The 239,537-nt window shown below is 40.7% G+C and overlaps 5 protein-coding genes and 1 non-coding gene across 13 annotated transcripts; 4 read left to right on the top strand and 2 right to left on the bottom strand.

Moving 5' to 3' along the window:
- Nucleotides 1-8,928: 8,928 nt before the first annotated feature.
- akap12b (A kinase (PRKA) anchor protein 12b) lies at nt 8,929-42,422 on the bottom strand. Of its 3 annotated transcripts, none has more exons than XM_026318485.2 (4): nt 42,180-42,422; nt 27,676-27,751; nt 11,075-15,445; nt 8,929-10,026 (listed from the first exon to the last, which is right to left on the bottom strand). In XM_026318485.2, the coding sequence occupies exons 1-3, from the start codon at nt 42,312-42,314 to the stop codon at nt 11,079-11,081; spliced, it is 4,578 nt and encodes a 1,525-aa protein (XP_026174270.1). In that variant the 5' UTR covers nt 42,315-42,422; the 3' UTR covers nt 8,929-10,026; nt 11,075-11,078. The 3 variants fall into 3 exon arrangements, with proteins under 3 accessions (XP_026174270.1, XP_026174271.1, XP_026174273.1); XM_026318486.1 differs by lacking the exon at nt 42,180-42,422 and adding an exon at nt 30,012-30,094; XM_026318488.1 differs by lacking the exons at nt 27,676-27,751; nt 42,180-42,422 and adding an exon at nt 19,085-19,278.
- A 2,467-nt stretch (nt 42,423-44,889) lies between these two features.
- On the bottom strand, nt 44,890-75,183 carry mthfd1l (methylenetetrahydrofolate dehydrogenase (NADP+ dependent) 1 like). Its single transcript, XM_026318469.2, has 27 exons — nt 74,792-75,183; nt 73,742-73,826; nt 73,380-73,430; nt 73,215-73,268; nt 72,220-72,344; nt 71,443-71,543; nt 70,504-70,640; nt 69,971-70,082; nt 69,622-69,689; nt 69,437-69,534; nt 69,046-69,219; nt 68,676-68,812; nt 68,139-68,185; nt 67,402-67,509; nt 66,911-66,985; nt 65,983-66,085; nt 64,544-64,620; nt 63,233-63,373; nt 62,348-62,416; nt 59,619-59,730; nt 54,927-55,066; nt 54,108-54,149; nt 51,759-51,862; nt 51,459-51,636; nt 50,627-50,734; nt 50,347-50,499; nt 44,890-46,391 (listed from the first exon to the last, which is right to left on the bottom strand). The coding sequence occupies exons 1-27, from the start codon at nt 75,022-75,024 to the stop codon at nt 46,302-46,304; spliced, it is 2,922 nt and encodes a 973-aa protein (XP_026174254.1). The 5' UTR covers nt 75,025-75,183; the 3' UTR covers nt 44,890-46,301.
- Nucleotides 75,184-76,832: 1,649 nt separating this feature from the next.
- stx11b.1 (syntaxin 11b, tandem duplicate 1) lies at nt 76,833-79,774 on the top strand. The gene is made up of 2 exons (XM_026318784.1): nt 76,833-77,080; nt 77,977-79,774. The coding sequence occupies exon 2, from the start codon at nt 78,084-78,086 to the stop codon at nt 78,978-78,980; it is 897 nt and encodes a 298-aa protein (XP_026174569.1). The 5' UTR covers nt 76,833-77,080; nt 77,977-78,083; the 3' UTR covers nt 78,981-79,774.
- A 1,586-nt stretch (nt 79,775-81,360) lies between these two features.
- Nucleotides 81,361-82,366, top strand: LOC113137208 (syntaxin-11-like). Its single transcript, XM_033325084.1, has one exon. It carries the CDS (start codon nt 81,367-81,369, stop codon nt 82,255-82,257), a length of 891 nt encoding a protein of 296 aa, XP_033180975.1. The 5' UTR covers nt 81,361-81,366; the 3' UTR covers nt 82,258-82,366.
- A 1,022-nt stretch (nt 82,367-83,388) lies between these two features.
- Nucleotides 83,389-83,471, top strand: trnal-uaa (transfer RNA leucine (anticodon UAA)). Its single transcript has one exon. It is a non-coding gene; the product is annotated as a tRNA-Leu (tRNA).
- A 2,016-nt stretch (nt 83,472-85,487) lies between these two features.
- On the top strand, nt 85,488-233,641 carry utrn (utrophin). Of its 6 annotated transcripts, XM_026318701.2 has the most exons (79): nt 85,488-85,903; nt 87,672-87,824; nt 100,171-100,232; nt 101,154-101,246; nt 102,407-102,484; nt 103,762-103,854; nt 104,516-104,688; nt 105,621-105,736; nt 106,431-106,597; nt 109,829-110,059; nt 111,090-111,271; nt 111,820-111,970; nt 112,303-112,422; nt 112,766-112,867; nt 113,389-113,496; nt 113,702-113,881; nt 114,266-114,417; nt 114,520-114,643; nt 114,761-114,848; nt 115,177-115,421; nt 116,055-116,223; nt 117,481-117,608; nt 118,983-119,120; nt 119,259-119,372; nt 119,537-119,692; nt 119,986-120,156; nt 120,316-120,498; nt 121,265-121,399; nt 122,643-122,792; nt 123,386-123,547; nt 123,880-124,011; nt 124,352-124,525; nt 124,671-124,826; nt 124,960-125,130; nt 125,721-125,900; nt 126,517-126,645; nt 127,424-127,594; nt 127,765-127,821; nt 128,118-128,279; nt 128,968-129,105; nt 129,253-129,345; nt 129,500-129,670; nt 129,920-130,092; nt 131,272-131,422; nt 132,313-132,488; nt 132,797-132,932; nt 133,414-133,563; nt 133,771-133,923; nt 134,032-134,133; nt 134,300-134,420; nt 134,762-134,979; nt 135,114-135,231; nt 135,451-135,656; nt 136,587-136,741; nt 136,976-137,165; nt 174,870-175,042; nt 176,389-176,545; nt 185,005-185,134; nt 186,756-187,024; nt 187,946-188,092; nt 190,092-190,170; nt 191,205-191,265; nt 196,856-196,917; nt 198,321-198,395; nt 201,373-201,574; nt 202,220-202,305; nt 203,703-203,860; nt 207,205-207,371; nt 209,004-209,115; nt 212,591-212,727; nt 217,536-217,574; nt 218,053-218,118; nt 218,725-218,790; nt 224,697-224,858; nt 225,904-226,141; nt 229,281-229,356; nt 229,631-229,714; nt 231,090-231,115; nt 232,282-233,641. In XM_026318701.2, exons 2-79 carry the CDS (start codon nt 87,752-87,754, stop codon nt 232,288-232,290), a joined length of 10,608 nt encoding a protein of 3,535 aa, XP_026174486.1. In that variant the 5' UTR covers nt 85,488-85,903; nt 87,672-87,751; the 3' UTR covers nt 232,291-233,641. The 6 variants fall into 6 exon arrangements, with proteins under 6 accessions (XP_026174486.1, XP_026174484.1, XP_026174487.1 ...); XM_026318699.1 differs by lacking the exons at nt 85,488-85,903; nt 87,672-87,824 and adding an exon at nt 93,692-93,874; XM_026318703.1 differs by lacking the exons at nt 85,488-85,903; nt 87,672-87,824 and adding an exon at nt 94,921-94,992.
- The last annotated feature ends 5,896 nt before the right edge of the window (nt 233,642-239,537 follow it).

Below are 239,537 nucleotides of genomic sequence, written 5' to 3'. Positions count from 1 at the left end.
TTCTGGAAAAGGGGTTGATTGCTTTGTGTTCTCTTGTGGCAACCAGGGAGCTAGTTAGCCACCTTTTCTTGCTTTCTCCTCTTTTTTATTCTTATGTATGTACAATACTTTCAAACAAACTTTTCAAACAGTACATTTGTGTTGTGTAACCATTGTATAAAAAAAGCGTAATGATACCTTAAACCATGTTCTTGGCTGTGATTACGTGTTCTCTGGTGATGCTAACGGTACTAAGCCGCATCAACATTGTGCCCGTAGTCGCAACTAAAATTTTGGATATTGTTCTTATATAGGAATATTGTTCCTATATAATGACATTTAAGTAGAGGCTTTAGTAATAGAAGTTCCTAACAAAGATGTGATGGATGATTAATTTAAAGATGTCATGAAATTGAATCAAAACAGGTTGGGGTTGAGTCGCAAAAAAATGCATCTTTTTTTTTTATTATTATTATTATTATTTTATTTTCTTCTCACCTCCTGCAAATCTGTCCTGTCAGTGTTGATCCTGTCCAGGATCAGTTTTTTGGGATTCAACCCTCTTCTCCCTCCACCTCTGGTTCCCTGATGAAACTTCACTCCACTGGCTACACACATACGGTTTTCTGTTGACTACTGTTGCTCAGTCAGACACTGTGTCTCTCAGTGATAACAGACCTCTGTTTAAACAAATATATAAACAAAATGCCACTCTCTTCCCCCTCACATCCAAAGTATGGGCTACTTAGAGTACACACCTGACCGGGAGCTTAGAGAAAGTTAAACCCTGCCGAGACTTTGCCTCTAAATATTCTTTACATGGTCACATTAATATCAACATGATATTTATATCAGACAGGTTTTTATGTATCTATGCCAATTTTGTTTAGCTCTCGGTCTGACGCACTACCCAGTGGTAGGATGCTAGGCTACATCTGGTTTTCTATCAGCCTCTTAACGCTTTTTTACACAGGACTACTTTATCAGGGAACATCCACTGATTTATAAGGACCACAAAGGGTCCTCAGCAATTTTCCTCCATTTCAGTCTGCCACGTCTGTACTCCAGCACAAAATCAGAAGTTCCCTGATCGATCTAATCCCGTGTGAATCCTTGTTTTCGTTTTGGTTTCTGTTTTCTGAATTATTCTCCTGTCATTAAACATTTGGAGTAGAATCCGTAGGGAGGACCGACCTCACATTCAGGTATTAGTGCGTTTGTCAACAGCTTAATTTTTCACTCACATTAGGTCAACAGCATACAGTCTGATGCTGCTACAGTGGAATAGGGCTTTCCTGTGTACTGTTTTTACAGTGATACTGAACCGTATGCAACATTACCCAGATATACAGGGGTAGTATGCAAGGTCAACATTCCACCCACCAACTCCTTCAATATTGTGTGATGTGAGAACCACTTTGTGCTCAGCTGAAGTGCTCTGTGTGTGGACATGTTCTCGTGCAGATCTGTGTGCACTGTGTATCCAAACATTCGCCCAGGAACAGGCACAATCTTGGATTCTAAGCGTTCAAGTCCAGAACCTCTGGAGGAAAACCTCCGCTTCTTGGACTTGGAACAGATGCTTAAAAACACTAAGATTTTTGAAAAAGATTTTTCTCTTTTTCTGTGTATATTTAGGAGAAAAGCATGTGGATAAATCATCAGTAGGATTTTCAGCACTTTTGGGTTCTTTTCTTCACACTGTGAGCATTGGGTTTGATTAGTTGCTATGTTTGGATCGACTGCAGGGCTAAAGGCCTGTGTAATATTCTGCTACCTACTCTTCAGAGAAAACATGTCATTTTGTCCGCTTTGCCCTTAGCTTCACCTGCGTGACTTCACCTTTTGGTTATGTTATATAATTTAGACTTAACATTGCCAGGTATCGAACAGAGTTAGAAACAGCACGATTATTAGTCCGAATAATCAGTTGTCTGTACAATGTCTGAAAACACTAACGAAAAAAAGTCCATCACAGTTTCCCCGAGCCCAAAGTGATCCTCACACTTTTTTCGTTCAACCATCAGTCCTAAACTAAGATATATTCTGTTTATGCTGATAATAAACATCAAAGCCTCAAAATTGTAGAAGCTGGGAGCACTAAATTTAGTCCTAGTTTAAACCTCTACTGAGGATTGTAGCAGATTGACACTTGAGCTGCATCCTGTTTCCTTTTACTGTCCTTCACCTCGACTCTCAGATTTGGGTAAAATATAGTGGTTTCTCAGCTTAACACATCCTTCTTCCTCCAGAGTGCGACATTTACCTGCTGCACTTGAATTCTTGATGGCTCAAAAGATAAACAGCAGAGGGCAGCAGTGCAGTAGCTGTTTAAAAGCAATGGCAGTAAAAGAAGATGAAGTTTCCCTTCTTGTTTTTCAGTCCTTGGGCACAGTTTCATTCCACTTTCAACCTCTAATTTTATTTAAACCCTTGCAGTTTAATTTAAGGAGGGCTAAGGCGACCGCAGAAGCCACTAAAAATGTTAAGGCAGAGAGCTAGGACAAAGCCATAAAGATTTGTGGAGAAGTGTGAGGCCTTTGATTGCCTGCACTTAAATTCTTGTTGTTTTTTTTTTATGTACTAAGCAAAAGCTATTAATGACAAGAAGCACTTCAGTCACTGACCGAAGGCACTTAATCAATATTTCCCCCAGCTGTTGTGTTTTATTGAGAATTTGTGGACTTCCTGTAAATTGTATCTGTCTCACAGTGTAAACCCAGGACTCAGGCAGTTCAGTGCCACTGTTTGGTCAATCTAACATGTTTTCATAACAGACATAAGCTGCACAAAGTGGAAGAATGTTTTTTTTTTTGTTTTTTTTTTTGGAAGGTCTTTGTCAGTGTCAACTTCCTCTTGTTAATTCGTTCTGATGATTTCACACATACAGTATTGATCCCCCCCCCTTCACTTTTCGGCGTGGAATAGGCATTCCTATTGTTTCCTCTACAAACCTGTTAGATGCAGATACTTAGCAGCAACTCAGCTTGTCCTGCAACAAAACATGCCAAATACAACCAATGAATATGTAATCTTCTTTTTTTTTTTTTATGCAACAGCCATTCAATGGAACTGACAGTCCTTCCCTCCTCACTACAGTTAACAGGTACAAGGTTAGGTTCTTTTATAACATTGGTTTCAAGATGTTAACATAATGTATATAACAGAGAAATGTGAATATGTATTTGTTCAGAATCAACAAAAAAAGTAGTGCTCCGAGTTTGTGGTAAATAACTACTCGCCTCGTCATGTTTTTATTTCATTTTGATTTTCTACTTTTTTTTATTTTTCTGACGATGTATGTATATGACTATCAGTGAGTGCGTATGTATGTGTGTACGTGATTAATACTGTATATCTGGTGTTCTCTAAGATGGAAAAGTCGAAGATGTCCTGGTTTGATTCTTCTCTTCTTTTACTCTTTAGACACTGCACAGTACCTGTGGGTGTTTCAGATAACTATGCCAGAGAATGGTTTAGCGACTGCTGAATGTGATTTTACTGAGAGAGGAGCAGCGTGGACTGGCTTTTTGTACGGGTTAATTTAAAAAAAGGCCATATTATTTAATTTTCTCTGTTGTCAAAAGTTTAAGCAGATCTGGGAGAGTGGAGCCTTGGTTTTATGGAGAAGCATTGCCTGGTTGTTGTGTATATCAGTGGGCTTTTTTAAAAAAAAAAAATTTCTGACTGATGTAGCCTTTTTTGCATTTGTCATTAGTAAATGACCAAAGCTTCAAGATGTTTGATGGATATCATATGCAAACCTCATCATCACTGGACAAGGCGTAATGTAGCGGCCCGTTGTTAATTTGGATTTCGTGCTTTCTCTCACAGTGATATTCTGCTTCTGTTCAGTGTTGCTCTGCATGTTTGACTCCCATCACTTGTCGCTTTCTAGACACTATCTGTCCTTCAAAGTGGCCTGTCAGCAACAATCTGTGTGATGTCCCAAAGTTACGGCAGTTCAGAGACGACTCCACTTTGCCAATGAGGTCTTTTTAGCCTAAAGTGCTATCACTCGTTTACAGGAAGAAAGAAAACATTGCAACCGTTAGCTATGCACCTTACTAAAACAAGCATTTCCTCACACTGACTTGGGTATGTACAAAAAAAAAAAAAAAAACACTGGACAAACACTAAATCATTAATGTCATAAGCCACATATTTATACTTAACCTTACACAAATCACAGAAAAAAACCGTTCAGTGAGTTGAGTTTAGTGACCACAGTGTATATCCAATGACCTTTCTCAGCTTTTAACCTCATTCTAGAAAAAAAACACTTCTTTTTTCCATTAACAGAATACTTTATACCAAACTTGAGGTGCCTAGTGTATATATTTTCTGCAGTAAGGATTGCGCCTTTGCTGTTTAACAATAATAACCTTGTTAACCAGGGTTTTTTTTTTTTTTTTTTTTTTTAAAAACCTTTTTTCACCTTTATAAAAAAAAATTACTGTATTATAAAATACTTTTTTACACGCAGAAATTTAATCAAATTATTCCAGGAATTTGCAAATACAATCTAATTTTGCACTTTATATGAGATTTACTTGGAGTGATAAGGCCATCAGAAACTGTTTCAATCAGATCAGTATTTGGAGATAGAACCTGTCATGTCCCCTGAATGTACCAGGAAAATGTTAGGGTTAGTTTAAATTGAATTTAATGAATTCCTCAGGTTCTTTATGAAGAACCTCACTTCAGGTACTCATTACAAAATGGCGACTAAAAAAAAAAAAAATTGTACACACTTTACCTTCTTTGTAAGGTACTCCTCTCTCTGTCTTTTTCTTCTGTCTACACCAAGCGATCCTCAGTATAAATACTATGCCAGTCTTCTTCAGGTGACATCCCTCCCCTCTGCGCTGTCAGCTGACACCAATCAAACTGTTAAAAACCTCCTCCAGCTTGAATCTCAAAACATTCCTGCTCACAAAACAGTTTCAGCAACCGTCAACCCTTTCCTCTGTAGTTGCCGCCAAAGCCGGTCGGTGTTTACTTTCCTCTCTGCAGCTTTGAACGTGTTTTTCCTTAAACCAAGGTGGACACTCGCTTTTTATTAATGAGTCCAAAATCTTGTTGTTTGAGACTTAACTTCTGCTATTTAGCAACAATAGTGCACTGACATAAATGACAACACCCTAACTGTGTTGCTTGTCTTCTCTGTTTTGCTTGTCTTGTCACACTTTTGTGCTGCCTGATGTAGAATATTTAGTGGTGCGCTAATACCAACGTTGGGCTAATGCCTGGTGAATGTATTCATAATTGGAGACAGGAAAATTTATAGCAAAATAAAAAAACTAAAAAAAAAAACAAAACAAACACTTAAAATATTTATTCCACAATGTGAAATAGGATACACTTTCCCAGTTGAAAAGATGAAGCATCGTCATTTGTCATTGGTCCAAAATGGTATTTGTGCGCCACTAAGACACACTCATTCCTAATGCAGGTATTCAAATCTGTAATCCATGTTTCTACAGCATCAGTTGGTCAAGTATTGTAAGTGTTGCCTTACTGGGACTTGAGGTTGGACAAGATTCAAAGATTGTAAAGGAAGGCTTGTTGTTAACTCACCACTTTGTGTTGTTATGGTGGCGGTAATGCTTTCTCTGGAGAATTTTAGAAGAAAGACCAAGGTTCCACTTCCTCTCATGTACAAATTAATATAAATAAATATATAAATATATATTATACATTTTATTCATTTTTGTCCAGTTTTGTATATTACACTCATGTAAAGTTTGTTTTTAAAGAGGCATCGGAGCAGCTATTACAAGACAATATGAGTGACAATGTTCATCTGGGAGAATTTTATGCATGTTATATTTTCTCTTTTTCTCTCTGTCTCTTTTAAATCCCCCTAACCCCACTGTTCAGGTGTGTAACGTGAATATTTAAAAAAAAAAAAAAAAAAAACACACACAAAAAATCTACCTTTTCTTTGGAATGTTGTAGACAATCAGTCTCAGGCCGGGTCCAGTCCCTGCAGGGAGTGAGAGCCCTGTAGGCTGATAGACAAACAAAACTGTTTTTGTTTGACAATTAAAAACTATTTGCATCTACTGGAAGTCTAAATTTGGAGGTTTGTTCATTCATATGTTCATTCATATGGCTGCTCAAGTTTACACACAGACACAGACACACACACACACACACACACACATCTCTACTACGCTCAAAACACAAACACCTCATGCATTTGATCCCTCTGCTTTTTTTTCCAAGGTGAGGATGCCAACCTTGAGGAAATGATGCTTTGACTAACAAATCTATAACATCTATGAATGTGGGAATGCAACACATTGCAATAAAAGCACCATTTGAAACGCAACATGTTGCCCCTGTACGTTCTTTATTTCAAGGCGCGAAAAGGAGGTTTTGACAAGTTTTGGGTTGTTGTAACTGCAAGAAGCAAGCCAGTGCATCATACAAGCCAAAAAAAGATGTTTGAATCCTGCGCCTGGATAAGAAAATCCAACATGCATGCCCTCTTTCTGCCACCAGGTGTCGCAACCATACGTTGTCTTTAATTTTATCAGCGTAAAAAATGTGAACTGGACTTCATTAAAACACAGTAGAGCTGACCACAGAGAGGGGAGACTGGAGGTTTAACTGTACTGTTCACTATTTCAAATCAACTCTCCCAACTATAAGTGGTTGCAACTTCTTTTTGAACGACATATTTAAACACTTGAATGACCTAAATGTGATCTGACACAGTGCAGGTTTGCCAAATTTGGTAGGGAATACCCACTGTCACATGTTTGTTTTGGTAGTAACACTTTTCCAGACTTCATTTTCCAAAATGAAGAATATGAGCTTTTGTTTTTATTTCTGGTGAGTCTGTGCCGCTCAACAGAGTGAGTCTGCATCCTTCAATAAACCTGAGCTGTCATGCTGGAGACGGAACACACTAAAGACCTTCTCCATACTTTATCAGCAACACATTGTTGAATTAAAAAAAAGACACTAATACCCAAAGGTAAAACAGAGTACTACTTTCTGTAAGCAGCAGAGGGCGCCAGCCTATTGTCTTTTCATCAAGAAATGTATGGTAGGTATGTATGTCGAAAAGTGTGACAGCAAATACACAACAAATCAGCACCTTCTTTTTTAGAGGAATTGTGGGACAGGGAAATCACTCTTGCACAAATGTGTCCTGATGTTTTTCTATATACACGGATTATTATTTACGACCATCCTCTGCTGGAGGGATTTAGTTTCTCTACTTTCCAGCTGTACAATAATCCAAAGGTAGAGCTGGGCAAACAATACCGGGGCTCCGATGCTTGTATCATTTTACACGTAGAATTAATTGTGAATAGCAGATATTTATATTTAACCTTAGACTAAGCTTTATGGCTAAAGCCAGATCAGACTGTAGCGGCGCAGATGGGCGTGACTGCAGCGGGGAAGACCTCGTGCTTTAGCCGGTCCCTCCAGGGGGCCTGTACGTTCAACAAGCTCACTGCTGATTGGCTCAGTGGTCGCTATGGAAACGCTGTCTGAATCTGCCTTGTTGTCCAATTATGGAACTTCTGGCTCCAAAAAAGCAACATGGCGACGTCCATAATGGCCGAAAATGGCGAATGAATTAGTTTCATTCTCGCGGTGAGTAACGCGATGGGTGGCGTCACATAGCTATAGGTCCACCCCCCTATATACCGTTAATGGTCCGAAGCTTCCGACGTTATCAGTGCTCACGAAGCTTTTCATTGGTCCATTGGTTTGACAGAAGCGTTTTATTGTACATATATATATCTTATATTATACATCATACATATACATACAGGCCTATACATACTCTGCGAGAAGAGAGAAATTTGTTCTGTCTTCCAGGGGCTGCGAGAAAAGAATGACGCCCCCTCCCCGTGTGGTGTCCGACAACTATTGTGTGATTGGTCAGAAATTCGAAGTGGGCGTAGTTAATGCGGAAACTGGAAATGTTCCCGTTCTTTCTCCTACCGGTTGTCATAGCAATGGATAGTTTTGAGGACCAGATGGCAGAGCCCGTGAGGAAGTATGAAAATCTTTATAACACATCTTGTAAGGCATAATAAGACACAAATAGCTAATAATACTGTCACGACGTAGCCCGAACGTTATATAAGAAGAGAGAGGGGATCGTAAAATACGGCGATGTCCGATATCTTATTCCCACAATGCTTAGCACGCGTGACGTGAGCTGCAGTGGGATGGGCTTCCCGGGAGTTCGGCATTTGAGTTTCTCGTAGAGTATGAAATTTTGTTCGTGTTCTCGCCCGCCTCGAGAAAACAAACCAGGATGGATTGGGAACAGGCTTTACAGCTTGACAGGCTCACATACTAAAATAGTGAACTATACAAAATTTGGCAAGAGTAGGATATCTCTCCAGGTTGCGTTCAGGACGTAATATTAGACAAAAATATAAAAAGCCATGTGCTCGTGTCTGGACTCGATCCTTCTACCAAAGTGAGAGAAAAACAACTATTTACTTTAATTGCTATACAAAAAGAGACAGAAGCCACGTAGTTAAAGGTTGCGTATAACTTAAAATCTGTTTATGAACACGGAGCTTTAAATTAGTTTTTACTGCACACATTTGGGATCGAAACGATTTTTTGTGCTAATGCTTCGGTGAAATTACGAGACAGCTGCTTTAACTCCAGTCTGCCACCAGATGTCACTGTTCCTCCTCACAGTGAAGCCACGAATCATTTTCGGTACAAACAAAGAAAACGTCAATGTGTTACGCTGAGGTTGTACTTTGGGACCTGTATTTTCAGTGTACATTATCTAACATGCTTTTTTACAGTACATGTAAAACCAAACACCCTACACTTCAACTTAAAAAAAATAGTTATCGTAAGAGGTAAGGTACCATTTAAAATCTTTAATGATTTGTTGTGTACTATGTTAACGTCATACATCACAGTTTACCAAATATCTCTGCAATATGGAAATGAGGGTGTTATAATAGTATTTTATTGTATTATTACATTAAACAATGTGTAACAATGTCATTTTCACAGTAAATCAGGCAGTGATTGTTTGTCTTATCTACATGAAGCTTATTAAGTATTTTGTTGGGGTGCAGAGTGAAGAACACAGTGTGACAAGAGAAAGTCAAACGTGATGTATTTCAGGTACACTCTCTGCCCTCTGTTGTTTTCTGCAGTCAGTATTATCGCGAACAGTTTGTGGAATCACACTTGTACCATGGTTTAGTTACAATTGCTACAGATGCTTGAAATAATCTTTGAATATGACAGTAAAAACTGTGATACACTAGGCACTTTTCTGCAACTGTTTCACATTAGTTTTGGTAAATTCTTGTGGCCCAGATATATTTTACCAATTCTCCTGTAGTTGGTTCTATCACATTTTAAAATTTTACACATAATGTTGCTTTAAAGAGTAGCTTACATATCACAGCTTTTATATAGAGATTTTAAAAACAGGCAGCAGTGTCTATACAATAGCAAAATAGGACAAAAATTAAAAAAGGAAGACTTAGGGGTGAATGAAGAATATTAAAGATATAAATACAATATACAAGATAATAATCCTCCATCTCTTCACCTTCTGATAACCTTCCAACTCACTCTTGCTACTATACACATACGCACATATATGCACAGATCCACTCTCAACCAAGTTGCAGACTCTCACCTTATGCAGCAAGGGCAATGGAAAGTCACTGAGACACTGAACATACATCACACTGATTACAAGCCATATGAGATGCTTCTGAGACACAGTATGTGAGTGTGTGTGCGAGAGAGTGAGTGAGTGGGTGAAGACATATCAGTGGGACATCACATTGCTGTGACGGGGCTGCAGGATGGGGTTGGCATACAGGTGGTAGAAGAAGTGGAGAGAATGGCAGAGCTGTTGCTCCGTCACTCAAGTCTCTCTGGGCGGGATGGGCAGGACTCAGTCTCAGTATTTGACCACAGTGCAGCCTCTTTGCTCTCTCTCTCTCTCTCTCTCTCTCTGTCATCACTCACTTCCTGGTCCAGAGAGTGTCTCCCAGGCATCTGGGAGTCTTGTATCTTCAGCTGTGGTTCAGAGGCACAGAAACAGATATTAGTAAACCTATTCATCTAAACTTGTTTTCAGTAAATCCAGAGATAAATAGAATACAATGTCAAAAGTCATATACTGTACATATAAACAGTAGTATTTATTATTATCATTCCTACTTTCAGTTTTAGTTTTTCTTTTTAATGTTTGATTTTACCAACCTTCTTTCATTTGTCCTTTCTCTTAAGGTTTGTTTGAATGATTCACCACACACTTACTGTAAGAGGGATGCTGTAACTCATTTCTTTCCTGCTATTCTCTCCCTTTTCTATTAGTCCATAGAGACTCTCCTCCTCTGCTGCAGAGCTGCATTATCATTTAAAATTGAATTACACCCTGTTTCTCCCTGCTGCTTTTCAGATAGTCACTAAATATCACTGCATGTTAGAAATTACACTAGTCTGCACACATTAAAGCAATAATTCAGTCAAAACACCTGAGAATACATTTTTTTAAAAAAACAAAAAAGCTCTCTGAAGCTTTGTAATTGAACCCATCAAATGCATACTCCGACATGGTTTCTTGCCTCCATGCTGAGCCTCAAAAAAGGAAAACAGGAGGAGGGAACAGAGGAATCATAATCAGTCTTTCAGCACAAGTTCATCTGCTCCTCACACACCGCTTCCCTTTAAGACCGCGGCCTACACAGAAGGGGTCAATGGCGGCATTCCTGCTTTGATACCAGAGGTCCCCTGGTTACTCAGAGCCAGAACAAAAGCTTTTTCATCTGGGCAGTGGGCAAATCCCCTCCTCTACTCCCTAATAAAAGTAGGACCTATTAATGTTTCAAAAAAGCCACTATGAGAAGATGCTTGATAGGCCACTACAGGATTTTGAAAAGTAACTACCTTTTTTCATTCCTTACACTTCCATCACTTATTTTTCAATAATGAAATACTAGAAAACACTATTTAAAAAATTCTTTTTTAAATATTTATTGTTTTTGATCATGTGCATTGTAATTGGTTAAAATTTAATACTGTAGTTGTACGTTCAACCTAATATGAATGTTGCAAACCTCACCTGCTCATGATGCTGCTGTGATCTCTGTGGACACAGGTTCGATCTCTTTCACAGCCTCCTCAATCACCTCGATCACCTGGGCCATCACTTCGGCACACTTTACCGATGGCGTTTTCTCTGGCTCTGCTTGGCTGGCTGCTGCCTCTGTGACTTGGCTGGAAGCAGCAACCTCTGCTGATGCTGTCACTTGAGATTCCTCGGACACTGTTAAAAGCTTCTTTTCACTTTCAGGACTCTCAGCTTTTACACTGGTGTCCTCAGCCGCAGGACCATTGCTGTCAAACTCTACCACAGCCTCCGCTTCCACTGACGGTTCCTCAACAACCTCTGCTGCCTTCAGGACCACCTGGACTGGCACATGGATCTTGGGCACTTTCATTTTGTTCTCTTCTGAAAGGACCTCTGGTTGAGTTTCCTCTGATTGTGGTTTCACTTCTTCAGCTGTTTCTTTTACTTCTGTTTCCTGAACCTCAGAATCTTCTTTACTCTGTTCCTCCTTCACCTGTTCAAGCTCCTCACCTGTCTGACTCTCTGTCTTTATCTCTTCTACTTCTTCCAGTATGACAGTCTCCTCACTTACATTTACCTCCACAGCTTGCTTCAACTCTTCCTCTGGCTTCTTCTGCTCCTCTTTCACAGAGGAATCAATGCTCTCCGTGACCTCTAGTAGGATGGTGTCAGTGACCTCCATGGCAACACAAACTAGCTGAGGTGACTCTGGTGCTGGTTTTTCACAGACAAGGGTAATAGGAGTGTCAGTGATAATAGGGGTCTCTGTTGTTACCTCAATCTCTTTCTCTGTTGTTGCTGTTGCCTGAGCTGGTGTTGGGATGGTGGCTGTTGGGGTTGTGGGCTTTTTGGGTTCATGTGAGTCTTCTGAAACCTGATCCACGGCATCCTGAATGACAGCCTGGGCAATGACCATGCTCTTAGCCTCAATCTCACCTGCCTGTTGCACATCCTCTTTGATTTCCTCTGCGCTGATCGCTGCTGCTTGAATGGCAGTGGCAGCCAAAGTCTCTACAACAGCACTCTCCTCCTTGGTTTCCGGCACTGGGATTGACTCATTGCCAGCTGGCTCTGACACTGATGGACTTTCCATGACCAACATATCTGAGGTTGCAACCCGGTCAAACTCCACATTGACTGGGTCACACATGACAACTGTTTCTGTGATAACAGGAACTTCCTGACTTGGTACAACTACAGGGGTGGCTGGCTCAGTCTCTTTTGTAATTGTGGTCTTTGCAGCTTCACATATGGTGGAAGACACGTCCTCTGTCACAACCTGAATTACCTCTTTTATAGGTGTATATTCTTCAGTGGCAGCAAGCTGTTCTGTGTCCATTTTCACTTCCTGGGCCTCTACATTAGGCTCAGAGACTTCAACACTCTGAGGGTGAACAGCTGCCTCAGATGTTGCTGTAATGGGACAGACTACTACAGCATTTGGAGAGTTCTCGCTCATGGTGGTGGGTTGAATGACTTCAAACTCCCCCACAGCAGTGCTGACAACTCCAACCTTCTCAATCTGAGGTTCATAATTCTCGGTGGCAGCTCGGATGTCTTCCACTTCACTCTGTAAATTTTTAACACATTCAAGCTTAGTTACCTCTACTTGGTGCACTTGGGAATCAAGCACTGCAGCTTCTGTAGCAGTTGCCTCCTCTGTTCGTGTGGTCAAATCTGTCACTGACACCTCTGTGGTCAGAACATCATGAACTACAGTCACACTCTCCACTACAGGCACAACAGGCTTCTCCAAAGCTACTTTGGCAACCTCCTTGGTGCCTAGACCAGTGCAGATAGACGTGGCCTCGGTAGAAGCATGCAGCTCCAGGATGGCATTTGTCTTAGACTCTGCCTTCTCTGTTGGTGGTTCACACTCATTTTTTTCAGATGCTACCTCTACTGGTACATCTTCAACAGTCACAGATGTCTGAAGTGGTATTTCACTGATTTGGGCCTCAATACCCCCTACAACCTCCTCAGCACTTTCCAACTGGGGTCCCTGAGTCACAGGGATGGTTTCTGCAGCTGGAGGAACAGGCTTCACCTCAGCTGTAGACAGCCTGCGTTCTGTGTGACCTGAAGATTCATCCTCTGCAATGTCAGTGTCAACAGACTTTGGTGTAGCAGCATTCTCTGCCTCCTCTGGGATGTCACTCAGCTGATCATGTTTATCATCAATGTCAATACTGGCTGGGATCCATGAAGGGGATCTCTCTTCAGCTGACACCTTAATTTGGACTGCAGCTGGCTCTGCTGGGGCTTCCTGTTCATTCTGAGTTTGCTCCTCATACTCTGAGAGAGGAACCACAGCTGGGGTGTCAGAATCCTCCTCACCTGAGCCCACATCAGTGGAGGCTTGCTTTTCAGCCTTCTTCTTCCTGCGCCCAGGGAAGAACTTCCTCAGAGAGAAAGACGACTCATCTTTTGGTGCTTCACTGTCTGACTGGACTTGGTCTGGACTCTCCTCAGGTTTGTCCTCAGATTTGGCCTTATTCTTTGGCATAACCATGCGTTTCAAAGTGTCCCAGGCAGACTCTCTCTCAGGGGGGCTACTTAGAGGTTCAGTGGGGGAAGCAGCTTCTCCTTCACTCTCAGCATTTTGGGAGGTGGAAATGACAGCCTCACTCTTGCCCTCCTGCTCTCCCTCTGCTACTACCGCTGATGCCCCCTCTTCAATCTTCATCTCGTCATCGTCAGAATCAGAGGTTTTCCTTGCCCTCTTTTTGGGCCCACCCATACACATTAGAGCTTCCCAGGAAACAGAGGTGTCCATTTTCTTTTTAGGCTCCTCGGTGCTGCTGACCAGTTTCTCAGTGTTTTCAGTCTTTGGTTCTTCCTCAGTTGACTTCTCCTCCTTAGTCTCCTCCTCAGCACTCATATCTGCTAAAGCAGCACTTTCAGAAGAGGACAGGGTGGCTGACTTTGCTGGTTTCTCACCTGTAGCTTCGTCTTCACTCTCAGAGGACCTTTTCACACGCTTCTTAGGAGTTACCAGTTTCTTGAAGGAGGACCAGGCAATGATGCCCTCCTTTTTCTTCTCACCATCAGAGGCAACTTCACCTTCAGTCTCTTGGCTAGACTCATTCTGGGTCTCCTCCACAGCAACAGCATGTGCTCCTGATTCCTCTGGAGATGAGGGTCCACTGTCTACAGTTTTTGGAGCTTCTGCTGACTCAGTGGAGGATTGAAGTTGCTCAGCTGCCTGCTCCCCAGACTCAGTCAGCTTGGTCTCAGCATCTTTTTTGGTCTTCTGTTTCTTAGCTGACAACTTCTTCAAGCCAGCTCCAGTGAACAACTTCTTCAGGGGGCTTCCCAGGGGCTTTGCCTTCTCCTGTGATGATAGCAGCTCAGCCTCAGAGGTCACCTCTGCTGGAGCCTTCTCCTCTTCTGCACCAGTTTCTGCCTTTTCCTGATCTTGTTTGGTCTCATCAGTAGTAATCACTGCAGGAGCAGGGGTCTCAGTGGTGACCTCAGGGTCTGGGGTTGTCTCCAATTTTACTTCCTCAGGCTCCTTGGGCTCAGAAATTTCTTTTTCTTTAGCAGCTGGTGCCTCTTCCTTGGCCTCTGACTTTTCTTCTTCAGTGGCTGCTGCCTCCTCCTTGTGCTCTGACTTTTCTTCCTCTGGGGTTACCGGTGTCTCCTCCTTGGTTTCCTGTGCCACCTCAATCTTCTCCTCCTTTTCCTCCACTGCAGCAGTTTCTTCTGTCTTAGCATTCTCCTCCTCAACAGCTGCATCTTTGTCCTCTTCCTCTTTTGTCTTCTTGATGCTGGTTTTCTTTCGCAAGTTAGAGAAGAGACCTGAACTGAAGAGCTTTCTCAAAGGGGACAGAGTTGTCTCCTGGGAAGGTGAAGTGGCCTCTCCTTCCTTCTCAGCTCCTTCCTTCTCAGCTCCTTCCTCTTTGACTGGTTCATCAGTAGCTTCAGCAGCAGGGTCTTCCGATGGAGCATCAGTGGTTTCGGCTTTTGTTGCCTCTAAGTCAGCCTCTTTTTCTTCAGCTGTGCTCTTCTCCTCAGCAGTGGTAGCCTCCTCCTTCTTTGCAGATTCATCAGTCCTAGTGACCTCCTCTTCTTCTTTATCTTTGACTGTCAGTAGCTTCACTGGGTCTTTCTCCTCACTTTTGTCCTTTTTCAGCGTGAACTTAAAGCCAACAAAGCGGAAGATCTTCTTGAAGCCCACTTCACTGGCATCCTCAGGTTTTTCCTCCACTGCCTTCTCCTCAACAGCGGTGATGTCGTTTGCATCGGAAGACTCTTTTTCCACTTTCTCACCATTCACTTGAGGAGCCACTTCATCCTGGATAGTGTCCATAGTGTCAGGAGCTTCTTCTTTCTGAGGAGATACACCATCAGGCTGGCCAACTGAAATGACACAAAAAGAAAGAGCACAAGTAAGATTTTGATTTCATCACTCACGTACATTTGCTCTGCTACCACTAAAAAGATTATACAAAATGAATTTTTATATTCAATTTGATAAACTTGAATAATTGTAAAGTAATCAAATCAAATAGCATAAATCACTCCATTAAAAACCAATGCAATTTTTACATTATCTATGTAAGGCTTTTCACCATCTGCAGATAATTGCACAGAAAGAATGTGCAGAGATACTGACCCCCTCAGTTGATTTTATCAAGCATTTGTCTAATTAATTGCGATCAGATTCTAATGTAGTCCAGTGAATCCCATGTTATATAAACATGCCAAAGAAATTAAAATTTAGATACTGACAAAAATAAAACAGTAATCCCCAAAAGGAAATTCATGGGGGAAAAAAAGCTTGCACACTGGGGATAATGCTACTGGTAGTTTGTAGATGAGTCCCAAAATATATAATATCATGTCCACAGACTTATAACACAACCATGCAATAGTGCATTGTGTGAGTTTCTTTTCAGGGCCAAAATTTATGCCAAATAATGTATTAACAGATGAAATAAGAGACAAAAACAACAAAAAACACACGCCAGTTTGCCAGTACTTTTATGTGTTTTGACAGAGGAAGGTGTGAGAGGGCTGATGACACAGAACAAATATGCTGGACCATTAAAGCCAAAAAAGTCCTCCTCTAACTCTTTTACCAAAAGGGATTTTTGTTTGTGAGCTCAGGAGTCTTGTCTCATACACAAAAACAGAAAACTGTGCGCCTACATCTATCCACATCCTCTTCCTAAATTATAGACATGAAACTTCAGCCAGTAGCAGTACATTCCTGAAATATTTTAGCTTTAAAATGCAAAAACTGACAACAGACATAATTAGTCAAATGTTTTGATCAAACACTTCAGCATCTCGCACTAAATGCAAGTAACAAAATAAAGCAGTATTTTCATAAGCTGATGTAATTAGCAAGGGGCATGCCCATATCTTATATATAGATTTGACTTCAGAGGAATGTGAGCTATGTTACCCACTGTTGTGTTTGCATAAATTTGGTTCTGGATGTTCTAAACATAACCTGAATTTAAACATCAGGGGATTTCAAGAATGTTTATTTGTCTTTGAGTTCCACTGTGTCTCGACTGTGCCCATATAGGATTTAAACAATACAGGCCTCTGCTAACCCTCCTCACAGTCCCAATCCCCTTGACCCACATTCCACCACAGCAGGATGGATGGGGACCCACCCCGTTCCCAAGGCACACACTCACGCAAACACAATAGCCTTCTAACCTTCTGTGGCCTACAAAAATAAAGGAAGGGGGATGGTCAGCTTTACTATTATCAAGACATACTACCACTCAAAGGAAGTATCAAATTTGGAGTTTGCTGACTTTAAACTCACGTAAACATGAATAAAGATTGTGATAGGTCGACTTAGAAAACGCATGAGTGTCAATCAACAGTGTGGTCTGTCTCACTTTAGTGTTATTTTAAGGGTAGTTCCAATCACTGCGTTGTTTAGCAAGTAAACCGGGACACATTAAACAAATGTCAAGCTCCAGTAACGTGAAGTCTAAAGTTTTGAATGGTCTACACAGATTCAGTTCAGCTATGCCTAAACAGTCAGTCTCTTTTGGGTTGCAAAATTACACAAGTTCCTCAAAATTGTTTTCACTGTAATTCCAGTGCACTGAAGTTTATGAGTGAAGATGTCTGTCTCTGTGTGTTTGTGTGTGTGTGTGTGTGTGTGTGTGTGTGTGTGTGTAGGAGGGGTCAGACTGTTAGCAAGCCAGATGAGGCCACAACTATCTACATGGATAATAAAACAGGAACCATGTTGATTTAACAGACTACTGGCATCTCTCTGGTCTTTTTGATCTTCACTTTCTGGCCTAACTTTTTTTTTTAACAGGCACACAACGGTTAACATTCCCTCCACTGATTGGGTTTGGGGGTGAGCTGTGACTGTGGAGGAGGAGTGTTTTGAATAACGACTGTACCAGCTAGAATGTGAGTGTGAGGGGTGAGGCTGCAGGGGGTGAGGTGGGGAGGACAGATGAGGGGATGGTGTTGTGGGGGAGGCAGAGTCTGCCCTGAGGGTGAAGCCCTAACACACTTTAGAGGGTGTTACATATCTCAGATACACACACTCATGGTTCAAATGCTTCTCTCTTCTTGAGACAGGCTTTGTTTATGTGTGAGCATGTGGTAAAGTGATGTCCTCATATTAAATATCATTGCTGCAGCCAAAAACTGATTGTTGTAAATCTACTCCAATCTCCAGTGAGAAGATTGTGTTTCTGTTGTGGCTGCACTACTGTGGGTTTGTGTATTGTTGAATTGGGGTGAGAGGGCAGTTGGGAAACTGAATGGCAGCTATTCTTCCATAGACACTATGTCTTGTCAAATATATGCAAATCCTTGTTATAATTACTGCTGCCAGTCTGGAGCAGAAACTCTTTAAACAAAAGAAGTCAGTTAAGAATAGGACAAGGAGACACCCCAACACCCTCCCCCAGCAGGATCCTTTCTGGCACCCCCACTCTGTATCAAAGGTGTGGTCAGTGTTTCTGTGGATCCTATATATCAACAGCCAAAACACCAATAACACCTAATGTTAGCGATCTAAATTAATGACCTGATGTGACTTATTAGTATAAATGTTTTGAATTCCATTCATGTATTGTAATCAAAACCTGAGGTCACTACAGGAAAACATCCTAGCCCTGCTCCATTTCTACCATCACTTCCAGTTGGAAGTCGTGAAGAAGAATCGGTCTTGGCATGTAATTAATTCCATACTCCTCACTCTCTTCCCTCTCTATACTCTGCGGCTGAGCTGAATAATCTCGCTGGGAATTAGGATCCCACTTTAATCTGATGAAATACTTCACATGATGGGACACAGGGCGCTGGCTCAGATGGTGACATGAGCTAAACACAGGCTTTGAAAGTATTTCTGTGAATGTATCTTCATGAGTTTCTATCTGGCAGCTGTCACTGCATGAAATTCTTTTCCCACCAAGACGCTTGGCGGCTCTACAGGGATGCATACATCCCCATGTAAAACACACTAAAACACTTCGTTTTGACCAGAGACAGTAATTACAGTGTTGTGAATAGTTTCTGTTGGCATTGTAGATAAACGTTTTTTTACAGAGCTGCTATAACAGAGGATGCTTTGCAGGAAATACCAGGACAGAATGATGAATGAAAACTTCATGACTGGGGCTAAATAATGTGATTAGATCAAAATTTAACCTTCATGAAAAGAGAGAAAACTACAGCATTTACATTTCACACACTGAGGTTCTATAGTGGTCAAAGCAAAGCCATCTCCATCTGAAATCACTCACCCATGCCAGCACAATTACAAACCACACTGCGAACTAACCACACCCTCAGGACAACAATGCCTCCAGCTACACCAGAGTTGTTTTGGTTTTCAATATCTCCTAAATAATTGACTGAAACCCAAGAAAAATCATCAAATGTCAAATTTAAACAGATTTTTTATGCAAGTTCAGTAAAGAAGCCATACATTTAGGGAGATTATGTATTAAGATTAATACATCATGTAATTAGTGAAATGTTAATTCGAATCATTGTTCTTACCTGTTAAAGTAATTGTCCCAAGCATTGGTAAAAATCCTTCCACAAAAAGTTAGAAAAATAGAAATACCAAAAATGTCAAATTCTAAAAATGTATTCTACAGTACTTTGTCTTACTCCTTCACTTTTCTGCACAATCTACTTCTTTGAGATGTTACTCTCAGGGCAAAAGCTTTCTTTCTCTTTCTTCCAGCGCTTCTCAGGCAGTGTGAAGAGAAAAGAGGGCTCCACACACATTTCAACAGACGGACACACATGTCATGCTAGGACCACCCCTACCTCCCTCTTCCTCCCCACCTCCTTCGCTTTTTTCAGCTGTTCTGAATGAACCCCCTCCTCCCCTTCTGCCCCGTTCATACCCCTCCTTTTCCTTATCAACAAGTCCGCTCGCCCTCCTTCAGACCTCAGCATCCACCCGGGGATGACTGCAGGTCATCATGTGATCTTTCAAGGAAGCATTTGTTGCCTGCTATTGTACATGTTAAAACTCTAAATAACCCTAACCCATCCTAACCTTCAAATGGCAGTTTCTCACAGTAAAAAACACCCCATCCCAACAAGTCCCCCCACTACTCCACCTTCTTCAGGAGACCACCAGGCTCTCCCTATATCTCTTGGCTCATGTCACTAATCATGTAAAGGAATGTTGACAGAGACAAGCCAGAGGGAATTAAAGGGTTTCATATGGGCACACTTACAAACACACACAAAACCTCCTCCAATGCACAGTCCTCTAACTCCTCAAACATACCCCCATTCGGAGCAAACATCTAACCAAGGGCCTAAAAACAAATCATGGGTAAGGGTGCCATCAAGTTTCTGCCTGCCCCCTGTGAATGTTAATAGGCCCCTCTCAATTACTCCAATACAGACACATTTAATTCAGCTTTTGTCTGAGGGGGGCAGGGAGACTAGAAGGAATGCTGATAAATCCACAGGTAAATACCAGCACAATCAGATCTGTCACACTTCAGCATTGTCCCAGAGGAATGTGTGAATTCCATCCAGAGGACTCCCAATGGGTGATAACAGCAGTAATTAAGTACTGTCTCACCCAAAAGTATGCATGTACACACAGTATTACCAAGATGGGAAACTGATACCAAGTCAAGCTTCAAAAATCAAGCTGGGTTTGCAGGATTATTGAGTGATTTTATTGAGTCATTTTAGAAATATACTGTAAAAATCAACGTGCCATATGTTTCGTTTGTATTTTCTGTTTACCTGTAGTTTTTAGACTTACTCAATTTCCAATAAATACTTTCCAATGTTATTTAGATTAAAAAAAAGGCTCAGACAAGAAGTGACAGGAGAGAAAACATCAGCTTTTTTTCTCTTTATCCAACACCACATCCTGTGAGATTCTTCAGATCCACTGAATAGAAAGAGCTCTGAGTGCCAAGGACTTTGCCTATGAATGGGAGACATCATGGTATTTCTTTTTAAATCGGGGTTGGCAAGAGGGAGAAAAGAGGAGTGGGGGGGGGGGAGGAAAGGAAAAAGTTCCAGATGATAATAAAATGAACCTTTTTAACATTACAACAGTTGCTTTTCTTTTTCAAAGAGCAGGCTAGGCTGGCTTTTCTAGTCCATTCTCCAGTTTCAGCAAACTAGTGACATGTTTTAAGTCTAAGTAGTGACATTTCTTTCATGTATACATTAGTAAGTAGTACTGCAAAATACTTGCACCATGAAATACTCATTTGACCACAGTCATTTGCAAAGAATTTCACCATGACATGCCAGCCCGCTGCACTGATTCATTTAGTAGGCATTTCACTATCTGTACCATGCTGCATAATGACTACTATGATTGTGGAGAGTGAGTCAGACTGCAGGGAATTTAAGACTAAGAGAAAAGTACAACCGTCGGGTTAGTCCGCATCCTCCTTTTCCCACCCAACTTCCTTCAGATGACTCATGCACATCCGTCCCATTCCTGGACTTCCATACAGACTGAGAAAAAATGTCAAATAGTCATATTTGAGAAGCTGGAATATGTAAATTTTGGTTCTGTGACTTGAATAAATAATCAGTTATTAAAGTGTAAAATACTGTAAACATGTTTTCAACTGTCCATCTACATCAGCGGTGTGACAATCACGCAGTGAAGCAGCTTTTTGAATTCCTCAAGGTAATAGGCACTGCACCTGCTTAGGGGATCAGATACACTACAATCATGAAGGAATGTAGAAACTAGTGATTTTATACATCTTAACCTTTCATTAGATGAATGCTAATCGAATTTAAATAGGATGCCATTAAAACACATTGAATCTGAGTTTATTTTGTATTTAAACTGCAGTTAATTCAGGATAAAACAGGACAAAGTCAGTGAGGGTTGACGCCCCACATATCTCGATAAATCAGAAAACGTGCGTGAGTTCAGGAATGTTTGAGGAGGGGTCTTGAATGGTCGGGTGCGTGGGGGGGTTGGGGTGCTGGGCGGAGGGGCTTTTTGGAGCCTGTGAAGAAGTGCATGACATCATCGCCCAGCACACAAACCACCTCCTACTCTTCGAAGAACTGAATAGGATGATGTTGAAATAACTGGAGGAAAAGGAAATGAGGGTTGTGAGGATGTGAAGCAGCCTGAGTTTAGAGAGGTTTCTCATTCAGAACCGCTCCTTTCTTCTCAGTTTTTCAGTCTTTTCTCCTCCTTTCACACCTTGTTTTTATCTCCCCAGTCCACATTCCAGTCCTTTTTAATCCCTCTCCTTTTTTTTATTGCTTTCCCCTCTTAAATCTTTATCCTCTCGAACCCCCATCTCACCCCTCCTCCCTGTTTGTGTGTGGGCCAGAGGGATGGATAAGAATATCAGACAGGAAACCCAATCATTTCTTGACATCACTGCTTCCTCTTCCTTTTGCCTGTTTCCTCGAGTTACACTATTCTGTACATACTCAGCACAGTGTGACCAGAGACCTTTCCGTTTCTTTTCTCATGTTATGTCCGTGCATTAGAACTTGCGTCATGTACTGCGATGAGATGAACGCTGGAGTTGTGACGTCTCAGATTCATGAGCAGTTCGTGACTATCTGTTGTTTGTTTTTGCTGTGAAACAATGGACTACCATGTTTACAGTTTTCATCAATGACAGAGGAGTTGCTGGTTCCCTTAAGTCAACATTATCTTGCACGGAACAGGCTACTCTTAAATTTGAGATCAAATACGTCTTTTGGGCTATCTGTCCTGCTACCCTGCCAAAAAAGGTTCCTTAAATCCTGAGCAGCAGCAGAATGTTTAGCCAGGACCTGCCATTTCTCATACTTGTCTTTGCATTTCTCTGGATTCCTGAAATATCTGCAACAAATGCAACTCGTCATTCCAGTTGTTCTTACGCATCGTCCTGTCATCCAGTTTGAATGAAAAAAATTAGGAAGTGAGGCTCATGAGAAGTACTAATGAGTAGGATCAGCTTCAGCTCAGCTAACAGCACATCAAATAGACAGGCTGCTTCGACAAAGATGTTGTCTGTGATTCACAGAATGACTGTGTGTATTTGAACTGAGTCCAGATACAATCCTTGTATCAGACAAAGGAGAGAAGCTGGTAAACAAGTATGTTGTTGATATAAATGTTGCCCGACACAAAACGGGCTCATTTTGCTAGAAATAAAAAGACGCAGGTATTTTCAGACCAGAGAAACCTTTTCATCTTTCTTAAAACCTTTGGAGGAAGTTGCTATTTTTTGTGCCTTATGTAGTTCAGATAAATGAGAACTCATTAATGCTCATCCTGACTGCTTATCCCTCTTCCTTACCTCGGTCACATGCACTGCCGTGCTGAGCATTAGGATCTTTAGCCCTGATCACACTGATGTCACTTAAACGCTGCTGAGTTTTTAGCTAATTTCAAATGACTAGTTCTTTTTTCTAGAAACAAAGACTGACCACCTAAGCCAAGAAACAAAACAGACCGATTTAATATCAAGTATCCAGCACCAAGAATATTATTATTAATTCTTGCACCGGACACAGGTGAAAACCATCACCATACCGACACATTCTTGGCACCTTTTTAAAGAAGATGTTATCATTCATTTCAAAGTAAAAATTACTTATTGTGGGATATGGATACTTGCTGCATTGTAATATGGGCCATAATGCTATTACAGAAAGAGGGGTCAGTCACATTCCTGGTCCACAGTTTCCTTTTGTCTTTGAGCCAACATCTCAAAAAGTGAGTGTGTCTTTGATCCATCATGATCATTTATTGTGAAAATACAGTGTTATCAAAGTCAACAAGTAAATACTTTGTTTCTCTGCAAGTGATCTTAAAGCTGATCTAATCAATGTTGCAACATAAGGAGTAGATTTTAAGAAAAATATGCTTAATGGTAAATGAGTTTGTTTGAGGAACTTTAAACAAATATCGTCTGGTGCAGTGCAAACAACAGCCAGGTGAGAACCAATCACAATGTATTCCAATGAAAACTAAAGCAAAGAGCTGTTTACCACTCATTCTCCTTATTATACTACAGATATGCCAGAAAACAACTGTCCAGTATGAGCAGATTCAGTGAAGGCCAGAAACAGCCAGCTACCTAGTGTCTGTGCTGTATGTGCACTGTCAAAAACCTCATTTAGAGCTGCAGTGGAAAAATCTAAGCACTAGCTGTACACTGTTGACAAGTAGCCAAAAAGAAAATCGATTTTTGCAGTTTAATTAATTTTGCTTAGTTCACTACCATGACTCAAATGTTTATATGTAATTATATTCCCATTTGTTATTTAAAGTGCACCAGGCATTAAATAGGTTGTGGTGATGTTTGGCATGTGTTAAGGCAAAAGGAGCACTACGTGTTTAAACGGGTCTTTGGATTGGGTGCAAGCGGGTGGGCGGAAGGAGCTGTCCATGTTTTGGCAGTCATAGCTAAAAACTAGGTTTAAAAATGAATCATCTTGCTTTCAACTGATTAGGATACTGCTGATGATGTAAAATGCCAAAGTGTCATGTAAATAGCTGTAACACTGTTCGTATTTTGTTATCAGCAACACTGAGAGGTGCACAGTGTGTTTGAGCAGGAGGAGAAAATTGTCTCCTGTCTGATCAGTTTAGAGGCGGAGACAGCTCTTGACAAAGTGCAGCTTTCTAATAGACTTCTCCTATCCTCCCCTGCCCTGAAGTGTGTCCTTAAAGCACCCACTTCATAACAAATGACTAAATAAAACATGATGCATAGATGAACGTAATTGAACTACTGACTGGACTATGATGGATCTTGAGGGACTAAGGGGCTTTCAAGCACTCCAATCTAAAACTCTGCCTCTCTAAGACTTTCCCCTGGGATCTCTTCCTGTCCCGGAGAGGACACGTTCTGACATCGTGCAGCTAGTCGATGAACCAGCATCTGCACACATATACATCAAGCAGAATTCCTTCAGTATAAGTACAATAGAAAAAGATGCAATGAAAATATTCATAGGAAATGTAGACTATAATGAGTATTGTCAGCTGGAATGTAAAAGGAATATGAGCAAAAGTGCAAAAGGAACAGTCCAGCAGCTGGTTTGAGTTAGGATGAAGCTATATAGGCCGAGATCAGACAGAGAGAAAGTGAAGGGTGAGGTCCGTTCCACATGCATGATGAATATTTTGGCAACACAACTATGTATGTCCCCAAAGCTGAGAGTAAGTAAATCCATCTTGGAATGACATCATGGCCGCATACACGTGCACAACGTGCACAGATTGCAATATATTCACCTCGTAAATGTTTACACCTGTAACCAAAAAAGAAATAAAAATGTAACACATTAAGACTCAAGTGAATAGTTTCTGACAAGTCACGGGACACTTGAGACCGACACCATTTGATACATCTGTCTTACTTTTCGTAACACAATATCTGATACATGTTGTTGCATTTGGCAAAACTGGGCTGGGACTACTTTTTGCTTTTAGTATTAACATACCCATTATTTTTTGACAGGATTCATTTCTTCAGTTACCAATATACACATAATAAACATAATGGCAACTGTCTACTGCAGATTGCCATAGCCCTAAGTCTCATTTTCCAGTTGTCTGAACACTGTAAAAACCCAAAGGATTCAGTTTATAGTATACGAGATAGAAAAATCTGCAAACACCATCACATTGGAGGAGCCAGAAACAGCAAATGAAGCAGCATTTCACCTATGAAACATGTCCAGCAACTACAAATAAACACAATCACCACTGAACACACTATCTAGCATTATCTCCCTCTCAAGTCTTCCAAAAAACTTCACCTCTCCTCTTTTGTAGCCTGCAAACCATCTGGGATGGGCCAACAATTCTCCAGCCAGTGAATTACATCAACTATGATGTCATTCTTTGGGCTCACACTGCACCCCATACACCCACAGCCTTCAATCGAGCAACACAGACACATATGCACGTCTACGTGGAGAACATAGCACGCAACTAATCTTACTGTGACATGTGTGATATGAACATGAAAAGATCAATATGTTTAGTCTCAAATGAATATTTATCTATTTTTACTCCTCTCTTCTCTTTAACAGATATATTTGACTGGTACCTCCAAAAACTCTGAATTATTTATTCAGTTCCTTTCTGAATATGTTGTCCAAGTCTCAGGCCTAGACTGTCTTTTCTCAGCCAAACTGGCTCCCAAAGCAGATTAAAACAGACTTCAAGAATTATTTTCTAGTATTTGAGCCTATTTGTTACCTGTATTTTATGCAAAAATTAAGGCCTCGCAAGAAGTCCTAAAGTCCAGACAGAAAGGAAGAAGAAGCAGCTACACATTTCCTCTTTGAAATAGAAAGACCATACCACATAACAACAACATCAAGCAACTCTGAGCTTGGATTCAGCTAATCATGCACTTCTTACCAGCCATTTAGCAGATTTTTTTTTGCTCTGCATCTTCAGGATTACTCAAAACCAATACACACATCACAGTTACCTGTGTGAACCAGTAGATTCAGTGTTTCTGTTCATAAAGAGGACAAATCCTGCTGGGTGTAAAGTATTTAAGAAAATGTAACTCCACCCAATCTCCACACTATGATACGATGTTAAACAAATACTTCAGATAATTGAATAAAAGTTTCCATGACAGACGATAAAATAAAAGTAAGTAAAATATTATTACTGTAACATATATGCTTTTCATACATTCACACAATCCCACTAAAAATGACCCCAGGGTCTGTGGAGAACTTAAATATTTAGATTTGAGGTATGGGTAAAGAATGAATGGATAGTAGGCTCATCCTGAGTTGATATATGACATGTTTGGGGTGTGGCATGTCACCACTGGACTGGTCCTCAGACGGCAAACACACTGGTATACCTAATAAAGAGTGTTTTTATGGGTGTGTGCATGTGTGAGTGCTTGCTCATGCATTGGTCGATTGATCTGCAGTCTGTTTTTTGTTGTTTGTTCTTGTTATCAGAGAGATTCCTCCGCTCTTCCTGTGTCTCACAATGCACCGCTGTCTTTATCAGGCTCTGCGGTGCACAGACGGGAGATCCCTCCATGCTTTTCTCTCTTCTATCTCCTCTATCTCCTCTCTCCCTTCCTTTCACTCCCTTGCACTCCTTTAATCTGTAGCCTTGAAAGTCCTTCACAATTTCAGTTTTTATACTGTTTGTCACGCATTTTAATTTAAGAGCGCCGGGATGTGCCAGCAGTATCAGCAGGCTGGTCGGCTGATTGGTCAGTGAGTTTAGGCCAGTATCAGGAATAGTATTTTCATTTTGTTAGTGACAAGAAGTATGACGCAGGTGATGGGAGACAAACTGAACATAAATCAAATCAGTCACACATCCCATCAACAAGCCACATAAAGTGTGGTGCTCTGTGCTCTGAAGAGGGTCTTGGGTTACTCTATTAATGGACAGAATGGCTTCATTAAATAGCTTATTAAACAGGTTATTTAACAGTGGTATGTGACATATCTCTGTGTTTTAAGTAGTATAGGGTTACTCCTTCCCATGGGCCATAGTGTATTATGAAGTGTGCAGGGTGCTTTGTGAGGGGCCCAGGTCACGGCCTGCTAAATATTTAGGGAGGGTGTACACACCGTTGCAGCCCTCCCAGACTGAGGGAGACACGACAGAACGACAAAGAAAATAAACAAATTCAGCTCTGGAGATGGGAGGGTGCTGCAGCAGGACAGAGCAGGTTGGCCCACATGCCACTTTAAATAAAAATACATTTCATTGAGCTTCCTACTGCGTATGGATTATCTTAGAAGGCATAACAAGATAAAAAAAAAAAATCTTTAAGACCTTGAAGTATATTCCACACACAGACTTGTTTAAATATTTCAACATATTGGTTTGCCCTTTACACAGTGAGACAAGGTCTATTTATGTTTTCATTAGTGTCTGCTACAAAACATTGAATTCCCAACACCATTTAAGATGCACCGGGAGGTTCAGCTAAATTTAATTCAAAGTGATATCTATGTAGCTGCCCTGCACAAACAAGCTGACGCCACTGAAAAAGCAGTATGAAATCCCAGACACAGACATCGCCACTACTTACCACACCGACCACAAGCACAACACCCAAAGCCACGCACTGTAAATAAACAGTGTGGATAAGACAGACATATTCATACACACAAACCTTCTGCCAGTGTGTTGTCCTCTGAGCCTCCATTCAGGCTGGTCATGCTGGAGATCTGTCCATTTTTCTGCAAAGGCTGAAAAAGACCCAGAAAGAAGAGAGTACAGAGTTTTATTTCTTTTTAATAACTAAATGAATTAGAGAGAAAAACTGTTTTTTATCCATAGAAATAGTTTATCACTTTAAACATGTCAATGAAATATCTTTTATGGTCAGTAGTCAGCTGATTTTTAGTCAAATCAATGGAAAGCTAGCAACCCAGAGCTACAGTAATCCTACAATAAACTGTAAAATCCCATAAAATGAAAGATTAAAAATACAAATGTTATTTTTCTTTCTGGACATCCTGCAGGTGTATTCACAAGTTAACAAAACACAAAATGGCTCACAGCATTTTATCAAGGGATCTGAGTCCGGAGTAATTTCTGGCTGGGGCCAGCTCCGACTGACAGCCTTACAATAACAGGTAGGCCAGAGCTTTTGTCTGTCGTGGCCAAGGGAGAGGGAACCAGAACCTCCCCACAGAGCTGCTAATCTAACTAATGGACAACTCAAGCTCCATTCCCAGCAGCTCAAAGTCCTCCAGGAAAACCCTGAAAAATGACACCACAGAGGAGACACTCTGGTTGGAACAGGCTGGAGGGATTTAGCTACTAAAAGATGAGAAAAAGAAAGTGAGAGCATGTTGGAAGAATGGAGGGGGGGGGGCTGTCCTACATGTTGTAACTGCTTGAGAAGGCTTCAACAAAGACCACTGCAGACAAGAAGAAGAGTGTGTGTTACTGTATATAAAAGAGAGCAAAATGTTTTAATGCTTGAGTGTAAAGTGTAAGGTTTGCTAATTTCTAATTTGACAATAAATTAAGGGAAAATCTGGTGAGAATCTAAATCTAAATGTAACCAGACATCTCAAAACCATCTACTCCATACAATCACATCTTTTATTAGTGTCCCCACCCAGTAAAATGTCGTTGGAGACGTCCATTGACAGTACAGCAACAGCTCCAAGTCCAACACATCAAGTAAGTGCACATCAAAATAGCTACCTCATCTGAGCGTCTATTGGTGTGCATATTTTTACACTCTACAAATAAGAATTCAGATATAAAAATTCAAAATGATTGATATCATGTCCCAGAAATAATGTGTCCTGGTCAGCCACTGTGGAAAAACTAGTAAATTACTGCATATTTAAAGTCTGATCTCTAACTCACAAGAAATGATATTCAAAGCAAGACAAGAGCATATTGAATATTAAATATTTTTTATACTCAGATATGTACTCACACACACATAAGGTTCACTGCTTCAAATACGTTCCCCACAGAGGAGCATGGTCATTTTATTTTTGTCATTTTAAAGCCATCGCAACCTCTGATCAGATTTGGTGTGTGAACCATCGGCTGACCTCCAGATCTACAGCAACCCCTCCCTTCCCTGATCTACCTCATGACTGGGATTCCCAGCATTCCTTGCCCTCTTCACTAAAATTCCTTCCCCAAACTGCTCAACCTATGACCACATTGATCCCTGAGTTACCCCCTTCTGACTCCTGTCAAAATACTGCTCCTGAGCATTAGAAATGTTGTGGTAATATTTCCACTGCAACTCAGGACAGATCCAAGCGACAGATCCTGCTGGCTCACGCCAGTGGTGGCGGCTGAGGGTGTAGCACGTCTGATTGTTATGCTGGAGTCTGGTGCTTGTTTCCCATCACACGCCTGCAATAAATGTATGCCTATTTATATACAGCAACCACAATCTTTCCCTCGCTTTAAACAAGTGTTTTGGTTGCATAACTCTAACAATACAATAAACAGCTTGTTTGCTATAAAAACTGTATTTTTCTAACCTTACACAGACATTATAGAAAGTTAGATTTTGAAAAACAGATGTTAAAAATGTCACTGAAAAAAAAAGTATTTGCAGAATCATCCACCATCAATGATACTGACTGGGGATAGGAATGTGATTCAGGACATATAGGCATGTAAATGTACAATATATGTTTTAATCTGTAATTATTTAAATGCTACCTTTCACTTTTAAAAAGAAAAATATTTTATTTTCGAAAAAAATGTCACTTTACTAAGTGAAGGTTGAATAAAGTATTGAATCATTGTGCATTATCTCAGTCTTTTAGGTACAGAACATTAAGTGGTGGGCTTGAACTTCTAACCTTGGTTTAAACACTCATCTAATCATGTCAAGAAAGAGCACTCTGCTCTAAAGAATCACATGTCCCACCCTCATAGAATAATAGGCTGAAGGCTGAGTAGGAATTATAAGAATTTCAGTTTCAGTTTACTATTTCAGTGAACTGACGCTGAACTGACCCAAAAACCGATAGGTACTGCCTCGTCTGAGCTGCTCTGAATTCCTCCGAGTCCCCAGACAGAATATGATGAAGCCGCACTGCCAGTTGTGCATTTTTTTGACATCTGCCTGGTCAACATGGTCTGCCACAAAGACCTAAAGACAGACTCAGACCTGCTCGGTGCACAAAGAAAAGGTCACAAAACATCTGCAAGACAAAACAACACCAGCGGGAAAAAAAACAGAGGGAAACGTATTTTGTTTTCTGCCTGGTTTTCTGTGAATTATGATTGAGAGTTCAGACACTTGGTTAGTACTTTAAGCTACATTAAAGGATATATATAAGTATCAGTAACCACCACCCTCTCTTACAGCCTCCTTTAGCTCTTTTCATTTGTTCTTTTCATATAAGAGGCCAAATCCTCACAAAAGGCATTTTAATCTCGCTGTCTCTCTGCAGCCTCTTTCACTTGAGTGTCTGTCAGCCCCCAGACTGCTGTGGCACTTCTTGAAAATGCTTACTCACCGTTCATACATAATAGATTCAACAGAAATAACGTCTCCGGTTTCTTTTACCCAGTCTGTTAGAACAAATTGTTCAAACAGGCAATTACAACGAGCAGCAGGCAGCAAAAACTGAAGGAGACAAAAACACTAACCTTTATCAAATACATCATCCTGCAGCTTTTAACCACGTACCACAGCATTAGTTATTCATTTATCTGACAAGAGTCATGCAAAAAAATACTTAAATGTCAAATTCCTCAGTCCACTTCAGTCAATCAAAAGGCATGAGATAAGCTTTAAGTATTTCCTATCCAATCATCCACAGTAGGACTGACTTAGAATTTCAGGATCAGCACTAGAGTAAGGATTACACTTTCTCCTCTGAGGTTTTCCTGTGATCTTCTCTCTCACGTTAACACTCTTTCTGCTTTCACGTTTATCCCCAATTAATGTCTGATTCTTATTTCCCCTTATCTGGCTCTCCTCTCTCATTTACTTCTTGGCTGCACCTCTACACTTTGTGGCTCCAGGAGAGAGACAACCCGCTGTCTCCTAAATCACTCCACAAAGGCCAGCAGAGGAGATTTATATGTCTTAAACCAAACACAAAATGCAGGAGGGGGAGGTTTGATGAAAAAGAAGAGGATGACAACGAGGAAAATTACATCGCAAAGTTAGATTTTTAGTCTCAGAAAAGGTTGAGTGAAGAAATGGAACCTAGTTTGCAAAAATACAACTTTGTTTTCAGATTTCAGATTTTGGTTTATACTCTCCATTAAATACAGTGTCTTCTTATTATGTTGGAATTTGTACAGTGACTTATTGTCCTGGTGGATTTGAAGTTGTAAGCCTTAAAATGTGAGGTGCATGCAGGGAATAGTGAGTCTGTAGCTGTTATTGGGCTGATTTTATATGAGAATCCTTGTAGAAGCAGATATCAGATGTAGCTGGCTAATTAAATGTCAGTCACAATGATAAAACAAGATATTCACTCCATCTGGTTGATGCAGTCATTTTATAGACAGCATCTTTACAGTGAGGGAAGAAGAAAAGGTATCTATTTATTATGCTCCAAAATTTCTTAACCTTATAACCTCGCAAATGTATCACTAAAAGAAAAAGATCAGCGTCTGAGCCGCCTGGTATGGGAACTCTGTCTACTGTGTTAGGAGTATCCCCTGATGAACATGTGCACACACAAGCAAAGCCGCAGTAGGAGATAACAGGCTTAAAGACGCTCGGTGGGGTTGTAGTTTGTTCGCAACGGTTAACCTCACAACCTCTGACCTCAGAGGTGTAGACGGAGGCTCCAAGCAGACAAAAGGAGGATGACGCCATGGGAAGGGAGGCTGGGAGAATAGACAGTAGAGAGATAAAGACATAAGAAATGAGCAGCGAGAGGAGGTTAAAGTGGAGATATGAAGATTAGAATGAGAGGGGAGAACAAAAAGAGAGCCAGAGTGAGGAGGAAGAAGAAGAATGTACTGAAAAAGACAGGAAGTTGTCAGTGGTGGAAAGACCATCAGGAGCACTGGGGCAGGGTGTCTGGACAGTCAACCAGCGATAATGTAGCAGCAGCATAAGCTGACAGACATCTGAGTCTTCACATTAAACACAACTTTCACTCTCACCACAGGGCCACAAAAGGATATTACTGCTCTTACACACACAAACCATGGTGCATGCAAACTGTGCACCTGCCTGTCCACCATCATTCGCATTTACAGGGTGGCCTGATTCAGCGTGTCAGTCCGCCCCTGGAAGTAGTCCTTTCCTAATGGGTTAAACACAGGCAGTCACTGGTCAGTCAAGAGTCAGTCCACAGCGTCACCTCCCATAAAACACTACATTGACATTTGAACACCACACAGTTGGTGTTAAACAAACAAGACATAAGGTTAAAAGCTTTATGAGCTTCCAAGGTGCAGGTAGGCAGATTTTATGAGCTCTGGTTAAAGCCAGGCTAGCAGTTTCATTCTTTTTCACACTAGGCTAAGCTAAGCTAAGCTAAGCTACTATGCCACATGTGGTAACTAATAATAGTCACATTAAACAACAAAGTCCACAACAGTCCTAATGAATCAGACTCCACCACTGAGCTCTTCTAAGCAGGTTCAATTAATATTCCACCCAGGTTTAACAGGAGGGAGGTGACAATCATACCTGTCTCTCTCTCCCTGTCCCATCACCCCTCCAACCCAGGTCTATTATCCCTGACCCCCACATTCAGCACATACCAAAGATCAAAGCCTGACAAGACCCTGAAGAGCACTCTCACTGTTTCCACAATTCCACTGCTCAGGTGCTCAGACTGAGTACCTGTGCCTCTGTGTGTGTGTCCGTGTTCTTGTGCAGGTCCAGAGCAGGTGAAAAGGGGATTTTACAACAGCACTGAACAATGTTGGACTACAAATAAATAAAATAAACCAGTTTTTGGCTTGTTCTGTGGGCTACAGCCCCACCCCAAAGCTGGCCTGTTTAACCTGTTACCTAACAGATGAATGAATTTCGTAATGCACTTCTGCTTGTTATGTCCACAGTCTCCATAGGCTAATTTAGAGCATAACAGGCATAATTAGAAATGTGACTTATACACTGAAGCAACTTATACATGTTTTTACTCTTCAACAAGGCTGTTTGCTAAAAGCCACTTATACTCTGGTGCGATTTATAGTCTGGAAAATCCAGTACGTCAAGTGCAAGATGCAGATGTATCACAAATTTACAACTTTTCAAAACATAAACATCTACTCTATTTTTCACCTTTTGGCATCCCTTCTGTCATTCCTGTTGTCCAGTCCACTTAAAAAACATAACTGTCAACCTCTTGGTGCTGGATAGTCTGTGAATCTCTAAAACATCAGGATTCATTCTCTGGGAACCAGGAATATCTGTGCAAGATTTCATGGCAGTGCAACCAACAGGTTTTGAAATAGCACCTGAGGATGTAGACATCCCTAAACTCATGCTGCAGCAACCCTGCATATTGAATTATTAGGCATGTCCGCTCAGTCTGTTATGTTAAACACATGCTAAAGAAGACAACTGTTTTAAATGTCGTGTCACTTCATTATAATGGTCAGCAGTCAGAGCCATGAAATGAATTAAAGCTTGCTTCTGAAAACCGGCTATAATCGACATAACTGTAAACACATTTTGCAAAGACATGGTAATCGGCATATGGTCCAAATCCTTTCTCAGCCATGAAAACTTAATCTCTTTCTATGACTGATGAGCAGAAGCTGTATTTGATTTCAGCCTGGTTTGTATGCGTGACGTAAGAAGAAACCTCAGGAGGAAAGAAGGAAGCCCCAGCACTCAGATGTGTGTGTGTTTCTGCGTGTGAGAGAGAAAGACACATCATCGAAAGACAGAAATGAAAAAGAGTACATGAAGCAGCAGTCACACACCTGTTAGATGTCATTTTAGGCGAACAGATGAAACCAGCGTTGTCCTCCTCTACCTACATCAGTGCGTCACTAACCCTTTAACCCCAAGTCTCTATACCTCCCACAACTTGTCTATTTTTCATCATCCCATCAGCCTTCATCTGTGCGGCTGCTACATTCGAATAGCAAACAGAGCCAAACAACAGCAGCAGCACTGGTTGTAGGAAAGACCCCCCAGGACACAAAGAAAATCAGGCCACACTGGCCAGTGTTTGACCCCAGGGGCCTGCCAACTGGGTTGAAATAACAAAACCACCCCCTTCACTTACCCCCACCCCCCCGTCGGGACTCTCTCTGAGCGCCGATAAGCATCAAAACTCCAGAGTCATATGTGAGAAAAAAACAACTTAGGGGGAAAAGGAGTCTGGAACGCATATAGACATGTTTTTAATGAGTGAGACACTTAAACCAGACTTTGTTTTTTATGGCTTCAGGCCTCAAATTACTCTTAGATTATTACCCTACTAATATCTATACGTTTGATCTAGGTTTCAGCAACAAAAGTCTAGGTTAAATAAGACGCATAAACTCGAAGCTGTCCAAATATGTGAAGAACGGTTTCCCAAGTCACATACTTTTGGAAATTGTGCATCATTGATTAGACACATTTTTCCGTTCAGCTTGAATGTGCTCCTTTCTTTTTTTCATTACATTCATGACTAATAGGAGAGTGAAGTGGAGTTGAGCTGAGCATAGCAGGAGATTTTGTATTTAACTCACATTATTATTTATTTTCACAGAAAATGAAGTCTTTGTTATGTTGCATCCTTTCTTGAGCATGATTATGAAGAAATACAGGGGAATTACTTAACATATTAGTTGCATTAGTTAAAGTTATTTATACTTTTAGTCTCTAAACTATCTGTATTTTATTTAGTTATGTCTTTTTAAGTATCTTAAATTTCTATCACATTTCATCATGTGGAGGTGCAGGTGTAATAAATAGTGCTTAATGACACTAATATGCTTTTAAAATCCTAAATTTCAAAAACTCAAAAGTAAAGTATTCAAGTAAAAATGCCTCTGTATTTGAGTACAATACTAAGTAAACACACATTCCAACACTGATCCACATTGTTTAGGTCAATGGGTTTTACAGTTATTGGACAGGGTCTGTGATATATGAGTCAGTTATTTGGTCAATACAGTAAATCACAGACGCTTCAGCTGATTACAGCGACTACACCAGCCCACATGAGTATGCTAACCAAAAAAGAAAAGCAGCTGCAGTGAAGCTATGATTCACTGTTTGTCCTCCAAATGCTCTGATTCCAACCAGCACTAAAAGACACACACACACACACACACGCACGCACACGCACGCACACACACACACACACACACGCACCTCATGGCCTCATACACCTTCCACTGTGCTCTGTGAAGCAGTTAGTGCTGCATCAGAACCAGAGCTGATGAAAAATGGATGTGCAAAAAGAGCAGCATAGAGAAAGGCTGCAAAAGAGGTAAACAGGTTCATGAAAGAGAGGCCGAGGGAGGGAATGAGAAGCACTGGGTATAAGATGTTTTTATACACTAGAAAGAGCTCTCTAATATGTATATAATATACCTGAACTCTAAGATTCGGGGAGAAGGCTCTGTAGTTGCCAAGAAAAACCATTCATACCAAAAACAAGAGAACATCAAGTGTTTATTCAAATGTTTAAAATCAGTCAATTTTCCTGACAAGTGACCTGCTGTGGTGTCATATGTCAAACTCATGTCAACTGACGGGGTTACAGATGAAAGGATTAAAGACTGACGTCGCATCTCCTACCAATAGTCAATACCGATCACAACCTTTTAGTTCCTAAGGGCTGTCGCAATGATTTAGTGTTGTGCTTAAAGTTAGGGGACTCACAAGAGTCATATTAAAAAAGAGACTTGCCAAAATCGAAGCAGCAGATGCTGATGTGTAGTCTCTGCTGCAGCGTCAAGAGCCAAAATCCTTCATTTCCCATAATACAACTCAATAGTGTCATTTGTGTGACTGTCTAGTACATTTTCACAATGAAAATATGGCTCACCACTTAGGCACTAAGACACTACCTATTTTGTCATTTAGTGGGAAGGTATTTATAGCAAAGACACGGCCTCAGGTTGTCCCGTTTAAAAATGTGACAAACTGTAAGCACTGTGCGATTACCAGCCATTTTGTGTCTGTTCTTGCAAAAGATTGTTAAACAAAATGGGAGACCTGGTGCAGCTCCACTCCACTCTTTAGAGTAAGACTAAGTAAGAACTAACAGGTGCATGGAGAGACAAAAAGATGAATCATGGAGCAAAAAGAGAAAAGAGTGAAAAATGAAGGTCGAGGGAAGATGGATGAGCGAGTCCACAGAGGCTCCTGATGTAATGGAGGTAAGAGGCTATTTTGAGAACAGTGTCGCAAGTGGAGGAGCCAGAACAGACTTTAACACAGACAGACATGTTTTTTTTTTTTTTTTTTTTAAATACTTCACATGCAAAAACCACAAGACTCCTCTTTTGTCAAGAGAACTTCATGCCTCATAAGTTCCAAATTATAGATAAGGATGTAAGTGCCTTTATAACATCAGCCAACAATCTACAGTTTCATGTACAGAGGGGTGGGTTGTACCTAAACGACTCAGCGCAGTCTGTGAGAAAGTATTTGTGCTATAATCAGATTGTGTGCATGATCACATCTAATCATGCAGGGGCACGTAACCTCATTTATTCAAGATGGTGTAATGTCAAAGTAATCCTTCCAAAGGCAAATATTAGACAGTCATTTATTCCTGATTCTTCTTTGCATGAAGATACAAAAACCTCACAAACTGGTAGCACAATAGAGGAAGGCTGCACTAAATAAAAGATGCTGAGTCTTATAGTGGTGATGGATTGGGGCAGAGTATCTGTAACAGTCCCCTGGGGCACTGAACAGGCCAAGTCCCGCTGGCCAGTCCTGATATATTCAATAACACCATCAACACAAGCCAATGATTATCAGGGAGGGAAACCGTCATCACAGTTCCAACATCGCTGACGCCAAGGACAAAACGCTGATACTGTGTGGTCATGTGTATTTGTGCATGACTGAAGAAGGGTCATTTTCCAATTTGTGTTAATACAATTCCAAACACGACATGAAATAAATATGTCTGCACTTGAAAGAGCTGATCTTTCTTTTTGAATCTGTTTCTTTATGCAATTTTTTTTTATGCGCACTTCATCTTTAGTGAATTTATGACATCTCAGCATTAACAGTCCAACACAGAGCTGTAAAGCAGAGGTTCCCTAAGGAAAACCTCTGTCCCCGATGTGTACAGTTTGCAGATGTCTATCGATCGCAGCCAGGCCAACCAATAACTGATGGTTTCCCCTTGTTCAGCCTTTACAGGCCTGAGGTGAAATTATTCCACTACTCATCAACAAATACAGAAAGACAAAAGCAAATGAAGTGTGACTAAATGAACATTTGTGAGGCAGAGCTACGTCTTTTTAAGCTTCTGTTCTTTCTAATAGATCGATATCTTTATGAAATATATATGCAATAGTAAGTAAAATCACATCAGGTTGTTTTGTTTTTTGGACTGAAAGATAAAAATAATATTCATGTTTTGCTGTAAACAATTTAATGGATGACTGAACTGGAAAGATTAGTTGGGAAGATCTGCTGGAAAAAAGAACAACCATATAAAATTATGTAACTGAAGTTTTGATGTGTTGGGATTCAGTCCTGTGGACTCATTATTAGATCAAACTGTTAGGATGAAGCCTAATTTGTAAGGGGTGGAGAGGGAAGACAGAGAAAAGGGCTGTGTTTTTTTTCACATCATCAACCATACGTCTGTTTTTTTGGGTTTTTTTTTTTTATTGTAATGGAGCTGGCGGTGAATCTGAGAGATGGAAGACAGGAAGCTGGCTGGGGGGGGGGACAGACTAATTAGCAGAGAGCCACATCCTGTTTCTCCTCAACAAAAATGAGGGAAAAAAAATTAATAATTTTGATTTAGTTTCCCCTTTGGACAAGAAATCACAATGGAAAGTTCATCATTCCAGTTGTTTACCAGAGCTTAGAGAGTGGTTGTAATTTACAGTATATGCAGATGTTGGGGATGTAGTTTGTCTTTACATTAGCAAATGAAAACCTCCTTCATGCTTGGATTGCATTCCCCAGTTTGAATAAATCACACTTGGTTGGATTAGGTAGAAGCTGCAGTGCTGTTTTGTTTTTGTGCACTCATTTGACTTTGTTTACTGAACAACCTCCATCATTTCACTTTTTTGCTCTAACTCTTCTCATAGAAATTCACTGAACTCACTTTGAAGCACTAAATAGACGTGTTGGTTTTGACGGTGAAGACAAGCCTGTGGATCAGTGAACTATTTAGCAATAAGCATGGTGAGATTGGACATGTCTGTGTTAGATTTTCTACATTAGCTCAGTAGATGTTCAGTCAATAGAAGGTAAAAGACTTTCTTTTAAACTTTGAAAGAATATTTGTTTATTTTGCAAGCAAACATTTGAGAATAAGTAGCGTAGGTACCTGAACACACACACACACACACACACACACACACACACACACACACATAGTGTACTTATAAAATCAGTCAGGAGGGAGGACTCAAGGAACAATCAACATATTCATCTGCTTTTATGCCACACTGGCCCAGTCCCTCATCTAACGTTCTCGCTCTTTCTCAAACTTTTCTCTCTCTCTCTCCACACTCATCCCTTCTTCTCCTGCCCAGCCAAAACACTTCTCTACCCCTTCGCCTGTTGGTTCCTTCCTCTTGTTTTGGGCTGCTGCACACAGGGGCCGCCGGTTTGTCTCTGTTGTAGCCCGTCCTCAATGGATCCTCTGTGTGACCCCTTCCCCCCCCCAACCCCCCCCCCCCCCCCACGCTCTTTCTCTCTTTCTGTTTAACAGGATAATCAGAGCCACAGTAGTGTCCGATCAGCCGCAGCTCATTATACAGGAACGTACAAGCCTAAATCAGTGTGCTACATTACATAACACAACGTTGGATCATTGAATTCACCTGCTGCTGCAGGGGCTGACGTGACGTGGGTCATGTGCTGAAGCTGTTATTTGTGGAGTGGACTGAATGAGCACCCTAATACTGAATTTACTGTGCACACACATAACTGTATCTGCCCTCACCTTGTTTAGCACAGTATCATTGTAACACTGACTGAGGAGTGATTTTATTTAGTGCAAGGTTAATGTGACCAGGCAAGGAACCAAACGTGCATGGGCAACATTCAGAGAAGCCCCCCCCCCCTTCTCTTTCTGGATTATTTTATCTCATCTGCAAGTTACCCATAACACCCTTCTCACCAGAGCCAGAGATATGCTCACATGTACAGTATCTTTGCAGACCTATAATTTCAGCCTCATGAGAGACTTTGTAAACTCTTGCAAGAATTAGAGGAATTGCTCCCCTCCCACACCGAGGATGAGATCGAAATACAGATAGGCAGCATGTTACCGTAAACAATGTCTTGTTTCACGCATTAAAATGTCAAATCCACCATCGCGCAACAAATGGCAAACATTGCGCAAGCTTTTTAGGCCTAATCATAATAGTTCTGTCATGTTTGAACAGAATTTGGACATTTTCCAAAAGAGAGACCTACAATTTGTGTGAGCGACAAATGAAAACAGCAATGAAACAGATTCCATTTCTGACAGGAGCTTCAGAGATGAATTTATGACACTGGGTGTTTGGGAAATAAAAGTATGGCGTAAACAGACACACAGTTCGAAGGAGGTTGTGTCAACATGTATAAAGTGTGTTTACATACAATCTAATAATTCCAGTGTGACCAACGTGTGCAGCTTTAATTACTGTAATTCAGTGAAGAATCTTCACCAGATGACATGAGTTGATTAAGACCAAACTCACATGAATAACATGATTTATCACTTTGTTTTGTATTTATCCATGTGTCTGATAAGCCAAGAGCAGTGGTTGGAAAATAGTTTACATTTTTGAGCTAAAGGCAAAATATCTTGGAAACACCCAAATATTTAGATGAAATACGATATTTTGTGCCATCAATCTAACGTTTTCTGTATTGTAGGTCACAATCAACGCAACCTTCTGCAAACCCTGTAAACACCACTTGAATCGTGACCTTAATGTGATTATTCCGATAGCACTTGTGAGTTTGCCGGAGACGAAGAGTAATGAGGAAGGCGGGTCGGTGTTGTGGTCAAAGAGGCATTTCTAAAATTCCTCTGCGGAGCAAGGAGGATATTTAGCGACTGTGTGTCAAGCACACACTGTCAAACACACCTACACACACACACACACACACACCTAGCCCTCTCTCTCTGAGGACACATATATACAGTATAGATAATTGGATGACATGTCCTCTGGCTTTGTGATGTGGATTTTTCACTATTTTCTCACATTTCTCAGACCAAACAATAAATCAGTGAATAAAAATAATCTGTAGCGTAGATGACAATAAAAATCATTATTAATTGTAGCCCCATTGCTCACTTGTGAGGTATTAACATGTATAGAAATCTTCTGGAGAAGTCTGGATGTGTGTTACAACACGTACACAAAACAGATTTGATGTGATTTCAGCAGAAGAGACTATCATTTCATAGCATCATATCTGTCATCGCCTTTTTTTTTTGCAGCCACATTGTGTCTGTAAATTAATCTTGGCCTTCAAAACAGAACAATAATACATTTCACTGAGACAAATACTCTCAAACTGTAAGGCCCATTCAGCTCGTCGTGATGAAATTAGCTCATGTTAAAGTGTCTATCGCTGATTTTTGCTCAATTTGACAGAGATCTGAATAACTTCCCCTTTGGCCTGGACTATTGATGTGATATTTGTAGAAGTATCACAGCCAGTGCTGTGTTACCTGAGATAATAACTTCAGGTCATAACAAAAACATCCAACTATCAGATTATTGTCAATTCTCTGGAAATAACTGCACACACACACACGCACACACACACACACACTAAACACAACCCACGTTAGAGAACAAGCCAAAGTAGCTCAGACTACAATCTTTGAGCTAATGTCTGGACCTTTCAGGAAAGGAAACCTCTCAGCTCTTTAAAAAAAAAAACAGAAACATCAATAAATCCATTTAGTTCTACGAGGTGTGAACAGAGCAGGTGGTGAAACACACATGGTCATTAGTGTGTACTTTCCAAATATTCATTCACACAGTGCTGAGCAATTTACACCAAGGCGACAGTGCAGAGTCAGCAAGATGCCTCAGATGATGGCAGCTGTGTGGCCAAGGAAATGACTGATGTATGTCTCATTTATTTATTAAATTAATCGAAGAGACACAAACTCATTTATGATCTGGCTTAATGTTAATTATCTGGTTTACACTGTTTTCAGAGGGTCCTGTAGATAAACTGGGACTCTGACACTTAATTGAAGGGTTTTAATATTTATTAATATTCTGAAGTCATGAGGTCAAAATGATTGATTCAATTATACTGACAATGTTTTCATAGTAATTACTCCTGTTTCAACTAAAAATGCCAAACATTCTCTGACTGTATTAGAAAAATAAAAATCTCTGTTGCTGCCATTTTATTGATGAAATTATTAATAAGATTATCAGATTAATAGTAATTAATTCAACACACTGTACAATATGTTGCAATAATACACTGATAATGATTATAATGGTGAAATTGGCGTATTTCTCAATTGGTTTTAAATTAATTATGATTGTTACAATATTTCTTCTTAAATTTATGTTTATTTTCACTTTTCCAACGTTTTTCTTTGAGTTCCCCTAATTTTTTTGATGTTTGCTACTTAAACAGAAACCACACAAGTGAGCTGAGTGTAATCACGAGCCTGTTACCATCAGTGTCACAGTCTAATTCAATAATCCATCACTGCTCTGCGCTTCGACCAAGGTCCCGTAAGTCAAAATGTGCTGTGGGCTGAGCAGACTGTGTGGCTGTAAATCTGAACCGGGCCGAGCTGCTGGCGTTTACTGCGGGACTGCAGACAACTCGACCCATTACTCAGCAAAAACAGCGTCAGGCGCACATGGAGCCTGTGCGCCGCAGCACGTCACTGATGCGCAGAGACAATTTTTAGAGGATGACGGGTTTGTTTGCAAACACACGGGTAAAACAGAAAAAGAAGCTGAGAGCAGGGAGCAGAATAAATATCCTGAAATGAACAAACACAGCTCTCTGGGCTGGTGCAGACAGGGACTGGTATTAAAAGGCGTCACAAGCTGCTGTACCTTGCTGTCGAGGACGCTGTCTTCCTCCTGGAGCACCTTCACCTCCGCGCTCAGCTCCCCGGCGGAGGCTGAGGCTGAAGCTGATGCATCCTCCTGACTCTTCCCGTCCCGCTGCGCTGAGCTCTCTGCTCCCATGGCGAACAATCACAAAGGTGAACTCTTCTCGTCTTTTAGGCTAAAAGAAGCTCCGCGCCAAATCGCACTGCTGTGATGCGGTAAGGCCAGTGTCAGAGCCTTCAGATTGCGAGCTCTACGATGCAGCTCCGCCCCGGGGTGGCCTGGGTCTGGAGTGATGAAGTGCCAGGACCTGCAAACTCTTTTTGGACGCCCCCACCTCCTCCACCTCCCTTCAGCATCACATGGGGCTCCTGTGCGCCGCAGCACGCTTTGCTGCATCAGAGACGGTGCTGATGGAGGAGAGAAAGAGAGTGACAGAGAAGAGGAGAAGAGTTTGATCGGAAATCAGATCCTTCCTTAGAGATTATCAGGCTAAATTGAATTAGAGCTGGTAGAAAACATATCACTGATGAATAGGAAAAAACCCTGCAGCCCATCAAGTCTTAAAAAACCAACACAGGAGCCTTGGGAAGATATAAGGAACTTTAAAAACAGTTAAGTGGAATCAGAAAAGTATTGCTTTGTCCTTGAGGGGAATTGGTAGTCGGAGTACACACAGATAAGGTTTCAACTTGAGTTTTAACTTTGAATAAGACTATAGTTTAGTTTTCTCTTTCTCATTTTAAATGTGATTACTGCTTCTTTTCACAGCACATTAACTTAAGGCTGCAGCTACCAGCAGAAACTTTATTGATTTATTCACAAAACAAAATCACCTCTAAAATGTATACAGCACTGGAGCTGAAAATCTATTTTCTCAATCAGATTCTTACTAAAAGCAGTAAAATCCTACATAAAAAGTTTTCTGCCAAAGTTGCAACATGTTAGAGTGTGAAATAATCAAATTAATAAGTGGAATATTTGAGTCCAGAGCTTTCTTTTAGTTAATGTAAAAATCGTTTACTAATCTTACTGTTTTTTTAAGTGGGATTTGTTTCTTATCAATTTATCGTAAAGCTAATGATTCTTTTATGTCAAGCTAATTCAATCAGCCTTGTAAATACAATGAATGAACATAAATGTTTTTTATCCTCTGATCTTTTCTTTCTCTCATAAACAAAAAAGTACCCATAGATCAAGCATGTTCAAACAGAGCCTCAACACACGGCTCCTGTATAATCACAGAATAATTTCAAACATGTGCCTGAGAGCCATAATGAACCAAGACAGAAAAGCCCATTAGAAGTTTACAGTGCATGTAGAAAGATGAGTTAGTGAGTGACCTTCAGCACGGCAGGCTGATCAGCAGTACTGCTGGTGTCATCTGAAAGGGAGGGGGGGGGTTCACATTAAAGTGAAAGCCGTCAATAAAACAGTGAGGTGAGGGCGTATTAAAAGACTCAAAGCATGTTCTCTCACACATTTTCACTCTCATTCACAGTAAATGGGGATTCTCCAGACCTCTGTCCAAACACACTGGGCTGAGTGTGTTCTGCTGACTACCAGCATTAACATAAAGGATTCCCAAATATGACAGGAGGAATGAGAAAGAGTTGACAAAGCACAGGCACATATCCAATCAGCACTTATTTATAGAATCTGAACATGTATGTAAACTCCACTTGATACTTCAATTGACACATGAGCTACATAGTCAGCAATAACATGTTGTGCTTAGACAGCTGAATGAGGACTGATGTCTGGCTCACAGAGACACTTTCTCACAAGCAAATGAAGATTTACACTCCAAGACAAGATGGGTGAAAACGTACAGATGTGTTTGCACAGTGATTGCTGGACTAAATGTGATGTGATGCAAAGCAGACACTATAACAGGCATTTGCTAATGCAAATAAAACAAATTTAAAATGAATATGGAACATCTGCAACAGTTATGAAATAAATAATCACTCGGTTCTGAATAGTCTCTGGACCCTGGGTCAAGTTATCAAATAAACACAAGGAAACTGACAGTAAACCTGAGACTCTCACAGCCTCTAGTTAGTAATTCAGCTTCCCATTTTCTGATCCATTTCCCAACAGCTGTGCAGACATTCAAAGGGACCTGTCCTTGGTACTGAAATTAGCCAGTCTGGTAAATATGAGTGTGTAAAGAGCCAAAACAACTGGAGACCTTAGCAGTCAGAAGCTCAACATAAATAACTCTAACCTGAAAAAACAGGGACTTCATAGAACATTACAAAGCAACAATGAAGCTCCTCGTCATTAACCCCATGTCCCCATCACCTCAAAACAATCGCACTAAATATGCAGTTGGAGCATCACACAGTTAGAGGGTAAATACAAAGACTTCCCAGGTGTGGAATGTCAGGTTTGACAGGCACACAGATGTGCACTCATGTACAGTACATAGGCTAGATACTGCAAACAGAAACACTGAAGAATGACAGATGCTGCACCCTAGAGAGAGGCTGCACAGCCTGTTTGCTTTCAGGCAGGCTTCCTACACAAGAACAGCCCACTATGGGAGCAAAGCTGCACTTGGGAAATACAGGAAAAACATTCATTTTACATTTAAGCATCTCTTTGGAAACTCATTAGATAACAGAAAGAAAGTGAATGTGCCCAAACAACAGATGGGTTAAAGCACAAGTCAACTGCTGGGTGTGAAAACACAAACACAGTTTTGGGGCAAAAAGTATTTATTTAAAATGCGTATACACTTTAGATACTTGAGAACCAAAAATGAAAACAACTGAAAGCAATACAAAATGTGTTAATGGAACAAAAGAAGCTTTTACTTTGTAATGTAATGTTTGATTGAAACTTTGTACAATAAACTTTAACAATACTTTCAGCCACATCTGACATCTCCTCTATTGTCTTTGAATGACCCCAAGAACAGACTTGCCAGGAGAGCCAGATGCTGGATGGTACTTACAGACATTGTAAGTGCTGTGCTACATTCAGAGGTCTGTATACAAACCAGTTAAAACCAGCAATGCAGAGAGGTGGAAAAGGAAAATCTTAACTGTTGTTTCCATGTATATTCAGGGATCCCTGTTGGAAGCCAGCCACCTTGCTTAAAACTAAAACCATCTCTTCCAACATAAAAAAACAACTGTAGACTGTAAAACATGTGACACAAACAGACATTTTTTGGCTCAATAGCACGAGAAATAGTTATCCCATCAAACAACATGGAATATTTCGAAGAGAAGGGTTATCATCAAGCAACATATTATCACATTATCATTAAGGAACATCAGAATTACTGCTAACAAATAATAAGTGTAGTGATTTTTCTCAGCAGAACAGCAGCTTAGACATTCTGCAGCATCCAGGTTGACAAACTGGAGAAGTCATAACTAGATGCAAACACTATTATGGCTTTTTTCTTTTTAAACAGGAATTTCATAAATAAATACAGAAGCTCATTTCACATAAAATGTTTTTTAAGGCATGTATAAAACCTGAACCACTGTTCTAAGACATTTAAGTAACTTTTTTCACAAAAAAATAAGACGAAGTCTATGAAAACAGTAAAACTGTAAACAGTAAAATTAGGTGGTTTTGAAGACTTCCATACACAGAAAACACTGGACAAAGATCAAACGCACACACATACAGCATATATGATAACATGATACGGCTGTAGGCTGTCGTACTTGACATATCACACAGATGTGCAAATACAGCGTTAAGCTAATGCTCCAGTAATTTGTTTTTCTTTCTCTTCGGCACATGTTACAGTGATGTAAGGGAGTGTTTGGTTGGCTGGGTAGATTAAGAAAACATTTCCTGTCAATCATAGAGAGCATGGAGCTTAAGATCATAAAAACAGAGCAGAGCCTGAGAGAGAAACAAGAAGATGAATTTAACTGAGTATGAGTGAGAGGGAGTGTAGCCTCACAGACTGCAGTCCTGGCACTGAGTGAATGAGGTAGTTAATGGAAAACTCCAGGGAGGAAATAGTTTCATGTAACAACTTACTGTATACAGACAACGACTACTCGTAAAACGCTTCTAATGGACCAATGCCAGCTCAATTAGATGGCTGCGGGAGAAGAATATGGACATGATAATACCTATATGGATATCTGCTCAGAAGAGCCCAGTGATCTCCTCTGTGACGGGGTCAAGGTCAATGTCGTAGAAACACGGTCGGGTTGGCAGACCAGGCATGGTGCTCATCTAAGGAACAGAGACCAAAAACAGTGTAAGAACTTTATTGTCAGAGAGCGTAAACAAAGAGAGTAAAGGAGGGCAAGAGCGTACAGGAGGACAAAAATGTACAAAAAAAAAAAATCCCGCAGAATATGTGAATTAACCAAAACAGGGTTTTTCAGCATTGGGTAAAGGCTGGATCTAACTGTCCAACAAATATCAGCAATTGGTTAGAGTCATTTAGGTCCAGAGAGACAGACCATCAATGTGTTGACAACCTCCTTTAGCCATATACAAACATTGTCTAAATATAGATAACAAAGGCTAAATATAGATAACAAAAGGCTAAATATGGATAACAAAAGGCTAAATATGGATAACAAAAGGCTGCACTTTAGAGATGAGAGTTCAGTGCCTGCATATAAAGTTACAACAGTGGTATTGACCACTGCTCTGATGGATTTTTCCCATAAAGGAAGTGTGCCAGATATTCTGGTCCTCTGACAATCAGAACTTTTAATCCTCGACACATTAACAAGACTGATGTTCAGTACTTCAGGGCTGAACATCTGAAACTGTGGAAACTCCTAATTATTAGGTTTTCTGAAATAATGAGGTGGAAAAATCTTTCTGTGGTTTCCCATTTGGCTGATAGCTTCTATCAGGGAGAGCAATGGAACTGGGAAATTTCTCTCTAAGGAAATCTGACGAGGACAGGACAAAGTGTGGGAATGGAGGCTCACATGTACAGTTGACTAAATATTTTTCCTCTCCCAAAATCCAGTGAGCTCATCCCGTCCAAGCTGAGAAGTGAATTATCAGGCTCATTAGACAGCGAGCGACATTCTTAGCATGCCGCTCCCTCCTTCTGACCCCGGGCCAGTTTTATGGGCCCATTAGTGGAAATGAGACAAGAGGAAGTGACCAGCCAATTTCCTGTCTGAGGAAACGCAGCTCTACAAGTAAACGAGGAGTACATGCAGTACAATACACCGGATGCTATTCACCACCTCTCTGATTGTTGGTTGCAGTTACATGACACTGTTCTGACCATGTCCACCAAGAAGGCTTTAACCACAGATGATTCAGACTATAAATAATCCATGAGTCACTATGCATTACATTGTATTCTAATGGAACACAAAAACAATTATTTTTCTGACTGCATTCCTCCAGTCAATTGATCTTTGGATGCCCTTCCTCTTGGCACTTCACTTGGACAGTTAACCTTTACTGTGAAGAATCATGTGGAAAACAATCGTGGCCTAGTAACTTTCAGAGGTGTGATGTTGAGACCTGAAACCTCCAGCTCACACAAACATCTTGTATCCTGTGGTTAAATTTTGAAATGAAAAATGTTTTTCTGTCTCAGTGTCAGACAGGTTGGTGATCTGTCCAGGGTGTACCCCGCCTCTCACCCAATCTCACCCAATTGGCTCCAACCCCCCAAGACCCTGGATGTGCCAGGATAAGCAGTAGATGACAGATGGAAACAGTAGACATCCAGAGAACTGTACTATAATTACAATACAATGTGGTCAGTGGTCTTTCCCCCAAATGTACTACACTAGAACTGAACCTGTCTTTCTATGATTAATAAAGCAGGGCTATATGAGAAACACGGTCCACTGCTCCTCGCTAAGACAACAGTTTTATTTATACAGTTTATTTGCTTAAATAAAACAAGCCACAAGTTGCTACTTACCAGGAATAATATGACTTAAACCTTTTACAAAAAAACATTTGAATTGAAAACTTTCCCTTTACTTCTCATCTCTTTAGACTAAAACATTAGCCAGGACATTTAAATATGAGGAGAAAGTAAAACATGTACACAAGCAGTTTAGGTTTGAAAAGCAACAAAAGATACACTGTTCTGTTGGTCCTCCTCTGAAGCCTGAGAACAAGTAGGCACTTGCAAAAATAATACAGTGTGGCTAAAGTTGGAAACTCCACTCAGCCAATTCAGTCCCTCCATTATGTCCTAACACAATGCACCTTTGTTGGGGAAAAGACTGGAGGAGACAGTGTAGCTGAATTTCTGCCCCCTGCTGATATTGGAGATGACAAATAACAAATAGTGCAGCTGCTGAAGAGGAGGAGTGAGGAGATTACAAAATCCAATTACAAGAGTTTCTAGTCAGGATTAAAGGAACAGCAAATTACAGTAAGTGTGAAATCTAACATGTAATTAAAGGACAAAGCCAGTAATTTTCTATGATTTTCCACAAATCCCAAACAGACTAAACCAACAATGAATTTAATTGACTTCTCGTGCTCCATATTACAGGGAAAGAAGTTAGCGGAGTACTGTAAACAGCAGAGATCACACACATGCCTAGTTGACGCTTCCACGCTTCAAAGGCTTGAGAAAGTGACAGCCATTCTTAGTGTTGAGACAACTTCTACAGACAGAAACATTAGTTCATGTGGTAAATGGCATTGAACCATTATATGCTGTGCCTTGTTTTCATTGTAACTGAAGCTGTAGTCAAAAACACAAGCTCAGCTTATTTACTGAGCTGGATTTACTCAGCTTGTTGTCTTTAGGGTCATTAACATGACCAAAGTCAACTTTCATCTCATGCGTGTTGTCTTTTATAAGTGAAACACAGTCTGTTAACCAACCTACAACTTGTTAAACATCAACGGAATATCCAGCAAAGGAAGGAGTTTCCATAAATTGGAACTGTTTGGGGTTTAATGGTGCAGTGAAGGCGGCTCTAACGGGATATAAACCCTTCAGAGATGTATTGTTCTGCTCGCAGCCCCTCCCTCACATATCTAAAGAGTGACATCAACCGCTTCCTGATTCTTCACCCAGTACAGACCCTCTCCTCCATCTAAAGAACTTGTTCTCACACCCACACCCTCCCCACCTCAGCACTGTCGGTGAGATCTCTCCACCTCTTGGGGTCAAGTGTGACCTCGGGTCTGTTACCAGTTTTAATTAAACACTGAAATAGCAAATCTAATGAAAACATTTTTTAGTTTCAGCCTCATGTGACAGCAGAGAGAGTTAGATTCAATCTATGGATCAGTCTGGCAGACGGAGGCTGAGCTAATGAGTTCAAAGGAGTATCTGGAGACACCCTTTCGGTTAGGAGTCACAGTTCAAGGGTCGTCAACATGCCAGTGGCTCTGCGGGCCACAGCAGATCAAAGGCAGTTTTGGGACACTGGACAGACACCAAACTACTAGACCACTACCCCTTCCCAGCATGCCCAGTGTTTGACACCTCTGCCTCAGCTTATCAAATCCCAGCCCTCAGGGCACACTGGTGAAACAGCAGGAGGCACAACACTCAGGAAGCTGCTTCCTTCCTGCCTGGCCCATCATCAACCAAGAGGCTCCAGCCTGCCCAGTTCAGCTCTAACCAGGTCGGTAATATGGTTGTCAGGAAAAGCAGGGCACACAATCAACACCATAAATATGTTTCAGAGATGATTGCATAAGAAGAAGCTAGGAAGAAGGGATAAAGAACCTGCAAGAAACAAATGAATCTGTATGGGTAAACAGCCACAACACTGTTAGAACTAATTGAAATAACACTATGCTTTCAAAATCAGGCAATTAGGAAGGCAATCTGAGAAAAAGGGAGCAATCAGCTGCACCTGTTGAGGCTCAACCCCACGGCAATAAGTCACAATACATACAAAAGTTGGACATTATAGTAACATATATATGGTACCTTAGGAAAGAAGTATAGTAGGGAAAGAGTGAAAAAGATAATGGTAAATAGTATTTCTTAAAAGTTGCAATATGATGTAGTCCAGTTTGGACTTAAAAACTGCATTCTTCCATAAAATGTTTCTATTTCTCCGACAGAAAAATAGTTAATTGCATTATGTACACTCCCTCACAAGATCTTTTCATTCCTGTGAAGACACCTGAAAAACGTGGAATATGACTGTAAGCTGTAGGGCACAGACTATAAAGCGAGCAATAGCCCATTGTTTCCGTTCTACTGCAGACCACATACCGTTCCCACAAGTGGGTAGATGAAGCCAGCCCCGATGCTAGCACGGACATCTCTGATTGGTAAAACAAATCCAGTGGGTGCACCTTTCTTGTCAGGCATGTGGGACAGGGACAGATGGGTCTTGGCCATGCAGATGGGCAGTGAGCCATAGCCCTGGTTAAAGGGAAAAGAAAACATAATGTGTAAGAGTGACAATGTGAGACACAAAGACAGAGAGGAAATAAGCTGAGTGATTCCTGTCAGTGACAGTCAGTCGTTATTGCAGCAGCAGTGATCTCACCTGTTGATTGTAGTAATCTATCTTTGCCTTAGCCTCTGGAGACAGCTCAATGTCTTCAGCCCCATACACTTTCTGAGCGATTACTCTGATCTTCTCCACAATCGGCATCTACCATACAGACAATGCATTAACATACAAACATTTAACATTAACATTTAAATACAGTGTTATCTATAGGTATATAATGCCAGAACTGCAGACAAACATACATCTTTATGTAACAGCCATCAGACTACAGAAGATTGTGTGCTACCCATGGCATTGAAATCAAGGTACTCTCTTTGGGGACTCTTCATCCTTAAGGTTAACCTGCCTCCTGCTGTGCCAAACATCCTATTCTGTGGTTTTCTGACCCTGCATATGTCCTCAAACCTAACCCCTATCCCAGCTGGCACTGTAAGATTGGAATAATATGAAGATTAAATACTTGACTACCTGATTAAATTATTTTACTGAACTTAATATGGATTTATTAAATAAGTCCTAGGCCTGCTGCGTACCAATTGTTGGTATGCTTGCATATGCATACTGTAAACAGGCCCACACACCCAGACACAACAATGTAACAGGATCATTTAATTTAAGTCACAACTTCCATCACTCACTAAGTCAAACCAGCTGATGTTTTTTAACTCATTCTCTGGCTATACTCCCAATTATAACCTCAGCATTTACTGCAAACTGAAGTACCCAATATGGGAAAGTTGGACTAAAGAAAATAACAGACTATTATTTATAAAGCAACAAAACACACACATTATGACAGGCTTTATTCTTGCTTATGCACAGTTAACACAAAATGCAGATTTGCATTTACATCAGCAGTTCTTACCTCCAAGTGGTACAGAAACTGGAAGTTACTGGGTGTGTTTGCAGCTTCATTCACAGCCTGAGCCAGTTCTATAGACCCTCGCCCTCCCTGCGCCCAGTGGTAACATGGCACAGCGTCAGATGCTCCACACTCTTTTGCAATCTGACACACAAGGTCAATCTCTGCCTGGGTGTCTGTCCTAAAGCATGAAAATATGAAAATGAAAATATGAAAAATGGTGCTCTTGTGGGTATACAAATGTTCACTCAAGTTGTTTTTTTTTTTATATAAAAGGAATGAGTGCATCTGCAGGACTCTTACCTGAAGACATTAAGCGCCACCACAACTGGCATCCCAAATAGATGTGCAATCTGGATCTGCTTCCTGAGATTGCTATAGCAGCCACCCGCAACCAGGTCCACATTCTAGAGGAGAAAGACTGTATGAGCATAATTCAGTTTAAAAAGACAAATGTCAGCCAATATGAAAAAACACACACAAGAACCTGACCCATTCCAAAACCTACAAGAAGGCTGACAAAACTGAGTAGCTGTGTGTGTGTGTGTGTCTCTCTCTATGGACACTCCTAGGGATCATGGCAGCCTAGTGAAGAGTTAATGTCCCCATTCTAATTATGGCCAGTGATCTTTGATGCATGCCATTCCCATTTTCTCTGCCCTCTTATTTCTAGTCACTATTGTCCATGCAGATTATTTCCCTTAAAATTACTTCAAATTCTGTACAGGTAATATTTAACGTTTTCACCACCTATAATATTAAAACTACTTTATTGTTGCAATGAAAGTGTCAAAACCTTTTGGCAGTATTTTTACAGATTGAGGCTAGTTTTCTATTACACTGTCAGCACAGCAGGGGAACAATACTAGACTTCTACATTTGCCTTCACTGCCAAGTAGTTTGCAGGGACCTAATTTGAAGGGCATGGCAGGAAATCTGTAATTCCAGTGAAGGCTTAGTTTAAATGGCTTCATTTCCTATCTAGCCATTTAGCTGGAGTTGTCCAAACTAAAAGCAGTTATATGGAATTCATGGCATTCAATGTTTGCCTTGGTTGCAACAGTTTTACTTTTAAATGATGTGGTATATTGTAGGTAAAAACAAACAAGAAGAAAAATGACATCCTGGCACTCATTAAGTTACACTTATGGTGAATCCAAAACACTAAAATCCAAAGCAGCAAAGTGAAATGAGACTGTACTGCAAATTTTATCACTCAGATAATAATAATGATAATAATAACAGAGTATACTATAGAAATTCCATCCTTCAGGGATCTTTGTACATAAAGAATATTTGTTTATTTTGTTTATCATGATCAGTATATTGTTAGATTATTGAGTCATTATACTTGGTCTGCTAATGTACTAAAGTACAGAATAATTGGCATTAATACTGTTATGGTAGTTTCCTACTGTGTGCAGTAGTATTTTAAGAAATACTATTTATCATCATTATGATATTGTATATTACTATGTGCAGTTACTCACAAGGACATTGACAGGATATTAATGTAGCTACTCCAAACCTGACCACAGCAATACAATCTTGCATTATGTGTGTGCATGTGCTGCCACAGGCTCAGAGCTGTAAGGCCATACAGGTCCCATAAATTCATTTCCCTGGCTCTGTTCTCCTCAGTACTTCTGGTTCTTGTTACAGGCTTCACAATTAACTTATATGGCTTCATTATTTACTCAGCTGAACCTGCCTGGAAGACCAGTGATTCCAGCCAGATATGCACGCATGCGTGCGCACACACAAACACACGCGCGCGCACACACACGCACGCACATGCACGCACCCACCCATCCACCCACCCACACACGCAAAAAGAATCCCACCTCACTCTATTTAAGCCCACATACCCAGAAACCACATGATAAGGTTCTATTTGTGCCATTAATCAAATAAATGCTCTTAAACATGTTAATGGGTGATGCATACAGAGAATTAAATGTGTGTGGACTGTGCTGTGGACCAGAGGCATTGTGCAAATACAGTGAGTGCAATCAGAAATGTTTGCATCACTAACAAAACTGTATATAATGTATTAAATAATGGCTCATTTCCCAAGCTTTTCCTAGCTCATTCCACACACACACTCGACCCAAAGGACAAACCTGGTAAAAAGGATTTGATAAGAAATATGCAACTTTGCCAACAGTGCTGCTCCACTGTGTTAATGTGCAGTAAGCCTAGGCCATGCAACTCCAAGTGATTCTAATTGCTCACATCTTTACAGAAAAGGCCCTATGGGTATGTCAGGAATGTCAAGGGCCACAAACCTACACTAAGAGCATGCTGTATGCTCACCCACAAATGTGCATGTGCATGTGCATGTGTATAGCTGACAGTTAAGGCACACACAAGCACAACACCAAAGGCTGTTTTGTTAATGAACACATGAATTTAATTTTCCTAAAAACAACCTGACTTTACCACTGAAGGTAATGAAAACAGGCTTAGTCAGTTATTTTAACTTAATTTCAAGTGAGGCCAAAGCCCACTACCTCACACTAACAAAAACACAAAAACTTTCACAACTTCTCATGCTTCCTTCATGTTTACCTTTTTACCACAGTGGCTATGCATATTTGTGTCTGTGCTTGTTCATGTCATTCATATGGCTGTATATACTGTAGATCATACCTCATCAATGTACTCTTTAGGAAGAGGTGTGCCTGCTGACACCTGAGAGAGAGAGAGAGAGAGAGAGAGAGAGAGAGAGAGAGAGAGAGAGAGAGAGAGAGAGAGAGAGAGAGAGAGAGAGAGAGAGAGACACAAAGTGAGTACAGAGTATTATATCTTGCAGTGAGCAATGTATAATTTTACATCTTGTTTTACTTTTAGGGACATTTGTCATAAAGAACTGATGGCTTGCCTTGTTGCCTTGCTTCTTTTTAATCTTTGCATGGAAAACTGCTCTTCATTTGGGTAAATCATTTCAGTGAATGGGATGCAGACCAATACATACCAAGAAATTCTAAGCAGATTTCTGTAATTGTTTTAATAGTACACATTTGTCTCAGTGAAGTACTTCTTTCATAGAGGAATGCACAGCCTTCTCAAGTTTTAAAAAAATCAAACTGGAACATTCCTCTGAGTTTGCATCAAAATGTCATTAAATGTGCCTCGTGGCTGTACTGGGGCATTCAGTACACAAGTTCTATATTCTCTGTGTTATTCTCCGTATTTATATATAGGTGAGGCAGGTCAATAACAGGCTGGAAAACTAATGAACAGCTGAAAGTTGGGTGGATTGTATTAAACCACACAGGACAGCTGTTGTTAGTTAATCATCCATAAAAGGGCACGCAACCTTGCTATGAGGAGTGTATATTTCTACTGAGTTATGAATCTATTTATTAATTAATTATTCCACTACATCAGAGAAAAACCAGAGGTACAAGTCAAACTCTCAATTCACATAACAGTTACATGGGGAGAAAAGCTGTTTTGTTAACTTACATTTGGGCCACCTCCGTGCATTTTTAGTGCTCGGACCGTTGCAACAAGCACCACCACATTAGGCCTCAAACCTGATGCTCGACATTTGATGTTGAAGAATTTCTCCATCCCGATGTCTGCTCCAAAACCTGCTTCAGTCACTGTGAAGAAACAGACAGGCAGTTTCTACACAAGAAGACACACAGTAACTGGCATAACAATGTCTATTAACAATTTCTTGGGTGGATTATAAGCTTCTGGCGCGCATGTAAACATAGATTTGTATCCCCTCTGCCTCTTTGTGTAATGTAAAATGACATGTTTGACTTAATTTGATTGCAACTTTATTTAGACGTGAACTCAGTCAGACATCTTTAGAATCATGGGAAAAGGGGATCAGTCTGACTGGGTTTCTGTCTGCACAGTAATGTGGTGAGTAATGGGTTCACTCTAAGGATTCCTCAAAGAGACAGAGGGCCTCTGATATGGCAGCACTGCACACAGGCCTCTTGAACAGGCTCCAAACAAAGCAAATAGTCCACCTGGAATGACAGCCTTGTTAAGATAAGGTTTCCTGTTACTGTGTGTGTGTGTGTGTGTGTGTGTGTGTGTAACTGCTTGCATGTGTGTGGTACTGCTGTACTAAAACACTTGTTGGTGGGCTAAAACTAGAACTATATAGGAAGACCAAGGCTGACTTCACACCTCCCGTGATTAGCGAGTTTCTAACTACTTCTGGTGGATTTTCCTCTATAGTCTGGTTATTTGAACTCTGATAGGGAAACAAACAGCAGCTAATACACCTCCAGAAACAATGGGCGTCCAAGTATGCTTCTGCAGGAGCTCTGGGACTTGTCTGGTATCCTGGTAATACAAAATTCAATTGAACCAGACATGGGACACATGAATCCAAAAGCTAAACTGAATCTATCACCTTGATATGCTGTTTCCTTCCTCCGTTTCTACCCGACAGTCACTATTTCTTACCAGTGATGCCCAGTTGAAGTATCAAGATACATTAACTTTTTGTGACCACCAAAAAAAGACAAGTGCAGTGCGAGTTGCTGTCGGTCAGTAAAGTTCATTTGGATTTTCCTTCATAAGTCTATATAATGTGGATAAGTTACTATTTTGTCCATGTCACTTCATGTTAACAACCGATGAACAGGTGAATGCCAACTAACCTAAACATGCACACATAAAAAAATGTTTTGCTTTGGTATGGACAGAATAAACCATAAAGCTTCTAGTAATACTGTTCACCACTATTCTGATTAGTGATGGGCCATCACCCCTGAATATACAAGGCAGCCCTGTACTAGTGTTTGTGAAATGTGTATGTTGCAGAAAACCATGTGCTTTTGTGCATGTGCAAAACTGCTAACCCTCTTAACAAATTAATTTAATTTAATTTAGGCACTAATAATGAGGCATCTCAGGAAACCACTGACATTAATGTGATAAATGATGTGTATATCTTAGACATACTTGTGCCTGTGTGTGTGTGTATATGTGTGCACAGATGTATTTACAGTAAATGTTCATTTTTAGTCAAGCTGCAACAGCGCCATGAAGGATTTCTAGCGGTTTCTTTCTTTCATGAAATCACATAATGAAATTCAAAAAAGGACAAAACTCTGGAAATGCAGAACATGATATGATTGACAGCCCTCATAAGATTTAAAGTGTTTATGGCTGACACTGCACATCTTACTGAGGCTTTAGTGAGAAAGCAAGTGTGTCCATAAAGAAACGCATCACTCTGCTTTGTTCTATTCTCTGTATTACCTGTAGAAGTGTGATTTATTTCACTAGCAATATTAGAGTAAAAAGCCTTCAAAGAACATAGAGAGCAAAAGGAGGGAAATGGAAAAGAGACAATGAACTAAATTTCATTAGAAAGATGAGAAATAGCAAAGAGGATAATATCAAAAATGAAAAAAAAAAAAAAAAAAACTTTCATTACTAGGACTTAAATACAAATGACAGTATTAACAATAAGCAGAAACTGTGGTTCACGGGGCCTTGGCTGCATCATCTCCTGCTTAGCTGTGTAAGAAGCACAAAAAAAGCCTGAGAGATGAGCACAAGAATGTGACTAGACTTTGTTTGCCCACAGACCACTGACAGAGTGTAGTGTTTCTCATTAGCACCATGCTGGAGCTTTGGCTCTGAATACTGAACTAGCCTGCCAATGAAAATCACATTCTTAAGTACGCATAAACTGAACGCAGGAGTACCACACACCATACAGCAAAGCAAGCATATTCTGAAAGACAAAGACCATGTGTCTGTAACAACAGCTACAAATATGACAAGCTTTCTAGTACCACGTAACACTGAGCAGCAGTTCGACCCCAGAGGATGTCATGAGGAAACACTTGCAAGCTTCCTGTTCTGTGTGACAACCTTGAACTGTCCAGAGAGCAAGAGGGGAGGAAATGGTTGATACTGTTGTGAACAGGGTCAGATAGAGAGCTGGATGGTGACACTACCAAAGCATTAGTATCAGCAGCCTTGCCAATGAAAACACTAAGAAAAAGTCTGGGAAGTAAGCTACATCAACATGACCATCTAGTTCCTCTTAAGAGGTTTTCACAGTAAGTCATGTTATTCTTGGGAGATGGGGGAAAAACTGCTGATTATTTATTGCACTTATGGCTTGCTTTGTTCAACAGTCCAAACTCAAGCATATTCAATTTGCAGTGATATCAAACTGGGAAAAGCAACAAATCCTTTTGTTTGAAAAGGCATTTTCTGCAGTTTTTATCATCATGATTGGCTGAGCTAAGAATTGTCCATTGTACCATCCATTTGGAGCTGCATTACTGCAGTTGTTTGCACTGGATGTGGAAACCCTGTACGGAGAATTCATGCCAAACTAAACTACAACTACCTTATCAAAATAGTCAAAAAAGTCTTTTGAACTTGATTCAGAATGTAGAAACAGGAAAGGGTATTGTATATATATGGAGAGCAGCAGAAGATGGGTCGTTTTAAAGAAAAAATGATTTGTTGTTCTATTTGAGGGGGGTGGGCGTTGTGGTGTAGGAAACTTTACAGCAGGGGGGTTATCAGGATTCAGAACTCCAGACTGTTAATGATACAGGAATCCCTCACATCTGGCATCGGGAATTTATTTCACCACCAGCCCTCCTCCAATAGCAGCATTTCTAATATTAAGGTGAGATTCCAAAGTGACTTGAAAAACCCCGCATTAATCGTGAGAATGATGAAGCATGGCCCCGAGTATGTTCATACACAACCCCTCAACCCTCACTGAGTTCACAAAGAGTTCATATACTTCCTTTGCCACATGAGAGGAGCTTTTAGAGATAATTAAACGGAACTATATATTACATAAAGACACTGTGGTGTATTTACATCAGTGTCAAAGATTTAAAGAAAATGTCTGATTTATTACAGCATGGGCTGACTTTTGGTACATTCAGACATTTTTCATTATCCTCTTCATTTATTCATTCATATAATATTGTTACACAAATCAAAGTTGATTGCTAAAGTCTAGGAACAAGTTCTAGAGGCACAGCAACATTCTTCCAAAGCAGCAAAAAGGGGCAAAAAGCAGCACTAATCAGGCAGTCCCTCAGGTTTTTAAACATCTGTTTTTGCCCATGTGGTGTTTGGTGCTGAGCAGGTAGTGTTTTTGCTGAAAACAGCTGTCTGCTGAGTTTGGAATGGAGATTGTTGAGACCAATGGTGAACCAACACAGTAAAGTCGACCAGGTTATGTGCACAGATGTATTCATTTTTATAATCATTGTTGTGTTGTTATTCTTTCCAGTGATGCCAGCTAAAATACATGCATCCCAGCTACTGGACGAGGACAAGGAGGGAGGTTGAGTTCCTGGCATACCTGAGAGTCAGGTAGCAAACACACAGACAGGGAAGGGAGGGAACGGGACAGACGGATGGAAAACAAGCGAGGCGGAGGGGTGGGGGTATCAAACACATATGGCCTCCCTTCCTTTCTGATCCAGTGTTGTGAAAGCCAACTCTCTGCCCACACTACCTACACATTCACCAGCCTGACTAAATGTTATGTTTGACTAAACAGTCAGCTTTCTCCTTTTTACCCAATTTTCACTGACAGAAAACCTGTTTCAGACATGTACATCAAATGCACCTTACAAGTCCCAAAGACTTAACACACACACAAACATTCCAAACATACTTATGCAGCCAAAGTAAATAAAGACAGAAAGTAGTGGGAGAAATGGAAAGGCAGAAATGGAAATAATTATAATTTTGATATTGAAGGGACTGGTGTGGTTTACACTGAAGCATTCCAAGGCTTCTTCCAAGATTACCAATCTGCTTCCTTTCTCTCCTGTGCTTTTCCTCGCAACCTTTCCAAGATTTTCTTAGAATGTTACGAAGGATCAGCATGTCAGAGCAGCACAGTAGTCAAGCAGAGGCAGGTAAAAACAGAGCCAGTACCAGAACTAAGACAAAAGTGAGCTAAAGGTCGCAACACCAGGGGAGCAAGCTTAAGGTCATGAATGCTGTAAAGGGAGTACTTTTTAAAGTTATAGCTTAATATGATCAACTAAAGAGGCTGTGGCTTTAAATTCCTCTACATCTGTAAATCCTGGACTCTACTATGTCTTGTCAGTCATCTCCAGGCTTTAGTGGTTGTGCAACTCTTAGCACATGTGTGTCATCTGTATGCACAGACTGTGTTGTTCTTACCCACGAAGCCATCCCGTCCAACCAACTTCAAAGCCAGCTTGTCTGCCAGCACGGAGGAGTTGCCATGGGCAATGTTGGCAAAGGGCCCAGCATGGACAAACACTGGTGTACCCTGCAACAATTGGAGGGGCACATAAACAAACAGGAGAAATTGGTGAATCGGTGGAACCCACAGCAGTTCACCCAACCAAGGTTAAATAAGGACTAACCCCTTCTTTCAATACAAAATTCAACATCTTTCAGTCAAACACTGAGGATAAATACTGAAGTGTAGATGCACTTTGACTGTCAATGTGTTTGTCTAAACAGTAGGCACAAGTTAAGAGGTGCTTGAGCAGCATGCCAGCCTGACTGTGGGCCAGGCGTCCTTCCCCTGCTGATTTGGATTACTCCCTAAAGGCTGGAAGCAAACACACACACACAAACTGAAAGGGCAGTTCAACTGCAGCTTTCTGTGTCTGGCAGACACTCAGGCCAGAACTACTAAAGTTACTGAAGTGCCTAAACATACAACTGTGAACCTAAACAGGAAAACAGTGAAAAATGAAATACACATGATAAACAGGCCATATTCTCAGTATGTACAGATAAGAATAAATGTGAAAGGTCTCATTTAAAAATATCTTTAACTGCCAGATCTCACAGATTGAATTTTTACACCTTTTTACATGTAGGAATTCAGTTCTTGTTCATCGGGCCTCTGAACTCAACCTGCCTAACATGTTGCTAAACATGAGTTGTGAATATCTGCAACATATATTCAAAGATTTCTTAGATAATAAACAACCATGGGTAGAAATATAACCTCTGAGATTTCTGTAAAATTGTTGGTAAAACTTCACTTAAATGACTTATATACAAAAAGTTCTTCATCGTCACATCACAATGATCTCATTAATTTTCTGTAGCTTTTTTTTTTTCTCAGATGGGTTGATCTTCTAAGTTGTCAGGGTACTTACAAGCAGAAGATCTGTCCTAAAGGGTCTGCAATATTGTTGCAACTGCTTCTGAAATATTCAAGGGTATTTTGCAGGGCACATCTGGTTTACGCAAAGCAAGGCAGCAAAGAGCACAGTTGCTAATGAAAGATCTGGTCTTCAAGATCACAATCCTTACTGTGTACTCATGACAAACTTTAAAAAGGGAAATTATGAAGAAACTTGTGAAAGCCAACTGACCCAATGTTACACTGACTGAAATCTTTGAGTGGGAGGAAAAAGGAAGGATGGGAAGGCTTTGCATGATTTTCTAAGCTTTTGTTTGCATACCTCTCCCTCTGCATAAACAGCCTCCTCTCAGAGGAGTAAATCCACCATTTAACAAGCCTGTAACAAATGCTGCCACTTGTCTATTTGTCTGCGTAAACCACTAGTATAGATTTCAGCAGCATCTAGCTATGTGAAAAAAATCTGAATACAGGGCAAAAGAGGCAAGCAAAAGAAAAAAACTGGGAAGGAGGGAACAATACAATGACAAAACCTCCTTTCAGTATCATTATCCATTCAGTAACATGTTCCTCTTTCTATTCCAATGCAAAGTCAACACGTCATACATTGCGTGGATTTCCATGTGTGTTTGTAGCTCCTGAACTTTAACTTGACCTAGGTTACACTTTTCACTCTTTCCACATCCGTACACAAGGGAATGAAATGCAGGAAACAAATAGGCTTTAACCGGGTGATGAAAGTGGAAATAAATTAAAAGTCCAATACCAGAGGATTATGAGGACTAGGAACAAAAACAGGAAGATGGAGATCATGTCACCATTTCCTCTGCTTGTGAATCTCTTCTGCTGTCCAACATGTCAGTTATAAAAACCATTAAAATTAGGATTTTCAGAGGACTTGTACCTGTAAGCCTGAAGTCACAGTCCTGGCTGTCTAGACAATGCCATACTGCTTCCCAGGAAAGATGGATGCAGTTGTTTTGCGAAACTCCACGTAGACAGGATGTTTGGAAAACGCACAGAATGACTGAGTTCTGCTCAGCAGACACGTACACAGGGAGTGGGTTTAGAAACTATCCCATCTGAAACAACACAAAAAGGCACGCTCTAACACTAAAACACACCAGCCTCCATATGCCAACTCTATTCTCATGTACGCGTCCGTATTGAACGCACACAGTCAAAAGCAAAGAGGGCACAAAGGGCACGTGCACTCAACCTCAATGGAAAATTCTCATGGAGCTCTGAGGCCTGGTTGGTCCCAATACCAGTTCCCTGACCAGAATCACAGGAAACCCACAGAGGAAACGGTTTCACACAACAGGACCGCAATGCTTCCTTCAAAAAAAAATAGAAAGTAACCAAATCTCTGCTGAATGCAACACTCCACCCCCTCTATACCCATGAAAACACTCAGTCTGGGACACTCTCTGTTTATTTTCCCCACCCAATAACCATGTAATCAAGCTTTATGTTGAAACCAACAAAGAACAAACAGACAAGAAATAGCCCTTACAACAAAGAGAGAAACACAAAGCTGTTATCAGAAGCGTGACTGCTAACATTGTGTCAACTGTAAACTTATCAATGACCACCAAGCTGAAAACCACTATCATACACTTCCAAGTTGAATGAATACGTCAAAAGCTGTATCTCAACAGTAAGAAAAAAACAAGGTTTAGTGCATACTTTGATTTTCCCTGTGGACTCTCAAGGGATTCAATTTACCAGAACACTCTGTTGTACAGTAAAGTGAATATGTACTTGAATGTGCATTGCTCACCTCAAGAGTCTGCATCAGTGTGGGCTTGATGGCATCTTTCATTAACACCGCCAGTGCTCCACTCACACCCTGACAGAGGGGAGGAAGGAAAGAGAAGAACCATGGTTTTTAAAAAAAAAAAAGAGGAAGAGGTTATCAAAAATGAACCCTACTAACTCAAACAACTGATATCAATATAAATAATGATCAAACGGCTGTCCAATATAGATGATAAATGGCCCTACTGTCTATCTGGGGTCTCTGTCCTTCATGCTGTAACACTGCAAGTAAAGTCCACTTCCCAAAATATGCTTTCAGCAATCTGGACAGACTAAACAAGTATCCACACAAAAACCATATTCCCACAGGGCCTGGCTCTGAGGGTGTGTTGCTGTTTTTGTTTTAGTGACTAATCAAAAATTAACTTTAACTTAATTAACTTTACAGAAGATCATCCCCTACAACTTTGAAACAACACAGGCACATTTTTCTGCAGAAAGCTGGCCCTGGACAGGGATCTGGTAAGAGGTGGAAAAAGCTCTGCTTAACATCCTAATCACAGGTAACACCTAGATTAGCTGTGTTATTTTCAAAGTGGCACGTTATTGGGGTTCGTTCAAATTGGAAGTTCAAATTTCCTTTAAAGTGACCTACAAAGCTCAACACACACAATTTAGACAAAAAATAGACAATAATGCTGTAAGTATTTAAAACACAAGCTAATTAAGAAACACATTTATCAGTTCGAACACAAACATAAATAAATGCTGCAAATTTTGCATAATAACAGAACTAAATTTCTGCTGTTAATACAAGTGAGCTCTGCTAGCGATAAGCTAACTGTGTGATTGCCCAAGTTAAAATTCTCACACTCCCTGAATTAACAGGCCACACAGTAACACACACCAGATCCTCTGCGGTGACGGGCTGTCCAGAGCGACTGGTCCCCACCACCATGCGCGCCAGTCTGTTTTTCATGTCCTCCAGGCTGTCTGCCAGCGCCAGGATGGCCATGATCTCGCTGGCCACTGCTATGTCGAACCCAGTCTGGAGTGTGAGGAAAGGAAAAATCATACAACACACAGTGTGAGCCACATTGGGCAACAAAGGGAAGATGTTGTACACTGACCACGGCAGCTGTTGGGTCTAAAAATTTTCCACATTAAAAACTTCCACAATAAAATAAAAGCAACTTTGGTTTAACACCTGGTGAACTGTAGCAATAACAGCATTTTAAAAACACTGTAAAGTAATATATTAAAACCATTTGTTAAACCCTTTTTAAGTGACTTTCTGGATTTATCTATTTCAAACTTAAAAAAAAAAAACCACACAGACAAAGAAATGATATAAAATGAGCAAAGGGCTACCTTTGTGGTACAGGATGAAAAACCAAACAAGAAAAGGGAAACATGACTTAAAATACATCAATTCACCAAGGAAACAACATTTCTAATCCCAATCCCAGAGATAACACCCTCAGGGGCTATAGTGTATCCACCACTGGAGGAAGGTGGAGGACAGAGGAATGAAAGGGAAACAGAATGTATGAAATGATGGTGTTAAACGTAAGCATATGCTGAGCTAGACTGGAGGCTTTTCCAGGTGTGTGTGTGTGTGTGTGTGTGTGTGTGTGTGTGTGTGTGTGTGTGTGTGTGTATATGGGTGGGTCATTTTTCTCCTTCAAACATTTGCTTTCACTTAGGCTAGTTTGCTTCCCATTGAGGTGAAGTGTTTATTTACAGGATTTCATTCAGCTGTTATTACTACAGACATATGGGTGAAATACATCTGGGCTTTATCATGAATACGGGAGAGAAAAAAGTGATACCAATCTGAGTTTGAGACCATGAAAATGGGGTAATGTTAGCAGAGCCTCACTTTCTCACACACCTTCAAAGGCAGTTTGAGGGTTAAGACTTGATTATGAATAAAATTAGGTTTAGGTTAGACTGAGGATTGGTCTTAGGCATTTAGATGTGATGGTTAGGAAATTCATTACGTCAATGAAACATACAAAGATAACTGTACAAATGTGATCAAATACGAAAATATTTGCAATGAACAGCAATGTCAGAGATTAAATTAGTGGAGCCCTGAGTCCAAAACTGACATTTTGTAAAATTACAAAAATCCAAACCAGTGGGCGAAATGTGTTAAGAAGGAATGTCATAACTTCAATGGAATTAACATAATGAAAGCAACAACGCTGCATACTTCTCTGATAAGTCCTTTTTCAGTGCTCGCCTGTCCAACTGTTATCTTCCTCAAGAAGCGGTCATTTGTATCAACAACTGAAAAAGAAAGACAACAAAACATTTAATTTCCTGAAAAGGTTTTCATGCATTCTAATATTTTGAGCCTGAAAACTGCCATAACGTCAATGGCAAACAAGACACAGACTTTAAAATATAACTTTAAATACCTGACAGACTGTACATGTATGTTCCCAAATAGAAATGTATAACCACATGCATCCACATATATAAATCCAATTACTGACAATAAGAAAGATTTTTTCTTATTGTCAGCTGGTACTGACACAAAGTATTTTATGCAATGGTACAAACGATTTTCTCTGAACACTCAGCATTTATTCTATTTTCTGATTATGTGGCTGTGGCTGTTATGAGTACAGTATTACTCTGTAGCTAGGCTGTTGTTACAATCAGCCAGGAAACCACAACAGTCAAACATTATCTTGATGCTGGTTTAATGCAATGACAGGAAAATCATGGTTTGTTTCATCATTACACAATCACACCCAAATAACATTAGGTGGTAAATCTGTTTTTAATCTCCAGAGGCTGTCTCTTGAGAATGCCCTCTGGAACCACTGGAGTAAATACCACATCACTCATAGCCACAACTACCACTGAGTTCCACTCATATCATACCCACATTTGTCATCTCCTGACTGCAATGCTTCAACATAAGATGTGTTAATTAAATATGGACACACAGGCCAAGGTTGTCACTGCCAATTTTCATTGATGAGATTTAAAATATTTTCAAATAAATCCTAATTTTGAGTTTTAATATATAAAAAAGAAAATCCATTCCAGTTCAAGACTCACTGTGACATTCATTAAGCATAGCACAATAAGGGACTGCTTTTATGGGCCTCGGGATGTTTGTCAAAACATATTTGATTAGAATAGTGTGATAGTCATATTGGTGCTTAATAGTGTGATAGTCATATTGGTGCTTATAGAAAGGAATGCTGGCTGGGCTGTACCAAACATTACAATTTCACTCATAAGAGATACGTGGCTGTTTCACGTCACTATCCAAGTGTAAACATCTTTACGATACAAAAATGTCAATTTGCAACCGGGTTGTTGATACGGTCAATTTCATATAGCACATATAACATCACCCCTCCTGACATCATGGTAGCAAACAAAAATCAAAGTAAAAAGTCCAACAAGATTTTTTACTGTGTAGTTTAAACGAGCATAAACGTGCAGATGCAACTTTACACACTCGAAAAGAATGCTGTACAAAAATGAATAAGTGAAGAATGACAATGTACTAGCTTAAGAGGTTAAAAGTTCCCTATATTTGAGACATGAATGCCCAGTTTATTCAGTAATTTATTTCACACCCACATGACAGGGTGGGAAATAGCAGAAATCCTGTACTTCTAAAAATACCTCTCTGCCAGGTGATCTTGGAAGGGTCAAGATCAAGACGAACAAAGGTGTGAACTTCTTGGGGGGTGAGAGATGCAGGCTCTGTTTTATTGATGCCTAGACGCTGAAATCAAAGAGAGATTTTCTTAGAGAATTGATGCTTAAATATAAAATATATTTCTATACAAATTGAAATACTTAAAGGAAGTCTGAACTGATTAAGTTTTGTCTGATGATGTTAATGTGTGGCTTAACACCTGGATCCACTATATAAACACCTCCATTGTATGAAAGAGGTGGCAGTGATACTTTCATCTTAAGAAAGTTTTGGACCTATAAGGTGACAAGATCACTGTCAGATGCAGCAATTTATTTAATCTTTTATGAAAATTGGACCATTTATACAATTTATTTTAAATAAAAGTAGTGTCAGAAGTAGAAGTAGAAGTAGTATAATAGTAGTAGTAGTAGTGTTAAATCCAGTTTAAAGGACTATGAGGAGATCAACTGCCTGTCAGGTTCAAAAGGTTCACTGCTGTGGCTGCTGTTTAAAACTCTGTATCTCTCACTCATTCCATTAAGACTAATAAATATTTTATAGTCCTTTTAACTTCTTATCCCAGAGTCCTTCATACAACAGGTCAGAAAAACATAAGGTGACTTATGTTCCAACATCTCCCTCCTGCTGCCGCAATATCTGTCATATGCATTTTTTTCCATTAAGTGAAAGATCATTACTCGCAGCCATTTTAACAGACAGGACTTTTATTGGGCATAAACAAATATTTGGAGATGAGAATATGAAAGCGACAAATGCAAAAAATTTAAGACAGGCTCACTGAGATCCCCTGGTGGACAAAAGTATTTTTTTATAAGAACTGGACATAATCCTGTGGGTAGTAACTGTTGTTGATACTACTGCTGCTGAAACTGTGGTGTTAAGACTTACACGCAGCCTGGAGATCTGGATAGGTGAAAATTTTCTGACTCCACTGACTGAAGGGACCAATCTACTGAAAAGAGCCTTAGATGGACACAAGAAAACAATTATGTTTACAAATAAAGCAACATTAGCACAGATTGATTATAATGAAAATGTTTTAGGCTTCTCTGTGCACATTTGACATAATCAAATCAACAGAGAGGCAAAGACAGAGCAAAAAAACACAAATCAGCCCACTAGAATTTAAATTTCTGTTAAAAAGTAACAAAGTAACCAGATAATACACATAAAAGCATTACTGAAATAATTTATAAAAAGCTAGTATTGAGAATTGTACTGAATGAACACTTTTCTAAAAAGGAAAGTAATGGAATCACTTTTTCAGTGATTATTGGGCATTGCAACTTACCCAACACTGGCCATATACTAGCATGCAGGTGAAAAAAAAAAGTTTCATAAATTTCTGAGTGGAGTAAGAATGAGTAACATCAGTATACTTTATCTGATTGTGTTGACTCATGGAGAATCCTGGCATCAATGGCTGCTGCTACCAAGTTATTGGCTGCTGTGATAGCATGAATGTCACCAGTCAGATGGAGATTGAACTTAAGGACAAAACAGAAAAAAAACACAATAAGAACAAACAGAAAAAGGAAAAAAAAAAAAGATTATTGGATTAAACATAAAAAAATCTGGGTACAATTAGAGTAATGTAGTGGTACACAGTGGAGGTTTGGATGGCCCCAGTGGAAATAAACCCCCCTAACAATGGGAGGGGGTCAAAAAGCTGTAATAACAAAATTTGGTGTCACATGACAAATTTGGCTTTAAACAGAGTAATCTTTTCATGGACTGGACTTTCTTTAAACAAATATTATGACATACCCCATTTGACATGAGCACTTCAATTTAAAGGATTAATATTTTTAAAAAAACAAACAAAAAAAAAAAAACAGCCGTGTGAAGAAGAGCTGGTGTTTTGATATGAGGAAAGGAAGCCGCTTTATTGCTGCCCATGTGTGTGGAGCTTTGAAAATTGTCTCCTTCCTTCTGCCCTCTTGGCCCTCTCTTTCTGTCTTCATCGACAGTGTCTTTACTCACAGGCAATGTTATGCCATGGCTCCAGGGGTTGTATGTTTTTGTGCATACTGGTGGGGGTCTTTTTGTGTCTGTGATCTTTGAAGCGAGTATTAGTCCTGCTAGGGAGCACTATGAGTCTGTCTGTGTGTCTTACCTCCTCCATAGGGATGACCTGGGCATATCCCCCTCCTGCAGCTCCCCCTAGGTGCCAAGAAGAAGTAGCACGTTGAGAGGAAGAAAACAGGACAGGGACATGCAGAGGAGGAATGCTGAGTGCTGGACTCTGAATGAACTACACCCGGGCACAAAATGTAGCAGGGTGTGAAATGCTAGCCTCATGCTGACAAAGATAGCGTATTACATGGTTACTTAATACATTCCTAACTGCTGGTTTCGGCGCCAGTCTCTGGCCTTGTCCAAATCTCGCTCAATGTGTTCAATAGAAAGAAAAACAAAATTATTTTCATTCCAAAATAACAGAAACTATTGGAAAAAGCTGGACATATTTCCTAACATGAAAATATAATGTATGAAGGAATGTACCTGACAGTTTTACTCATGGTAACAGTTTCCTTACAAAACAGAGATTTAAAAAAAAAAGCTTCAAAATTAAACAAGAGATTCATGAACAGAAAAAACATGAACAAAGCACATATTTTTCAGATAGGATATTCAAGTGTTCATTGCTGACCTTTAACCCCAAAGGTGGGTCCCTGAGAAGGCTGTCGGAGACAGGCAAAGGAGTTGAGTTTAAGGTGGGCAGAGAGAGCCTGGACTAGGCCGATAGTCACTGTGCTTTTACCTTCGCCCAGTGGGGTGGGAGTAATGCTACAACGAGACAGACATATACCCTTCAGAATTTCACATTTTTTGGTAATGATTCATATAACCATCATTTACTAAGAAATAAACTGGATCAATTTGAGGTTAAAATCATAATAACCATATGCAAGAACAGGATCTGGAGGACTCACTGCTTTGACATCATGAATTTCAGCACTAGCAGGTAGTGAAGGAATGAAAATAATTAAAAAGATCTCAGATGATCATATAACACTCACCCAGCAACCAGTACATATTTCCCATCAGGCTGTGCATGGAGGCGGTTTAACAGGGAGAGTTGGACCTTAGCTTTGCTTCTGCCATAGGCTTCCAGCTCTTCTGGCAGCAAACCAATCTGCTCAGCTAGCTGGTCAACAGGCTTGGGCTTCTGGGCTCTAGAAATCTCAATGTCACTGACAAATATAAAAAATACGACAAAACATTCATAAATAATTCAGTCATTTCTAAAATTCTAAATAAATAGACTATGACTATACTTGCATCTAAGGAACCTGCTTAGTCAGCTTTCTACCATAAGCTGATTTATGAATGCCCCAAAAAAAGAGGTGTAAGCTAGAGAACAGTATTTAGCACAATTCCAGACAGTCCTTCACAGGTAATGGCTTATACCTCGGTACAGGCATCAAGGGCTGCAGTTTAAGGGTGCGCAGATGCCAAGGTTGGTACTGCTGCTCCTGGAGCCACCGACTGTAACTATGCACCACATTCTAATACACAAACAGAAGCGTCAGAGAGAATAAGGTGAATAATTAAGATTAATATAAAAAGCAAATGGGGAGAGAACAGAGACACACCTGCATTCTATAAGCCGCTGTGAGGTCTCCTAACCCAGACTTTGAGGACATCTCAGCAGCATGTTCATCTAAAACAAAAACAGTAGGTATATACATTTTTTAAACTTAGACTTCAATATTATGTCTATTGAAACTCACATGCATTTGAAAGCTTGTTAATCATCTATAACCTCATGAAATGGATTCTTAAAATTGAGCAGCAAGCAAGACTGAAAGTTAAATAATTTATAAGGTTTACATACAAACCACCCAGGAATACAAGGATTCAATATCAAGTGGTTATGTGTTTATTTCCAGTGTAGTTCATGCAGAATAGTTGTAATGACTATCATAATGTATTCAACAATACCTGTTGCAAGTGTGGGCTCACAGCGAATGACCACAGCCCCTGGTCTAAACCAGGTGGGTGGGACATCCATATCCTCTGCCCCTAGTAGGACCACAGCATCAGCCTCCATCAGCTAGTAAGTATGGAAAGGACAAGAAATTAGATATAAAGAACTACAAAAGGATTCAGAGAATGGTAAAAAGAGGCAAGGCATGAAGCAAACACAAAGTGAGACAGATTGTAGTTTTTAACTCTTGTGTGGTGTTCATATTTCTGTGTTCCTGGCACTGGTGGACCTGCTGCATTTTTGGGGTTTTTAATTCAACACAGAGCCTGACCCCATGTGGTCAACCAACAGAACTGCACATACTGCAACAAGACACTGCACTATTAGCTTTTCACAATCCACTTTCAGGTGTCCAGAAGTGGCGAACGATTCTTAAATACCATTTTGGATAAGGATGGGGTGAAAAAGAAGGGAACATAAAACAGAAAAGAAAAAAGGGGGTTATGAGTTAATAACCATACACACAGACACACAAACACAAACACACCTGTCTCTGTAGGCTTTTGGAGTTCCAATTACTTTTCAAAGCTACCATTCCATTTTTCTCTATCAGGCACTGCAGAGTCAGTCCAAAGGATCCTTCTCCCCCAACCAGCAAAATAGTTTTTCCTTCTGAAGAAGCATCTGTAGAAATTCAACATTAGGACATAAACTTACTTCATTTGTCAAGTGCTTTATGTGACCCAGCAACCAGTCCACATGGTCTACATTTTACTTGTAGTCAAGGTCAAATATTCATGGTCAGAAATCAAATGCCTATTTGGACATGGATGGCAATATAAGTTTTGTGAGACACTGTGGTCGTGACTGAAAAGGAATAGTGATATGTGGCAACTACATTTCCAAAACTAATGCCCATTAGCTTTGTGTTTAGAATATGTAAACTATATATGTAAACTCTATGTAAACTCTACTCCTTGACCTCTACCCTTCGAGTATTAAATTGCTCCCTATTCAGCAGTTAGCCTGGCCAGTCAGCTGTGTTCTTGGGCAACCAAACACTAAAACATCTTTGATGTGCTGAAGTTTCAGATCCATATATGATTTGCAGAATGCATTATAAACATGACACGTATTTTACCTGCCTTAACATTCTCACTGACAATAGAACAGTTTAGCTTTCCCTTTGTAAGTCTTAAGTGACAAAAAAAGTCAGGAGCCAAACAAAACAGCATAAAATCTAACAAACACATATTTTGATTCCCTTTTCTTAAAAAAAAATTTCAAATTTGAAAATGTCACTTCTGTGTACAATGTGTGACAAATGTTTTCATTTAGTATTTATTAATATGTGCATAGCATCATGTTCTGCTACTGTACATAAGTTTATTATATAGTAACTACAAAGACATATAATGTATAGAATTGGTTAACATTTATTTGTCATGTCATATCAGCATCCAATTCCTTTTTTCCAGAAACTCACCATGCTTCTCCAGCAGATCCAGGACAGCGCTGGCTCTGGGTGGCACAAAGACTTTGCTCAAGTCTCCTCGTACCAAACGACCCATATTCAAATCTGATATCCTAGAACAGGAAAGAAATAATTATATAATACTGTATGTAAAAATAAATGATTTGTCTCCCTGGAAAAGGTCACTTTCTACTGCCATTTTTAACATTATTTGTAATGTGCTATGGATAACAAACACAGCATTTTGAATTATGGGCAAATTTCAAACATTTTAAATAACACTTTATAGACTACAACGTACTGTAGTTTTTCAGTTGCCTGTTGAGATTTGTGTTGAGTGTTTAAAAATATTTTTATCACACCCTAAAAATAAAGTATCTTGTTGCAATAAATCAACACTCCATACTGTCAATCAGTCTAAATTACTATAACAAATTTTAATGAATATGCTTTGTATAACTTGGGCTCAATGGAACCAGTTCTCTTCTGGTAATGTTGACTTTGAAGGGTGAAATGCTAATTTTCTAATTTACTTGTCAGCTGAAAGCACAAGTAATTTACTTTTACTTTAATTTTGTGTAGTCCTTTCTGGTTTAAAGCTGCATGTGAGAAGGCACTGCCTTCTGTTGGGACACAGACACAAACACTGCTGATGTGCTACATCTGCCCAGCTGCAGCATAAAAATGTCTATTCGACAGATGAGAAATATTTGCAGTTAAAGAAATGTTTAACAGTATGTGCTTTCTGGAGGTTAATGTATGCTTTGCTGCTGTGTCTTAGGATGTTACCCATCTATGTCCTTCTCAGGTTTGAGTGTGTTGAGCACTCGACTGGTCAGGGAAGCTGGAGGGAGGTGGAGGTAGATACCGTGCACCTTGGGGTCCTCGTTCAGCCTCAACAACTCTTCAACAATCTAAACACATAAGGACAAAACACATGTGCACACACAGACAGTGTTTACTAAATACAGTTGCAAACATTTGTGGAATGTAACATATGCAACACATTCAGGGAAGAAATACTGTATTACATGTGGTCTACAGAAGTGTGAGTATAGAAAATCAAAGAGCTCAAATATGAAAGTAGGGGATAGTTGCTGTTTTAAGAACAAATTGAACTGGTTAAGAACAACAGAAGAGAGGGGGAAACAGCATTTGCACATTCAAATTCAACAGGTCAGTGCTGCTGACTGAGCCAAGAAAGAAGGTGTAAATCCCTGGGGAGGGTGAAAAAAAGAGGAGGAAACATGGAGAACATTTCTTAAAAAGAGAGGAAAGATATATGAAAATAGATCAGTAGACTAGTAGAGCAGCAGAATCCGCCTTAGGCCAGGAACTGTAATGTACATCATATACTGTACGATGAAATTTTGAGTTTTTCCCAGGAGTTTGCTGTTTTGGTTAAGGGTCAAATAATCAGCTTTTAGCTGGACAAAGAGACCTACAGTTGAGAGGGTGATTACCAGTCTGAGTTAAACAATGATGGAAAATACTATGGGGTGAAAAAAAAAGATAACAAAACCTAAGAAGACACCAAATAAGTTAGGAAAATATAAATCAATAAAGAAAATGCTTGCGTGTGGCACTGACTGCCTTGACATTTCACATACCTGTTCCAATCAAATGCTGTACAGACAAAACATTTCACTTTGGGAACAGGAAGATCATGCACCAACTTGCTTCACAATGAGGTGGGACAAAGAATTTGCCCAGACAAATCTTTAGATGCTATAGATTAATCATATAAAGACTAATAACCAAGTACGTAACTTAGTTTCACTTACTTCATCTTCACTGCACTCTTTTGCCAGACAAATCTGAGTAATGTTCAGCTCAATCTGAGAATATAAAGATGAGAAGACTGTGAACTGTTTGAATTGTGTAGATTTGTTAACTAGTCAAGATAAAGGCTAAACTACAAACAGAGAAAACACAAAAGAGCAAATTACCTTTCCTGCCATTTTCTTATTGATCTCCAACCAGCTGTCATCTTCACCTGCCTTTGAGATAAAATTAGTGCACTGAGAAAAACACGCACAGACATCACACTACACAAATGTTCAGAAATGACTTCAATGGAAACAGATTCCCTATAAGTCAAAGATAAAGATAAATACAGGTAAAGCAGAATTAATTTACTACTAGGTCATGGTAGCTCTATGCAGTTAAAGTGGCTTTTGACTAGCTAATCCTCAAAGGTTTAATCTGGATTAATGAAAGACTGACACAAGGTTAAACACATATGAATTCACAGTCTTCCTTTCTAATACTGGAGATACATCCATAGTGCTTTGGTTTTTGCTTACAATACCTGAATAATGGCTAACAGGGGATGGGCTGCTGGATTTCTTCTCTGCAGAGCTACCATTGCCTCCTTGGTGCTCTGAACTACTTCTCTGTGAGACAAAACAAACTGATTAATAATGTCCATTAATCTGTTTACAACTAAACAAGACATTCAAATAAATTAAAGTCTAACACATTCATTAGGCCATGAAGTACCATTCTGTAAGATTTTGAGAAAATGTAATGCAGAGAGAAAAGAGAATATTTATAACTGTAATACTGTATTTTACAGGCTATATCTATAAATTATCCCTAAACTCTCTCACTTCCACTTATTTAAATAAAATTGTGTAATTAGGCATTAGGTGCAATTTAGCCATATCTGCTGAAATTAAATAAATATTATCTTCCAGTTTAATTTTAAAAAATTGAATGGAACAAAAGTGGGTTTTCACTCAGCACTGCACACGTGACACAATGTGGGCGGGGCTAGTGTGTCAATTACGTAGTTTAACACACTGACCTATAAATTGTCCAAAACGTAAACACCAACTAGCTAAGGTCCAGCACTAGCTATCTCGGGTTAGATCGGTCAATATTATTTATTAATTCCGATCTCCTATTGTGATAAAACCACATATAGATGAACGCACACTTCTTCCGTGTACAATACATGTGACATACAAAGCAAAAAACGCATAAAAACTCCACCGGTCAGTGCAAACACGTACATGGATGTTAAAGGTGTCACATAGTTAACAGTTTAGTAAACTCCCTCAGCATCGACATCCGCTTTTAGCTCTGTCCCCTGTGAAGGCAGGTACAGTTTTTACATGTTGTGTTTGGCAACAGCTGAGAGAAGTTACATCAGCTGCTGTGAGACCCCTATGGTGATGAGGACACGTGCAGAACTGGCTGCTAGCGAACCGCTAAAACACTGGGAAACACCGACTACCGTGTCTCCAACGTTACTTTGACGTTAGCTAAAAATGATCCTTCGTATAGTTCAGTGGTACAAAGGAAAACTGTATTTCAGCGTTGTGTGCCCATGAATGTTTTTAACGTAACATCTTACCTTAAAGAAGTGTCGCACTCAAGCCTGTCTTCCTTTTGAGACCGGTTCACGGTTACCAACGGGTCGGTACCGCCGCTGGTGGTAGCGCTGGCAGCTCGGAGGATCATACGGCTGTTAGCAAGTCCGCCCGGTAACGTCTGGCATCTCCGCGACAAGTCGGTAACCCTGCTTCCCGGACGGGCTGGATAGATCCGAAGGCTCCCGCAAGCTCTGCGAATTACACACAGTCTCATGATCGTTTCTTTTAGCTTTCAGTGTGGCCTTTTGGGTGGTGTTTCTTCTGTTTTGTGTGTCTTCCGCTTCCCCCGGCGCAGCCAGCCGATAATTCAGCCTGCAAGACGAAGAAAAAGAAAGTTGAGGTGGTGACAGGGTCCTGATGGAGGCACGGTGTCTTCACGGGCAGTCGGAAATTTGATCATCGAGTAACATGTGAAATGACTCTCTTTATGTTAAGACAGTGTTATCACTGATGTTTTTAAAAGTATACCCAGGTATAGCCCACTTTATGCACTAATGTCGGGACACTCAGTAACCTGTTTGTTGTTTGTAAAAGTGTATCAAAATAAATTACAGAAAACTCTAATGTTAGGTTATTTAAACACCTAGAGTTGTTCTGCTTTCAGAATCCATTGAGCCGTGTCCAAACAGTCTGGGTGGAAAAATTAAATAATATTTCCTCTCTGTATAGCCTACTCAATGGCCTGCCATTTTGTTTTGATTAGGGAAAAAGCTGAAAGTCTTTCTGTATCATTCAGTGGATTGGATATTTTATAATCCAGATGGTTAAAAGAATATTTGATAATTGTAAATGCCGTCAGAATTGCTAGGTGTTTAAGGACCTTCTGGATTTTTCAATACAAATCTTCTCCCCTGAACTGACTCCTAAATGAACCAAGGTACTATCGTATGTACACCAGCGTGGTCTTACTCTTAATCCTTACATCTGGTGTTTGTTATTGTGGAGTTTGTCCACCTGGAGGAGTCTGCTACTCCTTTTAGGTCAAGATGTGGTATTTTGGAGCTGTTGCTGGAGCCAGTTTATAGCTGGCATAACTTGCCAACCTCAAGAACCTGTTTCCTCTTCCACGGGTTAAAGGGCAACCACAGAGCCACGTAATGACGTCACTGTATACGTCTTAGTTGAATAAGCTCACCTACCTCTGGATCTTCTAAATTGAAATAGTGGCAAAGCATTTTTGTTGTAATAAGCCTTGCGCCTGTCTGCTCAATGAACTACTAAAAAGTTTAAAGAAGTAAATGAAAAATAAGAATAAATTATTATCTACCTGTCTGAATGGAATTTGTACAATAAATATGCAAAGTCTGATTCCCTCTTTTGATCCCTGGATTGTTATGATCTTACGTAAGTAAATTTACAATTTCTTTCCATTTAATTGGAAATTACACATAAAAATGTCTGCAGTTTCTATTGCATGTTTATGCTTTTATATGATTATTTTTTGCGTAGAATCATTGGAAGAATTTGAATCACACAGGTGAAAAGAAAAGCTACACACAGATACTGATTTTACATACAGCTTGATAATCCAAGAAGCTCAATGAAAGGCAGGCTGCAGTAAAAACTGGTAAAGCTACATTGTGTGTGTCACTCTCTCTGTCTCACTCGCACACACACGAGTGAATTCTTGTAGAAGTCATTAGGGCGTGGCTGGGAAAATCTTACAAACAACGCCAGGATGGCCTTTGTGTTCTAGTGCTGTTAAATTCTGTTCCCCGTTCAGGACACGTTTACCCATGATTCCTTACCATAACTACCACGTTACATTAGGACCTAACGATTAGGTGAAAGACAGTTTTAACTTAAGACATGCACCCTGACGGGGAAACAGAATCAGACACCGTCAAATCACTACCATCAAAACTTGTTAACAAGTCTGTAGTTCAAGTGTCAAAGGCGCAATAGAAAAGTGCTAAACACTGTGATCCCCGTCAAAAACACCTGTTTTTTCTACCAATCAGGATTTATTCTTCTAAGACTACACGTTTTAATTGGAGGCTCAGTCTGTAGCTTACATGTCCCTGGCATCCAGCGTCACTGGAAGGCCAAACCGACCGGGCTTCATTCCTGATCATCGCATCATTACTGTCCTATGGCGTGGCACAATCCATCACTCTAACAAAACCAAAGAGCTCCAGAGATAGGCGCATTGCGCGTGTGAGGCCCTTTGATTCTGTTCATACCCCGAAGCACTCGGCTTCAGAATTACAGGATGGCTACTTTACTTTAAAGGACAACGTCTGATATCTGCGGACAACAGAGCAAAACAGGTAATGGTCTCTACTACGATCAACTATATTTCAGCCAGCTGCCGAGACTGTAGCAAGGAAGAAACTTTGTGTGTTGGGGTTCATCCAAAACGGGGATGAACTATATTATTGACGTGGTGAAAAACATTACTGTCGCCAGCAAATTCAGTTAGCAGAGCTTGACGCAAAGGCATATGTTTGGGATTTATTCTGTAAAATCCTTAAGGTTCCCAAAACGCATCTGAACACACCTGTTATCATTTACCTTCAAAATATTTTAACCATGCTCCCCAACAGTTTCAGATAATTGTTTCTCAGGAGCACTAGAGTAACATTATGTTATTTACTAAATTTCACCTTAATAGGGAATTGTATAAGGACTGTTCTGATTACAGCTAAAGACTACTAGCGTTTACTCCTAAAGCTAAAAGTAGAAAAGACAATTATAATATCAGACAGGAGAGCTTGAAGTTTGAGACGTTTTAGCATAGTAGCCTTTGAAATGTCTTCTCGTTTTTTCATACAGGAAGATCCTCAAACTTGAAGATAATCCCTTTAGATGTACAAAATCTGCAAAATCTGATCTATAGTTATATTAAAACTCAAAATGAATGTCAGGTTAAAAATGTCAGACAGATTATAAGTTAAAAGAACTAGTTTGGTGAGGAGTAACTCCTTTGATTATCACTGAGGAACCTGTTAGACTAGTGACTGGTAGTGGGTGGATTACAGCAAAAGGAAGAAGGAAAGGTCTCTTAAAAAAGCAAGACAGCCTAAATTAGACACCGGGTGTGTTTAAACTTTGAAATTAGTTGAATGCTTTGTTGTTGGATCTTAAATGCAATATTGTGTTCTGTATTTTAGAATTTGCTGTGAATCTAAGTCTGTTTTGCTGTTATTGGTATTTGCCCTTTCAGGTCAACCTACTTTAATGAGTTGTTACCAATGTGTGTTCGAGGAAAGCTAACCAAACAGAGGAAATCATCTTAACATCTGCAGCCTCCACTTGTTCTCAAGCCCAACCATGAGGGACAGACTGAGCCACCTGCATGAAATGTCCAGCGGCCATGTGGAGCCGATGAATGTTGCGGAAACAACTGCTTCTGATTCCTTCAGCAATGTGGACCTGGGGGAGGAGTTGCACCATGAGGCAATAGTGTTTGACAACAGCCCTGATCTGGAGGAGGTCTTTTCTCAGTCACAAGTTATCCACAAAGACATCCAGCTGATCCGCCTGGAGATCAAAAGGCTCCGTGAGCAGAACTCTCGCATGCTTCAAGGTGTCACCACCATGAGCGTCATAAAAAAGGATTCTAACGCCATTGCTGCTGATATAAAGGCTCGGGCTGAGGGTGTGCTAGCACACTTGAAGGACATGGATGCCACAGCCCATAAGCTAGAAGAAGCACATGGGGAAAATTCTGCCATCACACGTATTGCCAGAACCCAGTACGCTTGCCTCAGCAATGGTTTCCGTGATGCCATGTTTGACTATAATGAGGCTGAGATGAGCCATCGAGAGAACTGTAAAGCCCAGATCCAAAGGCAGATGGAGATAGTAGGGCGTGAGGTTACAGGAGAGGAAGTAGAGGAGATGATTGAGAAAGGTCAGTGGAACATCTTTAATGACAACATTATGACTGAAGGTAAAACTGCTCGATCAGCTCTGTTCCAGATTGAGAAACGTCACCAGGAGTTGCTGGACCTGGAGTCCCGTATCAAGAGCATCCATGATATTTTTCTGGACATTGCTATGCTGGTGGAGGACCAGGGCCCCATGCTGAATACTATACAAACCAACGTCCAAAAAACTGATGAAGGCATAAAGGAAGCCCTTGTGAAGCTCGGCAGAGCCAAGCGCCATGACAAGAACAATCCGTTTAAAAAGATGTTTTGCAGTTGCTTCCCCTGCTACAACTAATGACTGGAGCTCAGACTCCATTTTCCATAAAACAAAGAAGGGTTTGATTGATAGGTTACAACTGTTTGTGTCTAGATTGAGACGCAACAATACTTAAAGAAAATATTTAAAATTTCTATTTAAATAATCCATTTAAATCTGTAATGCTCGTATGAAAGGTTTGAGACAGGTATCCTAAATCAAGACAAGAAACAGATTGTATTTGGATTTTTTAAAAATTATTTTTGTAGTGACCTTCTAATTAAAAGTGTAATGGCTCTGGGAACACTAATACAATAGCAAAAAGGTATTTTAAAGAAAGCATACATGTATTTTGTCTGGGCAGCCTGTCTAACACTGTGAGCCTGATGCAGTAGTAGTACCATGTCAAGAAATCCTAAGGAAATACTGCTACACAGAAATTCATTAAAAAAAAATCTTTTTTCAGTGTGTGACGAATAATTTTTACTACAAGTCAATGCACAGGTAAAAGGACTGAAAAGAAAATGTTTTTGGAATTGTGAAGTTGGACCCAAAATGGTTTCAGCATATATGTGTATGTAAAAGATGAAATTTGCCAGTCTACGTCCACCACATTACACAACAAAGTTCCTCGTTTATCAACTTTTTAGAGGGCATCAGATGATTAACAATATTCTGACACAGATTTCTTGTCTGTATTTTGATATAGTCTATGCTAATCAGCTACTTTCACTGAATTTTTTTATGACTTTATGTAAAATATATGAATGTTGTCTTTATTCTTGTGGTGTCATGTAGCCTGTATCATATAATTATATTAAAATACAGCATGAGTCTGGGTTTGTTCTTGTTCAGAATAAAATTCTACATCAACACATAAGAATCTAACAGTATATATCTTTGTATATTGCCAATAAATAAATAAATCAAATAAAAGAAAAAATAAAAAAAAGTGGCTGCATTGCCCCTATAGTGTTTAACATTACCTCGGAAATACAACACCTACTAGTGTTGATTTCAAAACAGTGGCAGATTGTGTTTTTGTTGTTCTCTCACATTTAAGACATAATTCAGACTAATTCAAATTTGATGTCATTGTATACAACATAATGACCATAACCACTTTTTCAGGTTATTGCAAAACAACCCCTCAGAGTCTACGTAAACAAAATGTCAACACCATTAGTCCTTCATGTTCCAAACATAAATCACCCATTTACTAGATATCAAGTTAAGGTTTACCCATTCCCACATACACAGGTGATGTGCCATTACTCTAGCAACAATTGGCAGGTTGTTCTGCATTAGTCTAATTGTTACGTCTTAATATAATTTCCACATTAAGTTTCACAGGGACACTTGTTCTGGGTGCATTACTTGATGCCATTTTATAAATCACTGCAGTTTCCTGCTTCCTGAACAGATGACAAATTCTGAAAACAACAAAAAAAAGTGTCTTCAAGGAAGAAATATGTCTTGGAGTGGGATGGCCCATGTCTGACACCTGGGATTGGGCGGTAGTTAGGGCTGAGCTGAACACACAGCAGACAGCCAACTTCCCTCAGAGTAGAAAGATGTTCTGAACCGTCTCAGTGAAAAACACACCGGAGGAGTTTTCTGATACAGTGGGAGCCGGTCACAAGTAGTAAGATGCCTTCATTTTAGAACTGAATGATATTTGATTGATCTTTGTAAATATGTGTAGCAGAGTAATTTGGAGATAAGTGGATAATTGATACGACTTGCCCATTTAAAGCAGGGGGCAAAAATAGGGCTGTAGTATTTTTATTGTTTTGTGACAACTTTTAAAATAGGTTTCATGATTTTTTTCCTTTTACTAGTTGGTTATAGTATGAGGAAGTAGATTTTCTGTGCAGATTGAGATTGTATGAAAAGGTCAGTGACATAGGAAAACACCACAGTGTAGAAGATTGTTTTGATCTATGTATTTATATCTATCCTCTGCAATTAGTCCACCTTTGAAGTATTTTAAAATAAAATTGTCTTCCTCATTCCTGCTTTAAATTATCACATTCCATGGAGGAGCTGACCTATTGTTGTTGTTCACCACTAAAAGCAAAGTTACTGCAGGTAAATTTGTGTGTATCAGTTGCAGTAGCTCTATAGTACCAAATGTGCATATAAAGTCAGTCAGAGTATATTTTAGCCTTGTTACCACGATGCTTGATGTTAAACTCTCCATATTTGTTTGTTCAAAGTGCTCTAATTTAGGGATTATACCCTGATGAGAATGCCTACAACTCAACATATGGGAAGCAGATTTAAAAAATAAATGTACAGATTTAATCTATTGGCTTTTCATACAAACTGGATTTTTATTATGCATTTTCACAATTACTGCACATCAGAACAGAAGCTAACAAGTGATGATTCCACAAGCCAATGTACTGTTCTTTCAGGCAAAATGCGGGACATGCTGGAGAGGCTGCAGACCATTAGTGAAGGTGCAGATGAGTGTTGTGGAGATGAGAATGGTGCGGACAAGTTACCTCTGTCTCAGCAGGCAGTGGTGTTTGAAAACTCCTCAGCTATTGACAATGTTCTGAAGGAGGCCCACGCCATACGCAAGGATATTTCCTTACTCCACTTACAAATCGAGTATCTTGGCAAACACAATGAACGCTTTGCCACTTCTGTGAGGCGTCTCACTCTCCTCAAAAAGGACTCAGACTCACTAGCCAGGGGAATCCAGCAGCGTGGAGAGGCTCTGTACAATCGCCTGCAAGCCCTGGGTAAGGTGAGCAGCCAGCTAGATGAGAAAGAAGGCCCTAACTCTGCTGTTAGCCGCATTGCCCGAGTTCAGTATGACACCCTGACACAAACCTTCCACGCTGTCATGAGTGACTACAACAAAGCTGAGGAGATTCAGAGGATTACGTGTCGGGGACGGATCAAGAGGCAGGCCTCCATTTTGGGAACTGAAATCACTGAGGAGCAGCTGGATGTGCTGGTGGACAAAGGTGGTGAGGGATGGGCTGAGCTGTCTCAGAGCCTGCACATGAAAGGTGTACACTCTTCCCGCTGGGCAATGTCTGAGATCAAGGGCAGACACAAGGAACTGGTAGAGCTGGAAGCCAGGCTGAAGGAGGTCCATGAACTCTTCCTGCAGGTGGCCATGCTGGTGGAGGAGCAGGGATCCATGCTCAATAACATAGAGGCCAATGTGCGTAACACTCAGGAGTGTGTTGAAAACATCAATGTTCACATCAAGAAGGCCCTTAGGTACAAGAGAAAAAATCCTTTTCAGCAATGTTGCCCCTGTCTGCCCTGTTGGAGACACAATGAAACATTTTAGGACATATTTTGAGTTTATGCAAATTTACTGATGATTGAAATAAACTTTAACCTATGTAAAAAGATATGTAGAGGTGAAAATAAATATGCCTTATTCATTTTACTGGGACACTGACCTGTCTTGAATTGTAGTAGACTGTGTTTCTTTAGTAGATGTGTGCTGCTTTAATTTATCCAAATTTTGGAGTTACCAACTGTCTAAAGTTTGACTGGCAGCAAAATATCTCAGAATTGATGCAGGTAGGGTTGTGTGGTTTTTTTTGTTTGTTTTTGTGCATGATACATGTTTATGTTTTAAAATAATGCAGAATTATGCAGAAAAATGCAATACCTGACTAAATACAGCCTCATTCAACCATGTCTTTTATATTTTAAAAAAGTAAAGTTTAACATGAATTGCTATATAAATGTATGTTGTAAGGAAATAAATGCAAATATATGAATGATAAACTACGTTACCTGGAGGGCTGTCCTGAGTATGTGTGTGTCCAAATCTGACGCAGACGCAGAAATACCCAGTTGTCATGTTAGCGGACACTTACACTGTTCAGAGTTTCAGCGGACTTTGTCAACTTCTCCTCTGTGCCTTCACGAATGACTACAGAGGTTACTTCTCGTGCTCTCTGTGTTTTGCTTTAATTACTTTGTACTTTGTTTGGTAATAAGTGCGGTTGACTACGTAGTTACCGATGTGTGTAACGTTAGCGTCCCAAGCCTGTTAACTTGTGCTATCAGTTAGCATCTGCCAGCGATGTTAGATGATGGTTCTTGTTAAGTTAGCTAGCTGTTTGCTGACTTTCTAGCGGTAACGATGCATAGTAACACAGGTTCGTGGAAGCGAACAAGATTGATATGCTTGTTTGTGTTATGTCATGTTTGCAACCAATGTTACCGCGGCGGTTTGTGTAAAAAGCGCTGTTGCTTTGCGACGAGCATGACGCTAGCATGTTAGTTACTTCGTTTTAAGTTAGCGGCTAGCTGCTGACGCTGCGCTAGCATCAGAGCTTTACTCATTATCTGTTTTCGATGCTGGATGGTAATTACATACATATAATTAGCACATAACAATCCAGGAACACGCGCAATGTGTCTAAGGATTTGAAGGGGAAATGTGGCGGAACCCGTTATGTGTACCAGGATGGCCGAGTGGTTAAGGCGTTGGACTTAAGATCCAATGGACATATGTCCGCGTGGGTTCGAACCCCACTCCTGGTATAAGAAAAAATTTTGTGTCTGTGCCAATATCCTCGAACAAAAAGCAACTGCTTCGACAGTCAGTCGGTGGTGTGACTGATTAGAAAAGTGCACTCCAATTCATAACTTCAAATACGGTGAGGTAGGCGGGGCTGGAATTCCTTCTCGAATACTCCAAACCACACGAGGTAACAGTGATAACGAAACACAACATTATCTTCCATTAGTCGCCGTGATAGGACGAAAATGAACGCACAATTGACATCGAAGGACAGCTCATCCGTAGGTTTTCTAGCTTTAGTGATCAACGGTAAAGGAACCTAAAGACACTGGGAAGTGCTCTTTTTCTTCATGACAACTCGGTTTTTGAAATTACTTACTTCGTTTAAATGAATTCGTGTGAATGGCGAGAATGACAACAACTTATTTTTGATGGTAGGATTCAATCCAGAGTGACGAGAGAGTTGAATATTTTTCCACAGCACAAGTTCACCTCATGCTGACTATTCTGATTTATTCACATCTCTCGTTTTATACTGCATTTGCTTCGTGCACAAGTAAATGTGATCTGTCTTAAGACACTACTCCAATCGGAGGAGTAGTACACCATTCGGACAGCAGGGGTCACTCTAAACCCTTGTCGTTTCAGCCGAAGTCCAGCCCTGGACCAGCAAAGACCTAAACACTCTCACCCCTATAATTTCAGTGCAAGGGCGAAGCCTTGGGCTCATGGAAACCCTGTCATCTCCATATGCCACAGGGAAGCTTCACAAAAAGCTCTTTTAATGTAGTATTCAAAAGTTTGTTGCAGATCTGAGATGTATAGCTAGAAAAGTAGCCCTTTGAATCTGAATTGACTCATTGACCATTTGTAAAAACCAAAGGGGAGAGTTTCCATTTATTCCAGTGCTCCCTCTATAGCAATCACAAAACAAATATGCTGTCACTTGATGCCCAACAGAGCACTAATTTGTGAAATTGAGCTTGTTCTTTAAGCTGACAGCTGAGAAGAGGGAGGGAGAAGGATAACAGCTTATAATGGAAGATCAGCATCTCAAAGCCTCTGGCATTCTTTCCAATGGGCCTTAATCTATTATTCAGTCCTGTCAGGTACAGGAAAATGTGTTTCTTTTACAACCAACACATAACTCTGGCACAGGAAGTGGTGGAAGGGTTTATAGTGGTGATAATTATCTGTTTAATGTATTACTGTTATTCTATTATTTATTGTGAGAATATATTTCCACATTTTACCAGTAGTTTAGGTGGTCTTCATTTGATTTTGTTAGAATTTAGTTTGTAAAAAGTTTATTAATTTAAAAAGCATGACGTGTGGGCATTTTTGAGGTAGGTGTGCTTGATTGTTTCTATTTTTCATGTTATACTTGAGGCTAGGTATAAATAGCCAGTTTGTTGTACTTTTACATGGAAAAGTTTTGAAAACTCATGGGGAAAATAAACATTCCAATTATTATTCCACAATTAAAGTCTTTTTTTATTTTTTTTATTTTAAGCCTTTTGTTTTCCAGTGGGAATCACTGGTTTGATTGGTGTTGTGTCACGTGACGTCCACCGCGCCATGTTTCCATCTCCGCGTCAGAAAAACTTTTACAGCCTGAGGGAAAACTCAAGACCAGTCAAGTCACCCAGAGTGAGCCCTGTGGTTCCGGTCTAAACATTCAAAATAAATGTGACGAGGCGTTAGTGAAATAATGACTAAATTATAGTCGCGCACTAATAAGAACATGTAAACATTATTTTAGTCATTACTCGTATTATATATTAAGTTACACCGATAAAAATCATTAAATTAATAAGTAAACTTGCTGAGCACATTAATGTTGAGGACAATGTTTAGACTTATTACATTACTAACGCGATAAAATAAATTAAAATTGGACTATCAGGCAACGGGAGCAGTTTTTATTGTCAGCTGACTTGACTGAGATTGTCGTAGTTAGACGCATTTAGACTCATTTACTTTGAAAGGCACGCCTCAAGTGTTTCGGTTTTATTTACCTAACTTTGCTTGGCTTAACGTCGATGTAAGCAGCAGGGAGAAAGTCAAGTAAGCAACAGGAACAAAGTTGTAGGACGTGAATCCAGAATATTGTGGTGTTGCTCCGTGAAATGTAGTAACAATCTGTAGGCTTCCAAAAGACAGTCTGCCCCGTGCTTTAAGGACTGCGGTAGATCTGCTTTGCTTCGCGTTGCAAAAAGGCGTCTCTTGAAGCTTTGTTTGGCACATTGTGGACACTGGGATATGCTTGAGCACCGATCTCTTTATAGTTAGTCAGAAGAGTGCTTTGCGGAACGTAGAAAATGCCTTAAATGAATTGGAAACATGCACTTTTAAACTTTTCATTGCGCTCAGCTTTATTTGCCTTTGCATTTTTCCACGTCTTGGACTTGATTAGAGGTCACACGTCTCCTGACTCCTTGTGACAGCAGAGGTGAGTGTGTGGTTTGGATCCATTAATGAAATGCCTCGGTCCTCTAACGCTGTCAGTGTATCGGCCAGACACAGTATAACATCACTGTAGTGTGAAGACGGACATTTGGTATAAAGGAAGCTATAAAAGTTAAAACGTCCAAATAAGCAATTAGACAAACACTTTTCTCACTTTAACCTAAAGACCTTGCATATACCCGCTTGGTGTTCACTGCGACTAGACTGGAACTCGCTTAATGGGAAACCAGCAAGCTCTAAGTAAGTTGCTGCAGCTCATACCTAAGAGATAAAACATTAACTACGACAAGGGCAGGGCAGGTTTACTGTTTTAAAGTCCCTGTGTGTTGCAGCAGAACAAACGTGTTTTCCTTTCTTAGAAAGGCGTTAATATCGTCACGTTGCTTTCAATGTATTGGGCTCCAGCCCAGGCATTGACACTGGTGTTGCTCAATTAAATCAAAGTTTAAAAAAAAAAAGAAAAAGAAAAAACAGTCCTACACTTGTGCCTGTTGAAATCACCTACTTCAGAGACTTATTGTGTCCATTCAGTCATTTTGCCCCTGTTGGTAAAACCTTCACAGTGAGAGGAACTGAAATTGAAAAGACACAGCAAGATAGACTGCCCTTTCCTTTAGTTTACAGTTGATATTTTTGGGTCTTACATCATCTCTCAAGAACTGTACCTCACCAAACGCTGCTCCACTAAAACTGCACATCAACTCCTTTCATGGTAGAAGCAGGCTAATCTGGGAGTGAGCACTGGCTGAGTTTTTAATGAGAGGATACAGTAAATTAAAACAGACCACAAGCACACACATTAGTGTGACACTAAACAGCAGATCTGGAAAGCTGCAGTAAAAGTCCAACATAACCAGTGAAGCTGCAGCAGCAGAAGCAGCAGACCTAATTATTTGGTCAAACCGAACATTTGGGGATTATGACAGATTGTGCTTCATTTTTGTTCCTGTGTGAAACTTAAAAGCAACAGATTCAAGAAGAATCAATGTTTGCAAATATTAGCATGTGATAACAAAAGACAAATTCAGTTTAATATAATGTTTCATCCATTCATTACTTAAAGGAAACCTGCACTGCTTTACCACAATCTGAAATTAACTTGTTTGCCAGGAACTGGTAGAAAGTTAACTCAGCATAGTTAGAATAAACCAATGTGTGTGTATCAAAGTCTTACTGCTTATACAGTGGAAAAATGTAGTAATTTAGCATGAAGTGCACCAGAATGAAACACTGTAAGCATAAGATTTGACAAGATTGGTCTTGTGTGATGGTTATTGCCAACCAAAGCAAAATAAACACTAACCAAATGTGTGAGGAGGTCTTCATGATGTAAGTGTTTCTAGCACTGACATCACTGGCCTGTTGGTTCCTGAGCTTTATAAAGGTCACAACATGATTGTAATTACACCATAGATTGATATTACAGCAGGTTCTTTTTACACATAAATTAATACCCAGATTGTCAGCCTAAGGTTGTGGTGTGAAACCAGTTTGTTTCTTACCCAACACTGTTGAGCAGACATCGGAGTGTATGGTGCTCCTTATGAAGCGAGCTTCCTCTGTTTTATGTCACCATTTTTGAATGTTTTGTGTGTGTAGCCTCAGCACAGGTGAGTCCTGAACTCCCCAGGCCTCCTCTTGAGATTCGTTTCCACCACTTCAGATGAAATGAAAGCAGAAAAGAAGTTATAGAAAACATGCAGCGAGAGCTAAATGACTATCCAGTGATTTTGTTTTACTTTTACTTACAGGTGCAGAAAGAAGGCTGTTACACAGGGTGTCGAGAGGCCTGGCAGTGTAACACACAGTTTCAGCCAGTCTAGTTTCGATCATGGCATCACACAGCGGCCTTGCAGGGGGAGGAGCCAATGAAGAGTTCAACGATATCATCAAATGGAGATCTGGTATGTTTAGTGATCATTTTGGCTGCTGTTGAGGTTGGTGTCTTGAGCCTTTGCAAGTTGCCTATTGCAACACATAGGACACACTGCATGCCGAGTGTGTAAAGGGTGTGTGTGCTGTACAGTCAGATGTTGTCAAATCTTTCATGGGTCTTTCAAAAAGAACAAATGCTAGGTTGTCTCATAATTGCATAGCAAGAAGGGTGTTGTTGTACGTGCATAAGAGCAGGGAATGAAAGGAAGTACTGAGAGCCAGAAATCCTGTTGTGCATGGCTAACCTCAGTTCCCATGGAGGCAAGGGAACAGGGGCTGAGGCGAAACATGCAACAAAGGCGTGAAGTGAACAGGAGATAGTTGATTGTAGCATGCTTGCTCGGAGAAAGAGAAAGTAACAGGAAAGGTGACCACAGGGAGCAAAGAAAAGAATGCAGGGATGAGTTATGAGAGCCACACCCTGTGATCCCTTTTTCCGCGGATCATTCCGTTCCATAGGGTACTCTGTTGTAGACACCAGCCCCAGAGAGACACACACATACAAACAAGTTGTTGTTCAGGCAGGAGGAGGGGTTTAGTTGAGCAAACTGTAAACATTCACTCTCAGCACAATTTAAAAATATGATTTTGGGTCCATCTCTTTTCAAAGATGGAATTCAGTGCCAGCTTCTCCGATAGGGTTTAACTTGAAGTTACACTGTTCATGCTACTTCTGAGCTAAGTCATAGTTACTACAGTCATAGCAACAATCAAATTTAGGCAGAAAATCCTTGGTATGTGACACATGGAATATCTATTTATTATTTGTAATGTGTACTATGAATCAATGATAGAAATAACCATGCTGGCATCAGAATGAACAGGCATGTGCTGTTGTGATGTCGCCAGCTCTCTATCGTTGCAGTCTCTCCCTAAAAAGAGACATATATATGCAACTGACATGCAGCAGAAAATAAGGAAAAGTATACATTTATCCACCCTTTCTGCTCCATGTGCCAGTTCCCACCCCTCCCAGTGTCAGATTGCTGGCGTGTTCCATGCCAGGAATTCCACTGTGCCGATGGAGTTTGTAATTTACAACGCTTGACTCCAGACCACAATGCTGTTCTTATAAAAGATTCAGGTTTCCCTAGCAACTCTAAAAGTAGTGTTTTCTTTTATGGCAACAAGAGGAAAATCTAACACGTAGCTTAGATGCACACACTGAAACAACCCACGAATTACAGCAGTGCACATTTGAGTCGAGGTAACCTGAAGGCCATGGCCTGACAGTCTTATCTTCACTTAGTGGTTTTCTGTGGAATGAGTATAGTTGGTAGGCTTACAGAAATATGGGTCAAATTAGGTGTTCTGTTTTAAACATTTTTAGGTGCTTAGGCTTTTATAAGGTGTAGACCCATTTGTCACTTTGATATTGTGACTGCAACAAACCTGGATTTGTTAGTAATGGAAACTATGTGGTGAAAAACAGGGATTTGTGGCCTACATGGAACTGAAACATGGGCTGCTAGAAGTGATTGACAAGCAGATGAGTGTGTGTGTGTGTGTGTGTTGGACAGGTGGAAGGATGTTGTTTTTCACAGCTGAATGAGCATTAGCCCATTTGTTCATATGAGCTTCCTGCTGGCAGCCATGTTTGAAAGGTTCATGAGTTCCTTCACAACAGTGGAGTGTCTCCTTAAACAGCACAGCCTCTCTTTTCTGCTGTTGTTACCACAGCTCGTGCTGATCTTCAATAAGTGCAGAGACTGATCACATTCTGTTATTCTGAAGCTCTGGATTAGTTCATCCAGCTGGAGTATGTATTCCATTTGTACACTACTGCTTCAATGAGTGCTGCAGCTTTGATGGAGATAGTCTGTCACAGACATATGCAGTCTCATGCCTCTTTACGGGTGTGTGTGGGGGGGGTTCATGTTTTCCAGTGTGTTGGGTTGTTATGCAAACCCATAATGGACCAGGGAGGGAGAGGAAAAGTCAAGTAAATGACAGAGGAAAGAGGGTGCAGTGGGAGAAAGTCGGAGAAAAAGGATTTGGTAGAAACTTTATGACAAACATGTGCCTGCTGTTTATCAAAGAGATTCATTGTAAATCTGGGTTTGTGGGTTATGGGTTTTTGGAGAGATAATACAACTTAAAGATGCCAACTTGAGCTTCGGTCAATTGTTACTTATTCCTATAAACTACAAGATTAAACAGTTAATCAAAACAAAGCTCATATGTTAATCTACAATCAAAATAATTGTTAGCTGAAGCCTTAAATTGGACCTGAATAGCCAAAGTCTGTTTGGAAACCAGATGTATGTTGTTTGCCACATGGCACAGCTGTTCTAATAGGGCTGAAACAGATGTTCTGCAATGCCTTGGAACACTATTTGACAAAGTTATGGTTGGATTATCGTCAAAAAACCTCAAGCCCTACAGTATGTACTGTACCTGTCCTGTCTGTGTGCTCCCCCTCCTCCTGCCCATTCTAAAGTGCAGACAGATGAGAAAGTCAAATATCATCCACGAAAATGAATACTCACCTGACCCGTTTTCCCCTCGGTTTATTTGTGAGCACTGTGCTGTCTCAGAACCACACTTGCACAGCTCTCATTACCTGACCTGGTTTTATTCTTCTCTTATTCAGTGTGTATCTGTGCATGTAAGAAAACTGTGGCAGTGCTAAGCAACATACTAAACATTTGGTAACATACTAAACTTGCACTTCACTCAGTGTATTCAGCTCTGTTTGCAGCTTGCCTTTGTGCTATTCACATTATCTTTGGGTGTGACATGCACGGTACAATGGAAAATAGTATCTAATTAGAGGACAAGAATGTGTGATTGTCACCAAACGGAGGGCGTGGAGGGTGTGATCTGTCACTATACTAGCTCAGCTACATGTCATGGATCCTTACTGTAGCTTTGGCAGTAGGATGGACTGAAAACTTGGACATATTTCAGCTGCTGTGCGTGTGTGTGTGTGTGTGTGTGTGTGTGTGTGTGTGTTTTTGTGTGTGCGTGTTTACTTGTTTAGAAATAACTGGATGTGAAGCATTAAGTCTGTCTGGAGTCATACTCCACCTTGCTATGGTCTAAAAACTTTTCACGCTGACAGCGATTGCACTGTTTTGCAGATATGTAATGATGGGTGTGCATCTGCATGTGTAGGTAGCATGGAACACAAACCAAAACAAAGGAGCTTTGACTGTGGCCCTCCCCCTTCAGTCTGAGATGCCATGACCTGAATTTCTTTTCTTCTTTGCCTCTTGTTTTTAGCTTCACTTCACTCTATGGGGCTATGAGAGTTCTCATGAGTCTATTTTGGCTTTAACAAAGAGACGCGTCCACAGGGAATGCAGCTGGATGTGTCTTCACAGCAGTATGTAGACGCAAGAGTGTGTTCGTGGTACTTTCTTTGCTTGTAGATGAAACTTGCTGCCTGGGAAGTGGGAGGAAACTAGCTCCGCAAAATCCTGGTTGGAAATTTGGAAAAGGAATCACTAGCCAAAACATCTCCCATGGGTGCGGTTGTGTGTGGGACTCTGCTCCTTTGGTCCATGTGTATGCGCATCAGGCACCATACAGACACTCCACCCAGCCCATGACATTTATACTCTTTTAGAGAAAGCTGGAAGTGGCAGAAAATGATCAGTCTCGACTCATTGTGTGGTTGGTAAGCACATACAAATAAGGCTCTTCCTTTTGTGAATGTCTCTTTTCCAAAGCATGGTCTTCCAGTTGAAATCCCCCTTTTGCAAGCTCATTAGGGCTACAAAGCCATGTTGCCCAATCTACCTTCTGACCCCTCGCATGACAGGATTTACTAAAACAAAAAAACAGACTGAGGCCCAGAGAGTTTATATTAACCCTTAAAAGCAACAGTGGTATTTCTCTACTGTGTAAATAACTTAAAGTAGTTGAACCCTCCTATTAAAAACAAAAACAAAAAATCATAATCAAGTTTTTTTGTTTTCTTTCTTAATAAGTTTGTGTTAATTGTTTTATTAGGGTCAGAAACTGATGCACACAGTGGTTCACACTCCATGTTAAAGCCCTCTAGATTTAAACATGGGAAATGTTTTTTTTTTCCCCAAGACCTTGGGTGGAGGCCTGTGGAATTGGAGGAAGTTTGAATTTTCCATTTTGTTCTCTTATTGGTTGGACCACTGACTCATCTGCTGTCTAATGTGTGCATAAATGTGTCTGTGTGTGTCAGTGTGTGTGAGGAGAAAAACCATCATTACAAATGCCACTTGTGAATGATACTTTTAAGGGAAAATTCCTCCTTAAAAGACATGGAAAAGCAGCTGTATCCTATATTTCTTAGTCATGTTAGGCGATATGCAATGTTGTATTGAGATGCTAATAATAATTTATAAATTATCTCACACTGTAGCCACAGAAGGCCATAAAAGGCTGTTTGTCTGAAACAAAACATGTTGAAGTGTGATTAAGGCATGTGACTTTTGCTGTTTCGTGCCTGGTGACTCTCACAAAGGGAGGCCAAACAAAAACATTAATTGCACAGTTCAATCCCAAACTCCTACGGCACAATGAACATCTACAGATGACAGTTGAATTTCCCTTTAGGGTAGCTGATTTTATATGTGAACAGTAAAGCCTGCTAGAAGGCACTGGCACGTGACTAATGTGGATTTTAAGTAATGTAGTCGATATCTACACTAGATGTTATCTGGTTTTTTTGGCTTATGGCAGAGCAGGCTTTCCTCGTCAGCCAGAGAAGGATGCACAGTCTGGGCCTTCTCACTGAGAAATCAAAAACCTGTTTGTTGACCTATGGCTTATTTTATTTTCATGAGGCTGTATGGCTTATAGTGTAGTTTCTCAGTTTACTTAACAGAAAGATAGCCATAGCCATTTTCAGAAGTGAGGTGTCTTACTAATTACTCAAGTTCATATATTAAACATTCAGTTATCAAGCATCTCTGTGTCTCTGGGTTCATGTGCGATGCAGGCCATCCTCACCCAGACCAGTTCATTCCTCTGATTTTCGTGGAAGGAAGTGGATTTAATTTAATCAGACCGTGGGAGTTGAGCATGGGTGGGCTGGGCTGGTATTCCTGCTCTGCTTCCTCTTTATGAAGGAAAGGAAAGGAGAAAACAAAATACATGAACTTGTACTTTCTCTCTATGTATCCCTCCCCTTTCCCTCCACTCTGGCTCCTGTTTCTGTTTCACTCTCTCTGGGAGAATAGAGCTGTTTGTTCAGTTGCCCCCTCATATCAGTGAGCAAATGGACTCAGGCCTTTGCTCCGTTCCCTGTCTCACTGCAGTGGCTCACAGACCTGCATTAAATGTCAAAAGCCATGTCATAGTTTTGACTTTATGTCCTGCTATTCTTCTGATTCTGAGTCATTATTGTGATTGTCAGAGGTTTCACTTTCATGAAAACATTACCGTTGACCCAGAGTGTCACAATACGTCTAAGGCTTAGGTCACTGGGTTTCCCACTGTTCCATGTCCTGCAAAGTGGCAAAATGAGAGCTGTTGTTTTCGTCAGTACTTTGTGTTTTCAGGGGGAGAATCAGCTGTCAGTAACAGCATTGCATATCACACATGTATACCCACACACACACACACACACACACACACACACACACACACACACACACACACACACACACACACACACACACACACACACACACACAGGCACACATCTCTGCCACCTGTCACTTAACTTTTTTTGACAAGCTGAAGTTCTCCCAGCTCTTGTCACTCACTTTGCTCACACCCCCTGTCAAATATGTGTGTGATGTAACATCCGACCAGCTGGTCCAGCACCCCAAATAAACACACCCAGCATACCCAATGCTCTCTTCCACTTCCTCTTTCTCTTTACTCTTTCTCTCTCATTTCTTTTACTCTCCCACCACCACCACCTTCTCTTCCTGTTCCGGATTTGCTGTTTTTATTTCTTCCTCTCTTTTTTTTCTTTTTTTTTTGTTACGAGGCTCATTTTTCATCATGAATTTAAGCAAGTGGATGATATGGAGAAAGCGTAACTTTTTCAGGAGGAAAGGGAAGAATGAAAACAGTCTTGATCTAGGTGAGTGGGTGAGCTCACCTCTAATACGTCAGTGCAGTTTACTGTCGAATTCAAAAGAAGCATTGTATTTTTATCTATTTAACGTGAACCGACCAGCTGCTGTTTTACTAGTTGAAATACCAAACTCAGCATCCAAGTGCTCTGCTTTTCTTCATTAACTGTCACTTGGTGACTTTTTTTAATGCAAACTACTTTTCCTATGTGTTGGGTGTGTGGGGTTGTGTTGTTTTCAGTTTCCATACGTATTGGATGCACTGCACTGAATCTTAAACATCTCTACTCTGTGGGGTTTGCATCCGTTTGTGCATCCAGCCAACCATTAAGCACAGTGTTTGTGTGGCTCAGGTTATGTCATTAACAAAAGATGTCCTCACCTTGTTTAAATGCACAAATGTAACATTTCAATATGCTATAGAGGAGCTAATCCTGGAAATAAGATCTCAAACTCTTCTCAAATTTTGTTAATTTCATCTTTTTTATTGTTAGAAACAAATCTCACTCCATATTTTGTGGATAACTTTGGAGTAGATCAGGTGAAGGTGAGCTTGTGTTGTTTCCCAGACTTTGAGTTGGGTAGATTTCCTGTAAATGCAGATTAGAGAGTAAATGCTTTCGCCCCACCACACCATCCCCATTACCATCCTGTGTTGTGTCTGCATTAGCACCCTGATCCCTGCCTGATAGGCTCTTGTTTGGCTCCTTCTTTCCATCTTGTGATGACACTTGCATTCTGTCCCACTACATGTAGGAACGGTGCCGAGAACTGTTTATCTCTTCTTCACTATCCCTATCCCACAATGCATTATGACTTCCCACCCTTGGCCTGTCCTGTCCTGTTCCGCTCTTCCCGCATTCTGTTTTCCTCTCATTGGTAGTGTCCTTCATTCCCTCCTCTCTCTCTTTGCTGTTGCATTCTTCTGAGCTTTCCTCCCTCCCTGGTCAAGAAGTGGCAGAGGAGAGAGTAAAAGGAGCCAGGAATGTCAGATTCTTTCTTAGGCTGAAACTCTTGGACTATCTCTTCCTACCTTTTTTTTGTTTTTCGGCTTTTGCTGCTTCTTCACTTCAACATTGTGGTGACCTACAGTAAAACATGGCAGAGCAAGGGCTCAAACTCAGAGGTAAGAGCCTGTGACAGGTGCGTGATGCATGGCATGGTGGGAGCTAGACATGTCACAGGTGATGCAGTCATGTATGATAGACTGCTGTTTGTTTTCAGTGTGCTTTGGCAATTTGATCAAGGTGTATGCAAGCTTGGAAGCAGCTGGATTGAAGAGGATGCTTGCTATGAAAACAAGGTATTACTTTCTTAAGTGGATTGTCATTTTGCTTAAGTAGTTGTTCTATGATAAATGCACCAAAGATCCTACAGGATTTGCCAGAGTTCAAATATAGATCAAGATAATAATTGTTTGCTGCAGTTCTCGGCAACATATAATGTTGCTATATTACACTTACACTTATACAACTCCAACAGTGGTTGATTGGATTGTGAGGAGAAGCCAGTCTGACACCTGCTTAGCTCGCTCACTGTTTTCTTATTTTCTGCTCATTTTAACAAGCTGCCACAGTGATTTACAGTTTATTTGTGAAGTGACCTGGCTTGCTGCTCATGAGTTCATCAGCCCGCTCAGACTTTACTAAATGAAAGTATCCTCGCTTCACCACGCTTGTTCATCTGTAATTGTAGCATTGCATGGATCTATACACACACACATCACAGGGGAGTTTTTGAAGCCGCTAAGTGGGGCTAATCTTTGTGGATGTTCAGTGTTTTCCCTACAAATTCCCAGATCCTGGAGAGGGAAGAGTGTCAACAAGGTTGTGACGTCTGGGACAAGCTTAGACAAGTGACCACTGGAGGGAGGAGAAAGGAATGCAGGAGAAATCATAGGAATTCTATGCATTCCTCTCAACCTACAAAGCCAAAATAATGCACGTCTCTGCAAACAGGCTGTGAATAGGATTGAGCTGTAGGTACATTTTTTTGTGTGTGTACATGTCAGGAAAGAGAAATTTTTTTCAAGACACTTGAAGGCCTATCAGTATGCTTTGTGTGTGTGTGTGTGTGTGTGTGTGTGTGTGTGTGTGTGTGTGTGTGTGTGTGTGTGTGTGTGTGTGTGTGTGTGTGTGTGTGTGTGTGTGTGTGTGTGTGTGTGTGTGTGTGTGTGTGGGCAGACATAAATCTGTTTACACAGTCACACTGTGGGAACACCATGACAAAACAAAGTCCCTAAACAACAGTGTAAGATTAGGGTACGGTTAGGGATATGTTAATTTTAGGGTTAGGGTTAGGCAAGTAGTAGCTATGGTTAAGGTTAGGCTAAGTCTCAAGGAAATTGTGTGTGTGTCTGTGTGTATCCTCTATAGTTACAGTTGATAGTTGGAAAAGTTTCTTCTTTCAGAGTTCAGGGAATGTCTTAGCGATTCATGACCATTGAATGCACTTTGAATTTGGTGTTATTAACTGAAGTTTATTGTTGGTGTTTACAGCCTTCATGCACATATTCTATTCTGTACCCTGCTATATATATATATATAATATTCAACCACTAAATCTTCCCATTTCTTCAGCTTTAGCTGTTAAGTAGAACTTGTTGAATGATAATTGCTGCTCATTGGTGCAGCTCTTTATGTGGATCTCTATAAGTATCTCTGTTTGTCTAAGGTCTGAGCTCTGATGTTTACTGTGTGATGCTGTCATGGAAACTCAGATAGTTTGTTTGATTTTCACCTCAGTGGCTCCCCTGTTTGGCCCTTCTCCCCGCTGTGTGGTCTCAGACTGTTTCCACCTGTGAGCTGGACTAATATATTTGGAGACTGGGCCTGTGTATATTATGTGTCTGCTTTGTGTTCCCAGCTGGCTGCTTTGAGGAACATGTGCGTTTCCGTGAATTTTTTTTTTTTCTTGCCCACTTACAGTATGTCATGTTTTGAGGTTTGTCGCAACTCATTTTTCTCAGTTTCCGTTATGACAGCGCTCAGGTTATGTAATGTTAGTCAACACTAGGTCAAATAAGGAAATAAGAAGCCGGCTGTAAATTTGACAGATAATGGTCCTAATTTAGAATAATCAACTTTATTTTAAATTCTTTTTGTTTGGGGTTTTCCAAGGATTTGTTGCTGTCAGCTGTCTTTGCTTTCATTCATCTTTAATCTCTTTAACTGAAGCCCTTCTTTAAACCGAAAGCTGCGGGGCTTTAAGCATAAATGTTTGAGGTAATGGAAAGGCACTTGTCATGTATTGGAAAAGTAAGAGAAATAGTTTTTTTGTTAGGAATGGAATAATGTGCATACATGGAAACACGACACTGGGGTCTTCATGCTGTGGTGTGAGTGTGCATGCGTGTGCATACAGTACAGTAAGCACGTGTGTGTGCTCAGTGAGCTGTGAGACGATACCAGTGGGATTACTCTTCCTGATGTAATCACTACTTCCTGTTGAGGAAGAGAAACATTTGTTTCTTAGCACAATCACTGTCCATGAGTCTGCACTGGTTGTGCAAAGTGTGGATCTGACATCTCAATGCTTACACCAGTGCATTTGAGTTAGCTGAGTTATGGGAAACATAATTCCTGATTCTTTGGAAGGGACTGGATATTTGTTCTGCAAACAATTGCACCTGGTACTCTTGGCTCACTCTGCTAGTGCAGTTTGGTCATTTCTACTCTACTTTGTGACCCACAGACTTTTCCAGTAAAAACTTGCCAGTATTATTGGACTATTATCGCACAGGGTCAGGCATAAATTTGACTTTTTAATACATTACTTACTTTTAAATATAACAGCTTTTCTTTTTGACCTATTGCTGAATGAAATGATTACAAACACAAACAGCATCTAAATGTTTAGGGGGTTTCTGTGTGCAATAAGACGATGCTTGGCTGATTTTCTTACAGAATAATTCACTAGAACGCAGATAATTTACCTTCAAAGAAATCTACCATTTGATATGTTTAATTCCCCAGTTAATACCTTTATCTAATGTAAATTAACCCCAGGGCAAGATGGCATGTTAACAGGCTTTAATAAAACACTCGTGAATTGCATCCTATGAACTCGATGAACCGCACACAGATGTGTACTCTTTACAGCAAAGCATCATAAAGGAAAACATTTGTAGATTTCTTTTTTAAACCTTCCAGCACAGTAGTCAACCTCACTATGGAATTCAAGCTCCTTTGTTATTATTAGCAGACAAATCTCACCTATTGTAATTTATTTATTATTGATCCTTAATATTAAATATAGATCCTAATAATAGATATTTCATTGTCTTGGCATAAGCAATGACACTGAAGTACTTGTGTGGTCAGGATACATGCACAGTGACATAAGTAGACGTGTAATATACAGCCTGTCCCTTACAAAGGGTGTTTTATTCTGTCTTGCTCGCACGCACGCACGCACGCACGCACGCACGCACGCACGCACACACACACACACACACACACACACACACACACACTCTTCAACACACTTGTGCACATGCAGCCCTGCCACTGCTTTGATCCATCCAGCAGTAAGACATTCCCGTGCTGGGGTGAGAAGGAGCAGCAGATGGATTGAGGGGGAGCAGCCTGTATGAATTAGGTGTATTGTGCTGTCATGATGTTATGGTGGAGTGCCCAAGGGACCTGAGCCAACAGGGATTCTCTCCTCAGGGCGCCAATAGGGCTGTAAGACGCCTCCACACGAGGCTTTTTATAAGGGAAAAATGATAATGTGCTGAAAACCTACCTGTATTATACCTGCCCTTGTGCTCATCATGAGTTGGTTTCCAAATGTTCTCGTTAGTATTTTTCTCTCTCTCTTGCAACTTGGTTACCTGTATTTGGCCCTCTTGTTTGTTGTTGTGTCTTGTAGTCTGCCTGTCTTTCTTTACTCTTCTCTCAGGACAAGTTTTAACATTCCACCTGAAAGTTATCCACTGTGACTGATTACCATCAGCTATTGCACCCCCCCCCCCTTGGTACCTACCTTTTGTCAGTCTCACTGTCATTCTATGTTTTAGAACAAACCCTCCTGTATCCATCTGTCCATTTGGTTCTTCATTCATCACCACCTTTAGCCGTCGCCTCTTTGTCTTCTTCCCCTTTTAAAACAGAATCCTTAAGGCGCCATTGTTGCAGCATAAGATTTATTTGGAAAAACAAATATCAGGAGGGTCTTTTACAATGTTACGGTTCAGAGCTCTTAAAAAACGATGGCACAGTGCAGGTGTATGCCAACGGAGGCAACTAATCTCTCCTGTGTTTGTCTCCACCTTTCCATTTGTCACTTCCCACGTAGCCATGGCTTCAGTTATCCTCTCTTCTGCATCCCAGCTACATATATAGTGTAAAAATGATGCTTGTCTATTTCCTGCTGTGAAAGGCACAGAAAAACTAGAACATCCCTCGATTTGGATGAGGAGAAACTCACTTTCTCTCAGCTCCTCACCTCCCTGTCTGACCTTGCCTGCACAGTACATTCTTGTTTTTATGCCCCTTTTCACCCAGTCAGCAGCTACACACACAACACACACTTCACACATCCCATACAATGACTGCTGCAGTTGGTGATCATAACCTTTGACCTTTCTGTTCACTTCATGGTGTTTTGAAAAGAAGTAAATCTTCTGTACCAAGTGTATGTTTAGAATGAATACTTTTCAAATTGCTAAAAAGGAACCATTTTCTCTAAGTCAGAAGCTGAAATAAACAATATAAATATAGTCAACAATTAAAATAGATTCTGCTTCTCCATCTTCTTTTAAATGTGGGACAAGTACAAAAAGTAATTTTGTCCAAGGTTTTGTATGAGCCACTGCGATCTATTACAGGAGCGAGCTATTGCCCAGGCACATCAAAGCAGCTGACCCTCTGCCGGACACACAATGAGGCTTTATTAAAGAGCCATGTTAGAGAGAATGAAGGAGGAACATGGAGGGAGGGAAGAGAATGTGAAATATTTGTGTGATTAGATTCAGAGACATTATATTTTGTGCACACACACGTACAGTTAGTTTTCATTTTGCAGTGTGTGGTTTTACCTTTTACATCTACATTATCTTTACGTCAACATTCACATTTTGTTCTTGTTGCAGTTTGGTGTTCCAGCTGCAATGCTTTCAAACTGTGATGCCCACAGCAGATTACCACTTAGCTGCTTGTGTGAGAGTGGATTTTGTCAGTTAGGTCCTGAAATAAACAAGTGGAAATGGATTTTGAGTGTCAACAGTGGTCTTTTCTGTCTTTGTACGACTGGCTTTACTGATGTCATATTTTTGATACACCTTTCTGTTTCTGTTCCACAGATGAACATGATGCAGTACAGAAGAAGACATTTACTAAATGGATAAATGCACAGTTTTCCAAGGTAATGTAAGATATTGTGGACACACAATGTAAATAGTTAAAACACACTCAGAAATGCTGGAAACTCTTCTGAAAGGTGTCGTCTGCCTGTTTCCAAGCTGTCTTTGGAAACTTTGATTTTTGTGCATCGACCTTCTTGCTGCAGGCTGAAGAGGGTAGTAGACCTGCAGCAGAAGAACAGACAGAACTGTGGAAAGGTTTACATGTAATGTTAGATATGTTATTGGACTTGTACTGCATATTAAAAGAAATTGCCATTTCTTATTATAATTTCATAAATTAAAGCAACACTAATGTTCAGAACAATTAACTAAACCACCTTTAATGCCCATCTCAGTCAGTTACTTCACCCATCAGCAGTTTCTGACAGAGTTTATTGTTTTGTATGTGTGGAGCAGTTTTTATGTTTCATGATTGTCATAAACACACCATTAAGAGAATTGTGTTAATAGGTTTGGCTGATTTTGCTAACACACGTTGTTTAAATATTTGCACTCCTCACAGCCCAACCTAGTCTTTGGAGCTCTTCTAAGTGCTATTAGTTTTGCAGTCTGTCCGTCTTCTTTGTGCTTTTGATGGTTTCTAATAATTCTTTGTTTAGGGTTATGATTGTGGTTCTTACACCCTGCCAAGCTTTCTCTTCTTCTTTTTTGTATTTGATACTTACTTCCTGGCAGAGATATCTGTTGAAAGTAGCTGGATTATGCTGTGTGTTATTGATTTGCTTTGTGTTACAGAACTTCCCATCTCAGTCAGTTTCAGTATATTCAAATTGAAAATATTCATGTTTTCCGGTAAAAACTGTTTGTTTCATGGTTGATCTAGTGTCAGTATTTAAACTAAAACACTTCCACACAGTTAACCTGCTTGTTTGGCACAACATCTGGATTATTGTTTCAGTTGTGCTGGTTTCTCCTTTTAGACGGGGAAGGCCCCCATCAAAGATATGTTTTCTGACCTGAGGGATGGGAGGAAGCTGCTGGACCTGTTGGAGGGTCTCACTGGCACTGTTCTGGTGAGTGTGTGTGAATGAAGGTTTTTTGCTGCAAAATTTAGGTTTGTTCATCATTAGCACTATTGATTTATCTTACTAATGTGTGTACATTGGAAAACAAAATTGCCTTTATGTGGAACTTGCGGTCTGGGAAAAAATATTATTTTATGAGTGTGCATTACCAGGCTGGACAACATGGGTGTGTTTGCAAAACACTGATTTCAAAGGGTGGTGACACCAGCTATGTTCTTATTTTAAGTTAAGTTTTGCAGTGAAACGTCAGGAGTGTAGTGGTTTCATAGTTTAAAGGGTCGTTGCTTCATCCTGCATTACCTCATGTGAACTCCATGTTAAATCTAATGCAAACATTACAGCCCCTCAGGGTACCTCAGCAGATTATTTGTGGATCCTGGAATAGGAACAGCTAAAGCTAAATTAAAAACAGATGCTTTGCAAATACATCATATCTCCTATTTCATCAATTACAGCGAATAGATGTTTTATAAGTTCAATATATTGTACTTATAATCAGAATCAATATCCCTATGTATGGATGTCTTCAGTGCCCAGCTCTATGCTTTTGTTTCACTGGATGTTTCTTTTTATATTAGTGTCACCTCTCTGTCACCTCTTAAAAAGTGTATCTACTTTCCAGCACTTGCAGCAGCACTGAGTGCCAACTTGTCTCTATGCCATACATGCAGTCACACACATGTACTCACAGGCACACTGTCTGTTACCGAAATACTAATTCTATAATGGGGTGCTAATGACTGGATAAGATGCGGGAAGACTTAAAGAGGATTTACAGTTGGCAGCTGTTCATCCTGCCATTCTTTCCATTATGTTGGCCTGTGGTCACTGTTGATAGGATAATCAGCGTGATGACTCTATGGTGAGAAACACTCTGCTGTGTGATGACACACACTGTTTAGCAATGGCTTTCATTGTACATTTTACCCCCTCATCTGACCTGGACCTAAGATATGTAAGAGAACTGTACATAGAAGTGTCAGTAAATATCTAGATATATAGATTCAATATCCAAGTCATTTAATTTTAATTACTCCATGCATCCTTGATTTTATGAACCTCTTTATGAATGTCAGACATTCCTGTAGGCCAGTGAATACTGAACATACTGTCAGGTGATTTCTGTTGCATTTCCTCTTCCTCTTCAGACCAAAGAGCGAGGCTCCACTAGAGTGCATGCTCTCAACAATGTCAACAAAGTACTACAAGTCCTGCATCAAAGTAATGTGAGTACCTTGTGTTTTCCTCTGTCTTGTGATGCTGTTGTTACATCAGCTGCTGTTCTTGGAGGCTTTCAGCTAAATCATGTATGTCAGTGGTTTTTAACCAGGTGCCATTAAGGCTAAAGAGTCTGCAGTGCTTTTATTTAACCCAGAGAGTAAAACATAGCACTGTCAGAAAGGGGGAACTGTATTGAACAGTAAAATGGCCTGTGGATTCAGTGTTCTGCATGCTCTATTCTGGGCTTTTTCCAAATATGTCAGTTTGTCTACATTATGTCCTGTAATGTTTTTTTTTGGGTGTCCCTCCTTTGCTTCCTTATCCCTCCTCTGCTGTACAATGGCTGGTTTTTAAGCTTTGCCCTTGGCAGTGGAGATAAGGGGCAGCGTGTACTCATGGGAAATAGCAGGGGCTGGAGTTTGCAAGTACCAAAAACTGTCAGCTGGCAGTAAAGACCAGAGTTCCCACGAGCCTTGAAAGTCTGTTGACTGGACAAAATGAAATAGAAGTTTGCTTTCAATAATCAGACATCAAAAAATACGTTCTAATTTAAATATAGAAACCACATTTATCACAGAAAAGACCTTGACTCATGGTCTCTCCAAGGAAAAACTTTCCTGTGCACATTTAACATGACTGTAAAGGTATATGTAAAGAACAGCAGAGGCCAGAGCATTGTGTTATACAGTGTGTAAACACAAGTATGCTTTTGAACGTGCTGTTTGTTGCACCTTTTAATGACCAGGGATTAAAAGTGTGTGAAGGACTGTTATTGGATGATTCTGGCTGCCAAGCTCTTTTGGGATCATTTGAGTTCAGAGGACAGTATGTCCTAGTGCCTGACGCTGTGGATGGGACCAGATGCAGTAGTATGATGTACTGTATATGTGAGCAGCTATATGTGAGAGGCAAAGACACAGAAAGGGAGAGAGATGTAGGCAATGGTACTGTGGGATGTGGCTAATTGGGAGTAGAATTGGGCCAGAGGTCAGTTCATAGTTTGACCAGACACTTGACCTCTTGTTCCACTTGGTGCCTTGAGCCTCTGCACAGTATTTATATATAATCACACCACAATTAACCTCACCTCATATGATAAGTGTGACAAACGTGCAGGCACAGTTTGAACGGAGAATTGGGAAGGGTGTAAATAGAGTGCTATTATCCACTTTGGGCACTCATTGAGATTTAAGGTTTCCTATTAATCTGCTCAAAATAGGAATAAGAGTACAGAACATTACATTGTTCAAGGCTCTGTCTCATTGTCTGCCCCCTCCATCAGGTGGATCTGGTAAACATAGGAGGGACAGATATTGTGGATGGGAACCACAAGCTGACCCTGGGCCTGATCTGGAGTATTATCCTTCACTGGCAGGTGAGCACACACATATACACACACAGAACGCTGGTCCCTTCTTTCCACAAGACTCATTACTCCAGAGGGATTTGAAATACAGATGATGGAAAATCAGTATTGGTTTGCACATGGATGTGCATGTATGCAAACATGTTTATCATCCACTGCTTTGTGCATTTGACCTGTTGAAATTTGAAACAGCTGTTGAAAGAAAAATAGTTAATCCAGTTCTGTGAATATGAGTTTTTCATTACACTTTAATTATTCATAGTTTACATTAATGTCTCTCTTCTCACATAATGAATTTGATGTGCATGTTAGACACTCTGCCATCATGATAGAAAACCTGCTATGACTATGAATCCACAGAGCATTGAAGTGGTGCAGATTAATGTGATATATATATATTTCTTTACAGAGAAGTTACAGGCATGCAGAAACACAGAATGACTGGATATTTCTAACAGTCTGGCATTTCTGGAATACAATAAGAGATACAATCAGTAGAATTATTACTTTGCAAATCAACAAAATCATTCACAGCCACAGTAAAGCAACTTACTTTACATGTATAAACTCTTAGTAAAAAAATGTTATCAAAATGTGAAAAAGTGCATGTTCCTGCTCTGTTTTCTTTCAGTCACACTGATGTGTGTTTTTCTCATGCTTGTTTGTGTAGGTGAAAGACATCATGAAGGATATCATGTCCAACCTGCAGCAAACCAACAGTGAGAAGATCTTACTGAGTTGGGTACGCCAGTGCACTCGCTCATACCCAGAAGTCAATGTGCTGAACTTCACCACGAGCTGGGCTGACGGCCTGGCTCTCAATGGCATCCTGCATCACTTCAGGTGAGGCGGTAACAGACTCTGAGGGGCAGGGGTGTAGTGGAGCAGGACATTTAGTCACTGCAGTGACCTGATAAAACCTATAAAGGTCGAAAGCTTCTCTACATAGATGTTTTTACTGGTGAATTTTATTTGAAAGTCAACTTCTGCTTAAGGTTGACACTAAATATCTGGCAAATACCCTTTGATTTTGAATCAGCTCATAGTAAGTACAGACCAAGACTCTGTGTGTGCGTGTGTGTGTGTGCGCGCGCGCGTGTGCGTGCGTGTGTGTGTGCGCGTATGTGCGCGAAAGGAGACCCTGGCTGTGTAAGGTTAGGCTGACAGGTCAGTGCCTGCCGGGTGTGTGTACACTGCTCAACTTAGTGTGTTTACTCCTGCCATGTCACTGTTTGCATGTGCTTAGTGCGTGTGCATATGCTATTGTGTATGAAAGAAAGAGAGGGAGTGTCAGTTTTGCCCCCCCCCCCCTTTTTTTAAAAACCCCTTCTCCTTACTAGTGACACACACATTGAATGCATTGCATGCACATAAACATACACATACACATACACATACACATACACATGCATGCACAGCCTGTGAGCTGTGAGACGGGCAGTGTTGGTTTAGACCTGGGCCAGGGTTTATGCAGATAACTGAACACACACATTCCACACCCCACTGGCCTCAACTAAAGTCTCCTGTGCACTATTGTGACGTTTTTAAGTTTCAAGCAGCTATTATTTCTGCTACTGAAGGAAAATACTTAGAAAAGGTTATTTAATGTCCAAAAAAAAATCTACAGATCTTCACCGGCTGATGTAAAAAGTTAGCTTTAAAGAAATGTTCTCATTTATGCAGATATATGTAGGCTGTGAATTATCTGAAATAACATTAAAACTTGTACTAGTCTTCATGTTGCTGCTGTCATTATAGCTGTTGTGTGTTTTCAGGCCAAATGCGTTCAACTGGGACCAGGTGGTGAGATTAGGCCCTGTGGAAAGACTTGACCATGCCTTCACTGTTGCCAAAGACCAGCTGGCTATTGAGAGGTTACTGGATCCTGAAGGTACTGACCCACTGGACTGATTCTGAAAACCTTCCCACTTTGTATCTTTGGGTGTTAATTTAGACTACATTAGCTGTTTTTTTTTTTTTTTTTTTGTGAAGATATAAATGTTGGTTACAAAAGAAAATCACACATCACCTGCCTTTTTATTGTTATCTAAAAAAATATAGGTTGGATTTGACATTATGTGCCTCTCATTGTCCAAACGTCCCTCAGATTAAAACAGTCTGTTTTCATTAAGTCCACTTTCATGTCCTGCCAGCAGCTGGATAAACACATGGTGGAGAAAATAACTTGGTGCTGTCTTTAGCTGGAGATCTGAGGTTTAGAAGCTGTGTTTGCTCTTCTCTCTGGTTCATGTAGCACCAGTGTGCATGTACTTGAGGTGTCAACATTCAGACACTTTCTGTAATGTCATGACTTGAGGAGCAGTCCCATCTGACCTGTGTCAAAGCCAGGTTCAGTTAGTACCTGCCTCAACTTGCCTCTCTCTCTTCCCTATTACCTTCCTACCCCTCTAATCTCCTCTTGGCACCCTAACTGCTGTCCTGCTCCATCTTCCATGGTGCTTTTCTCTTCATGCAATTTTCCTCTGTGTTCCCCTTCTCACCCTCCTACTTCTTGTGCTTAATTTGTATCTCTGATCTTTCCGCACTACATCTATCTCCCTCCACTGTTTTACCCCTTCTCCTAGATGTGGCGGTTCAGTTACCAGATAAGAAGTCCATCCTCATGTACGTGACATCGCTGTTTGCTGTGCTGCCCAAAGATGTGAGCATGGAGGCTATCAGAGAAGTGGAGACCCTGCCGCGGAGATTCAAAGCAGAGGCTGAGGACTCAGGTCCAGGCCTCAGTGCTCAGGTAAGATATACAGGACAGTATGTTTCAGCTACTATGTCATGTGATATGATATTGGATGGTACAAAGCAGGCTTTTCATATTAGAGCAAAGTGGGTTGGACATGTGGATCAAGATCAAAAGCAAAGTCAGTATGTGATTTTCACAGCCTGATCACTCAAAAGGTGCCCGCTGAAGTCCATAGCTACATCTGTTTTTCAGAGAATTCATATCGCTCCTCTATGTGCAGGCTTAGAAATCCACAGCTGGTAGCAAGTAGTGTAGAAAGAGGCACATTAGGTCCAAACTTGTGGAATTTATGACTTTTTCAGAGTTTTTCCAGTTATCAATATCCAAACTTAGGTAATACTACAGTATGATTTTTGGAGTGAGAAAAAAACAAGTTGCATTTTCGTTCCATTTATTTTCAAAAGCCTTAGTACTTAACAGCAACTTGTTTGCTGTAATTTTTGCTGTAGAAATTAAGGCACTCGTACAGTTTACATTCGTCAGCAAGCAATTTAAAAAAGTGACAAGTGGAGATTGTGACTTGTTTTGAGAGTGTGACTTGTTTTCTAAGAGTGAGTAACACTTTGTGAAGTGATGAACACGACTGTGGCAACTGTTATATGTTGTCAATTTGTAGAGAAGAAGGCCCTCACTTAAGTTCTCTCTTGTAGCATTTGGATAACAGGCTATGCAGTTGCCATATGTTGTTAGTCATATGAGCAGTGCTAACCTGGCTAGTATTATGTAACCATTAATCAGTGACTTACAAATTCTTCTTCTTCTTCTTCTTATTATTATTACTGATGTTCCAGCTGAAACCTCAACATTTGAAATGAATTTCTGCACATATCAACATCTAGACTGCAGTTAGATTGTATTAGCCCTTTCCAAAAGGGGTGCCATGGCACAAACTGCTGCTCTATGAACAGAAACGTGATCATTCTGTTACGTTTAATACAACTGAAAAGCTGAAGTCCCAGAAAAAAAACTGATCCTGTAAATGGTCCCACCTAAGATTCAGTTTGAAGGCCAAAGACTCTTGTATGTTACAGCATAGGGGTGAAGACACAAGTGTCTCATTCCTGTGTTGCTCCGACTGTGAAAAAACCTCCTTCATGCTCTCCAGCACCTCTCGTGAAAAGCACAGCAGGCACAGGCAAATAGGCAGCAGAGCCATGACTCACCCCTCTGACATTAGCCAACAGAGCGAGCTGCATGCTGCTAGAAACACAGAGCTGTAAAGGAATGGAAGGAAATGAGTGAGAATGGGTGTGTGTGCAGAGAGTTATGTGAGCTTTTAAGATGTATGCTGTTGGTCGGAGGACTTTACTTTGTTACAGTAATAATGTTCTGTGTTTAACATCAGACACTGACATTACAGCATCAACTTCATTTATATTATTTATAGTAACTCAAGTGTTCTGAAAACCCACAGCGATCTGATTTTTTTGGACTGTATGAATGCACTACTATATACATTTTCAGCTCCTCCCAACCTGTATGTGTTTAAATCACATACAGCCCTGGAACAGCTTGTTTAAGAGGTTTGTAGTCAGAAGTTAGAAAATCCCAAAACCACCTCTCAACTTTTTATTGCCCATGGGCACATACTTCACACACCCTGGAATGAGTGCTGGAAAAGTCTTTTTAAATAGTTCTCTGATTGATCCAACAAGGGGTTTACTTTCCTGGCACACGTCCTCTCCCTATATAAAGTGATGTGTAATGCTGCTGGTAGTGAGACGGAGTGAAGGCAAAATAAAGCCCCTCAGTATTTTATGGATTGTGCTTAGTTGATTGTGCCCTACTTTTAATTTTACATTCATCAGTTCATAATATTGTTTTGATGTTTTAAGTGTTGATTTTAGACGATAGTATCTACGGCAACGTCAGCTTGAGATGTATCGTTACTGCATCACTATCTTTCAAGTTGTAATATTAGTGTTAAGCACACTGGCATATGCATGGTAATGCATTACAGGCTCCAGGATCAAGTGATGAAGACAGGGCTTGAGCAAATCATCTGGTGGAAATAAAAATGTTCTTCTGAGCCAGACCACAACTATTTTACAGCCATTCAAGCAAATAAGTAGACCAGTACTTTACTTCTCTCTCTCTCTCTCTCTCTTGTGTCTTTCTTTCTTCCCTGTTGCCTTGTCTGTGCCAGCCTACACTGGTCCAACATAAGGCCTTACAGTATTTCTGGTACTTATTCCAAAATATCCAGAAGGTCATGGAATATTTTAAGCTGGTGACCTTTTCCTGAGTTTGCTACACAGACATTAGTGCTGTGTCATTTCACCAGGGAAAACAAAGGTCCATTTGACTTGTTACTGTACCAGCTCCTACACGTCCATTAGCATTTCTGTCATCTTTGACTTAGTGTGGCTGCAACTGCAGAGATTTTATCGCCTCTTCATTTCACTTCCAGACAGAGTCGCTGAGCTCCGTCAAGCAGTTTCCAACATTTCTTTCACAAAATGACAAGACTTATCAGTGTAAAAAAGATTTTCTGTCTATGTATATCTAGGCTGCTGTGTTATCATTGTGTGAGAACATACTTTGTGAGCTGAAGAGATCTGACTAATCTCAGCTTCACTTTATATCTTGTACTCATTTAAACACATTTACCTGCTTCCCTTTGAAGTCATTTTTGTCCATTTTTCCTCTCCTCTGAGTTAGCATCATCTGTCTGTTTGACTGCAGACTCAGCTTTAACCTGATACCACTGTGGTGCTTGAAACTTAGTGCTATTACTAGAATGAGGATTGACCTGCCCAGCGTGCTGGGGCGCCTCCCAGCATCCCATAATATGCCTGCAATTTTTTTTTTTTTTTCCTAGGCTGAGCAGGCGCTCTGCTTGCTCCAGAGCAGCACAGGCCCCCCCTAGATGTCTGCTTCTATTTTAAACCTTGCCAACTGATGTTCACAGATGAAATTTAGACTAAAGGACAAATGGAGGTTTGGGGTATGGCCCTGTTTCCTAGATACTGTTGTCCTGGGAGAACGTGTCACTTTATTGTTTTACGTTTTGATGTTGCCATGCAATTATGAGAAATCATAGCAGGAAAAATGTACATGACTTTTTTTGTTTTTTGTTTGTCCAGTATGGAAATGGTAGACTTGAGCCAGTATGATGACATTTAAATAAAAAACTGCATTCATCCTGTTCCATGAAGTATTTTAGTACTTAACCAGTGATGTTAACACCTGATGTAAACACATAAAAACATCTCTAATTCTCAGAATGTGCAGATGGAGGAAGCAGGCAGCAGCCCCCGGCCTGAGACCCCCAGCACCCTGACAGAGACGGAGGGAGAGATGGAGGGCAGTCTGCTGGAGGTAGACCTGGACACCTACCAGACTACACTGGAGGAAGTTTTAACCTGGCTGCTGTCGGCTGAGGATGCCTTACAGATTCAGGATGAAGTGTCGGACGATGTGGAAGAAGTCAAAGACCAGTTCCACACCCATGAGGTGGGAGTGAACATACACTGTACATCCCCATGCATATATGTATTTGGGTATATATCTCCATTGTTGAGACTGGAGCCACTATCTCACAGATAGAGGCCTCCTACAACCAACAGTGCATGCTCAGTGCATGTTGGGAATGCCAGGAATTCTACAGTGACACACAGCCCCCCATGGTTCCAGGGTTTGAAAGGACTTTGGCTGTAACCTCTTGGCTGAAATTTGATTTTTGGTGTAATGTTTGGAATCCAGGTCAAAGCGGAAGGCTGGTGGTGGGACCAGGAGCAGTGAGATCCAAAGTCCAAAGTCTCTTTAACAGCCAGGCTTTGCGATCCAGTTTGTTTCTGCCTGGTTGTTCACATACTCCAGCTTCTTCATCAAAGCCCCATCAAACAAACAATGTGCTCAGAGGTGCAGTCAAAAATGCTTACTCATCCAGACAGTTCACAGGAACCGCACAATAACTCAATTCATTGCCCTTCCTATTGCTGAATTCAAGAACCAATAAAAAGCATCTCTGCTGAGGAGTCATGAAGGAACCAAACTCTTTCTAGACACACATTTTTTTCCTGTTTTGTTGTGAAGTCAGGCTCAGCTGGCCATGTGACAGACGCTGCCCTTCACTTTGTGCTCACAGTCTTGTCTAAGTGTTGCTAATACCAGGGTGCAGAGGTGATGCCCAGAGCTTCAGCGGGGTGTTTTTAGGAGTCATACCAAATGAAGTTAGAGGGTGGGTAGAGAAACAGACGTTAGTGTAAGTAGATGCCAAATGCTGGTATGGAGCCTTAGATTTTATAAGCAATGTTAGACCACCGTGTTAGACTGATTTTGGGATTTGTAGTTTTACTCAGTCTCCCCTAACTTAACTTACCCTTACTTTTTTAGTTCATTATCATGTCTTTTTCTCAGGGTTGTTTGAGTTCTAGCATGCATCTTACCAGAAGGAATAGCTGTATCTTATATTTACCTGTTTCAAAGTCAGAACTTTATAAACCTTTTTTATCATAACCATTTACTCCTTGCCCCCCTTAAGGCATTTATGATGGAGCTGACAGCACACCAGAGCAGTGTGGGTAATGTGCTACAAGCTGGTAACCAACTGATTGCCCAGGGAAGCCTGACAGAGGAGGAAGAGGATGAAATTCGGGAGCAGATGAGCCTCCTCAACTCCCGCTGGGAGAGCCTCCGAGTGGCCAGCATGGACCGCCAGGCCAGGTAGATTCACAAATATAAACCTGCTGCATTGTTGGACAGTTAGTGCGGCACCCACTGTTGTTGTTTATTTGCAAATTCATTCATTCTCATCTCAGTGTCACTGCTGACCTTAGATAGCTATGAGTTTTTCCTGTGAAGCTGTGTGAACGTAACACCTGATAAGCCTCGAGTCTTCCAAGGCTAACAAGTCTGATGCTCAGTCTGCTATCAGGGTTTGCTGCTTTAGACACACAGTTCACAGTTCATAAATGATATTCATGAGTTTTGCTGACCTTGATTTAAAGTGTATTTGCTTGTGTGTGCCACGACTCAGTGTCTTTACAGCATTATGTCAACATTTGATTCCAGTGTGTGTGTGAGTGTGTGAGTGTGTGAGTGTGTGAGTGTGTGAGTGTGTGAGTGTGTGAGTGTGTGAGTGTGTGAGTGTGTGAGTGTGTGAGTGTGTGTGTGTGTGAGTGCTACCATAAAGCAGTCAAATAACTCTTAGATTTGATGTTCTTTTACAATGGCCCCCCTCATTTCTCTATATGCTCCCTTTCTCTCTCTAGGCTCCATGAAGTCCTGATGGATCTTCAGCAGCAGCAGTTACAGCAGCTTTCTGATTGGCTGACACAGACAGAAGAGCGAATCAGAAAGATAGAGACAGAGCCTGCAGCTAAAGACTTGGAGGTCTACAAAGAGCAGATAGACCAGCATAAAGTAAATACATTTTTCAGTTGTTTTTTTTTTCAGTTGTGTTTTGCACTAATCCAGTCAATGAATTGGTAAATTTTTTTTAAATATATGGGATTAAGTACAATTGAAAAATTCCTGGTCTGGTCTTAACATACTTTTCTGAAGTAAAGAAATTGTCACAGTTTCATTGCACTGCTCTTCCTAAAACAGACATGTCTTTTGGTCACGTTGCCCCATGTGATCCTGTAGTTTCATGAGTCATGCACTGTTGCCATGGTATCACCATAAGGCTGTTTTTCTGCCAGCTCTGTTAATGGGTGACCATGCTAAGTTTTATTTTGGCATTGATTTTGCAGGAGCTTCAGAATGACCTGGAGGCGGAGCAGGTGAAGGTCAACTCTCTGACGCACATGGTGGTTGTGGTGGATGAAAACAGTGGTGAGAGTGCCACTGCTGCACTGGAGGAGCAACTACAAGTAAGTTGTCAGCCTGAATGCCTTTATGAATTGTTTTGCTAACATCGTTTGTGGGGTCAAGGAAGAGACTATTCTTCCACCTCATCAAGTACATTCTGCCTGCATTTTAATTTCTAGTTCGATGTTACAACAAGGTGCTTTTTTGTTGTTGACGCCATACTGTTCCCTTATATGTATATGTTTCTTTGCACACAAAGCATTTTCTTCTTTTTGCCTGAACTTTATCTGCAAAGGCACTACAGCTGACATTAGTTTATGGATTTTGCGATTGTCTACAAGCTCTTATGTTAAAGGAAGTCCAAGAGGTTGTTGCTTGTATTCATTTTTGTTACCTTGTGTTCAGTCTTTGGGTGAACGCTGGGCAGCTGTGTGTCGCTGGACTGAGGAGAGGTGGCACAAGCTGCAGGAAGTTTTCATGGTGTGGCAACAACTTCTGGCGGATCAGGTAGGACAGCGTGCTCTCACACAGACACACACACACACACACACACACACACACACACACACACACACACACACACACATTCACATACGTGATGCATGGTTTTCTCTCCTTCTCCTGCTCAAATGACCAATAATAATTAACAGTTTCAACACATAATGATTCCCTGAGCTGCACTGAGATGTACAAAAAAGTCAGAATGACTTTTAAATATTTAAAACTGGTCTTTTTCTATGCTAACAAAGGACACTGCATTCAGTCTGCATTCTGCTCCATGAAACTGAAAAATTTATAAAAGTTCTTAAAGTGCAAAGTGAATATTTTAGTCTGTTAGATTCACTGTTATTCATCCTGTAACCCTTTAACCCTTATGTAACCCTGACCAGGCCTTTTTTTTTTTTTTTTTGAGTAGGAAACACATCTGGCTTTGACCTGACTGCTGACCTCAGAATAAACACAGTGGCTCTGTTTGTAATGTTTACTAAGTAAATGTAGTTAATGCTGTTTTCCCACCTCTTCCTCAGAGTTTGTTTAGAGCGTGGCTGGCAGAAAAAGAAGAGGCCTTGAGTGAAGTACAGACCAGCAACTTTAAGGACCCAAGTGAAATGAATACTAATGTGCGCCGACTGGCAGTGAGTAGTGTAGTTAGTGCTTCATGTGCTACAAATGTAAGTTGCTAAATGTCAGTTCAACCAGAATGAAACTGAATGAATGAATTTGCACCATTTCCCGGAAGGTACACTGACATCCAAAGGAGATATTAATTTCCTCAGCATGTGAATTTCAATAAGCTTTAATAAATGTACCTTCTGATTGTTTTGTTATTCAATCCTTTAGATTTTAAAGGAAGACATGGAAAAGAAGAGGAGGACTTTGGACCAGCTGTCTGATGCGGGACAGGATGTAATATCATTACTGCAGAGCCGTGAAGCGGGAACCACGATCGAGGCAGACACCGAGGAGTTGACACATAGATGGGACAACCTGGTGCAGAAGCTGGAGGACTGCTCCTTCCAGGTGTGTGTTCCATTTATGCTTACTCTTTGCACATAACCCTGATTTGAAGTAATTTAGTAATTCTGCATGTGCTACAATTCACTTTTGGAGAAGCTACATGGAATTTGAAAATTTTGCTTTACAAGTCACACTGTGCTGCACACTCTAGTAGAAGTAGGAGTGTTTTTATTTTATATTATAAAATATTATATTTTAATGTCAAAATGTAAAACTGAAATTATAAATTATATGAATTTCTTTTTTTGCCAACTACACTATTACTCTACAAATTAATTCATGTGCATCTGTAATTTTATAAGAAAATGCTTTGGTCAGCATGTGACACATGCAACAAGTTGATGTCTTTTATTCTCATTTTCACTTATGCTCTATTTTACTGCTAAGGTAATGGAAGCTGTGACGGATGCAGGGATGACGCAGGCAGAAGAACAAGTTGTTGTGGCCTCAGTTGCGGCTTCAATCACGGACCAGGAGTTGGCTCCACCTGCTCCCCCTAAGAAACGGCTGGTGGAGACTGATGCAGAAGTCAGAAGAATGTAAGAACTGGGACACACAGACACACTGAATCCCTTTTTCCAGAAAATTGTATGCGCAAAAGACGCATAAACACACGTGAATGCACACATTGTGTTCTGTAGGTTTGAAAGTAAGCTGTCCGACCTCCTGAGCTGGATGAAAACATGGAAGATATCCACTCAGGCTCTGGCCTCAACACATCCTGAGGCTGCACCCGAAGCACCAGACCTGCAGGAAAATCTAAAGGTAAACCTGATGAAGGTACACTTGAAAAAAAACAAACAAAAAAAAAAAAACTAATTTACTTAGTTAGAATGTGTTTTAAAAATCACATCTCAAATGTATGTTGATCAATGACTTCAGAGGTTGGAGCTGGAACTCACAGCAAAAGAAGCCACTCTTAGTCAAGTGATCCAGGAGGGACGGGGCTTAACGGACCAGTTGGAGAGAGGTATGAAGAAAAGAGAGATTTCCTTTTCTCTTTGACACTGAAATTGTACATGATAATAAACAAGTAAGCAAGTAACTATTCTAAAGCCATTATGTCAGACAGAATGTGTGTTTGTGTACAGAGCCGTAGAGATCTGTCAGCCTACAGGGTTGTTGACTTCATATAAGTGTTCAAAGAAATAAAGAGAATTTCAGGCTTTTATGTGTTTACACTTAAACCAGTGACACATTCAGACTCAATGAAATCTGCTCAAAGTCTGCTTAATTATTGATTAAATGCATTTAATGTAAGCCTTCATTTCTGTTGGCTGTTGTGTTTCTGTCTGTAGAGGACCTGTCTGTGAACTCAATAAGGGCAGACACAGACCTGATCCAGACTGAGTGGGATGTGTGTGTGAGGGAGCTACATGCTGCCCGCGAGCGAGTTCATACCCAGAGCCTCTTCAGAGTGGTGTCTGCAGAGCTGGCAGCCATGGACAAGGTCTTGGAAGAACAGGACCGGTGGCTTGTCTCCTCCTCAGCTGTAGAAAAGTGTGACGAGACCCAGCTTAGAAACCTGAGTGGAGAATGTCAGGTGAGAGTCTGTGTTTCACATTCACCCTGATCTTCTCTGTGTATCAGTGATCCTGAATTTCACCACTAACCCTTTCAGCAGTTATTTTACATTCACCTCATGCATTTCAGGTTTCACAGCAGAGATGAAACACTTAATAAAACAGTCATGAAGTAAAAATATCCCAAGGGCAAAGCCTGTGTAATGCATGACTTCATCAAGTAACCTGGTAATTTTCCCCAGGCAACCTTATTCTTTCAGAGTATGTGTGTTTGTGGATTTTCCTATATTTTATACAGAAATGTTTTTATTGATTGCACAAAATAGGAAAACATAAGAAAAAGAATTTGCTGAAACATTCACTTTCCTTCTCACCTGATGTTTTGCTTATTAAAAAACACAAGTTAAAGAAAATAGTTTTGTCAGGTCTGTTCATTAAAAGTTGTTATTGAGATTTTTCTGGCAAATTTTTTTTAGTCGAGTCAATAATAATCACCTTCCTGTCTGAATGTCTGATAATAAAAAAAGTTCTCCCTGCTACATTATTTTTGAGAAATTTGATACTTTTAGGAGCAATTGAATGTGATACAAATTGAGGTAATGCTTTATTGCATCCAAGTGTATGAGCTTTGTCCTTCCACTTGTCTTCCTCAGTCTCGACTAGTCCAGGTCACTGCTTTAAGTCCACAGCTGGAGAAGCTGTCTGCAGAGGCGGGGTCACTGGGAACCATGCCCTCTTTGAGAGACAACGTGGTGGTGGTGTCAGCACATCACGCCTCCACACTGCAGCGGCTACAGAGCAGAGAACAAGAAGTCAATGGAGGTACCTCTGCTGAACTCTATCAAAATGATTCTTCTAATTATTGCAGAGAAAATCTGTTCCAAAACTCTGAGCAGCTTCAGCACCATATGCTTTTTAAGCTACCTGACAACCTGCAGAACAGGACAGAGTCTGCAGGACATGTGATTTAAGCCTTCCTTTAAACAAAGACCCATTTCACTCTCAGCTTAAAGCTTTCAGGTTTATAGGGAGCCTGGAAGAGTGATAGCTAAGATCAACAGAGCTTAGTCCCACAGGGGTTGTGTAAATTTCAGATTAACTTTTATATGAATCCTTGGCTAGCCACGAGTAATAGATGATGCCCTTATATGGGCACCAAAAGCTCAGAGATATAAGTGTATTCGTGAGCAATCAAGTGTGAGATCATCCTACCAGCTTCATCTTTACCTGAGGACATGAGTGGACCTGGAGCAGCCCTGAAAGTCAGCCACCGTTTTACCTCTGGAATTTACTTGCACAGCTCTTGGCCAAAAATGAGTCTATAAAGACGAATGCTCTTGTGTACTTCTGGCCATAGGCATGTGTGTGTTTGTGTGTGTGTCTGTTTTGGGATTTTATGACTGTAAGGATTTGGAGAAGAGCCAATGGAAACCATTTTGTTTCTGCTTGAGGGAAATTTGCCTCTTGCTGGGGCCTCACTCTACCTCTCTTTCTTCTTCTCTTAGTTACGCTCCATCTCTGATCTTTATGTATATAAACATAGCCAGATTATGTAAGCACTAAATCACCCGGTAATTAAAATGACAGAGGAGGAGAGGAGGAGAGGAGGAGAGGAGGAGAGGAGGAGAGGAGGAGAGGAGGAGAGGAGGAGGAGGAGAGGAGGAGAGGAGGAGAGGAGGAGAGGAGGAGAGGAGGAGAGGAACAGAGGAACAGAGGAACAGAGGAACAGAGGAACAGGGGCAGGTAGAACGATCATGAATGAGATTGAAGTAGTTTCCAGTGGGTACCACTTAAATTTGGTTATTCAATTATTCATCTTTGAAATGTAGATAAGAAGCAGCTTGGCAGTGTTGTAATAATCTGTCTGCTGTGAGTGACATGTATGAGTAACTAAGCTTTTGACAAACACAAGGCCAAAGGTCCAAATTACACCACAGAAAACATGCACACACAAACAAACACACAGAGAAAAATCCCAGACCAGTTCACTGCCATCTTGTGGTTGATGCGTAAACTTAATATGTTGTCTTCTCTCCCCCATGTGTGACACATCTCCCCCTTCTCCTCGTCTTATCCCAGCTTTGACACATCTTGAGGCCAAAGAGATGGCACTGAGCCTGGTGGAGGGTCTGGAGGCCAGGCTGGCCACCCTGAAAGAAGGAATAGTCGACATCCCTTCCACTGAGAGAGCAGTGGAGCGGGCACAGGTGAGTAGTCTCACAGTCATGACGTGACAACTTAGCAAAGCCGACTGTGAAAATCATGGCCGCGTCATTTAAATCTGTTAAATACACATATCCATAACCAGGACCATAATATGAATAAATTCATTTGTTCCATATTTTGTGCTGTTATATTGTTACTCTGCATCTCATTGTTACTGCTGCATGGGTTAACTAAGACCGCCCTCAGAGATTTTAATCCAAATAAGGCCTTCCTGGTTCAATACATATTCAAATAAAAAACAATATACAATAAAAACCCATATTCATATGGTGGAAAAATAAAAGTTATATATTTATTTGTTATCTGAAGATTTTAAATGACAGTTTGAATCTAAGTTAAAGGATTTTAATCTCAAATGTCACTTTGTTTGTCTCTGTGTCTGTGTGCCTCTACGTATATCAGCGTGAGAGTAAATCTGTGTGCTGTCAGTTTTTTTTCCTCCAGAGCACAATAGGCCCCTTTATCACCCAGTCACTTCTCTGCACTGTATCAAATCAGTGTAGGATGAAAAGTGTGTGTGTGCGTGTGTGCGTGTGTGCGCGTGTGTTTTGGTATGTAGTTGTGAGATATGTGTGTTGTGTTGCTGTGCGAGTGTCTCTCTACTCCTCCATGCCTCGTTGGAATGTGGCTCAGTTCGGACTCTTGTTATTGTGGCAGATAGGGCACGGTGCTGGGGAGGGTGCTGGGGGCTTGGCACATTCTGGGCAGCGAGCCCATGCATGTGGCACAGAGCTCCTAACAGCTCAGTGTGGAACTGCTGAACCAGTCAGTCAGACTGACAACCACAACATACAGTCCCATGACAACATCTCTCAGTCCACAGCAATTAACCCAATGATATAAGGTACTAAACATCTGATCCATTCAACAGTGTGTATTAAGAGGCGAGTACTTCACATAGCACTGCTCTAAAACAACATAAAAGAGGTTTGTAACAACAGATTGCTGCCTCTGTACAAAAAACATTTTAAAGTTCTTGGAGGGGTTTATGATCTAAGGCTGATATCTAATGAGCTTACAGTAGTAGAAAACTTGGTATCAATTAGACTAAATACCAAGCTGGCACATTTTTAAAACCCCTTTTAAAATGGACATGACAGCTACAAATGTTTACAGAACTTTTTTTTTTTTTTTTTTTTACCCGTATAGCGAAGCTCCAGTCAATCAGTCAGACTGGGAACTCCCTCTCCCGTCTTCCAAGGGCATGACTCGTTAAAATCTTGTTATTGTTCATGTTTCAGTATAATTTGCATAAGACAAATTCCTTTCCTGGCACTGAGAGTTTCTATGATTATCTGTTATTTCTTGACTATCTTAGACCTGTCATTGTAAACTTCAACTCTTGTCGACCTCAGGGCCTGTGTCTAGAGATTGAGCAAAAACAGCAAGCCTCGGATTCTGCAGAACAACAAAGATGGAGTCAACTCTCCTCCAGAGCCCGTGAGGCGCTGGGCACCCTGCAGTGCATTATGGGTAGCATGAAGGACAACCAGGTACTGTAGAGTAGCTATAATTATTGATATGTGACAGGTTTGAGTGTAAAGAAAGAAACTGATGTAGAACTGTTTTTCTTTATAATTCAAAGCATGAACATTGTTGTTGATACAGTTTTGGTTTAATGCTATCGTTAGGTGCGCTTGGTGGAAGCTGAACGTTGGCTGGATGCGGTTCAGGAGCTGTTGTCTCGTGATGCCACAGGGTTGGGAGAGACAGAGAATCTACAAGAAGAGATTAACCAGTGCAAGGTGAGAGGCACCATGAATTTATTACTAAACTTACCTTTACTGTGTTTCAGATTTTCATTATTGGTTATTTGATTTTGTTCCTTGATGCCACTAGTTATAGGGTTGAGTTTGAATGTTTGCACAGTATTATTCCTTAGGTTTTCCTTTCCCTTCCTGCTAACTAGGAGTATGTGAGTGAGATGGAGGCCATTGAAGGTTCATTGAAGCAGATGGGAGAGAATGTGAGTGCCGTACAGGCAGCTGCAGTCCCAGGACTGGCTAAGTGGGGGCAGGATAAGTTGGACGAGTGCCGGGACAGGTGGGACACACTCAGTAAACAGGTGAGGAAAAACATTTAATGTGTGTATGTTCTCCTAAATATTGATTAATTACAATCATGCTTTTTATTTTGTGTGTATATGACTTAGTAACAGTTTTGTGTCATAGTCATAAAAACACTTTGATGTTTAAGATTCTTACTGTCTTAAAACTTGATTTCATACAATATAATTAATTAATTTCAGTTCACATACCTCCATGTAGTGTAAAGTCTTAATGGGTTTGTGAAGTACAGTGTTATTTATATTATTGTGCTGTTTCTTTGACAAATCTATTGGCATATGCTTCCCCCCAGCTGCTGAGCCATCAGGAGCACGTGGCAGAGAGCCAGGAGAGGCAGGTGAATCTAAGGAAGGACTTGGCAGAGATGCAGGAGTGGATGGCTCAGGTAGATGAGGAGTTTCTCATGAGAGACTTTGAGTATAAGAGTCCTGAGGAGCTACAAGCATCGCTGGAAGAGATGAAGGTGGGAGTGGAGCCACAAACATTAAAATAGACGTGTAACATTTGGGAACTGTGGGGAAACATGACAGTTTTCTGACACAGCGTTTGTGTCCTTCATTTGTGTGTGGATCTAGCTCTCTTCCTCTGTCATTGACCTCTTTCATGTCCTGATATCTCACAGAGGGCTAAAGAGGATGTGCTACAGAAGGAGGTGAAGGTAAAAATCCTGAAAGACAACATCAACATGTTGGTGTCCAGAACATCGCCCCCTGGTGGACAGCAGCTGACTTCAGATTTAGAGGGATTACTAGCCAACTACCACAAGCTCTGTGACCGCTTCAAGAGCAAGTGTCACACTCTGGAGGTAATGTGTCTCGATGTGAGGTCCTTCTGTGTTGGCGAAGATTATAAGACTGTAATTGTTGGTTTCTGAATAGAAGTATTGGTTGTTTCACAAATGAACTGTTCTGGTTTCAGGTAAAAATGAAGGCAACCTATGCTTTTATTATTGTTTGTGTCATTTTCAGTTGATGGAAACAGAAGTGCTGTAGTGCATTTAATGTGTCTTTCAGTTTAAAGCTAAATAAAGCTGTGATACATAAATAGTTTGTTTTATGCATGAATGGCCCAATTTGTCTGTCAACTGGCAGCACACATTGTTCATCATTGGAATGACATGTTACGTTATGTTTTGAGACGAGTCACTCCTTGGGCCTAGTCTTGTTCATTTTTATGTGAAGAACAAGACAAGCTTGAAGGGAATCCTGGTGAATCTTGTTTTCAGTGCTAATTTGTGAGTGTAAAGTCATAGTACAGGGTGCTGTTTTTGATAATCATCCCCCAGATTCTGCAGGGTAAATGTTAGATGCATCACTGAGTTGTTCTTATGCCTACGTATACTCTTTGCCTGAAGTCTGTTAGTCATCGCCCTGTCAATGTCCTTTTGAATTTTGCTATTTGAGTTTAGGCTTTTAAACATTTCTTGGTAAAGATGCCTCACAGTGATGTTTTTTTTTTTAAATGTTTCAGAACCAAGGGCAAATTGAACCAAGGGCAAAACCAAGGGCAAATTGACCTGTCACTTCATAAGTGTATTTAAATGTGTGTGTGTGTTTGGGTTTTTGGTGTAGGAGGTTTGGTCTTGTTGGATGGAGTTGCTTCAGTACCTGGACATGGAGCAGAGTTGGCTCAGCACTGTGGAGGAGAAGGTCCAAGCTACTGACAATCTACCAGAAAGCACTGAGGCTGTCGGTGAAGCTCTGGAGGTACACACACACACACACACACAGGGATTTTGCCATTCTACCCACAGTTGGCCTTATCTTTTGTGTGCTGTTTGAAGGAATATGTAAGTGTGACATTAGCCATAATAATTCAGTTATTGCATGTCTATGAGTTCAGTAGCAGCACAGGGTAGAGACACAGCATCCTATGTCACAGTTCTACTGATTATGAATACAAAGATCATGTACAATTTCACATTATATCTCCATTATTTCCATTGCAAGATCTCTGTGGACTTATTGTGCACATCAGATTAGAAATAGAGAATGCTTTGGGACCTTTTTTAAAATGCAGGGGTTCATTCACCATGCCTGCAGGCACATGACAACAGAAAGTGAAAACAGAAAAAAAAAAATCTGAGTTGGTCTGTTCTTACTTATTGTGGAAGTTAGTTACTTCATAAATATGAATGTTACAATAAATGATATATTTAGACTAGCCATCCATCTTGGACTGTGTTTAAAATTGTACCTATTTACTTATTTATTCCACATTCCACAAATCAAACAAGCCATTTAATATTTAACTACATGTTAATAACCTCATTGTCTTTGAATTTGTCTTTTAAATTACTTCTGCTCTCTCTTCCTCTGCTGCTATATCTGTAGATCGCCTGCAGCCTCAATGTCACATTCACTTTAATCACTGTGCTGCTTCTGTAACATCGAATAGTGATGAAGAAAATTGAAGACCCTTAAAGACAAAAGTTTTCCCTTCTCTCTTTTGCCGTTATGTGTTTTTCATTTTCTTTCTTTCTTTTTCTTGCCCACCCAATGGTGTGTCTTTCTCTCTCGCCCTCATCATTCTTCTGAACATCACTCTCTCACCCTTCACCCTTCCCAGTTTCCTAATCCCCTCTGGATGGTGGGTGTCGCTTTCCCTCTGTCCATTCCCTCTGGGAAGGAGAAGCATATTTAATTACTCCACATAAACAATCACTGCTGGATCCAAGTGTTGTCACTCGACAAGCGTCTCTCTCACTTGTCTCTCACATCCTGTTTCTGTTTGCCTCCATCTGACACACCCAGCCCTGCGATTTCTGCATCCTGCACTCCATCTGTTTGCTCAGCATTTCGGTTGTTTCTGAATCTTTCATGCGCACAAACTTTGAGCTTTTTACTCATTTACCGGATTTCTTTCTCCAACCTGGTCTTTTTGTGTTTAACGAGTGTTTGGTTTCTAGCCTTTTCTGATTGCTGCTCTTATTTTCACCACCACCACCAGTCTTTGGAGAGTGTGCTTCGCCACCCCGGGGACAACCGCACGCAGATCCGAGAGCTGGGTCAGACACTGATTGACGGGGGCATACTGGACGAACTCATTAGCGAAAAACTAGAGGCCTTCAATTCTCGTTACGAGCAGCTCAGCCACCAGGTCAGGACTTTGTCCTTGTGTGTAAGCAAATGTGGAGTGCGTGTGGGTGTCCTTAATTGTTACTGTAGAACAAAGATATTCTTTGCAAATCATGTTTGGATTTTTTTTTCAATAGATTTGGATCGACACATTTTCTTTTCTTTGCTCAATTTGTATGAAGTTTTTTCTAATGATTGCCAACATATTTTTAGACCTTTGTATGTTTATTTTATTTGTATTTTATTTTGTTTCTATTTTACTTTATTTCTTTTAATATCATAAAATATTTTTAGTAGATTATTTGTTTGGTAGATTATTGTGCACTTGGTACCTGGTATATTTGTAGGTATCTATAAGCCTTTGATATTCTCCCTCATATTATACAGTATAGTAGATTCTGTTATATTATGGAATATGTCATTGTCACATCTAGTTAAATACAACAAAAACATTGCAAATGGATTTTTAAAGTTCTGTTATATTCAGTCCTACTATCAGCATATGATCTTCTGCTTGTTTGCTTCCATTGTACAAAATCAAAGTAGCCGAGTACATAAAAATGCACTAACATCCCTCTTTCGAGCTCATGACTTGGTGTCTGTGTCCTCATCCAGGCGGTGAACCGGCAGATCAGCCTCGAGCAGCAGCTGCAGACACTGAAGGAGAACGAACAGGCGCTCCAGTCGCTGCAGGAATCTCTGAGCCAGCTGGACCACACGCTCACCTCCTACCTCACTGACCGCATAGACGCCTTTCAGCTCCCCCAGGAGGCTCAGGTACATGTCCACACCACACACACATAGAGAACTGAAAAAACATGATGTGCATCTCGGGGATTGATGGATGCATCACCTTTCTGAAGTTCTCCTCCTCCTGCTAAATGCCCAACAGATAGTAGTAAAGTAATAATATTTTGCAAATGTAATATATTACATTTGATCCTATTGTCCTTTTAAAATTTCAAGATATCATAGTAGTACAAATGAGTATTGACATTACATGTATCTAAACACTTGGAAAACACTGCATTGCATTCATAAGTTCTCATGTAGTAAGATATCCATATGATTCATCATGGGGCATGTGTTCATTCCCACTTTTCCTTCAGACCATTGGGGCAGAGATCGCAGCCCACGAGCTAACAGTGGAGGAGATGAGGAGAAGGAACGTTGCCAACTTGCCTCCACCCTGTGCTGAGGGCAAGGCTGGCCGTGGTGGGACCATGTTGGACCAGCTGCAGGTAACATTGCCTCCTACTGGAGAACATTAGGAACTGCAGACTGATGTCAGATTAGTTTCTCCTTGTGCCACCATTACGTTATCATATCTAAATAATAAAGCAATTATTTTTCTTGAAGATGCTCAAAGGCATGGATAATAAGTGTCAGAGTTCTTTTCCATTTGGCATGAAGTTTTATTTGGTTGCTTAATATTTTTTGTGTGTGTGTATTAAAGCTTCTCATTTTCATATTTTAGTTTTTTAGATTTTTCCCCTACATATTAAAAAATGCAAAAAATGCCTGTGTTGTGTTGTGATACGAATGTACAGCATTGTCAACCTCCCCCATTGCTCACTGCAGAGAAAATTAAGGGAGATCTCCACAAAGTACCAGCTGTTCCAGAAGCCTGCTAACTTTGAGCAGCGCATGTTGGACTGCAAGAGGGTTCTAGATGGTGCCAAGGCTGAGCTGCACATTCTGGATGTCAGGGACTTGGAGGCAGAAAAAATCCAGTCCCACCTAAGTGGCTGCATGGTAAGAGTTTTCTCACCAGCTGCTTCTTTTCCACAAGTTTAAAGTAATTATAAGAGATTTCTGCCAACCTAGGTACCTGTGTCTAGAGACAAAATCCCACAGTCTATTACACCCACACCTCTTTTTCTTTTTTTTCCCTGTATAGAAATTGTACAAGTTGCTGAGTGAAGTGAAGCTGGAGGTGGAGACAGTGATAAAAACAGGTCGCCAGATTGTGCAGAAACAACAGACTGAGAACCCCAAAGCCATGGATGAGCAGCTTACAGCTCTCAAACTGCTCTACAATGACCTGGGAGCACAGGTTACTTATTTATGGGTTTCTTCACAGCAAATTAATTCTCAATGATGTATGAAACAACAGCTCAAGTTTCTTATAAGTAACATTCACTCTCCTAGACCAGATTACTACAGCATTGTTTTCACTCTCTGTACAGGTAACCGAGGGCAAGCAGGACCTGGAAAAAGCTTTATCTCTGTCTCAAAAGTTCCAGAAGGAGAGTGCAGCCTTGCAGGAGTGGTTGAAGACAAATGAGGCTCAGCTCCAGCAGAAGAACAGCTGTGGAGACATGCCAGCTGACATTGATGCTGAGATTGCATGGGCTAATGTGAGTAGATGCCCAAAACCTTTCATAAAAGCTGTTTAGCTGGAGCAAAAAAAAATGGGATTCTGTCTCAGGCCAGCAGGTGGGGCAGAGAGACCGCCAGATGTTCCTGAGCTTACCAGCCTCTCAATTTTTCAAATCAACATTATGAAGAGACGACAAATGAGGAACTGTTGAGGATGCTTCGCTGTTAAAACTCTGGGTTGATATTCAACCCCCCCCAGGGGAAGCGCGTATTAGAAAATCACTCCCACTCTCCTTCCTTCTCCCTCGACTCAATTTAATGAAAATGACTGAAATTTTAATACAATCCCACACACTGAGACAACCATTTGACCGCTTTACCCAGAAGGCTCAATAGCAGTGTTAAAACCAAAAAATTAAAGAATTAAAGAAATATTGAACGAGTCCCAGGTTCACATCAAGTCATCAGGGCAGTGCACTGTGTGAAACTACTTGGGAGGTTTTTTTTATTTTTAAGCTTAAACATTTTGTTGACACATCCTAACAGCAGCTCGCTGATAAGGCCATGAATTATGGCGATCTGGTGGTCATCAGATGGCTCTGTATGTATCTGTGTGTTGCTCTACCAGGGCCTGCTGAAGGAGACAGAACGTCGAAAGGTGGAGCTGTCCAGCCTGATGGAGACCAGCGCTGGGTTGCAGACTCTGGTGGAGGGCAGCGAGACTGAGCTGGAGGACCGACTATGTGGCCTCAATGAAGCCTGGGGTCGCGTTTGTACCTGGACTGAGGACTGGCTTAGTACTGTGCTGGTGAGCACAAATATTTTATACTGTGAAGCTCAATGAATGAAGAGTCGTTGTGTTTATTTAATTTCATTTTATTTTAGGAGAGTCAAGGACATCGAGTGTGTGTGTATGAATGTTTTATGCATTAATAATACACATCAAAAGTGCTGGAATTATTTAAATACAAATGGTATGTGTTGAAATCCTAAAAAGTTCATAGGTTTTGAAGGTAGTATTTCCTGTCCTTGCAAAGATTTTAAAAGTACAAGGTTATTTCTTTGAATGATTTACGCCGCAAATAAAACATTTCCTCATTACGCTGCATAAGTTGAGTGATAGCAGTAGCGAGGTGAAAAAATGAACTTCAATTGAAGAACAACACAAAGGCATGCAAATCGCCTCTTCAATAAAAATATGTTTACCATTGGAACAAAAAGATTAAAAAATGTTCCTCCTTGTAATTACTCACTGCAGCAAGCTTTGTAAAGGTTACAGGAGGCTCAGAGAATCAATAATGGCTTTGTTTTAGATTAAGCAAAAAAAAAAAAGTGAAAACCCAGGAGGACCTTAAAACACCAGTGAAAGTTTATTTTTAATATGTCTTAGTCACAACTCTGAGCCTTTGTTTTTTTCTGTGCAGAGTCACCAGAATGAGGTGGAAATTTTTGATGAGAACTTGGCTCACATCAGCACCTGGCTCTACCAGACCCAGATCCACCTGGACGAGGCTGAACGGCTTGCCCCGACAGAGAGGGAAAAGGTGGTCAAGGTAAGGGAAAGAGCCTCATCACACTGAGCAATAAAGCATCAACAAAAATGAAATGAGAATAGTCTGAAGTGCTGACACAGGAGGTGAGGTTAGCAGCCCTTATTGCCTGCCATCATTACAAAGTTAGTTAGGTAATTCATACTTTTTTTCATTGTCTGTAAAGTCTGAAAAATGTGTAGGAATTGGCAGAGCTGGTACTCTGACAAGCTTAAAAAATTCCAATAGTTCTTCAGAATTGCTTTATGGTAATCAGCGCCTCTGCCAAGAAAACGTCTTCTCCTACAATCTATCAAGAAATAACCCTTCTGTTACCTTTTGAACAGAGATTTCAATACATTTCCACATGAATGGATCAGCAAAGTAATGATCAATCATTTCTAAATGTACCGTTATGGATTGTGGTCCGTTGCACTTTCACCGTCTGTCTCCAGATGAAATAAAAAGAGAGTGAGAGATAGCCGAGGCAGGGGCGAGAGAAAGCTTCGCTGAAGTATGAGAAAGAAGGCAGCTAAAGGAAAACTGGGAAAGAGGAGAAGCTGAGCCTTTTATGTCAGTGTCAAATAATTTATCTTCCAGTTATATTCAATTCTTAACCTGTCCCTGTCTCTCGCCATGACAACTGAAGGTCTCCACTAAATATCAGCTGGTCCCCAGGCCTGCTAGCCTTGACCAGCACATGCTGTACTTAGCTCTGTGGTCTGACCGAAGGCCGAGCGACATTGACCAAATTGCAAAAGCTGATAAATAAATGATGATTTACTTTCCGGTCTGTCCTCAGCGCATGCTGGAAGAGCTGGAGGGCATCAGCCTGCGCGTGGACAACGTCAGGGACCAGGCCACCATCCTCATGACCAGCAGGGGACCCGCCTGCCAAGACGTGGTGGAGCCCAAACTAACTGAGCTCATTTGTAATTTTGACAAAGTCTCCCAGCACATCAAAGCTGCCAAGGTACAAAAGTACAAACTAAAATCAACAGCATCATAATCTTTGATTAGTTTTGCTAATAACAAGCCCAGTGTGAAATTTGTTGCTGCTGCGTGCACAGAAATAGTCAAATGTCAAATAAAACCTGTACAGTCAGTATGTGTCAGTTTGGCTGCTCATCGTTTGCCATTCAGATGGTGACCAGTCAGGAGTCAGGTGGTGTTGAGATGAATCAGCAGGACCCACAGCAGGTACAAGAAGCTTTTATTAGCACAAGCTTTAAGAGTGATTTAATCTTTAAGACTAACCAGTTCACAACCAAGTTCTTCATCACTGACAAAGGGGACATCATTAATTTTATCCCAACTACATTGAAATAGCGTCCAAGAGTTTTTAAAGAAAACCCTCCAAGGCTCAGTTTGGAGTCAGTGTGGTATCACAAATTATACCCAGCTTAACATTCTCTTTGAGCATCAGTCAGATAATTACATTTATCTTACTGACTCTGACGAGTTGCCTGAGGTGTGTGCTTGCTCTTTCCCATCAGGTCGTTCACAGCCAGGAGATCCGAGCAGAGAGTCAGAGTCAGACTCGTCCCGCTGAGGAGCTGGTGCCCAGTGAGGTGAAGGAGCTTCAGGCAGAGCTCCAGGACACGCTGAGGGTTCTGCAGCAGAAACAGGACCCAATAAACATCCTGGATGATGACAAGGTACACAAGGCCAGCTTTCAATTTGATCCTATTGTAGCAATTTCATTAAATTAACAAAAAAGCAAAGGAATAGCACTGACAATAAGGACAACTGATACTGATAAATACTGTAGTGCTGTGGGTGAGGGAATAGGTGCTGTGCCCAGTGTCTGGTCAAAGGTTTCAATTAAGGTTTGCCATTTTTAGCAGTTTGAAAATATGCACAGAAAGCTGTCCTGAGTTTCCCATTATTCTCTTTTTGACTCTAATCCTGTCATTTTCTGAGGTTTTTTATGAAGGCAGCCCTACAGGCTGTATAAAGCTGCCATCTTGACTGGGCATTTCAAGGTCTAACAAGTCTGCAGTTGAGTCTTTGTTATCAGTTTATGACATTGAACACCCCAGCTGAGCAAATCTGACCAATCCAAAACAAGGTCATTGTGCCAGTCAGGAAGCTCTTAATGTTTTTTTTAAACTGTATTTTCCTGAGAAGTAGCTACAACGTCTAAGCTCTGAGCAACGTGTTGCTTGTTTAGTAAAGGAGAAACTTTGAGCCAGTGTCACTTTACTTTATGGTAGGTAGTTCTTTTTTTAATGCCCATTAAATAGAACATAGATTGTAAAATGCACTGAAGATTGCTGTAGGTAAAGAGTGTTGAATTGCAGGATTTTGAATCCTCCAATTGACCTTTTACTTTCTGTGCACCAGATGGATGAGGAGAAAGCCAGTGTGGAATACCTGCTCAAAAGAGGAGAACAGCTTCTGCAGCAAGCCTCAGATGAGGGCCAGAGGGAGGAGTTGAGCCTTCTGCTGCTCCGGCTCCAGAGCCAATACTCTGCTCACAGGGTGAGATGCATGAAAAAATATGTTATCTTCATTAGGCAAATCTCATTTGGGAATGGGTGTTTTTTTTTGTTTTTTTTTTGTTTACCCAGGAAAATGTAGCTGAGTGTCATGATGGTGATTTCATTTTTATGTGTTTGTCCACTTTAGGAGCTGAGAGTCCTACGAACCAGGCAGGTAGAAGTCTCTGTGGAGTCGTCTTCTCAAACCTTCACAGAGCAGATAAGAGAGTTTTCGGCTGAGGTGAGCGATTTAAACTTGCATACAGTAAACTCTACACATAGACACTACACTGTCTCTGTAGAAATTGAGACTTGTCTTTCGTTGTTAGTTTAAGCACAGTTTCTGTATTATTAAATGGGATAAGAGTGTTCATCATTTCTGCCCTGCACTGTAGGAGCTACCTGTAGTGGAGCCTATCGGTGCTCCTTCTCTGAGCTCCTCTGACTACCTGTTGGATATCAATAAAGTGCTTCTCGCCATGGCTGACAATGAGTTGCTCCTGAACTCCTCTGAGCTCAGTGGGGGCCTCTATGAAGACTTCTCCAGCCAGGAGGACATACTAAAGGTGGCCCAAGCTGTATTTTAGTTTCGTCACAAAATTACACAAGAAAGTTAAGATTTTGTAGGCTTTCAATCTGGAGTTAAAATTGACCATAACTGTTTTCTTTTCTTAGTGATCAAATTATTTAAGGCAGTCTCTGCCAGATCACCCACTGCCAAATATGAAGTTAAAATATACAACTTGTTCAAGGCAAAGGTGCCTCCTTTCTTTAATTTGCTATCTCTTCTTCATGTTTCATTTGTCTTTTCTCAGAATATTAAAGACAACCTGGAGCGTCTGGGTGAGCAGGTCACAGGGATCCATGAGCGCCAGCCTGATGCCATTCGAGACGCCTCACCTGCGGAGGTGGCTCAGATCGGAGACGCGCTCACACAGCTCAATGCTGAGTGGGACCGCCTTAACCGCATCTACAACCACCGCAAGGGGTACGTGCACCAACTTCACACACAACTTCACATGCGTTGAATAAGTCTTTCAACAGACAGTGTTGTCACGAGAGAGAGAGAAGTGAACGAGTTGCTTTTCTTTGGATATGAAACATGTATGAAGTTGTGCATCAGGTTCAAGCTTCAGGGACATTAAATACCATCTGTCTGCAAGTCGAGAGAGCAGGAACAGATAAAGAGATAGACCAGGACATGAAACACAGTTTCCAACGCACATTGACCTTGATTACTATCAAAACAATTCCTTGGGCATAAACAATCTCCCGTCCATTCGCATATTCCCTCACTCACTCACATGCAGATACACACACGTTCACACACGATGACCTTGACTCCCATCAACAGAATTCCCTGGGCATAAACAGTCTTCATTTGCTGAGTACACTGTATGCACAGGCTATTAAAAATTAGGAGGCTTGTTTTGAAGATTATATACAAATGATGAGGCTCTCCATCTGTACTCACAATAACCCCAGGACTTTAATCCAAATCAAACAGTGGAGTATATTCTGTAAAATTGCTCATTGAAAAAATTCATTTCCTCACCGTGTCTCTCTGATCAGATTTGTTCAGCAGTGAGCAGACCTGTGAGAGCAAACAGTCCTCATGTAGACCCATGAATGTGATAAACATCTGGGGTTTTTTTTGTTTTGTTTTTTTTTTTTTCTACTAGGCATTTTAAGTAATCGGCCTCTTTGTCTTTGCTGATTAATTCAGTTGTGTTTCTGGGAACCTTCCAGTGCCGCCAGGGGTTACTGATTGTCATGGTATTTTCTAGTGTTTAATAGAGGTCAAATGTTCCATTTTTCCTTATTAGAATTCATGGAATTTCCCAGTGGGTCAACACAGTTTTATCCTTAAAGACCAGAATGCCTGCGTCTTTCACCCATTTGTATTAAGCCTATCACCATAAACGAGACTAAAAATGTCAGGAAAATGCTTAGTGCTATTTAGTCATTGATAGACTGGCAATCTGTGTGTAACCTGCCTCTGACACCCCAGTGCCAGCTGGGATTGGCTCAGGCACATGATGTTCCAGGATAAGTGGTAGATGATGGATGGATGGATGGATGGATGGATGGATGGATGGATGGATGGATGGATGGGTGATGGGCGATGGGCGATGTGTGATGTGTGTTTGTGTGTTTCTTTGTCCAGGTGTTTTGACCGTGCCATAGAGGAATGGAGGCAGTTACACTGCGACATGAATGACCTGAGCCAGTGGCTGACTGACACAGAGGCACTGCTGTCCGAGAGCGTTGGTCCTGATGGACAGCTGAACCTGGACTCTGCACGACAGCACCAACAGGTCAGTGGAGGCACAGTGGTGTATTTCCCATGATTTGCATTTAATCACATCACCGCATAGACATCCAGAGGTTTAACTAAGCAGTCTCCAGATGTTTTTGTATTTGTGGATTATTTTTGACAGTATAGTAAGTAGTGATATGGACAGAACATTTCATATGTTTATAGCTGAGAAGAAGGTGCTGTAATCATTTTTTCCAGGATGCTTTGGTTATATGTTTGAGAATTGTTAAAAAGGATATAGTTGCATTTTGCTCACTAAAGGGAAAAATGGGTTCCATGCTGTACCTAATAAACAAACACACTCCACATCTAACTGTTCAGCAAGAAATTGAGAGAAATGAGCTGAAGAGTAAGATGAGAAGGGGGCTCTAATTTTGCCTTGTTAGATTACTAAAGCACCAATTTCATTTCCAAGTAGAATTTACTTCCCTAAAGTCACGGCATTATTGCTGACAGCACCACCACCACCATTAACACCTTTATCAGTGTGATTAGCAGAAAATAGTTACTCACCATTGGTGTAACTCCTTTACATATTTTCACAGTTACTGAGAATGAGATGAGGGATCAAGTGGATGGGAACTGAGAGATCAATTAACTGACTCACCCTTTAGCAGACTTTACAATCGCTCAACCTACTTTATGGGTCTGTCTTGGCAAGTTAAATCTCTCTTGGTGGATGCAGAGATTTGGCAGCTTAAATCTTGATTTGCCACAAATCATGCCTATGTGTCAAGCAGAGATTTGCCTGGAGTGATGGACTCTAGCAGGGGATTTGACTCTGAGGGAATCAACCTAAGCTGTTTGAGTGATAGCGGTTTTAACTGTTTTTTTTTCTTCCTTTTTCTCCCCATCAAACTTTCTTTCATTCCTTTATGAACCTGTTAGGAGCTGGAGGAAGGCCTTTCCAGTCACCAACCGGTCCTGGCTCTACTGACTCGGACTGGAGAGCATATTACTGGACAGCTGTCATCACCTGATGGACCGCTGCTTCAAGAGAAGCTGGACATTCTGGGTCAGCGTTGGAGAATTGTCAGCTGCCAAGTCCTGGACAGGCAGCACAGGTAATGTTCCTATGGAAACGCACAGGACGCAACGCCATGTAAACGAGCTTGTAATGAGTAAAATCATTAAGGGGGATACGTCATATTTGACTTTTAACACCATGAAATATGGAAAATATATCCTACTATGTCTTGATTATATAACATCTTGGTGTTTCTTTATCAGTGTTTGACAGGTTAAACATTATCATTGTGGTAAATCACTCTATAACAGTAATTTAAATGTAAATTTCAGGATTAAGCCTGCAACGTCCAGGAAATTGAGATTTTTATCTGTATGCAATGTGTGTTTGTGTGTGTGCGTGCAGGCTGACTGGAGGGGACTCTGCCCTGTCAGACCTGGTAAGGAGGCGCGAGGAGCTGGCATTATGGCTGGAGCAGGCAGAAAACGCTGTCAACTCCTTACCTGTCACCGCCACTGACAAAAACCTCAAAGAACTCAAGGTACAGCAAGGCCCAAAGCATGCTAACGTTAGTGTGATTCATGGGAGCATGGAGATTTCTATTCTTGGTCTAGGGCTGGAAGATTCATCTATTTTTATGGTCAGCTCTGAGTGTGTTTGCTTTGTGTTCTTTCCCTGTTTCCACAACTTGCTCTCCACATTTCAATCACAAGCAGAAGCTGTCAAACCCAGAAAACCCACAGAGAAAGAAGTAACTCTCACTGCTTGCTTTCAACAATGCAGTTGAAGGCAAGAAGTGCACTCAGTGTTTCCTGCCTTCATTCCTACTTGACAAGAACTCCAGCTGGACTTCTCCCCTGTGGAGACACATTGTTGGTGTTTCTGTGCTTATGTTGAAGAACTGTTCCACTGACCTGCAAGCATTACTTCTTGATTTGTCTTTACCTCTTTTCTCTTATTTAGTTTCACTAAGTGAGATTGATTCTTTGTGAAATGAAAGGTCAGCGCCTCTTTTCTTGCAGGCCATTGCTGAGGAACTGGATGCACAGAATGAGCGTCTCGGTTGGTTGAACAAGCATGCTCCACAGATCCTGGCCAGTCCCAGCGTGAGCCCTCAGAGCAGAGACCAACATGTTTACAAACTGAGAGCCATCAACCGCAACTGGGGCAAGGTGATCATTTTTACACCACTATTACTTGCCCATATCCTGGTTTTCAGCATTTTTGCCAATACTCAAAGCTGTTGTCTTGAGTTGAGCATAAGGTAGCAGTGTAATGGCCTCCATGCTACTTTAGCTTTATCCTCTTTTGCTCTATCCCTCGCTGCCATCCTTCCCTGTCTTTCCCATCTTCCCTTTTGCTCCCCTTTTCCCCTGCAGGTGACACACGAGTTGTTGGACAAGGTCGGGGAGGTGGAGTCCAACTTGCAGAGTCACGCACAGTTCCAGGACAGGATGAACAGACTCACTGACTGGGTCGTGGTCACACACCAGACAATCACGACAAGAGGCCTGAGTCCTGGCCAAGCCCAGGTAGCAATCTAAGCACGTTACAGGAACCGACACATGTGGCCGCACTAAAAGTCCAGTTACCACAAACACTGATGTTGAAGCTAAAATGAATTCTTACTCCCTTCATAGGCTCTGGAGGTGTCCATGAGGGACAGGAAGAAGGACCTGGAGGAACTGTTGGCTCATTCTATAGAGCTACAGAGACGACAGCAGCTGTTCCCTCATGAAAAGGTGTACTATATTGTACTGTTAACGCACCACTCCCTCACTTTGAGTAATTTTGTTTCCTATAATTTAAAGCTTAATTGGCTGTTTAATTAAAACTTTTCTGTTGCTAATAGTTCATACTCAATTGTTAATTATACCTATGTGTCCCTGTGTGCCTTCATGCATGTAGAGCAACGTAGAACAGCTTGCAGCTGACTGGAAAGCCCTGGATGGCCGACTGAGGGAATCTCTCCAACCACCCATCTCTCCCTGGACACAGCACCAACATGTGGTCCAGCACCAGCAGCTTGGTAAAGATGTCCAGAAATACACTTTTTTATCGTCTTGAGTTCCCTCATTTATGTATTATTACTCAAGGGCATAATGATGAAAAGACTGGGCATGGGCCCAATGAAGTATTAAGTTTTTAATAAGAGAGAGAAAATGACATATATGAGTTTTAATGATCATGGACAGGATATGAAAAACAACAGGAAATAAATACTGGGTGGGAAAAAAAAAAAAAACAAAAAAAAAAACAAAGAATACCAAAAATATATAATATGTACAGTGCATCATTTCCTTTTAAATAAGTTCTATATGTCAACATTGCTTGACTTGGGTCCCTCGCCTATTTTTGCCCATGCTTCAGTGTCTGCAGTCCCCTCAGCCGTACAGATGGCCAGCCTCATGAGCGAGGACCCCCACCACCAAACCCCGCACACACCAGACACCGTGGCTCCCACCGACCTCAACGAGACAGCCACTGAGCTAGCAGACTGGCTAGTCCTCATCACTCAAATGCTTAAGTCTAATATTGTCACCGTGGGGGACACAGAGGAGATCAGGACTACTATGGGACGTCTGCAGGTGAGAAGTGGGAACAAGAGAGGAGGGAGGGAAACCGTTTTTCAATTTTTCAGTGCAGTAGCAGCCAAATGCTTTTTCACTCTATACTTTGTGTAAATGTGTTTGCATTTTGTATATGTGCTTTACCCTGGCAGGTGACAAAGAATGACCTGGAGCAGCGTCACCCCCAGCTAGAGGACATTTTCACTCTGGCACAGAACATCAAAAACAAGACCTCTAATCTCGACATTCGTACATCCATTACTGAGAAATGTATGTATAGCAGAATGAGCGCACTAGAAACAGTGTCAAGAGACAACACTATATGAAAAATATTAGCTGCTCTAAAAACAACTGCAAGGATGTGTATTTTCTTTTTCACCCAGGATCTATGTTGCTTTATCTGTATTTATGCTTCATCTGTATTTATGCTTGTTATAGTGTATTCAAATCAATGAAACAGCAACAGTTTCATTTTGTCTCTGTCTGTAGTGGAAAAGGTACGCAGTCAGTGGGACAGCACTCAGCATGGTGTTGAGGCACGGCTCCAGCAGCTGGATAACATGATTGGCCACAGCAGGCAGTGGGAGGAGCAGAGGAAAGAGGTGAAGGCCCTTATTGGGCACAACGAAGGACATTTACACAGCCTTCTTCAGCTGTCTGGCGATCCCCTGACTAAACAGCTTGCTGACAACAAGGTTAGAGAAAAGTTTCACTGCTAAACTTCTCTCCATGTCCTCTGTGGGTCTAATGTCTTTCCACGCTGAGGTCATTGACTGTGATTCTGTATCTTTGTCATTATGATAGGCTAGAGATGTACTCAAAGGAATGTGTTTGCTGACTTTCCTAATAGAGAAAAAAATTCAACCACACCAAAGTTTACTTCATAAAGTGTTTGAGGCCTTTTATACAGCTGTCTGAACAAGGTGGGAATGAATAAATCACCCCTCTGTAGTATCACTTTGAACCTTAATAATATTCATACTCCCACATCATCCATCATTTTAATTTGAGGTTATGACTTGCCTGAGAGTTTATGGAAACAAATCCTGCCTTATGAGTCTCTGACACGTTATAGGAACCAAACACTAGAGGGCAACTGAGTTTAACAGAACTCAGCATGTGAGATACAAAGCTCTCTGTTCCTGGTTTGTGTTGTGTTGTAATGATGAGTAATTATCCATTTAAAAAAAGCGAAGAGTATCTTTTTCTTGGAAAAATGTGCCTGTGGGTAATATACGGATGACTTATTTGCTAGGGCTAAGTTTAGAGTAGTAATCTGGTGTTATGAATAACAGTTGGATCATTTGTAACCTATTGATTAAGTAGAGGTTAAACAAACAATGTCAGATGGCTGAGCAGTAGAATAGCTAATTTCTTTGTTTTTAATGCCTAAGGTTTGTCTTAATTTAATTAAGCTTTGAGAATAGGTCATTAATAACCTCACATAGCAGTTTCTCTTACTAAGAGCAGATATGGTACCAAGGCACAAACAATATAAAGAAAACAATGAAGGCAAATTAATAACTGCAGTGCTGCCAACAGGGCTGTTCACAATAACTCATAGTGTTTGAGTCACATTTTCAGTGTCACAGTGATCTAATGCCACCGAGTTGATCATTTTACAGGCGTTGCTCCAAGACTTGGGCCGGGGCCAGGCTACAGTCGTGGCCTTCAGCGAGCTGTCCAATCATCTTCTGCGGGAGTATTCCACAGACGACACCCGGAGAATCAAAGAGGTCGCAGATAAACACAATGCTGCTTGGAACAGCATCAACAATAGGTATACACACACACACACACACACACACACACACACACACACACACACACACACACACATGCACACGCTCCTGTTTACCTGATGGTGTGCTTATATGCACAAAGCATTTGATAGTATAAAATGAGGTCAAGATATTAAATAATCATATACTGACAACTATAGTAGTTATAGACCTTTAAGTCATATGTTTTCTTATGTGTACTCACATATTTTACCTATTGTTGTTGATTGAAGGGCGAGTGACCGTCATGCCCAGCTGGATGGCGAATTGAAGGGCCTGCAGATGTCTCTCAGGGAGCTGGAGACCTTCCTAAAATGGCTCCAAGAGGCGGAGACTACAATCAACGTTCTGGCTGACGCCTCCCAAAGGGAAGACCTGTCTCAGGACTCCCCCCACGTGAAGGAGCTGAGGCGACAGCTGGAGGTAGGGCTGATAAACTGACTGATAACTGTGTGTGTGTGTGTGTGTGTGTGTGTGTGTGTGTGTGTGTGTGTGTGTGTGTGTGTGTTTGTGTGTGGAGTCCACTCACAGGTGTTAGCCTATTATCTCGGTGTCATCCTTCATTAATGCATCCCTCACCGACAGAACTGTGTCTGGGCTTGTGACCACTGCTGGTTTAAGGTGTGTGAATGAGATGGCAGACACACGGCATGTGAGGACTTTGTATGCATCAAGTGCAGCTCATTGATCATTGTATGTTTGTGCTTCCTGTATCTTGTCATTTACCCAGACCGTCTCTCAGGAGTCTCTATTGACACTCGTCATTTTGGATTTTATTTCTAAAAAGTCTGTCAAGTGTGTGATAAATGCAGTAAAAGCAACTGGTTTGAAAATCAAAAGAAGTATCAAACACTAATATTTTAAGAAGTATTGGTGCATCAGCATACGAGTGAATCTTTCTGAATTGGTTAATACCCACTATCTTTACGCTTTTTGTCTTTTCTCTCTTTTTTTCGATCTTTCTGTCATAGTTGACTTAGAGATTGATGGATGGAACTCAGGTATTGAAAGTAGATAAATGAAAGAAAGCCACAGAGAAGGGTTAACATAGACTGTTGCCCTTGGCCCTTTGTTGTTCACTGTCAAGTTACTTTAGTTGCAGTTTTTTGACAGACCTCTGATTACTAAAGGCACAATTGATGAAGTGAAGGAGGAATGACAAATACAAATGTGGCACATTAACTGGTATTTCCCAGAAATGTAGAGGGCTAGTGTGGCATTTGCAGCATTATCAAAACTGAACTGAGGCTCTGCCACATTTTGCAGACAGTACCACAGGGATCACTGTCTTTAGATTTGTTAAATAAAGTGGAACAGTATATATAAAGTAGTCTATTATGTCATGTGTAATTTGGTGTTGTGTTTATGTTAGATTATTTTCTGACAGTCCAGTCCTGAAGTTGTTGTGTGAATGCCCTTTGCAAGGCATAATTCCCAGTGTTTGAATGGCATCACAAACTCTTGAGTAGTTCTCTGGGATCTCAGAGTACTGTATGTACTATCATTCCACCTAACTCTTCTTAGTGTTTACAACGCGCGCGCACACACACACACACACACACACACACACACACACACACACACACACACAATGAAAGCTATAGCAATAGTGGCATCTAGCAGGAGATGTGCACGCAGTTTGAGCAGCTGCTTTTTATCATACTAGCTTTGTACAGGTTTGGCTGTGGGCATTTCAACTGTGTGTGTGTGTGTGTGTGTGTGTGTGTGTGTGTGTGTTGACCTCAGCAAAGTGAACAACAGAGATGTACATGCCTCCTACAACCTCTTACTTCAAACCTGGTACTGTCAGTGCCATTAACACTGAGCCAACAAAAGACTACATCTGCCCTGTAATTCCCTGTGAAGCAGAGCCGATACTCTGTGGAGAAACTGATATGGATGCTGCTGGCAGTTAAACCTCATCTAAACAGACCTCTTTAGTGAGCTCATCTGATCCCCTCTCTCAATAACTGTACGCGTGTGTGCCTGAGTCTATTGGTAAATGATTATTTTTCTTGTTGGCCATGTAGGTAAGGACTTAAGAAGTCTATTTGTTTGTTTCCCCTCTCTGCTTTGGAGTCTTCCTCCATCCGTACAGACCAAGTGCTGTAATGTGTCCACAGCAGTGCTGCTCTGAACACACCGTTTTGTGTCTTTGTGCTTATTTTAAATGCATGAGTCATAGATATGGGAGGGGGGGGGGGCCCATCAGTGTAAAGTGCCCTGCTCTTGGGTGACACAGAGGTTTTTATCCTCACTTCAAATAAATGCCTCCTGTTTGGGAGACAGTGTTTTTTAGCAGTACTTCAAATGAACGTCAAGCAGAAAGAGTCATGGAGAACCTCAATAGCTTTCAAATTGTGGTCAGGGGCTCTGCGGAATCTGAGCAACTGTTTTATGGTAATCTCTGCTTTTAGCTGACTCTTTTTCTTCCCCTAGATTTTTGTCTCTCAGCATCATCTCTCTGCTATTTGTATGCCTCCAACAGATTTTAGCTGTTCTCTGCACTGATTAAGGTACTTCGCAGCCTTATATCTTCTGTTGACCTTGTCATCCTGCTTTCCACCAGGGCACCACTAACAAACAAAAAATACAGGTGAAGATTTTATTCAATAGATTTCTAATTCAAGACTATTTCTTGCTGAATGTAGTTTGTTCAGTTGTCACCAAGATGCATGTAGCTCAGCGAGCATGAGGCAAACAAGCACATCAAACTCTGCTTGCTGAGGAAGACAGCTGAGAAATCATGTTTTTACCCCGACAGCTCAGTGCGACAGATGGCTATAGACTATGACTATTGCTGTGGTGAAGAAGTCAGTCTGAGGTGTGAAATCAAAGCTGTAGTCAATTTAAAATTCTTTGTTGTTCAAGAAAACGATCCTGTGTTTGCTAAATTAATCAAAAATGAAATCTTAATTTAAAAGTGGTATACAGTGCAGCCTTCCATACTGTATATAAATTGTCATCTATTGTTTTATGCACATCCAAGCGGTGGAAGTGCTCCAGCTATCAGTCACTGCCATTGGCAATTCAGAAAATGAATGGGACTTTTATTTCCAGGAACCCTGGATGCCTGGAATAACTCCTCCCTCTTTGTAACTATTGTGTGAGCGCATCTCATTTGTACTCCGAGTTCTCGCTGAGTCCCTCTCTCCTGCTGTCTCTCTCTCTCTTCCTTTCTCTCTTTCTCTCCCTGTCTCTCACTCATTGATCTGTTGGCTGCCTTCCGTACTGTCATTCTCACTTCCCAGTGGTAGCGGTGTTTTTCTTAACTCACATCGTTTCTTTTTTTATTGTCTCCTTCATTTTTTTTCCCTCCTTCTCTCTCCTCCTCTTTCTCTTTCTGTGGTCCAAATGGAGTATCGTCTCTCTCCCCCTCTCTGTCTCTCTCAGCATTTCTTTCTCTCTCCGAATCAGTGGCAGTAAAAAGTGAGACGCGTACGGGCAGCTTCTCTTCCCATCCTGTGAAACTCGTGCCTTCCACTCTCCTTTCCTCCTCAGCTTGCCAGCACTTTCCACTTTTCTTTCCCTTTTTTGTCTTCTTCATCATCTTCTTCATCTCCCGTTTCTCCATCAACCTCCCTTCTGACTCTGCAGGGGGCCGTCACAAGTGATTTCTTTGATTCTCTTCTGGGTCTGCAGCCGGGGTGCACGTGTGAATGTCCGCGTGGAGGAGAAAGTGAGTGTCTCGTTTTGTCCTGCTCTCCTGCATCATCGTGTGTTTGTGAGTGTGTCTGTGTGTGTGTGTGTGTGTGCATGCTGTGTCACAGGGACTGTTTATAAAGAGAGGGAGAGCTAACTAAGGCTGTGCTCACCTTGTGTAGTGTTTCTGTACTGTAAATGTGACGTGACGTGGGGCTTGCCGAGCTGAGAACGTTGGCGAGTGTGTGTGTGTATTTTTTCCTCTCTCTCTCTCTCTGCCTCTCTCTCTCTGTCTGTGCGTGTGTGCGTGCATGTGTGTGTGAGCATCACGTCAGCTTGGCTGGGGTCTGGGCGGCTGGCTAGGGAGAGGGAGAGGGAGAGGGAGAGGGAGAGGGAGAGGGAGAACAATATGAGCGGGGTAGGGCAGTGCTAGCATGCGGACCAGGAGCAGGCTGCTGCAGACTTGTAGCAGTCTTAAGATGATGGCCATGGTCCGGACCTCCCTCCAGAAAGTGGTGGTCTTCCTACACAGGCTCCAGAGGATGGCCATCTCCTCGCCACGCTACCAGAAACTCTGTAAGGTATGTGGACCCCAAGAGAGACAGCGGGCTGGGCGACAGAGAGTTGCTGTTTTTGTTTCTTCTTCTTTCTTTTGCTAAATTACACAGACATTTAAACTTGTACTTATTGTCAAACTTTTCAGTTTGTATGTTTTGGAGTTTTCTTGAAGCTTCTGTGTTTGTATTTTGAGACCACAGAATTTTTGCAATTTTAAAGTTAGTATGTGTGAATGTAGAAATCCTTTCTTTTACGAAATCAGTGGCTCACCATGTCTGTCTTTACCTCCTCCACTTATAGTGTATTTTTTCCATGAGTCATTTGGTTGTGTGTGTGTGTGTGCATGCTACACTGACTTTTGGACTTTTGACACCTTTTCCGCATTATAAACAACAATTCCAACTGTGCCTCCCTGTTGTGGGTACATGCTTTGTATTTTTATGTGTATACTGTCAGTTTTGAAGTGAGTTTTGACTTTATAGTGGTGCAGCCATAAACAAACTAATAAGGCTTAGAAGAGTGTGTGTTGTGTTGTTTTGGAGTGAGCATCCATACTGTATTTTTGCAGTTAATGTTCGTGAAAAACCTCCAGACTGGATATATCGTGTTAGTTAAAAGGAGACTTAAGTTCCTCATTGGTCATTGGATTGATGGGAGTAGTGGATGTAATTAACAATTAAGCCCCTTAATTAAAGTTGTTAAAAGACTTTGCTATGGTGATGTGGTTTAAATGCTGAAGTCACTCAAGCTGTTGGACATGCTGCTGCCACATTGATTCATTTGCAAAGAGCTAAACAAACTGGTCTTGTTTAATGTAACCTGTAACCTGTTACAGGCACGTGTCAACTATATTGATTTCCCCTTAGAAGAACCAACTGCTGCTGTGTGGTGGACTTGGTGCCATTTTGTGCCCCTGTTGATTATTATTGATTGCTTATTGTCACTGCTGTCTCTCTCTTGTATTGTATGTTGTACATTGACCTGCTCTCAGTCAGAGGGCAGAGGGGACCAGCTGTTGAGGTTTAACAGCTCTGTGCACACACAGAGAGAGAGAGAGAGAGACTAATGTGCCAGACCAATTTCTGATTCCTCGCCAGCTTCAATCATGGCTCAACAAGCATGTTGCGGTTCAACTTAATCCACCCTTTAATCCATAAATCCATCTTTTTTTAGCTCCATGCCCTTCTTTTCTGCATGTGCATGTGTTTTTGATTGTCAGCTTTTCTTTATAGTTTTTGCTACAATGTGATTGTAGAAGAGTTCTGCTAGGGTATTTCACATATTTTATGTTGCTGTTCTCTGGAAAAGAGACAGTGAAAGATACAGGGAGATGGTACAAAGACAAAACTAGGTAAAAAATGAGGTGCAAGGACAGGGGATAAACAGAACCTTGGGTATTAATAAATTTTTTGCTCTTCATTAATTATTTCCTATTATTTGCATCTGTTTGTTTTATTGATTCTGGGCAAAACAAGTGAAATCTGATCTTTCCTGCAACCTCAAACATGTACAGTATCTGCACAGTCATCACTTGCTCTTTCTTTATTGTAAATGTATTCAGCTTGAATCGCTCACTTGGCTCCACTCAGCATCCTTAGAGACCAGACCTTCCTGGGTTGCATCCTCACCGGTGGGAGGCATCAGTCATTCCACACTTGATTACCTTCCCCTGGGTTGCATTGGTCATTCCAGCTTTATTTTGCTCTCCCTTGTGGGAATCAGTAATGCCAGACTTGTCCTGTCTCCCAGGGGTGCGCTAACTGTCCGCCAGACTGGAACAGTGACTTCTCGATGATGGATTTGCTTGAGGCTTACCTTCTCAGGTCTGGTTGCTCTTGCTGTTTCAGGACATTGCTGGTCCTAAAACTGCCCACCTGGCCATTGTCTGATTTGGGATATTAAATAAACTGGTGGCCTCCTCTTTAAACAGATTTATATTGATTAATACTAAATTTAATTACTGTGAGCAAGGGAGATCATTAACCAAATCATCTGGCCCACCGGCACAAATGCTTTATAATACATGCAGGCTATATTTTATCTTTGGCAATCTGATTAAGGTGCAAAGCCATCATACTGGTCCCCACTATGTCTAACAGTGGCAGGATAGAGCTGGATGACTGCCATGCCAGCTTACCTTGCTATGGATGATAGGAAATTTTTATCTTTTTCTGTTAATTGTGCTTCCCTGGGAGCTTTTGGTTGCATGCATGTTAGCGTGGCCTTTTAATGGCACTCATTATTTTCATGTATAACACCGAGCTTTGCGGTCTTTGCAAACAGAAGCCCTTTAATTTGGACTCCTTTTAGAATTGCATCTGTTATTTGGCGCGTAAGCTGTTTTCTTCACCCACTTTCCCAATACAAAGCGATAATGTCTAATAGGTTGTACGCTATTAGACAGATTCTACATCTGTACACTGTTCCCTAAGGCTTTGTTTATGTGTATGGTCTTACAGTACATTTCTCCCACACATAGAATTGCATTCACTCCCATTAAAGACACTCACTGCCTTAAATCTAAACATGGTCACTGAATCTTTGTAACGCCTTGTTTCCTTCCACCCTCCTGTGGCCTTGTGCTCGCTTCTTCGTTGCTTGCAAGCCTGTGACATGAATAGTTTAACGGTAAAGAGTTCTTGCTTGGTTAGTTTATACGGAGGCATACAGAGAGACCCTGGTGGCTCATTTCATCTCCTCTCTTCTGCTCTGCTCTGTCTCTGTGTGTAATCACTAGCTGAGAATTGGCTGAAGGGCCCACCTCTCTCCTGAGGAGCGTCCTCTTACTCTCATTACTGTGTCACTGGCTGCTACTGTGTATGTGTGTGTGTCTGTGTACAGCCAAAGCCCACTTTGGAAACAGCCCTAAGGCAGTGACAATGTGGAGTCATGCCTTGTCTTTTCCTACTGTTTGTCTGGCAAATATTTCAGCCTTTGGGCTCCACACTCCATCCACCTTTGCTCCTGGCTCACTGCTACCACAGGACAGGGGACTCAGGCACAGGCATGCAGCCAGGCTATACCTGACCTGCCTGTCCTTGTACTCCACCAGGTTCCTCTCGGTTATTACCAAGTGTTAGCAATAGCAGTTAGGGCCACAGGTGCAGGCAGATAACCCCCCCAGTAACTTGGCTGACACTGAGATTGCAGATATTCCTCCTCTCATGCATGCTTAGACTCATTTAATGCATGGGCACACATGCCCACAATGCATTCTGCATCCTCGCCATGGATTTACACTGCGGCGAACCTGAGTGATGAGTCACAGGCGGGAAAATTATGTAGTAACAAATTCATAAATACAGATCGTTTAAATTCATCAAGACAGTATTGGGAGAGAGCAGGGACAATAAAAGCAAATGAGGATGGGATTCCATTCCCAATCAACACTCCATGTAAATCACCGCAGATGGATTTCATATTGGCAGGGGTGGTAATTTGAAATAGAGCTTAAATCACTGATACAGCCCAGAGTTAAGCTGCTCTCCTGCTCTCAATTGCTGTTACTGCAGAAAGTGACCAATCAGTCATAAGAAGATGAGGACTGAGAAACCCATCTTCTGATTGACAAGCGACATCCAATATTAGGTGAACTATAGACTATAGATTAAAACCTGTCTACCTCTCTGCCTCCTTTTGTCTCCCTCTCTACATCCCACATCCAGTAAAACCCACTTATTGAGTCTGTAATGCATGTATGTGTGTCGCGTTTGTGTTTTTTGTGCACTATATCGATGGATTTTTGTGTGCACACTTCCATTAGTGGCTTTCAGGCACTAATGCTTGTGCGGTTAATCATCAGATAGGCTTTATGGTGCTGGAAAGCTGTGCAACCACCTAGTCCTTCAACCTGTGGCAGTCAGTATAAACAACATTTCAGCCTGGGAAGGTGAGAGAAAAGGAGGGAGAGACACATGGAAAGGTGTTTTCTGGGAATTAAAGAGGTTGATTTTTGTTGTTATTGTTGCATTAATATTGCTTAAATGTTGTCAATTTTTTTTATTTATTGCTTTTGCAAATTTTTGTATTTGCCATTCATTTCTTAGAAGTGTGTTGGCAATGAAGACCACATAGCTTAAGGGCATTGTCAGCTTATGCATTATGTTTATTTAGTATGATAAATCATTGTATTAGGTCAGGTTACGGCTGTGTAGTCACCTCTCTGGATTATCATTGTAATTTTGTCAATGCTGGTGTCAGTGAATGACCAGCGTTTAGGACTGCAGCCATGAGGTGTTTACCTGGAATCAGGTTAAAATGGATGCTATAAACCAGTATCTCAAAATTTGTGTCATCCCTATATGAAGAGACACTGTGGGCTCCTTTTACCAAACACATCAAACACAAGACTAAACTGACTTAAATCTGAAAACCTGTGATCAAACAGTATCTAAACAAGACATGACAAAGCAGTTCATGCCTTATTTTTTGAACATAACTTTATACTAAAACATATTGAGCTGGTTTGGGAGATTTGCTTTTAGACAGCTCAGCCAGAGACCTCTAACTCACCTGACAGTGTGATCTGTGGCCGGCCCAGACTTCTCAAGCCTGATCCCACCAAGTCAAGACAGGATAGAAATTACGATGTCCTGCAGAGTCACAGGACAAAAAGGACATGTCGCACAGCGATGCATTCACCTGCGTGTTAAGATTTTTAGTCACCTTTCTTTGCTCTCCTTCATGTCATGACTATCTCTCCCTCTAACAGACAGATACAGAGCCTTTTGCAGTCTTGGAACAGCCTTCCCACAAAGATTAGATTCAATCTGATCCTTTTTTTTTAAAAATGCTTTTTAAAAGCACATTTTACAGACTTGACTTCCTGTGATCTTTTACTCTATCCTCCTAAACATGTTTTTTTCTGCTGCTGTAGTTGTTTTTTATATTGAAATCATTTTGTTATGATTTTGCTATAAATAATATAAATAAAACTTTAGTATTGTTTTTAATGTTGTCATAATTAAAAGAGCAGAATTGCTGTAAAAATACAATTTCAAAAATCCTGACAGATTTGTGGAGACTAACAGAAAACGGGGCACGTTGACCTGCTGGCAGTGAGAAGTGGCAGGCGGTGATTTTTGTTGCCCGCTTGAAGTCTCTCTGACCTTCTAGCTCCCTCTCCTTTCACTGTCGCCTGCACTGTTTGCCAGACCGAGTCGGGGCACGATTCAGGGGGCGACCTAAGTGGGGGGAAATAAAATGAGGGCTGCGATCATTTTTCTTTTCCAGCTCCTTCTATTCTTGGTCTAACAGTCAATCTACAGGGACAAGCCGTGAGCTCTGCCCCCCACCAGTGTCCCACCCTGCCAATATCTATGGTAAGCACACAAACAGTGCTGACTCACAGCCCATATTGTGTTTCCTCCCTGTGTATGAGCGTCTGTGTCTCTCTGGTGCTGACAAATATTACAGTTTCAGATTAAAGGAGTGAATATTGTGTGTAATCCTTACACAGATATATTTCTTGCTACACTTCTGTCCTCCTTGACCTCTCCCCCTTTTATTTCTGTTTTCTCCTCTTTTGTTGTTCTCTCCTTATGACAATGTTTCCTCTCTTTTTTCAAGGATAATGTCTGTTTTTGAGGGAGCAAAACATTTTTTTTAATTTAACCAACCTTGTACCTTCATGCTTCATACAGTCATACTGTACAAGGAAATACGTCTTTGACTAAAACCACTTTCTTAGCTAAGAAGCATTAAGACACACCCCTTCTGTACCTGTTTTCTTCTTCACCCCTGTCACTACCTGTTTCCCTGATAGTACCCCAGTAATCCATATCCAGCATATGCTCAGAGTCATAGCCTCTTTGTACATACTCTGTCATTTGCTCTTCACATTCCACTCTTAAATCATTCATGCTCCTCTACCCCTTTTCCTCCGATCCTCTTAAAACCTTCTGCCCATCTTTTCCTCAAGTCTTAGACAGATGGCTTGCTTGGGTCCGCTTATGGAGCAGATCATTACATGCTGCTGAAACATTGATCAAATGGTTTTCTCTGACACGGCAGCATCTAATCATGCAAGGTCAGACCCTTGGGGGCCAGTTCCCATCACTGAAATTATACCCACTAGCACATCATATGCGATTTAAAGTAATAGCCTTAGGCTGACTGCAAGTTTTGTGTGTTTCAATACTACAGCTTTGGAGTGTGCATCTTTTGCTGTGGGTACTTTAACAATATGTTTTTTGTCTTCCTGAAATTAAGGATATATATAATATCTTCCAACAAATTCAGTCCAACATTTTGATAAAATGATCTTAATCAAGAAATTATTTAAACACTTCGTTTATCAAAACATCAGCTTGCATTTTTACTATGAAAGGAAAATCCCTGACTTGGGACTGTCAGTGGCCCTAAATAAAGATGGAGGGAGATGAGAGTGGAACCCCAAAAAAGCAGTGGAAGAAAAGTCAGCGAGAAGGAAGGACAAGAGTAAAAGGGAAAAAATGAGACCCAGAGAGAATGTAATGGCATGAAGGGAACAGCAGTATGCAGTGGTTAAAGGAGGAGGATTGTGCACTGAGCATGCCCTCAGAGATAAATACTGTGCAGCAAAAACAAAAAGCAACTGAAAATGATTTCCGCTGTTATGTCACAGAGAGATTAAAGATAAATCGTGCTATATATAGTCTGCAGGAGGTTACAGCTAGCTACAGGAGCCAGAGTCAAATGCCACAGTAGAAAAAAGTAAAACCATGTGGAAAAAGAGTCTGATGGGAAGTCAGATTCACTTTACAGAAAGACTGAGCGGAGTTTGTTTAAAATCTTAACTTTGCCCAAAGGAGTTCTTGCCGCTCACTTGTACTTGGTGTGCTGAGCAGCTTTTGGTAAAACTAGAAAGATGCATTAAATCAGAAATGTCCTTTTCATATCACATATTAAAAGATTAGACATGCGACAGCTCCATCAAATGTGAGATACTCAAGAAAGTTGAGAGAGGGATCAGAGATGACAGGACAGGATCAGCGTGAGCAATGGAAATGTTTGTGAAAGACAGACACAAGACATAAGCTTTAACTCTGCTTCACTGGTACCTTCACGCATCGGACCGAAGACATCAAAGAAAATTCTGAGCTGTTAGACGTGAGGAGGAATAAAATTAGATTTACTACACGGCTGCAAGTGTGGGTGTTCATTGGTTCAGCATATTTCATAGTTATCACCCAAATGTCTGAAAAGAAGGACATTTTCACTCATCACCCCGGAGGAGATGAGTCTGGCTTCTCTGAAAAGGAAGCAAGGAGGGTGACTCAAAAGACAGACGAGGAATAAAAACATGTCATAATAGAGAAGAAAATGGCTGCTCAGTGTGTGTGTGTGTGTGTGTGTGTGTCGAAATGAGGTGAGGTTGGAGAAATAGAAACATGACACTGTGGAAGGATGGGAAAAGAAAATAGGGTTATTGTGATGAGAGAGTGAGAATTGGAAATGGAGACAGTGGGGAAGGTGGGAAGAAAAGAGTTGAGGACAGAGATCAGAGTGACAGAAGAAGAAAAGAGAGCAAAGATGTGGTCGATAGAAGGGTACAATTGGCTTTTTCATCTCTGAGTTCTGGAGGGCTTGTTTTGAGGGTCACTGGAGAGACCATCACACTCATGCACGCATACTCTCACACACACTGTCCACAATTGATCTGAGTGCTCATTTTCAGTCTGAGGGATATACTCAGATTGGGCATGTGGTGAAAATTCATTTATTGCTTCAGTACATGAACAACTTCATTTTTAACCACCTGTCTTGCCTCCCACTGTGGACAAAAGAGAAATACCAACAAAGCCTATTAGACATTTGTCCAGTTTACAGCTGGGTAGGTTTTCTTGAATGTCTCCCTCTTTTAGGCTCTGTCCCCTCTTTAGCGTCAGTGCCTGTGAATGTGTGGGTGCCAGTTCGTGCCTGCTAAATATCACTGGGATTAGCACTGGGGGCTTAATTAAAAAGCAATTACCTTTGGTCGCTGTGGGCGACGCTTGGCAGAGAGTAGCTCCACTAATCTGGTGGATGGTGTGAGGGACCCTCAGCATACAACGTACACACACACACACACACACACACACACACACACACACACACACACAAACTGTGCAGTTGTCAGCAGAATTAAAGGAGGATTAAAACAATTGTTAATTAGTGAAGTGGTGTGGAGGCTGCAAGGGTAGAGCAGGGGCCGTAGGGCACCGCATTCCCCCTTTGCCTCTCATAGGCTCTGTGTGTTCATTGATGAGGTCAAAAAAGGGGCAGATAATATGCCCAGAACCATATTCTTATTTTTGTGAGATGGCCACTAGGCAGGCGCTCTGTTTCGCTTTGGCTGTCTCCCCCTCTGTCGTTTCCATTTTTGCTCTCTGAAGCCCTAAAATAGTTTAGCACAGTTAGCGCCAGTGCTAATCTTTTAATTTTAAAACTCCAATTAGATGTCTCTAATGACAGTAATTAGATCATTTCTCTGAGACTCTGAGTGCCCTTCAAAAACCATGTATGCTTGAAACAATGCAGGGGAATCTACCAGCAATATGTGTGTTTGCACATGGGTGGTGCACGCTCATTTGGCAGTTTATTAGGCACACCAAGCTAACTAATCCTCCTTTATAAAGGTGTTATGGCTGAGTTTTTGTTGAAAATGTTGTACAGTTGTTGCAGCTATGTTGTCATTTTGGAGGATGTGTTTTGTGCTGCTGTTGAATTGTACTGTGTTTAACTGCCAAGTATTTTTTTTATTGTTTTGCCCACCCCATTTATATCAACAATGTAATTTCCTCTACACCAACGGTAACAGAGCTGTCTTATTGTGTGTTTGCAAGCTTCTCACAGGAATAGTCAAAACAAATGCAGCTACAGTACCAGATTGTGGTGTTTTGTGTTTGGTTATACTGAATGTAGACTTTAGCCACATTTAAGTAGTGGGTTAATGCTGGAGGTTTCAAACAGAAACAGAATTTGAGTCTAAATGTTGGTTTTGGTCCTCACAAAGACATAACTACATACAGTGATGTTTTTGTGTTTGTGTGTGTTTATTTTGTACGTGCCCTCAGGTTTGTTGATTTGTGGTAGTTCATCAAGATTTAATTTTGGATTGATGTTTTCCATCCTGGCGAGCCCATTCATTACCACTGTCCACTCTGGGAAATACACACACACACACACACACACACACACACACACACTTTGGAGCACACCTTTACCTCTGGCTGATGTATCATAATTGTCCTCTGTCCTCTTTCCATCCTGCTTACCTCTATTTATAGCCCATCTTAGGCTCCGCCCTGGTGGACAACTAAATGATTGACAGAGCAATCGACAAGCCGCTGGATCTCTCAGCCTCTGTCCTTCCTCTTGTTGACCTTCCCTCTGACATCACTAGTGACTGACTGTCTAGTTTCGCTCTGTACTGTCTGTGTGTGTGATCATAACTCAGTCGGGATGGCCTTAATACCCTACTGCTAAATGTCCCCTCTCACACAGAGCTAGAGTATCCGGCTCACAGTGTGGGGTCTGCCCCATAAAAGATACAAGATACACTCACTCCTTAACTGTGCGACAACATTAATTACTTTTCCTTCACCTCTTAACCATGTGTCCATCTATTAACTAGACTGTCACTTTCTATTCAAAATCTGCATGAATGTGCAGTAAAGAAAACTAAGATTTCAATGTATGGCCGTAAATTCAAAATTCTCTGTGTTAGTGCATCGGTGCGTTCTTAAAATAAACCATCTGTGTATTCTCTGTTTACCTTATCACTCCATCAAGACTATTGTTGTTCTCTGAATGCAAAATGGAGAAAACTGGCAACGCCTGAAAAGGTCATCATGACACCAAACCATCCGAGAAGCATTTTGGATTCAGCATCACAGATGAAAACACTGCGGATGGTTCTTAACCCCAAGTGCCTGGGCACAGGTGTTGCATCTGTTATGTTTTTAATGAAACGTATGCAACCATAAGATAGACCAGACCTACTTGCAAAATGAAGTGAGACCTTCATTTTCAGTCAACATGCATCAGCACCCTGGAGTTTGTCTGCACCGATCACTAACTCTCCACCAGTGTTACCACTCAGTCTCCTGTTAGCACTTATGAGATATTGGTTTTTAACTTTATAACATTTGTTGACAGAATGGAGAGTTTACTGTCTCAAGATCAGCATAAGCAGCAGTCTGACAGGGTGACAAATTGGGCATCACAACTATCTAAAAGTGCACGCATTGGGAATAATTTTAGTGTCTGCTTAACTGCATCTCTAAGTGGATATCTATTGAAGTACTGTCATTCTTTCTCCCCATCTTATCCACCCATTGCATTTTAGAGCTTTGCGGACTTGTCCTGTGTTTTCTCAAATGTTTGCTGTTCTTGGTTTTTGCTTATTTCAAAATTTATCAAAAAATCCTCCATGGACACATAAATTGACGTAGCTCTAATGTGTTTCTTCCCCACCTATGTCCTTCTCCTGTGGGATCCTGAGCTGTTCCCATGCCACATGGGATGCTATATGTTATCCTTCCAGCATGCTCTGTGTTAGCCTGAGGTCCCCTCCTTTCAGTTAGAAGTGCCTGCTTAAATATCTATTCATGTTGATGACTTGGAGGTCGCGGTCAACAGCTCAAACATCCACCTCGTCTGGCTCCTTTTAAACTTCTGACTGTAGTTGAGGAGGTTGAACATAAATCCACTGCTTATAAAAAGCGTTGCCATCGGGCTCCGCTTCACTTTTCCACCTCACACCTCATCTTATTTCATTCCTGGCAAGATCCAAATTCTGTCACTTAAAACTGTGGCTCAATCCATAGAGGTGTCTGTCTGTACTTTTCCATAGCAATATTTAACATGTTGCATTTGAAAAGTGATGACAGAGATGAGGAGAGTCACAGCATTAATAAGGTGTGGGCTTCCTTGTGTAAGGGTTACAATAATATATAGCTAGAAAGCACGAATTGCAGATGCTGGTTGCTATGACAGTGTCACTGGCAGTCAGTGCGATGAGAAAAGGGACCGGCGAGCAGGAAGGTGAGGTGAAATGAAGAGGAAAAATAATGAAGGGACAAGAAATGTCATCTTACCCTACACATGCAGCAGGGATATGCTTTGGTAATTTGGGCACAGCTAAAAAAGTGCTAGAGCCAGTATATATATATATATTTTTTTAAAGGTTGCAGTTTCATAACGGGCAACGGGGACTAAGACTGACCGCACAATACAGCTCTGACACAAGCTGTGCCCCTCACCACTTCACCAGTGCCTCATCAACCATGTTAATGCCTTACCAGCTTTTATTTTTAGGCCTGAAGTCATCATGTCCCTGTTATAGATCTTTAATTTCTACTGTTCACAGCACTTGAGTGACTTTGTTTGTGGTTAGAGTTGAAGTACGAAAACTAACGTGGGTTGTATTAATATTTTCTAGTACTTTGGTCTGTGTACTTTAGAAAATTAATGTGAAATCTGAGTGCATTACTTTTCCTCATTAGGATTACAGTGGCGATTAGTTCTGAGCAGGAGAAACACCAGCTAAGCAGAAATGCGAGCAAGTCAGGAGACGGGGGCCAGAAAGCTCCCGAAACAAGTGGCCTGAGTACATGAATCAATCCAAATTACAGTACCAGGAAAGTTTCCATTTTTAGGTCAAATTTCAGGCCTGCTACTGCCAGTAAAATGTTTCAGAGAGAAGAGATATCATTTGGGCTCATTTGTAGTCTGCCTTTTGGAGACCGCCCATTGTTCATTCTCAGCCATTGAAATGTCTGTATGTATTTTAATGGCTTCAATTATGACAAAACTGGCTTTCACTGAATGCATTAAGGTAATTATGTGTGACTTCATTAGTTTCTCCTGCTAACCCTTTCTGTGGTTATGAGCTTGGGTTTCGTATTAGAAACAAGACACTGTGCAGCCATCGGAAAATTCAAATGAAGCGCTTCCTGTTTGGTCCCATCACTGTGGGGACCATCACTCAGCAGATATGACTGTTTGACCAGGCTGACGTACAATTTACAAGAAAGATGCTCAAACGCAGAGTTTATCCTTGGTAGATGCAAATCTATCTTTTTTTGCCTAATGAGGCAAAAAAAAAAAAAAAAAAAGATACAAATGAGTTATTAAAAAAAAGTCCACAGCTAAATGAGATGCTATGGACTTAGCCCTTGGATGTGAATTCACACGGAGTTATAATACCCAGGCAAAAGTCTCTTGGGCATTGCAGGCCATATTGCTGATATGATCCAATTTCATCATATGAAACAGTTTTAAGTCTGATTGGATGGCTCCCAAACCCCACAATCATATTTTCCTAGTAGTGTGAGGTATATTGGCCTGACAGCTGTGTATTGCTTCTGAAAATTGCATGTATAAAGGGACTGAATTGGAGAGAACAAATAGTCACAGTAATGGAAGATGGACTCAGTTTTCCTACGCTGCTGTGAGTTTCATTCATTTCTATTCTCCAACTCCAGTACAGAACAATCACAGGAGGGTGTTTTGTCTCCATCTACTTTTTCATTTTTCCAAGATTTGTGTGTGTGTGAGTGTGTGTGTGAGTGAGTGGCCTGATGTTCCTCAGTGACGGTGACATTGTTGCCATGAGACTGCAGCGTTTCCTCTCTCTAAGCCCACTTGTTTCTTTTTATACACTCGCACTGACAGGCCTGGGCCTTAAGCAGGTGTTAAATCAATTTAGTTCTCCAGCCTTTTCATAGACATGCCACTCATCACGTAATTGCTCAGTTCACTAGTTTACCTTAATTAACAAACACACACATACATTTAGACCTGCACACATAGCAGCTGTGCCACTCTTTCTAGTTTGTCATAGAGCAAACTAGATTCCTTAACGGTTTCGACACTGGAGGTTGTGTTCGTGGATTTAACGTAGACCGGCTGCAAACTAAACACATCACATAGACTTTCTCTCAAAATCTCTATTTTTCTTTCTGCCCGTGGCCATACTGTAGCATAGTCAGTGCTTTCTTAATGCTCGACTGACATTTATAAGTGGCTGCTTCCTTTATGAAGATTAAGCTGTTTCAGGCCATGATGTACTCAAATCACAGAAATGGCAATTATATTCTGGACATCAGTTGCTTAAATGGATTGTTTCTTCTTTATTGTGATGTGTACTGAGAAGGAAATCTTGTCATACTTAATAACTTTATTTTGAAGAACACAAACTTATAGTTAGTCAAAGAAGTTGGTGTAGAAGTATATTAATGGGGTTTTATGTTTATTTTCCATGTATGATGGGTGTGTCTCAGCGATATACAGCGGCAAAAGCTTGCAATTGACAGCAGTACGGCCGGCACCAGTAAGACATTCACCCACAGGAAATCTGTTTTTGGGTATTTAGCTGGGATTTTGTGGTCCAGTACAGCTTTGATCTCTCAAATTAGACTCATTCCTGAAAGACAATTATTAATGGCTGTTTTTTTTTTTTTTTTGCTTAGCTAATTTCTGTATATGTGTATGTGTCAAGTTATATATACTTGACTTGACTTGACTTGCTGATTCTCTGCTACGATATATACAAGTCACATATACAGACTGTAATATTTGAAAGACCTGTGTTTCTGCTACAGATTATAGTAATTATCCTTTTCTAAACTTTTGTGCTCTGCTTCTTCTACTCAAGGTCTCACCTTCCAGCTGTTTCACTCTCTCTTCCTCTCTCTTACCGTCCCCTCAGCTCATGTCTTCTCACAGTAGAGAATCACTGTTGTAATTACTGTATCAATGAGGAAAGAATCTGAATTGATGTCATTCGATCTTTTATTTCAGCCTTGGGGTATCGTGCATTTTTCACTAATGTTGAAAGTTGATTCTGGTGTGTTTTGTCATGCTGCCTTCCTGTGACATTTTGTTTTATTAATGCAGTCTTGTTTTATGGGATGGCCTTTGTGATAATATTATGTGCTGCATATTTTTGTTGGCAGGTGACTTGCTAACATGGTGATTTGAATATTTTCAGTTCAGTTGACGGATGGCCTGCTAGTTCTTCTGGACACTGAGTAAATTTTCTGATCTTTCATTCATGAAACTCTTTTGATAGTGATTGTTTAATATATGAAATACAAGGTACAACCGAGGCAGTTGATTGTTGAAAACAGTGTTTGACATTTAGACTCTAAAGTGTTTTTATCGATGTAAAACATTTTGATATAGCACGTGATATGAGATACAGAAAATGTGATCCATGTGTTTTCTTATAGTTTTAACTAAACCACCTGCACTCCACACTTACCAGTCTGCCTGTGAACCTGTTATTTTTAACAAAGCTGCATAACCAAATCTAATTTTAGAAAAAACAAAACAAAAACAAGAAATCGGCTCCCTCCCTCTTTTCTGTGCAGTAACCCTGTTTACTGTAGCAGATAGCAGACTTAATAAATACTAATCCCGTTATGAAAAATACAACTTTTTATTGATGTAGCTGCCTGTAAAACATTCACAAATCATCAAACAGTTGCCATTGCAGCTGCAAAGCAGGAAGAAAAAGCTTTTGGGTTTTAGACTGCAAAATTCGAAGTGCACACTGAATGACCACGATTTTCTGTCACAGTAGGAGATAAGAAGCAGTTAATCATGGCAATTACTCAAAATGTTTTGTAAAAAAAACATTAAAAAAATAAATAAGTCCACAAATAAGTCTCTAGCTTTGATTTCTCTGTATTATTTGTTTTAGATTTCGCTCTTATAAAGCAGTGCCCCAGGCCATTCACATCACTGGCACAGATGTTATACCCTTGTGAGACTGGCATATGCCTTGTGTCTGCACCATAGCACTGCAATGTGAACAACAACCTTCTTTGAACCCACGCACGTACCCTGGTTCTGAGTCGCATCTGGGCGTAGAGACACATTTCTACATGAAGTCATCTGAGTACACCCTACAGCATGGAGCCTGTATCTGTTTTTGTGCAGGAACAAGTGTCTCCTTTCTACTACCTCTTTAAATAGTTGCTGCACATAAATAAACCTAAGCATCTGAATGACAAAAACACATTATATGAGCTATAGGACATAAAATTACTCATGCGACATAGTGGATTTGGAGGTTGTTGCCAGAGATCATGCATAATGGTCTTTTATCTGTATGCCTGTCAACTTTAGTCATTGGTTCTTGCTGAACTTTCACAGATCGATTGTAAACATGATAAAATAAACTAAATGCTGGTGCTGCCGAATGTTTCAGCACATAGCAGTAGAGTTTATTCTGTCAGTATATTTTGGGAGCTCATTATCTGGCCTTGGTGTGTGCTGCAGTGTTAAGATCTTTGCCTCTGCCAGACCACAATATGTAAAAACTGTAAAATCTAGTGAGACGCCTCGTTGCACTTGTCCTAAAGCTTTTAGAGAACTCTTTTGAGTGTGAATCAATACTGGCTGCTCTGGAAGGGAAAAAAAAAAAATCTAATGCTGACCATTATCCTGGACCATTGCATTTACCCTGTGCAAAATGTGTTTGGATATTTGTTGTGTGTTTGTGTGAAAGAGAGAGAGAGATGAGGTTCTCAGAAATGGCTGCTATTAGTGTTGTGTCAAATTTGAAACCGTGGAGCGTTGCATCGGGGAGATGGGGTCAAGTGGAGAAACATGAATGTCAGATCATCTGTGAAGACAGCGCGAGTCCGTGCTTGCGTACGTGTGTGGCTGTGTTTACTTGCAACGTGATTTAGAGACTGGGCTTTAAGTCAAGCCAATTACTGCATCACAACTCTCCCAGTCAGGGTTAAGTGGACTAACACAGAGGCATGAGGCATAAATCACATCCCACCATCACAGTCCTACTGGGTGTGATGATGGCCATGATGGTGGGAGTGAGGTAATGGAAAAAGTAAGTGGAGAGTTGTATATTTATTATATTTTTGTTATAAAAATATAATCCAGTAATGTTCTTTGGTGATGGCTCACTCAGTCAGGTTGTTGAGTGGAGATAGCCTTGAAGTCTGTGGTATTGTTTTATTTTTATTCACACTTTTTTTTTTTTTTTTTTTTTTAAAACACTGTTCTCCATGCTTTAAGCTGACGGTCAAGGCCATCACACACAGAGAACACACTTTTTTAAAAGTGTGTGTGTTTGGAGGACTTGTGATGTAAACATCTATCACCACTGGTGTCCTGGATTCTTCAAAGTGTGCTATTATTTCATTATTTTTAGCCTGCAAAAAAAAAAAAAGCATCTCCACATATTTGGTTCAATTACAAAGGCTGCTATCATCAGGGAGACAGCTCAGCTGTTCAGGCTTCATTAAAAAAGGGGAACAGTCTTATTTTATTTTTTATTTTTTTTAAGCATTGCCAGTCAGAAGCATGCAGATGCTGATATACAGTACACAGCTTTGCAAGCAGCTAAGCTGTGCTAATCATATAAAAGCAGCTGACCCATTATGTTGAGGACAGCACAGCCGGAATCAAGCACCTGATGTCGGCTAATGGGGCTCCTCATAACATGAGTTTTAATTTACATCATGTCATGAATTTGATTTATACACCCATATTCGATCAGCATTACTAAAGGGGGAAGATATTCTAACAGTCCTCTCAGAAATGACTAATCACTTCATATTATTCTGTATTTCTGGACTTGAGGCATTTCTGTCTTTCTCATTCTCTCTGCCTTCTACTTCACTGATTATGTGTGATAAAATGAATTTAAAGGTCTCTTGTTGCAGCCATTGCAGCCTTAGTGCTTTACTTTGTTGTTTTCCTTCTGTTTTACAGTATGCGCGTTGGCACTATAAAGTCATTAGTTCCCATTTTGCCTTTGGCTGGATTCTGTTGTTTCCAACCAACTGTTGCAGATTACCGAATCTGTCAAGAAACTAAAAGTAGAGCCGTGTTTGAAGCAGTCGTGCCCTTTTCTCTGCTTCTTGTTAATGCAGCTGCTAAAGGAACAACGGGTTAGAGGAGGGTTAATTGGGTATCAAAAGGTGAGCAGCTGCTGACATCAGTCATACCCACAAGCACTAAATAAATGCATGAAAATGGATCTTAGCGGCCATCTTGCACTTACCCCAGACAGATATTACTGCTACTTAAAAGGATCCGCATTAAACATTCTGATGCATTTCTTTAGCATGTTAAACATTAAAGTTCTTATCGTTGCTTTTAGAAATGATGTATAACATGAAAGGAGATGACATGACTTGGAAGGTTATTTCATTTATTTTTAGTTGAGAAATTTCATTTTACTGAAATATCTCAACAACTCTTGAATGGACTGAGATCAAATTTGGTATTGACATTGATGGCGCCCAACAATTGAATCACAAAGATTTTGCTGATCTCAGACTATTTTTCATCACTGGGAGGTCAGTGTTTTCAGTTATCCTATGATATAGATATTTACTAAAATGACAAAAAAAACAAATTCTGTACAGACATGGATGGGTTCTGTAGGATATAGTGTATACTAACGACCTAGTGCCACTGGGAAGTTGCTTTTTGCTCTATTTAAAGCACGTACAGCTGTAATACAGCTGTGCACATCTGTAATAACAGAAGAGTCCATGATAAGATGAGCCTTTTAAACAAACCATGAAATTGAGAACAAGTTAACAACTAATCCAGAGAATCCATTCAAACAAAGAATAGTCCATTCACATTAAGCATAAAATCGATGTCATGCCAACAATAGAAAGTTATCAGTACACAATAAATAAAGTCATTTAGGATGAATCGGAAGCATAATGTGTGGTTCCTTCAAAACCTATGAAGGAACCTATGAAGGGATGTGTTGATGTGTATGTATTGGTGCTGTGACTTCCAGGATACAGTATAAACACACACAGATCATTTATTTATTTACTGCTGTGTTTTGCTATAATGGCAGTCGAAGTTATTGTATCCTGGTTTATCGTTACAAGTAGCAGCGATTCTCTGTGTTGCTTTCCTTTGCAGTTAATTTGCTCTATTAATGATGTGCCTTTTCTCCGTTTGAATGATTAACAAGATTCATTTTTGCACCTATAATAATTCCTCGCTCTTCGAAGCTGTAAATGTGTCTGCGTATGGACTTTTTCGCTGCGTTTCAAGCCTAATGTGTACAAGTGTTTAGGAACTAATGCATATTTTGCTTTAGTTCACCATAATTGGACAGGCCTTTCATCTCTCGCTGTCGCTGCTTTTGAAAATGTTTCCTCATCGAGGCAGATCAAAGGAACCACTTACAGATTAAAAAGAAGACAGTGTAAATGCGTGCATGTGCGTGTGTAAGTGAATGCACCCATGCATGTCTGCCTGTGAATACTCATCACAAAGAACATCTGAAGGAACGTTGGTTTCAGCCCCCTCTCTTTTCTGTTTATCACTTTTTATCTGATTGTCTTAATCCTTATCTAACTTTACTGCACAGCTACCAGCGTTGAATTATGACATATCTGAAACACTCATTTAATGGTCGGGGAGAAAACTCAATTTCGGTTGTTGGATATTTAAAGGTTTTGTCAACTTGCTTGCATAAAGTAGACTATAAAACAAATTCAGAGCAGCATTCTCTGTTCTCTGCTGAATTAACCTGTCACATTATTCACCTGTTAGCAAGCACTTACCCAAAATTGCTTATACATGCAGAAGTACCAGGACATCACAAATTCCCTATTAGTCTTTATGCTTTTTCTTTTTTCCAGCTCCAAGAAAAAATAACTGTCTTTTTGGTTTCTTAGATGTTTGTCTCTTCTCATCAGCTGTAGTGCTTTGATTTTGGATTTGCATTGCAGTAGACTGGTAGCAAACAAAACTGTCTTGTGTGAGCCTGTATGCATGGAGGTGCTCTGTGCTGCCAGCAGCCATTTCACATTGCAGGCAGTCACACTCTCTTTCCTTACATTGGAGGATTTCCATTCACAGGTGGCCATATTCCAGGCTTTAAATTGTTCCCATGTTGAGATGTGCCTCTCCTAATGTGAAGCTGGTTTGCAAGTGCAGCTAGCTTTATCCTAAATATCTAGTCTAGCCTTTAAATTGCTGTAGTTAAATGAGCTTTGTGTTAACACTGACAAGCTGATTGAGGGACTAATAACCAGAATCAGTATTTCACTCAGAACAATCTCAAAATTCCTGCCTGTGCATCTATTAATAGATTATTCCCTGGTGCTGGGAAATTGACATTGGCCCAAAGTGGTGAGTAATGGTTAGAATTTAGATATGAAACTTTTTAATGTTTTTTTTTTTTTTTTCTTTCAAAGAAGAAGAATTTTGAGAAGTGGATGATTAGTGAGTCACATGAATGATGTATAATCTGTCTCAGTTTTCTAAGTTCTATCTTTATCTGCTGGACATGGTCATGAATTAGATTTTTAAAGTCTCTGGATTGTGATGTTTTGCAAATGTGATAGTACTGCTGACTAGCTCCTTAACTTATCCTGATCAGATGTCAGATGTCGCTGTCTTCATTATGACACTGGCTCCTCTCTTGACCCAGCATGACTCCCAGAGATCTTCCAGGCGTGCAGAAAGCTGTTTAACATGTACATTGGAATTCATCTGCAGCTTTGAAGTCACAAGGCATACTTACATAACATTTGTGTCTCCTTCAGTGATGTTTGAGTAGGGACTGTTGAAGCCTCTATGGGGCTGGCCCACTCTGTGTGTGTTTGCCTCTGTTCTTGCCCTACCTACCCCCCTTCATCTTCGTTTGAGGTACTGAGCGATGGCAGACACCACAGTGGCCCAGATGAGTACAAGCACTACTCCTTTCCTTTTCTCCTCGTCTCTCTCATGTTCCTCCTGCTCCTCATGGTGCCGCTCCACAGTGATGGAAGCGTTGTTTGTTGATTAACTTCTTTCAGGGAGCACATACATCCTGCAGCGTTTCAGTGGTGCGCTTGTTCAGTCGCACCGCCAGAAATCCAAGCTCTCTCAAACCCACACTATCATGCACGCGAACACCTTGTATTGTCTCAATCTTGCTTTTGTGCACTTGTTTGTCGATCCATCTAATTAGCCTTATTGAGTCTTACTAATCCTATGACAGTGCTCTAGAGAGAGGCTTTCTTTTGATCAGCGAGAAAAGTCTGAGGGCGAAAGAAGGCGCAGACAGAACAAACTGGGGTGTGTTTGTGTTTTTGTACAGGCTTAAAATGATTTCCCTCTGTGAGAATCGAGGCGAAAAAAGAAATGTCAATCTTTTCAGGCCACACACTGTCTCTCTGATCTTTATGTTTCTCTCCCCACCTCCCCCTTTCCCCTCTTGCACATTCATTTAAATAACCCTGGGGTGTATCTCTAAGTGGAGGCTCAAAGATGTGTCACCATACCCTCTCCTTTTACATTTCGAATTATGCATTTACTCTGATTTCCACAGTGAGTTCATGTTAGTATAATGCATATAGTAACCACAAAGTCTGTCTGTTTGTTGGGGTACTCTTATAAAGTTAGAAGTGGATACACACAAACTTTTTTGGGAAGGAAGAAACTTTTCTCTTTGTTTGATCAGCGAAGTGTGTGACTTCTGATTAAAAAGTGTGTAACTTTAGACCAGATTCTTGTAACACCATGAATCTTTGTGGGCCTGTACAGAGCAGAGGCAAATCCTCTATAATTGGCCCTGTCAAACAGTGTGGGCCCCTAGAGATCTCATTTACAGCCTGCCAATTTCTCCAAAGTGTGATACTGTACACCGCCTGTAATGGCTACTCAACCAATATGCAAATTAGAAATATGCTGATGCAAAAATCACTTAAAGGTAGCGGTTAGATAACTAAGAAGTAAAATGAACTCTACACCTCATGGCTTATATCGTGTAGTATCGTGATGAAGTGATGTGACATTACACCATAAGTAATTAAATTAATAAGCATACTGTTTCTATCAAAGTGCCTTTGGGAGCAGCATAGTGTGGCAGTTCTGGTGTCAAATTCTAAAACAGATCTTGTTTCTATGGCCACATCCGGGCATCACCAGTGTATTTATTGTTAAAGAACATATACCTATTGGAGGAATACATTGAATTTCAAATACCCTAAAAATACAACTTCCCTAGAATTTTAACGACAAACAATGACTGCAGTGACACCCATATAACAGAAGACAGATGCATTTTGCATCACAGCTTTTCATTTGAATGATTTGGATGTTGAATGTATTCATGCTTCCATATTGATCTGACATCTGTCATGTGTCTGCAGCATCTGTGCCCTAATTTGTCCTAGATTCAGCCTGCCTCCACAGGAAAGTGTGATGGAGTTTTTCCACAAAGTGTTAAGACCCATTGTTCCATCGCTAGAGTACATGATAAACTAGCTGTGAAAGACACTGTGTGTGTGTGTGTGTGTGTGTTGGGGGTGTTACATCATTGAAAGGACTGATGGTAGTGTATAAAATAGTGTGTGACCCCTGTATATTTTAGAATGTGAGTTCAAAGAGCAGTAGAAATAAAATGACAGAATTACGTAAAGCTATAGAGAGGGCAAACTGTCTGGCAGATGGTTAGTGTCTCTCTACAGATCATTATATCTTTTAAACTGATATTTAGTTGTAATAGCAACTTGTTGTTCCAGCTGCTATGTCCTACTACGTTAATGGGCTCTAAAAGCTGATTGGTTTTCAGATTAATGATATCCTGTCTCAGTATGTCTTTTTAGGGACCTGCACTGGGCCACATCATTGTGTTTTGCTTTTTTTTCCCCTTCCTTGATTAGAGCACGTCAGTGGGCATCCACCAAAATGATATTAAGACTCATTCCAGCCCATTGAGCTTCAAAACTCCATTTGTGCCTCAGATAATGTCTGACAGAATATGTCTCATTAGTAACAGGAACAAGCTGTATATGGAGTCAAGTGCGTAGATAATTAGTGTGATGAATAATTGCTGGAATTTAATGTTAAGGCCTGTATGAAGGGATAATACATACATTATCATCTGCAGACAGATATCTGTGCGTTATGTCTACTCTTCATAACATTGCCATCACTCTGTGCCAGAGTCAGACAAAAAGGAGCTGCACAGTGAGTTCTCTGATTTGTATCGTCTGCTGATGTCATATTACATTTCCTAAACAGGACATATCTTAGTAATTGGGTAGCCAGGCCAACAGCTTGATACTTTTGAGTAAATTATCTGGAAAAATTTTTTTGCTGTTTACAGATAAGGGCATTTAAGAGCTCAGGAAAACTGCTGAATACTGAAGGTGACAATAGGGCCCAGAGGCCATTAGTGGGTGAGTCCCCTCAAATTCCAGTGCGTGTGTGCATGCTGAAAAGTGTAAAAAAGTTCTTTCAAGTGGTACTGATATGTCCTCTGGAGGGAGCAGTGGTACTGGCAAGTGTGCTGTCCTGACTTCAGGGTTCACAATTATAGAGCTGGCTTTGATCCCTGAAGAGAAACCTGATAAGGCCATGAAGACACAAAATAGTGCCTAAGCTAACATTGTTCTCCTATGTTCTGTGCATCAACGTCCACAGGAAACATCCGAGATCAGTGCTAGTGAGAAGTGAGAAAAATAGGCAAAGAGGATTCATTTAAAGATAGGATTTTTATGGTGACTACTAGATTACATTGCTTTTATCCCAGATGAAGAGGAAACTTCTCTCTTCAGAGATGAATCACTTTGACAAAGAAACCATAGAGATAACAGGCCAAAGTGTCTCCTTTCAATTTTCTTATTTTCACCTTATGCCCAGTGGAGTGACAAAAGTGGCTCAGTGCTCATCCAAAAGAAGAAAATGGAGCACTGCAGTCCATGTTGTGCACTAGGTTGGTCTCTCAGCACTCTTTTGAGGGGGAGTAGTGTGCTGCCGTATGCTGATGACATTCATCAAAACTTGTAATGAACTCTCAGTGGGAGATTGAATATGAAACTCAAGGCATGTACAGTACATAACAATTGAAGCAGTTTAGATGAGGGTAAAAACACGCTCCTGCTGAGTCAAATCTGTTCTAAATCAGATGGTTACACTGGATATCAGAGCACTGTAGAATACACACCATAAAATTAGTAATTTCGCTATAGGATAGCAAATAGCTTCCTACCTGTAGCCTGAATTCGTGACATGCAGTGAATGTTAAGACATAAGCAGAGAGAGATATACGATGAGGAGAGTAGTGTGTGGGAAAGGGAGGCGAGCAAATGCAAGACAGGGGCTCCAACCGGAGCTGGAGATTTGGTGTGAGTGATGGGAGAAGTAATTTAGCACAGCAAGACAGAAAGCACTGCAATCCAATGCTGAGACAGCTCACCTAGCATAAACGTTCCTGGAAGAAAGCCAACCATCATCCAGTTGTTACGGTGACGGGAGGATGGGTGAGCTCAGAGGGAGGGTGACCTGTGGGAGGTTAGATATCTCACTCGTGTTCCCTGGGCAATAAACTAACTGGGAGGAAAAGAGAAGACAAAAAGATGAGTAGGATGAAATAGAGACGCTGAGTTGAAGGAGGAGGAGTTGGAGTTAACAGAAATAGTGGAGGCATGGGAATGACTAAGGGAACAGATGGAACTTTTATATGAGGGCTAGGACAGAGAAGCAGGGGTGTGGATGGAGCACGTAAGCTGCATAACCAGAAAAAAAACAACACTGCGATGAAAAGAAATCATCATACCTGTGCACCCACTATGTCAGTGCCATCGCTTCCTCCTCAGTGCCTCACATCCTACACGCAGGTATTCCAAACTTTGTCATGTTGTGTATTCACCAAACACAGCAAGTGTTGTCTTTATCTGACACCCAGGCATGGGTCTTATAGTGTTTTGCAAACAATTTATTGTTTCTTCAAATCTCCCCAGGGTTTTCACTTATAAACCTACTGTAGAAAGTAATCACAGCTGAGGAAGGAAAATATGGCGTGTTCTGGTGGGCAGCAAACCTTTGCTCCCATCCAGTTTGGCTGTCCAAACAATGATATTTTCAAAAAGCACTTGATCACATTTGGTGCACTGGTCAACCTGGGCTGCCAGCAGTGATAAACAGCATGTATTTAACTTTACACTCTGTTTGCTTGTTTAATGCCTCCATAGTGTCATTTTTTTCTTACCCAGTTCAAAATAAAACAACAGCTATCAAACTGTCTAAATAATTTTTTTATGCACATGTCCTTGTGCTGCTCCATCTGTAGGCACTCAAAGATTTGGGGGAATCAAATCTGTGTGAGAGTGTACATTACAAATGTAAGTGTAGTAGACTTATATTCATTGGCCGTTGTAGCTCAACAGTTATTTGCCAAAATGTTAGCCTGAAGAAATCAATAATCCAACTTAGTTTTAATGCTCTGTTGCTGTGACTTTGGTTTTGTGTCCATGAGTTTCATAAATCTAATAATGCTTTTTAAAACTTATATTCAAGCTATTTTAGTGTGGACATTGTGAACATTAAAGTGACGTATGCATCCTAAAAGTTCTTTGTTTATGCTGTTTTTGCAGCAAGTAGTAAAACAGCTAAGTTGAATATATCTGTGTCATGGCTGTGTTGGAACAGCATAGAGGTTGGTGTTCGGAAACTCCAAGGTCTTATCTTTCCCCTGAACTGCAGCACTGTTGAGTCCCACCCAGTGGTTTGTCCCTGATGGGCCAGGCAGGAACTCTATCTTTAGTTTGTAGGGAATCATACACACCCTCACATTGTGGGGCTTTGGATCATGGGAATGGGCATCACCAATCACTGCTGTTTGTTCCCTGTATGGTGTTAGAGTGGTTGATTGCAGTCAAGTATTTGTCATTAAACTAAGCCTGATGGAGAGGAGTGGAATGTGGGTTGCAGCCATTGATCCACACAGTGTCCAATCAATGGGGAGCATATGATGTATAGATTTTAAACTGTAATGAAGCTGTAATTCTCATTTATACATCATCTCAAAATCCCAGATCGGCTTTCTGTAAGATCAATGGGCCCCAACCATCAGGATCACTCCAGTCTGGAAACTCTTCTTCACCAATCAATGTGAACTTTCAATAAATTGTATCAGAAACAAAGGAAAAGTAAATGTCACACCAGAGCTAAACAACAATATGTGAATAGTGGGTCAGTTTTAAGGGGTTGCCTTCGTAATTAGATGCTCCACTCTGCAGATTTATCTTTTGCTGTTGCTTTCTTTAGGCTATTCCAGGGATACCATCTGCTCTTTTACAGACATTACTGTTGCACTCACTTTTTCTTCCTTTTTCATTATTACTTCTTCTACTTCGTTGTCTTAAGCATGTACTAATTCATCATCGTCTCCTACCATCCATCACGTTCTCTCATCTCCTGCTTCAGGCCAGCACACAGACCATGGCCATGTGCTGTTTGTATATCATAAAGACATTTTCTTTGAGGGGGTCTGTGTGTTTGAATGTGTATGTGTGTAATAGAGCAATACAACAGATTGTTTCTTTTTAGTCATAATGCAAAAAAATGTTGCATCTTTCCTGCCACGTCCTAATTGTGATGAGTAAAGGCCCATCAACAACACTTTGTTAATGCAGCATGCTAATGAATCACCAAACCTATGGGGGGGCCCATTCCTCCACATTAAACAAAGCAGGTGGTGGGACCATACACGTATTGTTCACCTAACTCACCCATGGAAGGGGTGCCAGCAGCTTCAGAAGTGATCACATAAGATTCAAATTGTTGGGGAGAGCGGAGAGAAAGTGAGAGAGATGCCCTGCCAGAGGAACGCTGTGATAAAAGGAAAGAGGGAGGCGCAGAAATCTTTGACCACCAGTGAAGAGCAGGGTGATAAGAACTTAGAAGGCCCCCAGAAGGCCTCGGGTTTTAAAATCCAGTCAGTTCAGCAAGTTGATTTCGCTCAAAATGCAGTGACTGGAAATCTTTTTGCTTAATAGGTTCTGTTATCCAGAAGTGAAAAATTTCCTGTTGTATTGGAGAGCCCAGTTATAGTGTTGGACTGTGCTAGAGGTATAATTAAGATTTTCATGAAATGAGCCCTCATTTTTGATAGTGTTTATAGCTGGCATTATTCCACTAGTACGCATTAAATGTATTTACAAGCTGTTATTAATTCTCAATATAGTATTTTAATGCAGGGTTTACCATTCCTTGGTGGGATTTCAATTGCTGGCTACTCTGAAGGGAATGTGTTTATCGTTTTAACTCGCTGATATCGGCCTCACCTTTTACTTTTCACTCTCCTGTAACTGAATTGCTGTGTATAATACTGTATATACACAAGCAACGCCAGAGTCATCACAGTGTTTATTTCGAACACAAGGATTAGCATCACACATCTGCAGCATTTGCTTCAGTTTTAAGGTCACCTCCCAAGCGTCGTGTACACATGCAGCAACACAAAAGGCTCAACAGAATCGATAGCTGATTATCGGGAAACAGCACACAGCACTCCTAATCAATTTCAATTTCCCTGTTTAGGTGCTTGCATATGAATTCCAGGATGCCCTTCTTCTTGCTTATGATTACAAGGAAGTGACTTGTACTCCATTATTGGATCCCTGCAATAGGTTATTAGAGATCTGCATGACCTTTGTCCTCTAAAGCCAGGTCAGCTGTCAATTAAGTGTCCGACAGTGCATTCCTGCATGTTTCATGCTTTATTGCTTTGACATCCCTATTCATGGTGTTGATTTCTGTTAATACTTAGCAAACCCTTGATGTTTTTATGTTTTTTATCTTGTTTTTGACCTGGACTTGACTAGACAATTGTTCAGATTCAGACAGATACTAGATTTGTATGGCCTTCACCAGAGTCAGGTGGATGGGCTGTGTCAGGGAAAAAAAAAAAAGCACATCATCCTGGCAGTGTGAGCACTGAGCTCCAATACCGCAATATAGAGAGAATGATTTGCTTCCTCTGTGCAATGCTTCTTTCATCAGCAGGTATATATAACTTATGTGTACAGGGCCAGAATAGGTACAGTCTGTCAGATACTTTTTCTTTTCTCAATGGACACAGGGTGTGAAAGAAGTGCAGACAACTTTAAATTGAACAGAACCATTTTGTCAATCTGTTTTTCTTTATGTATCATTGCAACCAACAGGAAGAGCAGTGTCAGTGATAACCTGGAGCACAGGAAGTGATCTCATTGGATGTGGTCTGTTTAAGAAGCCGAGGATTATAGCGGAAAGCTGCAGTGAAATTGATTTTGGTTGCACTATTTAATGTAGTGGTGGAAAGCCTGAATGAGATCGAATGTGATGAAACTTTGATGATAGGACTGGGAACAGCTACTGAGCTACAGCTTAGTCAACGGATCTGTTGTTAGAAGTGGGCTGCAAAGTGTGTTTACGTGTCTGTGTTTATTTGGCCATTTTTGTGTTTGTGAAACAGGTCAGGATGAGGAAGAAGCAGAAAAATAACAAATATAATTTAACAGCTTTTGCAAGTTTATGAACTGATTGTTTGAAATGACTCTTTTAGTCCTCTCACCTCAGCCTGTCTGTTGTCTCCTTTTCAGACTTTTACACAAAAACATCACACACAATCTCAATTATTTGTCAGATATTTTGAGTTAAAACCGCAATAGTTTATTTTAGGCCAGTTTGGAGCATCAAATCAAGCTCTAGGTACGGTGAGATTGGGAACAATATCTAGTTCATGCAGCCAGAAAAGTAGAGCCAACAAAGCCATGTTGGAAAGTACAGAAACATTGATTCAGTTGATACACATGTCAGACTCTATCACTTTGACTCAAAAGAAAAGTAGTTACTGCCATGTCATAGCTTGGTTTACTTGACACTTGGCAGAAAAGAACAGCTCATGATCCAAAGCATACCGCCTCATCTGCCAAACAGGGTGGTTATTCTCTTCTGGCTTGGGTATGTATGGCTTACATTAGAGCTGGCACACTGGCATTTATTGGTGTTTTCATGAGCAACAGGATAGAAAATTACATTTTTATAAAATACATGACCTTCCATCATTCAGGACAGCAAAGTGACCAAAGAGGTGAAACATCCTTGGCTGGCTACATTACTCACCTGTATGCCAACCAGATGAAAGCAAGAGCTGAAGGCTGCTGAGGTGAAGGCCTGGGAGAACATTACCAGGGAAGATATAAAGTATCAGTCTGTGTCTATGGATTGAAGACTTCAGGCAGTCTCAAAAAGTATCAAAGATGATTTAGTTTGACTTTGAGTATATGTAGTTACTTTTTGAATTCCAACTTTAGGTCCTAAAATGTTAAAAAAAAGCCACACAATTATTTCTTCATGAAGACAAATCCCATTTTGGGCGTTTTGAAATAGCATCCACACTTGGGACTTCAAATATTTAAGTTCCCAATTGAATCAACCATTTCTTTTCTTTCCGTCCTTTTCTCAGCTCTAAGGACCATAGGCAAATCTCACCCTGGAGTCTCTTCATTTCTTATATTTTGATTCTCTTCTCTGTGCCACACTTGTCACACTTCTCTGTCATACAGTAACACACTTCTCTTTCTCTCAGCTCTCAGCCTTTTATCTTTGCCACTTTTACTTTCCCTCACACTCTTTCAGTTTCTCACAAAGTTTTCCTCCCTGGCCTGATGACTCCCGCTGTCCTCCTCTTGGCAGTGTTACTTTGTTGTGTTACTCAGTTCTTGCCGTCACTGTCTCTTGTCATCCAGTCAACTTTTTTTACTTCAGTCTACTCTTTTTGGCTGACGGATTGGAAGTATTGAATTCTTACCCCAGTGATGTTCTTGATTTGCTTAATTTACTGAAGTACTCCATCCTCTCACATCCTCTGCCCCTAAGCTCCATACATGTGTGTTTGTATTCTTAGCGCCTGTTTTTGCAAATGGCAGTCATTGGAGTTGTTTGCACAAAGATCAAGCCTCAAAACCCTTGGTAATCCAAAATTGTCAAACATGTTTCACAAAAAGGTTGTTTCATTTCTTTTTTTTTTTTTCCTTTAGTCTCAGTAGGATTAGTTGTGCTTGTCAAATGTGCCAATTCCCACCCGTTAATTTTACATCCTTCACCAGAAAGCCCTCAAACACCATATATTTGTCGGCATACATCAAAAATGCTGTTTAAGGGCCCTGAGTGTGTAAATATTTTAAATTAGCTAAGCACACTTCAAAGTCTAAGTCTTATGAATATGCAACGTGCATTATATTTTTTCTTTTTTTTTTCCCTCACTTGACAGCCATCTGTCTGCATGTCTTTGATGCACACCACATGTTTACCCTGCTGTTCAAAAATGCCAACACACACACACACACACACACACACACACACACACACACACACGTCCAGTCCACACAAACACTTCCACATACAGGTTTAATATAAGGAATGCTTTTTAATGCTGGCACCTCTTTAATACAGGCTTATAGACCACAAAACACATTGTAACCCACCATTAATAGTCTTCAAAGAATCTAGTCTTTGTTTTATAGTAGGAATTTCAGAGCTTGCTTTATGTAGTCCACTGCAGGCCAATGGGGTTCAATTTGAGGGATCTGACCTGTAAAAGGCTTTAGTAGTGCAGTGGTTGCAGGAGTTGAAATCTGAAAAAGAGCTGCAGGTGTTCACTGAACAAAATGCAAGGTTATCTGTGGTGTATAGTTAAAAATGCCTTGACCTGACACACAGGCACTTATCAGATTCTTATTTCCATTTTTTTTTTTTTTTTAAAACAAAAAAGTCACTGCTCATCGTTCCTCAGCCAGACAGGTCAAGGTTCCACCAGTGGAGCTCTGCACACTTGGCCTCTTGCCCCTAACCTTCTTTCTCTTAAATGTCCCAGATATCCTTTTCCTTTTTCTTCCTGTGTTCCTGTCGTCTTGCACTAGTTTTCATCACTTCCATCTTGCAGCCATTTTTGTTTTTGCTTAAGTTGGACACTGAAATCCCTCTTTTTCTCCCAAATGATCCTCTTTCTGCCCATGTAGGCCTCAGGAAGTGGGTGTGTTGAGTTAGTTTAGGGGAGAGGGAGAGAGAGTGAGAGCGAGAGGTAGAGAGAGGAGGGGAAAGGGAGGATACTGATTAAAATAATAAACAGCTGTGTGAAAGAGTGGGGCTTGTGGCCAGAGAGAGCAAGAGCAACAGAGGAAGAAGAGAGAGGGATGGGGACACCAGCCTGGGTGTTTGTGTGACCTCTGAGGGAACAAAGAGCCAAGGAAGAAATGTAACTTTTAAAGAAAGAGTGGAATGAGAAACAGATCAATCTCTTCTTCTTCTCAAGGGGCAACGAAATAATCAGCAGAGCTCAGACTCAAAGAGAAAGAGGCCAACGAGTCGGACTCCCCGACCAGGATTAAGACTACAAGCCTTGAGGCAGCTCCCTGCCAACACGTGGCTCCAGAAAAAGAAGAAGGCATTCTTTGACTAAGTGTCCCAGTCATGGCAGTGATTAGGAGGGTGTGATGGAGCGAGACCAGAGCGGGGCTGGAGACCTGAGGGGTGGGTAGTAAGGCAGACACTCAGGTCACTGTGTCTTTCAGCCCAAGTTACTTTGACTCAGGGGAAGGAGAGGGCAAACCGTGTGCCTCTTTGCTCCACCATATCTCCTCTTGAAGTGTGAAGGGTTATGTGACTGGCAGGGATAAAGTGCTTTTTATCTAAGTAATTGAGAACAAACGCCCAGGTCCTGCCCTGGGTTGGGCTGCCGGACATCGTGTAAACAGCTTCCTTCATGCCCAGGAGGGAAGTGGGAGAGGGGAAGTGTGGCAAAGTTGAAGGAGAGAGCCAGACCTGTCGTCGGTCACTCAGCCTGCCTGTCCCTCAAGACACAAGCTGTTATCTCCACTTTGCAGACCTCCACCCAAGATTTGTTGGATCTTCCTCCCAGTTTCAGTGTTCCATTCCTGGCCGGAGGAAGTCTGCCGTCAGCCTCCAGCCTCTACTTTGTCAAACCTCCAGTGGCACCAATCGTCCTGTTAATCCGGGTCTCAGCTCTGAAGCATGACTGCAGGGTAGCTGCTCCCTCCCACTCCCACTGCAGTTCAGCCTGGCTGTATCTCCACAGAGGATGCTACGAACATGTGCTGGGATTGGGCGAGCACACACACTGTCATGCAGTGTGTGTGAAGTGTGTAAATCACTTTTGCGATTGCAACCTGGATTTGACTCTATTGTGTTTTTGTCTCAATTTTTCTCAAGAACTGGATTTCTCTTTAGTTGGATTCAAGATTGTTTGAATCTGGATTTACTGTTGAGTAGATTTACTATTGATCAGAGCCCTGACCTTGAGGGTTTTGACCATAACCACTGGAGGACTTCACTATCTGTAGTGACTCTTTATCAGCCTTCCACTTGAATGGCAATAGAGAAAATGTAGGCACTGGAGAGAGTGGGGGGAGTCAGAGCACAAACTCCAATATGATTGGCTTGAACTTCAGCTTGCAAGAGCTGCTTATAAAGTTTGAACAGGTATACATATATATATATATATGTATGTATATATACATGGCTTTTATTTTTTCAAATGGACATGAATGCTACATTCCATGCATACCGACACCACCAGCATTTACTCGACATCTCCTCTTATGTTTGTAGTTATGGACCTAATGTAGTCAGCTTTATGAGGTCTGAGCAGTCATTATTGGACTTATTAAAACAGAATAATTGGTTCTGGCCTGCTTTGCTAGTTATTATGCTGCGCTACCATGCAGGGAGAGAATTAGTATAGAAAAAGACCCGGAGCCCTGAATTGAGCCTAATTTGTCAAAGCAAACGGTTACAGTAATTGGGTTATTAAAGACCAGTAAGAGTCATTGTTGTTTGTTAATGTAAAATACTTTTTTGGAGCAACATTGTCATCAGAGGGAAAATAGATTTCTATATATTTCACTTCAGCTCCATATTTTCATCTTCCGTAAAGGGGAAAGTAGTAGTTGAGGTTTCAGCTTCCAGGGAGACACTAACACTTTTTTCTGTTTTACTACCCACCAGCCAACAAAAGTCCATCACCTATTACAGTGTACAGGACATGCAGATCCCATTAACCTTCCTGCTGTCATACACACACACTCAGACCTCTGTGTGTGTGTGTTTGAGTTTGTGTGCGATAGTGAGTTTAGAGAAGTAGTCGGTGATTCAGTTGAGTCAATAGTTTGTGTAACGTGTCGATGCCTTTTTTATTGTATGTTTGTGGATCTGGTGTTTTCAGAAATGTGTTCCACCTGCTTCTGTGATTGCAGACACTGTCTTCTGCGTTTTCATAATTGGCCTGACACTAAAAGCTTGCTTGTTTGAGTGTATATTTGTAGATGGAGGTTGATATGAATATATGCACCTCTTTATGCCTTGCGTAGTCTGTGTGTGTATCTGCTAGTTTGTGCACTCAGTGTTATTTCCAGTGGAAGTAAAAGTGCTATGGAAAAAGAAAAGGAAAGCACTCGGGTAATGACTTGAAACACAGCCAGCTGGCTCAGTGGTAGAATGACTCTGTCTTTCACTCCCTATCCGTCCTTCTGTCTTTCTTTTCTTTCTGTCAGTCTTTCTCCCTCTGTCCTTCTCCATCCCTCTTCTACTTTCTCTCTTTCTATGACCTTTAAGAGGTCAGCAAGTGATTATCCTTGCAGATCACAGTGGAGGGATTTACTTTGTCCTCCCTGACAGAGGTGTATTGGTGCAACTGTACAGCAGTATACTTGTTTTGCATTTAGTCTGGTTCTACTGTAGCTGGACTGTACTTTTCCCACTTTTTTTTCTCCAAGAATAGAGTTTCCAGAGTTGGTTCGCTCTTCTCACGTGTTGTCATGTGCATCTAACTTACAACACATCTCACAACATACCACCATGTGTTTGCTGTGTGTTTTCCTAAGCTTCAGAACTGTATTTTTCTTATCTGTATGGTGGTTGATGAATATATGTGACAGTGAGGGCTTCCTTATAATATTTTCCCCTACACAGGCAAAATATTTTAACCTGCCTAATTACAAGTGTAGGTATTTACAGCATGTTTTTTTTTTAATTTAGGTGGCGTGTAGCACCATGTTAATGACATTAGAGCATATTTCCATCGCTGTACAAACTCTTAATTTAGAAATGTGTGCACACTGAAAACAATCTTCATCCTTTTTTTTATAATTGCTAATTTATTTTAATAATGCAGCATTACCAATAAAACAATGCAGCCATGTTAATCGCATTTTTCTCGATACAAAATTTTGGTTAATTGCACCGTTTGCTAATCTGTGATGGCACAATGAGAAGGATACATAACAGCATACATAACAGCATCAGGCACTGAAGATGGGTCATTTAACACACAATGCCCCAAAATGATTTTTTATTACTGTGCTGTTGTAGCATACATGTCCATCACACTTTTCTACCCCATTTGCAAATCTGTCTCTGTGCTGCAGGCGGTGTTGAACTCATCCATATGGCATTGGAGTCTTATCTTTATCTGCAGTTGAAATGGGTTGAACTGAGGGGAGTCCCAGTAGAGAGAGAGAGACAGAGAGACAGAGAGAGAAGAAAATGGAGCAGTTTTACACATCTAAAAATAAAATATTTGACAGAATCCTCTGCTTGCGTCAGCCCCACTTGTGGTTCAACCCTCACGCACAAACACGCACACATACCCTTTTGAGATGTGGTTGTGTAATAGAGCTTCCTTGTTAAGGACACTCATGCACACATACACATGGAATAGCATGCACTAACAGGACTACATTAGTATTATTACCTTAGTGTTGCATGGTGCATCACAGCATAAAATTAGCAAAGCTTGCTTCTGTATAGCCCTAGTTTAACCTAATGCAGTATTAAGTATGGAGGCAGACTCCTGTTTGGGTTGCGCCTTCTTTTATGTCAAAAAGTCAAAAAGTACCTTGAAGACATTTCACAGTCTAAACTTTTTGGCCCTCTGGAAATGTTGGGAGCAGCATGCCGTGAACTCCCTCGAGACTTTTGTTTCTGAGGGAATCCAATATTATTTTTGGTTCATGAATAATCATCTAAGACAGCGTAGAAGATTGACAGCCAAGTCTGAATGTTTTTGATATGAATTTACTTACTGGCTTTGACCTTGACTATACATTTGCACTCTGCTGTTTCCTCAAAGAAGTGATGACCTGTGACAATTCTGCGTTGTTCGTTTATTTGCAGGACATCCAGGCTGAGATCGATGCCCACAATGACATCTACAAGAGTGTGGACGGAAACAAGTCGAAGATGGTCAAGGCCCTGGGCAGTTCAGAGGAAGCTGTGTTCCTCCAACACCGACTGGATGACATGAACCAACGCTGGAGCGATCTCAAGGCAAAATCAGCCAACATCCGGTCAGTAATATGCTATTTCTTACATACCAATAGAAATATATTGTCTCTCTTTTCAACTTAGATTGAAATATTCTGTTCTTTTGCTGCTCTAAACCTGGAAAGATAAAGTACCTTGAGTCTCGATCATGGCAGTGGTTTGAGTAGGTCTCCAAGTCTCCTCAGTCTACTGTTTTAAGTGACCAGTGAAGTGCATAGTTGCCCAAACTCTTCAGTACAATGTAGTGTGAAACTTACTACTCTGGACTTACTAGGTCCAGTGATTCACATATCCACCATGGTGCATGGGAATAAAATACAAGGATATAAGAGCCACCACAGTGGCACATAAACTTCTGAGGACGCAGACAATGCCACGTCAGCTACAACCTTGGCATAAGTATATCAGATTTGTGGTGAGCAGCGATGTAGAGGATGAAGAAAGTGAAGGTGGAAGTGAAGTTGACAGGGCCAGATGGAGACGTTCAAAGACAAAAAGGGGGGAGGAAGGGTCGTGAGAAGCCGCAATAGGAACACAACAAAGGTATCAGGGCTGGGAAATGTTAACAGGTTGAATAGAAACTGGGGGGAAATATTTAAAAAAAAAAAAAAAAAAAACGGGGGGGGGATTCTGTCTTATAAACAGGCTAATTTTAAGTGGAATAGAATACATGGAAGTGCATCTAGGTCAAGCCATGCAGACATAATAAGCTGGACTTGTTCCACTGGAGGACAAGTGAGAGAAAAACAGAGTGGAAGATCAGTATGTGTGTGCGTGGGAGGTGGAGTATAGTGTGCGTTGATTGTATCCAGTCCATTATGCCTTAATTGCGGTACATGTGTAATTAAGACTAACTCAGTGAGTGGCAATAGGAGGTCTCTATACACAGTGTTCAGATACAGTATTCCCAGGAGAGAGGACAAAAACAAAATTGTCTATCAAAACATACTGCATTGCATGCTGCCACCTACACCATTAGCAGGCAACTGTGTTTTGTGAATAACATCTACTCCTGAAAGGCAGCAGCCTCCCTTGAGTGGTCAGCAATCAGGTTTTCACAGGGGTTTTGGAATAATAAAGGCTTTTTAGTTAATTAGATTTACACCTGATTTTTATAATCAGTTTCTTAACAAAAAAAAATACTACATGTGGCTTCATTTCTTTATAAATACAAGTATCAGCCATTAGTGTGCGTTAAATCTATGTTATATTATGTTACTGTAAACCTGCATGAACTTCTAAAAGATGTGTCTATTGAAAAGGCTGTTTGATTGGCCAGTACAAGACTCTTTGTGCTTCAATAATGGCATCTGAATATATATATATATATAGTATAAAAATAATTTAGGTTGTTGGTGTATCTTGGCAGAGCCCATCTGGAAGCGAGTGCTGAGCGCTGGGCTCGTCTGCTGGGCCTCCTGGAGGAGCTGTGGAGGTGGATCTGCATGAAGGATGAGGAGCTGGCCAAGCAGATGCCCATTGGAGGAGATGTGCCAACCCTGCTGCAACAACAGAATCATTGCATGGTGCGTACTGTTGCCGCAGGCAGTGTTCCTCTCAAGCTGTACAAGATTTATCCTACCTTGTCCCTCACAGAGTTTTAAAAAAGTTGGAATTTTGAGTTCAAATTGACAATTTGATACTCAAAAAGAAAAATATGTTTCTGCAGTACATGTGTTAGCATTATTTAATTCAGTATATTGAGTTCCATGTCATGAAGTGTATAAGTATTACAGGCTGACCTCCGCAATGCTAGACTGTTATCAGCCTCTGTCATGCTTTATATTCCCAACAGTAATAATATTCCCATACCAGTTATCATGTAGAAGGTCAAGGGGGTTGGAGCCAATTCTGGCTGACATTGGGCGAGAGGCAGGGTACACCCTGAACCAGTCGCTAGTCTATCACAGGGCTGACACATAGAGACAGACAATCATTCACACTCACATTCACACCTATGGGAATTTAGAGTCACCGGTCAACCTTACTTGCATGACTTTAGACTGTGAGAGGAAGCCAGAGTACTCAGAAAACATCCACGCAGGAGAAGATTCAGAGTCCACACAGGAAGATCTCGGTTGGCCGGTTACATGCTTACATCCATGTAACTTATAACCCTGGAACCTACAGTACGTGCAGAGCTGGTGTGGGGTTTTGCATAGCTCATAATGAAGAAGTATAAATCCAGCGTAAACACCTCTTCAGGCGTGCACAGACTGTACTTCTGACAAATCCTTGACCTTCCTATTAATTTCTCTTCCTGTAAGTGCATAATTTTACTGTTGCTGTTGATTCATGGAGTTTGGTGATCTCATGTAATTCCAGGGCCACATATTTTCAACCTGAGCAGTCTAATTAGCTACAGTTCCTGACGACATTTGAGTGAGTGTGCAGGACCTTAAAGCTGAAGGCAGATGGATGAAAGACCATTTTCACCACATCCATCATGTTACTGACTAATAATGGCTTTGTTTTATTGTTTTGTTTTAAATGTCCAGGACCATGAAACTGAGCCATTGTTAATTTTGTTATTCAGACATGTGCAGTCCCACTATGACATTTTAAAATGTCTTCTGTGAAAAACACTATATAAATATTGTATATTGTATATATATCATCAGCCTGGTGGTTCCTAACTTCCTAAGCATCAGTTTGCTCAGATACTGTGGTTAATTCAGTGCTGTTATTATGGTGAATCAGAGAGAAGCATGCACAAAACCTGGATTAGAAAGATTTAAGGACCAATATCACAATCTCTACTGCACCTACACTGTTGTCCCACATATTTCATTATTACAATCATTATTTATGACTCTTACACCACACTGTCTTTTATTTTAACAAGAGAATCGATACCTTTGTTGTACCGACCCACTGAGACCTTGATCATTACTGCTGTTTGTCATCTGTGTTCTTCGCTACAGTATTTAATGTAACCACTGGTTATTATGATTTGTATTGGCGTGTAATTGCTTTTAGATAAATGACTCACCCTGTGGCTACTGTTTACTCTCAGTCTGCTGGCCACCACCGCTGTTGATGTTGCTTTTGACATCATAATGTGTTTCTCCGCATCATGTTCAACACGCTGTTATTTTGTTGCCCAAAATGCCTTCAGAGTAAACACGAGCAGTCACGCATGGACGCAGGATCACAGACACTGAGAGAGATCAGCAAACACCCCCCGTGGACCACATGAACACACAGCAGACACAGATAGACACACATCCATTATATATGTCTTATCAAAATCATATTTGTATCTGTGTGTGCGTGCACAGCCTTTATTCACATGTTACAAACAATTCTAAGCACAATCATTACTATGTTGCTTACGCCTTTTCTACTTCTGTCACTTGCCTTATCGAGTAAATCACAGTTCAGGATACGTCAAGTTATGCAGATTTACATCACCGCTCAAGTCGACATACGGAAATAAGAATGAAAATACTATCCTTATATGCCGCCGTCAAGTTTTGTTTGCGTACCCCATTTCTCCTTTTGGCGTCACTCAGAGCAGATGTTGCATCACTTGTTTAATGATTCATTCATTTGGTCTGGCTTATGTCAAACATCGACATACGTCGTGCCTTCTGGAACCAATTAATGACGTAAGCTGGGTTATGACTGTTATGTATTACATTACATTTTCTTATTACATTTTGGACGATACTGTATAAATCAAGACTAATAAAGCAATCATGCATACCTAGACATAATCAGTTTATAGAAAAGCTGAAATGAGATGTGTCCTTAAATATGAGGAGGTCAAACACACATCAGTAATATTACATGAGGAGAGAAGAGGAAGGGAATAAATTTGTTTAAAAGTTTATAAAATAGAGGATTTTTAAACTTCAACTTATCATACTAGTGCATTCTTATGGCCACTTAGTTCAACACAAAATATTGAGAAAGACGGAGATAACTGATCTGCTGTAGAGACAGAGTGGGGCTCTTTTCAAGTGGCAGACAATCAATTTCTTGGCTGCTGTAATGCCCACTAACTATAGTCTTTTAATGATTTAATGAAGAATCGCCATTCAAAGGATGACAGATTGTGAAAAAGAAGAGTTTTCCTCAAGATCATAGGTAATTAAGCACTAAAAAAACGTATAGTGCTGCCAGGGCTGTGCCAGACCATTGACTATCTTGTATGCAAGTATAATCAAAATTTGTCTTCTGAGAGCTGAGGTGAGGCTGAGACTCACTCTTTGTCTTGTACCCAGAACCTGAGAGACAGAAGAGAGACGAGCCTCAGCCCAGCAGATCGGACATGCTCCATTAGATAAGGAATGGGGCTGAGAGCACACAGTAACCACAGGAGAATGCAATCTTCCCACATCTCCACTTTCACCTTCCTTTGCTCGTCACCCTCTTTCAGCTGTTCTGTCTCATTTTCTGTCATTCTTCCCTGTGATGTCCTTCCTGCTGTCGGCCTCTTGCCTCTTGCATCTCCTTTATTTTACACTCTTCCTCTGTTTATTCTGTCCTCTGCTCCTTTCTGCTTGTTCATCTCCAGGTCTTTGGCTTTGAGAACACTGAAATAGGAAATAGTGGAACAGGCGAGATGAAAGAGATGAAAGCTCACATTTCATTTTGACTATTATATTTTTCCTATCACTTCCTTCTCCTCTGTGTTCCTAATAGATTGGCCTGGAGGTCTTGCCGACCCTGAGAAGGATGATCGGGTTGAGCAGTAGAAAGAGCTGGGGCTTTGAACATGTCATGCTCTATTACTGGCTTACACTGACACACACACATGCAAGGTCCTTGTGCTGATTTATACATAGACACACACTTCAGTCACTGAGTCAACCACACACATACATGCTGCTCTGTAAGAGAGAGGAGGTAAATGTGTATAGCTTTATGGAAATTGGTATCTGTGAGCTTAGAAGGGCTAAGTGGAAAAACCTGTCTTTTTTTTCTCCTTTTTCTGGGAGACTTACAGAGATAAAAGAGGAAGGCTAAGCCACTTAACCCAACAGAGAGCAACGGATATTGCTGCTATCAAAGAATCAGAGAGGAGAAACATATGAGGCAGCTGTGGTCCGAACAGTCAAAGAAGAGAGTGATGGACTGGAAGTGACAAACAATGGCAAAACTAGATCAGGAGAAAGGGTTTACATGTGAACAAAAGGAGGTTAGCGGAGGTAGACGAATGGTATAGTATGGCATAGCTGTTGCATTAAAATCTGCCTGAAAACAGACGTTTATGCTGCAGTACGCTTAAAGACTTCAAGCAGTGTCAGGGAGGGATGGCTATCTTGCTTTCTCCTTCGTGTATTGATCCATGTCTGTGTTTTTCTCTGCTAAAATGGCCATAATAGTATTTAGTAATCGCACATTCAATTATCTAATAAAAGGCCTTTGTCAGCATCTATCTGATTAAACTCATCAGTCTGCTCTATTAAATTAGCAACTTTTAGATCAAGGACTGGAACAAATGACCAAATGTCTGTGGGCATTTTTAATGACTCTTATCTTTCAGCAACAGTTGGCATTTTGTCTACATTGTTAGGACAGTCTAATCTAGTCTTTTCAAAAGCTTCAAATGTTTCGGAGTGAATTCATATGAAAACAAAGGGCCAGTGTGAGGCTATCTATATTTAAGTAACTTGCTTTTCATAGTAGTCTAAGTACTCATACAATGCATAGGATAAAAGAGGAAGGTTCTAATAATCCACTATAGACCTCATCTTAATCTTTGTGATTAATTAGCACCATCTGCACCTGAACGCACAGGTCGTAAAGGAGAATGAAATAGATTAAAGTGCTGCGCTGGACTTTACCTTATCTCTTCGTAAAGGAAGGACTTTTAAAACTCACAGTTACCTTGTTTTCAGCAATTTTTAATTGTTTGTGTCATCGCCTTCTGCACTTGTTTGGTGGGACTGATTTGTGAATGTGTTGGACTTGTGTCCTGACAATTTGTAGCCTTCTCCTTAAATACAGTATTACTATAGTCAGTCATGTGACTACCTTGTGAAACAGAACAACTTTATTATCCACCACTGGGGGAATTACTGTACAATACGTCTACAATGCATCTGAGTATTACTGCGCTTTCTAACACCTGTTTGGTAACAAGTTCGCCCCATCAGATGAGGAAAGGTATCAGTGTAGGGTTTACTGTGAATGACATCAACACAATCATGAAAAGACGCCACTGTATGGGTGGTAGTTGTACAGTGATGATCAATGCCAGGTTGAGAAAATAATAGGATTTCATGCATAAAATTCCTTTTTAAAAAAAGCACTATTTATAAAATAGCTCTTACTTCCACTAAAATCCATGTAAGTCACTGCAGTTGCTATAACGCAACATTGTGAGATACACATATCCAATACACGTTTTAAGGTAAATCACAACATGGTTCATTTGTGTCAGAAACAATGTTTGAAGAAACGTCTGTATAAATTAATATTTAACTGTCCCTTTCTGTTTCATTACCCATAAAGCAGTCACAGGTTGATTTTTTTCACACATCTGTTGATATTTTACAGCCTGGGGGTATTTTACTTATTTAATGATGTCTGAGACTGGAAGCCATAGACAAGTAGAGCATGTCAGAGAGTATTATTCCTGAGATAACAGTGGATGTTAGGGGCAAAGTAGCAATTAAAATTTCAAGGTGAGTCACTCTGAGGCTCTTTCATGAAGTAACTGCAGGCAGTTGTAAAATTAGATTAAGACAATAATAGTTAAAACAATCTACCTTTACTAAAACATTTCTATTGTTTTGGGGTTTTTTGCTGGAGAAGAATTTTTTATTTTTTTTTATTTTGGCAGGCTGTGATTTGTTTGGATATGAGAAAGTCCCTTTTGTGAAGGTGTCTTGTGTCCCTGTCAGGTGCTTTTCTGGTGTTGAGAGCTGGGGGGATTGTAGTTGGCCTTACAGGCGGCTTTTTTTTTTCCTGGAAGAAGATGAGGGGTGCGGTAATACAGCGTAGAGGAAGAGATAGCAGGGTTTTGAGAGCGGTAAGAAGGATGTTTGGCAGAGCTCTGAGAGTAGCTGTTGTTGTGATGTTATCTCGTTGGCGCCACAGCACAGGGCACATGGTGATAAGAGTTTGCTGCGTTGGTACGGCCACACACGAACACAGACCTGGACACAAACATCCCCACAAAGTCACGATCATTCAGGTGACAAAATGCACACACAGAGAGCCAAGGTCACAGTTATTCAAGGCTACAAGATCGATGCTATACGAATTGTGGTACTGGCTCCTTTTCTCAACAAGCCCAGGCCATATTCTGATTTGCTGTTGCTGAAAACTACTAAAACGAAAAGCACAGTAAAGACCTGCTTTGACATAAACGGCCATGTCTTATCACTCATGGGGCAGCTGGGATTTGCTTGGAAAAACAGCTTTTTTTTTCTTAACTTGAAAGCTGTACATGTGTTTGATATTTACCTCTCATGATCCCTGTGAAAAGTGCTTCCCCGTGTGACGCTCTGATAATGTGAGTGTGTTGAGTATGTGTTGTCATCTGTCTGAACTGGAAGAATACCCAGTGGCTGGATGACAGACAAAGAGGCTGATTCCAACAAAGGGAATTGCTTGTTACTACTATTGTTGCTGTTGTCACAACCCTCTGTGCCTTCGCCTGTGTCTCTTTGGAGCCAGTAAATTTTTGAAGGGCAGTGTTTGGAAGAACACTACTGTCATAAATTGAAAATTTTATTGTAATAGACAAGTAACACAGTTACATTGGCATACAGCTGCAGCTTCAGTTCACTGACCTTGGATTCAGCGGATGACAAAATGATAATTTGATCACAAGGTCCATTTAGTAGGTGTTTTGGAGGTTTCATTCATATTGCATCATCCTCATCATAAACTTAGTTGATGATGAAAATGAGGGTTAAGGTCGGGTCACTCACTGACTACGGTGTATAATGTAAAAATCATCAATGTGAAGTGCAGAACAGACCCAAAGGAGGTGAGGATTTAGGCTGTAGCAGCAGTTTGTGTATCCATCATCATTACGCAGCTTGACTGCTTGCAAATGCAATGTTAATATCAGACCCCTGTACATTTGAGGTCCGGATTTGCAGGAAAGAATAGTTTGTAACTCTACAACATTGATATTAGAATATTTCACTGCAATTATATGCATTTAAATATTTGCAAATAAACAACTACTTCACACTCAGTTCTTTCCCTTCTAAGGCCTAGTTTCAGCTACCATCAATTCTGAGTGCAAAACAAAAAAATGAAGAACCCAAGAAGTTGGTCTGTACCGTTAGCTGTCCTCGCAGATTAGTTCCTCACCCTCTTTTTCTTATCTCTTCTCCCCATACAGACCCCTTTTCCTCTTCCTCAATCACCTCTCATTTGGTTTCTATCTCTCAAGGTCCCCCCAACCACCCACCCACACACACACAGACACACACACACACACACACGCACACACACACACACACACACACACACACACACACACATCTAAGCTACCTGCCGATTATGTTTCCTCCATGTGAGCCGGGAGGAAATCATTGGAACGGAGCAAACCATTTATTAGAGGGGGTGATTTGATTTGTGTTCAGCAGGATGCTCCATTTCAGCGCGAGAGTACATTTATCTGCAGGAGGCTGTGTGAAATTGTCATTGCAGTGGCCTAAACGTAACTTTTACACCAACTTACTCCCAGAAATGAGCGTCTATATTTTGAAAGTAGAACAAAGACTAAATATATAGTCTGTACATCAGGCCTGTGAGCTAACTGTTACTCCACCACCTCTATTCTTTCCCTTCTCTTTTTATCTCTACAGGAAGGTACTGTATATACATCTCCCAGAGAACCCAACATGTTGTCATCTGCAGCAGAGTCAATGTTGTGTGCACCACTAAAAGACTGAATTTTTGGCATCTCATTTTCGCTGCACTCATCTGTTTGATAAGTCTGATAAGTGTGAAACTTTATGAAAGCGAGTCGTCCCATCTAATCAAGTTGCCTCGCAGCGCCTTGCACTGTATCGCCTCCTCACAAAGCAATCACACACTCCGATAGGCAATGAAGTCCCCTGGGGTCACGCTTATATTAAAACAAGAATAAATGTGCTGTTACATGCCATGCTCACTCGCTCTATCTGGTTTTATCGCCTACTGTGACTATTCCACTTGAGGTTAAGAAAAACATCCATCTCTCTGCTGTAGGGCCTTGTGTGTCTGTGTGTGTGTGTTGTAATTTATCTATCGCTGTGTATGAGGATGAGCAGGATTGCTAGCCGGCTCTGTGAGGGTAATTCCTATGGGGTTATAGCGTGCAGCAGCTGATTTTATTCTTCAGATCGTTTAGTTAATTTCACACCGACCCAGAGGAAATGCCTTGTTTGACCCCATAGTCTTGCCTTCAATTACTTCCCTGTTCTCTATGCTCACACTTCCGCTGGCACTCCTACCATAGCCGCTCTCTCTCACCACTTGCTTTTCTTTTTAATAAGGGAAGAGTGAGCAAGGGAGGTGTTTTGTCATGCAGCAGTCACCTAATTAGCCGTTGAGAGTGTTGTTTATCTCGCTCATAAGCTGAGCATAAACATCTGCTTATGTTCTTTACTCGTGTGCATGTCTGAGAGTAAGTCAATTTCAAGTGCCTCTTTCATAATATAATGAAAGTCTGATTTAAGTAAAACTCATTGATTAGTAGATCTTTCTGTGGGGGGAATCTGAATGTAACACCTGGTTTTAAGTTACACCAGGTTCATTTGGAGTTCATTAGCACAGACGAGATCAGGAGACAAGAGTCAAAAATGCACGTATCTGCAGAGGAAATGCATTAATTACCCCTTTCTCCCCGATTCTGATCCGTTTTACTGAGATAGCTTTATCTGTATCATAGCATTGGAAAATCTTTACTGTCTTTTAGGATCATCATAGGGTTAAATTTAATGACTGTTTTCTAATAAGGAAATGCAGAACATCATTTACCACCATCTGGTGCCTCTTTAACCATTGCTCTGTGGTTCTCCTGCAGGCACTACGGTCAGAACTGAAGGACCGTGAACACTTGGTGATCAGTACTTTGGACCAGGCCAGGATGTTTCTTGCTGACCAGCCCATAGAGGGACCAGGAGAGCCACGCAAGACCCTGCAGCCAAAGACTGGTACATTTTGCATCATTTTGCATCAGAGAGTAGCTAAGTGATCTTAGACTCAGTGTTTTTGGATATTTCTGTTCCTTTATTGAATAGATTTCAGTAGATAGTTATTGGAGGTACTGGAGCTACTACAAAGCTTCTTGAGTGGCTTGATCCAAGGTCACCAGCAAGTCCTTGCAGATTCTTTTCGAAACAGTTTGCACTACAAAATAACAAATTCTTATTCAATGCGTTCTGTACCAGAGAACACTTCCACATTCACATTAAACCTGTCTGGTTTAACACTAAACCATGGGACGTATTTGCCCTAGTTTAGAGGGTAAGTGCCCTTGAAGCACCATTCACTAAAATCTGACCTGGTGGTAATTCCAATATATAATAGAGCCCCCATGAATCAAATATGCATGGGCTCATTCAGCAGTCCCTCTCTGTCTCAGGGAAGTCTTGTTTAAGTCAGCACATTTCCCTTCAAACTAAAACCCAACTGTGTAAATAATTAAACCAGCCCATGGGGCTGTGCAGGGGTGTGGTGAGACTTCAGAGCACAGACTGATAGGCTTTTTGTCTGTGATCTTGGATGCGACTATCAAAGCGTTGTCTCATTGTATAGATAGATAAAATGCTGATTTAAGATCAGAGGCTGGGCTTGTTGTTTAATCAGATTTCTTAGACTCACGCTGTGATTAAGTCTTAATTCTATTTATTCTACATTCTCTCTTTTTGTATTTTGTCTGCATCACAAAACTGTATTGTTCTTTAATCTTTATTAATGTTTTATTGTTTATTCTTCATCACAAAAGACAGAAAACATCACACCGAGTTGTGCAACAGGTGAAGATGGTAATTCAGTCATTACCCTGGGGATGAGACCTTAAAACTCATAAAAGCTGCTCATATGTCTTTGTAGTTAAAATGGATAGCTGGGGAGCAGTTTCCTCTTTTGCCTACTCCTTCCTTTCCTTTTTGTCTGCACTGTGCAATATGTCACAATTATCCCATCCTCTCACCTTTCCTGCTTTCATCATTCACTAGATCCTTTTTTCTGTCTCTTGGTCACGGTCATCGTGCCTCAACCATCCTCACAGCCACCCTCACTGTAATTGGAAGTTCTTTTCTTTTTTTGCCTAACCTAAAATCAAACAAAAAGCACAGAATCAATGGAAAATACTGTGCATGAAGAAAGAAACAGTCCTAAAATGGCTTATTCAGTATTTCACGCTATATAATAAAAATAACAGCTTAGAATAAAAGAGCAGAACATATTTCTGTACCCTGTATTGGTATTTTAAAAATGTAACTTTATTAAAATGACACTAGACGGTTATTATACAGTCTAGCTTTAATTATAAAACCTGACTATGAGATATTTGGGGAAAATTAGATGACTTGCTGGCTGAGTAAGAGAATCAGACAGACATTAAATGACTTTTCAGGTTTTCCTATCCTTCTGTTTTGTTTGTATTGTTTGTTGAGGTTTTTGAAATAAATGTGGGCAAGGTACCAGGAGTCTAATGAGTTGCACTTTCTAACCTTTTTCCAACATACCACGTAGGGAAATGGAAACTGAAAAACTATCTGTCAACAACATAACCTCTCCCTTAACCTGTCTCTTTCTCTCTTCCTCCAGACCTCACCCCGGAGGAGAAGGCCCGAGGGTTGGCCCGGGCAATCCGCAAGCAGACAGGCGAGGTGAGGGAGCGGTGGGAGCGTCTGAAAGGACACATGGGTGGATGGCAGAGTCAGGTGGAACGAGCCCTGGAGCGACTCCAGGAGCTGCAGAGCTCCATGGACCAGCTCGACCTGCGGCTGACTCGGGCAGAGGACGCCAAAGCCACCTGGCAGCCTGTGGGGGATCTGCTGATTGACTCCCTGCAGGACCACATCGACAAGACCATGGTGAGTCTGAGATAGCACTGTGTAGAAAGACTACAGCATTAAATCAGGTGTTAACACACCCCACCTCTCTGTGTTTTAATGAACTTCAGTTTCCTTCAGTAAATCACATATTTTCTTTAACCTTTAAATATTATAAACTGCAGATCAGTGTGAATTATTGTCATAAATTACTGATGTAACTGCAGTTTGATCCAATAAATATATTAGCTCAAACCACATATTTATGAAATAAACACATGAAATATTTTGAGTGAGACTGTGGAAGCACACACAATTTCCCCACTCCTCTTTGACTCTTCACAGCAAAACAGCGTTTAATTTGTTGATGTACTCAGCTTGATGGTTCTGCCTTATTCGTTTGCATTTCCTAATAAACCAGTAAACAATGACTGAAGGGGTGACAGTGAATAAATAGGAGAACAGGGGAGAAAATGAAAATGGTTAAATCATGATTCACAGATTGCATAAAGAAAGGCAAATGTTGCAGTAATGTGGCTGTCTGTTACAACACCTAAGATCCTAATGATCATCTCCCTGCGGTATGGACAGTCTGGCCTTAATATCCACTATCTAATTATATCCTTTAATATCCATGTCATGTAGGGACCTACTTTGGATAAAACAGTCTATTAAAAGATTATGTTACAACCATGGAAAGACTCGTCTGCAGAGATACACACACAGTATATTTAAGAGTCTGTAGAGAGTTTACATGCAAATTAAAACGCAACACGTTGAAAACTTTATGCATCTCTAGTTGGAGATTAAGAGGGCAGCAAGAAAAAAGATGTGCAACAATTTAAAAGGTGATATTCATTGTGACGGGATCTCAGTCTTCATGAAGTCAGACAAGCCTTATAAGTGTAATAGCATTACAATATCAGCCTTTTACACTGCATCAACATAAAACCTTGTGTCCAGGCCTTCAGAGAGGAGGTCGCCCCATTACGTCATGATGTGCGAATCGTCAATGAGCTTTCTGCAGAGCTGACACCACTGGACATCCAGCTGTCCTCCACCGCCTCCAGACAACTGGACCAGCTCAACATGAGGTGGAAGCTACTACAGGTAGTTCTGATCCTCCGGAGTCGTCTGCAAATGTTCGAGCGTGTTTTTCCCGTGTACATTTTTGTTTCCGTGCCCTGTTTTCTTCTTTCAGCATTTTGTCTGAACTTGCCTAAATGAATGTTGTCTTCAGTATGTCTTGCTCCTGTTTCTTTCCGTTTCATTATTTCCTCCCTGCTTGCCTGTGCATGTTTTTTTTTTTTTTTTTTAATGTTTCTCTGTTTCTCCCTCAGTTGCCAGGTGTCCCCTTACCTATGTACCTGTTTGATTTGAACACAGCTATGTGCTCAGTGCGACACTTTGTCACTACACATCAGTGGACACTTTTCTCACAACACAACAGTCACAGTCTTGGCTCTCTACATGCTTGAATGTCTGATCTGTTGTGGGGACTCGCTGAATGTTTTTTTTTTTTTTTAAATATGTTTTTTTTTTTTAACAGTAGAGCATTTCTCAGCCCTAGAGGGAAACTCATAGAGAAATCTTTTTAAAAGTCATTAGAAGGGAAGGGATGGTGGTAGTGTAATGGAAAAATGATTTTTACTTGTATTCGTAGATTTACTTGTAATGTATAAATTTAAATTAGCAAGTTGTGAGAAACTCTTCCAGACACAATCCTGCCATCAGAAAAGCTCCGTTTTCTTATTTCCTCACTTTTTTACACTGTACTCTTGGAGATACAGGAAATATCAGTGCTGCTTTCTCCTCCCCCTTCATGTGTTCTTGACTCACATGGGTCAGCTGTGATGGCTTCAGTTTGAAGGACACTATGGAGCTACAAACAGACACTGACTGGAAACTCTTTCTGAAGTTTCCCCTTCTATGCAGTCACGCAGCACCATTGCTGTGGATTATTGAGCTGTGATTGTGGGCAGTATGCAGTAGTGTGGGCAGGAAAAAAGCAGGAAATGGAGTTCTGTACTGATGAAAAATGAAATCTTGGAAAGAAACTTTTATGTTATTCATTTTTACGTGCGAGACTGCTGCAAAGTGAAACTGGGTAGCTGGGCTTATTTGTAGCCTTGTGATATTTCGCATGTCCTGTCACAGACACCCACTTAATAGCCCTTTTGCCTGGAGAATGACCTTAAACTGCACACTTTGTCTCTCCATTGTGCATTTCTTTTCTTTTTTTGTACTTCTCTAAGTCTGCAGGAAGGTGACAGCTTCACAAATAAGCCCAGTCTGCCTGTGTAGTTTGATGATTTGGTTTTTTTACTATACAGACAGCTCCCATCTTCCTCTCAGTGGGACAGTGACTATAATAGCCATTAGCACCAGAAAGACACGGAACTGTCTGTCTTTCTGTGCCTATTTCTAGGAGCCATCTGGGAGAAGTTGTGATCAGGCTGCCATAATGGTGTGTGCGTGTGTGCGTGTGTGCGTGCGTGCGTGCGTGTGTGCCTTAGTATTACAGACTGCTAATATCGACTGGTAAAACACACCAACCGCACTGGGCACAGGTGCAGTGCCTGAGAGGTCAATACCCTAGAATGCAGCAGGGAATGTGTGTGATTGATAACGTAAAGCTGTGGGAACTTTTACCTTTTTACAACAACATTATTATTATTAACCAAATCTAACCACTTGTTTTTGAAATACAGTTGTGAAATAATAAAACTAATATAGGGTATATAGGAAAAAAAAAACTACTTTAACTGACTTCACTGACTGACCCCTACATACATTGATGATATGACAATAGTTACCATATCAGTGAATTGCTATACAGTTGCAAAATACTTACAGAAGTGTATATTTTCTATTCACTGTAAATTCATTGCTGATATGATACACTATTTATTTATAGCTTTGTAAGAGATGCCTTCCCTGAGCTTGGGATTTTATAGTAAATCCACCTGTAACTTAATTGCACTGAAATTGGATTCATCCCAACCATGACGCCAGCTCCAGCCACTGTAAAACTCTGTCATTGTGAGTACAACTTTCAGGCCCACAGCTGACTGTCTTTCCCCCGCGTGTCTGTCTGATCACCGTGCAGGTGGCAGTTGAGGACAGACTGAAGCTGCTTCAAGAAGCCCACCGAGATTTCGGCCCCTCTTCCCAGCATTTCCTCTCCAGTGAGTACAGAGCCAATTTCCTCTCTCAGAAATTTCGAAAATGTTTGTTTCCACTCAGTTACACTGTTTCACGTCCCACACTGTTATCTTGAGCCGCGTGCTTCACGGCGATGCATGCTCCGTGGATACGAGTGGTTGCGTGTGCATACTCATACTCCCACAGTCTGCAGACGAGGCACTTTACTCTTGAATAATTCAGGGTTTAATTACAGCTCTCCACTTATTCCTTCTCTTTCTCCTACTTTTGAGTGGTCATTAGCAGAGAGAGGAACAAAGGGAGCTGGACTCAAAGCCAGACAGAAAAGACAAATGCAGGAGCGTGAACATTAAACAACCCAACCGGTCTCTCGCTCATTGTTTTCTGTAATCATACAGCCATTCATGTTTTTCTGCTCCACGTGATTTGCTTTGTTGGCTGTCAGAGACAAAATGGACAGTGTGCTCTGAATTTACTAAGTAAGCCCTGCGAGATTTGAGCAAGTGCACCGGACAAAACACCACTCTGTCTCTGCTTTCATCTTCCTGGCACTATGACACTATCTACTCCATCACACATTCGCTTCTCATTACACTAGTAGCTTAATATTCCCTCAGGGATCAATAAAGTTCTGCGTTCTTATCTCGCCCTATCCATCTCATATATCTCCCAATCTCGTTTGGTCTCTTTCTGTTACTGTCTTTTCATCTCTCTGTTTGAGCATAGGGCTGTGTCAGGGAGGCCGGAAAGTGGGAGGTTGATAAATCAAACAACATTTCTTCTGTGTATTGCTCTTGAGAGCCTCACAAGTCTTATATTTGGTTGGTTTTAACACAGTATCAGTTTGTCATTTTAAAGACTTCCTTGATCTGTCAGTATTTATTGTATGATTTTGTACCCACCAAGATCAACATAAACCTGGGCCCATGGCACCTTTACTCAACAGATTATTTTCATTTAATTTTCCTCACATGCCCCTTTGTCTCATTTGTGCATTGATATTTTGATTTTAACTGCTTGACCTCTTGTCACTCTCTCTCTCTCTCTCTGTCTGTAGCGTCGGTACAGCTCCCCTGGCAGCGTGCAGTTTCTCAGAATAAGGTTCCATATTACATCAAGTAAGTGGCAAGAAATGTTTTTGGTTCTTTTTTGGTCATATTTGTGTCTGTATATTTGTGGTGCATGTGTGTGTATGCATGTGTGCGAGGGTGTTGGTGTTTGTCTGGGATTACTCTACACTGGAAAGACATTCAGGGCAGAACAAGATATCGTCTGTTAAAGTGCTGTTTTTAACGTCCATCTTTTTTTTTTTTTTGTAATTGGTGTCAATCGTTGATTTCTAACCCCTCAAGAAGGGTGACCCAAATGTGAGCAGTTTGGTGCTGATGGAGTTGGATTTGTGTGGTTGATGGTGCATTTCAAAAAAGTCTAGAGTAGCTCATTATCTCAAGCATCGATCTGTGGGGAATGTAATTGTTAAGTATTTTCAACCTTTTCACTTCAAAGCTCTGACCTCACGTGACCTCTCACATATATCACGTATATACCGTGCACGTACATTGTATATTTTACTCCAATTAGGAAATTCTTTCTGCCGTTTTGCTCCTCTGCGTAGATTAAAATTCAAGCCGTCTCACCTGCACATTTCTCATTCAGTTCAACATTAGCAGCTGCTTTTGAATAGATAATAGATAAATCCCTGGATGAATCCCAAGACAGCTTCCAACACAGTGCTAGTAGTGACTATTACAACTTTAACTTGAGTTTTTGCCTCCCATCCTAATTTTTGCCACATCAAAGAGAAGATTTGTGTTGGGAGCAACAATTTACAATGACTCTACTATTTAGGAGATGCCATTTCTTGAAAGTACCTCATTTTCCATAAATCATGTGACTGTATGTCGATAAACTGCTGGCTAAACAAGCCTGAATTGAAAATCTTTGGGTAGCAGTTTCAGCAATCATTTGTCAGTCCTACTTTCCTTGTTGCTCCCTCTTGTTCTGCTGGGGCACTGCTACAGCCTTACTTTGTAACTTAGGATGATAAAATGGGTGTATTTTTTAGCGCTGCCCCCCTAAGTCGCCCTCTGCCCTGAGTCGAAATGTCACACTCTCAGTTAAATTGTCAAGTGGCCATTTTTTTAACAATTCCCCTTTTGTTATTGTCCACAGAACAGTCTACAATAAAAGCTTCAGCTGTGAAGATTTGTCTTGTCTCAGTGATAGGTTAAATGTCTCCAAAAGGTTAGATGTAACCAAAGCATTTATACTTACGTCTAGTATTTCAACTTGTAGAGATTTGAAAGTGGCTTGAGATGGGTAAAGTTAGGTTTCGTCCATTGCTAATACATTTGGAACTGGGCGACTGATAAATGAAGACTCATTCTTGATAGTGGTGCATTTAAATGCTTTGGCAAAGCCAGTAAAAGCATTTTGTCGAGCCTAAAATGGGCAATTAAATGTAGCTGATTCACTGTATTGAATCGTATTGAAAATTAGTAGGAGTTAAATTGGGAGGAGGTCAGGATGAATGTGTTCAGACAGACAATAAAGACCCAGATAAAGATGGTGAAAAATAGCATTTAGACAAAGAGAAAGGGGGAGGGACACCTGCACTGTGTTTTGGCCTGAAGCTTGGCACTAGAGGGGATCAGAGATGAAAGTCAGAGACAGGCAGACTCAGAGGACAGGCTTATAACTTCACAGTCAACAACAGCCCGTGACCACAGATGTGCCCAGCTGGTGAACCTGCATCTGTCCACTCTCACAAACAAAGCACATGGGCACAAGGACATTCGCACAAAACAATACGCACACAATGTGTGTTTAGGCACACAAATAGATTGCACACCCTCACGTTGGCAAGGAAACCCATACACGCACCCAAAGATGCACATGAACTACAAATGAAATCAGACATACACAGACACACACACACACACACACACACACACACACACACACACTGTGAGCACACATCATATGCTGTGCCAATGCCTCTTAGATGGCTGATAGTCACCATGGCAGCTTTCACCTTAACCCTAAGCTGCCTGTTAGAAACCAGACAAAAACAATCAGTCCTCCTAACATTTCGTTTGAAAATGAAGATGTACCCCGGCCTCTGCTGTATTCCAACACACACACACACACATTCAGACTGCTGCACTCACATGAAAACCCACTTAATTTGCAACTTGAAAGCTGAACTCTAAATCCATCCCTAGGACTAATCACAGGTTGCTTTCAGTGATGTGACATCCTAGGGACACCCGCATCAGTCTTTGACACATTCATTTCCCCAAACCCCTCCTTCCATGTCCTTTCATACTCTGTCTCTTTTCTTTTCTTTTCAAAGGGCCCCTGATTAAAACTGCTCCTTGTCCACCCCCCTGTAGTGGGGCTTTGGTGTGACATATTGCGGGAAAATCAAATGGCTTCACACAAATTCTATGCCAACAACCTCATGCTGGTCGCTTCGCATGCTGTCCCATTTCACCGATTCCATCTCCTCGAGATGTCTAGTTTAAGTAGCTTTAATAAAATCTCAGCCTGTTGAGCTGGTTTGAATGCAGAATGCTAACATCTTTGAGAAGGAGGGTTTTATTTTTAAGAACAAAAAAAGAAAAGAAAAGAAAGAAAGAGGCACAGCAGAGAAGGTAAAAGACAGAAAATGTCATGGTGGCACTTATCACCTGTCACGGACACTTTCTGAGAAGTCTGGCAGTTTGCTGTCACTGGTAAAAAATAGGTTTCTGAAATATCCCTCATGCTAACTCAGATATTTGGCTAATTCTGTCCCTTTTGCTATCCAGATACACTAGCAATCATTCATCTGCACACTCATGATTATTCATAGCGGCCTCAGAGCGTGTGACAGTGACAAACTCCCAGCAGCAAAGAAAAGTGTTTGTTGGGCTGCAGCCAACTGTTTGATGGGATACATTCATCCTTTTCTCCAAGTTCCAGGATGTGGATACTTCTGTACCAGAGGCTTTTTTTTTCACTGGCTGATCTTTTACTCTCCACAGGTAACCTTTAATACTTTGTCCTTTTGGAGGAACGACAGAAAAACAGGTTTAGTCACTACCGGTGGGAAAATGTGGTCATGGTTAATTATAGAGCAGCAGAGGAGTGAGTGAGTAATTAGCAAAATCACTTTAACCTTCTGTAGAACTGTAGCAGCTGGAAATGGCAATATTACACAGAAAACAAGAGGAAATGGCCATTATTTTTCATAAATGTAGTAGTTAATATGGTGTTCTGTTATTGTAAGAGGCTCAGACAACTCACTTCTTTTGGATTCAGCTGCCTATCATAAGAAACCAGCTTGTAAAAGGTTATTTCCCCCCTCACAATATACCCCAGGGGCTGCGTAAATTCCGTCCTTTTGAGCCTGCTGAAGGATCCTGTGACCCCATTTGGTTTGCTGATGCTTACTCTAGATGTCATTTAATGATGTTTATGAAGGAAAATGTCACACTCGTCGCTCAAGACCCAAATGACTTCTTCTCCACATGCTTTTTTCCCCAGTTAGCCCCCTCCTGAAAAATCAGGAGAAGATTGCTTCCATCATTTTCCAACATTTCTCATTATGGACCATTTTTATTGTTCTCTTTCATTTTCATTTGTTTGAAGAAAACTAGAAGTGATTTGCTGCTTTGTAGATATGTGGCTAAGAAAGCAAAACAGGGACGTCATTCTCAGTTGTCTTGTCAGAGACAATATGAAGACAGAAGGGGGTGTGATGTTTATGTCCACAATTAACACTTTTTTAAAAATTGATTGTTCAATTAAATGCCCATGAAAGGTGAAAAGCAGTGTCATAAGTTCCCAGAATTTAGTGCAGCTTTTGAAATTGGTTCGGTCTCCAAAACCCCAGAAATATTCGAGTGTCAGTGATACCAGCCTGAGGACAGAAGCAAATCCTATTCATTTATAATGCTGGGAACATAAAATTTCAATGTGGCTCTTGTGTTGTCGATTAATTTTCTGTTGATCAATAAGTCAGTATGGCTTCAGCACCTTGACTGAGGAGGTTTAAGGGTGCTGTGCTGTTCGGATCAAAGGAACCCCTACTGCCGTATGTGTCTCCAAGGAGCTTCAGATATCTGCAGTAAAGCTTCTGTCTTTGGCCTCTTTTCCTGAATATCCTCTGATGCCCCTTATTTCCGCTCTGAAATCTAAACTGTAGCAGATCTGTAGAAAATGCATCATCGGTTTGCTGTTTATTCCTCCTACGGGACAAAGAGAATGCTACAAAGGTAATGCATCGGAAAGCGTTGAGGACAGTTGAACCTGTCGCCTCAGTCGTCCTCATTATGGCATTCATGAGCTGATATAAACACACACTCTCTAATCTTTTTGTTGATGGAAAAGCAGCCGTGTGTATGTGTGTGTATGTGTGCATAACTACAATACATATTTTTGTTGTGTAGTGAGTTGATTGTGTATCCCATAATTGTACTAGCTCTGTCTTGAGTATGATATACCCCTCTGCACATGAATAACAACAGTGTTTTATGGTGATAGCTGTCAGTCAGATGTGGCCCATAAACTGTATTCTTCCTCCTAGTTTTGTGTTTGTGAGCAGCAAATATCATCAAATCCCCTGACTTGGATTCTCTGAAACCCTTTGTCAGTTCAGCCAAGCTCTAAATAACACACAAGCCTGTATGCAGTGCAGGTTGGTCCAGGTCCAGGTCCAGGTGATGTTTGTGTAGGTGTGAAAGGGGTCATTAATTTGCCACTGAATAGTGATGAACATCTGCGGATGAGAAAAGATCCTATTGTCCCTTTTGTCACCTCAGTTCACCGTCAGCACTCGACTTGACTTTTCTGCTGCTGTCAACAGAGACCGAGCCATCGCAGAAACCACAGGGGAGCATCTCCATTCGAGAGCATTCTTTTTTTTTTTTTTTTTTTTCTTTCTTTTTAGAAATCTCAAACTTTCCAAATGCATCTGAGTGAAGCGTCTGACAGCCTTGTTGAAATATACACACACAGTCACATCATGGCCAGCAGAGCTGAAATAGATGCACTGATTGGCAGCTGCGGCTTGAGAAAAATTTGATTCCTTGCTGCCAAGTGTGTGTAGGAAACCGTCTTCAATCAGCTTTAGCACACGTCGTATTTAATTCATTTCAGTAAATTCAGTTTGGTCCCCATTGTGTAGAATATTACAGGTTAGGTTAAGGTTAGTCTAAGGGTAACTCCACGTCCCCATGAGGAAGGAAAACAAACTTAATGCGAAGTGTGTGTGAGGCTTCTCTCTGAAGCAGGAATGTAAACAGAGAATTTATGTCCCCTGGGGCTTGAACAGATAGTTGCTTTGATGATGAGAGGGAGTCACAGTGTGTGTTTATTTGTGTGTGCTTTTTTTTTTTCCTTGATGATTGATTCAGTGGATGTTTCTGGTTTCTGTGTTTGATTTGTGGAAGAAACTGTAGCACCAATTCAAGCACAGTAACAAAAAATTCACTAATGAATGACCATGTTTGTGCATGTCAAGCTATTATGATAATAGTGAGGCTAGGCTTGTGTATATATTTATTCTCTGATTTGTGTGTGTGTGTGTGTGTATACCTCAGCATTCAAGGCCCTTTTGTGTCTAATTGTTTTTCTTTTCTTTTTTATAAGTTTCTGTGTCTGTGTTTGTGTGTTTTTCATATTTTTAGCCTAATGGTTTTCTTCCATTGTTGTTGTTTTTAGTCATGAGACACAGACGACCTGCTGGGACCATCCAAAGATGACAGAGCTCTATCACTCATTAGGTAGGAAACACACACACAATCACTAATGTTGTCATATTCAAAAATCTAAACCTCAGCATCCGAGTTCACGCTTGTTAGAAAATGTATTTCGTCACTTAACTAATGGTAGCTCGGATTTTACTTCACCCACACCTACATTTTATCTGCCTAAGCCTTGGGTCACTATAACCATATGCTGAGCAAAAGGGAGGTGAATTTCATTTGTGGTGAAAATTCAACAGCAACATTTCTGTCCAGAAGCCGCATTCCCATCACTGTGGACAATCTTATGATTTTCCTACAAACTGTTTTTATAGAATTACTTTTGTAACGCACGCCAGTGAAAACTTTTCACTGTGTGTTTTGTGTGTTAACCTCTGATTTATTTCTGAAAAGACATATTGCTGTTGAATCACCGAAAACCAGATCTGTCACTGTTGTGTCTGCGGCACAATAAAAAGCTATTTCCACTTGTTTTGGGATGGAAGCAAAAATTTCAGACAGATATTACAGAACTTGGGACAATAAACTCAAAGCTATTTACATGGCCAGATACTGTGAGAAGTCAGTCAGAAAAAAAATGTTTTGCTTTAATTTGCCTGAAAAGTCACTTTAATGAAAGTAATAAAGTCTGTTATGGCAGTTTGCTTTTTAAAGGCCGGGAGCTTGTTTCACAAAAGCGATTCATGAGCAGCATTTACATGCAAATCATAAATCATAACTTTCTGCAGCCAGCCTAACTGCAGGTACATTTTTTTTGCACTACAGGCTTCCAGCGTGCTCACAAGCATTGCGTTTGTTTTGATTCATGAAATGTGTTGGTATTAACACAAGCACAAACCTTGTATCCTGTTTCAAATTCCAGCATTCCTGTTGTACAGTAGAACAGGTACCTGTTTTACAGTATACAAGTATATAAGTAGTGTACAATAGGTATCCTAAGGCCCGGTTCTGGTGAGGGACCAACTAAATCCTGCAGATCTATTTCTCACCTGTCTAGTTAGTTTACTCTTTGCATTCAACAGTGTGATCTTTACCCTTTCTCCTGCTCTTTGCTAATATTCATATGCCTGTCTCTGTCCCCGTGGGGCTGGCCAGTATGACTGTTCCTTAATGAGCAGCTGGGTAAGTAATAAGCTGTGAAACTTTGGGAGCGTTTGCTGTAGGCCAGCAACTCAACAAATAGCACCAGTCCCAGCTGAGACAGAACTCACTAACCTAATTATACAGTCCACATCAGCCACCACCGCCCTTGGTCATCTCCATAAATATTAGCTAACAGAAAGTCATCTGTCATTGCAGACAGAGATCCTGCTTCTGGTGCCCAGTAGGCAGATTCATGTTAATCTTTTCTCTGATTGTCTGCCTCTGTTTCTTCTTTGTCCATCTATCTTTCATGTCGCTGGCTCTATCCCTGCATGTAGCGGACTTGAACAATGTGAGATTCTCAGCATACCGAACAGCCATGAAGATCCGCCGACTACAGAAAGCGCTGTGCTGTAAGTAAGACACAAACACTCATACACACCTTAATACCTACAGTTGTCTTCTTTTGACTGGGTGCACCGGGGGGGGGGCAGCTGGAATAATGATTTGAAGCTTTGCCAGATGCTGTGCCAGAACAGCACAGCAGCTATGAATATTTCAGCTTTAAATTCTGCACAGACTGTGTCACTGTGCGGTTATATGCAGTCACAGCTGGTGCCTGTGTTAAGCCTGTTGAGCGTATCACAGGTGAGATTTGTTTAGAATGTGTTTCTTTTTTTCCAACACAAGAGCTGTTGTTTTTTCCTCGTTTCCTTGATAAAGGTAGCCCTAACCTCCAGTCTCAGGTGGCTGTCAACCCTATTTACACACACGCCTGCAGGTGCATGCACACTCCCCCTTGTGAGATTTCAACCAGCATGGCAGCAGCTACTTGTGCCCAGCACAGTGTAATACTGGTGACAGATGTTAACTATTATCCAGCTGTTATAGAAACTATTACAGCAACAAATACTGCGAGTCCACACTGCTCATTTCCATCCTGCTGTTTGTAGAAAGTTTGCTCTGTGTATGTGGGGGACATACAAATAAGATATACCATGGCTCATTACAGATGTGTGTGTGTGTGTGTGTGTGTGGCTTTTAGACGTGTGTACCGGAATAATCATGGGCCATTATCTTTGTTGGTTGTTAATGAGTTTCAGTGATTCAGGCATCTTAAGTTTTGCTGTCTCATAGTGCTTTCTGATTGCATGCATGTATTTGTGACGAGAATGCATTAGCCTGAGTGATTTCCACTTGGGGCACTGCAATTCAGTTTCATCCATTATATTAGAACAGTCGCAGCAAACGCACACACACACACACACACACACACACACACACACAAACACCACAGGATCATGAGCGTAGCAGAGGGATCAGTGGTTATTAGTTATTAGCCTGGATTCATGTGGAATCTTTGCTTGGGGACCTGAGTGTGTTCATGATTGTGTGTGTGTGTGTGTGTCAGAGAATGACAAGCACACATGACAGGGATACTACAAAACAGTTAATTGGGTTAAGTCTGTGCCAGGGGGGTGGGAAAGGCACAAATGAGCTTGCGTTGCGTATGCCACTAATTTGCCGCTAATGTTCCACTGCCTCTCGGCCTCATGTCTGCATGTGTAACGAGAGAAGTAAAGTTTTACTTTCTGACAGCGTGGCTGCCCTGCTGTCCCTGCTCCATGTGGACCCTATCAGTAATTAGTGTTGTCTGGGGAGAGGAGCGTAACATAAGGCAAAGGGTCACAGAGGGGACAATAGTGATGGGGCAAATGAAGAAAATGAAATGAGGAGAAGAAGTGAGAGGGATGGCAGTTGGAGAAGAGGGAGCAGAGTTTAATTGTCATCTGGGAAAGTAGAAGAGGACCAGAGGAAGATTTCATGGACAGATTTACTCTGAGGGTTCACGCTTCATCAAAACCTTTGCCTGTTGTTTCACTCTCTAGCATACTGAAAAACTTTCTGAACTTTCTGTATTTTAGTATTTGTTGGATAAATCTGAAGCAATACAGTATAATCAATAGCCTGAAAATAGAAAATATACATAATTAGTAATATATTAATTTATATATGTGGCTTTTATTTTGTTCATGCTAATTAGCCACCTGTAGCAGATGACACACTGTATTTGTTTCACCACCTAGAGCTCTCATCAGAGATGGGGTTCACGGATTGATCTTTCCAGTGGACCTTGAATAAAACACTAATTAGGAGTCCCATCAGGATTTGAGCTTGACCTTATTAGGCTTGTGAATTCATATTAAAACACTGCGTGTGCCAAAAACATGCTGTCTGTTAATCTGACCCATGAGTGTGCAGTCTTTTCACTTTTTAGGGATTTTGTCTCAGGTTTGCTGAATGTCAGTATCTTGATGTGAGACCGACTAAGGGAGATTGTTAGAATAGAAAAGCCTAGAGGGAGACTTGTTTATTTTAAAGGTGCAGTGTCTAAAATGTGAAAGATGTAGCAGCAACTAGTGGTGAGATTACTATATAGGCCTACTATATTCCATTTCTGCTAATAGATCATGCTAAATATTATGCCTAAGAACATAATGTTTTAGGAATCAAAGAGTTCTTGGCATTTAAACACTATAAATAATATACCTTATACTAATAATTAGACACCAGTGACCAAATGTCTGGGTGCATGATAGACAGTATCTACTGCACAACGGTCTTGTATTTCATCTGTCTTTCCACTATTTATGTAATTGTCTGTATGTGTTTGGGAGTGCTTCACTTTGCCCCAAAGGACCTGATTAGTCTGTTTTTGTTTTTTTCTCTTTTCCAAGAAGAAGAAGACGATTGAAGTATAATTGAAATAGTGATATAAATGTAACATTTCCTTTTGTCTTAATTATTAAAGATGTAGTCAACAAATTCAATCAGAAGAAACTAGTGTGCCTTTTTTTTTTTACTATATTTTTTTCCTCATTTGTCTCTTTCTGCTCGTATTTCTCTCTAATATTAATATTTCACCAAAATCTGTCTGTTCTCTGTCTTTACTCCCGGCAGACTCTCTGTTTGTTGTTTTGAACTATTTTGGACAAAATATCAGTCAAATCTGCAGTTTTGAAGTGGCGCTATGAATAGCGTGCACCATTTTCAGCCCCTAAGATTTGTTGGCATTTTAGAAACATCGGAGCTGCAGCAGTGCTAACGAAGTCAGAAAGGTTACTAATGGTTCTAACTCGCTCTGTTTTCTTTTTCTTGCCTGTCAACTCTTATGGGACTACTTATTTCTTATTCCTTGTTTCTTCTCTTTGTTCTTGTTGACCTCCTCCGCTCTCCTTCCTCGTTCACTTTCACTTCTTTCTTTCGATTATCCTCCTTCTTTTCTTCTCATGGTTTCCCTCCTACACTGTTCCCTGTTTTCTTTTCTGTCTAATTCTTCTCATCCCACCCACTCCTCTGACACCTCCGTCCTCCCCTCTTCCTCTGCAGTGGACTTGTTGGACCTGAGTGTGGCCCAGAACACCTTCGAACAGCACAAACTCATCAACAACAACCAGCTGCTGTCCGTACCTGACGTCATCAACTGCCTGACGTCCATCTATGACGGACTGGAGCAGGAGCACAAAGACCTGGTCAACGTGCCGCTCTGCGTTGACATGTGTCTCAACTGGCTGCTAAATGTTTACGACACGTATGTATGCCATGCATTTTGCATTTAGGATGGAGGGTTATGTAGTCATCAATTTGCCTTTGAAATGAGCTGTAATGTTGTTCTTTTGTACACGGTTGCTTGCTTACACATTTGAAACACAAAATACAGTGTGTAAAATATCTTAACTCAGGTTTGATGAAAGTGGCAGAGTGGATACATCATTGCATCATTTTGCTGTTGTATTTTCAAATCCATCTCTGTGGCTGACGTCTGTACATAATGATTATGTTTTCCATATTTCCCTGCTCGCACTTTTTTTGCTCGATCTATTCTGAAAATGTCATCAATCTTCATGCTGTATGCTCCAGCAAGAGATGACACTTTACATTCTGGCTTTCTTTTGGAACATACATGCAGAAGCACACGTGCAAATATGTATAGCAAATTAAACATACAGTATTCTCTGTGTAATCACTTGGTCACATGCTGTAAACTAACCTGTTTACTAAATATTGTTTATGAATATACACAAGACGCAATTCCAAGCACATATGGTTCATATGTGCTTTTTTCGAGCACATGATTTTTTTGACACTGCATAATTCAGATCTGCACTGACATGAACACACGTAAACAGAAACAAACATAATGACTCATATGCATGTGTGTGCGTTGTCCTTTCAGTGGTCGCAGCGGGAAGATCCGTGTCCTGTCCATGAAGATCGGCTTGCTCTCTCTCTGCAAGGGACACCTAGAGGAGAAATACAAATGTGAGATTGAGTTGATGTGCAAATGCACTTAGACACACTAGCGTCCAACCCCCCCCCCTGCACAGACCAGTCTGTGGCGAGCACATACCATGCTGCTCCAGTGAAGCCGTAATCCCAGCAGTATTAATCAAACTCACAGAAAGTGTGCGAGAGGAGTTCAAGAACCGGTCGTCTAATTGGATGAGAGACCTCCTCCACGTTTCCCCTGTTCTTTATTTAATTTTCTATTCTGATTTATTTTTGAGGATTAGGGAGTGTGAATATAGGCTCGCTACACTGGGAAGAGACTGTCACTTAGGCTTTCTGCTCTTTGTTTCTGTTGCTTAATCTCTCTGTCTATCTTCCTCCGCTCTCACTGCTCACACCATTGTTCATCTGTCTAACAGTGCCACTTTATTTTCTTACTTACTTTTGCTTCCCTTTACCTCCCCTCCTCTTTCTTCCTCCTTTTCTCCTGCCATGGCATGGATTCCATCCCTGAGCCTATTCGTTCCACTGGCAGTTTCTATTAGCCCAAGAAGGGTATCAAGTTCGGTTGATTGCGTCCTTCCTCCTTCACTTTTTTTTTTTTTTTTTTTTTTGTCTCTCATTGGCTGTCAGCCTCTAGCATATAGCTGCACAACAACACCTCCCCCCAACCAGGCATGCTGCCATTTGACACTGTTTTAGTGACATTTACATGTGTCAAATGTAATCATGTAGCAGAAAGTAGTGAGTTGGAGATTTGGAGTTAAACACTCAGATAATGCAAGAAATGCATGTAGGAACACATTATTGAATGTTTACATTTTCCTCCACACACACATTTGTTTGGTTTTTTTAAAAATTTTTTTATTCTACTTTACCCTCACACCCACAGACACACACGTACACATAATGGGAGCTGGCATCAGGGCCAGACCTCACAGAGAGATCAAAGTCAGCTGCAAGCAGAGCAGAAAGATCTGTGGTGCCCTCCGTTTCTCCCTCTCCCTCCTCTTTTTTTAGGATTACCCTCTCTGCTCTCTTCCCTCAGCTTGCGTGTGAGTTCTGGAGATATTTCATATTTCCATCTAAAAAATAACACTATCAACACATTCACTGGCCAAGCCTGTGTGCCACATTCTAGGCAGGCAGGCAGGCAGTAACAGATTAGAGGAAGAAATAAGATAGTAAGATAGATGTTTTGCCTGTGTTCTCCTTACCATTTTCTACCCACATACACTGTACACGCACTAACACTTTCCCTCCCACTCCCTGTTATACCGTCACGTTCTCCATCTATTTATACTTTTATCTTTCATTTGAAATGTCACCCACATGCTCTTACTTTTTCCCTGACTCAGTCTTTCTCAAATTTTTTCTTCTTGTTCCTCTCTCTGCCTCGACCACCTCCACCTCATCCTCCTCCCTCTCAGACCTCTTCAGCCAGGTAGCGTCGGCAGGTGACACGTGTGACCAGAGGCAGCTCGGCTTGCTCCTTCACGAAGCCATCCAGATCCCGAGGCAGCTGGGGGAGGTGGCTGCCTTTGGCGGCTCCAACATCGAACCTAGCGTCCGCAGCTGCTTCCAGCACGTACGTTGACACACAAACACCCACGAGTGTGTGCGTTAGATCAACATACATGTGTGTGCTCATATGCACTTTGAGCCTGGTGGATTTTGCGTGTTCTCCCTGTGACTGTGTGGGTTTCCTAAAGGCACCACATACTCAGAGACAGGTGGTGGTAACCCATAGGTGTGAAAATGAATGTTTGTCTGTCTCAGCCGTGCAGTAGATTGGCGATCTGTCCCTGGTGTACGCTGCCTCTTCACCCAATGAATCTGCACAGTTTAATTGATACTAAAGTAGGATTTGTTAAGCATCTCCCCAGGTACCTAATCTAGCTTGAAATGTTCCTTTCTGTCACAGTCTGAGACATTTTATATCTACTACAACAAAACTGGTGACTGCCTTCCATGCAGTTACATAGTGAGTGGCAGATTAAAGATGTCAGTATAGTCCGCAGACTTTTTGCATGGACTCCGTTATGTCAGAGACAGTTTGAGATCTGAATTAACACCTGTTTGATGTTGATGTTCAAAAAGCTGAACATTATCAGCTTCATCATGAGGTTTATTGTTGGACCAGGGCAGTTGATTGCAACAGAGCAGTTAAGATTTGACTGACAGTGCTGAACACATCGTCTGTCTTAATGTAAATGTACGCATGTTAAAGTCAAAGTAACCAGTAATTGAACTGACAAAAAAATGGAGTGAGAGTTTGTTACTTTACTGATAACAGCTTGCAACAGCAAGTCTCCTGTACATTCCTCATCCATGTAGCACCTGCCTCTCTTAGTTCAGGAAAAGTGCTTCAATATTTTAGCTCTGCTGATCAACCATGAAGCCTCAAATGGCCCCCAGTCCTCTGCTGCCTGTCCTCTATGTTTTACTGCGGCCAGCTAGCCTCTTTCCTCAGGTTTATCTCTAAATGTTACTGGCATTTAATGAGGTCTTCATCCCCCAGGATCACAGTTTTATTTTTCTCATTCTTTCTATCCTGGCTCATACTTCAGCAGTCATAAATGGCAGGCCAAACATTAAAATTAGACAGCTATAAATTTTACTGATTTCAGTGCTGCGCCACCTGAAATAGGGGAGCGAGGCAGCATCAAACCATATCTCTTGCTTTTTTCTTCTCATAATAATGCAGAAGTCAAGAAGGTAAACACCTTGCTGCCTTGCCTATAACTCACTGTCTTGGTGACATATTGATACACACATGCACATTAGAAGAACATGCACGAATACTCAGGCAAGCACACACACTCACAGATGTGATCACGAATTGCTATGCCAGGAATAGTCCGGTTGCTCATTAATCACTCAATCATAAGACTAAGTTGGCAGGTAGAAACCAGGCTGACACACACACAGACACACACACCACCCACTCTAATTTATACATTTACACACATATACACACATACACATGCAAAGCTCTGGGTCTCCTGTGTGTCAGCCTCCCCTGCCAGTGGCAGTGTAGTCACCCAGTCCATTTGGTTTAATGGGTCTATGATGAACAGGTTTCACTACTATAAATATAGCCTCCTTCACTGTTCCTTTGTCATTTGCCTTCATTTACCCATCCATCCTTCTATCTAATCATCCTTTGAGCCATCTCTTCCCTGCAGTAATTAATCTGAAAGTGCTATAAATCTGACATTAGATGGCGCGGAGAAGGGAGAGTAGGTGATTTTGAGACTAACGTGTGGGCAAGGAGAGACAGGGAGGTATGCTGATTGTGCAGGGGAAGGTCAAATGGAAAAGTCTGAAGGATTTAAAGATAATCTGGGATATCTACAGGGTGAAAAGTTCCACTTCTTAGCCAGTGACTTAAAAAGAAGCTTCTCATACATTTAAACGAAACTGAAACAACCACACTTAATATTTTATGGCTTTTTAAAAAAAATATGTTTTCAAATACTGAAATAAAATTCACTCACAACATAAAACATAGTAAGAGCTGATGCATAAAGTGAATCTACCCATATTATCTTAAAGGCTGTGTAGCATTTGAACATTTTGACTCTAGTTCCAAAACAGCCATTTTTCAGATGCTGAACATTTTGAAATATAAACATGCTTCTATAAATAATTTCTCAGATCTTTAATGCTGTAATTTTTTTGACCACCACTTGACTTCTTAACTTCTGTAGTTTATATTTGACAAAAAATTTAAGACAAGTACAAGTCTTGAGTATTTGATTCCAGCATTTATATTTGGTGAACTCATTTTGGTCAGTGTAAAGCATTGTTACCCTACCATGCACGCGCACATGCACGCCCACGCCCACACACACACACACACACACACACACACACACACACACACACACACACACACACACACACACACACACACACACACACACATACACACATACCCATATGCACACCTGAAGTTCAATGGTGATTGGTGTTTTTGTGAACTGCATTCTAATAATAATTTAGAAAGACTCAGAATACAGTTTTCACATTGGAATGTGCTTCTTTTGTGTTTTTTGTAGCATGAATTTATTTCCAGAAGAATACGTTAATAAAACTGGGACACTGCAGGGAAGGGATCGGGGGAACACACACCCACAGATATGCACATACTCTATTCCTTTTGATTATTTCATTCTTCTTTCAAATGTATTCAGCCCTTTACTGCATTTGCTGCCCTTTTGTGTGTCGGGGGTGATGGAAAGGTCGGCTTTGATTTGTTTAGCAGTAACAACAGCCATGTCAAGTCTTCTCACCCCTTGTTGGCTTTTCAGATTATTATCTGCAGTGGAACAAAGTCTGTGCTGAAATATATTTCGTGAACACTGCTTTATCGAGATTGCTCCTTCTCGACAGGTTGGTTTTATATGGACATATATTGGGAAAACTTGGAAACTCTTTCACAACCAGAGCATTTAAAACGATAAAACGTGCACTTCACAAGTTTGGGGGAGTTTTTCATAGGTATTTGGATGGAACAATATGGCTGTTAGTGAACAGTATGACTATGGGCATGTAGGACAAGGGCAGTGAGGGTGTAAAAATCAATCTTTGTTTATTGTAATATAATTCAACCAATAAACATGAATAAGGAGTGTGTTAAAGTTATTTAGTCAAGGCCATAATGCATCTGAGTGAATCATCACTTTAATATGTATGGTCATCTTAAATTTGTCTTCAGCTTTATTAGGTTTTTCAGTAACAAGCAGGGAGTTACAGCCTGTTGTTAATTTCTGGGAATGATGTGTATGTTTCTCTATCGTGCTACAAAGTGCCTTTACACTTTACCAACCCTCTGTTGAACTTTTATAGAAACTGTAAACTTCACATAGTTCCTAAACTTTTGATTTAAAGGCTCCTAATGTTTGGCCCCACCTCTTTTACTCCCAGGTGACCAATAAGGTGGAGCTGGAGCCCAGGCAGTTTATTGATTGGATGCGTATGGAGCCCCAATCTATGGTTTGGCTTCCTGTCCTGCACAGAGTGGCAGCTGCAGAAACAGCGAAACATCAGGCCAAGTGTAACATCTGTAAAGAGTGTCCTATTGTTGGCTTCAGGTAAGCATGCACATTTGCTCAGATTTAACATTTAAATTTAGCATTTTGTGGAATGCACAAAAGCCAAGAGGTGACAAATTTGCAACATGTAACGGGACAGATACAAACACACACATACACACACCATCTGTAGTACTGTTCTCCGTTGTTCTCTCCTGGTTGAGCATAAAGGGCAGATCTGCTCTGGAGGGCAGGCATTTATCTAAATGTCAGCAGCTGATACATCACTGACTAAATACCATCCAGAGGTTTGCAGTGAAAGCTACGGTGCGCACATACTCCACAAACAACAAGACGCACATACACACAAACATACACCGATCACTTGGCAAACAATCCATAACAGACCACCCTCTGATTCTGTGCTGGACTGACAATCACACACACACATACATCTATAGCTGCCTTTGTTTCAGTTGGTTCCTGATCAATTACACTTATTCAATAAGAACACATAAGGAAAGTTCAGTGCTTTAGTCAATTTATCATAGCATTCAGTTTTTCACTGACCAGTCTAGCATGCAAAGGCTTTTTTTTTTGCAACCTGAGATAGGTATAAGACCATGGTAAGTGAAATAGGATGGCAGGATTGTCCCTTTCAGATCCTTTGCTTTGCCAGCAGAAAGAGAAATATAGTCAGGCATTTGATGAAGCACACGTCTCCCAAGTTCTGTCATTGATCGATGAAAGAGAAGTGTGGAGGGAGAGAAAGGCAGAAACCAAGAGAGAAAGGGGAAGGAAAATGCAATGCAGGCATTTTGTGTGGTCTTGAGACATGACACCAGCCATGTTTTTTTTTTTGTTTTGTTTTTTTTTATAAAGGAGCCATAGTTTTTAAACTAGCAAAGTCCATCAGATTGTCCAAACATAGGATTTAAACAAAAATGTAGTTGTAGTTCATTATTTTGATTCCACAGTATATGTTTTTCATATACCTTTAAAAGATTTTTTTTTTTCTTAAAGTCAGGGAAGGTATTAAAACTCCACAACTAGTTAATAAAACAAATCTTTTAAATATATAACAGACAGTACAGGTTCCATAATTAACCAAAGTTGTTAGTGGACAGACTCAATAATTAAGGGCCATCTTAGCAGCTCCTTCTGTGAAGGTGAATTAACACCCACTTCTTGTAGTAATATGCTACGTGTCAGTACATAATGGCACATTTGCTTTGGCGCTCTTGTGTGTGCTCTTGCATCCTTTGATATATGGCTCTTTCTCATAGCTCATCAGTCAGCTAACCTTGGGAGAGCTGGAGAGGAGAGAAAGATAAAAGACTTAAGCTATTATGTCTGAATGGCTCCTGTCTCAATTTAGCTGTTAAATGGCCTCCTGGCTCCAGCTGCTGCTGAGGACAACGTCCCAACTGTTGTTGTCACGTTGTGTTTTGCTGGAAATCGAAGTGTCTGTCAAAGGAGTTTGTGTGTATGTGTGGAAAATGGACAAAGCTTCAGAAGAGCATGGAGATAAGTTGTGTTGTTGTAGTGCTCGCTCATGTCCACACACACACACACACACGGCAACATACCCTGAACAGATCTTAGCAGCATCTACTGACATTATCTCCCATCTCAACTTATCTCACTGTAAAATCTCCCGTTCTGTCCTAAACGTCTCCTCTCTCACTCCAGGTATCGCAGTCTGAAACATTTCAACTATGACGTGTGTCAGAGTTGCTTCTTTTCTGGCCGTACTGCCAAGGGCCACAAGCTCAACTACCCCATGGTGGAGTACTGCACACCGGTAAGGTGGTAACTCACAACCACACACACACACACGTCGTCAGTGGTTCATTTCATATCTCTTTTCCACACGCTCACACACTCCGCTCATCCATTTAATGAAAGCACCCACATTGGTACAGACTTTATTTACCTTCTGCCTACCTCGTATCGCATCTTTCATTAAAATAGTTTCTCTCCTAATGTCAAACAAACCACTGACCCATTCTCCTGCACGCCCTGAATATTCATGCTTATTTATATTTTGCACACTCAGGGACTTCTTAGCTATTAGAGCAATACATTTAAACCATCTTTCACATCTTAATGTTTAAATATTTAGTGTTTCTGTGGTTTGTGCGTCAACATTACACCTATATGATTGTCGAAACCATGGATCTCATTAGAAATCATTTTATGTTAAGTACAATTAGGCCAGGGATACGGATGCTGCACACCAGGGCTGAATGAATACAACACAGAATTTTCTAATGGTATTGACAAAGGAGCACAGTTTAATGTGGATCACAGCTATACAAAGACCCAATCCATTTAACAAGCTTAGTATTGGGGTTACTGCTGATTTGTGAATTCCTGAGATGTTGGACCATAAAGTCTAGTTGTAAAGGTGCTGCTGTACGGAGACACAGTTGTGATTGCAGTAAAGAGGCAGGCATCTCCTTAAACCTGACTCGAAGCAGCACTCGCACTCAAAGGTGTTATTGTCAGGACATTGTAATGACAAACATGCACTTCCTTTAGACTTACACTGCATTAACCTGAACCACTACATACAGGCTGATGTTATTCCTGCACCATACTCTTACACCCCCCCTCCCCGTGCAGTTGATTTCTCCAAAATGTTCCATGATCAACCCTCCTGATAGACCCCTGGCCTCATTTGAATTTGCATGAACAAATGGTAAAAATCTCATGGCTCTCTGTGGTGTTTTTTGTATTTCCAGAAAGTAACATTTCACTTTAGTAGTGCATGGAGAGGGTAATATTAGAAAAGGGAGTCTTGCAAAACTGAAGATTGCACTCTTTGTCAGTTAGGATCGTACACTTGTGGGCCAACTTGTTTCAGTTCTGCGAAACATCAACTTTGCATGACTTGAGTTTTTCATTTCTGTCTTTTAATTAGATTTTTCAAATTTGCAAATGGGACATATATTGACTTTGGAGGAGCAGCTGTAGGGAGCAGTGATCATTCTTCCCTGGGCTAAAATGCCCAGCAGCAAACTGCCATGACTTTGAATAAACACTATCTTGTTTTCAACCGTGCTGCAGAAACAAACATTTAAAGATTAGTATTCGGCTCCAGGGTAAATATTTTAATCACGCCGGAGTTTACTGATGATCAACTTTATTGGAAAGGAAGAAATAAAGAGTGACTTCAGAGAGGATTCAACATTTCCCCTTGAGTTTTTCCACATTTTGCTGTGTCACATCTTAAAAATTAGTGTATTTACTCAGGATTTATTTCACTGATCTGTTCAGTTGATTAAAAATGATTTCAGCTTTTTACATCAACAGATTATATATCAGTGCATCTTTTCGGTGCCCAGTAACTGGATCTTTAGACTGTCCCAGACACTCTCAGAGCCCTTCATCCAGCTGACCTGAGCAGCCAGGCAAGACTGACTTTGTTTAGATGGGATCAAGAACTCAAGGACCGAGATAATAAACCTGCTGATGACAGATTTTGCTCAGAGGATAACAGTCAGTGCTGCAGAAATTTAGTCCATTTGGCACAAAAGTGATGCTTATGATGGCAGGCTAGAAGAAAAAAAGCCTATTAAAAACTGAGAGCATGAGTCAAAAGACTCTATTCATTGATCTAATGAATATTTGGACCCATCAGCCATAATGCTAAGATCTGTGTCTGCCAAAAGCCAGTCACAACTTATCACCTTCAGTTCTTTGAAGAATGGCTGTGACAGTGTCATGCTGTCTGCATCCTTTTCGGCACAACGGGCTGCAATGTGTGTGGAGCCAAATACGAGCAAATTGCAGAGGACAGCTTGCTCTGGGGTGCCAGACACCATAGACCACTTATGTTCTGCTCAAACAATTACCTAAAATATACAGCCAGATCGATACTGGGACGACGGTAGAGCAAAAGTAAGAAAGACCTTGAAGACCTTTGACTTAAATCCCACTAAAAAGCTGTGAGGTGCTCGCTGTTCAGAAACACTACATGTCCACCTTAATAGATGTCTATTAAACCACACAATACTGTAGACTGATAGAAAATCTGCCACATCTCACACTACCATACTGCTAGATGTATCTGGGGGGGGGGATTAAATGAAAACTCCTTTGAATTAAGTATCTTGTACTTATTCTGCAATTGCAACTCAATTGTGCTCAACATCTTTGTAGTGCAAGTGTTTTATTGTTTAGCTTTGTTTCTTCTGAAAATATCAGTATCATATATAAATATATTTGCCTTTCTCCCAATGCTCAAAGCAAATTGTTTTGGTTTTTATACCTTTGAAAGTCCGTGTTAAATATGACAGAAAAATCCAATTTTTCAGAGAGTTGCAGATTGATGTTGGCTGTTGTAGGACTCAGTGCAGTCATTTAATAAGATTTGTTGTCTCATCTTTGTTGTCCTATTTATTTTATAGCCACAATATTGCTCTTTTTTTTTTTTTATTAGGTTTAGATTTTTACCGGAGTGGTCTTTTAATATCTCCAGTGGGCTTTGTCAGTGATATTGGGGAACCTAGATTTGGTGCTATGCTGTATTGATTACTGTAATTTCAATATTTTTACCTTTCAAACATGGAGATGGTGTTTGGGTTCGACTCTGACTTGTGTTTCTGGTGTCATTGTGTTGGTATTAGACATTTTCTGGCTGCATCAGAACATCAGGGGGCTTCTTGGTGGCCTAATGGTTAAAACAGAGATTTCCGCAATGAAGCCGTTTCCTGTCTGTATCTGCATTGTCACTCTGTAAACAACTTTTCTCAAGCCACACAGCAAAGAGCTTACACAAAACACACACAGCCTCACACATATATACATGCACAATTTATTCTCTGGCTTGAGTGTAATTGTTTTGTAATTGCTGATGGTTTGCTCAAGCTGCCATCGTAAATTGCATGGATTAGTCAATAAGCCAAGTGAATTCAATAGAGTCTGTTCATTTACGCATATCTATCAACTGTGAGAGTTGCATATTTATGTGTGTGTGTGTGTGTGTGTTTTCAGTAGTAGTCGTATGAACCTTCTACAGAGGGATTTTCTTACCCTCTGCAGAAGCGATTGTGGTAATTTGTTGTTTGCTTGTGAGGCACAAACTGCTTCTGCAGGAGGAACACCATTGTTAAGCACAGCATCTAATTAATAAAACACATTCTCTTCCACACACATGCTTATGTGTGCACAAGAGTGTGGAAATGCATGAACTAGCACACAGTGCAATAAATACCACCACCAAGAGCTCTCTCATTCTCTCTTTTATTTATTTATTTGTTTGTTTTTTGTAGACGACATCAGGTGAGGACATGCGTGATTTCACCAAAGTGCTGAAGAACAAGTTCCGATCGAAGAAATACTTTGCCAAGCATCCTCGGCTAGGCTACCTGCCGGTCCAGACAGTTCTAGAGGGCGACAACATGGAAACGTAAGTTACCCAAGAGCATTTACACGAAACAGGACAGGGCTCAAATCTAATATGTTAAAAACTCATCCAGAATCTAACCTTTTTTTGTTTTATACCTGTCATGCCTCACAAGGCCTTTCAGCTGTCCTAAGGTCAGAGTGAAAGGGGAATTAGATCACCTTTAGCTTCAGAAATGTGACGCATTTGTGAGTGAAACAATGAATGTGGTCGAGGTTTGATGTTTCAACCTCTGGTCCAAGATTTTTCCATTCATAACACTTTGAATTTTAATTTTATGAGACTTGACAGAGTTTCTCAAGAGCCATAAAGATATTATATAACAGTTTTCATAAGCGAGTTGTTCTCCCCATGGCTACTAAATTGACTTTGACATGTCAAATAGGTGTTGCGTCTTTTTACATGTATCTTACTGTCAAATCTCACTCGGCCATAACTATCCTCAGGTTATAAAAAAATTTCACGTGTGACACTCAGCGCACCCACACCCGAAGGGCTACAATATATGGGGAGTGTTAATTTCCCACTCAGTTTATGTGTTTATTTATTTGTCGGCCCAGTCTTTACCAGGTGCTGTTGCTGCACTGTAGATCTTCTGTCTGCAGCACCAGCCCCAGTGACACCGTCTGATTAATGTCCTGGCTCCCACCAGCTGTAAATCCCCCGTGGAGAGCTGTTTAAGTAGGCTCACATTATGCAGATGCCCCAGACGGGCAACTCATCCTCGCTGCTGGAGTGTGTGTTTGCCCTGTGTGCTCCGAGACTGTGACACCTCTCACAGTCCTTTTTGTGTCTCGTCTCCACCTGCCAGGGTTTTTGTATTTCATGCCACCATTCTGTCCTTATGTAATGCTCATGGTCTCCTACATTTTGAGCACAGTAGATGAATATCTACTGTGGAGGAAAAGGAAAACTCATACGTGTGCAGCCAGTGACTCACCTGTTCATTTGCGATAGATTTTCCCCGACACCCAGTTGCACACAGTCACCTCTCAGATGGATTGCTCTTCCTCTTTCTTTCCTCCCATTCTCGCCCATTCTCCTCTTCACCTCCCACCTTGCTCCATTCTCACCTCCCTTCAGCTCTGACTAATGACTCCTGCAGAGTTGCCTGCCTGATAAATGCCTCTTAAAGGTAGAGAAATTGTGGCGAAACCTGGAGATCTTTTCAGAATATGGCAGAAGGTAATGGAGACTTAAAAAAATTTAGGACTATTTCATGGTCATCATTTTATCATCTCCTCAGCTGCATTAGGGCTCTCCTGTGGGCTGTGGGCTATCCACATTTCCATAGCTTGTGTACACTTGAGACAGCTTTATGTGCAGAAAGAAGCCTGTATGTACAATTTTTAGCTATTGAGCAAAGCGTATCACATTAATTTTAGACCTATATTGTCACAGTTTATGGGCTTTTGCCATTTTCATGTCACTGAAATGAATACTGTGACCTAAATTGAAATGGATTTTTCTGTAATTGGAACAAGGTCTCCTCCCTGCTTAAAAAGAGGAACTACACACATTAAGTAAACATCAACAACACTTGCTGCCATGTTGGTTCTGATAAGAATATGATTGCTCCTAGTTTATCAGTGTTGTCAGCATACTACTAACATGCTACTATACATCCATCAACATCTACTCACAAAAGCAAGTTTCTTTTTGCTGTGTATAAATTAAAGGATTTCATTTGTTTTTAATTGCTCCCCTCAAACTCTTTTAATGTGTTGTTAGGCTTCAGTGGTCTTCTTAACAAAGCAAAGTTGTGCTTTTTGAAGTACGATAGCGGCAGAAGAGAAGATTAGATTGTCTGCAGTATAATTGGCCTCCCAAATGCACTCACCCGCTGTCTCTCTCCTTACCACTCTTGTATCATCGTTTCTCTTTTTAATTCCACCCACTCGGGTTTCTCTCCACCTTGAGAGAGCAAAACACCACCTACTCTCATCTCCCACTTATATATTTGCTTAATTTCATGCCAGATAGGATTTTTGATTCGTCACAGCTATATTTGATAATGTGAAAGAACCATTCTAATGGTCTCCCACGCGCTGTTGCTTTTTTTGCCTTTCACTCTACGTAACAGATACGGTAGATGCTGAATTAGGCCTTGCAGAGAGGTTAATGGCTTTGAACATGAATTTTAAATTAGGTGGATATATGTATTTTTTTCAGAATCACGTCTGCTGCAAAAAAAACAAAACATTCTCTGAAACCTTGTGCACATTAATGGGTACAAATAAATGTGAAAGACTAATGAAAAAGTAAAAGTCAGAACATTTCTGTAGGAATATTTTAGCAAAGGTAGTTTTTGGGTTCATTTTTGCATTAGTTCAAGGTACAGTTTAGTACATGTACAGTATAGATAAGTCAGCAAATCAGTCATATTCATTTATGACTCAAAATGTCAGATGAATTGATGATGGCATTGAAGAACATTTTTATGATACTGAATTGTGAGGACTGTATATGCAAATCCACAGGCAGGTCCCTGTTATCTTCTCCTGTTCAGTAAGACACATCCAGCACAGCTGTCTCCGCTGCAGACCTTCTGCTCACTGCGATCACAGCACATTAAAACATTTAAGACACACAGTACTCTCCCGTTTGGTTCATTAAATACATTGTGGCCCACCATCACTGTATGTCACCAACAATACACTGAACTCTAAATCTAAACTCCAAATCAATGACCCTTGTGCGCTCTCTCAATCAGTCTTTCAGTGCATCTGTGTCTCACACACATATTTCCCCTTTCAGCCCTATAGCTGTCTTCCTGACAGACAGGTAGCAGTGTCAGCATGCACAGATGGTCTTTTTACCCCTGACAGAGAAAACGGAGGACAGCAGGAAGATCAGGGAGAACCTGTGCTAACTGTGACAGAGTGACTACCACAGCATGACAGACTAAATTGATTTTTATAAACCTTTTACCCCAAAAAAAAAAAGACAGTGAAACCTATGCTGGATGATCTGACATAAAGAGATGACTAAAGACATCAGGACATTTGGTTGTTTCCTCAGTTTTTTGTCTCAGTCAGCAGTTCCATGGTTTCTAAAGCAGTGAGTGACAGAGCCTGGTTTTACAGCTTGTGGGTGGGTGTTTGTTGTTTAACCAGAGGCCATTTGCTTATTCCAGGCTTGACACTGTCTACTGACAAGACATTGACTTAAAGATTTTGTTAAAATGTCACCACCCGCTGTGATGGTGTGTCTGGAATTTCAATGTGAGCTCTTTTGGGTTAAGGCTAAGATGAAGTGGTGTATTATTCCTCTCATTTTGAAGACGAAGCTGGATCTGTGGTGACTTTATGGGCTCTGAGATTGAAGACAATAGGCCACATTTAGATTGCAAAGTTAATTATATATTGACTGATGATGATTGCATGTGAATATTGTTTTTCATTTAGGTTCACCGTAGCCATGAATTCTGACCACAGCTCAGTGTGTTCAGACTTTTAGCAGTTTTAGTGAAATATGAAGAGGGCCTGCACCTCTATTGTACTTCAGGAATGCACACCATAAAGCCGTATTTGCCAGACTCCCAAGGTCTCTACTGTCGTGACTTCCCCCCTCCCACTTTCTGCTTTAGTCACCGTTCCATCACTCTTTTTTTTTTTTTTTTTTTTTTTTGCTCACGCTGCATTTCCAATTTCTTTCCCTCCCGCTCTCAGTGTTCCTTGTGTTTTTCTCTTCACCACAAAGTGCACCCATCTGAAGGTTAAAGTCACTGTATGTGGGTCGAACGCATTTGAGTGAAAGGAAGATAATCTAGAATCTACAAAGCTGTCAATTGTTGGCGAAGAAGAAAACCAACATTACTCTCCTTAAAAAAAGAAAAAAACAAACAAAAAAACACTCTTTTCCTCTTTCACAAGTGTTGGCGGAGGCGTGTAAAATGCTGCACAGCGTAGTTGGATCAGTCTGCCCCGCCGACCTCGATTCTCTTTCTAACTTTTTTTTTTTTTTTTAAATCTCCTTGCAGCTACAAAGGTGTGACTTCACTGGCTGCCCTGCTGTGAGAAACATAAGAACCATGCCACACGTCTCCCTTTGAATTTTCCTGCTTCAATGAGGGAACAAACAAAGCGAAAGAAATTTTCTTGTGTCAACTGTTTTCTTACCAATTTCTAGCCATCCTCCTCCGTGGAAAAAACCCCCAACACATTTCTTTGTGTTTTTGAGCTGAGAAGGTGTTCCCTTTTGTATACAAAAAACTGTTTATGCTCTGCATCTCTAAGAATAGCAGACTAGAGAGTTTATGTAGCAACACACATGCATCTAACATCTCTCTTTTTTTTTTTTTTAATGTCCTCAAAGGCTGAAAACAGGTTCTACTGTATAAATGTGTCTGGGTGTATCATTTCTGTAAATTCTTCAGGAAATACATGAAAGAGGAATTAATTTCAGTTTATTGAACAATACATGATACCAAAGTCAGCTGATATAATCAACCATTTTCTGTGTCCCTGGATATACAGTATGACACTCCACTGACAGGTTCACTCACTCATTTTGCCCCTTTCAAATCTGAATGTCAACCTGCACTGTGTCACAACTCTGTTATGGATCAGCCTTCAGAGAAAATCACTAGTCACAATCATACATGCTGTATATTGGTGGCTGTTTTCCATATCTTCACTGTATGTTGAGTCCAGCCCCTCAGCTGTTGGGCAGACTCTACCTTTCAGTTCTTCCTCCACCTGCTATGTTTTTGTTTCTTACCCACGGAGTGGATTTGACCCTGAAATGTTTTGTGGTACCTTTACTCCCCACCCTCCTTCCCTGCCTCCCTTCCTCCGTTTCTCTTACAGTCCCGTCACCCTCATCAGCATGTGTCCGGAGCAGTATGAGTGAGTATCTGCGACACCAGCAGCAACACCTTGTCTCCAGACTGGAATGCCTCTACCCAACACCTCTTTTACTCCCCCATCTCCTCACTCACCTCCCCCCTATGTCCTCATACCAACTAAGCCATGGCTGCACTGCATGTTGCCTGCCTGCCTGCCTGCCTGAGCCACTGGCTGAACATGCAATCCAAAACACTCACCTGCTGTTTTCTTACCATCACCTACTTCTCCTCTCTAAAGCATCCAACTAGCATTTAGTTGCTCATCCCAGCAGCGGCCATCAAAAAACCATCCAACCGCTCCACAGATCATCCTGCTCTCCTATTTCTCTTTCTAGGATCATCAGATTTGTTGCGCGGGGTGATGTGATGGGCCATTAGGTTGCGTGTGTTTGTGTGCATGTGGACGTGAATCTCTCTGTTAATAAGGTTGTATGAGCATGCTGGATCTCATTCATCTCCATTACCCCATTCATTTCCAGGCTGTCCCAGTCACCTCAGCTCTCTCATGATGACACCCATTCCAGGATAGAGCAGTATGCCAGCAGGTATGTACGGCATTATCCAGTCATCATCTCAGACATAGCACATTTAGAAAAAAAAGTTTTGTTGATAATTTACTGCAAGTATATATATTTTTTTTTACATTGAGCCCATTTTCCACGGAATATCATACTGACTTGGATGTGACACTTCGGGTCACACTAGCCTTCAGTCTGTATTCATATCAATAGGTGCCTATATTGTATAGCGCAGATATTTTTAAGGTAGTGTTGCCTTAGGGCCCCACTATGCTCCAAAAGAATCTTTTCTGAAGTTATTTTAATTCCCTGGCAAGTGTTTCTCATGAAGTATATAAATTAGAACAGAAACATAATAAAGAAAGATTGGAAAGGAAAAAGCATGATCCTGCTAAGAAAATACAAACGATAACCCCTTTAGTGGTCTCTACAGACGTTTGAGGCCCTTTGGACGTCTTTAACTAGATTCACTACATCCTTTAAATTTGAATTAGTGTGCTATTGTGGCTCATTTGAGATACTAATTTGTTGATACTCATGTTTTGCATTTTAATGAGATCATGGCAGCAGATAAACACTTCAACTGTTAATTTAGTGTTTAGTGTTAGTCAGTGATGTTGGTGTCTTTCTCAGGTTGGCCCAGATGGAGCGCTCCAACGGCTCCCTACCCACAGACAGCAGCTCCGCCACAGGAAGCATGTAAGTCGCTGCTTGACATGCCCAAGATTTTTTTTATTTTTTTTTATTTCCTGACTACATGTTTCCATCAAATGTTGCTTCACAGATACCCAACCAAACCAACACCTGTCTAGAAACATGTTCAACAATTTGTTCAACAAATGTTCTGTTTATATTTGTTGATATGTGGTTTCATTATAATGCTGAGGCAGCTCTAAGTGTGTTTTTTACCTGTCAAACCCCCCAAACCTGCCTTCTCTGATTTCTGAGTACAAGAACCAGCAAACGAAACAATCAGGTGGCTTTCCACATTCTTGAAAAGCGATCAAGGGAGACAATGAGAAAAATGAGAAAGGGTGTAGGAGAGCAATAGAAAAATATTGAGGGGGCGTGAGAGGGGGAAAGACAATGGGATGTGGTTGAATACGGCAGGAAGGACTTTGAAATTGGATTGTACCAACAATGAGAGTAGGGTGTGATTTTCAGGAACTTGAAAAAGAAGAAATCACAGAAAAGGGGCTAAAGCTGACAAGGAGATTTTTGATTGTGTGTGTGTCTGTCTGTGTCAATGTGCATGTGTGTGTGCTTCAGTCAATGAATGAAGGTGTGTGTCTGTCCTCTGCTGGCCATTCAAGATGAAGGGAGTACTCTGTTTTCCCAGCTCACATCCTAATCAATTGAATGAACTCTCGGATGAGCCCTTTGAGCCGCCCTGGACGCATTAATGTGTGTGTTCACAATGAAAAAAAAACACACACACACACACACCTCATTGTATTCTTGTCTATACAGGGTATTACCTTTTATTCTTTTAGCCCATAAAAGATAGATCTCAACATTTACATACAGGGCGGATGAAGATTATTGTTATGTCAACAGGGGTGTCAAGTAGCACAAAGCAAAAAAGTGTGTTTTCCAAAGTGTTGTAAGTATGCACCCACAGAGCATAGAGGCTCCAGTATGCCTATCAAAAGAAGGGAAGCACAATTTGGAATTTTCTCAAAAGGAAATTCATAAAAAAAAGGATTATTTACAGTAAAACAACAAAATGGCACGGGGAGATGGGTAAAGCCTTGGAGAACCTTCAGTGAAACTGTAGTGAAGGATCCGCTTCGTGTTGCTGCAGGCTGCAACCCCTGCTGATGTGTATGCCTCATGTGGGACCAGTGCTCCCACACTTCGCCTGTAACTGACCTTCGTCTTAGAAAAGCAGTTTCACATATAGAAGGTGTTTGAAGGAAGACTCCCAAAAGTTGCATTTCTCCACTTTCTCGGCTTTTTAGTTGATCAATAAAAAGATGAAACGTTGGCGAGCAGGGGAAGGTGGAAACGGGTGGGTTTATTTTCCTCTCTAAGCTTTTGTAGTGTGGGACAAACACATTATCCCCACTCCTCCTCATGCTCTCTTTTGTGTTTTGTGCTCTGGCTTATTTAAGAAAAGAAGCCATTATCTTTGCCAGTTCTGAGACAACACTGACACTAATGCATAGAAGCGCGTTGAACGCTAATGAGGTGAGGAAGATGATGGTTTGATGAAGGGTAATGGGTTTAGCTGCAGAGGGAAAAAACACCCACCAGGGCACATTTAGAACATAATCACAGCCTTTATGCTTTCACTCACTTTTCCATCACTGTCACCATTGTAAGATTTGCATTTTGCTTTTCTGCAAAACAGTGTAGCTGTGAATAAAAAACAACTTTAAATGTCAATTACAAAAGATAACTGGAACTGCAGCATTTATCAGCACGAAGCACAACATAACGCCAGTCCGCACACTGCACATTTGAAGCTTCAAGTAATTTTTTTTAATCTAATGTTCTTTTAAATACAATTTGGTTTGTTATTTTGCATTTGATGAATAATCCAAACCTTAATCAGGAACACTGAGGTCTGAGACACAACATAAACTTTTTGTAAAACAGTACCCCTTATAGAAAAAAGAAAATTAACTTCATTCAATTTGTCTGCCCTTATTACACACAGTTAATGGTGGCTTTGTGAAAGGGAATAGACTTATTTGAGTCCTTACACATCAGCTCTTCATTTGAACTAAGAGCTAAATTATATTGAAATCTTGAAAGCTGGTTTTAGGTACTTCATTACAGCCAGCTCAATTTCTTAAAAGTACCTTTAGATTACAGTTAATGTTGGTCTTTTCAGGAAGACTTTTTTTTTTTTTTTTTTTTTTTGGCTGGTCTAATGTGTCATAAATGTGATAACATTCATTTAAATGTTAATGTGCAGAAATAAATGTCATTCACTCTAGTTTTGAATGAAATCTTAGCTCTTTCGAAAAGGCCAGAAACAGCCAGTGGCCTTATTATTTACACACAAATGTGGCCGTCACATCCTGTTTTTAAGGAAAAACTAACCTTGAGATCTCAGTGTAACAGCCCACTATCTCGTCTCAAAAGATGAAGCTCTATATCGTGTTGCCAGACTTCTCGGCTAAGAAGCAACTATTCTTCCTCTTCCTTTTTAATGCCTTGGGTTGGAGTGTCTGTCTGTCTTTTCCTCTTTGTGTAAAATGTATTCCTTCTCACCTCCAGCCTTTTTGTTTATTACTCCACTCCATCTGGTTGTTTTTGAGGACACACCCACACACACACACACACACACAAACAATCTCCATGCCTGAGTGGAAGGTGTCTTTTTGGCAGCGTTAGAGCTTATGAGACCATACATGACTAGGACAGCAGTGTTTGCCAATTTCATGCATGTTTGGCTTTTTGTGTGTGTTTTCTGATCATTCGAAGCCTGCAAACACTGATCTGGACTTGCTGCACAGCAATTTGTGTGTGTGTGTGTGTGTGTGTGTGTGTGTGTGTGTGTGTGTGTGTGTGTGTGTGCGTGCGTGCGTGCGGCTTTAGTGCTTGTGTCACTGTTGTCCTGCATTGCTTTTATCTAAAAGGGAATTTTTAATGAGGAAGTCGGTGTTGCCTGTGTTCTCTGACCTCCAACCAAAGCACAATGTTGTCATCAACGCCTCAGGACGTCACTGAGGAGCGAGACTCCCCGCTTCCCTTTTTCCATCCAGCTTTTTGTTTGGTTATCTCTCACGTTCCAGTCTTTCCCCCAGCGCTCATCCCTTTTTCTTGTCTTTCAAATTTTGCCCTTTATTCCTACCCCCTCCTTTTAATTTCTCTAGTCCTTTTTAAACCCCCTTTCATTATAACCATACTCCCCCCTTTCTTCTCTACTCCTTTCATCACTTTTAGTTGGAGTCTGATCATGTTTTACCTTTGGGTCTAGGCAACCTTCAGATTAAACACGAAGCACTGAGGTAAACATTGAAATGCCTTGAAATTTTAACTTTTCATCACTGGAAGATGTAGCCTCCACGATTCTTTCAATATCCTCTCCTATTCCTGCTTTTTTTGTTTTTCTTTCTTCTGATTCCCTCTGTCTTTATCTCTCACTGCTTCTCACTGAGCTCAGTGAAGGCAGCAGATAGTGCCATTCAGCTTAGGAGGAGCTGCTTTCATGTGATATGTTAGTCAGGCATCAGGCCCACAGACTTCTGTTGTCGGGTAAAGTCCCCTTAGCCGTGTCCTTCGCTCGCTTTCACCACTAACACACATTTTAGCTAATAGCCTCACTATTCATCAGAATTAATCACATGTAATTCTTCGCCCACAGTGATGCTCTCTTCCGCCATTGTCTATTTCTTCTGTTTCCCTTCCTCTTCCACCACTCTGCACTGCACTCTTTGTTCCAACATTTCAGGAAAAGTAGTTTGTGAGCCGGCTCGACCCCCTGTAGTCTTCATTTCCACATCTAATGATCCCTCACAGCTTCCTGTTGCCTAATTGGTTACTCACTTTGTGCAGGACCACATCCCCTGGCCCCGGCAGACTACAGCGACACCTATTTTCAACTTTCTCTACAATAACTGAGCCCTTCTTCATCATCCCTGACTCGCTTGTCACAGCATCCCTGCATCTCAAATGAATGTGTGTGTGTGTGTTGGTCTATTGCTGCATGTTGCACCAGTGACAGTGGGAAATTCAAGCCTCCTGTCTCTGCCTTTTTATGAGTAACTTGAGTAGTTTCAGCATGGTTTCAGTCACAATGCTAGAGTGAAACCGATCAATAACAAGGTATGTTCGAGTATGTGTGTGAGTACAAACAAAAAATTATGTAAAAAAAAAAATAATAATGGAGAATGGTTGAAATAAATTTGGAAATATATGATGTTGAAATGCAAATGAATGCAGGGGATAGAAAACTGGTGGAATGTTTTTCTGACAGAGCAGAAAGTTTGAAAACATATTCCACTCCCTGCTTATCACTGGTGCTTTTCATTTCAGCAAAATACATGAAAAGTTTGAACTTGAATGCAAATCCCATTGTTAAGAGAAAGGACACTCTAAACTTGTGTTTCAAATCACACACAAGGCTGGCTAATACTAAAAGCATTTTGTGTTTGTCATACAGGATACACACTGGCTTAGCCTGTTGTTCCTTTTATGTGAGAAAAGCTGAAAACCTTTGTGTCCTGTCAATGACCATCCATTCTCTTCAGATCTTGCTTCCACAATAGTATAATTACTGTCATCTCAGAGGAAAAAAAAAGCTTCTTTTTTGTAACGTCTTATTATGCATGTGGTGATAATGTAATTCTCAATAGTTGCTGAATACTCAATGATTGCCTCCTGTGGTGCAGTTCCTAGGTTTCTTGTGTAAAACCTGAGAAATTTCAGTGTGGCAGCTTGTATTTTACCCACTTAATCATTATAGCCAAGGATTATGTCCTCCATTCTGCTCTGGCCTTGATAAGAATGTGTAAAATTTATAGCGAGTAATCTTGTTTTTTAAAAGGTGTCACGACTAGCCGTCTGCATAACACTGAGTGAGGCATGGCCAAAAGTACAGCAGTTTTCGGCTTGTAGAGGCCATTTCAATACATCATACAGGTTTGAAACAAAATCCGAGGTCAGTCAGATAAAACTATTACCAAAAACATAACCATTAAACAATAAAATTAAACTTCAACCCTAATTTATTGGTTCTGCTTATCTTACTGTATATACACTTACTGTATATTAGTGTGAGTTTTCTTGTGCAATGATGAGTTCCAACCAGCATCTTGGAGGCACTCGTGTGCTTCATCTCTGCATGAAATAACTGAGTCATCTGGTTAACCCGTCATTGTGTTTACAACCTGTCTGATTTTTCCACTCAGTCTTCATTATAGCGATGTTGCTGTGTTGGCCAATGCAAAGCATGATCAGTACGACAAAGCTAACCCTAACATCCAAGTTGCTTTAAACTGAAACACCATGCTCTTAGAGTGTACAGATCAACATGTGGTGCCACCATGCCACTAAACTTTCTCAGCCAAACTCTAACTAAAGCTGTCAGACTGGTGACGGCTATGGCAGTCACTTTAGTGATGGAAAGGACCTCCAAACAAAAATGTTTGTTGTGCATGTGTGGTTGTCAGGTGGTAGTCTTTAGACTATATGTGTTTTACAATGAAGGTCACAGCTGGGCTTAAGCAATACTTGCCACCGTCTTCCAGATGACTGAGATAACATTGAAAGAAAGAAACAGACACATTTAGACAGATACACAACATCAGCCCTCAGGAGCAATTTCTCTCTTCCACCATATCTTTCCATCTGTCTGCCAGGCTTTTTCTCTTCTTTGCTTCCTCCAGCTCCATCAATTGTCCGTCACTCCAATTATCAGATTGTACGGACTGGTACATTTGTGTTTCGCCAGGGATTGTGAAACTTGCAGTGCAACAGGCCTACAATAGCTGAAGCTCTGATATTTCACAGCAGTGTCTTTGCACAGTCTTTGTTGAAATTCGGAGCTCAGCAGCTGCAGCTCTTGTTTGTAAAAAGAAGAGTTATGTCTAATTTTCATGTAGATGCTTGGACCTTTAACACATCACATAACTCTTCATTGCTTTCCAAAGGGATGATGAGCATGCCCTGATCCTGCAATACTGTCAGACGCTCGGAGGGGAGGGCTCCCCCTGCAGTCAGCCCCAGAGTCCTGCCCAGATCCTACAGGCCGTGGAGAGGGAGGAGCGAGGCGAGCTGGAGAGGATCATCGCTCGTCTGGAGGAGGAACAGAGGTCGAACACTATATGTTTGTCAAAAAAATTTGCTAAAAATCAGTGTGGCAAGAGGTTGGTTGAGAACCAAAATGTAGGGAAAACACCACTTACTGTGTGTTTTGACAATCTTTTTAAAAATCTTATCACACTTATGATTTTTGAGATCAAAAAATGAATAGAGTACTAAATTTAGGTTTTAGTTAAATTTTTGAAAATACTTTTTTTTTTTTTTTTTCCCCCCTTAGTATTTACTGTTCACACAATTACTGTTACTTTGTGTGTCATTTAAGTACATGTACACACTGTCACAATCCAATGCACAAAACATAAACATGTGCCCACTTCTCCTACCCTCAGTCTGTCTTACATGCCAAGCCCTTCCCCCGGACTGATTAGCAAATGGAGATGGCTTAGAGACAGAGTCACTGTGCAGTCTATTGTTGTCGAGATGCAGTGGCTGGAGTGGAGTGATTTAACACTGATTACACAAATACACAGGCGCTCTGGGAAAGAGAGAACTTTACTGCCAGGCTCATGGATGCCAACTGAAGTAAAGCACTGCAGCTTATGTTTCTGCACAGAGAGAAAGAGGGGAGTGAGGCGAGAGATTTGGCAGGGGTCCTTTATGTTTGTCTATTCACTTAAAGAGAGGATTTCACAGAGAAAGCAGAGGTAAACATGAACGTGCCATTTTTTGTGTTGCACCTGAATAACAGCTGTTCAGGAAAAAGCTTTTGAATTAAATTGAATTTATATATTATTATTGTTGTTAGCATTGTTAGTATTGTTATTATTAATAATAATAATAATATCACACCAGTCTCCTATGATACCAATGTATAAGGCCAATTATGAAAATATACTAAACACACAGATGTTGGTTAAATTTCATGATTTGTTTGAGGCTATACTGCATTAAACAAATGCTTAGTGTTATTGAGATTAACTTGGTGTGTAAAATGTCTTTTGGGCCTACTGAATAAATCTGTGAGCATATACAGACATCCTGTGCATGTCTATGTATTTATACAGGTATGTGTTGTTTCTAACCCTTATTTATCAGGACCCTGCAGAGAGAGTATGAGCAGCTAAAAGAGCAGCATGGCCAGCGAGGGGCCCCTGCTGGAAGCCCCTGGGAGTCTGAGGGCCCCTCTGCCCATCCTGACGAGGCCGATCTTCTAGCTGAGGCCAAGCTGCTACGACAACACAAGGGCCGGCTGGAGGCCCGCATGCACATCCTGGAGGAGCACAACAAACAGCTGGAGTCTCAGCTGCATCGGCTCCGACAGCTACTGCATCAGGTGACATAAGACATGTTGGATAATGTCATCCTGAGAAGCCACGGGTTGTGGCTGAGAGAAGGCATAGATAGATGAAGTTTTCAAAATAGTCTTTTCCCAACAAGAAAAAAAAAAAAGCTACCTGATGGTTTCTTGTTGTCCTGGACTTTTGCCCTAACAAGTGGTTTATACAGATTCAAGCTGCAACTGTAAAGAGGCTGTTTGCAGAAAGAATGGCTGTCGTTTTGGTGCTTAACACACAGAAAACACCATAGTAGTAGGTTGTCTGTTAGTGGGGAAAAGAATTAAAACTCAAACTAGTGTAATCACAACGATGTGATAAAAAGGCTATTAGGCAGCAGCTGTAAGGAATTAATGTGAGCTTTCAAAGTAACAAATGACAAGTAGCATGTTTCCCAGAATTAAAATTATTTTGGTCAGACACCCTCAAAGCTGCAGCAAAATGTGTCAGCTATCAAAAAAAGTGGGATTGGCTATTACCACTTATGGCAGCGTCCATGTGTTGATTTGTTAGAGTAGTTTTAATGATAAATTGAGTTCATTTTTCTAGATGAGCTGCTGTTCTTACCGACATCAAACATTTGAGGCACATGCAACAGCGCTTTAGACTTTATTTTTCCCAAAAGCTGCCTTCTCTTTTAGTACATCAGGCTCATTGTTGATGAGCTGCAGGGCAGTAATCACAATTCAGCTCTCCCACACACCAGCTGTCCGGGCAGTTTGAGTGCAACTCGTAAAATAGAAAAACAAATTTAAAAAGTGAAAACTGATCAGACAAAAGGTTTTCTTTCAAAGTCGTTGAAATAAATCATCCACTTAAAGATGTACTTGTGCACCTATGAATCCACACACAGACATCCACGCACGTCTGTATGGCAAACGTGATAAACCGATAATACAGTTTTAGCTCTAGTTTGTTGTGCCTTTAAAGAACTAAACCTGCTCATCGATGCTCAGGTTAGATCCTAATCACATCATTGTCATTCTCTCTAGGAGTCCGGTATCCATCTTCAGTCCTTCTATCAGTAACATCCTGATTTGTTTAATGCGTGGCCTAATTGCTCACTGAGGTTGGATTGTTTGTGCCAAGTGAGGAATGCACTTCTCTCAAGCCAAACAAACGGCAATCCCGACAAATCAGACTGAGCAAACATCGGGGCAGGTATTGGCTCTCTGGTAGCTGTGGAGCTGGAAGCACAGTAATAACTCACAACAAATATGGCCCGAGGAGGCAGCCGACGTGACTCGGCAGAGTTTTAATGGCTGAAGACGAACATTTTGACAAAAAAAACGTTTTTGTGCAGCCATCCTTGACCGTGCTCCGTGCTGGAGATCACCCTCCAGTTTTACATAATCTCTGTTAGATTACTAATTTGTTCGTATTGTAGAAACACTTTTAATTTTAATTTTAATAAAAGGAGCAAACTGAACAAAGAGCATCAAAAATAGAAGTAGCTGTCATGCAGCTGAATGATGTTTTTTATCACACACATATTTATTATCGAATTATTACTTGTCAAGATTTAATTAATTTTAACTACCTCATAATGTCAGATTGATTAATTTATGACAATGCATCATATTTTATACAATTTTATAGGTTTTCTTTGTAACGTCTTAATGTAAAGTACTTCAATACTGTAAAATAATAGCATTAGCACTGTATACAGAATTCTGTTTCTCTGTGTGCATTTCTTTGCAAGCTTAGCATGAAACTTGGGGAATTTTTCTGAAACAGTGTCAGCACATCCTGAAGTAAAGGGATTTTGAAAGACAAAAAAAGCAAAAATAATGGAATGCAAACATGCATATACTGTGCACAACACACCACTGCTTAGAAATTCTGTTGTTTGACATTTCAGGCCCCTGAGTGCTGCTGACATGTCAACATGTCTTTTCCCTTAACTTTTTTCCACCAAGTTGGAGAATATTAAACCCAGTCAGCTTGATGGCACACATTAAATTCACACTCCTGTAGGCTGACCAAAGCCCTGACCTTTGCTATTCTAAGATGGGCCTCAAGACACTGGCTGTGCTCTGGAGACGTTTCCAACATGTTAGCCTTTACTGGTGCCGCCGGCACCAGGAGATGAAGGAGAAGAGGAGGGGTTGTGCGGGAGGGGAGGGATGCAACATTGATTTGTTTTCTTGCAGCTAAAAGGCTGAAGGGAATGTGGGATTCTGCCATAAATGTCACTGGACATCAAATGTTCACTTCTGTGCATCAGAGCAACAGAGCATGTTTGCAGCAATTGATCAACTGTCTACACTAGTTACAAAAACCCTCATATATAATTAACTCTGGTGTTTTATTCTGTGTTTTTTGCCTAACTGGGCTTTCTTTTCAGTAATTGTTTTCTATTTTGTAGTGTTCATCGTAATGAGTGAAAATAATGGAATACACATTATCAGTGTGTAAATCAATTTGTTTTGATATTCAAAACACATTTACTGCAGGGCGAGTCAGTTTGAGCTCAGTAGCAGGAGCATCCTAGCACAGACAGCAGCAGTGGGAACCATTAGTGACCGAAATATCACGATCAAATCTGGCCCAGACAAGGCCCAGTCAAAAATATGGTAAATATCAACACTGGTTTTTATATTAGTCTAGGTCATTTGTGTACATGTGGTGGTTACATTAATATCGGTCAGCTCCAAGTGAGATGAGAAGCTCAGTTAGAGGTCGTAGGTATCAGGGTGGGAACCTGTGGATTGAGATCTAAGACAAATACACGTCTTCTGGCTCTGGACAAAAACAGCATGGCTACTGTACTATTATACATACAATGTTTGTCATGTCTGACCCGAGTTATTTTGATTGGCGGTTCAGTAATAACCTTAAGACTCTAACATGTATGAAATGTCCTTCGGGGCCTTTGGATCTGATTCATTTAAACTCAGTTTGGGACACTGGCAAAGACATGTTTCTCAGAAATGTTTTTGTACACATGACAATGGCCTCATTGTGCCGCCCTCTGGTATTCCCTTGTCTCTGCCTGCCACTGTGAAGCACAGCTAATTTTGAAGTTGTCAGCCACATGCCAAGCAGAATAATTATGTTATAATAATGGAGTTTTCCTTTTTGTTTTCTTCCCTCTGCGTCTCTCTCTCTCTCTCTCTTTCTCTCCCTCTCTCTCAGCCGGAGATGGACTCAAGGGTAAATGGAGTTTCGACTCCAACTGTTCAAGATCAAGCGCCACTTACTGAAAACTCAGGTGAGGCACTCAAGCTCAAAAAGACTTCCACACTCAAACACAAACACTGTCCATGGATTTCAGTCACTATGGCGGACGCTACATTTTACAGCTTTTTGCAGCATTTAGCAGGTACGCTGAAAGTTTGGACATAAACAGCACAGAAAAGGATCTCACATGCTTTCTCTGCAAATGGAAACTTTTTTGCTCACTGTGTTGTGGTGCTGTATTAAACTGTATTTAAGGTCACTGAAATTCCCTCTGTGTGCGTGTGCGTGTGTGTGTATGTGTTCAGATGAGCTGCTGGACGCCCACAACAGCAGCTCTGACCTGGCAGATGTAATGGAGCAGATTAACAACTCCTTTCCCGCATGCAGTCGTAAGTTTCCCACTGCTCTTCCTCTTCTTTCCCACCACGAGTCCCCAGCCCCCTTGGACAGATTTGTTTCACCACAAGGTCGCTAGTCAGCAGAAAAATAGTAGATGTCACTCTGTGTAACTGTTCATACGTCACCTCTCGCAGGGAAAAGTTATGTACGTACTTGATGTGTGAATTAGGTAGGCTTTTACCCTCCATGTACAGTAATGGCTTAGTTTGACCAAAATGTAATTCAATAGTCTTTAATTGCTGCACCGATCATTTACTTGATCAGTTGATTGTCATATGTGACCACAAAAAGCAGCACAAATTGGGACACTGGGACTAATTTTAGTTCACTCAGTTCACTCAGTAGTTTATTTGCTTTGTTCGCATGTTACATCTATAAGGTACATTTTTACATCTCCAGGATCATTAATCAGGCACACTGTGTTATGGCAGCATGAACTAAGAACAATAAATGAAATAGCAACATAAACTTGAGGCACTGGAGATATGGTGGCACTTTACAACATAATCTAAAATTTCACCTTTTGATTGTCTCCTTCACCTTGTCTCACTGCTTTTTTTTTTTTTCAGTCCTTCTGTCTTCTTCTTCCTCTTTCAGAATCGCTCATACCCCTGCTCTTCATCCACCATTTATCTTGTTTCATCCCTAATGTAAATTCGCTTTGTTTGTGGGTAGTGTGTGTCTGTGTGTGAGGGAGTGTCATATAAAAATGATTACAGCTTGAGCAGCTATGCTCTTATCTATAGTCATGAATCCAAAAGGTGCTGTCTTGTATTTCAGTCGAGTGGCAAGAAGAGTATGCTTTTTCAAAAACAGTAATCATTGTTAGCGTAGTACATGCAAGGTGTCTCTGAAATGTGACTTTCTGATTTTGATTCTGATAAAGTACTTTCTCAGACATATTTTAGATACAGCCTTAAGGGTTTTATTATCATTTAAATTTAGTATTTGATATTATCAGAAAGAAACCTTAGATCTTTGTTACCCTTTATAGCAGAATCTGAATGAATACCCACCTCTAGGGCCAGTAATAAAATAGAAAAATAAATAAAAAAGTCTTTGAAAAGTGAGCTAGAGCTAAATTTAAGAAGAAAAAAGAAAAAAAGAATTGCATTTGAATTTTTAGAGTCAAAACCCCTGTGAGTTAAAAATCCATTCTAATCTGGCAGACGCTCCAGCAAGCATTATTAGCATGTGGTTACTGCACAGCTCCAAGGCACCAGGACAGATCAGCACAGAGTTGAGTGTGTGCATGAATATGTGGGAGGGACCCAGAGGCTGATGTAATGTGTCTTATAAAAGCTGAGATGAACAGTGGAGTTCAAGTGTTAAACGGCTCTTTTGTCTCTGATTTGTCTCCCGTAGCCCCGAGCTTCTCGTCAAGACCACAGGTAAGATGAGCTGCTTCTACACACAGTAGTGTAATTCAGAGTGCATTTGCAGCTTGTTTGGAAGCTCCTGTTTTCCTTTTTTTTTTTTTTGCTCTGGTGTGCATGTTTTTGGGTCGGTGTTTTAGCAGTTGGTAAAGGTGAGAGGAGTCAGAGCAGAGCAGCCTTTTAGAGCTAATTACAGCTGCTGCCACAAATGTAGCCTCCTCTATGTAGCTTTCCCCTTCCTCATCCCTCCACATTTGGTGGCCTGGGAGAAAGAGACAGCTAATGGATCTCTGGAGAGTGCCATTAGCGGCTCCTCTCATTCCCTCAGTCTGAGGCCAGTGTGCATTTTGGGACAGAGGTATTGTGAGAGCTATTGCCACTGACCTCTTCCGGTGTAATTATTTACCCTGCTCTGGTCCCACTCTGCTCAGTCCAGTCCAGTCCAGTCCAGTCCACCTTTCTCTGTGTCTTTTTAAACCACTCAGCACGTCTCTGCACACACAGCAAACACCTTTACACGCCTGTTAAATGGCCTGTGTGCTGTGAATTCATTTGTGGAAGCTGTTGCAGATAGGTTCCCCTTTAATTTCTACTTTTCTCCTGAATGTCCAATTCACTTTAACTCTAAATTTAATTTTAGTCAGACCAAGTTTATCATTATACTGTACAACAACTGTTACAAATGCAGAAAATGAAGTGAACTGTATTCTCACTGGTATCCTTTTGTCTTTTTTTGTTTTTTTTTTCCATTGTCCTTAGTGAGCCCCATACTCTTCCATAAGCTGTCAATTGGTTTTTACACAAAGACATAGGTGAATAGGTTTGAGGGCGTAACTCGATCTCTAAGAAGACAGCTCTGTTCTGTAAAATTTTTCCTGCATCATTCACGCCCACCTTCTCCCTTTCCTCTGCTTCAAGCTCCTAATGGGCTGTAACTGGTTTGAGGGACTGCAGTCCATTTACCAGCTTTCAGACCCAGTTACTGTGGTCGAACCCCTGATTGTTTTATACATTGATGTCTTGATGAAGAGAAATGTGGCGTGTTCACCTGCTGCACTTTCAATATTAACTTTCACTGGGTCTGCTTGAATCCAGTGACATACCTGCTGCAGTTTTGAAACGTATATATATTTTTACTTGTCTAATCTGAGGAGATTATTTTGTTTTTCTCTGTTTTGTAGGTGATGTGAGGAGGGTCACCAAAGAGGATGCTGTGTGTCCGTGTGTGCACAGACTGGATGGGACAGGACCACTCCCAAACAAACAACCCCAACACCCGACCCTAAATCCCAAAGACGCACAGGACCAGACAATTTAACTACTTTTACCACCTTGTCTTGTACTATGCAAATTGTACATTTTATGAACTGTAGATTGTATCTGAACTTGGATCAACATTTGTCAGTGATTTGTTTAGATGCAGATGAGTATATGGAAACGGGGCTTTGTATAGTGAAACACTTTTGGTTTTTCAGAGGGTGACTTGGGACTTGTGTTTGTTCTTGTTAAGTTCTGCCCTCACTGGGAATCAATCTGTTACATTTTTTTTTTCATTCCACTGCTTTGTACCCTCCAGACTCCAGTTGCTATTATCAATGGAAGTAGCCAGGAGATTTTGTTCCAAGTCTGGGAGCACACACAGTTTCTGAGTATTAACATTCAGTGGCTGAAAGGATTGTTTTGAAGATGTAGACCCTCAATCCTCAAAGCGTCTGTTTTGTTTTGAAAATCTTGTAGCATGCTTGATGTCAAGTTCCCCTTTAAAGCGTTGATATGCGGGCAAACTTTGTGTCATACTTAGTGTACCCTTTCTGTGCCTATACAGTTTGTCATTCCACATGTGGAAGACAGAGAGAAGAGTTGATGAATTAATATGGGATTGTGTACAAAGAAAGAAGTTTTGGAAAATAGAGATTTAAATCTAAAGTCGTTCTGAATCTGGGTTTGTAAGAGGCCCACTGTCATTATGTAGAATATTTTTTTTAAAAGTTATATGTTCTGAAATCAGAGGAAAGCCATGATTGCCTTGCTACCTCAGACTCATAGACACAGTTTTGTTTTTGTGGTTCATAAACAGTTGTTATCATTTACAGAACATGAACAACCTGGTTTAGCATTCCAAGCTTTAGCTTACTGTATTGGTGTACACTGCTACTAGGAGATACCAAGTTTTAAAAAAAAAAGAAGTTACTATTACTGTACCACAATGGGTCTGTGGCCTGCTGAAGCTAGCCACTCATTATGAGTATTATTTTATGGTTTTTTTTTTCCACTGGCCTTCTAGCACTGGTCCCTCACTGCGTTGTGTTGTTGTGCTATATGCTATCCTGTAAAACTTGTGAGACTGAACAACACTACTATAACCTCCTCTGACTGTAGACTGGTGATGATGTTGGTGATGATTTTAATGATTACAATCATGATGACTTGTACCATGGCAGAACTGTGTCGCTTCTCCTGAGGTATGTAAAATAGTTTGACCACACTACGTGTAATATGGCTATGTTGTTTTATTCAGAATAAAATTTTTTGTAACATGTACACATCCCCCTTTCTGTTATTTTTTTCTTGCTTAATGTAAAGGTAATATATATGAATCACTTCACTGAATCATAAACGCTGATTGGAATTCATCCCATTAATTAAAGTGTTTCCTGGGAAGCACTTGCCCCGCTTTTAAAAGCGTGTTACACACCCACACCTGGTTTGAGGAATATGAGCCTTATTACTGCTAATACCTCAATGTCATCCAACCACAACCGTGTCATTATTATTTATCAGTAGAAATTATCATGCCACGACTGGTTATATCATTATGTTTGCAGGCGGTATGCTGAGCTGTAACTGAAAAGTCCAAATGAATGATGAAAGGTAATGAGGCTCTTTGCCTTTTACCCGCCTCTTGAAACCCAGTTTTTTTTTTTTTTTCCTCGTCTGAGCAGCATGACTCACTTGGGGCCTCATTCTTAAAGATTGTGCAATGTTTCATTAAGGACGCTTACCTTGGTCTTGCTTGGCCATGCTGTTGTGCTTATAAATCAAATCTGATGTAAAATTGGCTCATTATTGCATCCTGTTAGAGTAAAATGTGTCCCAACAGGAAATTGTCTGTACTCTTAAGACTAAGGTTATTACACTGCACCAAACACAAATTGATTGTTTGTTTTAACTTGTTTTTAACCTTGGAGTACTTTCTGTCATTCCTTTTTTTCCTCACAAAATGCTAAAAAGCAAGATATAGTTGTATCCACTACTGTTCAGACAAAAGTGATTAACATATGAAACTTTAGATCCATTTTGTTGTGACATGTGCAAATACTAAGCATGGTTTAGAAGACCTCATCATGCTGGATATCTTTCCTTTTATACCCTTATCATGTATGATCCGGCGAAACCTGCTTCAATAATGCAACAGTATTCAAGTAGCATAGAGCACTTAGTTCTGTGATGGACTGCATGAATTGGCTGGCACACACATGGGGAAATTGATTCCTCACTGGATCCCATTACAAGAAGATGTGCACAGGTTTTGTTATTTAAATTAATGTGAAAATTAGGCTCTGTGTGAAGGCGGATTTGGTTTAATTATTGTATCAACCCAGTGTGCTCATTGGAAACTTGAGTTATCAGCAATCTGTATTTTAATCCTGCCCAGAAGCAGCTCTCCATGACTTAGCGCATTAGACTGTCAGGCTCCAGTGAAGTGCAGTCTGCTTGCTAGACTAAGCAAAGATTAGCATTCTGCAGCACAACAAAAAAACTCTATTGTTAATGTTTAATACTTATAAAATACTGTAAGTGAATGTGAATGAAATTCTCTGGCCCCTCCAAATGGGGGTGGTAGATGTAACTTGATAGATGCTTGCTGACAGGGAAGATTGAACCTTGGGGATCTCTAACCAGCAGCACCCTGCCAGACATATCCTCAATCTTAATCAGACAGCAAGAGTAAAGGCCTCCTGCCATAGCAGCCTCCTGTGGCTGTAATGGTCATTGCACACTAAATTGGTAAATGGATGAAGAATGGTGAGACAACTTTGGTGAGGTGAAACAGGTGTATGTATAAATGTAGGTATGTTTTCTTCATTGCTTATTTCTACATTCTATTAAGACAAAAATTGTACATGCAAACAAAAAATGTTTCAAAAATAATTATCAAGTGTAAAAATCCAAAATATTTTAGAACTATTAAGAATATGACAAGCTTTGGCATAAACATAATTTAATTTTCCTTTATTATCCATTTGCTGGAGAATCGGTTGTAAATTCACTATGTTAGGATTATATGAATAATTAATTATTGTGGACAGACTTGCTGCCTTCAAACACATTCATGCTTTCAGAGGCGCGACACTGCCGTAAACTGATGGCGGCTGGATTTTCTACGGTTTTCCTGGAAAAAAGGTGAGTTTGTGCTTTGGCAGTAAAGTCGGAAGTTTGTTAAACAAAGCAACGCGATTTTCTGCATCTGTATTTGCTAGTTAATGTTCTCATTTAACTACCGCTAGCTTACAGTTTCTTTAAGTAGATAAATGTGTAATGTTTATGTTGCAATTTTCATGTTTCATGTTTTTGCTCACTGCTGGTGTGTGTGTGTGGCTGTGACTGGAGTTGAACTGTTGGATATTATTGGTCAACACTAGCTAATTAGCCAGTGTTAGCATTCTGACTTGCTAAATTAATGTTCTCTCTAACCAGAATCATGTTACCGTATTTTCCAGAATATAAGTCGCTTTTTGCAAAAACGACCTGAGAACCTCCCCCATGTTGTCAGAATGACGACACTCACGTCAAACCTTATTTCAGCTGCATACTTTACGTGCACTTTGAAGTTTGCAGTATAGCACTTTCTTTTTGTCACCATTTTCACTTGTGTCACAGTAGGAGTTAGAGTTTAGCATGAACATGAGCGTTTATACAGTATTATTTTCAATTGACTCAAATGTGCCATCTAACGCTAGTGACTACTCCACAAAATAAAGTTGACAGAGTTTCCTCCAAGGTATTGAAGACCAAACCAGCTATGCACTCTTGCAAAGGTAACAGAGCAACTAACCTTAGTAATTAACCTTAGTAGTAACTATAAGGAGCACAACTAGAATACTTTGGGTTTAACAGAAGGTCTGATACAATCAGTATCCCCCCTGCTATCTGTGTTGCAACAACCTGAGTCATCCAGAGTTTCCTTTGTGCCACAGTTGCCTCTGGGACCTTATTTTTAGTAAGAATGACCTCACTGCCAATCACGAGGTCTTCTGCTCTATCCCACATGCATGAGTGTGTGTACGACTAGAGTTTCTTTCTAATACCTGTGTATATAAGACTATAAAAATAACAGACAATATTAATCTATATAATTTTTTTGTCCATACTCTCTCAGCATCACCATCTGTGATCTGCTAATTCTCTTTGCTGTGGGTGAAAACAGACTATGACAGTACCTCCAGGCTCTGGGCATACAGCCTTAACCGTCCCCCAACCAATCAACCTGTTTTTCTGGATGGGACCGTGGTGCTGATGGTCCTGGGTGTTTATTTTTTCCCTTACTCTGCTCATTTCTCATTCATTTTGCAGCACTGGCTGGCATACAGATCCATTCGACAGCTGTCCCCTTTGATCAGATGCTTGGCAGGGAGGGACAAAGCTAGTGCTGATGGTATGGGTGTCTTGGCGGGTAGCTGCCCCTGGCACAAGGCAGAGACAGAGAACAGATGCTGAGGAGGGAGGAGGCAGGACACTGCAGGTCCTGTGTGGGATATAGGATACAGGCTGGACCCCAGAGAGATAGAGTCAGGGAAAGAGGAACAGATGAGCACAAGTCAAGCAACCTAGAGGGGAGAAGCTAAAATAGATAAGGAGAAAAGCCAGTTTCTGTTTTCATTATCTCTTATGTCAGCAGTTAAATCTCTGTTATGCTGACACATTGGTCCTGTGTAAATGTTCCAACTCATGCAAACTTGAGTCAAACTTGTATCCTAATGAACCTCCCAGCTTTAACAGTTCCTTTGCAGTACTTATTTGCTGAAGTTTATTGTCCTCAGTGCACTTCAGATCTCCAGAATATGCTGAGTGCACCTGGTGAGTTAGCATTAGCACCATATTAGCTCTCTCTTTGACAATTAATTTTAAGTAGTTAACTGCACTGGACCTTCTTCTGTCAAGTAATCGACCTAGGGTTTTTATTTTGGATGCTTTAGGGAATATTCTGGGCACTTGTCCCATATGGGCATTTTCTTCTGTGGGTTTAAAAGAAAGAGAAATAGAGGGCACAGCCTGATATATAAAGTCTACTTTCTTATATCACTTTTATGTACTTCATTAAGAGCCCGCCTTAGTATGGCAGAGTGCATCCACAACTTTTTAGTTGTGAACTTTTGCTATGACTTAACATTTTATAAGATTCTCTTATGTTAAATTTTTCCATATTACTACATTCATCATGATTCATTTCTCATTTTTTCCCTCATCTTGAGTCAGTCACCTGCCTCTTTCATAGTCATATTTAAAGAGTCATTAGCACAAAGCCATTTACTAACATTCATCATCTCTCTTTACACTATATAGCTATTGCAGATACATAAACATAGATATTGACTTGTTTGCAGTACACTTCACATGCCTTTCTCTTAAAAGCCAAAACTACTGTAAAAAGACTTTTAAGACTCCTGATTGTGCCCTATATATTTTTTTAACAGCCTCATTCATGATGTCTGGTCAGGGCCAAGGACTAATAGATGGAGACGAGCCAAAATTGGTGTGTCTGAAATCGGAGCAGTAGGGGGTTTGCAGCGAATCAGTCAGTATTTTCCCAGTTTCATTACAGCATGGACCATTAGCTTCAGGCAGGTCATTGACATTCCTGCTCACGGTATTTAGAGCCCTACTGCCACGATGCCAGCATGAACCAATCAGGCTACTTGTAAACACAGAACACCGACCCTAATGAAATTTGATGGGCATTTTGTTTTGCTGTGGAAAGATTTCTGGAAGATGGGAACTGGGCTTTGTTGTGTTGTGTATAGGAAAAAGAATTAATAACCACAGTAGTTGCATCCAATTTTTGAAGACATAGCAGTTTGATTTTGATTTTTCACTCTGTGTACAAGTTGGAAAGTTGTGGCAAAATATCCCAGATGTTCTGTTTCACACCCTTTTAATTTCACAATAAACCATCAGCAAGAGGAAAATGTAATGCTTATCACACTACTTTGGATGACAGTCTGTGGCTGATTCAACATTTTAACACTTTGCCACAATCCGGCAGATAGCAATTGAGAAACACCCTGAATTATTAAAAGATAGCCCTTGGACATGGTGCTCAGAACCCAGTTGTCACAATACCGTATGTGGATGAGAGTGATATACTGAATACAGAGTCCACACAGTTATAACAATAATATAGTTAAACAGTAATGTAGGACTTTTTCTAAACCCAGTTACAGAGTAACAGGAGTCGGGATGTACAGAAATAAGATTATATACTGAAAGTAAAACCAGACAGGAAAAATATTCTAAAATTCACCAGGTGTGGTGTTAGCTTATATTTAAAAGAAAGTGAAGCTGTGTGGATTGTGCATTCCACAACTGAGGTAACAGGACAATAAATGAATGGTTACCTTGTCTCTAAGATTAGAGTTTGATTGCTGCCGAACTGAGTGCGTGATGTTATACGTATGGGCTCAGCAGGTCAGAGAGAGGTTGGATCTGATCCAGTTATGTGACTAATAGAATTTTGAACTGTATTGTGGATGCAATGGGAAGCCAATGAAAAGATGCTAAGATTGGGCTAATATGCTCTCCCCTTGCAGCTTCAAATTAAAGTCTAGTTGTACTTTGGAGTAATTCCAATTTATTATTATCATTATTAGTTTTTAGTGCAGAATATAAATAATTGTAGCAGTCAGCAGTAGACACTAAAGGTTTGATTTTAGCGATGCTTCACAAATGATAATGATAAACAAGACTGAGTAACCCCTTGTCGATTTTGAATCAACGAGTGCTTTGAATATTGAAGAACTGGTTTCATTTGAGATGACTCATTGAAGGGGTAATGTGACTTGGAGCTATGTGGTCCATGTTGAGTTTAGACTGGAGTGGGTACTGAAAGTACAAAACAAGTTTCTGGTACTGCAGGCACTATGACTTTAATCACTTTTGCATAATGATAGTTGTTTGGTATGCAGATGATGTTCTGATGTTTAAGCTTTTGGTATGCTTAATGTGCTCGCAGGTGCTTTTGCTCATTGTCTGTTTCATAAAATGCCCTTAATACAATTGAAACCCTGGATTTACACAGTGTTTTTCATGTTTATAAAACAAAATATGCCTGCTGGGAGCAAAATGATAATTTCATCTCCATGCTAGACAGGTTCATTTACATGCTTCAAAGTAACTTGAGGATCTGTGTATGAAATTACACGTTATATGTCTTAACAGT

Source organism: Mastacembelus armatus, chromosome 24 (genome assembly GCF_900324485.2).
Source record: "Mastacembelus armatus chromosome 24, fMasArm1.2, whole genome shotgun sequence".
Taxonomy (NCBI): domain Eukaryota; kingdom Metazoa; phylum Chordata; class Actinopteri; order Synbranchiformes; family Mastacembelidae; genus Mastacembelus; species Mastacembelus armatus.
The sequence above is the reverse complement of the archived record's forward strand: the minus strand, read 5'-3'. Positions and strand labels throughout refer to the sequence as shown.

Bases quoted from the DNA above. Each gene is read 5' to 3' on its own strand.
- akap12b (XM_026318485.2), bottom strand. From the start codon at position 42,314: ATGGGAGCAGAGAGCTCAGCGCAGCGGGACGGGAAGAGTCAGGAGGAT. The intron at 27,752-42,179 runs GTACAGCAGCTT...GGTCTTTTTCAG, and splicing joins ACAGCGTCCTCGACAGCAAG to CCTTTGCAGAAAAATGGACA. The intron at 15,446-27,675 runs GTTTGTGTGTAT...GTGTCATTTCAG, and splicing joins GGACAACACACTGGCAGAAG to TTGGCCAGCCTGATGGTGTA.
- mthfd1l (XM_026318469.2), bottom strand. From the start codon at position 75,024: ATGAGACTGTGTGTAATTCGCAGAGCTTGCGGGAGCCTTCGGATCTAT. The intron at 68,186-68,675 runs GTCAGCAATGAA...CTTGGCACCTAG, and splicing joins ACCCACCTTTGGGGTTAAAG to GGGGAGCTGCAGGAGGGGGA. The intron at 62,417-63,232 runs GTGTGTGTTACT...CCCCTCTGTCAG, and splicing joins CCGTCACCGCAGAGGATCTG to GGTGTGAGTGGAGCACTGGC.
- stx11b.1 (XM_026318784.1), top strand. From the start codon at position 78,084: ATGAGGGACAGACTGAGCCACCTGCATGAAATGTCCAGCGGCCATGTG.
- LOC113137208 (XM_033325084.1), top strand. From the start codon at position 81,367: ATGCGGGACATGCTGGAGAGGCTGCAGACCATTAGTGAAGGTGCAGAT.
- utrn (XM_026318699.1), top strand. From the start codon at position 93,793: ATGAATTTAAGCAAGTGGATGATATGGAGAAAGCGTAACTTTTTCAGG. The intron at 133,924-134,031 runs GTAGCAATCTAA...CTCCCTTCATAG, and splicing joins TGAGTCCTGGCCAAGCCCAG to GCTCTGGAGGTGTCCATGAG. The intron at 176,546-185,004 runs GTGCGTACTGTT...GTTCTCCTGCAG, and splicing joins AACAACAGAATCATTGCATG to GCACTACGGTCAGAACTGAA.